Genomic DNA, 274,806 nt, shown 5'->3' with positions numbered 1-274,806 from the left:
CAGAGGCAGCCTTCAGCTAGGAAGCCTCCAGTTCCCTCCCTGACTGACTTCTCTCTGGCTGCCCCTTGCCTTCTGGCTCCCTCCCAGCCTTTAGAGCCCTTGGCTTGTCAGGCCAGCAGGTGTTGCCAATCCTCAGGCCGGCATCAGGCCTTTTCCATCAGCCCCAATCTTCTTCCCTTGATTGGAACTGACTGGGCAGGGGCTAATTAGGTGCTTTTGCACCAGCACCCTGCTATGGAAACAAATGACTTTAATGGTGCATTTTGTCACAACAACAGAACCTAGTGAAAATGTCCCTGCAATGGTGACTGTCACAGAGCATTTTCTAGAATTTATTCACACTGATGATACTAAAGGAGCTGGTATAACAAATGTGCTTCTCAAAAAGCTGGAAGATATGGGAATTGCGATAGCTGACATGAGAGATCAGGGCTACGATAATGGTGCCAACATGAGAGGAAAGAACAGAAGAGTGCAGACACGGATCTGAGAGTTAAATCCTTGAGCTTTTTTTTGTCCCATGCAGTTCTCATTCATTGAACTTGGTGGTCAGTGATGCAGCATCAGCTTCTAGTGAGGCTGCTGAATTTTTTAATATAATTCAAAGCATCTATGTATTTTTCTCTGTATCAGCTCATCGATGGCAAATTTTGAAGCAACATCTGGGAACATTTTTTCTGACACTGAAACCACTGAGTGCCACACAGTAGGAAAGTCGAGTGGAGATGATAAAGTCTATCAAACACCAAATTGGGAAGATAGATGATGCCATAGTTGCCATTATGGAGGATAATGCTATGACAGGAACTGTTCATGGGAGAACAGTGGCAGAGGAAAATGGAATCACCAGAAACATACGTAACTTCAAATTTCTGTGTGGCTTAGTGTTGTGGCATGACATACTGTTTGAAATAAATGTTGTAAGCAAAAGACTCCAAGGTGATGACCTTGATATATCTGGAGCAATGGAACAACTGAACAAAGCAAAGTCATACCTACAGTCTTATTGGTTAGATGAGGGATTTCAAAATGTTCTGAAGAGTGCACAGAAGTTGGCAGGGAACTTCACACTGAAGCTATTTTCCCACCCATTCATGAATACAAGAGTCACCGAAGAAGAAGACATTTTGATTATGAGGCATTGGATAATCCCATAAGAGACCCTAAACAACAATTTAAAGTTGAATTCTTTAACCAGGTGCTAGATTGTGCAATACAGTCGGTTGAAGAATGTTTCATGTAGCTCCGGAACACAGCAGTATATTTGGGATGTTGTATGATATTCCAAAACGCCTCACTATACCTGAAAAAGACCTACACCAGCAATGCAGGGCACTAGAGACAGTGTTAACACAAGATGACATGCGTGATATTGATGCGAGTGATTTAGATGATGAACTGAAAGCCCTTTCAAGATACATTTCAGCAGGATCAACTCCAAAGGCTGTTCTGGAATATATGTGCACAAATAAGATGACTACCCTCTTTCCAAATGCTTTTGTTGCTCTGCGCATACTTCTAACACTTCCTGTAACAGTTGCCAGTGGAGAATGCAGCTTCCCCAAGCTGAAGTTAATAAACACACATTTATGCTCCACAATGACACAGGAGAGGCTGGTCGGCCTTGCAACCATCTCAGTAGAGCATGAGCTGGCCCAGACTGTGGACCTCCAGGAAGCAGTTCAAATATTTGCAACCAAGAAGGCAAGGAAAACACCACTTTGATTCTTCAACAAGATAAAAATGCCAGTGTTTACTACGCAGACAAGAAAAGTTACATTTGCTGTTCAGACGTTTGAAAATTAAGTGTTACTTAAAATTTTTGAGCAAGGCATTTAAAAAAATTAGTTCTCCTTTATTGGGGCAGGTAGCAGAGCAGTATCATGAGAGGAGTAGAACAGGAAGAAAGTAGAATTGAGACCTTTCAAAGTTTTGGCCCAAGTGAGAGGACATAGGGGCGTCATTTGAGCTCCCCGCCTCAGGTGGCAAAATGTTGTGGGGGCCATAATTATTTCTAGTGACCCTTATTTTTAGGAGATAAATCTGTGATCTAAAGTGATGTATAAGTGGTATAAAATAGATGGTCCCCTTATACTAACTAGAACCATGTCAAGCTGAAACTTGTGTTGTATCGCTCCTTTTTTTAGCCTCTTAAACAAGTCATTTTTGCAGCCTGTGTGGATTTTTCTAAATTGAGCACTTTGCCGCCTTTTCCCTATACAAGGGAACAAAAAACTCATAAGACAAAGGATTTCTACGGTATCACAGTGATGCTGAGAGAGTTTTAAAGTCCTATATGTAGTGCCTTTTCTTCCTTTATTGCTCTTCATAACACCAAAAGAAAATACACTTCAGAAATACTGTACACACCAAAAACTGCATACACTAGAGACAGTCCTATAGTCTATAGCTCCTTAACCCATACCCTATGTGTGACATTGCACTCCATATGTTTTATGGAAATATGCTTATGAGTGTAAATATAATGTAACTGAAATATGCTTTATGAAGAAGGTCTCTTGCAAGGCATTGTTACAAAGCTTATAATCTACTGAGTGTATTCATTCTATTTGTATGAATGTATCATTCTTGTATCTGAAGCTAGAAATATGAAGTATTATTCTGAAGTCCTATTGTAACTATGCAAAGTGTGGGCCATTAATGGTGGCTTGGAATCTTGAAGGCTCCCATTAACTGGGATAATTGGTTGTGAATGGCTCTGTTTACTCGCAAACCTTCCTGGGTATGTGCAGGCCAGCCCTGAAAGAATGGAGAATAAGGTATTACAGTGACATGTAATCTTGTCACCTGGTTCTGGAATCCATCTTAAACCTGATGCTTTTCCATTTAGAAGGAGGGGTTGGGACCCAAAGAGACAAAAGATTCCTGCCTTGTGCCAAAGCTATAAAAGGGGTAGAACAGAATAAAGGGGGCTGCCGATCATGAGAAATCCCCTAGTTACCACCTGAGCTGGGACTAACAAAAACTGTACCAGGGGAAAGGACTGGGGCCAGACTGAGAAACAGTCTAGTCTGTGAAAGAAGCTTAATGGAACATCTGAGGGTTAGATTTACCTGTATTCAGTTTCTTAAACATGTATTAGCTGGCGGGAGCTATTAAGCTTCTTCATTACTTCTGCCTGTTTTATTTTCTCTAAGGCCTTATCTAAACTACAAAGGGTTTTCTGGTATAGCTATACTAACAAACTCTTCTAGTAAAGGCCAGTTTATACCAGAAAGAGTTCTTTTCCTGGTATAGCTCAGGCCAGTTCCCCAAACAAACTAAATTATATCAGCAAAAGAACTTTTTTGATGGTGTAAGTGCATATACAGTGGGGCTGGTGCTGGTATAGCTATGTTGGCCAGGAGTGAGATTTCCCCCTCCCAACCAAGCAAGCTCTTCTATCAAAACTTTTAAGTTTACACCAGGAAGAAGTGAAGAGATCTGAAGTGCTGGTGTGAAGGGTGCTAAAAGAGTGCAAAAAAACCCTTTGTGATGAATAATGGGCAGCACTAGGAAAAATCAGGGGTTAAGTATACAAATCTCCATAATATTAAGTGTTCACGCTGTCTAATTTTAATCTCATCTGATCTGTATTAAGAAGGTCCAATTGAAGTACGATGAACAGCCTGCTGTCACATGGCATACCACTCACCACCAGACAGGTACCTCCTCCTGGTACTCTGGGGATTAGCTCAAAGCTGACACCCCTACATCCAGTTTGCACACCAATCACCCCAGCCACCTACAGCTCCTCTTGAAGCCTCAGGAACCACAGTGTCCTCATTGTGGCTCAGCCCTCAAGCCATGTCTCTGTCCAGGAGAGTTTAACACCTCAATAGTCCTAGGCAGTTTTCTTGCTCACTGCTTCAGGGTCATTCACTAAGGCCACTGCTACACTGACGCTTTACAGCGCAGCAACTTTCTCGCTCAGGGGTGTGAAAAAAACACCCCCCTGAGCGCTGCAAGATACAGTGCTGTAAAGCGTCAGTGTAAACAGTGCTGCAGCGCTGGGAGCGTGACTCCCAGAGCTGCAATCTAAACCCCATGAGGATGTGGAGTACATGCAGCGCTGGGAGAGCTCTCTCCCAGCGCTGGCACTGTGACTACACTCACACTTCAAAGTGCTCCCGCGGCAGCGCTTTGAAGTTTTGAGTGTAGCCATACCCTCAGTGGCTAATAGAGTAAACCAGGCCTCCACCCTCTTCTCTGGGTTCCAGCCCAGGAACTCTCAGCTCAGCAATCTGGGCTCTCTCTCTCTCTCTCTCTCTTCCTACCATCAGTTACCCTTTTCTTCCTGGGCCTACCATTTCCCAAAGTCTCCTCCCTTGTCCCAGGGAGTCTCTGTAATTTTGACTCATTAATCTCTTTCTCTTATAAGTGCCTATGTTTTCCCAGCCACCCTGTTGCCTTTCAGCTCCTGGGCTTTATAGGCCCCATGTAGCGAGGCGGTGTGGCTCCCCTCCTCCCCAGGGAGGGTTGAGCCCCGTCAATCACCCCCCAGGGCGGAACCGCTGGGAGGAAGTCCCACCCCCCAAAGGGTCAGGCGGCGACCCGGAAGGATAAAAGCCGGGCCCCAGCCCTCAGTCAGGGCTCAGCCACCGGCAGGAGCAGAGGTGCCCGCTGACCCTCATCACCAGGAAGCCGCTGAGGCCTGAGGCTGGTACGACGAGGAGCTGCGAGAGCTGCCCAGCAGTCGCTACGACGAGGAGCTGTGAGAGCTGCCCAGCAGTCGCTACGACGAGGAGCTGCGAGAGCTACCCAGCAGTCGCTACGACGAGGAGCTGCCAGAACTACCCCGTCCCTACTACGGCCCCGAGGAGCCGCCAGACCAGATCTGGCCCACTGTCCCGGAGGTATTCCCGGACCTACCGCCCTGCCCTGACTGGGAGGAACCCATGGTGCTGGACACCCCAGCGGACCAGGTAGGAACCAGAGGGGAGGCTGGAAGTAGCCCGGGGGCAGCTGACTACAGTCAGGCTGCAGAAGGCCCTGTGCCTGTGTCCGTGTGTTTCAGTCAGGACGCCCCCAGACCGCCACTAGAGGCTTCAGCCACTACTAGGGCCCTGGGCTGGAACGCAGAGGAGTGGCTGGGCCTGCGTTCCCCCTGCCACCCGTAATCGGGTGGCAGACTCCCCCCGCCCCTATTGACTTTGCCACTGCTCTGCCCTGCCCCAAAGGGCCAGAGCCGATAAACTGCTACTGTGTTTGTCGGTGCCCCGCCCGACCCAAGGACTGGGCCCCTATTATTTAACTGTGTTGCTGTTCGGTCCTGCACACAGGGCCCGAACCACCGGAGCGGACTGCGGTCCCGAGGGCAGAGGCCCTCGGACGACAAGACGAGGTCGGTGAGGCTCCCCTCCTCCCCAGGGAGGGTTGAGCTCCGGCACCCCCTCGTCCACACCCCACCTATTCCTGTGCAGCTGAGCCTCCTTAATCAGATGTCTAATGGGCTAATTGGCTCATCTGGCTTGCATTAAACCCTGCAGGGTGAATGTGGGGTAGTCACCCCATCACACCTGCCAAAATGCAAAGGTTATGTATGCCAAACATTTAAGCAGGGGACCTATGGCTGAGACACATTCTAGATGAATGATGCATACTAATTGTCAACCTGGAGAGAACTTTTATTGAACCATCAGCCAAGATTTGCAAAGCTAACAGCCCTGGTGCTAACTGCCAAATTTCTCACAACAAACCCAAACTATGTCCTCATTATTTTATATTCAACATTTTAAAACCTATTTTTTAAAACAGAAGAATATATAATCTCAACACCTCAAGTTATATAGTGAATTTCCAAGCTAAGTAGTATTGGGCTAGGCCTGTACTTGGGCAGGAGTATTCCAGGGCAGTGGTTTTCAACCTGTGGTTTGTGGGCCCCTCGGGGTCTGCAGACTATGTCTAAGATTTCCAAAGGGGTCTGCACCTCCATTCAACATTTTTTAGGGATCCACAAATGAATAAAGGTTGAAAACCACTGCTCTAGGGAAAACATAGATACTATAATGAGTGGTGTTTGTAACAAACAGTCTCTGGGTACATCTACACTACGGGATTATTCCGATTTTACATAAACCAGTTTTGTAAAACAGATTGTATAAAGTTGAGTGCACACGGCCACACTAGACACATTAATTCGGCGGTGTGCGTCCATGGTCCGAGGCTAGCGTCGATTTCTGGAGCGTTGCACTGTGGGTAGCTATCCCGTAGCTATCCCATAGTTCCCGCAGTCTCCCCCGCCCCTTGGAATTCTGGGTTGAGATCCCAGTGCCTGATGGGGCAAAAATCATTGTCGCGGGTGGTTCTGGGTACAGCCTCGCCCCTCCCTCCCTCCCTAAAAGCAGCAGACAACTGTTTCGCGCCTTTTTTCCTGGGTGAACTGTGCAGATGCCATAGCACGGCAAGCATGGACCCTGCTCAGATCAATACCGCAATCGTGGACATTGTAAACGCCTCGCGCATTCTCGTGCAGTCTATGCTGAACCGGGACCTGCAAAGCCAGGCGAGGAAGAGGAGGCGGCTACGGCAGCGCGGTGACGAGAGTGATGAGGACATGGACACAGAATTCTCTCAAACTGCGGGCCCCTGCGCTTTGGAGATCCTGCAGGTAATGGGGCAGGTTCTAGCCATTGAACACCGATTTTGGGCCCGGGAAACAAGCATAGACTGGTGGGACCACATAGTTTTGCAGGTGTGGGACGATTCGCAGTGGCTGCGAAACTTTCGCATGCATAAGGGCACTTTCATGGAACTTGCTTTCCCATGCCCTGAAACGCCATAATACCAAGATGAGAGCAGCCCTCACAGTTGAGAAGTGAGTGGCAATAGCCCTCTGGAAGCTTGCAACGCCAGACAGCTACCGGTCAGTTGGGAATCAATTTGGAGTGGGAAAATCTACTGTGGGGGCTGCTGTGATGCAAGTAGCCAAAGCAATCATTAAGCTGCTGCTACGAAAGGTTGTGACTCTGGGAAACATGCAAGTCATAGTGGATGGCTTTGCTGCAATGGGATTCCCTAGCTGTGGGGGGGCGATAGATGGAACCCATATCCCTATCTTGGCACTGGAGCACCAGGGTACTCAGTACATAAACTGCAAGGGGTACTTTTCAATGGTGCTGCAAGCACTGGTGGATCACAAGGGAAGTTTCACCAACATCCATATGGGATGGCCAGGAAGGGTTCATGACGCTCGCGTCTTCAGGAACACTACTCTGTTTAAACAGCTGCAGCAAGGGAATTACTTCCCAGACCAGAAAATAACAGTTGGGGATGTTGAAATGCCTGTAGTTATCCTGGGGGACCCAGCCTGGCCCCTGATGCCATGGCTTATGAAGCCATACACAGGCAGCCTGGACAGTAGTCAGGAGCTGTTCAACTACAGGCTGAGCAAGTGCAGAATGGTGATAGAATGTGCATTTGGCCGTTTAAAGGCGCGCTGGTGCACATTACTGACTCGCTCAGACCTCAGCCAAACCAATGTCCCCTTTGTTATTGCTGCTTGCTGTTTGCTCCACAATCTCTGTGAGAGTAAGGGGGAGACTCTTATGGCGGGGTGGGAGGCTGAGGCAAATCACCTGGCCGCTGATTACATGCAGCCAGACACCAGGGCGATTAAAAGCGCACACCAGGAAGCGGTGCGTATCAGAGAAGCTTTGAAAATGAGTTTCATCACGGGCCAGGGTACGGTGTAACTGTTGTGTTTGTTTCCCCTTGATGAACCCCCCTCCCCTTGATTGACTCATTCCCTGTAAGCAACCCACCCTCCCCCTTCGATTACAGCTTGCTTAAGGAAATAAAGTCACTATCGTTTAAAAATCATGTATTCTTTATTAAAAAGTCATTATAAAAAGAGGGAGAGAACTGACCCAGTAGCCCGGGTGTGGTTTGGGAGGAGGATAGGAGGGAAGGAAAAGGTACTAAAAACATTTCAATGTAATGACAGCCTTTTGGTTGGGCTATCCACCGAGGTGGAGTGGGCGGATGCATGAAGCCTTCCCCCATGCGTTCTTACACATCTGGGTGAGAAAGACATGAAACGTGGTGAGGGTGGTTACACAGGGGCTGCAGCGGCACTCTGTGACCCCGCTGCACTTCCTGAAGCTCCACCAGACGTCGGAGGATATCAGTTTGATCAAGCAGCAGCCCCAGCGTTGCATCCCGCCACCGCTGATCTTCCTGCCTACACCTCTGATCTTCCTGCTGCCACCTCTCATCTCATCTCTCCTATCCTCACATTGGTCCCTCCTGTCCTCACGTTCACTGGCACCTTTCCTTTAATTTGATACTACGTCCTTCCACTCATTCAGATGAGCTCTTTCATTGTGGGTTACTTCCATGATTTCCAAGAACATTTTGTCTCGCGTCTTCTTTTTCCTCCGCCTTATCTGAGATAGCCTTCGGGATGGAGTAGAGAGACTTAAAAAATGTGCAGCTGCATGAGGGAGGGGAAAAAAGGGAGAGAAGTATTTAAAAAGATACATTTTACAGAACAATGCTTATACTCTTTCCCAGTGATCAATATGATTCACCTCACATAGCACATGTGATTTCACTACAAGGTCGCATTTTGCATCTTAACATTGAGTGCCTGCAACTCTGGTGTTACAGATCTCACAGACGCAGGCCCGGGCATCAGAATTCAGCTTGCATGTGGCCATGATAAGCCATTGTCTTTCGGCTTCTGCAGCCTTCATATACACAGTGCCCTCCTTTCCCAAATACCAAGCAAATCCCGTTCAGTGATGCTTCTTTCCTGTTAACATGCAGCAGCAGAAGCCACCCCCCCACCTCCAGTTCTGTGGGATGATCGCTCTACCCCTCCCCCCACCGCATGGCTGGTATCATGGAAGATCACTGCTAATCAACCCCTTTCCCCCCGACACCGCATGGCTGGTACCAGGGAAGATCCCTGATAGCCAAACGTGAAAAAGCTCAGCGCTATTCCCCTTCCTCAGCTTGGCTACATGCAAGGAAGGATTTCTTTTAAGCAACAGGCAAACAGCCCAGTAGGAATGGCCATCTCTGTCCCCTTACTTAAATTCCTGAATTTCAACCACGTTACCATGAACGATATCACTCTCCTGAGGATAGCACAGCGAGATAAAGAACGGATGTTTCTTGAATGCCAGCAATCACCGGGACCATAGGCAGCTATGCTTTGTCATGCTATGATACCCGATTACTTGCTACATGCATGGCGTGGTAAAGTGTCCTACCATGGTGGATGGAATAAGGCTGCCTTGCCCAGAAACCTTCTGCAAAGGCTTTTGGAGTACCTCCAGGAGTGCTTCATGAAGATGTCCCTGGAGGATTTCCGCTCCATCCCCAGCCATGTTAACAAACTTTTCCAATAACTGTACTGGCTGCGAATGCATCCCAAGTCCTCAGGGCAAACCAATCATTAAAAAACGCTTGCTTTTAAACCATGTTTTATATTTACAAAGGTGCACTCACCAGAGGTTGCTTCCATGGCTTCATTGTCTGGGCTAGTGGCTTGGGAGGGCTGGGAGCGTAATTCCGGCTGGGCGAGAAAAAGCTCCTGGCTATTGGGGCTAATGGAGTGCTATGTGCTCTCTGCAAGCTCGTCCTCCTCTTCCTCCTCCTCATCTTCCCCATCCACAGAATCCTCAGACATGGCAGAGATTACCACCTCCACCTCGGAATCCACGGACAGGGTGGGGTAGTGGTGGTGGACCCCCCTAGAATTGCATGCAGCTCAGCGTAGAAGCGGCATGTTTTCGTCCCTGCCTCGGACTTTCCGTTTGCTTCTTTGGTTTTCTGGTAGGCTTGTCGGAGCTCCTTAACTTTCACACGGCACTGCACTGAGTCCCTGGTGTGGCCTTTCCCCATCATAGCCTTGGAAATTTTTTCAAATTTTTTTTCATTTCGTCTTTTGGAACGTAGTTCTGTAAGCACAGAATCCTCTCCCCATATAGCGATCAGATCCAGTACCTCCCATGCGGTCCATGCTGGAGCTATTTTTTGATTCTCAGGAGACTGCATTGTTAACTGTGCTGATGAGCTCTCCGTGGTCACCTGTGCTGATCAGAGCTCCATGCTGGGCAAACAGGAAATGAAATTCAAAAGTTTGTGGGGCTTTTCCTATATACCTGGCCAGTGAATCTGAGTTGAGATTGCTGTCCAGAGCGGTCACAATGGTGCACTGTGGGATAGTGCCCGGAGGCCAATACCGTCGATTTACGGCCACACTAACCCTAATCCGATATGGTAATACCGAATTTTAGCGCTACTCCTCTCGTTGGTGAGGAGTACAGAAACTGATTTAAAGAGCCCTTTATATCAATATAAAGGGCCTCGTTGTGTGGACGGGTACAGCGTTAAATTGGTTTAACGCTGCTAAAATCGGTTTAAATGCGTAGTGTAGACCAGGCCTCTGAATCAACAACCAATATCCATTATAAAGCTCTGTTTTATCTTCACTATGTTTTTGGCTTGCCAGATTGGCATAGACTAACAATTTACTCTGAAGACAAAGGAGAATATTTCCACAAAGTACAAAGAAAAGTCAAACTGTATGAATCATTTAACAATTATCCTGATACGAAAATGATTTTTTTCTAACATTTCTTTATCTCCCCCTAGCTCCTAAATAGCTTGTTACTTCCTCATCAAGCTTAAATTTCCTTAAAAAAATTATGTTGGCAGGGGTTCTGGAACAATGTTTATAGTGGGGGTGCTGAGAGCCACTGAACTAAACTGTAACTTCTGAATATAATGGAAACCACTTCAAGCCCAGCAGTGCTGCAGCATCCCCTGCATTCCTAGTTCCAGCACTTATGTATGTTGGCTACATTTGAAGAAAATAGATTAGAGCTATGCAAAGTTATTAACAAGCTCTGTTGGGGATAGTTTGGGGGTCAGTCCTATCCACACTGATGTCAATGAGGGGTATGTGTGTATCCAGGTGTATATACACCTCTACTTCAATATAACGTGACCCAATATAACACGAATTTGGATATAATGTGGTAAAGCAGTGCTCCGGGGGGGGGGGGCAGGTGTCATAACATTTCTTCCCAGATCTGGACCTTAGCGTCCAAAATATGGGTGTTAGCATGAAAACCTCCATGCTTAGTTACCCGCTTGGACCTGGTAATTGCTGCCACCAGCCAGGAATTATATAGTGCCTAGCTCACTGTGATCTCCCCAAAACCTTCCCTGGGGAACCCCAAGACTCAGATTCCTTGAGTCTCACAACAAAGGGGAATAAACCATTTCCCTTCCCCCTCCTCCCCTCCAGGTGTTCCCTCCCTGGGTTCCTGGAGAGATATACAGAAGCAAGCTCCGTGAATCTAAACAGAGGGAGTCCACTCTCCCTGTTTCAAGTCCTTGAAACACAAGCACTGAGAGAGCTAACCTCTCTCCCCCCTCACCCAGAGGGTATGCAAAGTCAGGCTTAGTAAATCTAACACAAAGAGATTTTCCCCCTGACTTCTTCCTCCCACCAATTCCCTGGTGAGCTGCAGACTCAATTCCCTAGAGTCCCCACTAAAGAAAAACTCCAACAGGTTTTAAAAAGAAAGCTTTATATAAAAAGAATGAAAAAAAGGACAAAAAGGATCTCTGTATTAAGGTGACAATATACAGGGTCAATTGCTTAAAAGAAAAATGAATAAACAGCCTTATCCAAAAAGAATACAATTTAACACATTCCAGCAACTACACACATGTAAATACAAAAGAAAACAATATAAACCTATTGTCTTACTATCCTTGTACTTACAACTTGGAAACAGAAGATTAGAAAGGCAGGAGATAGAAAAATCACTCTCAGAGCCGAGAGGGTCAGACCCAAGACAAAAACAAAAAACTCACACCCAAAACTTCCCTCCACCCAGATTTGAAAAAGTCTTGTTTCCTGATTGGTCCTCTGGTCAGGTGTTGTTTGTTACCCCTTTCCAGGTGAAAGAGACATTAACCCTTAGCTATCTGTTTATGACAGCAGGGCTGCGAACTCCGGAGGATCAAAGCAAGTTTAATATAACGCGGTTTCACCTATAACGCGGTAAGATTTTTTGGCTCTCGAGGACAGCGTTATATCAAGGTAGAGGGGTATATGCACATTCATACACACACACATATTCACAGCCCCACTGATTTATTTGAAACAGTATCCATTACTCTGGATCATATCCTCATTTGCAGTTAAGGGGCATTCAAAGCAGGCGAGAAGGGGTATGTGTGCATAGGGTGACTAGATGAGAGGGAGAAAATATTGGGACATATGGGGGACGGAGCAGCGAGGAGGAAAAAAAAAAGCCGAATGCTGCCGGCGAAGCACCAAAATCAATCAATCAATAAATAAAAAAGGCGGCAGAACGAAATATTGGGAAAATTGCCTCCCTACCAAAGATCGGTTTGGATGCGGGACAAACACCTACATATCGGGACGGTCCCAATTTTATCGGAACATCTGGTCACCCTATGTGTGCACAGCTTTCTGAACATCAGGGAAGATCTGGACCCTGATGTGTGTGGGACATGTTGCTGTCTATTGGGTGGTTGAAGCTTAGAAAGAATATATAGATTATAACTGTAGTGAGCTCTTTGGCTCAGTTGATGGAGCTCTGTATATTTAAAGTTAGAGAACCAGGATTCTAGTCCCAAAGATAAGAGTTTGACCATTGTTTAGGCTATAATAGAATCATTATAAGGCTTCAACCCACTCAAACAACAACAAAACTTCTGTCTTCAGAATCTCTTTGAGAATGTGTTATGAAACCTTTAATTGAACCAAATCATTACGGTGGAACAGAAGGCCTAGATGACTTGCCAAAGATTACACAAGAAGCTTGTGACATAGCTGGGAACAGACCTCTGATGAAATAAACCCAGAGCTTATCCTCATTCAAATTAGTACAAAACTCTGTACTTAGTTTGGGTAGGCCAACTATAAAATGGGCTAAGCATGTGCCCCCATCATTGTTGAGTGTTTTGAGATCTAGAGATGAAAAAGCAGTATATATATAATAGTATTGCCCCAGACCACTCCCTGTAGATCTGTGAACAATGTAGCTACCTATGGCCTTATTTATAAAACCCAAGCACTTAAAAGCAACTAACTGAACAGCTAAGGATCCCACAAACCTCATACTACCTTCATAACAGGCACATTATTATTTCCAAGTACAAAGAAATATATATTTCATCAAAACAAAATCTCTTTAGCATTGACTCAGAATAAAAATTGTTGCAATGTATTGTGGGATACCTGCACATCTCTGAGGGAATTGTGACAATTTGGGATCAAATGCCCACAATTTCTTCTGTCCTATTCCATAATTAACCACTCTTGTACGCCATTTATGAGCTCACTGCCGCAGGCATGGATATGACAGAGTAAGACTCTGTTCTCTTCCCTGTCATAAGGGCAGCATATGAATCTCTTGTATTTGCAGACTCCGCACTCAGACAGACAACAGAGGGTGATGTGACAATGACTATAGAGGCTACACTGTTAATAGCTATTCATGGAGCAACTATATGAAGTGGAGCAGCAATTTTGAGCCAACCCAACTGGTGGGAGTGAATATGATGCAAACCTGGGACAATCAGCAGTGGCTCCAGATCTTTCAGATGCAGAATCCCACATCCATGGAGTTCTGTACTAAGGTCACCACTGTCCTGCAGCACAGAAACACCAGAATAAACACTGCCCTTATGGTGGAGAAATGAGTGGTGCTTACCATGTGGATGCTTGCAACCCCAGATTGCTATCGACTAGTGGGGAATCAATTTGGTTCTGGAAAATCAACAGTGGGAGCAGTTGTAAGGCAAGAAAGCATGTTCTGTTGCACAAACAGGTCAGACTACACAATGTGCAGGAAATAACAGATAGATTCACAGAGCTGGGCTTTTCTAACTGCTTCTCTAACATGTCCCCTTTCTGTGTCCCTCCCCATGCCACCAGCTAACCACCAAATGGTTATGCATGGCAGGCCTTGGTGGATCGCCATGAATGCTTTACTGCAGTGGTGGGTACACTGTGGCCCACTGCTTCCCGCAGCTCCCATTGGCCACTGGGAGCTGCAGGAGACCGTGCCTGTGGATGGTTAACGTCAGTAAAATGTCTCGCAGCCCGCAATCAGATTACCTGATGGGCCACATGCGGCCTGCGGACTGCAGGTTGCTCACTACTGCTTTACTGCCATCACCTTTGGCTGGTCTGCAAGAGTCCACAATGCCAGGATCTTCAGACATTCAGGACTTGTTGATAATCTGACTGGAGGGTCTTTCTTCCCCTGGGCCCCCCAAGGTTTCTGTGCTAATCCTGATCCTGGGTGACTCTGCCTACCCTTTGTTTCCCTGGCTCATGAAGCCATGTAACAATAAGCTGGACCAAGGCAAGGCAAGGTCTAACTAAGCACCTGTACACTTGCAAAAGGAATGGAATGTATCTTTTGAAAACTGAAGGGCAGGTGGAAATGCCTCATGGCAAGGCTAAACCTAAACAAGGAAACTATTCTTACAGTTATTGCTGCATGCTGTGTGTTGCATAATATTTGTGAGAGCAAGGTGAGAGAGTTGCCTGGCTGAATAAGTTGCTTGCCAGCCAAGGGCAGGCAGGCTGCTGATTTCGAACAGCCTGAAATTAGCACAGTTACCACCACTGACATTGCTAGTGCTTTTCAGGTCAGAGAAGCGTCAAACAGCAAGTGTTAGCCTGACACTGTTTGTTTTTGAATACTATTACATAACTGCAGATGTATTGTAGGCGATGCCTGAATACATTAATTTTTATAGATATACAAAAACCTTTGTGGATGAATGAAGTCTTTTCTAGCCCTTGAGGTAGCCTCATAATTCCACTGCTCACAGCAAACAAGCATAAACTTATGCACAGCTGGTCCTTTATTTACAACACAACAGCACTATCTAGGCAGAGTGCAACATGCAGCATAAGAGGACTAGAGGCTGCCCCAGGAAATATGCAGCCAGTCTTTTCCAGGAAGATTTTCTCACCGCCCCTCCACAGGTGATGGTGAAATAGTGCCCATGAAACTAATTCAGGCCCCTTCCCTTGTGTGCATGTATTATACAGACTTTAATGACATGCTCATATATTGTTTTCCCCCATAGGACCCGTCTCGTTCAGTGCACAGAAAAGATGGAGGTCAATTAATGATCAGCCATTCAATGACCATTTTCTCCTCATTGCTTAATGTGTGGCCCCAGGCCTTCTTTAGTCATGCTATTCAAACCCTGCTCTGAAGATAGAATTATTCATTACCTCACAGGCTTTTCCATAGTGCACATCCATATTGTACCTGAGCGCTTCATAAATATTAATCAATTTATTTTCACAGCACCCTGTAAATTAAAGCAGTGCTGTTATTCCCATTTTACAGATGGGTAAATGAGGCACAGATATATTAAGGTCAAGAGTATTTGCTACTTTTGACTGCCCAGTTGAAACACTTAAGACCTGATTTCTCAAAGCACTTTCATTATATAACACTTAATACATTCAAATCACAACTGCCATTGATTTCAGCTTCTACTGTGAGTGCTTAGAACTTATGCAAATCAGACCCCAGCACCTCAAGTCCCCATAAATAAGGAACGCACAATTAGTGACCACCTGTAAAAAAGTCTTTAAAAGGTTTAAGTGATTTGTGTACTATCACATAAGAACTCTGTTAAGGTTACCCAGGAAACCTTAATTTTGGTGTTTCCTAACTTCTGAATACTTGACCAAATTAATTTTCTTCTAATTTTTGTTTAATATATGTTATAGTTGAGTTCACAAAGTTTGTAAAGCACTTTGGGATCCTTCAGGATTAAAGGTATTATATCAATGTAAGGGCAATGTACGTTAATTATAATTACTGAGAAGATTCAGGTATTCTCTAACAAATATTATACTGCACTGCTTTGTAACTTTTGAATTATTTACTAATCCCTTCACTGATAGAGGGAAAATATTTTTTTCAGACAAAGTGCTTAATTTGTTTGATTCACTTAGCTATAAATGAATCTACAGAGTATTGTACTTGTTTTCAATTCTGAGAGTAGAACTATTGATAGAATAAGGTATTTGATTGTGTGAAAAACAAACATTAGTTTTGGTCCATAGACAAAATATTGACGATTATGCAGAAATTTAGTCTTAAATGTGGTGAACATCCATTACACATTATTTTACTAAGTGTATACACTGTATGTATCTCAAATGCTTTCACTCTGCAAAATGAAGAAAAAAATACTCATTTGCAAAATTGCCAGTTCAATTTTTAAAGATTATTGATTCTTCTATTCTATTTATTCTTCTTGTCTCCTCTTTGGATGAGGTTTTCCTCACTGGTGAATGAGGATTGCGAATTTACTACTTAGGCATTCCTCCCTCCCCCCACACCTCCAAGCTCGGTAATTCATTTCCCCTTATATTATTGCTTCACAACAGGTCCTTCCCTAGCACACTAAAAGCAAAAGTACTATCTCTTGGGGGAACAACATCACCACTGTATTATTATTATTTTTTGGTAAAGAAACATGGAAGTTATGAGCCAAATTAATCAATTATGTTGTAAAACAAAATTAATGTTTTAACTAGTCAGGATCCTTAATTTCACTCTCCTTGTCTAAATGATATCTAGAAATATTACAGTCATGGGTAACTTAGGTCATGTCTAAACTAGAAACTTTGGTTGACAAGTTACATCGGCATAAAGCTATAAAGTTAGTATATCACTTGGTCGTGTGCATACTTGGCTTCTTCTGCCTGTGCTTCATGTATTCCCAGAACTATTAGTGTTCATGCACAGTGTGGTACACCATGGGTAGATATCCCCAGTGTGCAACCCATCATTGTCCAGTGTGCTGACTTTTGGAAAGTTGTGGCAATGCATGGTGAGGCAGAAACAAGTGGCATAGGAATGACTGGGAGCAAGGGGTCAACTTCCCAGTGTGCCACTGTCTCGATCCCATAATGTCTATATCCCATAATTTTCACCACTTTTTAAAAAATCCTGTGAACCGGCATGGCCCTCCTCACTGTCCACCATCTCTGACAGAAACCTGCACAGCTCTGCACTATTGTCATAAGTTTTACAAGCAGAGAACACATGATAGTTTGGTGTTTGCAGAGCCATAAGAACCAGATGAGCAGGAGACAGGACAATTTCTTGGAGGACAGATTGCTGTGGGACATAGAATCAATTCAAGGTTGTTGGTGGTGTTAACAGAGCATCTGAAGATGGTGGAACACCACTTCTTGTAATGCAGGTTTGGGATGACGAGCAGTAGCTTCAGAACTTTTGGAAGCACAAGGCCATGTTCCTGGATCTGTGTGCTGAGCTCACCCCTGCCTCCAGTGCAGGGACACAAGAATGAGAGCTGCACTGACAGTGGAGAAGTGAATGGCAATCACACTGTAGAAACTTGCAACACTGGATTGCTACTGGCCAGTAAGTAATCATTCTGGAATTGGAAAATCCGCTTGGGGAAGTTGTCATGCAACTATGCAGGGCCATTAATTGTCTCCTGCTACACAGGACTGTGATTCTCAGCAATGTGCAAGATGGATTTGCAGCAATGGGGTTCCCAAACTGCAGTAGAGCAATAGGCAGCATGCATATTACTATTTTGGCACCAGTCTACCACAAAGTACATCAACAGAAAGGGCTGCTTTTCTATGGTTATGGTGGATAACCACGGATACTACTTTGCAGGGGCTGCTCTAGGCATTTTGCTGCCCCAAGCACGGCAGGCAGGCTGCCTTCGGCAGCTTGCCTGTGGGAGGTCCCCAGTCCCACGAATTCGGCGGCAGCCTGCGGGAGGTCCACCGAAGCTGTGGGACCGGCTGACCCTCCACAGGCATGCCGCTGAAGGCAACCTGCTTGCCGCCCTTGCAGCGACCGGCAGAGTGCCCCCCGCGGCTTGCCGCCTCAAGCATGTGCTTGGCGTGCTGGCACCTGGAGCTGCCCCTGCTACTTTGACATTAATTGGACTGGTCAGGGAAAGTGAATGATATTTGCATATTTAAGAACACAGGACTGTTCCGAAAGCTACAAGCAGGGACTTTCTTTCCCAACTGGTCTATTACCATTGATGATGTTGAAATATCAATAGCATTCCTGGGGGACCCAGCCAAGCCACGGCTCATGAAGCTGTACACTGGCCACCTTGACAGCACCAAGGAAAGATTCAGCTACCAGCTCAGCAGGTGCAGAATGACAGCTGAATGTGCTTTTGGTAGATTGAAGGGTTTCTGCCTTTGTTCACTCAAGATTGGAACTCTGTGAGAAAGATATCTGACTGGTTATATTTTCCTACTGTGACCTGCGTAATAGCTGTAAAGCAAAGTGGAAAAAGTTGCCACTGGGGTGGAGGGCAGAGTTGGTGAGGCTGTCTGCTGAGTTTGAACAGGAAGATACAAGGGCTATTAGAAGAGCTCAGTTCAGAGCTATACAGCTCAGGGAGGCATTGAAAGAGCACTTTAAGAGGGAGACACAGTAATGTATTGCGATATACTGTGCGCTACCTAGCCCTGCTGTTTTAGGGAGGAAATGTATAGTGCTTGGTGCACGTCTGTGACTATAACATTTTCAATGCACCTATTAATTTTACACTGCTTGCTGTACATTTTATGATTATTGCACTGTGTGTCATTGATCCTATGAGTTGTGTCACACTACATACAGTAACAAGTATGTGGTCGGTTTCAGAGCTGCTAGGCACTCTGCAGTATATCCTGTGAACTAATAAAGAATTGAATTTTATTCAGTAAAAGTAAAAAGTGAAAAGAAAAATTCATGCAATTTAAAAGCAAATACATTAAAAACTAAATTAATGGAACAGAACATTCATATTCATTTTACCTACACATAGAGTTGCTTTCACGTGTCTGTGTAGGAAAGGTGTGGTTGTCCTTAATGTTCCCTGAGGTGGAGTGGCAGGGATGTAACTCCTGATCCACGTGTGGAATGTTGAGGGTAGGGGATGTAGGGAGGTGTTATAATGGAGTTCTCCATGGACTGCAAAGGCTGGCAAACCCATGATTGCTGAACTCACAGGTTCCCAAGAGCCTGCAGCATCTGTGTTTGCTCCTGGAGAAACCCCAGGTTGGTCCCAGTGTATTAGAGACAAAGTGGGTGAGGTAATATCTTTTACTGGACCAACTTCTGTTAGTGAGAGAGAAACTTTTGAGCTACCCAGACCTTAAAAAGAGCTCTGTGTAGCTTGAAAGCTGGTCTCTTTCACCAACAGAAGTTGATCCAATAAGAGATATTACCTCACCCACTTTCTCTCTAAAAGTAGATATAGTTTTTCTAATTGATCAGGAGGGCGACTGACAGATTAACCAGACTTAATTTGCTCTGAGTTTCTTCACTCACAGGTGGCAATGAGTGTTGTTTAGCAAATGGAGTTTTCTGTTGATTCCCTCATTCCTTGTTCAGTTTGAAACAGATGGAATTTGATTTTCTAATAATAACTATGGGCTTAGAATAACAACTCTTACATTTCCATCTGAGGAGAGGGAAAGGAACAGATACAAATCCCACACAAACACTCCAGCCATCTGGACAAAGTGTGGAAATAATACTTCTATCTAGCTAGGCTTTTATGCTCATCACTGTGGTCTCACTCAAGGCAGATTTTGGCTCTATGGTTCTACAAAACATATATAGAGAAGATCAAATTTTGATCTTTATAAAGCACAAGTTTTCTATAATTACAGAAAATATTAATAAACTTGATGGCTTTCAAAACCTTACAGATACAGTCAAAAAAAGAGACATCTGTTGGTACAATGAGAAACCTTATATGTAAAAACATAGCTCAAGTAATTAGTTTTACAAACTGAGACAATTACTGATGCAGATCTGCAAAACTAGCTTCAAAATATTTTTGTTTAAGCAACGTAGAGGTAGAATTTACATCACATAGCCATAGAAAAGGAGGAAAAAATTGTGGTCCCCCTTCATTTTGGAGCTGACTGAATACGAGAATGCTGTAGCAAACCCTTATATGCCGAAGATTTTGTTACTTTGACAAAAAATAGTTTAGCTTTTTATAGCATTTTACCTTAATATCTGAGTGTTTTGCAAACATTAATTAAGGTTAACAATTGCTCTTTGAAGTAATTACTATCAGAACTATGATAAAGTAGAGCAGCAGTCACCTGCAGGAGAATCTTGAAAAAATGACACCATAAAAATCTCTTGGGGGAACAGACATGACATCCAAAAATACTTTTCTAATTGAGGTAGCAGGAAACTAGTGATTTTGGAGCTGCACCTTAATGTGAGCACCTGTGCCTTTAATTTGGGATCTTGACCTTAAACCAACTGTTTTGCCTACTAGGGACATGATTCTGCATATCAAGCAGTGGCTTACATTAAAGATGGTGAAAATTGTAACGAAGGGAGCTCCAAGAAGCACTGAGCTTCCCAGAGGCACAATGCCTTCCAGAGCTCCCTGCTGGACAGGAGAAGCAATGTCACAAGGTAGAGTTTCTCCCCAGCCTGCTAAGGACTCACTGCCCTACCCATAGTCTCTTTGGGTATATCTACACTGCAAACACACACACACACGTAACACCCAGGGCACCCAGTCTTTGAGACCAACTTTACATATGTAGGCTTACCAGGTTTATGCCTCAGTGTTAAAAAAAGCAATGAGACATTCCCACTCAGTTACTGATATTTTTAGTTTGGTAGCAAGGACCCTACAAGCCCAAGCATGTAGAATCAGGCTCTGAGACTTGTTTGTTTTGCTGGGATCAAAGCATCTTACTGGTCACTTGGAAGAAATTTCCAGGGTTATCAGAGAAATTAAAAGTCTGTTCACTATATTTGTTTATAGAACAGGTTTGGATATACACTAATAAGCATTTTTTCTTGTATTTTAAAAAATAAGTGTTTGTCTTTCTGTAATAATTTTAAATAGACTCCAATCTTATTTTTTGTTGATCTTACTAAGCCAATATTTTAACTGTTAGATTTAGTAATAAACCTCTCTCTCTCGGTTCCCCTAACCCTGCAACTATTTTGTAGTTATAAGGAATTATCATTTGGGAGGAGTATGAACCTATATGTCATCAGTCATTTCATTGTATCCTACTATTTGCCCCCCCACATACCCCCCCAAAAACACAAGGATGAGGGAGACAACTCTAAGTACTCTACAGGGACTAATGATGGGATGGCAACACTGAAAGCAAATTCAATTTACCCTCTGGAGATAATCCACTTGATAGTTATTTTTGGGCTAGTAGGAAATAGCCAGAACAAATGCAGTTTTCTAGGTGGTTATACTAACACACTAAGAAGTTAAATAAATTGTCCAAGGTCACATAGCAAAGCAGAGGATCAACAGGGAGTCTGTTTCCCTGCTGATGTAACAGCACTCAGGTATCCTGACTACTCTGACCACTAGGCAGCACTGCATACTGTGCCATAATTATAGTCTTCTGCACAGTGTAGTTCAAGATACACTCATACAACATAAAAGATGATTTTCCAATTAAAATACTTTCAAGGAATTCTTTAGAGAGTAGGGTGACCAGATGTCCTGATTTTATAGCGACAGTCCCAATTTTGGGGTCTTTTTCTTATAGAAGCTCCTATTACCCCCCACCCTCTGTCCTGATTTTTTGCACTGTCTGGCTACTCTAAGAATCTTCCAGGCTACAATACCCAAAAATACAAGTTTAGGAAAGAGAATAAGGAAAAGTTGAAAATCCTATTGAGTGACCTGGCAGACTTCTTAGTGAATTAGCATCTTTATAAACGGACTTTTTCTTAAGCACTCCAGGAGCCTTCATCTAGTGAATGGGAGTTCACAGGTAAAGCTATTTTAAACAATAAGCTTCTGGAAGAATAAAATGTGTAGAGTAAATATTGGAGAAAAGAATGTTTGTCTGCTTTACTAAAAATGTATCAAAATCAAGATCTTTTCCTTTTCAGCATGGTTTTTGTGTGTGTTGGACTTTTTATTTTTTTACAGCAATGGAAACTACACCTGAAATGTCTTGCTCTCACCTATAGAAGCCTAATACTTTTAACTGGCCTGGTGTGGTGACTGATGAAAACATGTGGGCCGTGACCTTTTCAATTTAAGTAGAATGTGCCCTGCAATGACATGACTCCTTCAATTCCTCTTTATTTCCCCTCTGCCCCCTATAGGGTGACCAGATGTTCCGATTTTATAGGGACAGTCCCGATTTTTGGAGCTTTTTCTTACATAGGCACCTATTACCCCACCCACACCCCCATCCTGATTTTTCACACTTGCTATCTGGTCACCGTCGCACCCTATCAAGAGGGAGTTGGAAGTAATTCCCTGTCTCTTGTTACTGTTAAACTAGCACTGCTAAGGATAACTTTTATCTGGCTCAAAAATATTTCTGAAGAGTAAGTTTTTGCCTTAAGAATGCACAACATTGCACCAAATAATGGCATGCATTTTCCAGAGGTGGGCCTCAACTACAAAGACTATATCAATATCTGAGATGTTGATATAATTCATTATAGACATAGCCCTGCTGCAAACTTTGGATCAAGATACAAGTTTATCCAGAATATGTTTGGATCTAGTGTTTTAGTTGCATCTAATCCCTAGCATTTCCCAAACAAATTTCTGGGGAAGATTCCCCAGCCCTCCTGTTTAAGGGTTTATCCCAACTCGCACCTTCTGATTACTCAATTCAAACACTTTATAGGCCAGATTCTCTGCTGTGCTGAGATTTGTTAAGAGCTGGTTACAGCTCCTTGATTCTCGGCCTTGTACATGCAAGTCCAGGGCCAGCTCCAGCTTTTTTGCCACCCCAAGTGGCAGAAAAAACAAAACAAAACAAACAAACAAACAAAAAAAGATAAAGCCCTGATTGGCGGCATTTTGGCGGCAGCTCAGCCATGCCACTTACTTCTTAGGCGGCAATTTGGCAGCGGATCCTTAGCTCCGAGAGGGACTGAGGGACCCACTGCCGAATCGCCGCTGAAGACCCAGACGTGCCGCCCCTTTCCATTGGCCGCCCCAAGCACCTGCTTCCTTCGCTGGTGCCTGGAGCCGGCCCTGTGCAAGTCATAGGCAAGGTCTATCTTACACCAGCTGGCAATGGTTCTCAGAGGACCTTTTGTCAGCTAAGAATTCATGAAATGAAGCAGCACCCCAGCCATACCCTCTCCTGCTTATTATACACTGAGAGATTTGTGCCAGCTGAGAGCTCCCATCTGCCAGAGTAATACCAGATGGCTAGATGTAACCACTGTCCCACTACTTTGGGCAACCTAGGTAGCCCAAAGGGGCCAGATTGGATTTGGGAATCTGGCCTCTTATTCCTGCAATAAATTAAGGGGAGGAATTCTGAGGCCTTTCTAATGCAGAACACTGATGATTTCACAATAATTTTATTCTGTTTCATGGAATGCAAATGTCAGTGTTCTCCACTGTTAATGCTAAAATTGAACTACCAAAAACCAAAGGAAAAGCACTTGTGTTTGTTACAGTTTACTCTCCCACACTGAAAGGTAATGAGGCTCCTTCCTAAACTAAAGGGTTGAGCTCTGGTGTAAGTTCAACATGGATAATATTGATGTCAATTCTTATTGTGTCTCTAGGAATCTCAGGCCAGCCCTGCAGACTGCTACATGGATGCATGGTCCAATGAAGTAAGAGTTTGCCGAGCCTCTGAACTATTTATGTATTTTCTCAAAAATGCATTATTTCTTGAACCCAGTCTGTCTGTTCCATATTTTGAGATTAAAGTATAGATTTATGGGACTATATAAAAGCTGTAATCAAATTGAATAAACTTTTCGGATTCTCCCTTCTATAAGTTGTGTATAAACAAACACATTCTTTCATTCCTAAAATAATACCATCAAGATTGATAGTTTCAGCAATTAACCTACTCTTTTTGTTTCTGTTTGGCCAGAGCAATTGTCTTGTAAATGCAGTAAGTAAATAAATAAATACCCCACTTTTAATAGTTACAACCTTAGGCCCAGCTACTCCAATCACATGTCACTTCAATGGGCCGCACTGTGGGCACAGGGACTACCTGCTTATAGCTCATTGCAGGAGTGGGGTTTTATAAAAAAAAGGCCTCAGTCCAGTGAACACTTATCCACTTGAATAGTCCTATTGCTATTGAAATGTTTAAGTGTTAAGTCATTGAGAATTATAATTGTACATTAGTCTATAATTTTTCACACTTCAGTTCATGAATGTTCCAGTAACAGTGCCTTATGGCCCTCATGTATTGTAACTACACAGAAGCTACATAAAAATTATGATGCAATTTATAGCAATAGTAACTTAGAAAAGAATACATCTATATTTAGCTACTCCTTTATCATATTACAAGTGGATGCTCTTAATCTGCAGTAATATTTACTGATCGACGAGATTTTTCAGAGGTGACTAGTGATTTTCGGGGTCCCAACCTGAGATACCTTGAAGGCCTGATTTTTAGAAAGTGCTGAGTTCCCACCCTTTGGAAATCAGGCCTCTTCAGGGTGTCTCATGTTCAGGTCCCAAAAACAGACACTGAAAATGACTTTCTGGCAAGGGGAAAGACGTCACAGATTTCTTCTTTCTCCTTGTACTTCAGCCCCAGTTTATATTTCAAGGGCTAAATTCTCCTTGACATTCTGTACATACTTGGGAAGCCTGATTGACCTCAATACATATTTAATATTTATTTAAATAAAGATACAATCTTATCCTATACAATCTTACCTTATTAAACTTCCAGAACCCAGCCTAATGTTTCAGAGAACAAGTGAGAACCCTCCTCCTCCCCACCCCTCAGAATAGTAGTATTAGTGTGGATTATTTGTATTGTAGTAATGCTTAAAGGCTCCAGTCCCATTGTGCTAGGAAATGTACAGACATCAAAATTCAGGGCAACTGCACCTGCATTCCTGTCCATGGTCAGCGAGGGCAACTACTCTCAGCTCCGGACTCTGTAGCTTTCACTTTTCTTGGACAAACACAAGCATCTCTTCCCACACCTGACCAAAGAATTTCCAGGCTGCACAGTTCCTTGTCTACACTGTGAATTCCCTAGCACAGTCAAACTGCCTCAGTAGGTGTGTTTTGCTTTTCTCCTCAGAAGCTATAAAGTGTGATTAGCTAGTTAAGTTACCATACAGCTCTTTCTAAGCAAGTACATCTATTCTTAAGGTGAAAGCATTACAGAGAAAACATATTTAAAACAACCTACATACATGCTAATAAGCTTATCAGAGATTCCTCCCCTCCACCCAAAAATCTAACAAGGGCTCTGGTTGGTTAATAGTCCTTCAAATACCACCAATGGTTTTTCTGGTGGTCATAAGTTGTTCATAGCTGTTAACTCAGAACAAACATGCCCATGAATCTGAGTCACTCCTTTATGCAGTTTGGGCTCTGATCTGATCCTTCTATAACTGGTGGTCAGCAGACAATGGTGTCTCTTGGGGCACACCCCGTTAGTGTATATATGCACTGCCTATTTACTGCCTAGATGCAGAATAAGGGGATATCCTCTTTCCCTTCTTCTTATAGCCCCAAAGTTCATTATCTATACTCAGAGACAGTATAATCCCCTGTTGCTTGTTTTTCCTGTGTGCTCTTCCCTGTTGATCTCATATCTCTGATGTATGTAAATGTGCATCCATTGTGTTGGCTTACAATGCTTAATTTACATGCTGACAGACAGGTGAATAAACATCTGTTGTCTGACAGGAAACCTGTTTCTCCTCCTCTGCTGTGGTGCAGAATCCAAGAACATATTTTCAGTATACACATACATAACTTCTTACCTAGTATTTGTACATGCATTTAACAATGACCACCGTGACCCTGGCTTTCATTTAATACCTCACATGTCATTCTTTGGTGAACCAGAATGTACATGCCAGAATCAGGATATTCTTGTAACCTCCTTGCTTGCCACATGTCACTGAGAGGTTCTGAGTCACACTCCTCATCCCTCTCCCTGTCCTCAACAACAAGCCATGCTCAAAACAGCACATGCACAGGACACTTAAAGCTATAAAGGTTTTATTTCCCTGAATTAGTAAATCTGATAACCATCAGCCAAACATGCCACCCTAGTTCCACCCTTTCGAAGCCACCTGATGGTCACTCTACTTCCCAGTTGACTGCACAGACACCCTCAAGCCTCCCTCCTGTTCAAGATGTCAGCATCACAGAGATTTAAAAAAAAAGTATGGCAAAAAATTACTGTATCAGCAGATACAGAAAAGGAAAAGGCAGTAGACAGTGTACCGAGGGTCACAATTGTAGCAGTGCGTAGAGTTTTTAGGGACAATTGAATTTTATGATGCAAATTGCCAAAAATCAGGCTACAGAGACATTTCAAAATGCATAGAAAAAAATGTCTTGCAATGATTCCCTCAGCATAGTTAATTGCCAATATAGCTAGTGCTTCCCATCCACCATGGTACCAGCTGTGGCAACACCATCATGGTAAAGAGCAGTCGTGCATATCTTTGGGGTTTGCTCTTTTTTTTTTTTGAACAAGACCCTGACAATAGCATGCTCCAATATAAGGCCAACCTGCAGGGATGCACATGAAGTTATTAACCTGCCTCCTGTCCTCCCAATTCACACATCCCTCTTAGGCCTTATATAGGACAAGGTACCAATGCTGGGTGGAAGAAAGATGGAAAATATGTCTTATCTTGAACCCCAGAGTGGGAAAAGAGATGGGAATGGCATTCCAGAATTGTGGGGAAAGAACATTTGATCATTGTTGGCACGGAGACAAGTATTGGGACAATAAATATTTGTGCTTTTTGGATTTTCTTTAGCAACTGCAACACCACAGCCCACATATACAAGAAATGAAAGAATATGAGAACGAAGATCTTCAGGAAACTAGTCACTGCATCCCAAGAGAAGGCCACGAAGGCAGAAGGGTGGAGGATGGTTTCCTGGAGAAATTCCATAGGCTCAAAACGGAGCACAGGTTCCTGGAATGGGACATAGATGCTGCACACAATGTGCTGGATCACATTTTGTTACAAAGGTCAAGCATGGCACCGCAAACTAGCCGTGTCTTGCAAACTACGGAGAACATACCATCTTAGCACCTCACTCTGGACCAACCAAATTTCACATCCTTTCAGACCAGTCAACCCCCCGGTCATGGAAAAAGAGAACAGTTTTGAATACCCTACCTACAGGACTAAAATGAGCACTCAACATGTTGAGTATGCCCAAGATAAAAGTTGTAAAAAAAAATTGGGGTGATGTCCTGGTCGGGGTCTGTTATAGACCACCAGTCAGGAAGAGGAGATGGATGAGGCATTTCTAGAACAAAACAGAAATATCCAAAATACAAGATCTGGTAGTAATAGGGGACTTAATTACCCAGACATCTGTTTGAAAATTAATATGGCAAACCACAAAATTTCCAATAAGCTCTTGGAATGTATTGGGAACATCTTTTTTTGTTCCAGAAAGTGGCAGAAGCCATTTCAGAGTCAATTCTGACCAATAGGGAGGAATTGATAGTGAATCTGAAAGTGCAAGGCAGTTTGGGTGAAAGTGATCATGAAATGATAGAGTCTGTGATTCTAAGAAAAAAATGAGGAGTCCTTGTGGCCCCTTAGAGACTAACAAATTTATTTGGGCGTAAGCTTTTGTGGGTTAGAACCCACTTCATCAGATGCATGAAGTAAAAGATACAGGAGCAGGTATAAATACCTGAAAGGATGTGGGTTGCTTTACCAAGTGTTAAGTCAGTCTAAAGAGATAAATCAATTAACAGCAGGATACCAAGGGTGGAGAAATAACTTCTGAAGTGGTAAGAGAGTGGCCCATTACAGACAGTTGAAAAGAAGGTGTGAGTAACAGTAGGAAGAAATAAATATTGGGGAAATTAAGTTTAGGTTTTGTAATGAATCAACCACTCCCAGTCTTTATTCAGACCTAATCTGATGGTATCCAGTTTGCAAATTAATTCCAGTTCTACAGCTTCACGTTGGAGTCTGGGTTTTGTTGTTGAAGAATTGCCACTTTGAGTTGGCACCGGGGTTTGTAGCATGGAAGTTTATGCCCAAATAAATTTGTTAGTCTCTAAGGTGCCACAAGGACTTCCTGTTTTTTTTGCTGATACAGACTAACACGGCTGCCACTGAAACCTGTGATTCTAAGGAAAGCAAGGAATGAGAGCAGCAGAATAAGGACAATGGACTTTTTAAAAAGGAGACTTTGACAAGTTCAGAACTGGTAGGCACAGGAAGGTCCCACGGGAAGAAAATCTAATGGAAAAAGGAGTTCAGGAAAGCTGGCAGTTTCTTAAGGAGACAATATTAAAGGCATAACTGCAAACTTTCCCAATGAAATGGAAAAGTCGGAAGAATAGTAAGAGGCCAATATGGCTTTATCAGGAGTTCTTTAAAGACCTGATAATTAAAAAGGAATCTACCAAAGTGGACACATGGACAAATTGCTAAGGAGGGTACAAAAGAACAACAAGAATATAGGGACAAAATCTGAAAGGCTAAGGCACAAAATGAGTTATACCTAGCAAAGGACATAAAAGGCAGTAAGATGAGATTCTTTAAATATGTTAGTTCAAGAGAAAGACAAAGCAAAGTGTAGCTCCCTTCTACTTAGCAGAGAAGGAGAAATAATAGCTGGTACGTTATGAAAACCAAGATGTTTAAAGCCTATTTTGTCTCACTCTTCACTAACAAGATTAAGGGTGACCAAAATACAATTAATATTATCAAGGAGAGGGGAAGGAATGCAAGCCAAACTAGGGAAAGATCAGTTTAAAAAATATTTAGGTAAGTTGCATGTATTCAAGTCAGCAGCACCATGAAATTAATCCTAGTGTACTTGAGGAACTAACTGAAGCAATCTCAGAACTGTTAGCAATTATCTTCAAGAACTTTGGAGGACAGGTGAAATTCCAGAAGAGAAGGGCAAACATATCTTTAAAAAGGGGAACAAAGAAGACCTTGAAATTACTGGGAAAGATATTGGAACATCTTATAAAAACAATCTATATGCACTTAGAGGATAATAAGGAATATCCATCATGGAGTTGTTAAGAATAAATCATTCTAACCCAACTTGATTTCCTTCTTTTACATGCTTACTATCCTGGTGGATACAGGAGAAGCAGTAGATATGATTTATCTTGAGTTCAGTAATGATTTTGACCCAGTCTCACATGACATTCTCATAAGCAAACAAGGGAAATGTGGTCTAGATTGAATTACTATAGGGTGGGTACACAATTGGTTAAAAGAGTAGTTTTCAGTGGCGGGTTTATCTAATGGGGACCCACAGAGGTCACCTATGGGTCCAGTACTATTCAATATTTTCATTAATGTCTTGGATTATAGGGTAGAAACCATGTTGGAATACATCTCTGTATTCACACCCTATACACTATTACAATAGTCTTTGTACAAGGCATATCATGTAAGGTATCATCTAAAAACTCAATTTGTTGGTCAGTATTGTTCTGATAAAATATGTGTGGCAGGATTTGTATGTGAAGTTATAAGATTCCCCTGTATAATGTTAACAAACGTTTCAAACCCCAAAACCCTGCCCAGGCAGAAGTCTACAAATAGGTCTGTCCTAAACAAAGGAATGTGTGCTTGCCTTAATTTGCATTTAAGCAGTAAACAGAGTCATCAAGCAGAAAGGGAAAACAAAGGAAATTCAAACAGGTGAAAAAAACAGTAAGGAATATCCTTCCACATAGACTGTCTCCTGGTTCTCAGCAAGAAATGTTTTTCAAGAAGGGACTGAAACTACAAAAAGGAGGGGCAAACACCCCAAAGGACCCCTCTCTCTCTTACTCAGGGGGAATTCTGCATCACTGCATGTGCACAGTGATGCAGAATGTCCCCCCACAAATTTCTTTGCTTCCCTGCAGACAAATTACTTCTGAAGGGGAAGCAAAGGGAAGCCACAAGAGCAGCCACGTGCCCCTCCACAGCAGCGCAGGCAGGCTGGTTCAAGCACCCGGAGCATCTGGTAGAGATATAAATCACCGCTGTGAAGGGCAGGGGCTGGGCAGTCAGGCATCTTAGAGAGAGACTCTTTCCTTCTCACTCGATATTGCAGCACACTCACCGTGGAGGAGCAGGGCTTCAGCGTATTTCTGAGCGGGCAGGCATGGGGAAGGCTCTGTCCTCTCAGGCAGAGCAGAATGTAGCAGCCTGCCTTCTTAATGAATTGTTCCCATTGTCTTTGTGAATTCCTCCTGGAGTATAAAACAAGTGTAAAAGTTTTAAGGATCCTTTACATTGCCAGAGTGGTGTAAAGGACAGAATGGCCTTGTATAAGTGCTTATGGTGCTTTAGTGATTAGAACTGGTCTACATTTTTGGACTGAAAACATTTCCTATCAAGATGTGCTCCATCAACTGTTTGCTACTGACCTTCTGGAGATGGTCAGTAGCCATTATAAATTGTAAGTGTCATTCCTCAGCCTTCACTTTCTCTTCAGTTGCTGCATATATTTGTTGACTAATAACTAGAAATAAAGGGTCAAACCTAGCTACATTACTATTAGGCACAAGGGGGTTGGGGATTTCCTCCAATGCTCCCCACTCCCATTCTTCATCCATTGTATTGTAGTTTAAATAAATTACCAAAATAATTGAAACCAGAGTGATTATATTGCATTATTTTGACAAATAAAATATGCAGACATTTGTAGAATTTTAAAATATTGTATGCAGAATTTTTAATATTTTGGTGCAGAATTCCCTCGGGAGTACTCTCTCCCTGCCCATTTCATTCTCTGCACCTGAGAAAACAAAGGAACTAGCTGTAGGATTCAGAGTGATGGTGGTCCTGACCTGAATAATTTGGTCAGTAATCTTGCTCCTAGTATGTGGTGAGACATTTTGCTTGAAATTAACACGGTTTGTTAAGTTAGGCACATGAAAGCATTTTCTCTTTATTTTTCTTGTAACCATTTCTAACTTTTATGTCTCATTACTTGTACTCAATTAAATCTTTGTAGTTAATTAACTTGTTTTATCTAATCCAGGATGTTTAAGTTGAAGTGTCTGGGTAACTGTATTGAAGATAACAGGCTAGTGCAGAGGTTCTCAAACTGTGGTCCGCAGATCACATGCAGGTGGTCCGCAGATAGTTCCCTGTAAGTGGAGCTGCGCATGCACATAAATAGGGGGTAGATGGGGTGAGATGGGGGAAATAGGAGGTGGGAGGCAGTAGGGTGAGAAGATGGAGTATGGGGAATTTAGGACCTGCAGGGGTGCAAGGACTGTGGCTGCCAGGGAAATATGGCCCTCCTTCCCAGCCTCAGTGGGGGAGAGATGCCCCCCCTTCTTAGTCCGGTGGCTGCCATGGTGGGGGAGAGACTCCCTCTCCTTCCCAGCCACAGCTACTGTGCAGGAGAGACACCCCACTCTCCTTCCCAGCCCAGTGGCTGCCACGGCCAGGAAGAGACCCTCCCCCGCCTTCCCAGCTCCAGCTACGGCACAGAATAGACACACAACTCTTCCCAGCCTGGTGGCTGCTGCGGCAGGGGAGAGACACACACCTCCTTCACAGGCCGGTGGAGAGATTTAGTCATCTATGGTAGGAGTAAGTTATTTAATTGGGCCTTTGGTGTTTTGTTTTATTTTCATATTTAATCCAGAAGTGAAATGTGTGTTTCCTTAAATTGGTACCCTATTACACTACATATATAGTTTTAATTGGTTTAATTTTTCAGCTGTGTATGCATGGCCTACACTGGATGCAATTCAACTAACCTACCTATTGTATTGATTGGGCATCACTGTAACGTGGAAAGTGTTGTTAGATGTCACGGGTATGGTGTTCTGCTCTGTTCAATGTTGATAACAGTCGGCTGCGTGCATGTGTTCCCTCTGTGTGCTGCCCTGTCTCTGTGCAGATAGCTGACACAGCAGACCCTGAGAGAACCCCCAATGACCACAGTCTCTGATAAGGTATGAAGGCATCCGGCCAGGTTTATTGCCAAACGAAATACAGTCTCTAGCTCCCCGGATCAGATGTCTATGGTTCTGCTAGTACATAGGTGCTCCCGGACAATGGACGCAGCTCAGTCAGTGGCGGGACTCTCCATTGCCCCCTAGGCTGGACAAAGACATCCACTCAGGGATGCATTCTCATACACAGGTACAAACAAGTCACACATCACTCCTGACGTATCAAGGTACAACCCCTCTGCATGCTGGGGTGCTGCCTCTCTCCTGGGACATGTTGGTTTGAACAAACAAGTCTATCTATCATATCATCCTTTTGAGCCTCTCTTTTAGGATGGGTCAGCCTGTTCCTCATTATCTCCGTGGAACCGGACTGTTCTGGTGCATCCTGGCACATATTTATCCTATTAGTACTTGATACCCATTGGGTATGTGTATATGTGCAATTATCAGCCCTCTTCTTGCCAACTTCTGTGAGCCGAGTCTGCCTGGCTCATAGCTTAACTTTGCATTATGTCAGCAAAATCTTGTCCATTACTTTAGTTCAGGCTTCAGGGCCTCATACCGGGCCTCTGATACAAGAGCTTACGTTTCAGGGCCTCATCTTACCACAGAAAGTACTGACTGTCAGTCCAGTAAGTAGGATAATAGTCAACCCCTAGACATGGATTTGTGGTTGAAAACTGGATTTTGGAAAAAGAAAACAACAACAAATAATCAAACTAGTGATGGTGAGATCAGTGAAAAGTTCAAAATCGAACATGGGAGTACAGCAAGCGAACATATCTCTGCAAAGGAAATTTTGAGTGCAGACTCGTGTTTACCAGGAACCAGTATGAGTACTGGTAATGAAAAGACCCTGAAATGACGAAAACTGATAAGACAATACCACTCAAGCTATATTAATGTAGGCTTCACATGAACTGGTGAACAAGATGAACCAAGGCCGCAATGTGTGTTATGCTATGCAGTGCTGGCCTAAAAAGCTTGAAGCCTGCAAATCTCTGGCGTCCTTTGGAGACAAATCATGCTGCTTTTAAAGATAAACCTCCTAAATTTTTTCAGCACAAACTGAATGAATTGAAACAAGGGAAAGTAACAATGTTTGCTCATGCAACAGTAAATTTAAAGGCCCCGGAAGTTTCATTTCATACAAGCCTTAGAATTGCCAAAGCAGGGAAGCCTCATACTATTGGGGAAGAAATTATTCTGCCTGCAGCTAAAGAACTTGTGTTTATAATTTGTGGAGAGAAGATGGCAAAGCAGTTAGATTGTGTGCCTCTTTCAAATGACACTGTATTATGTAGAATTCAAGATATGGCAACTTTTATCTAAAGCGCTTTACAATAGTTAGCTAACAGCACAAACAACATTTGGAAAGATCATTAAGTGGTCCGCCAAGACCTTCAGCAATTTTCAAGTGGTCCACAAAAAAAAATGTTTGAGAACCACTGGGCTAGTGTATATGTTTTGAATGTCTAGGAAAGGACTTGGCAGTACAAAAAAACAACAACATTTCTTGTGGAAAGTCTGGGGCCATGGCTACACTGGAAAGTTGCAGCGCTGGTGATGGGGTTACAGCGCTGCAACTCACTCTGTGTCCACACTTGCAAAGCACGGACAGCTCTGCAACTCCCTGGTTGCAGCGCTGGCTGTACACCTGGTCTGCCTCGGGTGTAGCAATTCCAGCGCTGGTAATGCAGCGCTGGTCATCAAGTGTCGACACTAACAGCGCTTTTATTGGCCTCCAGGGTATTAGGAGGTATCCCAGCATACCTTTTCAGCCACTCTGCTCATTGTTTCACACTCCACTGCCCTGGGCTCAGGTGACCTGCCCTTTAAATGCCCTGGGAATTTTAAAAATCCCCTTCCTGTTTGCTCAGCCAGGTGTGGAGTGCAATCAATCAATCAGTGACCATGCCTCCACGCCCCAAACGAGCATGGAACACTTCCGAGCTGCAGGACCTCATCAGTGTTTGGGGTGAGGAAGCTGTGCAGTCACAGCTGCGCTCCAGCCGTAGAAATTATGATACCTATGGGCAGATATCAAAGTCCTTGCTGCTAAGGGGCCATGAACGGGACGCGTTGCAGTGCAGGGTAAAAGTAAAGGAGCTGCGCAGTGCCTATTGCAAAGCCCGTGAGGGAAACCGCCGCTCAGGAACTGCCCCCACGACCTGCCGTTTTTACAAGGAGCTGGATGCCATACTTGGGTGTGATCCCGCTGCCAATCCGAGGAGCACGATGGAGAGTTCAGAGCAGGGAGAAGTGGGGGAGGGTGTAGAGGAAGCAGAGAGTGAGGCTACTGGGGTGGAGGGAGACACCCCGGAGTCCCAGGAGGCATGCAGCCAGGAGCTCTTCTCAAGCCAGGAGGAGGCTAGCCAATCACAGCAGCTGGAACTTGTTGGTGAAGAGAAGCAGAGGAGCGTGTTCCCGGTAAGCAGATTTTATTTTTAGGATGGCAATGTTTTGTGAGAGGAGGGTGGGGGTTATGGCTGCCCGCATGCATGCCTAAATGTGGAATAGCCCATTGATTTGGTCTATCATGTCTCTGTAATCGGCCTCGGTAATCTCTTCAAAAGTTGCAGCCAGAGCATGGGCAATGTGCTTGCGCAAGTTTATAGGGAGAGCCACTGTGGTCCTTGTCCCGGTCAGGCTAACTCTTCCGCGCCACTGTGCCACGAGGGGTGGGGGGACCATTGCTGCACACAGACAAACTGCATAGGGTCCAGGGCAGAATCCACATTGCTGTAGAAGACCCTCCCTCTCTTGCCAGGTAACACGCAGCAGTGATATATCTGGCAGTAGAAAATCCTGTTGAAAATGTAGTGATGATTGTTCAGTGCAGGTCCCCAACTATCTGCACTCTGCTTTCCCCACTGCTGCTCCCCAACTGTCTGCTCTCTGCTTTCCCCACTGCTGTTCCCCAACTGTCTGCCCTCTGCTTTCCCCACTGCTGCTCCCCAACTGTCTGCCCTCTGCTTTTCCCATTGCTGCTCCCCAACTGTCTGCCCTCTGCTTTCCCCAATGCACAGAAACCCCAGCCCTCTGGCAGTTCCCCTTCCCAGGTGAAGTCGCGGCAGAAACACTCACCCTATTGCTAGACATGCCTATGCCTTCCCTGCCGTGGCCTCTCTGTGCTATGTTAGGTATGTGGGAATGATGCTACAAAAAGTCTACAAACTCCTTCACTGTGATAATAAACAATGTAGCCTCTGTATGAAATGTTTCTATTTATGTTTTTTTAAGTGACCTTGAATAATCCAGCCCTATCACCGCCTGCGCAAAGGTTACAGAACTTGAGGAAAAATCCTAGAAAATCAAAAGAAGATTTGATCAAAGCAGTTATGAATCAGTACGCCAGAGACAGTAAGAGACTGCAGGACTGGAGAGAGAAAATGCATGAGTGGAGACAAACACAGAGCAGGAGAAAGGAATTGGCTACCAAGAAAAGCACAAAGCAGCTGATAAGCCTCCTGGCTCGCCAAACTGACTGTATGCAGTCTCTCGTAGCCATGCAGGCAGATCAGTACGGTGGTAACCCCCACCCCTCCCAAAGCTCTCTTCCTTGTTCCCCAGTATTTGCACAAAACACCTTTCTCCAGCAGCCTAGTTCTTACCACTACCAGCTGCCCCCAACACCTGTACGATCACCTACCAGCCCTGATAACTACAACCCTTACCCTATGCACTCAACCCCCATCACGATGCAGCATATTAAACCTGAAGTGCAGCAGGCATTGAACAGCAATCCAAGCAGGACATATTCAAACCTCTGAATGTACAGTCCACCACCCTGCCCTTTTATGTACTGTATTTTGAATAGATGATTTCATGGCTTTTAAAACATTTTTTATTATTGCAGAAAGTGAGAAATACTATACCCCAACCAGCCCTGATAACTGCAACCCTTACCCTATGCACTCAACCCCCATCACGATGCAGCATATTAATCCTGAAGTGCAGCAGGCATTGAACAGCAATCCAAGCAGGACATATTCATACCTCTGAATGTACAGTCCACCACCCTACCCCCCTGCCCTTTTATGTACTGTATTTTGAATAAATGATTTATTGGCTTATAAAACATTTTTTATTATTGAAGAAAGTGATAAATACTGTACCCCAAGGGAAAAACGGGCACAGCAAAGGCACCAAACATTACTGTTGGCTTTCAGCTCAAATTGCTCCCTTAAGGCATCCCTAATCCTTGAAGCCCTTTGCTGGGCCTCTCTAGTAGCCCTGCTCTCTGGCTGTGCAAATTCAGCCTCTAGGGGTCGAACCTCGGAGGTCCATTCCTCACTGAATCTTTCACCCTTCCCTTCACAAATATTATGGAGGGTACAGTACGCGGATATAACAGCGGAGATGCTGCTTTCCCCAAATCTAGCTTCCCGAAGAGACACCTCCAGTGTGCCTTTAAATGGCCAAAAGCACATTCCACAGTCATTCTGCACTGGCTCAGCCTGTAGTTGAACCGGTCCTTGCTCCTGTCAAGCTTCCCTGTATATGGTTTCATGAGCCATGGCATTAAGGGGTAAGCGGGGTCTCCAAGGATCACAACGGGCATTTCAACATCCCCTACTGTGATCTTGTGGTCTGGGAAAAAAGTCCCGGCCATCAGCTTCCTGAACAGGGCACTGTTCCGAAAGATGCGTGCATCATGCACCTTTCCAGGCCATCCTGAGTAAATGTCAGTGAAATGCCCACGGTGATCCACAAGCGCTTGGAGAACCACAGAGAAATACCCCTTGCGATTAATGTACTCGGATCCCAGGTGGGTTGGTGCCAGAATAGGAATTGCCCCTCCACAGTTAGGGAAACCCATTTGTGCAAAGCCATCCACAATGTCCTGCACGTTCCCCAGAGTCACAGTTCTTCTTAGCAGGGTGCGATTAATGGCCGTGCAAACTTGCATCAAAACTATTCCAACGGTCGACTTTCCCACTCCAAACTGGTTCGCCACCGATCGGTAGCTGTCTGGAGTTGCCAGCTTCCAGATTGCAATAGCCACCCGCTTCTCCACTGGCAGGGCAGCTCTCAATCTCGTATCCCTGCGCCGCAGGGTAGGGGCGAGCTCAGCACACAGTCCCATGAAAGTGGCTTTTCTCATCTGAAAGTTCTGCAGCCACTGCTCGTCATCCTAGGCTTCCAGGACGATGTGATCCCACCACTCAGTGCTCGTTTCCCGAGCCCAAAGGCGGCGTTCCACTGTGCTGAGCACGTCCATTACTGCCACAAACAATTTATTCTCTTGTGCGTCAGGCGAATCAATATCATAGTGTGACTCCTCACTGTCACTTTGGAGCTGAAGGAATAGCTCCACTGCCATGCGTGATGTGCTGGCAACATTCATCAGCAAGGTCCTCAGCAGCTCAGGCTCCATTTGTAACAGAAATCGCGCTGCAGACTCACAATGGCGCCAAACTGCTTGGAATGTGTAGCAAAGCACCACGTTGGAACAGGAAGCGGAAAGACCAGCATCCTTCCGTCCCCTTCCCACAAGCCACAGCGCCAAAATGGGACGAGGTGCTCTGTGGGATAGCTGCCCACAATGCAGCACTCCCAACAGCGCTGCAAATGCTGCAAATGTGGCCACACTGCAGCGCTGGCCCTACACAGCTGTACGAACACAGCTGTAACTCCCAGCGCTGCACAAATGTAAGTGTAGCCGTATCCTGGGACTATGAGTGGTTGGAGCCACCCTGCAGTATAAACAAGGCTGGTGACAGCCAGGATGTGACTGGCAGGCTGCAGTTACACAAACACATCTGGGAGTGACCTGCATGCTAGTGGCTGGTTGTGAGCAGTCTAAATTGGAGGCTATAACAGCAAAGCATTGCAAGGCACCCCACATTACAGGGCAAGGATGACACAATCCCCACCCCCTGTAACCTGGATTGTATCCTGATATGTCACTGAGTATGCTTATAAAATTTGCAAAAGACACCAAGATGGAAGAGGTTGCAAGCACTTTGGAATACAGGATTAGAATTCAAAACAACCTTGACAAATTGGAGAATTGGTCTGAATTCAACCAGATGAAATTCAATAGTGCAAAGTATTTCACTTACGAAGGCAAAATCAAATGCATAACTATAAAATGGGGAATAATTGGCTAGCTGGTAGTGCTATTGAAAAGGATCTGGGGATTATAGGTGGATCACAGATTGCATGAGTCAACAATGTGATATGTGAAAGTAGAATGAATTATATTGTGAAAATAGAAAGGATTAAAGAAATGCTGTCTGTTCCTTTAAGCAAAATTGTTGGAATGCAGGAATACAGACATTAACATAGAACAATTGCACCGTTTAAGGGCAATTGGTGAAGTATTAGCCTTAGATCGATAAGAGTTAGTAACGAAGTGGGATATGCATGCTGTGCCCCAGATGAATTTTACTGTTTTGCTTTCTTTGTCCCTTTGTCTAATTCCCGCTCTTTTATCTGTATAAATAAGACTGTTTGGGTCTTGCATGGCCACTCACATTATCTGGGTGTTATTGGCAGAGCGCTGTGCTAATAAAACAGAGTGGTCTGACAAACTGTGAGTCCTTATTCTAATTTTGACAGATACTGCTTTGAAAAGGCTAATATTCTGGTGCGTGTTAACAGGAACATTGTGTGTAAGACATGGGAGGTAATTGTCCCACTCTACTCGGCACTGGTGTATTCAATTCTGGATGCCATGCTTTAGAAAAGGTATGGACATATTGGAGACAGTCTAGAGGAGAGCAACAAAAATTATAAAAGGTTTATAAAATCGGACCTATGAGGAAAGATTTAAAAAATTGGGCATGTTTAGTCTTGAGAAAAAACTGTATGGTATATGGGTGACCATTTATATTGATACCAATATTACAAAATTGCAGTGAATCTTACAAGATATGCCACATAAGGTATCAATGGAAAAGTTATGATTTGCCAAATATAATAATCATGTCTATATGTATGTATCATCTTTGTCTTGTGAGTTATAAATATTTTTGATATATTGATATCTCAAACTTGTGTTGTGTTCCTGCGTGACACCCCCAGACAGGTTGGCATAAATACTATCTAGTCTGCTTAATGGCCTATCAAGGGCAATCACCTGTACAATGAACCCATTGAGGGAAACCGGGGCCACACCTATGAGTCAGCAGGACATGTAGGGATATGCTTATGGACAAAGAACTCCAAGTGCTTTTCCATGCCCCTGTGCTGTGAGCTTGCATTGCAGACAAAGAAGGTACAAGCCACATGGCAAAGGATATAAAAGGCATCTGTATCTTCTCCATTGTATCTTCAATCCTGCTTCTTACCTCTGGAATAACTTCTCTACAAACTGAAGCTTTGAACAAAGGGCTGACAGACCCATCCAAACTTTGGACTCAGAGGGACTCAGCAAGCCAGCAAACTCACCAATGCTGCTAAGAACCTAATATATGGACTCTGAAGTCATATGTATGTATCTGATTGCTTTGACCATTTAACAACTCTCTTCTCTTTCTTTTATAATAAAACCTTTAGTTTTAGATACTCAAGGATTGGCTGGCACTGTGGTATTTTGGAGGTAAAATTCAAACTAATATAGATCCAGTAATGTGGCTGGCCCTTTGGGGATCAGAAGAACATTTTGTATAGTGAGTAAAGTTTTAAATAACTCCTCCTCTTACTGGATCTATTTGCTGATTGGGAGCCAGAGAACTGGAATGCAATAAATGTTATACATTTATTTTTTAGCTTCTTGATAGCCAGCATGGGGGAACAGGAGCACAGTTTGTGGCTGGTTGGTGAATCTAACTATAATGTTAACCACCAGTTTTGGGAGAATCTGCTTGCCTTTCGCAGCCTGCCCTAACTTTGGCATTTTCAGATTAGGCACTGTGGGTCACAGGGGAGACTTGATAATAGTCTTCAAATATGTCAAGGGCTATTTTAAAGAGGACAGTATTCAATTGTTTTCCATGCCCTCTGAAGGTACAAGAAATAATGTGCTTAATCTGTAGCAAAGGAGATTTAGGTTAGATAGTAGGAAAAACTTTCTAACTATAAAGGCCGTTAAGTCCTGAATAGGCTTACGGGCATTCCATAACTTTCCATTACTGGAGGATTTAAGAACAAGTTGGAGAACCACCTGCCAGAGATGGTCTAGGTTTACTTGGTCCTGTCACAGTGTAGGTGGCTGGAATAACTTCTCAAGGTTCTGTCCAGCCCTACATTTCTATGATTCTATGCCACAATTTAACTCGTCTTAAGTTTGAACTATATTCCTTAACTCTTTTTCATTCACACAGTATTATTTGTTATATATGTTATTTAGTAACCATACAAAAATTGGTGCAAATCAACTGAAAAGTGTCATTGAGGAACATCTCCCTGTTTAGTACCAATTCCAGATAAATAGATAAATAAATTAAATAAATACACAAACACAGTTCAGTCATCTCTTTGGTTACATCCTGTTTCCCAGGCCAGTTGGGGCACTTTTAAGAGGTACCCTCTCCAGCTCTCTCAGAAAGTCTCTCTACCTCCTCCTTCCACCAACCAGTGAGGTTCCCTTCCTTGCCTTCACAGATGTTATGCAAAACAGAGCAAGCACTTATCACAGAAGGCATATATTACTTAGCAGTCTCCAGTCTTGTCACGAGGCACCTCCAACTTTTTTTCAGTATTCCAGTGTACACTCTACTGTCATTCTGCAGCTACTTGTAGTATAGTTGAATATGTCCTTTCTCTTGTCCAAATGCCCTTTAAAAGGCTTCATAAGCCAGGGAAGCAAAGGGTAGGCTAGGTCTCCCAGAATGACAGGAGGAATCATAACTCTATTAATGTCCATTGTGGTCTGGGGAGCAAAAATTCCCTTGACTCGTTCCAGAAAAAAGGCCTAAATTTCTAAAGATCACCTTACATTAATATTGGTGAACTTTCGTTGGCAATCAGCCAGGCCTTGCAGCACCATGGAGAAATATCCCTTCCTGTTGATAAAGTCTTTAGACTGATGTGGAGGCAAAGAATAGGCAAAGACAGCCATCAATAGTTCCTTCGTAGTTTGGAATCTCCCCAAAATCCCAAACCTACAATCAGTAACTTCCTGTGCATTGCCAAGTTTTATGACTCCGTACAGCAACACCCTCTGAATAGCATCACAAATCTCCATATCACCAGTGACACTGGTACTTTCAGTAAAATGTAGTTCATAGTTAATATATATTTTTATTTTTTCAAAAGTATAAAAACTAAAGAGTCTCTAGAAAAACGCAAATCCCTAGTTATGACAAAAGCCTTCCTGGACAGGTCCTCAATAGGCTCTTCCCCTTCAGGATGCTGAGGAGTCAGAAGTTGCATGGTTCTAGCAGACGCTAATCAGCCTTAGGCAGAGGTGAAAGTAAGCCAGTCTGGTCCCGTATGGTGTACCAGACCGACTTCCCCAGGCGGCGATTTAAAGGGCCCAGATGACAGCATTTGTTGAGATTGAAAAAGCTAAAGCTTTACCGCCATTAAAAGATGCCCTGTCACTTGTCAAAATACACAGCACGCATGTCCTTAAAATCAAACTCTAATAAGTTCTCAAATTAAAGCAGCATTTTTCTTATTTTGTCCAGCTGTAAATTTTGATTATTCTCAATGGAATTGTTTTTTCAGTTTGTGTGCATACAGTGAAATTGATGTTTACCAACATTTTATTGATACAAATATAATTCCCCCTCCCTCCCCTAATCTGTACTACTGTGTCAGACCTGGATTAACCCCTCTGGAATTATCCTGGCTCTGCATCTGGCACACCCTGAGTGTAATATTTGACGAAGAAAATGGAGAGCCCTAGGCAGCCCAGTAAATGGGCCAGGGTTGGACAGGTCAGTCAGAGAAAGAGCTCTGTAAACAAATGCTCCTTGCCTTGATTTAACCTGGATTGAGGTGGTGCAGTAGGGAATCACCTGTGGCTATGGGCGGGCAGGACTGATGCGGCTGCCATTAGCAGGGTGTGCATGGAGTACCTGGACATCTGTAGCTGACATTCCATTCCCACCCAGGGCGGCAAGTGGGGCAATTTGCGCCAGGCCCCACAGGAGCCCCCATGAGAATACAGTATTCTATAATATTGCAACTTTTTTTAACGGAAGGGGCCCCTGCAATTGCTTTACCCCAGGCCACTTGAATCATCTGGGTGGTCCTGTTCCCACAGTAACAAACCCTGGTGACTGAACTCAGTGGCCACCCATAGATGCAACCCTCTGAACAACCCTCCCTTGGTGCTTGCAAGGTCGGTCATAGCTTTGCCTGTCACAGGACATGAGAGAGAGACAAGGTGGGGGGAAGCAAAATATTTTATTGGACCAACTTCTTTCAGAGAGACACACAAGCATTGGCCCTCACAGAGTTCTTTTCCCATCCCTTATCCTCACCACTACTACTAAGGCATCCAAACACACCCTACTGCCACCACCCTCCTCTTCCCTCAGGGGCCAAGGCCAAGAGTAAAGGCCAGGAGCGTCTAAGGCGCTCTCTATATAGCGCGTGCTTGGGACACGTGACCAGAATTCGAACGACAGGCGCGAGAGCAACTCCACCCCCTCCCTTCCCCAACCGGCGCAGGCCGTTAGCGGGATGAGTCAGGAGCAGGCCTGGGTATTGGCTGTTGGAGGAACGCGACCGGCATTCCAACCGTCAGGCTCGGGTCACTCTCCGGAATCTCCGCCCTCTTCTTTACGGCGTTTGCGCCACTTGTCCGGCCTGTGCGCTGCCCGCCAGTCAGCCGGCAGTCGGGCTCCGGCTGAGTGAGTGCGCATGCGCCTGGGAACTGGGGTAGCTGCGGTTACCGACGGTTTCCCGTGTGAATGATTTAGAGGGGCACAAGAAAATGGCCGCGGCCGCGAGAAGCAGAGTGGGGGCAAGGCCCTGATTTGAACGCAGAGAGGACTTCCTGCGCCGGGGGGTGGCGTGAGAGCGCTCGTGGCCCAGGCGTCCTGCGAACCAGACTCCGCTTCCTCCCCGCAGCCAGCGCCTCGGCCCCGCCTGACTGGAGTGAAAGGGAAGCGCCGAGACAGGTACCGGCCCGGCGGCGGCACTGCGCGGCTCTCCCGTCTCCCCGGGGCGGTGCTGCCCGCTGGGGTGGGAGGCACCGGGAGCTCCTCGTCCCCCTTGCGCGACCCCCTCCCCCATATTCTCCGACCGTGTCTGAGGGAGAGGCTGAGGCTAGGGCAGGTCCTCCGCCCCGGAGGGTGGGGGTGGGCGGCAGGGATCGCGCTTGGTGTGCACGCGGAGACGGTGTTATCTAAGCAGCGTGTTTCACCCCTTCCCCCTCCAGCCAGGGCCTCAAACGGTCTGTCTCAGGGTGGCTGACTCCCACTGCGATTTGTATTAAGAGTCTCACAGTGCCCCTGGGAAGGGGTCTCCTACAGAGACGTGACCAGGGGAGAATCTACTGCTAGCTTTCTAGCCCTCCTGGTTGCCGAGAACATCTTTAAAAACTGCACCTTAGAAATGCTGAGAGACAGGAAGGCAAACAAAAAAAGTCCAATTGCTTTTTTTTTTTACATGTTTTTTTTAAGTCAAGCTGGCGGTTTTTTGAGGCCTAGTTCATGGTTTTTGACCATTTGGGGTTGGCAATGCTGCATCCTAGTAGCTTAGTTTGGATAAAATCTGAGACCGACCCATTTAGCTTTTCATTTTGGAAATATTTGGCTCAACTACTAAAAAAAAAAAAAAATCCCTCCACTTTAAATTTTGAGCTTACACATGGTCGGGGGCCCCTGGCATAGATAAGTGGGACATATTAAACAAAGGTTCAGTGCCCAAAAGAAGATTAGTTCTAATAACATTAACTTGTATGAATTTTACTTCCTGTGCACATTACATTAAATACATATAATGAAACAGACTCCTAATAAACTAAACTGCAGCACTAATACTGGACTATAATTTTTTTGCATTTAATTTTCTAGTTTGTCTGCTTATGCTATATTGTAGTATGTGAAATGTTAATTTTAACTTTGCTGAGATAACCTTAACCTTTGCATTTCCTAATGTAAAATTAAGGAGACAAATTTAGAGTTACATTAATAGGTTTGTGTACTTAATTTAATACACACCTATATTTTAAAAATAAAACCAGTTTTTTTTCCTCCTGTGCCTCTCATACTGCTCTGCCTTGCTCTCACTAGAGTTTATGCCAAGAGCTGCACGGTTTGCCACTGTATATATACACGTAGGTTTTAGGGTAGAGTGGTCTCATGTTGTTTTCTAACTTGAGAAACAGCCTGTTTAGGATTTTGATATTGTTAATTAGTATTATCTAGTGCCTAGTAGCCCTAGTTATGGACCAGAATCCCACTGGGCTACTTACTGTCTAAACATGGGGCAGGGGGGTAATGTCACTTACCTAAAGAGTTCACAATCTAAGGCCTGGTCAACGCTAGAAAATTAAGTTGGTTTAACTACATTGGTCGGGGTGTGGGGGGGAAAAAATATATTTAAGCCAACTTGAGTAGACAGCACTAGGTAATAGAAGAATTCTTCTGCTCTGCCAATCTAGTTACTGTATTTTTGGGAGGTGAATTACCTACGCTGACAAGATAACCTCTTCTGTTGGTAAAGGTAGTGTCCCCACTAAAGCGCTGCAGTGGCACAATTGCAACAATGCCCTAAGTATAAGACAGGAGACAACAGATGGATACAGATAAACTCTGCTTTAATAGGGCATCCTTTTTTTCCTGCTCCTTTACTGAAATAGGAGTTGTGTAAACAAGTGGGTGATTGGAGGAGCTTGAGGCCCAGACCAGTTGGCATTTTCCCTCTTTCTTATAGATTGGAGACTGAGGCCATGTCTACATCTAAAATTTTGCAGCGCTGGTTGTTACAGCTGTATTAGTACAGCTGTATAGGGCCAGCGCTGCAGAGTGGCCACACTTACAGCAACCAGCGCTGCAAGTGGTGTTAGATGTGGCCACACTGCAGCGCTGTTGGGCGGCTTCAAGGGGGGTTCCGGGACCGAGAGAGCAAACCGGGAAAGGAAACCAGCTTCGCCGCGGTTTGCTCTCTCGGTCCCGGAGCCAGCCAGCAAACCGCGGGGAAGGAGACCTGCTTGCTCGGGGTTCCGGGACCGAGAGAGCAAACCGGGAACGCCGCGGTTTGCTCTCTCGGTCCCGGAGCCAGCCAGCAAGCCGCGGGGAAGGAGACCTGCTTGCTCGGGGTTCCGGGACCGAGAGAGCAAACCGGGAACGCCGCGGTTTGCTCTCTCGGTCCCGGAGCCAGCCAGCAAACCGCGGGGAAGGAGACCTGCTTGCTCGGGGTTCCGGGACCGAGAGAGCAAACCGGGAACGCCGCGGTTTGCTCTCTCGGTCCCGGAGCCAGCCAGCAAGCCGCGGGGAAGGAGACCTGCTTGCTCGGGGTTCCGGGACCGAGAGAGCAAACCGGGAACGCCGCGGTTTGCTCTCTCGGTCCCGGAGCCAGCCAGCAAGCCGCGGGGAAGGAGACCTGCTTGCTCGGGGTTCCGGGACCGAGAGAGCAAACCGCGGCGTTCCCGGTTTGCTCTCTCGGTCCCGGAACCCCGAGCAAGCAGGTCTCCTTCCCCGCGGTTTGCTGGCTGGCTCCGGGACCGAGAGAGCAAACCGCGGCGAAGCTGGTTTCCTTTCCCGGTTTGCTCTCTCGGTCCCGGAACCCCGAGCAAGCAGGTCTCCTTCCCCGCGGCTTGCTGGCTGGCTCCGGGACCGAGAGAGCAAACCGGGAAAGGAAACCAGCTTGATTACCAGAGGCTTCCTCCTTCCACGGAGGTCAAGAAAAGCGCTGGTAACTGTCTACATTGGATTACCAGCGCTGGATCACCAGCGCTGGATCCTCTACACCCGAGACAAAACGGGAGTACAGCCAGCGCTGCAAACAGGGAGTTGCAGCGCTGGTGATGCCCTGCAGATGTGTACACCTTCAAAGTTGCAGCGCTGTAACTCCCTCACCAGCGCTGCAACTTTCTGATGTAGACAAGCCCTGAGGGGCTTTCATGACAAACTGTCCCCTTATTCACTTTAAACAGCCTACGGGTGGGCTCCAGTGTGTTCTCACTAGAGCGGTGTCTCCCCCAGGGGAGACATTTCAGTTTTGTGGGCACATGGTGAACTCATTGAAGTTTCCTAAAACCCAAAGAATTTGCCTTTGTGGGTGACATACAGGGTGTTTCAGACCTAAGTTTATCTCTCTTAATCTCTGATTCAGAGAGCAGCTGTTTTTTTGCTGCTGTGACAACCTGTCTCTTGCTTCTGAAGGGTCACTGGATCTGTGATATTTCCCCTCTTTCCCCCCCCCCCTTTGGGTTCTTCAGAATCATTAGTAAGTACCAAGGTCCCTGAGTGGTGTGGTGACTCACTATACAGCCCAGCTTTGGGGCTTAAAAGCCATAGGGCTCAGGCTCTGTGTTACTCTTATTATATTTGTGCTTATGATTAGGGGTGGGATATGGACTGCAGTCACCTATCATGTCTCAAGATGAATCTCCCCTACTCTTGTACCAAATAATTTCTGTAACTTGATTTACTCATCCCCGTTACTTAATTTAGGTTTTTGGGGTTTTTTTGCAAAACAGTTCATGGGGAAACAATTAACATGACACTTGACAGAACTTGATTATTTGTATCTCTAGATAATTCTTTCAGTAGTACCGTTTCATGGTTCACAGTAGACTGTAAACATGGTTTTGACTGACTAAACTATGTAGGTCATTACATAGGGCATGTCTACGCTACAAAATTATGTCGACCTAAGTTATGTCTGTATACAGCTGCTGCAGTAATTAAATGGCATTTGCTTGTCCACCCTACACTCCTTGTCCTCACCAGGAGCACTTGTACGGCTGTATTGTCAGTGTGCGGCAGCTTCTGAAAGCCAGTAATGGTTGATGTAAGCAACACAGGGTCCACGGTTACACTGCCTCGACTTACCTATGTCAACACTGAGGCTTTCATGGAGGTGGAGTTATTAAGTCATAATAGCAGCAATTATGTGGGCGGAAGTGGAATTTTAGAGTAGACACTTACATAGAGTGATGTAAGCTGCTTTGTGTTGACCTAACTCTGTAGTGTAAACCGGCCTATAGTGTAGTCTCTGGATGTGATATGGTAGGATAGGAATATGGTATAATTGTTTTAAGACTCATAGACTCTAGGACTGGAAGGGACCTCGAGAGGTCATCGAGTCCAGTCCCCTGCCCTCATGGCAGGACCAAATACTGTCTAGACCATCCCTGGTGAAGACATCAGGAAGCATCTCATTTTATTTTCTGCTTTAGGGATTAGTGAGAAATACTGAACCCATCATTTTTTATTATTTTTTTAAACCCACTATCTACTTAGTGTTTCTTTCAGGAAGCACTAAAATTTATACCTGCTGTTGAAGAGGTCAAGCCCCAGTATCATCTTATCAAAAGCAAGGTAGTTTTGATGTTGGTGAATTGCAGTAGTGCATTGATTTCATTATCACTTAGCCTCACTTATTTTTGCAGGGTGAAAAGTTGACTGAAACTCTACAAAATAACATCCTGTTCCTTTTCAATACGAAAAACTTAAGAACCTTTTCTTAAACTAATTGTCTTATAGAAATTAAACAATTTGATTTAATTGTAGAAAGTGATTAATTTACTATGAGGTTGAATCATTTTGAGGTATTGAAATTAAATTTGAGATTAGTAGAAAGCTTTTTATATAATAATAATTAGAGCTATACCTATCTCCTAGAACTGGAAGGGACCTTGAAAGGTCATTGAGTCCAGCCCCCTGCCTTCACTAGCAGGACCAAGTACTGATTTTTTCCCCAGATCCCTAAGTGGCCCCTTCAAGGATTGAACTCTCAACCCTGGGTTTAGTAGGTCGGTGCTCAAAGCACTGAGCTATGCCTCTTGTAACAGGTCTCAGTCAAGATGTTGAGTTAAAGGATACTCTAAGGCTTTGCTCCAAACAAACGCTGTGTTAAATGTATAAGTTCTTACCGGCAACATATCTCAAACGTTATGATCATTAAATCTGAGCCTTCCAATTCTACATATTTAAAATGAGTTTTAACTAACCGAGATCTTAGATCATTTTACTAATCTCAGAGTTTAACTCCTCTTACATCAGTTTCAGCCCTAACTAAATTAATTCCTTCTAGAAGCTGTTCTAAACACTGGTTTAAATCTCAGAATTAACTCTCCAAATAAAATGTAATAGATTCAAACTAAAGAAGAGAATCTGCAATCAGAGTTCACTGAACTGTATTGTAATGATGCTGGAACTTTTGTACTTTTTTTGAATCTTCTTGATAACTTAAGCACTGGATTGTTTTCAGAAAGAAATAACTAGTATTAATATATTAAGTCTCTTCTGAACTCGTGGTTCCATTGTTGAGGTCGTATGATATTGTAAGAGTGACTCCTATCTCTAATATTGGTGTGGGGGGTTAGAGGGGGAGACCGGGACAACAACCCTCCTTTCTGTACAAAAAATGCTTATATAAATTTCTAGAGCATTTATTTTTGTTTGTGGTTAAAACTACAAACATTTTTACTAACATATGATATGGGCAAAATAGTTAAATTTATAGCCTTGATTTAGACATACTTTTTCAGAACATTGTGCTAAACTGGAATGCAGAAGCTTTTAGTTGTTAGATGCCTGGCAAACGTTACAAGGTTCTTACATTGCGGAGATGACCAGTAAAGTGATCATTAGAGTGACAAATATGAACAGCTAATTTCCCCCTCCCAATACATTTCAGAAGTCACTCAAAGTGTCATGCTGCTCTATGCTACAGTTTGGCGTTTGAAACAAAGTGCAAGTTTCCCAACTTGCTAAATAATGTTTCCGTAATTTGGTTTCAGAAGGGCAACGTATTTAGTCTTGACTCGTCAGTAGATTTTACATTTAACCAGTAATTGTGCAGGTGTACTACAGTATATATTTTAATGCAACAAAACTGCTTTTTCGTGTGTAAGAACATGTGATTTGCAAAGCAGCATGGTCATAGCAATATTGATTAAACAGTGTCAAATAGTGACTATTATGCATCTTCTCTGATGTGACATGCTGTAAGTCGAGGCTCCAGTGTGCTTAAGTCTTCATTCAGATTTCCAGTTTTACATGACTTTGGTATAAAACTTCACATTTCCCATTGTTGTTTTTATTAATACAAATTGAAGATCCTTCTAACTAACTTTTGGTTCCTTTTACAATCAGTTTGACACTTTTAATACAAATTGCTGATTACTGAAATTCTTACACAGGTGTGAAAAAATGGCAAAGAGAATTGCAGAGAAGGAGTTGACTGACAGAAATTGGGATCAGGAGGATGAAACTGAGGAGGTAAAGGATTTTTTTGCATTTCCTAGCAAGATAATAAAATGCCTGTGACAAAGCCAACAGTGAGGTCTTTTCCATGAGGTATAGAACAAGTATGTATGACAGATGTACACTAATTCTGTAAAATTGGATAAAGCTTAAGAAATAAAAGATCAAGCTGGAAAAATTACTGAGTAATAAAAGGGTTAACTCACCACTGGTGTGCCCTTTTGCAGCCACGCATAGCAGCTCTTTCCTCATCCAATGCCCCTAGCCAACAGTTGCTGCAGCCCTGTCGTGGTCTCTTCTTGTGGCTCGGCCTCCAGCCATGTCATATTTTAGTCTCACTTCTTCTAGGGTATGAGTACAACAAATTACAGTCCAGTGTCCTTAAAAAAGGATCTTCAGCTCCCAACTATGGATCCTATGGTCCTCATGTCCTTCTCTCATATGCCTTTCTCAGGGGTTTCACACCAACTTCCACAGTAGTTGTTAAGGGAACCCTAGCCCTCCCACTACATTGGGTTCCAGTTCACAGACCCTGTAACTAGCAGGCAAAATCTGTTCCTTTTGATTCCTTGCTGCTGCTGTCCTGCTTATACTGAAGCCTGTCAGCTGGTCTCTCACTTAGTTCACCCTTCTGTCAGGGCCCCGTCTCTCAGGGCTCTCCCTGGGAATCCTCCAGTAAATCCTCAATCAGATATATAAACTTAAACCAAATTCACGCTCCATGGACTTGACCATTCATGTTTCTTTTATGTTCCCCTTGCTCTTTCTTCACTGAACACCTCAAAGAGTACACTCCCTGGAATTCCAGATCCTGCCCTTTTGTCAGGATTCCTCACCATTGGAGCCTGCTCCACTACCCAGTGTTCTGTCTCTCTCCTGGTCTGCTGTCGGATTTCTCTACATGAGAGGATCCCAACTCTCCCCCTTGACTTCTTCCTTGACTCCGCCCCCTCTGTCCTAAACAGTGACTGCAGCTGCCACCTCCTACTCCAGACTTCCTCTCTTAGATCTGGGATTTATCTTTGATTAGGGCTGGCCCATCCTCCAGCTGCAGCCAAGTCAGTTAATTGTTCTTGCAGAGCCACATTTAACCCTTTCAATGTTAGGATGGGATATAGATCCTATCATAGTCCTCCCCCCCAAGATGTATTGAGTAATCAAGTTAATTGTTTGCTATAACTGTTGAAAAGAGAAATGAACAGTTCAAATGGCTTATTAATTTACAGCTTAAAATGAATTCATGTTGGGGTAACAAACTCTCCTTTTTTCTAACTTCTTTAGGGCAGAATACAAAATAGTAGTTCACATGTCTGATTTAAGTCCTTTTCAGAGGCTACTTTTTAATAGTATCATACAGTTCCTGTATTACACTCGTTCAAATAGGACTGATACATGTAGGTTATGGGGTTCACTAGCTATTTCACTTTCCTTTTGGTCTTGGAGAAGACTGTAGTCAATCATGATAAAAGGAACAAGGCTTCCTGGAGCTGATAGATCAGACTAAAAAAAGACTGAATTTTGGTCTTCTGTATGTCATGTAAGCTGAAAAAAATACTTTTAAAAAATCCTGGGATCTTAATCTGATCAGCCCTCTAGCTGTGTCGCTAGAATTACAGAAAGGGAACTAGCCTCCTCAGAATCCCAAGTCCTTTTCCACAGAGTAGAAGATGTTAAATTTACAGAGAGAACCCAGACTTGTGAATTTGTTAGAATGCTTAAGGGTTTTGAGCTCTTAAGATGCATGTGGAGTAAGAGAGCCTTTACAATACTTATCCAAGTTTGGTAGGGACCGTTGCTTTTACTGATTGAGATACAGATAGAAGTCACTGAGTGGGTTGTTGTGCCATTACTGAGACTTCATAGATAAAGCCAAGTACAGAACTTCTGTTCGAATCACACTTCGCTTTTATATGGGTCAACCTCAGAATTACATGTTTTGTGTTATTTTGCTTGGAACACTTTGCTTGGTTATACTAGCTTATGCAGTACTCAAAATGTGAAAACTTAGGCTAGTGGAAAATGAGAGAAATCTAAAGTTACCAATACATTTCTAAAACAAATTATATTAAAGTCCTCCATTTATTCTGTGGTGGTGGTCAGGTTTTGCCTTATAAATGCAACAGCTTGCAGAAGATTGATGATGACTTATGACTGCATCATCTATATCTAACAGGCCAAGGCCAAAGTTAAGGTCACAAGAGTAATAGTGCAGGCAGCTGCTAATGATTTGGAATTTACTTCTTCAGCATCAATATTGTGTAACCTCTGTTCTCAGACAGCTGAATTTCTGAAGTCATTCATTTGCCATAATAAAAATGAAATCAAAGAGCAGCTATATGGTACATAATGAGTGATGACAAGTGTTATACAGCATGCCTGATTCTTTTCTTTCAGAGAAATGTATTTCTCTATTTTAGGGAACTGCATCTCTTTACTGCCAAATCACTCGGGCTCTTCAAATTTGTACGGTTGCTTGAATGTCAGCTGAAGGATTGATATCACATTTGGCAGCAGAAAGATGACTTGGACAGCAGAAAAATTGTTCATATTACTAGGCATTCATAAGATAAACGCTCATAAAATCAGTGTTCCTTTTCCACTATTAAAAACACACTTTCTTCCCTTTTCTTTACCCATTTTATTCTCCACTTTTCATTTGTGAAGTTTTGACCTCTGGGAGTTTGGCAATGTATCTTATTGTTGGTAGTAGTAGTTTTTGCTGAAGCTGGGAGTGAATGACAGGAAATAAGTCATTCAATGATTGCCTGTTTTTTCCTCTCTAAAATGCATGGCATTGGCCACTGTTAGAAGACACGATATTGGGCTAGATGGACCATTGGTCTGACATAGTATGGCCATTCTTATGTTTTTACAACTTCTGGTACGCAGAAAACTAATACCACTAGTAGGTTTCTTTCCAGGGTATTTTGACCCTGCATGTTCAGACCATCACCAGGCATTCCACAGTTTGTACTTTTCCTACAGGTGGGAACTTTCTCAGTGGCTAGTGAAGAAGTCCTGAAGAACAGAGCTATTAAGAAAGCAAAGCGCAGAAATGTTGGGGTTGAGGTAATTAACATTTAAGACAAATATAGTTATACTCTCAATCTTTAATACTGAAAAATGTGCCACCTGTGCTCTATTGATGATTATGTATTGTGCATTTTCCCCTATAATTTAACTTGTATCGCAGGCTTTTTTTAAGGGTACTATAGTGGACACTGTTCAAATACAGGAATCCATGTTTGCTGCAGAAGATATTTTCAGTAACTGTCCACATAGCAATGGTAAGGGTGGAGTGGGATATAGACAGTACAAATGCAATGGTCAAAGAAAGGTGAAAGTTCTTTAAAACATTTTGAATTTCCACTGCAGAAAACCAACTAGCATTTCTAAAGACAAAAGGAAACCAAGCATTTGAATAGCTTCAGTTTTCCAACAGTGGGAACATTTTGGAGATTTTAACAATAACTTAGTGTTAGAGGAGGGCTGATAGACTTGCCTATTTTTAAAGTTACCAGACATTTCCTGAAATACCCTATTTTCAATTGCTATAATTTTGTTAAACTTTTAACCATTTGGGTTGAAATTTGCCATCCTGAAATTTCAGTCAAAACATTCAGCCATTCATGAGGCTGAGGTTAGGGGAAAAAATACATTGAATTTTGCCGATATTAAAATATTCTGGAGAACTTTTCTGCAAACAGGCAGAAGGTATATGTGTGGGAAATACATTTTCTATGTTTTTATCTGAAATTATCATGTAGTTATAGGTTTCCATGTGTTCAGCAAAGCAAGTTATTAATGGTTCTTTAATGCAAGATACATTCTTGCTGTGGGAGTAGATCAAATTGTGTTTATCAACAATGCTAGTACAATGTTTAATTACTAACATCATGTCTTCCTGCCTGATTTCCACATACTATACAACATATGCTTCTTAAAATAGGGCATTTTCCTACTCATTCATTACTAGTCCTGCAGATTTTGTTCTCAAATGGGTCTTCCTACTCTGACCATTTCGTTAGTTGTAAGGTGAGGTGTGTATATATAGGCTTGGAAGGATTAGATTTTTATTGGTAAATGTCGATAAACGTCTGTTTCACCATATGCACACACCAATGCAAATGTATTTCTGTCAGTAATACTCAATTTACAGATAGGCAAAGTAAAGAAAATGTTGCTTGAAAACATAGTTTGATTTAAGGATATTTATTTTGTATATATATGTTGGCAATTTGTGTTTTAATAGTTATAGAGCTCTAAGTTTTTGAATCAGCGTCTGCTGTCACTAAATAATTGTCTAACCTTCCTGTTCCCCAATTTCTGACAACTGTGGAAAATTTAAATAGATTTTTAAAATGCTTAAAACTAAACAGGTATCTGTTGAAATAAAAAAAATATAGAATTCTGCTAAGCTTAGTTATGTATCTTTGTACTCATATTGTCAGTTGCCTGAGCCAAAGTACAGTAATTATAAACATTTGTTGAAAACAAAGCATGTATGAACTGGAAGGAAATTGATGTCTGATTTCTGTAAATAGAGTGGCTAGAAAATTATTTTTATTTGTCAAATGTAGTAAACTACAGAAACATAGTACTTGTTCTTGTTGTAGGGATTCGGTACTATTCTTTTTTTTTTGGGTGTGGGCAGGGGGACTGTTTTGCAGTAGTGTTTGATTAGTACTGAGTAGATGAAAGAATTTTTGTGGGTGAGGTGTATGTAACTGGTTTTATTTATTTTATTTTATTTCAGTCTGACAATGGAGGAGCTTTTAAAGGGTTTAAAGGTTTTGTTTTACCTTCTGGAAAAGGAGGTGGTGGCTTCACTGGATTTGGTAATGGTACAGAAATGAAGCCTTTAGGAGGGCTGTCCAATGGAAGCAGTGGTATTTCTAGTACTCCCTCTTTCACTAGTGTAAAGACTGTTTCTGAAGTACAGCCTGCATTTGGTAAGTTGACATACTTTTATTTGTATTAAATGAAATTGCCATGCAATTAAAAAGTGTCCAAAGTTATTAATTATTTGTTTAAGCTAAAGTGGTGGTCCAAACTTTAAGTGACAGTTTTTCGTTGTAACAGTAAAAGAACATTTCAAAAAACTCTGTTCTCTGTTGGGTTTCTTACAAAGACTTTAAACAAGTGAGAAGGGCAAGTCTATATACTCAGTTTGATCTCCAAATGTGAAATTTGGAAACTAATTCATATTTTGCAATAGATTAAGTAGAAGTTAAACACTTTCTGAAAAAAAATGATTGGGAATGGGAGACTGAAACATGGTATAGCATGCCAAGTTTATGAAATCCTGCTGATAAAGTATTTTAATTTTCATTTTGAATGTCTCATTTTTCTTAAATTCCACAACTTAGAGGAATAAAATTCAGTGAAAGCAACCCATCAGACGTGATTACTTTAGTTGCAACTCTCATTATTGAAAGATGGATCACATAGTGTTTAGATTTAAAGGGAAGAGATTTAAATGACTTTCAAGCAATACAATTTTTTTTATTTTGTTATGTATAAAACACATTGCTAATCTACTTAAAATCGAACTGAGCACATTGAGAAATTTTACTTTAAAATACTTGTGGATTGCTCACCACAGCAAACGGAATATTCCATTTTTTTTAATGTAGCCATTGTGTTCTTTATAGTGTTTTCAAAGTAATGTTAAAATATAGAATCAGGTGGCCAGAATCCTGAGTTGCTTTCTGAAACAACTTGTGACAACTACTGAAAACCTGTTGGTACAGTAATCTGAAATGGTTTTCTGTACTGCAGCTTCCTATAGGCAAACTTGAACTAATGATGATGGGTTACATTTGAAGCCTATCTTTTGTATATTGTATAAAAATACTTTTGGCTCTAGTTTTCTGGAGTCAAATTAACAACTTTTGGGTTTTCATAATGCTTGTGTCCTATTTCCTTCTGGTGGTGGGGTCATCCTTTAAATTTTTGCTTGAATGAAGAGCTAAAACACATTTTGCTATTTGCTCCATAGAAACCATAGGTGGAGCTGTGGACATTTTAGCTGCAGACTTCAGGATAATTGATTCCCAGAGTTGTATGACTTTATGCTCTCTAGTGAATTGATCAGTAAGAGAATGTTTTATAAATAAGATAATAAATTTAGAATGTATAAAGATTGTATATAAACAAAAGTACTAATCCTAGTCTAGGCTCTTCATTATGGTACTCATTCAGTTTATTTTGAGATTGTTTTCCAGCACACAGGTCTTGTGGCTTCAGCATTTTTCGTACACACTTTACCTTGTATCAGAGGGGTAGCCATGTTAGTCTGGATCTATAAAAGCAGCAAAGAATCCTGTGGCATCTTATAGACTAACAGACGTTTTGGAGCATGAGTTTTCGTGGGTGAATACCCACTTCGTCAGATGCATGTAGTGGAAATTTCCAGGGGCAGGTATATATATGCAGGCAAGCTAGAGATAATGAGGTAGTTCAATCAGGGAGGATGAGGCCCTGTTCTAGCAGTTGAGGTGTGAAAACCAAGGGAGGAGAAACTGGTTTTGTAATTGGCAAGCCATTCACAGTCTTTGTTTAATCCTGAGCTGATGGTGTCAAATTTGCAGATGAATTGAAGCTCAGCAGTTTCTCTTTGAAGTCTGGTCCTGAAGTTTTTTTTTTGCTGCAGGATGGCCACCTTAAGGTCTGCTATAGTGTGGCCAGGGAGGTTGAAGTGTTCTCCTACAGGTTTTTGTATATTGCCATTCCTAATATCTGATTTGTGTCCGTTTATCCTTTTCCGTAGCGACTGTCCAGTTTGGCCGATGTACATAGCAGGGGGCATTGCTGGCATATGATGGCGTATATTACATTGGTGGATGTGCAGGTGAATGAACCGGTGATGGTGTGGCTGATCTGGTTAGGTCCTGTGATGGTGTCGCTGGTGTAGATATGTGGGCAGAGTTGGCATCGATGTTTGTTGCATGGATTGGTTCCTGAGCTAGAGTTCCTATGGTGCAGTGTGCAGTTACTGGTGAGAATATGTTTCAGGTTGGCAGGTTGCCTGTGGGCGAGGACTGGCCTGCCACCCAAGGCCTTTGAAAGTGTGGGATCATTGTCCAGGATGGATTGTAGATCCCTGATGATGCATTGATTCACCTGCACGTCCACCAATGTAATATACACTTTACCTTGTAAATAAAATCTTGGCATTTACAATATGTCAGTATATTATACTGCAAAACTATCCTAGCAACTAGACTTTCATACATTGTGTTATGACACTTATAATTTTAAGAAACTTTAAATAGCTTGACAAACCTTGATCCAGACTTTGAAACAACTGCCAACCTTCAACACTCCTTGAGGGGCACTGTTGAATACATCATCTTAATAGCCAGCACTGGTCATGCTTACTATAGCGAAGATGGTAAAACCTTCTCTTTATAACCCTCATTTTCCCACCATTTTCCAGAATGATTGTTTAGGATTGAATTCTTTACATGTTCACTGCTGGAATATGGAACTGTTCATTTTGAAAGTTTGGGCCATCTTTGAGTAGTGTCGGTATGGCTGCTTCACTATAGGTGTATCCACATTCCTCAGATTGGAGATTTTAGATAGCAGTGCCCGGTTGTCCTGCATATGTGCCCTGCCTGTCTCATGTTCTGTCTCAAGGCTATCTAGCGCTGCATGGGTCAACCACCCTGAGTTCCTTCTCAACCACTTTTGGCCTGAAATGAAGCATTAGCAGAGTCCAAGTGAGAATTTGTTTCTGAGCTATATTTCCATTAGATACTATAACTCGTAGAGTTTACGTTATATTAATACTATCCTTTTTCCTTTAAATTTGGGGGGGGGGGGAAATGGGGTTTCAAAATTATCTCCCTGTCCATAACTGATGTTTGTCATCTCTTCCCATTTGGGAAGTGAAACCCGAAAAGGGGCATGGCTGGTTCCCATGGGTTTAAATGCGCTCTCTCCTGCACAGAAGCTATTCCGGTCAGTAACAGTCATTCACATGGCATTCGTTGCCTCAGAGAGTGTCAGGTACCACAGAAGTGTACTTTCTGCCTGAAATTAAAATCAAGAGTAGGAAAAAAAACGTGAACTGAATATCAGATTCCTCATGATGGAAAGTTCACCTGGACCGCTGCAGAACGATAGTTCCCAGCACACTCATTGGTTCCCTCAGGACATCACACTCAGGTGGCCTCAAAGAGGAAATCTCGTGATTCTCAAAAAACTTTAAAGAGAGCTACAAGTCCCAAGACTAAAGAATTGACCAGGAAAAAGAGATCCCTGGCAAAATTGTCCACCTCGTTATCAACCAAACTTTGACTGGATACCCATGAAGCTATAGGCTCCTCAGATACTGCCAGTAAGCCTAAAGACCCGAAAGGCATGAGGACGTCCGTACCATCAGAGGAGAAGAGTGATAGAGAGCACACCAGCTCCTCTTAAATGGCACTGCTGGAGTCAAGGAGAGCCTTGGTACCAAGCATCTCCACTACACAAAAGACTAGAGCAACTTCTTCTGCCCACTTATCAAACCACAGAAGATTACAGGTACGGTTGACTCCCTTGACAATGACTATCTCCTTTCTGCAGATTTTAACGTTACTGATTGCTACGATGGTATCACAAGAATTCCATTTCTCCAAAGATCTATTGGTTTCAGAAACACCTGAATCCCCCGTTAATTGGTGCTGGCATGACCTCAGTACCGACTACATCTTGATCCCCTGAATTCCCCATGGTACCAAGACAATTCGCCATCAGCCTCCTTGTCTGCTCCACCTCTATCTAATGAAGAAGAGAAGGATGACTGATACATGTTCAGTCTCAGTGCAAAGCTCCACAGGATAATGTCAAGGGACCAGTCACCTAGAAATGGTCACAGAGCCACAGTATCAGTACAAACAGGAGTACTTGTGGCACCTTAGTCTCTAAGGTGCCACAAGTACTCCTGTTCTTTTTGCGGATACAGACTAACATGGCTGCTACTCTGAAAAGTATCAGTATGGCAGACAAGGCCTATCCACTTGGTATGGACACCCAGGCCCTTCTCACCACCCCAGTGACTGTACTGGGTCCCATGGGCAACCTATAGATACCAGTTCTCTAGAATCTCAAGAGTTTGTCTCACATCAGAATAGAAGAAATCTCCCTCAGTTTCCCTTTCTAAACCCCCGGATCTTTTTTTGGAAGAGGAACATTTGAGCACCAGGAAGCAGACTGGAGAAGATTACTCCAGCAACAAACATCTCTTCATCTCCAGATGAAGCCATTATACGTCCGCCACCAACCATGGTAGATGATATCAGACAGTTTCAGGAACTCACCAAGAGCAGACTCACTTCAGATCCCCCCTCGAAGAAGGGAAGGAATCACAACGCAAGCTGCTTGGCATCCTGCATACATCCTCGTTAGCTGATATTGCCCTTTCTGTCAACAAGGCCCTACTAGACCCAGCCAGAACCATCTGGCAAACACCACCCACAATACAGCCCACATGTAAAAGGGCTGATTAAAAAAAAAAAAATGTCCCCTCTAAAGGTGTGGACTTTATTTTCCCATCCACACCCAAATTCTCTTGTGGTAGATCCTGTAAATGAACATGGCACACAGCACCACATAAATCGACACCAGATGACAAGGACTAGAAAAACGACTTATCTGGCAGGAAAATTCCACAGTAGATTTCTGAGATTCACCTTGGATCAAGACCATTTTCACTACAGGGTACTTCCATTTGGCCTATCATCTGCACCAAGGATGTTCTCAAAGATCCTGTCAGTGGTAGCAGCAGATCTTTGCACAGTAGGAATTGTGATATCCATTGCCAGTGCCTGCTCATGCCATGAGCCTTTGATGCCCTATCGGCCACACAAAATACTATAAATATATTCATGCAGCTGGGACTAAAAATTGGATGTTCAAAAATCAGTTGTGACTCAGTACAATATCTAGGATTCATAGGCTCCTATCTAGATGCCGTGAAGGACCAAAGCCTTCCTCTCACTATAAAGGTTCAATGCCTTACCTGTCTAAATCAACACAATCCAGGCCAGCCCTCAGACCTCAGCCAGAAATTGCCTACAACTACTGGGGTACATGGTGCCAGGCACCTTTGTAGTAAGTGACACAAGACTCCACATGCATTGCCTTCGTGCATGGCTCAAAGCGGTATATGCACCAGAGACAGACTGAACAAACTGCTGTTGATGCCCTCGACAGTCAAAAACTCTCGAATGGTGGCAGGTTCCACAGAATGTCTGCTTAGGGGTTTCCTTCACTCCACAACCTCCAGTATTGATACTGACAACAGATGCATCTTTACTACGCTGAAGCACTCGTCTAGACAACCTACGGTTCAAGGTAAATGGTCCCCCTTGGAATCAACACTGCATATCAACCTATCAGAGTGATTAGGAATGCCTGTTCACATTTGGTATCGTTGATCAGAGGCAAACATAAAGATTATAACAGACAACGTAGCATGTATGCTATACATAAATTTCTAGGGAGGAACAAGATCACCATCCCATTGTGCCGAGGCAGTGAAACTGTGGAATTGATGTGTTTGGCACAGCATCAGGATGCCAGCTGCCTACCTTCCAAGAATACACGAGAGCAGACACCCTCAGCAGGAAATTTTTGCAGATGCACAAATGAGAAATGGACCCTGTTCTTCACAACATATTTCTGCATTGAGGTGTCCCAGAAAGAGACTTATTTTCCAAGGTCAAAAACAAGAAATGTTCCCAGTTCTCCAGTTCTGCACATCATTCTCAGACACTTTTCTCTTTCACTGTAATATGGGTCTCCTTATGTTTTTCCTTCAGTTCCTCTCATATCAAAGGTCCTGCTCAAGATAAGAAAAGAGAGAGCAAAGGTTTATGTAAATAGTTCACATGGTTCCCATACCTTATTCAGTTAGTGATGCGCCTACCAGTTATTCCCTGAGACCTCCGTCAGAGCCTAGATATTTGGACTCTGCCCCAAGTGCTTTGGCGTTGGGGAGGAATGCACCTCCTATGCTGTCTGTGACCCTGAACCGCCCACCCTCCCCAGTGTGTATGAAGACACATGAGAGATCTGAACAGACTACCGAGAGAAGAAGGTTACTGGCACTAAAATCATCTAGGCATGGGGAAGAGAGCAGAGGGCAGCTGAAATCCCAGCATTCTTCACTAGTTGAACCAAAACCAATGCCATTAATTCTGGTATCAAGGCAGATACCGTGGAGTGTGGGGCCCCAACAGACGCCTTCTGCGCCTGCAGTACCACAGCATTCAGAGAACATCTCGGTACCCCCTACACAGAATACGTTTGTGACACTGAGAGGTCTTGTGAGCCTATCAGTACCGGTATACCCTGCAGGAGACCATGCTTCTGGTACCAGCAGACAGAAGGGTGCAAGTATATTATTGGTGCAGAATTCTCCATACCATGAGCCTCAGTCTTCACACCCGTCAGTACCATCAAAGGGTAAGCTTGCAGTGTTGGCCTCTTTACTGATGCATCACTGTTGGGAGCAACACAGACACACACACACACAAACAGTTAGCACAGGGTGATTCACCCTTCTCTGAATTGGAGGTGTGGGGAGTTGACTAACCTGTTCCTGAGTTCCTATTCCTGTTGCCACCTGTTCCTGAGTCCAGTAGGAGGCCCGGTGGTGAGTGAACAGAGGCAGTTCAGGAGGACCCTGCTGGACAGCTAGCAGAAGAGGAGCAGCAGCCTCAGCCTGTGCTAACTTTTTCATCCTCTCATGATGAGGCCACTTCCTCAGATGGCATCTCACCCGCTCCCAAAGGTTATAAAGCTCACCAAGATCTATTGAATAGGGTGACCTCAAGTTTGGGGATCCAGGTGAAGGAGAGTGGTTAAGGAGTCCTCCCACTATCTTACTGATATTTTAGCCACCACAGAGCTTCAGCTTTGCTGAAACCTGGACTAGATGCAGTGGACTCTGCTGCTATGACCATGGCTTCTGTAGTTTCCATGCCAGGAGCTCAGGTCTTCTGGAAGAGGGCCAATAAACAACACAAGACTTGTCCTTTGAAGAGTCTTCACTTTTTTCGGAATGAACAGACTCTAAACTCCATGATTTGAAGGACTCTAGGGTGCAGACCACCTCCTCCTGCTGCTTCTTCATCAATGCTCCATCTAGTCATCCGGGGGGTACTAAACTGGTATTTTGATAGGTCGGTCAAGGACAGCATGCCAGTTTCCAGGAAGCCATATTCAGTCTCCCCCCATATTCACAAACCATCTTGCCCACTTCCTCCATGCTTGGTCCTAGATTACTCGGATGTTGGGTCTTAAGCGCTGTGGAAATGGGACATAACCTCTAATTTCTTTATGTTCCTCCTTCACAGTCCCTCTTCAGAGATTACTTTCATGAGGAGCTCCTTCTCCAGGAGGTTCATTTTCTTTTTCGAGTAGGAGCCATAAAGTAGATTCTGCGGTTTTATTCCTGTTGTTTCCTCATTGTGAAAGCAAAGAGGTCTCAGACCAATAAATTTTACATGGTCCCTCTAGCTTCCATCATTCCCTCCTTGGAGAGTGGTGTGCTGCCCTCAATGTAAAAAACACCTACTTTCATGAGACAATTTATCAAGGTCACAGAAAAATGTCAGATTCCTAGTGAAACACTCTTAGTACCAGTTCACTGAGCTGTCTTTCAGCCTGTCAGCAACTCCTCAGGTTTTCATAAAGTGCATGATGGTGGTACCTATGTGCTAGAAGTAAAAGTCTATTCTTACATGGACAATTGGCTAGTCAGAAGTGAATCCGGTGCTCAGGTACTGTCCAGTGTAGCTCTCATCTGGTCAACTTTTCAAAGTTCTGAGTGTGCTGATCAACATAAAGAATTCTGTCCTTTCTCCAGTTCAGAGGATGGAGTTTATAGGAGCAGTTCTGGATTCTGCTCAAGCCAGGGCTTTCCTTCTGGACACAAGGTTCCAAACAATTTGATCTCTTGTTGCAGATCTCAAGGCTCATCCTATCACAACAGTGCAAATCTGTGTAAGGTTCCTGGGGCATATGGCCTTATGCATAAACATAATCTATCATGCCAGGTTGCATCTCAGGACTGTGGCATGTAACCTGTGATTTGAAGTTGCTTCTCTACCAGATAACTGGAGGATACCTAATATGACACCAATTTTTTAAAAAGACTCGAGAGCTAGGTTCCCTCTAAGCTGTCTGGCTGCAAAGCAGCCTAGCATCATGCAGGCGCTCAGGGCTGTGGCTGGGAGAGATGGCTCTCCCCCAGCCCCAGACCTCTGTGGTGGCCCAGCCCAGCCTGCAACTCCATTTGTGCTTTGGCTCAGCGGCCACAGCGCTAGTTCCTCTCCGAACCCTCCTCTGCTCCTATGGGCCCACCAGCCCCAGGACTTCTCTCTGTTTCACCCCCCCACTCCTCTCAGCCAGTTGGCTGAGGTCTCCTCTCTGCATCTGCTGGCTGCCTGTGGGGGTGGGGGAGGTAGAAAAGAGCCCAGATTTGCTGTTGCTCCTCTGGGCTGCTGGTGAGGGCTGGTCTGCTTTGTGCTCCCCTGGGGTCTAGAGCCCAAAATGGCGGACTGTCACTGGCCGGCCTGGACTGCGGACAGACCTGCCATGGACCATGGGAGAGAAGCGACCCTCCCCTGGCCCCTGCCTCCAGACCTGCAGAGGATGGAGAAGAGGCAGCCCAGCCCAGCCCTGGACCTGACGTGGCCGGGGGAGAGGCACCTATCCCATGACCCCAACCCTGGAGCTGCCATGGTGGGGAGAGGTGCCTCTCCCCAAATACTATGTGCCGCTGCGGAGAGAGAGAGAGTGCTGGGGAGGGGGAGTGTGTGTGTGTGTGTGTGTGTGTCTCTCTCTCTCTCTCTCTCTCTCTCTCTCTCCTTGCTGTAGCCCTGGAGCAGTCTGCACCCCAGCCCGCACCCTCAGCAGAGTCATCACCCCCTGTACCCCAGCCGTGAGCTGCCTTCCACGCTCCAAACCCGTCAGTCCCATCCCTGCCGCATGAATTTTATGTGCACCAATATGGAGGTTGCATCACATATCACCTCCATATTGGCACACATAACTAAATTCTTTCCGCACATGTGTAGGAAAAATTAGTGGGAACACTGCTCCGAGACGATCCTTGCAATTACCTGTGAGTAAGCCTAACTTCAGTACCAAGCAAATTGGCCCTAGATGTTTGAAAAGCTCTCGTGTTCTAGACAGGACTAAAAAGTTCCGTTAGTCAACCCAACTATTCATGGCTATTGCAGTCAGGATGAAAGGTCTCTGTCTTTTCACAAATAATTTTATCGTGGATAGCTTCCAGTATTCATGTATGTTCTGATCTGGCTGGCATTTCTCTACTGAGCAAAATAATGGCATATTCTACAAGTTTGCAAGAGGCCTCAGTGTCTTTTTTCGTGCAAGTCCTTATCCAGGACAGTGGTAGAGCAACAGTCTGGACTTCGATGCATACTTTCCCATCCCATTATGCCATCACTCAGGACTCTAGAGACTATGCTAAAGTTGGACAAGTTGTATTCCAGTCTGTGTATGCATAAGCTCCAATCCCCCCTCCTACTTTGCAGCTTGAGTCAGAGTGGAGTTCCCATGTGCAATCACTCAAAAAATGCTTACTAACCTTCTGTAACTGTTCTTCAACATGTGTTGCACATGTCCATTCCACAACCTGCCCTCCTACCCATCTGCATTGGAGTTGTCAGGCAAAAAGGAACAGAGCGGGCTGTGAAGCAGCTGGGTGACTGTGGTGTGCAACAGCAGAGGGCTTTTGACCTGCCCCAACAGGTGCCACTAAGGGGAAAATTTCCTATGACTGTGTGCAGGGTGTGTGCATACTAAGCGTGGAATGGACATATGTAACACATCTTGAAGAACAGTTACAGAAGGATAGTAACCTTTATTTTCCCTAATCCCTTGTGTTAGATACAGAAGAGTGAAATGCTTTTTGTTAAAATAACTTTCACCATTTCTAATCTGTGATTTAGGTTAATGCTTGAAATTTAGCATGGACTTAGTCTGCCCTGATTAATGCCTTTATTTAGAGTTATGATCAATTAAAAAAACACAAACTTCTGAATGTGTTCACTTGGCATGTTTTAAGGAAAAATTAATCCCAGTGCCCATTGTGAGATTACTATGGAGTCCCTCTAAATTCCTGCTCAAACAAGATATGATTTACTATATTCAGATTGCTCTAAACAGGTGGCATAGGACAATTTCTTAAATTTACCTTACTGAAGCACAAAGATTATCTAGTGGAATTTGTTTAATCACTGCAATGTTGTTTTTGCCACCTTCTAAAAGATTGTAAATTCTTGATTTTTTTTTTAACTTTACTAATAACTTTTTCTGTTGTAAAGGTGTAATTATTAGATAGGTGCTGCTCTGTTACAAGCTTTGCAGAAAAATGTTGTGGCAAATAGCAGTAAGATGGGAAAGTTCAGTTGAAAACAATTTCAATATTAAAGCTAAAAACAAGCAATTAGATTCTCTTGAAGAGAGAAAATATAAAAGCTAAAGTTGTTCAAAAGCAAAGTCCCACCTTTACTGAATGTATTCAGTATTTTATATCCCTGCCTTTCTGATTTAAGGGAGTGGTCTGGCTCTCATTGAAGTGAATAACAGATCTTTTTGACTTCAGTGAGAACAGGTTCAGATCCTGTGCGTATGTCCACACTACCCGCTGGATTGGCGTGTAGCGATCGATCTATTGGGGATTGATTTATCGCGTCCAGATGAGACATGATAAATCGATCCCCGAATGCACTCCCGTTGACTCCGGAACTCCACCAAGGCGAGAGGCGGAAGCAGTCGACAGGGGAGCTGCGGCCATCGATCCCGCGCTGTGAGGACGGGAGAAGTTGAAATAAGAGATGTCGACTTCAGCTGTGCTATTCCCGTAGCTGAAGTTGCATATCTTACATCGATCCCGCCCCCCCAGTGTAGACCAGGCCTGTGTATGAAGATGAATATAATTACTGTATGTATAACGTATTGTGAAATATGCAGTTGTGCAAGATAGCCAAGTAAATATTGCTGTGTATGTAACTTCTGCATTTCCTGATTTTAAATGTGCATCTTTAAACTTGTAATAGCTTGGGTCTTTTTGTTTTTATTAGCTAATCATGTTGGATGCAGCAGATAAGTGACTGAAAACTAACCTATACCTAGAATCTTCCCTTGTATTTACTTAGTACTTTTCTACAGTTTGCTTTTTGTTTTTTAATATTGTACTTTGTTTAGCTTTGTTAATTCTTCTATACTATTTTGTTTTTTGGAATTTTTGCCTCTTACCTTTAATCACTATCCATACAATTTTGAAACTCCAGACTGCAAACACTGGACCTGTTTTAAAGCATTGTATATTTACTTGTACTGCTCCACCTCTCCTTTTCCCTCAGGCCTTAAATATTGTGGTGATACAGATTAAATTGAGTTCACAGAGAGAAATAGTTGAGCAAGAACATAGATGATTTGATACATACATTTCTTCAAAGTTTGTATATTTTCCAGATTACTGTTCCTTTTACTTACTTACTTTTTTCAGTAGGATCCGTGACATCAAATGGTCCCACCACCACATTGGTTGAGAAAAAGGCTTCAGGCACAAAAGTTAATGGTGACAGTCAACAATCCTCATCTTCTGGTTACACTCCAAATAAAATGTGCAGCTCTAGTGTTTATCACAAACAGTTAGCAGCTCTAAACTGTTCTGTGCGTGACTGGATAGTAAAGCATGTAAACACAAATCCACTCTGTGATCTGACGCCCATATTTAGAGACTATGAGAAATATTTAGCAAGCATTGAACAACATCATGGAAGCAGTAGTGATAGTGGCTCTGAAAATGAAAGCAACAAAACAACTGGAACTCAGTCTGTTCCTACGTTTGGGACTTCGAAACTTCAGCAAGGATCAACGTTTTTGTTTAACAGCAACAAAACTGAGGATGAATCAGACAAGAAAACTGAATCTACATCGGAGAAGAACAGGGAATCACCATTAGGAGCTGCATCAAATGTCTCATTTAATTTTGGCAAGAATGTTGATAGTTCTATTTTGGGTTCACTTGGTTCTGGCACACTAACTAGTTTTTCATTCTCCCCTGGGAATTCGGGTGTATTTGGAAAAGATGCAAAGCAGGGAAAGTCTGTCTCCACGCTTTCCACCAGGGTATTGGAAGCTCAGACAGAAAGTGGAAGTAGTGAGGATAAAGGTAAATATTGATTTTTTGATAAATTGAACTTTTACTAATGATAGGCTTTGAATGTTGGGGCTTAACTTAATATTGCAAGGCTTCTTGGTAGTGAGCTATTAAGCTTAACAAGGGGTTGTATAGGTTTATTCCCCGTTTTGCTCTTGTATTTTCAATACTGAACAATTGTAGAACTTTGTCTCTAATCTTGAATTTCTCAGTCTTGCTGTCATGACAGTAAGAAACTATAAATTTTAGTTGGATTTGTACATTTTAATAGCATCTTTTCAGTGTTACATAAGCAATTTATTTGCCTATGTAAGTACTGAAATTTTATGATTGAAATTGATAGACTTGTGTTCATCCAAAATTTCAACCAAATTCATAATCCAGACCCTGTGTTGATTTATTCTAATACGTCAGACTAGTATATGCCTAAAAATTGCACATTTCTCCCTGCAGTGTGATAAGTATAATCACCAATGAAATTTAATTACATTGTAATCTCTAGCTCAAATTAAACCAAATGTAACTTTAACCTGGAACCTGCATATCTAATTAAAGGGACTGTAAACCACTCCACCCCACCTCGTTCTTAAAGGAAGGATCCCTTTTATCTGTTTTAAATACTGCTCCACAAAATTATAAGTAATGACTCACATAGTGTGGTCCATTGTGTCAATTTTATAATAGTGCTGAATTTTAAATAGCACTGTCAAATACTGATTAAATTATTATGCAAAAGTGTTATTTTATGTGTGAAGTTGGTAATTGGAGTACTCTTGGTTCCCTATACCCTACTTATTCTGGAATAAAATGACTGATGATTAGTACTGTGAAAATATGTATAAATGTTTCCGTTACAATCCCTGTCCACCGTGGTTGTCTTTTGAAGTTTAATATAGGAGCTGGAAATCTATTTGCTTGTACACATCATTTTAGTCTGTGCTTATATGAAAGTTACATAATCTAGGACTTCAGTTTTTTTTGTTTTGTTTAAAGTGAGGAGTGGGAGGTAGCTTCCCTTGCAAGTGTCGTGGGGAAAGGCCCTAAAACTTCAGTTTCTGTGGAATGTAAACTTTTGAACAAAACTAAGTTTCTGCTCTTTCTGAATGTGAACCACCTGTGCAGTGGTACATTAAAGCCTTCAAGTCTTCAGGCAGTTTCAGCCCCACTGCAACACTCGGTAGCTTTGTCAAGCAGCTGCAGAATGAAATGAATAAAATTCTGGTCAGTTTCACTGCTGCTGTTCCTAAGTATTTAGGGAGCAGTAAAACTACCAAAGATCTTGTCAGTTTCCTTCTGCTACTGCTTAGAAAAGTTGTGAGTAGCAGCAGAGGCAGGCACAGCATCCTAGTAGAATTCCTAGGAAGTGTTGAGGGGGTTGGAAAGAGCCTGAACTCTTACCCATTTTTAAGCTGTTGTCTCTTGATATCATTGGTGTAGCTTTTTTTTCAAGCCCTCCATATAACCTGGGGGGTTTTTGGGGGGGAAGGGGGGAAACTACTCATCAATCTCTCTTTACTTTATAACTAATCTCCCAACCAAAAACATCCTGTTTTTGTTTTTTGTTTTTTCAGATCAACCTTATAATTAACTAGCTGCTATTCAAACTTCCAAAAATGTAATTAGGATCATTCTGATCTTCATATTCATTTAGCTAGTGTAGCTATTAAAACACTAGACTTACTGACCACAGAAGGTTTCTTATAGTTGCCTTACCTCCAAGACACAAATCAATTTAAAATATTTTTTGGCAATCTTGGGACTGTATATGTGTACTCTAAATATGTATGTTTGTGTATTATCAATAATACAGTGTGAAGAAAACAATATTTTTTTTTTAAGTGGTATCTGCACAATGTTGTTCTGGGTTGTATTAAGCCATTCCTTTTCTTTCAGGAGGAGATGAAGAGGACGAAGAGCCACCAAAAACAGTTGTTAATGAGGTAAAAGAAGATGATGCCTTCTACTCGAAGAAGTGAGTGGTCATTTTTAATGTTTACAAGCCATAGTGGATAAAAATAACTTTAAAAAAAAAAAAAAGAAAAGATTTAAATTATTTTTTTAAAATTGAAGTCGCTGTTTTTATTTACATTTTGCAAGTTGTGTACCTTCTTCCTATTCTACAATCCTAAATTGCTGAAATTGATGTTTGTACTTTTTTGTTTCTCAATTGTTAAACTTCAGATTTTACATATTTTTTTTTTCTGTGAAGTTTCATCTGAGCTCATCTGTGTGGAATGTCTAGGTCCTCATTAACATCCTTACTGTGAGAGCAACACATGTTCAAACAGAATTGATAAGCAAAAGTTTGTGCTCTATTTGCAACCAACACCACATTCTGATATTGCAGTTCCACAGCTCAAGAAAGCTGAAACACTTTGACCAGCTATACTCCATCAGGTTTTGCAATTTGAAGTTGGAGACTTGTTTTCCTAAGTCACTTAGGTGTTTTGAAAATCCTTCCCAGAGGTGACTGGGCATAGGAGTGTAAAGTTAGACTTGTTTGTGAAAATTTGGGTCTGTATATGAAAGAATTCACAATATTTAAGGTATTTTAAGTCTAACTTTTCATTGTTAATACAGAACCAAATTTGCTTCGAATTCAGACTTCAAGCCTATTAAAAGAAGTGTTTTAATTAAAATACAGTTTTAGTGCCTGATGCTCCAAACACTTAAGTACATGCTTAACTGTAAGCATGTGTGTCGTCCCATTGACATAAAAGGAACTGTTCATGTGAGTGAAGAATGTACCATATTAAATCTTTGCAGGATCGGGGCTGTAAATTTTAAATATTTTGAAGCAAGGTTTACAAAGTACACTAGATCTTGTTTTAGGATAACAGGTTCTACGTTTTAATTTACTATATTGCAAACGCTGGGATTTTGACTTTAACAGTTAATATTTTCAGGTTCAGCTCTCCAATTTTTGAAATCTTTGCTTTGTGGTCCTATTAAAATCTATTCTTACACTTTAGCTTGCGACTGCATCGTGTGTGATGCTGACTGTTTTTCCCCAGTTTTGCAGTAAAATTAGCATTTCAAACAATGGTCAAGAGTTTTATGTATTAAAATCTTTATTGTTTAACTGCTTTTCCCAGGTCTGTTTTTATATACTATCTGGTCATTTGGCTTTCACTTCACATACCATAACTTGGTGTCCTTGTTTGAAACTACAGTATCTTGCATATTTTATTTTATTTTGTTGAGAAGATGATCGGCTATCACAGCTGTTTACCGAATGGGACTTAGATAGTTCTTTCTTGCCAAGTTTTCAGTGGCCTTGTCTACCCTATGGGGAAATTCTATCTAAACTGCGCTATTGGAGTTAACATGAATAGCGTAACTCAAATTGACATAGCTTAGATCTGCTTACCTCCGGGTCCACACTACGCAATGTTGATGAGAGACGTTCTCCCATCGACTCCTACTCGTCTATCCAGTGGAATAGAGGAGTTGACAGGAGAGTGATCTGCAGTCGATTTAGCGGGTCTTCACTAGACCTGCTAAATCAACCGTTGATGCATCAGTCCCCACTCATCAGTCCCCTGGTAAGTGTAGACAAGCCCAGTATCTTCATAAAACTTCTGAAACTATTCAAATTTTCCAGCCTTATTTTCCATAAAGTTTAACTTAAAATGCTTTCAGTCCTTTGTTATAAGACTCAAAATGTCACACCTTTTTTTGAGACTATTTCAAACGTAGCTGAGTCAACAATTTAAAGCCCAAATAACACATTTTCTTCCTGAAACAACATTAATATGGACAGTTTACCCATCCTATGGGATCTATCATCTGGGTAGTTGCAGTAAGAACCTAAATAATGTATTTTGCTGTAGTCTTGAAGACTGGACATGTGTAGGGTTTTTTTTAATATTCTTTAATTGTCAGGTTTAAATTATTGAAAAGACTTTAACTGTAGATCAAATCCTCCATTATGTATTATCTGAGAGATTTTAAAAATTTATTTATATATCAGTACATACTGTCTGACTTGTTTTATAGGTGCAAACTGTTCTACAAAAAAGATAATGAATTTAAAGAAAAGGGTGTAGGAACGCTGCATTTAAAACCTGCAGGAAATGAAAAAACTCAACTGCTGGTACGAGCAGACACCAATTTAGGTATGTAACTTTCTTCTGAGTCTGTCTTGCTGGTCCTGATAATGCTCTATAATGAAATCTACATTGGTGCTCTTTTCTAAAGGATCCAGTGCTTTCACTATAACTGATTGTATCTCTTATTTGAGTACTTATACATATTGAGCACACAAGTGTATGCATTTTTAAAAAATACATACACTTGTGTGCTCAATATGTATAAGTACTCAAATAAGAGAGATGATCAGTTCAGAGCAACTGGACCTGCTTTCCCCTTCATGGTCCACTAAACGCTCACCCTTGGCTTCCAGCTCCTCAGCCGTCACCTCTTAGGTAGAGACTTGCATGTGTCTTCTTCTTGACCGGTTTCTCAGTTCTCCCTGCCTACACTGTGATATTCCCAGCAAGCCAGATTGCTTAAACAAGCCAGTGTCTGCATTTTGCTTCCGCTTTGAAGGCTATGAATAGCAGTAATTGCCAGTCATTATAAGTAACAACACAGCCCTTGATAAACTAGCATATTTATTCATAAGGTGAAAGCATTACAGAGAAAACATTAAAAATAACAAATACATACGTGCTAATAAGTTTTTACCAGAGATTATGTCCCAACTGCAACAGGGTCTCCACTAGGAGTCAGTCCTTCAGATCCTACTTGGGATTTTTGTATGGCTGTAAGTCTGTAACAGCCTTAGCTCAGAACTAGCACACCAGTGAATGGATTAGTTTGTCCATTATAAGGCTTGGGTCTTTGATCTTGAGACCCTGGGAACAGCTAATCAGCAGATAATGGTCCTATCCTCAGGGCACAGCTCAAAAGGTTGGGTTTATGCATAACTGAAGGTGGGGAATTTGCATTCAGCTCCCCCCTAGAGATTCCCCAGGCAAACCACTTGATGCTGTCCCCAAAATCCATTCCTCTCTGGTATATTGTTCAATACATAAAAACATAACACTCCTTTGAAGTTCATATCGCTTTCTAGAGTTCACATCATATTTCTCTCCCAGAGAGGTTACTACAATCTTGGACCACCACAATATATAAATCATTCATTTAATACAATACACTCACAAAGATGTTTAAACTTAATTCAATAAGGTTTTCCAGGGATATGGCAGGAAATTGCCATATAATGTCTCAGTCATTCTGATATAAATGGTGACTACTAGGGCACTAGGAAGAGGTAGAAATCCGGACTTTTGCGTCTGGGATGGGGAATAGGCTTGTTATTGGGTGGTCTTCTTCTATATTAAAATCTGAATTAGATTGTACACTAGAAATTCCATGCATGTAGGGTGCTGCTGAGCTCTGGTGCATGAAAACCTCTAAGATGTAATTGGTATGGTACAATGGAAGACTGAATTCCTCCCCTCCCCCAATACTACTATAGTTTTGTGAATTATTTCCTAGGTTTATGAAAACATTTTTTGTTTATGCATATTGCTGAGTTTAAATTTGAAACTATTCTAATACAGCACTAACTTTGAATGCGATTTTTTTTTAAATCGCTTAGTAGTTTAATATGTTAACTTACACCTGAGTTATAAATAACAGTGATACTCTATTTCCATCATATGTTGTATGAATGAACAGTGGTAACCATAAAAAATTATATTCTACTACAACATGTCCAGTCCTATATTAACAGCTCCTGTATGTTTAGTGCATTTTTTTTCTACTGCTTAAGGACTCTGCTTGATGTCTTGGAATAGTAGTTGCTATGTTTTTAGTTTATATAGATGTAATGTGGACACTCAGATTTCGTTTTGTGTTGCGTTTCCTCATTTAGCTGAGGTTTAAATTGGTCATTGGGACACATCCTCCTTCTAAAAACAAATTCCCACATGTGCTCTTCACCCTAATACTGTTCCTCCAGCTTCTCTTATTTTTGCTGTTCTGTCACTTTTTTGGATGGAAGGTTTCACATTTCTTTCCTTCCTGTGAACTACAAATCACTGACATTTTACCTCTGGATAAGAGGTCGGATGTAGGCCCCTGGTGCCTTGTGGATGCTCTGTTGGTAAGCCAAATATTTTATAAAACAAAGATCAACACACCCCAGTCTCTACTGGCAGAAGAACAGAGGCCTAACCTTGGACCTAAACTTGTCTAATACTGTCAGTTAGCCAGTACTTCCACTTGAGGCCTTTCTGGCAGTGGCAGAGTGAATCTGTTGAAGTACCCATGAATTTCATCTCTTCTGGGTCACTAGTGAAGCATCATTTTAGAAATAGCACAGGAATAGATATTATTTGGGAAACAAAATTCCTTTGTCTCCTCCCCACAAGAATATCTCCAGCAGCTGTAGTAGATCACATCTGCAAACTTTGCCACCTGCATACAAATGGATAATCAGAATGAAATGGACCTTACCAATTTCCTGTGGCTTCCCCAAGGAATCCTAAAATAAAAGCATACCTACAACCCTTACTGGTGGGAGAATCCCTTGAATATAAATGGGGGAAGGGAGTATCCCTCATTCCATACTAAAGCTTAAATTCCTCCTCTGTAAGCTTACTAATATGTACATTTTCTTATAGTACCAATAATTTGTTTAACCTAATATGTTCTTTTCTTACAAATGCAGGTAACATACTATTGAATGTGTTGGTTCCGCCCAAGATGCCATGCACAAGAACAGGAAAAAACAATGTTCTTATAGTCTGTGTTCCCAATCCACCAATTGATGAGAAGAATTCCACTGTCCCTGTCACTATGTTAATAAGAGTGAAAACAAGTGAGGATGCAGATGAGTTGCACAAAATTTTACTGGAGAAAAAGGAGGCCTAAAAATATTGCAGTCAAATGCTCTGAGAAATTACTGCTAAACTGCTGCTACTCTTTTTTTTAACTGCTTAACTCTCTACTCTGACATTCTAAGAACTGTTACAAGAATTCTGAAAAGCTTTTGTGAGGAAAAGCAAAAATGGCTAATAAAAAGCTTTAACTGAACACAAGAGTCCATCTGTCCTCCCTCCTTTTTTTTGAATATCTAATGTTTGAACCATATTTGGATAAAATTTGTACATTTAAATTAAAGTGATTGCTGGATGGACTGAAATCAAAGTACAAAATGTTGTACCACATGTTTTTCACAGGCTTTAAGGTGAAGCGCAGCAAGCTCCTTTTTTTGAAAAAGGAGGAGGCTAAATTGTTTAACTCTTGAAACTGTTTCTAGACCGAATAGATTGATTTTGTATTTTAAAAAAAAAAGTGTCTGCTAGCTTCTGGTAAGGGATCTAATCTTTCGAACTGTCACCTGAATAATCATGTATCTGAGTAACAATGCTTCTGTAGATTCTTTTCAGCTTAAGAAATTTGATGTACTGTTGGGATTCAGAGACTGCATCTGTGGTTCCTCAAAGCAAATGATTTGCTTGCATTATTCCTGTTGACTGTTTTGTTGTGCTTACTGCTGCAGCAAGCTAATGGTGTGCAATAGTATCCACGGACAACTGGAAGACTATTAGCTCTCAACCCACAACCAGACTGGCCCTATAATTGGTATTCTTGTTGACAGAGCTAGAGGCCAAGGGAGGAGACTCCAATACTTTCTCTCCTAGAAGTATTCTTCCCTACTCTCTCCAGGTTATGGTTGAGACACATCAACAGCAGAAGCAGTTTGGTGGAGGAAACTGGGCAAGGCAGATACATGCCCTATCTGTTAATAAAATGTACTAAGCGTGTCTCATGAGCATCAAATTAAGTTTTAAAAAATATCTTTGTGCTGTAAATGTCTCCTGACATGGCCAAGAGTCTGTGTGTAAACTTGGGTACTATACTATTAAATATTTGTCTTTGTGATGTGATAAAGCAGCAGAATACTACTTGCTGGCCTCAGATATAGCAGTAGGGCTGGCTGCAGTGTTCTATCTTTTGGACTACTGAAACATCTTAAAGTGTGAGTAAAGTATTTAGTGTTAACCTGGAAGGAAGCTCTGATGCTGTATAGACATACCCATTTTAAATGTAAATTGGTGCCTTTTTTGCATTTGGTTTTGTATTTAGCCACTAAAGAGTGTGTGTGTGGTTAGTTTCCTCAATTTTTTCGAATGTCATGCTGGTACATAGCTCAGAAGTCAGAACTTAAATGTTTGCATGTTAATTCTGTGAATGAAAATCAATGTGTACAAGTTTTTACAGGCTCAGGTTGAAGGGCCAAGGGCTGAAATAATTTTGCATTTGTTTTTAGAAAACAGTATCTTAATAAATAAATTTCAGTGAAGAAATTGTTTTGTAGGCTGCCAGTCACTGCACATGGAGGGGAATAATCTTTTGTGATAAGCAGATCACACATTATGCTCCTCACACTTTAAGAGCAATTGTGTATTAGACAGTTAGAGGTATTGTGCTTGGTACTTGTTTACTTCCTCATGTGCAAAGATGTGTAGTAATGTGCTTTCCATCAATTGCAATATGGACCAATAAACAAGCTGCACAGAAATTCATTAGGAGAGGCAAATGTAACTAACTTTCCACGTGCCCCTTGCACAGCCATCTTGAGTGATATTTGCCTTTGAAATGAGTGAAATCTGGGACTTCTGTATGTGCATGTTTTGGCTTGCTCTTGAAGCCGGGTAGGCTAAGTAGAAGAGGCCAATGAATGGTCCTGCTGTAACTGTGATTACTGTTTTAAACAACTCTTGTGTTTAAATTGTGATTGTATGTTTGAGGGTGGGTGTTGAGGACAGGAAGCACAATGGGACAGATGCTACTTAATGAAAATCTACTATGCTGGAAACTTTGTACCCCACAATGCCCGAGCTGGCAAATGCACACATTTTCTATTGTAGTTTGGGAAACAATGAGTAAAGGAGGTGTTTATTCTTTAACTAAGCATGTATTGGTATCAGTAAATGGCATGGAGAATCACATGGGAGAGATGGGAATAGGTAAGTGTATACTCACTCACATCTTTACATTAGGTTACCCTATAAAGTCTCCCTTAAAAAGGAAAGTATATGTATGAAATGTCTTAGGTCTAATATTAAAAACAGTGTTTTTCATTTAAGATCGTAATTCTAAGTTTTTATTACAACAGATCTTTGCTGTTAACACTTTAAAACAAAATTAAACAGGGAAAAGTGATAGAGATTTGACCGGTGTAAAATTGATCTGTCTAATTAAAAGTTCTATGTATCTTGACTTCAGTTATTTGAATTGTGTGATGGGGAGAACTTAAATATTTACTTTTTTACTTGTATTCAATTGTACAGCACAAATTATTTTGCTCCCAGAGTTATAAAAACAAATGTTTTGGCACTATGGTTTGATTTTTGTAGTTCATAGGGCACTTTCGGAGCGAGAAACCTAAAAAGTAGATTCTGGGATTAGTCTACAGATGTCAAAATCTGGGGATTTTATTGTTTGTTTGCATGAAAATTTAACTAGAAATTAAGCTCTAAAAACTTATTAAAGCAAATATAAAAATAGTTTGTTAGAAAATTACCATTAGGGTGTCTGTCATATGCTACTTAATTATAAAAGATTGTCTTATTTAGAATTCTAATTCAATAAATAATTTTTGTATCTTGCCTTGTAGATAAAGCATGGCTGTCTTCTTTCCAGAAGTATGGGGAATAAACAGGAAGAACTAGAATTACGAGTGAATAATCACAACTGTGATATAGTTGGCATCACAAACTTGCTGGAATAATACACATTACTGGAATATTTAGTATAAAAAGGGTACAGCTTGCTCAGGAAGGACAAGTAGGGGGGAAAGGGAGGAGGTTGTTGCCTTATATATCAAAGATGTATACCCTTGAGGTTGAGATGGAAATAGAAAAGACTTGTTGAAAATGTCTGGGTAAGGATAAAAGAAGTTAAACCAACCACGAGTGATGTCGTGGTAGGGGTCTACTATAGACTTCCTAACAAGGAAGAAGGTGGATAAGGCTTTTTGATGATGGACTTCCCAAATGTCTGTTGGGAAAATAATATAGCTGGGCACAGATTATCCAATAAGTTCTTGGAATGCAGTGGAAACAGTCTTGTTTCAGAAGGTTGAGAAAGCAACTAGGAGAGACTTCTAGAGTTGATTTTTGATAAATAGGAACTGGTTGAGAACTTGGAAGTGGAAGGTAGCTTGGGTCAAAGTGATCATGGATAGAGTTTGAGATTCTAATGAACAGAAAGGAAAACAGCAAAATAAAGATAACGGATTTCAAGAAGGCAAACTTCAGGAAACACAGGGAATTTGTAGGTAAGATGCCATAGGAAATAAGTCCAAGAGGAAAAACAGTCCAAGAGAGTTCTCTCTGAAAAACTACCATTAAGGGCACAAGTGCATATTATTCCACTGCATAGAAAGTATGGTAAGAGACCATGCTTGCTAGCTTAACCAGGAGATCTTCAATGATCTGAAACTCAGTGTCCTACAAAAAGTGGAAACTGAGTCAAGTTATGAAGGATAACCATAAAATAACCCAAAAGCCATGTAGGGACAAAATTAGAAAAGCTAAGGCACAAAATGAGATTAAACTAGCTCAAGATATAAAGGGTAACAAGAAAACATTCTACAATACATTAGAAGCAAGAGGAAGACCAAGGACAGAGTAGACTAGTTTCTCAATGAGAGGGGAAAGGCAATAACAGAAAATGTGGTAAGAGAAGTGTTAAAGGCCTTTGTTTTCACCGAAAAGGTTAGTCTCAATTGAACATCTAACATAGCAAATGCTGGGTGGAAATGAGGTAGGATCTGAGGCTACAATGGAACGAAGAGGTCAGATGTGTTCAAGTCAGGAGAGCCTGATGAAATACATTCTAGAATACTCGAGCTGACTGAGAAGATCTCAGCCATTAGTGATGATCTTCAAAAACTCATGGACGATGGGAAGAGATTCCAGAAGACTGAAAGAGGGCAAATATAGTGCCAATCTATAAAAAGGGGGATAAGGACAACCTGGGGGATTACAGACCAGTCAGCTTCACTTCAGTACACAGAAAGATAAGGGAGCAAATCAGTTTGCAACCACCTAGAAGATAAGGTCATAAGTAACCGTTAGCATGAATTTGTCAAGAACAAATCATGTCAAACTACTAACAGCTTGCTTTGACAGGGTAACATGGTGGGGGAAGAGGGGGAAGTAGTAGATATGGTATATCTTGACTTTAATAAGGCTTCTGATACTGTCTTGCATGACCTCACACTAGGGAAGTATAGTATAAGGTGGATGCATAACTGGATGGAAAACTGTTCCAGAGAGTAGTTATCAGAGTTTCACCTTAAAGCTGGAAGGGCATAATGTGTGGGGCTCTGCAGGGGATCAGTCCTCGGTCACATTCTGTTCAATATGATACAAGATTTAGATAATGGTATGGAGAGTGTGCTTATAAAATTTGTGGACAATACCAAGATGGGAGTGGTTGCAAGTGTTTTGGAGGATAGGATTAAAATTCAAAATTATCTGGAGAAATGGTCTGAAGTAAAAAGGATACAATTTGATAAAAAATGCAAAGTATTCCACTTTGGAAGGAACAGTCAGTTGCACATGTACAAAATAAGAAATGACTAGGAAGGAGTATTGCGGGAAGGGATCTGAGGTTTACAGAAGAACACAAGCTGAGTCAGAGTAATGCTGTTGCCAAAAAAAAAAAAAAATTAACATTCTGCTATGTATCAGCACCAGTTTTGTAAGCGAGACAAGTAATTATTCCGCTTTACTCTGTGCTGATAAGGCCTCAACTGGCCTATTGTGGCCAGTTCTGGGTGCCACATTGCAAGAAAGATGTGGACAATAGAAAGTCCACTGCAGAGTAACAAAAATGATTAAAGGACTAGAAAACATGACCTACAAGGAAAGATGGGGGAAAAAAATGGGTTTGTGGAGAGAGAAGACTGAGTAAAGACATAAGTTTTCAAATGCATAAAAGGTGATTACAAGGAGAAGAGTGGAAACATTGTTCTTATTAACCTCTGAGGATGGGATAAGAAGCAACGGACATACATGGGAACAAGGGAGATTTAGGTTAAACATTAGGAAAATCTTCCTAACTGTTGGGTAGTTAAGCACTGGAACAAATTGCTTTGGGAGGTTCTGCCATCTTTGTCATTGAAGAACAGGTTAGCACACTTGTTAGGAATGGACTAGTTATTACGTACTCCTGCCTTGAGCAGAGAGAATGGGGCTAGATGACCTATTCAGGTCCCTTCTAGTCTTACACTTCTTTGATTCAATGTTGTGATATTAAGTACCAGCTATTTGTTGCACATTTGTGCAAGGGAGTTCTTCCCAATCAGAGTTACAAATGATCTGTTTCATTGTTACAGCTGTAGACTTCTTGTTTTTTCAAATCTTTACAGGTTTGAGGGTTGTTGCTCTTTTGGAGCTCTGGCTTTCTGGATATACTTCCCTTCCTCTCCCCCCTCCCCCCCAAAAAAGAACAAGATTAAAACCACTGTTTTCACAAAACCCTTTATGCTGTGAATCCTATAACTTCCTCTTGCAATCTTTTAGTCTGTATGTGTAACTACTTGCTTTCAGAGCGAAGAAGTGGGTCATTGATGCTTTCAGAGCGAAGAAGTGGGTCATTGAGTACATGCTTTTGCCCCATACTCCTCTCTTGTTGATGGTAATCTAGCAAGATTCTAGTTAAACAAATCTACAGTGATGCATCTTTAAAATGAATGTGTAATTAAGCATAACAGGTAATATATGTTAAGAATGCTACCTGATTTAGTTCATTTTGCAGCACCATGACTTCTCAAATGTCTCAAGACTTTTCTGATGCCTTAAGTTATTTGCATTTGTTAAATTTTGTGGCTGGTACATGTGCAAGCAAAATTAAACAACTTCAAATTTCATGAATTAGTAATCAATTAAAGGCTACTGAATTGAGTAATGTAACAATTCACTCTTCGATATTGTCAAAATAGACTGCAAAAAGCTCAAGTTTTTGCATAGGAACTGATCTTTTATTGAATAATAGATTTGTCATGTAACTTCTTACATGTTATTTCTAATACATTCTGAGAAAATGTACAAATTCAATGGAAAATGTGAATAAAATGGGAGATGTAACAACCCTTTTTTATGTTTGACTCTGTGCGCTTTTAGTTATGACTGCAATGCCAAATAGTTCCAGTGGGGAAGTGATAGCTGCTTGAAGGGCAGATTCTGCTCTGGTGCAAATAGGGATAACAACTAACTACAAGGGAATTTTACCTGTTTGCACCAAAGTTGAATTTGATCTTTAGAACAAAGCCAGGCCAAGAGAAAATGGGAAAGTTTTCACAAAAACCAGGAATTACAGCTGTGCTAATCCAGGTCTCAACAGGAGCTTTTACTAGCAAAGCCAGAAACTACAACTCCACCTCCAGCAGCCTTATACTGAATAGCTGCGGGGGTGGGAGAATTACAATACAGGCAAAGATATTTGCCAAGTGTGCCTCTTCTCTCCCTTCTTTTGGTTGTCCAGATTTAACATACTAGTAATAAGTAAAAATGGTAAAGTAAATACTTGTCATCACAAAGTAGATGGAACTGGTAATATGGTCTATAATTAAGGTTGCCTAATACAGTGTGTCTTCAGTTGATTATCTTGCCCAACTGTAATCATTTAGCTTGAAATTTAATAGCTCAAACCATGCAGGTGAAAACTAGATGAAAGGAAGTGATTTTTATTTTCCTGACAGCTATTTAACTTTAAGAGATGGGAAAAGACCTTTTCTGCTGAAGTTTCCTGCCTTGCAGCAAACCAAGGGAAGAGTGACCTGGGTGTCTAGTTTCAAAAGTAAAATGTTCTGAAAAACATTTGAGGGGGGGAAAGGGTGAACTTTCCTTAGCCTGGGAAGGACACATCCAAACTGTTTCCTTTTGTAGATCACCTTGAGCAGGGCATAGCTGTATTGGGAGGGGCTGTACTTGGTCAAATTTGAAGCTGATTGCTGTGGAGATAAGGCAGAGCAGCATGCTGGAACTGTGAACTTCTCCCAGTACGAGACAGATGGTCCACATTGGACTGAAATTCCAATGGAGAGTAATACAGGGCTGCCAGGAGGGTAATTAAATCGGGATGGTCTTTTGTTCACGTACAAACACTAACAGTCCACCAGCTTCCACCCAGAAGAAATGCTTTTTCAGGGAAGAAGTTGCATGGGAAAGATGGCACCAGCTGGGGGACTGATCCCCTGTTGAGGCTGATCCAGGAGCCAGCTGACAAGGACTGAGCTGTTGTAAAGGGCAGGAGCTGAATTATTTGGGGTCTTGAGTCATTTTTGCCAGATCAAATAAAAGGAAGCTACTGCAGGACCCTGATGAGGCAGGGGAAAGCCTGGCTACTTAAATTCAGATGGGCCACCTTGAACTCCAACAGGAATGGTGAGCTAGAGTGAGGGGCGTTGTGTTCAGGATGTCTTTTTTTTTTTTTTAAAATACTCTATACTTGGGCTATTAAATAAGGAGCAATGGAGTCTTAGAGTTCAGTGGAAAGTCAGATATATTTTAAGTAAGGGGAGCCTAGCAAGGTAAACTCCTCACCTTTGCCAATGTATATGCTCTGTCAATGGCAAGCTTTTTTGATCAGATTTTTCGAGAAGGGGATATTATGAGGGGGTGGAGAGGGAATTGCAATGAGATGCTTACTGCCACTTTAGGTTAATTGAGTGTACACATGCTGTGTGGGAAGAGCATGTGCAAATTTGTTGCATCACTTAGAAAATGAGCATCTGGTGGATGTTTGACAAGATATGAATCGATGTCAGGGACTATACGCTATTCTGCAACTCATGGATCTTATTCCAGGATTGATGTGATTTGTTTTTAGGAAGTTGGCTAATTTGGCCCCAAACCACTAATTTTGAGAGTTATAACTTGGTGTGATTATGCCCCTGCATATATTAGATTAGAAGATAGGCGCTCTCTTTTTCCACTGAGTCCCAAGGAGTTGAGAGTTTTGTTGTATGTCCAGAATTAGAAAGTTTTCAGAAATAAATTATGTATGTATGTATGTATATTGAAACATTGCATGTTTGTTTAATTCCTGCAAATTTTATCCACACTAGGGGTAACCTGCCTTAAATTTTTTCTCCACAATATTTATTCCTAAATATGTTTGCTACATAGGTTTTAATGGGGAAAGGAATAAAAAATGTTTCTTTTGACAATTGTAGTTTATTTTGAAGCCTGCTACCTGCACCAATTCCAACATCAACTGTATTTGCAGGAGCAGAAGCTTCATTAAAAATTATAGAACATGACAGTGTCATACAAAATTAGTTTGTGTTTAGTCCAGACAGTGTTTTAATACCTTTTTAGAAAGGGGCTGTTTCTCCCATTTATTGCAGCTGACTCCATTGCCGAAGGGGGAGGGAAGTGTGAAAAGGCACCTGTCTTCCCCTAGACAAAATGAGGAGATTGATGACCACTTACCACAGCAGATGCTTGAAGATGAGTAGAGGGATGGTATGCCCCTATAAAACTGATTCTCAAAACCAAAGCTTACCACAACCTGAAGTGCTTCCCTTCCAGCCTGTGGAAGGCCGCCTTGCTCTCTGATGAAAGCAGCCCATGGAAAGAATTGCTAGAATTAACATTAGAGAGAATTCTGCTGCTGTTATTAGCTAGATACCTGCCAGCAATGAAACCAGACTTGTTCAGCTAAATATATTTGGGCAAGAGGACACAATCTCTGTTCTAATATCTTGGCATACATTTTAGCATCCACATCATCCACAGTTAAAGATCTAGGGGGTGTATGATGCACAATAGGTAGGATCTTTTTCTTCTTTAGGAATAACTGCCATTTCTATTCCTTTCCAAGAATCTGCAATTTCATTCCTCTGCAATGTATCTTTATACAATTAAAATAGGGCCCAGCACTCGCTTTAGAGTTCTGTAATGCTCTCCAGAAAACCTCTTAGAACCTGGAGCTTTACTGGATTTTAAATTCTTAATTACATTCTCAACTTTCTCTACAGAAATTTTGCCTATCAAAAGCGACCATGGGCAATGAGGTAGTTTTGCATGGCTCATATCTATTTATAAATTGAGGAGTTGGAAGTTCTGAATTGTATAAAGTATGGAAAAAAGAGCTTTTTGGTGCCAGTTACTAAGTTTCTCCTTTTATTTCTAATTAGAGGGATGGCTGATTTAGCCTGATTTTGTTTGTTTGAAGTTTCTGGCTAAGAGCTGTAATATTGTTTAGCATATAAGTGTTTGTGCCTTACCTGTTTGTAACAGGTAGGGAAAATTATCTACAGGATCTAAAAGTATATTTGTCTATTTTCCAAAACAAAGTTCATTAACCAAACTGATTTTTAAGGTATGATTCTTAATTAGGGGGATCCTCACAAATCACCTTTCCAGCAGCCCAGAGGACACTTTGATTCCTTCCTTTTCCTTTTTATAGTCAGACAGTTTTTAAAGAAATAGTCCTACACTTTGACAAATCCCACTGTTGCTGGTTTTGAACATGCAGGAGCTGCTGATACTAAATGAGCAGTGAGAGAACCCAAATTCTATAGCAGTACTTCCCTGCGTGTGATTAAGTTGGGAGCAGATTCCCTCCCATACCTAAACTTCACAAAAACACCAAGGAGTCCAATGGCACCTTAAAGACTAACCAACAGATTTATTTGGGCATAAGCTTTCGTGGGTAAAAACCCATTTCTTCAGATGCAAATTTCACAGTAAGTCATTAGAACAGCCTGCTGTTAGCCATTTCTAGCTAAGGGGTGTTTGCTGCCTCATTGAGGCAGATGCTTTGTTGCCAGATGTATGGGACCAGAGATATGGTCTGAGCACTCCTGGAGGCAAGACTTGTCCTCAGCTTTGTGTTTTCCTTACCGAGGTTTTATCCATGCTTATTAACTAGGGCAGAGCTACTACTTGATTTTCAATTCATGTCAGAGTCACAGAGGAGAAGCAGGCCCAGAATCTTCCTAGTTTTCTCTTCCCTATGTCTCTCCAAACCTTCCCCCACAACTTTTTACCTGGTATGTTCTAGAAAGCACAAACAACAGTGGAACAAGTGACAAGTGTCAAAATGTGGGGGTTCTCCTGCCTTGGATTCTTAGTGCAAACAGTCCTCATCCACGCCAAAGGCCAGTTCAACACCATGTGCTTTATTTACAGTGTGCTTCATAAACAGTTGTTCCCCCACTGCCTAAGATTTTCACCCCAAAACTTTCCCTACTACCCGGATGCAGAGCAGGACTGAAGAGAGCTCTCACCTCTGAAATCTTGGGCCTCTCTGGTCACTCCCCCGCCTCTCTTCTTGCCTCCCCCCTTATGTCCTTCGGCCTCCCTTTTCAGCTGTTAGCAGATGATTAGATGACTCACCCAGTAGTAAAACTATTACCTCAGCAATGTACCCCAGGTGGGGACACTTCCGAAGTGCACTGAGTGGTGGTAGCCTTGGGCTATGCATACTTCACAACAGGCTTTGCTTTCAGAGTGTCAGCACACAACGTATCCACCACAGCTGCCAATCAGGGGTCTTTATTGGCCCAGAGTAACCGTTCCTACAAAATAGTCTATATTTCTCCTGAAACACTCTCTGAATCTGTGGAGTGAGTTACCACTTTTACATCACTGAATAGAAAGATAATTCAAGGGAATCTTAAACTATGAAGAGGAAGCAAGAAACTTATGAATCATACAATATCAAAACATACGGAGCATCTCTGCAAATGACAAGCTAGCCAATAACTTTGCTTGGCTCCAGAGCCTGCTTAGGGCAGTGTGTTTTTTTCAACCCTTCTCCCTCTCCCCCTGCCCCAGGGTAGACCCCATTGGAAATCTCAGATGTAGTCTGCACCCTCCTCCCCCACATGGGTTCGTGGACCACAGCTTGAAAACCATTGGCTTAAGTTGAACTAATTCTTTCCCAACACAGGGAATCTTTGTTGCACAAGATTTATTGCTACATTGTTTTAACAATGCTGTTTCTTTTGGTATAAGACAGAGGTCACTTCTGCCCACTGATGCTACTGGGTGACAGCATCAAACAAGTCATATGTCAGTTGCTCAATAGCTTTCATAAACAGCTAGTCGTGCCTGATAACTTGAAACTACAGATTTTGTAATACTCCCTCCCCCCAGATAAAGGTAATAAATCCAAAATAAGAAACATTCAAGTAAATGTATATTCCATGTAAGAATCTAGTTTCTAGGTGGTGAGCAGCCAAGTGGGAAAGCCCAGGGAACTCCAGGACATGGCATGCTTCATTTGAATTCGTTATGGACCCAATGGTCCAATGTGATGAGAGGAGGCAGGGAAGGTTTTTTTTGTTTTGTTTTTTTTTAATCCATTTGGATGCTGAGGCCTGCACAGAATACATCTACCCTTCTTATTAAATGGTATCCATCCCAGGGAATATCTAGTACCTGTGTTCTGTACTCTGCAGTGACTGACCAGTGACTTCAGAATAGTTTAAGGCTTTATAGGTCAAACCCTATACCTTAAACAGTTTTGGACTTCCTGACTTGGAAGGCTGCCTCTTTCTGCATGTTACACTGAAGTCAGCACAAGCACCTGAGCTGGAATCCCCTTGTTTCAAAAAATTGAGGCTATTTCAGTGCCAAAGGCATAAAAGCCCTTTAGCAACCCCGAGCTATTGATCATTGGGGGATGTTGCAAAAACTAGTTCTTTGCTAGGGCTTTTAGGGAGGATTGTGTTTCTCTTGGCTGTTTTGCATTGTTGGCTGGAAAACTTATTTCCATTGTGTGGTTTCTAGTCTTATGCTGATGGTCAGCTAGCCTTGGGATGGATTGTTTTTAAATAATTTGTTAGGGGCCTTATGAGTGGGAATAAGTGTGTAGGTTCTACACTCTTCTCCCTCTTCCCCTCAGTGATTCCACAGAAAGAATAAGTTCTTCCAGGAGAGGCAGAACACTAAGTTTCTGACCACTTGTGATCCTTTTCCATGTTTTGCAAAAAAAAAAAAAAAGCCACTGTTCTCACCGAACTTCACTTGGGATTCTTACCTAACGTGTCCCATTTCCCCTCTCTTTTTCTTTCATCCCTCACTTCCAATTTTCAGTTTGAATAATGGATCACCATTCTCCATTTCTTCTCAAGTTATTAGGTATTGCTGTGCATGTATGATACAGTACACACTGGCTGGAGGGGCTGCATTGTGGTGTGCCTTGTCTCTTCAAAATTTTGATTCTTCGACATGGGGAAGCTACCATGTTTTTTTAAAAAATGCATAGTGCTTAAAAAAAAGTGTTTAAAATCTAACTCAGTGCTTTAAAATGATGCTCAGAGATAAAATTAAAATGAGGGGTAAAGACCCAAGCTTGCATTCCTTATCCCAGCAAAGATGACACTGAACTCCATGCCAATTTTGCCTAAATAAGGACTTAAGAATCAGTGTCTCTAGCTTCTTGCTGTGGACTAATTCCAAAGGGACAACTCATCTTTTACATTGATTCAGATAAACCAAGGGATCATTTCATGTTAATAATACCTCACCATGTGCAGACTTTCAAAGTACCTGAACTTGTCAGGAAAAAGAAAATTCCAGCTAGTCATGTCTCAATATTCCATTCTATTTAAACCTTTCCAATAGATAGATACATAAATGAGTTATGTAGCCATTAACTCAGAGAATTACAAGGAAAACACAATTTTAAAAGACACTAGATTTTTTTTACTATTGTATTTAATTGAAAATACGAAAAACCTTTAAAAAAATGTGTTGCATTTCCCCCTAAATACTGAAGTGATCACACAAGGAGCCACTGTTAGTCACACAAGAGGAATCTTTTACTCAAGGTCAAATGAAAGTAAACAGTAAATGGGATACTCATCTTCAGATAATTGCCTATTTGGTGGACCTTCGCACATGTTTCACATCATCATCCCAACCAATTTCTAACTTGCTGCTTAAAATAAAGACTTGTAATGTTCTGGAAATATAAATTCATACTATCCTCAAACATATAGGACACAATACAAAGAAAATACAGTTAACAAAACATATGGTCATTGAAGAGGTCTTTGTTTATTGGGTGCAGGGTTCAACATTTTCTTCATGTTGCAATAAGTAACATTAGTCTTATTTTTGGTGCACAAAGGTGTTCTCACTGCTCTTTGTTCAAGGGGCTCAGCTGCAGTGCCAGCATGATTTTCAGTTGATCATCTGTCACTCAATGCTGATGATCAATGAGGCAAAAAAACCATGCAACAAGTGTTAGTTGGTTAAAATTAGTCTGAGAATATATTTATATATGTACACAGAGAACGCTGAACACTGTAACCTGCTTGCAGTCTTATATTATCCTGACCAAGCATCTGTACAGTTACATTCTGATGTAAAATACTGTTTTTTCATTTAAGGTTTGTGTACAGGCAACTTGTTCATTTAGCCGGTTTTCTACATGGGTTCTATTCTACTTACTTTCAACACACACTTTCTACACAGTCTGGTTCAGTCACATTTAATAATACAAAGTGGGGTAGCACCAGATAACTCTGGGCTGTGATCACAGAGAAACCAATTCCCAATGCTTTTGATGACAACTCTGTGGAGGCCATGAGGACCATTTGCTAATGCGTATAAGGTGGGTCCATAAGAAATAGCCAGCCCTGCCAAGTACAGTTAAACTCGCCATTTCTGATGGCTGTCCCTGTAGCACTAGTAGAATTCTCACAAGTACCTTTGTTCCATGCGTTTAAGAACTTTGAAGTCCCATTGACTGTTGCTGGGACTTAAGCACTTTGGAAAGTTTTACCCTACATCTATTTTTATCAGGAAGATTTGAGACTTGGAAAAAGTAGGTGACAAAACAAACTCAGCTGGAAAGCAATATCTTACAGTGACGGGCTGAAAGCAATGTCAAAGGGGATTTACAAGCACTTGCATATGTGGACATAAGGCTGTAGCTACATGGATCCAGTTGTGGTCTTAGAAGTTTCAGAACTGAATGCTGGTATAAGAAGATATTTTGGAAATTAAATATATGTTATCTCCCCTTGCAAGTCAAACTAAATGTATCCCTCTTTTTAGAAAAGCCCATCACATCCTTTCTGCAAATGGAGGGCTGTGGATAACAGCATGATTCAGGTCACATCACACTTCAACCTATGCAAAACTTGAGGTTCTCCTACTTTCGTTTCAAAGCCAGGTTTGCTATGGTGAGCAAGGTGACCTGACTTATGGTTCTGAACAGGGACTATGCAAACCCAGATTGGTTCATGTGGCTTTGCCTCGGTCAAGCTTTGCCTCATGGTTGAGTAAATCTAACGAGAAGGAAAGTGAACCTATTCTCAAAGTTAGGTGAACCAAGCCTGCTCAAGCTTATACATTTCTAGAATGGCCTCTATCAATGATGTTACATATGCAAGAGGTTGGACAGACTTGGAAGACATCCTGTGGTGGTTGTAGGGAATTGTAAAGACTTTGAATGGAATTTTACATACACTGTGGTCTTTAAGGCACATCACCGCCCTGCTAATACAATATAATTGATCACGGAGAATGTCTTGAAATGGTAACATTAAAGGTGTAATAAGCTCGTATTAAGTTTTTCAACCTAAACAGATTTCTTACACGCTTGTATTTGACATCTGTCTCTATATTTATCCCAAGGATGATGAATATGGCCAATTTCAGCTCTCCAAAGGTGGTGGTTGTGCAGCACAATGGAAAAAGCGATCAGATCAAACACAAATAACCAACGGATTAACAGATTGACCTGAGCAGCAAAGCTTTCCAGGCTCATGCTAACCACAGTGCTTTCTCATACTACAAGAACTTCCATTCTAGTTGTCAAGCTTCAGTATACATCATTAAAATTGCTGCTGCTGCAATAGTCAAAACAGTAACTGGGCAAACAAAACCTTGTTTACTCGTATTTGTCATCTATATGGTATACTTATGGAGCGCAACAACACTTCAGTACATTCCCTGGTAGTTTTTTTTATTCCAGTGGAGCCTCAGCTCCATTGATTTAATGCTTTGGAGCTACAGGATGGAAAAATTCCAAATAAAAAGATCAGGGGCTCCCACCTCACATTCTCTTATATGGTGTAGTGCAATAATATGCTAAAGGTCCAGTATGAAAGTGCAGAGTAAGGGCATTTTAAGAGACTCAAGGTCCAAATAATCTGCCAGCCTCACTCAAGCCAACCTCCTGCTAATGCCACTGGGACTCCTGCCTGCGAGGACTGTAGGTTTTGATTCTTCGGGTTTAATAAAAAAAACCCAAATCCTCCTACTCTGGAGCATTAGGTTTCATTACAAATATTTAAGCTTTTCACTTGACAGAAAACAACTGACTAGAGCTGTACGGAGAGTTCTACTTCAGATTTTTAGAAGGGCTATTTTACAGTCTGGTACATCTAGCAATTTCCTCAGAGCACTAATGACATTCAAAACACATGGATTTGTATTTCTTGTGGTTGTCCAAGCTCATGCAGTTACAGCCCATTTCGGCTAGTCAAAAAGGTGACTCTTCATTCAGAGTGCCTGTGGCAGATCAGTTAACACAGTATAAAATATACCAAACAACTGGCAGACTAGCTCTTTGAAAGCTAGACATTAGCAAAACTCCAGTCCAGACACAATACAGCAAGACAGTATGTCTTGCATAAGGCTATAGAATTTGTACTGCTTGATCCTAGAATTGTCCGTACATTCCTGATTAGTTTAGTATCATGCCGTGTTTGCCATTTATCCTGAAAATATACACAGCATGAACTGTTGGGCCTCCAGCCCATGAGAATTTAGGCTATTTAATCCTACGATATTGACGTCAGCCTGGGGGCAGGAGAGGGGAAAAATGGCTGGAGACAGAACAGTACTCAGACATCTAAGTCACATTTCCAAATGGGTAAATTTTCATATTCAGAATATTTACTAATCTCAGAGTATTTGGTTCAAATGTTCTAATTGCCTCTAGAAGTACAAATATTCTCTCTCCTCTCCCTCACCACTGCAATGAACAGTTAAAGGGAAACTGTATTGACTTGCTTAGCCCAGCAGTATGAAAAGTGCAGAATTAGGGCATGTTAAGAGGCTCAAGACAAAGACTGGAGGTTGTTCGGTTGCCAAAAAGTGATTTAATTGTCGACACAGGGACTAGAGGAACAATGTTTAAGATCGTCTCTAATCTGCAGTAATATTGGTTAGCACTAACAAAATAAACTCTGCTGGTTAATAAGTTACTTAGAGCTGAAACAGTTTGCCTAAAGTGAATGGGAAATTGGCCTACAGTCTCTTGTAGTGTGTTCACATTGCCAGTGTTAGAAATACCATCACTTTGCATTAAGTTGACTTCTTCCAGCCTTAGGCTCCAATAATGCATATTCTAATTTAGGTTTAAAGTGTAACTATAAACAGACCGACAAGTATATCTTACCAGATGGAGCCATCATCCTGGGCGTGCAATAAAGATACAGTCTACCTTTAAGCTGTAGTGGAACCGTTTCCATGGCTTCTGGGCAGAAATGAAGCTGTAAAGCTTTACTTGAAAGTCACCTGATGCTAGTGAGAGAACAACAACAAAGCAGTTTGGGAAAAGGTCAAAGGGAAAACCAAAGGTTTAGGCTTTAAGCACATGACATGTTGGTAACCGCAATGCCAGCATGGAGCATAGAGTGGTTATATTCTGAGGGCTTGTTTATACACGTAGACAAGCCCTGAAAAGTAACTAAGAATAGCATCTGCTCTCTCAACTGATCTCCTTCCTGTGTGTATTTTAGAGTCTGCCAGTTACTGCATTGGCTCTGCAGTGCTAAGAAAGGGAACTATTTTATATTCTGGCTCCCCATCAGAATTGTTTACTGAATGCTGGTTGCAGAGTATTTACCAATTGAACTTTCAGAGTCCCAGAGAAGTTTACAGGGCTGCTATTTAGAAAAACATGCATTACTGCTAAGCACAGCACACAACCGCAAGCCTCCCACGAGGTCACAAGGTCATTTCAGTTACTTTTCAGAGAAGAACTATACTTAAGCTTGTCTTTAAAGAAAACCCTTTGTGCCTCAGTACAGTGAATCATCACAGAAACTAACACACACAGAATCCAGGGAAATTGCTGAGTCAGTCAAAAGCCTCTGGGAGGAGAACTCGTTACGCTGCAGTCCTGCGAGTGCAGGATAATAATAATCTGAACGTGTTTGGTACTGGAGTCTAGTTATGCTCTCCCATTGTTCTGTACATTAAGACTTGGGTTTACTCCTACATCATAGCAGCAGTACTGGAACTGGACTACAGATTTTCTAGAGCAGCATTTTCTTCCCTTCTTATGTTGGCTCTTTCCCTTAGACCATTCTAGAGCAGGAAGTCTTCACTGTTCTTTGGTAAATGGGGAAACAGACATCACGGAATAAAACTGTTTTAGGAATTCAGGAACGACACACCAAAAGAAAAAGAGCATTGAAAGCATTATTTTAGCTCCATCCTGACCAACTGCACATACCACAATGGCAGCACACCTTGGTTGCATCTCTTTCCTTACCCCTTCTGACTAGCAAAATATTCTATTGTCTCTTGCACACACATGCACACAAAGCCATTATAACAAGGAGGGCATGGACAAGAGTCTATGAACAAAGTTCATTGGTACATCATTATGAAATTCTAAAGTTGTTTCTCTCAATGAAAATAAAGTTCAACACATTCTGTACATGTTGGTTTCTCAGTTATAAAGTAAACACAGTAACAAATTGTTCATAAAGCATTGATTTTGTTTTTAAACACAGCCCCTTCTGGTTTTGTTTTTGAAAGTCCTCTAGTCAGAACACTTTAAAGAGATGTATTACTATTGTGTGCAGACGGTGTATGACAGCAGAGGAAGGAAGAGAGAGGCACTTTAATTGGCTGGTATTCTTAACTTTCCGTTTTTTCTGTGTAGGTTTATATTCCTGACACTAGATGGTAGTGTTGTCACAGAAAACCATCATGGATAGGCACTTGGCAGCAAAATTCCAAGGCAGTGCCCAGTGCTCTGCTATGTCATCAGAATTGGTTTCTGCCGCACTTCCAGAATATCTAAACAGACAAGGGAAGACAAGTTACAATCATATTGAGAATATCTGGCAAAAAAGTTATAATTGTTAAACAGCAAGTCAGAGGAACCAGTGATCTACTCATGGATTGCATGTTAGTCAAATTGTTTTCACACTAATTCAGAAGAGGATTAAAAAGCAGAACTGTCACATTGTATACTGCCAAATTCCTATTAATTTCTTGTTCTGCATTATAACAGTGTAGTGATAAACAAGAGCTGTGTCTCATCAGAGAGAGATGACAACTGATCCAATGTATAGTTTCTATAGTGGTATGAGGTCCTTTGACAGGAAAGGTGCAGTTGCATGGGGATCCTTTCAGATAACATTGTTCGACAGTGGAATAGTCTTCCAAGAGAACTGCTGGGAGCCCCATCACTAAGAAATTACTGTAGCAAAACAAGCTTTTGCTGCCACTGAGAAATGCACCCGAATTCTGTTCTCACAGACCAATGGAGCATCTGGTTTTCTTGAAGCCTGAGAGATAGGGTGACCAAAAAGCAACTGTGAAAAAATGGGATGGAGTTGGGGGGTTAATAGACACCTATATAAGAAAAAGTCCCAAAAAACGGGACTGTCACTATAAAAATGTGACATCTAGTCACCCTACTCAGAGACAGAGACAAACATTGACTGCTGGCCTTGGTTACAGACAACACAAAACCTAAGGGATTTTGGAATATTTTTGCTGTGTTCTAATCCAACAAAATGTTAATTTGGAAGAGTACTTTTGAGAGTCAGGCCTCATTTTCAACATGGGCATTGAAAGGCAGACACTTAAATCTGTATTTAGAATAATAGAATATCAGGGTTGGAAGACACCTCAGGAGGTCATCTAGTTCAACCCCCTGCTCAAAGCAGGACCAATTCCCAGACAGACTTTTGCCCCGGATCCCTAAATGGCCCCCCTCGAGGACTGAACTCTCAACCCTGGTGTTAGCAGGCCAATGTCCAAACGACTGAGCTATCCCTCCCCCTAAATTGGCACTTGAGATATTTTAATAAGATTTAGAAATTGGGCTGCCAGTCTCTCCTTAATTAGGCAACAGAAAAAGAGTAATGATTAATATTTGATATAAAAGAGGGTTGATTTATATTTCATAATTAGGAGGCAGATCAAATAAGTTCACACAAAGTTGCAAAAATCAGGTATTACTACGGATTCGAGATTCTCACTAGCTTCCACTCACACTTGTAAACAATGAAACCAGGTACATCTTTCTATCCAGTTTTCCCCTCTGATCACTGTAGCTGTGATTATAGCCACTCGTTCTGGGAATTATCTGCAAAGACAGCTAAACATCCTCCCACAAAGAGCTATCCCACATGGCAGATTCATCAATGCTGAAATGCTGACCGCCCGCAGATATATAGATATAGAGATAGATTCTGTTCAGCTGTGGGTTGATGTAGACACAGATTCTTGTAAGCCTGCCTTTCAAATAAAAGCAGCAAAGAATCCTGTGGCACCTTATAGACTAACAGACGTTTTGAAGCATGAGCTTTCGTGGGTGAATACCCACTTCCTCAGATGCATGTAATGGAAATTTCCAGGGGCAGGTATATATATGCTAGCAAGCAAGCTAGAGATAACGAGGTCAGTTCAATCAGGGAGGATGAGGCCCTGTTCTAGCAGTTGAGGTGTGAAAACCAAGAGAGGAGAAACTGGTTCTGTAATTGGCAAGCCATTCACAGTCTTTGTCAAATTTGACACCATCAGCTCAGGATTGAACTGTTAGTCTATAAGGTGCCACAGGATTCTTTGCTGCTTTTACAGATCCAGACTAACACGGCTACCCCTCTGATACTTGCCTTTCAAATGTTTTCCTGTGCAGAGCCTCAGAAGGGTGTGTGAGCTATCAGCAAATATTTAAGGATGGAGGCATTTATGCCAACCAATAAACAAGTATTAAATGCCAGAAGAAACCATACACTTTCTACTTATTCCAAAATCTTATAGTAAGAGAGATGGGTCTTGGTGAAAGTTCCAGTTATGCAGCAGAAAGATATTCTCAACAACCTAGAGGTGATTTTATAATATAAATAGTTATTCATTAAGATAAATCTGTATCTATGGTTACCTATTTTCCTCAAATATTCTTCAGAGTCTACTTTTAATTGTGCAAGGCCAATTCTTACTATAAGACTAGAACTTAGATGTGTAGTTTTATTCTGAATTACACTGATGGCTGTATTCAACAAAAGGGCAAAATGCTATCCATATATATCTTTGCTATCTACAGCATTTGCCATTACCTCAGTTTCACAGTCTGTAAAAGAGAGCTAATACTGATGCATCTTTGTAAAGTGCTTTGAGATCCCTGGATAAAAACTAGCATATAGTTGCAAGCTATTATTATAATAAGATAGTGCAACTGGAGGCATGATAGGCACGTCAGTTCTCTCTTTCAGCGTTAGTTGGATATGTAATAAAAGCTCCTCTATTACAAGTCTACCCCCTCTTCAAGCCACCTCACAGGAAGACCCTGACAAATAGATAATGTTTATAATGTTCCTTGAATTGCAATAAATTTGGAGTTTTACTGGAACTGCAAGAAGTGATTTCATTAGGTAAAAGTTCTGCACACAGACAAACCAATCTAGTACCTATCAGCTCACATGTCCCAGGTGATCTCAACTGGTGGACTGGAGCATGAAGAGAGAGAGATGAATTCTAAGATACAGGAGGTTCAAGTAACAAATACCTTCCCAGACCAAACCCAGCTCCTTTGATTGTACCCAAAAAAATACCTTTGAGCCCATGTAGACTATGGAGCACAGTTGTATTACAGCGTGAAATGTTATGTAAATGGGCAACTAAATATTGCCCTGCCTGAACTTGCCAAGAGGTCTTAAAGGGTACCTTCATGGACAGGGTATTACAATGCTCCAATCTGGAACTGAGAGGGGCATGGTTAGGTTTGCCTCAAGAGAAGTGCCACAGTCTCCAGACCGACATAAACAAGAATTCTTGATCACTGCTGCTTTCTCCACATCCATAAGCAGCCCAGGATCCTACAGGAACTCTAGACTGACAGCCTTATCATGGAAAGGTTTGTATGCTTCCTCGATTGGTTGCGCTAGTGCAGATCCTTCCAGTTGTTTCCCTCAGCCCATCAACAATTTCTGTCTTTAGTAGACAAATTGGAGTTAGCTGGATATAAATCTGCGCACTGGTGTACATATATCACCTTGTATATCAACTTCCATGGTCCTTGAAACCCTTGAAAATAGTGCAATGGGAGGAGAGTGTTTAGGAGTTCTACATAGATTGTCAAGAGCAAAATATATGAAGGGTGTCCAACCCCACTACTGAAAGCCTATGTTGTGGCTGTGACATAGGTCAACTAACTGGGCAGTATTCAATTGACGTGAATATGGGGAAAAACCAAAGAAAATATCAATTTGATAGGGTTATGCTTCCTATAAAACTAAGACACTAGCTAACTCACAGGTGTGCGTCACCTGGGGACTAGACCATTTCTGGTATTTATGGGAAGATCTGAAAGGTTTCACCTGTTAAAATTCGATGCAGTGGCAAAGTGACATAGGTTAAATGTGCATAGAGTAGAAAGTTTTCATCTGTTCTGTTTAACTTCAGCCATGAGCCAACCAGAGACCGTCCTGTTCCAGATAAGGACCGTGACCTTAGATTCGAAGCATTTTGCAGATCTGTCAAGGTAGAAGACAATAACCTTAAAGTAATTGTGCTTTATATCCACCATGTCCCTGGCACGTTCAGATATCAGTTTCATCTTGAAAAGAACCCATCACGAATAGGATGGTAGTGGCGGGGTTGTAAATAATCATCTAGCGCTGAATTCCATGCAGGGCATTGATACACTTTCATCAGGCAGAGGTCATTAGTAGCAGTTGAATGCAGGGTCTTGCACGGCATATACCATTACCACCTGAACTAACAGAGTGACCCATTAGCTGGGGGATTCTCCTCTAGTGGTTCACCAACAGTGTGGAGCTTGGGCTTTTTTAGAATGTTGGATACAGAGATGTTCTTGATCACAAAATATCCCTGTACAGAAATTCCCTATATGGAAAAATAGTATTAGAAAATTAATGTATTTTTAGCCCTCAACTAAGATCAACACCTGGAAGCCAGGGTAGGCAGATTCATATGTTGAACCAATTCAGTTCACCGTTCCATCAAGTATTCCATGGACCACAGCCCGGGATCCCCTGCCATATGGCTTTCTTTATATTGTCAATCTACAGTTCCAAAAATAGGCTCTCGAAGGAACAACAGGGACTTAATAAGGAACAACAGTGATTAAAAGTAGAGACTGGGCTGAACAAAAACTTGGAATTTGAAATCCCAACTCTAGGAGACAGTTGCTCAAAACCCAAAGGTAGATCATAACCAAAAGGCCTTAACAGTAGAAAAATGTCTAGGAGTGGCCATTCCAGCAACACCTAGAACAAAGGACGTGAAAAGACAGTCTCATCTTTCCTCTTCACTGTCAGAGATCTAGAGGTGTTCAGCCCATAAATCTATTTTTCCCTCCCACTCAGATACCATTCCAAGAGATGCAGTAGAAAACCCAAATATACATAGATCTAGCATTATAGGGTCAAACGAGTATTATCAACAATTCGGTTAGTACGTGACCAATTCAATTCAATTCGACTTTGGACAAAGTTTTGAAAAGCATGTCAGTGACTTAGGTGCCTAACTCATGTTAAAAAATGACTTGGGCGCTACTGAAAACTTTACCCCACATCTAATTGATTAAATTCTGATTGAATAAAATCTCCAGAAAAAAAAAAGTAGAGATAGCAGAAGTGTCTCTCAGATGAGCAGAAGGAAATATGCCCCATCTGCAAGCTAAGGCAGAGGAAAAAGTAGGGGTTCTTAGAGGATTGCTCATCAATCTTTCAGAATCCTAAGATCAGAGCCTCACCACTGCTCTGGTCCCTTTATGCCTGGTAAAAAGGCCACAGCACCATAACTGGGCCCTAAAAGCTCTGTCTGGAGTAGGATTCCCCATGCACAAGCATGGTGGAAGAAAGCCAAAAGGCTGTCCTCCAAGGATCCCCTTGCAAATCCTGGCATAGTGGCAAATCCTGGCAGTGGCAGCATGCAGTACGGAACACATTCCAGGCTATGTGGAGGCCAACAGGACAATGCAGAGATGCTGCCACAACTTAGACAAGCTCCCAATGATCTTTAAGTAATATCGAGGGCTTCTTCATTCTCCCAGAGCAGCCCAAGACTGGGGAGGGCTCCAAGGTGGCTTAGTCCTCCTTCCCCCTGGTTTGTAAGTTCTGTGCTGTGCCTTCGAAGTTCAACAACTTTCTAAGCAAATAACATTAGGATTCTTGGGTTTCTGAAGTCCATGAACCAAATTAATGTACATTACTTATCTATTTTTAAATTCTAGATCTATGGGTAAATTTAACCACTTATTACAACATGTTAAAATATGTCTGGATTCCCAGCAAAATTCCAGTAATGCTATCTGGTTCTAACGCTCTAACCTGAACTACTCTTGTAATATTTGTGTCCCTTTTAGATCAGGAGAGATTGTGTTCAGTGATTTTGAGATTAAAATGAAAGATTTGTTATAATGGTAAACAAATCTGTATTTTCCTAGGGAGTAAGAGAAAGAGAGAGACCCCAAGTAGTGAGAATTTTTGTCACTAGGATTTACTGTTTTAGAGTCTGATTCTGCAAAACATTACTGAGTAAAGTATTTTACTACCATGGATATAAACTGGCCATCAGCAAGTGTAGGCTTGAAATTAGATGAAGGTTTCTTGCCATCACAGGAGCAAAGTTCTGGAGCAGCATTCCAAGGGGTGTAATGGGGCAAAAACCCTAACTTGTTTCAAGGCTGAGTTTCATAAATGTATAGAGGGGATGATACAATGAAGTGGCCTACAATAATGCACGGCCCATTCATGACTGCTATTAGCAAATATTTCCAATGGCCAGAGATGGGAACTAGATGGGGAATTACTCTGAATTCCTAGGAAGAATTCTTTCCCAGGCGTCTCACCCACATACTCAGGGTCAAACTGATCACCATATTTAGGGTCAGGAAGGAATTTTTCCTCAGCTCAGAATGGCAGAGACCCTAGGGGTTTTTCACCTTGCTCTGCAGCATGGTGCATGCATTTGGGGCTGGTTTGAACTAGAGTAAATAGTGGATTTTCTGTACCTGGAAGTCTTTAAATCAAGATTTGAGGACCTCAGTAACTCAGCCAATGGTTATAGGCCTACTGCAGGAGTAGGTGGGTGAAGGTCTGTGGCCTGCAATGTGCAGGAGATCAGAGTAGATGATCATGAGTCTAGTCCCACTGATATCACAGTAAGCATTATAATCAACTGCAAGTTCAGCAGGATTAGTCCCATAGGCCCCTATCCCACAGTGTGTTGCATGCAGCAGGAACACAACAAAGTCAGTGGGACTCTGTGTAGTCACAGCAGTTTTCCCCCACACACTACACAGTACAGGATTCAGGCCTCAACTCTTGTGCTAAACTTTGTCTAGTCATGTATGCTAAGTATATCTTCTCTGGTTATGATGAAGTGGTGAATTTTTTGAATAGTAAAGTTAAGGGAAAGGGAGTGGTGTCCGTGGATGAACATTTCAAGAATTTAGATGAAGATCAGTGCCTTGATTTTATTTCACAGAATTTGAATGGAATGTTGTTACTTAAGTTTGCTTTTTTATTTGACACTCTGATCTAGAAATGAATGTATTTACCAACACATTAATTGGGGATTAATTTTGCATGGTTTCTGGTTGGATAATCTGGTCAAAATTAATTGAAATTTGACTGATATAAAATAACAGTGACTGATCATTTCTATTAACATTTTGTGAATTAGAAAATACTACCTTTGTATTTACATATTAGCATATCAATAGGGGCCTAATTTTGTTGGTTTTCCTACTGAATACATTTTTGAATATGAAAAACAGTTCTGACTTTCTCCTCACTGAGTTTTTATATAATAAAATTATGATCTGGAAAATAAGGTGATTGTATTCACTTATCTTCTGAATGGGGCTCAATATTAATCTTGTTGGTTTTTTCTATTAAATAACCAAGTCTAATTTAATTAGACATGGAGAGAGAAAATATGCTAAGATCTGTGTAAAGTGTTAAATCATCACATGCATAAATGCAATTCATTAGTAGTATCAGACTTTTTGTCTGTGCACTTAGGACCTGATCCAAATCCCATGTAAGTCAATAGGAGCCTTTCCATTGGCTTCAATCAGCTTTGGGTCAGGCCTTCATTACACAAGGTATTTAGAGGACTTGCCAATGAGTTTATTTTACATTATTGTCTTGGAAAGTGCATCTGAAATGAAGCGTTTTCTTCCCACAATTTTTCCCCAGATAAAGGAGGGTGTTATTTGAAGCAGGTAGGAATAATCAGGCTCAGATTTTCAAAAGTTTTCTAAAGGGGTTAGGTGCCCAATGAAAACCAGTGCTTGCGTATTTCACTTTCAGTGGAGTTGGGTGCATATCTTGCTTAGGGCCCCTTGAAAATCTCAGCTTTGATCTCTTTCCCGAGCTCTGTCCCTAAGCCAGACCACTTGGGTTCTCTGATGTAATCTCCCTCACCTCCGTCATCATTGTCTCGAAAGAATTCCTCGCTATCATTTGCTGAGTGGGATTTTTTCATCTCAGCGATCCGATTTCGGGGCACTTTCCTCTTGAGGGAGGGAGAGAAAAAGGATGGTCGATTGTTGCGCTCTGGGGTCGGTGGCGTGCTGAAGGATGTGACCTGAAAGGGAAATAGGAACAGAAGAATTTTTGGAGGCAGAGTTTTATTTGATGACTTCCGCTTCTATGTAATGAGTTCGCAGATTCTAAGGCCAAGAGAGACCACTGTGATCTATTTAGTCTGACCTCCCTGTATAACACCGGCCTGGAGACTTCCCTGAATTAATTCCTGTTTGAACTCTCTTTTTATTTGGTTTTCTCAGGAAGGCTAGCAAAAATCACGACCACAGCTGGCACTCTCACTGGTTGTTTCAGAACAGTGCTCAAGAAGCAAATGAACCATGGTGATTGGACAACCCTTCATGCGCAGAAGTGTTTGTCAAGGTGGAGGTAGTGCAGAGTGTCTGGCACTGCGGCTATTTGTGCTGTGAGTAAAGAGAGGGCTTCATTCTTCAGGGCTGTCTATTGAGCACCTCATTCATAGGAAACAAAACGAGAGAAAAAAGATTTATAAACTGATTTGGGTAACAATAAAAATATATCAAACTTAACATTAAAAAGTTGGGCAAAATGGAGAAGAAAACAAGAATGAACAACTATTAAAGTTGTGGATTGGCATATGAATGGCACATGCACCTTGCCTTGGAAATGAGGTGGACTTTTCTTGCCTTATAGAATCTTTTAGGACGGACATTCTGTCTTAGAGGCAGGGGCAGGAAGCAACTCCTTAGACCAGGATGCTGATGTGAAAATGAAGTCAGTACATCATTATGGCAGATGAGAAAATGTGCGGAAAGGACTAGTAATGATTAGTTAGGCTAAGTGATGACAACTGCATGGAGACAGCTGCCTAGAATGGAGAAAAGCCAGAGGATGGAAAAGTAAAGAAATCCTGCACTTGAAAAGACAGTTTCTCTTGGGCCAAACCAGGACTAGGACTGACCAGTTCAGGAACGCTTTCACTGCCTTGGTTGAGTGCTGCTGCTAGTGTTACTTTAATGGTTTCTTTTCAAGTGAAAAAATGGATAGCTACTTTGCTGCCTCAGAAATCCCCATCTCATCTTTTCTTCTCTACACAGTTAGTTTAACAATTTTGCTGCGGCTTGTAGAATGCAGTCTTACATTGCTCGTATCTGTCCCTACATATAAAGAGCTATGTGACACATGATTGAGGATGACAACGAAGTCTGCCAGGTTGGTGGTACACTGCAGAATCCCTCCACATCATTTCTCTATTCATATGAAAAATTAAAAAAGCTTTTTTACACCCATCTGATCCTCCTGTTTTTGTATTTAGTCTCTATTTTCTGGCTGCCTTAGAAAAAGCATTTTCTTTATTCTGTACACACTAGATATAACACATACATGGAAAAACAATAGTAAACTATGCATAATTAAGACCATTACCAGCAGGGTAATGTTAAGACACAAGCAACCATCAAGCAACAACACTGGAAGTCTTGAGACACAAAGAGACCAGGAACTACCTCTAAGCCTGGCTCGTCAAAGTTGCAATGCAGGGAAACGAACTATACTCGAGGATATGAGACACCAGGCTTGGTTAAGGAGCCTGATCTTTCACGCTGCAGACCAGCAAAGCATGGAGAGCACCGTGATGGCAGTTCTTCTTGCCCCTTTGGGAAGCCACGGACACAGGAAGGTCTTTTCACACTGAAGTGGCCAAGCAAAGGGGTAGCATGGATGAGCTCTGAAAAAGTCCTGTTCAGCTCTCCTTGACCAAACGAGATTGCTTGTTTCATGCAGGAGGTCAGATGAGCAGAAGTGTCCTTCTCACCTTAATCTATGAAACAGGGACTTTGAGGAAGGAGGGAGAAGCCCACTGCTGAGACTATAGAATACAGTGGCTTGCAGTCATTGTTTCCTGGGGCTCTTCTGATAGTGTATTCCATCCATAAGCCATCGCCGTGTATAGGAGAATACGTCAGTAACTGCCTAGGCTAGGACCTGGCTCTTAAAAATAGTTCTAACACAGTATGGCATCACCCCTACCAGCCAGGCAAAACAGCTTAGCTGAAACTGTGATTACAACTGAATTATGGGCAGACTGTGATCTCTCTTCTTACATGGAATAGTATCTTACTCCAGGTGAAGGCCCACTGAAGTCACCTGAACTAGCCTCAAGCTTAAATGTTAAGCACGTACTTAAGTGTTTTGCTGGGTTGGGGCCCTCATCTTTGCCTTAATAGTAGACAGGTCCCAGACTAAAAATCACATTTGTGGCAAAATTCCCTGAAAATGCCTCCTCATTGTTCTGTGTCCTATTAGATTTAGTAGTAATGCACACAATACTTTAAATTACTACAGCACCTTTTGGTAGAGAACCCCCATCTCTTATGGAAATTGCAGTGTGATCTTTTGATTTCTGCACAAAGGAGACAGGGCCTCAGTTTTGACTTGCACCAGCCTGACTATTGCTTCATTAAAATATCCCTCCAAAACTGTGGAGTAGTCTGATAACTTTCTATATCCACTATCTGGTCAAGAGCAATGGGCACAGAAAGCAACCAACCTACTGGCTGTACACAACATGCAGAAGCAAACTTCAGAGTCTACATGTGACTAATCACAGCCTTGGCCCACATGTTGGTTTCTGAAGCAAGGTGCATTAACGTTTATTTAGCTATCCAGTATTTCCATATACTACTTACTCTCTCATGCATAGGGGATCCTGGGTTCGAATCTTCCTCCGTTCCATAAGGAGAAGTGTCTCCAGTTGAAACTCGACTCACTGCCATCTCTGCATGTCCTTTACCTTGGGGCCCCTTCATCCGTACAAACTCCATGTTGCTGTACTTATAAAAGCCGAAGGACATCTTTTGAGCCATCTTAGCTGCAACGCTCACCTTTAATGCACAGAAAACGAAAGAAGCACGTAACATGAATTGCTAAACATTAGAGCATATATTTGCTCTACACTATAATTCTATAGAACATTTGTACAGGTGCCTGTCAGTAGGCATCTAAGCATCACACAATAACACCAATGCAAAACATTAAGGCCTACATTTTTGGAACTGTGCATTTTATGCACACACAGTTGTGCAAATCAGGGTTTGGACGCACTTTCAAAATGCGGGTCTAAAATCAAAACAAACAGTAGTAGATAATGAACAACACTTAGCTCTTATATAGCCTTTTTCATCTATAGTTCTCAAAGCAGTTTACAAAGGAGGATGGCATCCCCAGTTTACAGATGGGAAAACTGAGGCAACCAAGCTCAGGCAATTCCCTCACAGTGGATCACTGGCAAAGACAGGAATAGAACCCAGGTCTTCTGACTCCCAGTCCAGTGTCTTATCCACTAGGCAATGCTGCCTAGCAAGAATAAAGAGCTGACTAGTCCAAATAACCAACCAATCTCAACAAAATAGTCTGTCTCAAAGGTTAACGTGATACTTCTAAAACAAACACACCAGACGTTATGGATCAATTCCCAGTTAACAGAGAAAACAGGTTTGAAAAAGGGATAGGTCACAAAATGGTCAAGGATCAGCCTGTTGAAATAAATGGAAATTTAATCTTCAAGTTTTATGTGTTTCAAAATTCCCAGCAGTTAAAGATAACAGGTCAAATTTATTCCTGGTGAAAAATGAGTCACATTAGAGTTATACCAGGTATTAATATGGCCAAGTGAAACCAAGCAGCTTTCAGAAATACAGTCACACTTTCTTCCTTTCCCTCAAGTAGTAGCAAAAAATGACAATGGATCGAAGTTCAGATTTAGAGTTCCCCCCAGTCTGCAACTTCGAGTACTTAACAGAACTAACTAGTCTATTTCAGCTAACATAACAACGTGCAATTGCAGGGAAATCAAACACATACATCATTAGCAGTATGCAGGGACATTTCTTAGCTATTATGTATTCGATCAGGGGCGGGCAAACTCTTTGGCCTGAGGGCTGCATCGGGTTTCTGAAATTATATGGAGGGCCAGTTAGGGGAGGCTGCACCTCCCCAAACAGCCAAGTGTGCCCGGCCCCTACCCCCCATCCGACCCCCCTGCTTCTCGCCTCCTGATGGCATCCCCCAGGACTTCTGCCCCTTCCAACCTCCCTGCTGGCCCCCCCTCCGGGGACTCCTGCCCCATCCACCTCTCTGCTCTCTGTCCCCACCCCATTCAACCCCCTGCTCCTTTCTGACTGCTTCCCTAGGACCCTGCCCCATCCAACCAAACCTTCTCTGTGACCGCCCGCAGACCCCCTGCCCCAACTGCCTCCTGCCCCTAACTGCCCTCCACCGCCCCATCCAACCCCCTTCTCCTTCCTGACTGCCCCATCCCCTAAACTCCTACCCCATCCAACCACCCCTGCTCCCTGACCACTCTCGGTCACCCCGCCCCTAACTGCCCCCTGCTGCCCCATCCAACCCAGAGAGTGGGATATTTCCCAGAGAATGCCTTACTGCTAAATTATGAACTAGCACTCAGCTGAGCCCTCAATAGTTAACATGTTGTTAATGCAGCTTCACACTCTACAAGGCAGCACGAATGGAGGCAGGAGACACAGTATGGCAGAGAGACAGAGACACACACTCTTTGTGTGAGATATAGACGTACATTGCCCCTTTAAGTATGTTGATCCCACTCTAAGTACACTGCCTTTCTAAGCAGATCAGCAAGTTGAGACAGCAGCCACTGCCAGCAAGCTCCCTTCGTTCTGAGCCCTGTCACGTCCCTGCTCGCTCTGTGGAGATGGGGGGCAGGAGCGGGGGGTAAGAGGGACACCCTGACATTAGCCCCCCTGCCACAGCAGCAGGAGGCTCCCAGAAGCAGCTCCAAGGCAGAGGGCAGGAGCAGCACAGGGCAGTGGGGGAGGCACAGCTGAACTGCCAGACAATTGACAGCCTGCTGGGATGCTGCCAAGCTGATAGAGGGGCTGCCGGTCCTCCCCAGTTTTAGGCCCCCAACAGCTAGCTGCAATGGGCTGCTCTTTCTGCAAGCAGTGGACAAAGCAGGCAGCTGCCAAACAATATTATAAGGGAGCACTGTGCAACTTTAAATGAGCATGTTCCCTAATTGATCAGAAACGTAATAATGTTAACCGGGCTGATTTTAAGTGAGGAGTTATTGTATCTATGTAACAAGACACAACAGTGAAAGGTTAAAACCAACAGGTGTAAAAACGCTAAGAGGGTCTTCCTGGCTCTTAGAAGATAACTGTAGTTACCTTTGAAAAGAAGAGGATCGTACAAAAATGTGGTATGGCAAAACATTCATTTCATTACAGAACTGGAAAGTATCTTAGGATTCACACCAGGTTCACTTAGATTTCTTGGGTTCCTACCAATTTTAAATCCCAGTCAAATATCAGGAGGTACAAATCCTGCCTGACTCTTCTGATGACTTCAGTTCATCATGACTGTGTGAACTAAAACTAGTGGATTTTCGTACAGCTGTTTCTGGTAACTTTCAAAGCCATGAAGACTAGCAGACACTCAGCATAAGTAGCTTCAGAAGACAAAAAGCTGATGGCAGCATCAATAGTACTGAAAACATCATGGACATTTCACCACCACCACAGCTGCAAAAGAGAGGAAGTGTCTTACCCTGTTGTCATAGACCTTCTTGAGTGCTTCATAACGGATGGATCCCTGGAAGATCACTCCTTGGAAGGTGTTGCTTTTGTCACTGGCCACCAGCTCCACACAGACCATCTCGCCTTCCCCCACGGTCATGTCACTGAACACCTGCCATTGCATCCAAGGAAACCAAACACTTAAAGGAAAAGCTGTAGTGATTAGATCCTTTAGACATAGCTCCAGTGTGTTCAGGATCCAGGGTTTTACTTCAGCCCACTGTACAGACAGGAGCCACTTGGAAAATTCAGATCTAGATCTGTTTCCAATACCCAGAAAGTTTGGGGTGTTAAGTTACGACCCAGGAACTTCTTAATGCCAACTGGCAATGGGGTATGGAGGAGTTACAGAAATCTCATGAGTATGCTCTAGTTTACCACAGAATGTCATGTGAAGTTTCAAATGAAAGCCAGGTGTCACACTGGTCATTAATACTGTTGTGAAAGGTATGTACAGATATTATATAAGGAGTTATGTCTATATACTGAAAATAGGTTTGTAAAGTCTGTATCAAGGGATCACCCACCAGCAAAGATGTAAAACCAGTTTTCCTCCAGATAGGAGGTAAGAAACGTGCATCACTCTGTTGTAACATAAATTAAGTACAGTTAAACACAATGGTTGCCCATTTACATATGAAGTCAAACATTAAAGGAAAGGAACACACAGGAAAAAACAAGGCCCAGATGATTATCCTGTCTATGCGCAAAGAAAATGATCTCTGGGGTATTTCTAGAAGGCAAAGAAGATACCCTTTCATCCTGCACCTAGGAAGTAAACAGATAGCATGTCTGCATTCATGAAAACAAGGTCTAAGCCAACCTTGGCTGAAAACTCTGAAGAGGATGAGAAACTGCCTTAGAGAGGTGGATAACCTGTTAGCTAAGTTTAGTCACTAGAAAGCATGTTATGATTTTGTTTTATATTTATCCATTTGTTTCCAGTATTCTTACTCACTATGTCCTGAATCTCTAGTCTTTGATAATAAACATATTCTTGTTTTCATTGCAAATATATCTCCGCGCTGTGGTGCCAAGCAAAATGCTGGTCTGGAGCTGAATTCTACAAGCTGCTGTGTACTGTTCCTTTGGGAATAGCAGGGCTGGTAATTCTGTGTGTTCAGTGAATGAGGGGCTGCACACTCCAGGGAACACCTGGAGAAGGCTCAGGTGTTGATGTGTGCCTTTCATTCAACTACACAGAGGGAGCAAAGCCTGCAGAGGCCTGGAACGTAGTAGCGCTCATGCTGCCAGAGACTGGTGGATTCAGGGAACTGGTTCACAGCAGGCACAGACAAAGCTGCCTCAACACTAATGGTAGGTGGTGGTAAGGTGCCTCACCAATCCTGGGTACCCCTGGGAGTGTCACATAGGATTAATGTTTCTGGAAAAAAATCATGGCTTTGCCCAGCTGGCTGGATCACGGTCAGGGGGCTCCACGAAGACTAATTAAGTAAACTGTTGCCTTGTGGTCTGGGGCAGTGATATAGTGGTGGGAATATATCAGGTTGGACACACAATAGAAAAGGGAAATTACAGCACAAAAATGAGGAAAATTTTTCACTCTAACAACAGACCCACCTCTTCAAAGTTATCAATCATGAAGAATATATTAGGGTAGCTGATCTTTGATTCCTCTCCTTTGCTGTCCATTGGGTGTTTGCTTGGAGATGCAAATACTTGCTGGAAGAAATTTTGAAGATGTTATCGAACTTATCTCTTGAATGTATGTACAATTATGAATACTTAAAAGTAAACCTATAGTAAAACATTGCAGAACTGGCCAAAGGTATATTTTAGGGGAATTTCACCTTACTTTAAGCCCGTGGTTCTCAAACTTCTTTGTGTCTGTAGTAGTTTATGCCTCCCTACCCCAACCTTATGTCTGTGCTGCTGCCGACAGCAGCGCTGCCTTCAGAGCGGGGTGGCCAGCCAGCAGCCACTGCTTTCTGGCCATCCTCCTCTGAAGGCAATGCAAAAGTAAGGATGGTAATACTGCGAAACCTCTACAATAGGCTTAAGACCCTCTTTTTCCCCCCCGATAGCTTCTCATGCCACCTCTCCTCCGTTGAATACATTCCATACCCTCACAGGGGGACACACTCCCCAGTTTGAGAACCTCTGCTCTAAGCTAGGAGTGCCAAACTCATTTTGCTGAGAGGGCTGAGCTGCATTTCTAATTATAGTCTATAGGCAGGGTATACGTTTAGGACTAAATACTACTTTTAATCTAAAGTGCAATTGGTATCAATGGGAGGTTTGCACAGAGATCAAAGGTAGAATATGGACGAAGTATAAACTAGGGCTGTCAAAAGATTAAAAAAAAATTGCAATTAATCAAGCTGCTAAACAATAATAGAATATTATTTATATAAATATTTTCAGATGTTTTCCACATTTTCAAAGTGTATTGAATTCAGTTACAGCACAGAATACAAAGTGTACAGTGCTCACTTTATATTTATTTTCATTATAAATATTTGCACTGTAAAAGTAAAAGAAATAGTATTTTTCAACTCACTTAATACAAGTACTATAGTGCAATCTCTGTATCATGAAAGTTGAATTTACAAATGTAGAATTATGTACAAAAAATAATTGCAGTAAAAACAAAACAAATGTAAAACTTGAGAGCCTACAAGTCCACTCAGTCCTACTTCTTGTTCAGCCAGTCACTTAGACAAGTTTGTTTACATTTGCAGGAGATAATGCTGCCCACTTCTTGTTTATATCACCTGAAAGTGAGAACAGGTGTTTGCATGGCACTGTTGTAGCTGGCGTTGCAAGATATTTACGTGCCAGGTGTATTAAAAATTCATGTGTCCCTTCATGTTTCAACTACCATTCCAGAGGACATGCGTCTATTGTGGCAAATTGCTGGCACTATTATGATGGGTCTCGCGCTCTCTCTTCTTTCGGGGGGAGGGGGGTCAGGGAGCCATTTCTTGCCCCTGAATTGGTATATTAATTGCCCCACTAGTGTCCTTGAGAAGGGGTGTGGAAAGGGAGGGACCTGGGCCTGCCCTCTACTCGAGGTCCCAGCCCAGGGGCCCTGAGGACAGTGGTGAACCACTTGAACTGGCGGTTCCTTCCCCTGGGCTACTTCCCTCTCCTGCCCTTCAGCTTGTGGGAGGGCTTCCTGTCCTCCCTCTGTACAAGCCAGGTGCCCTTACCTACGGTTTTGGACTTCTTAGCCCACCACAGCACTTCTCCAAACTGTCCTCTGCTTCCCTTCAAAATGTTCTCTGCTCCAACACCAATTCTTTCTGCTCCAACTCCCACACTGTCTGATTGAAGCAGAGGTTTTTATCATGTGACTGACTGCAGGTGTTCTAATTGGCTTCAGGTGCTCTAATTGGCTTCAGGTGCTCTAGTTAATCTATAGCAAACTTTCTTCCCCTTACAGGGAATAAGGCTCCCTTCTAACCCTCTCCTGCTGCCCTCTGGCCATGCTGTATCACACCATGCTGATGATGGGTTCTGCTCGATAACAATCCAAAGCAGTGCAGTGTTCATTTTCATCATCTGAGTCAGATGCCAACAGCAGAAGGTTGCTTTTCTTTTTTGGTAGATCGGATTCTGTAGTTTCCTCATTAGAGTGTTGCTCTTTTAAGATTTTTGAAAGCATGCTCCATACCCTATCCCAATCAGATTTTGGAATGCACTTCAGATTCTTAAACCTTGGGTCGAGTGGTGTAGCTATCTTTTGAAATCTCACATTGGTACCTTCTTTGCATTTTGTCAAATCTGCCGTGAAAGCACTGTTAAAATGAACAACATGTGGGTTCATCATGTGAGACTGCTGTAACATGAAACATATGGCAAAATGCGGGTAAAGCACAGAGCAGGAGACATATAATTATCCCCCAAGGAGTTCAGTCACAAATTTAATAACGCATTTTTTTTTAATAAGCGTCAACAGCATGGAAGCATGTCCTCTGGAATGGTGGCCAAAGCATGAAGGGGCATACAATCTGGCATGTAAATACCTTACAATGCCAGCTAAAAAGTGCCATGCGAATCTCTGTTCTCACTTTCAGGTGATACTGTAAATAAGAAGTGGGCAGCATTATCTCCCATAAATGTAAACAAACCTTTTCTCTTAGTGATTGGCTGAACAAGAAGTAGGACTGAGTGGACTTGTATGCTCTGAAGTTTTACATTGTTTTGCTTTTGAGTGCAGTTAAGTGACCAAAAAAATCTACATTTGTAAGTTGTGCTTTCACAATAAAGAGATTGCACTATGGTACTTGTTTGAGGTGAACTGAAAAATATTATTTCTTTTATTTATCATTTTACAAAGCAAATATTTGTAATAAAAATAATATAAAGTGATTACTGTACACTTTGTATTCTGTGTTGTAATTTAAATCAATATATTTGAAAATGTAGAAAAACATCCAAAATTAATATATTTCAATTGGTGTTCCATTGTTTAATAGTGTGATTAAAACAGTGATTAATCACGATTAATTTTTTTTTAGTTAATTATGTGAGTTAACTCCGATTAATTGACAGCCCAGGTATAAATGTTTAGTTATTTATTTTGTAAGTTATTGATTTCAACATCACTTGCTGAGAAAATATGCCCCTCTTTAGGGCTATTACTTTTTCTGCTCCATGTTACACTTTCATCCTCATCCTCCTTTTTCTTCCTCTCAGTGCTTCTCCTCCTTTCTTCCTCTCTGCAGCAACTCCCAATTCTCACCTCCTTTCCCATTTCATCGTCTAAAATGTCCACTAATGAAATGGTTAACGCTGACATTTAAAGTGTCCTCTTTATGCTTTAGAGGTAATGTCCTACTGAAAATAACAGACACAAAGGTGGGGGAAGAGTTCACACTAAAAAACATTGTTTCCAGTGCCCTGTTTGCAGGTTGAAGATGCCAACATGGCTTTGGTTTACACTCTGTTCACATTTGGAATGTTATCTTCACAACCATGAGGTTCTGCAGAACACCCACCCACAACATGGGCCACAAATATACCATGTGATCTGGATCTGACACCTCTGCTTCAAACCATTAAGCATGGACTATGGCTGGATGTAAGACATTGGACATGGATTATAGGCTTGATCTGGCATAGCAATTCTGAATACAAATTTGTATATACGTATTAAAAAAGTTGCTTCATGTTGACAACTGACATGAAAAATAAACTGAGTTATAGAATTTCTAATGGAAAGGCTAAGATTTCCCCAATATGGCAGATATACAGTAAAGAAGCAGCAAATCTTCCATTTCATAATCTGTAATCCTGTTCAACTATTATTACCCATGGTAGCTAGATTAAAAGATGGTGCTGATATGTCTACACACACTACAATCCCACCTTCATTTACCTGGTGAACGTACCCATAAGAAGGTATGCAACGTATATACCTTGATTTTTTTTCATAGCATACCGATAGACTGATATGATATACTACGATCTGATATTAAATGTTGTCTCCAGGACAGAAGTTGAGTTAGCAAGACTTTTGAAACTGTTTTCTTTGAGGAATTTTCATTCCTCCCCCCATCAGTAAGTGAGCCACGGTCATCTTCCCTCTGTGTGTGTGTGTCTGTGTGAGAGTAAGAGAGAGCCTCATATAGAACTTTTCGATAAGAAACAGTTTTTCTTTCTTTCTTCCCGCATCCCAAAGCTATATCTTTGCCTTGTACAAAATAAGCAAAGTCTACAGCTATGTAAATAGCAAAGATCACAGAGGTCACTTTTATAGCTGACTGTTCCAGGTTGCCTTCAAAAGGAAAATCCTTGGCAATAAATCTTGTACAGATTTCAACAAGAGACTGTTGGGTATTTTGTTGGTTTTTGTTTAAGTAGGAGGATGACTTTATTTAGATTTAAATAAGATTTCAGACATGGACCATCAGTCCTGGTCCTTGTGAATTGTTTCCCTAATTCACTAGTTCTCAAACAATTCCCTATTCCCACTTCTGAAAGCAGTGATCCTCCCAGCCATGATCTCATGCCTTCCCTGCCAAAAGTATCATGGCTGGTTACATGAGAAAGCAAAGGCATTAAAGGAGACAAGCTGGAAATAAATTGACACAGAACTAGAAGGGACCTTGAGAGGTCATCTAGTCCAGTCCCCAGCACTCAAGGCAGGACTAAGTATTATCTAGACCACCCCTGACAGGTGTTTGTCCAACCTGCTCTTAAAAATCCCCAATGATGGAGATTCCACAGCCTCCCTAAGCAATTTATTCCAGTGCTGAACTGCTCTGACAGGAAGTTTTTCCTCATGTCCAACCTAAAACATCCTTGCTGCAATTTAAGCCCATTGCTTCTTATCCTTATTTTATATCTGTGCTGTTGATTTTTGGCCTCTAGGGAGATGTGACCTTTTAGTAGGATCGGCCTCTTCTTGCCTGCAGCCCCCAGTGCTACAATCTCTCCCAGCTGCCTTTTGGTTCTGTCCTCTTCTGGGTTTGATATCCTGATACTTTTGGGGCGATCTTCAGATCTGATCACAGTTGGATTTACAAGAAAGAGAGACATCCAAGAAACAAAGATGCTGAGAGACACTGGGGTGGGTTTTTTGTTTTTTTAGGGGGGCGGATTTTAAGCCAACTTCAAAAAAACATTCTGAGAAATTAAATGAGGTCTGCTCTGGGATGTAACTATCAGAAAATGTCACTTCATGAACACGGATGGAGGCGTCCCCTTTGTGAAGCAGCTCCACAACTTGAGACTCGCTGCCTTGGTTTTTATACAGCGGGTAGGGGTGGGGAAGTTTGGGTGCAAAATATTTGTCCTTGAAGCCTCAACAATAGTGGGATCCGCTCACCTGAGATTTCTTTTTGTGAATGTGAATATCCCCTCCATCTGAGCGAGTGCACACAGCACACGTGACCACGTAGTCCAGCTGAAACAGATGACAGGGGTTTCAATTGGTGGTGGTGGGGAAAACAGATGTCCAGAGCTAAGTATCAGTGCACAAAACAGAAAACTCTTTACATTCATGATTTTCATCTTTCTGTCTGGCTTCAAAGAAAAACGTTTTTGTGTTCCAATTTCCTTTCTGAACACACTGAAACCACTGCTGTTTTATTCATAGCCAAGACACGCTTATTCTGACAATTACTTCAATATCTAACAGCTCTGCAAAGACCCTTACTACAGGATACAATCGACTCTGGATGTGGGTATGGGAATCCCTCTAGCACTCTATTCAGATGTAAGGGTAGGGGTTAGCTGGAGGAGTAGGTGTGCCACATGTAGTCTTTAGTTTAAGGGTGAAATGGATGAAAATCACCTCCCCAGGTATGGAAAAAATAGAAATGTTAATGAAAAAGGGCAACATCCAGGAAATATCCACAGCCATAAAGTTCCCTGCCACGTAATCTGAGAAAACTTGCAACAAACCTTTCCCAGCTGTGTTGATAATCTCAGAATTCTGACTTACAGTGAAATGGTTCTATTGTATTCTACATCAAAAATTAATGGAGAAAATTGCTTTCTGAGGAGAACGTTGGAATTAGTCTTTTGGTAGAGAAAGAAGGAAAATGAACACAAGTCAGTACATGTGCCATAAATGAAAGGTCTCCCATTTTGCGATCATAATCAACAAAATATGGTATGGATCTGGAATGATTGTAATAAAAATAATCAGCCTCCCAAAATCTCCAATATAATCCATGTACTGACTAAACACTCCATGTGTTAAACCAAAAAAACCAAACAACCTATACTACTTTCAGACGTCTCCAATGAGAAATGACTTACTAAACTTTTGCTGCCAGTAGCTGGCAAGTGGCAACTCCATGGCAAGAGCTCAATGGCTACTGGCAAGAGCTCAAAACAGTTTCTTAGTTGCATCAACATTTCAAATCTTAATGAAGATGTTGCTTTTTTTTAAAAAAAACCAAACCAGTCTTCTTTTATCACTTGGTAAAGCTCACCTATTTTCCCATTTGGTTACAAACCTCAGCACAGATTCACTGAACATCAGTGGATTTATGTTTTTTAGGTCGGAATCATGTAGCCATCGAAATCTAAACAAAACATGATGACTTCATCTGTTCAGTAAGTTCACTCAGAGCCAGAGACACAAAGTGAAGCATATGGGTTGTTTTTCTCTTTCCTCTAATTGCTTAAATGCCTCAAACTACATTGTAGACCAGAGCTGGTTTTGAAACCCCTATAACCATAAGTAGTTTGTGAACCTAAAGTGAGCACCAGAAGAGAAAGAGGTTCTTGTAACCTTCTGCAGGATGAGGTTCAGATAGACGCTCTCCTCCCAATCCATGTCTGGGTCACCCAGGCCAGGAAGCTTCTTAGAATCCCTACGGTAAACTTCAACTTCGACCTGCTGATAGAAAACAAGACATCCTGATGATATGCGAACACCCATTGGCGTGCACACACCTGCACAGTACTTTTAACCTCCGCTTTGAAATTTGCTGCCTTATTTGTCTGCCAGAACCTGGATTTGTTGACCCTCAGGTCACCAGGCAATGCCAGCTCTTCTTGCAGGTTTTTTCTGGGGTAAGGGATGAATGTAGAATAGGGAATGTGGGAGAGATAGTAGTAGCCGGCAATAGCAAGGGACTGGACTAGATGATCCAGGAGATAAACCAAAGTGTTATTTTCTAATGCTTTTATAGTTCTTAGAATTTGGAAGGGATTTTAGTTTTGGACATTGATATATCATTTATTTATTGTACAAGTAAAGTTTGTGTGTGTGCCTAGAGCTTTGGCTAGTCATATTTTAACCAAACACATAAATAAGATACTCACATAAAAGGGATAGGGAATGGCACCACGTAAGTGAAATATGTCAGCAGATTAACACATAATGGTGGTTGTTTGGAATGATGGGGGCAGAAGAAGGAATCTTAAATGAAACGCATCTGATGAGGTAGATAAACCTTCATTCCAATGGATTTGAAAGTGCTTTGTAAGGAATCACTTCACTCACAAGTGAAACACCTTTAGGGTGCACTGTAGCAACTCTGTAGCAATTCTGCATACAATGGACAGGAAGCAAAGAGGAATATTGTAGGCATTTGAAATCACCAGGGGAACTTAGGCAGAATAGAATTATACAAACTAGAATTTGGCCAGCACACATCTCTTTATTCATGCAAAAGGTTCTAGGGGATCTTTACTGACCACATTACTTGCAATTAGGTTTTTCATCTCACCCAGAGAGAGAATCTCCAGCACAGCATCACCTATCACCATCTGGAGCACAGTTTCTGTACCGACTCTGAAAAAAGGCTATCTACTACATCACTAACATTACTTCCTATACAGTTCCTGCGTTTTCCTTAGAGGTTTCCCTCCAAGTACTGACTCTGCTTACCATTAGGATCTGTCAAGAACACAAGGTAGTCTGAACTCAAACATAAAACAAAACCCACACGAATGAAACTACAGATGACGACAATGAAAACAATGGCCTAGATATGAAGATTAAGTAGTGCATGTGTATTATTTATAAAATGATAACTGTGTTTGGCACAGTACCAATATGTTGAATTTGTAGTGTAGTTGGATCTATCAGATGGCATATATTAAAAAACCATCTGATGGGGAACATGACCAATAGACCTGAATACACACCCCACATCCACAGGTAGGCACCCAAATAAACTGCCCAATTTGTGCTGAGCCCACAACACTAGATGCAACAGGCTGTTGATGTACATTGTCCACTTATAACTTTAAGACTGAAAATTCCTAGATTTAGGATTTTACTACCAATTTTTGTTAAATTACATTTTTGAGCGGAGTGTGGGGGGGGGGAGAGAAATAAGGAGACTATTATATTCTCCAATGAGAGAAGTCTTTTTAGCTGACTTCACAACATTAACATGCTTCAAAAAACTTAGGTCCTGATCCAGCAATGCAATTAAGGATGTGCTTATGTGATGAAGTGGGACTGTTCTTAATGTTTCCTCTGAATACTGTGTGGGTGCCTCAGTTTCTGGCTGAGGCTCTGTATCCTGGCAACTAATGGCCTGGGTCCTTTCCCTCTGCAAGGGGATGCTAAAGGTGTGGAAAAACAAAAAGATCAGGTGACCTCCTGCCCCAGGAAAGGAACTCAGCAGAGAAGGGGTGGGGCTGGAGGGGCTTTCAGTTTGGAGCTGGCTGGGGATAGGAAGTGAGTGCAGATGGGGTTGTGTGGCTCGCTGGGCCCCAGAATGGACCCAGTTGAGGGGTCCCATTCTCTGTACTTTAAGCACTAAGTGCTTGTTTACACTTGAAACTTCAAAGCGCTGCCGCGGCAGCGCTTTGAAGTGTGAGTGTGGTCGCAGCGCCAGCGCTGGAGAGAGCTCTCTCAGCCCTGCATGTACTCCACATCCTCATGGGGTTTAGCTTGCAGCGCTGGGAGCCGCGCTCCCAGCGCTGGGGCACTGTTTACACTGGCACTTTACAGTGCTGTATCTTGCAGCTCTCAGGGGGGTGTTTTTTTCACACCCCTGAGCGAGAAAGTTGCAGCACTGTAAAGCGCCAGTGTAGCCAAGGCCTAAGTGCAGACCCATTGAAGTTAATATGCTTAGCTGAACTGTGGTCTTAAAGCATTACTTTTCCACTAAGTAGCTTCCTGTGTAGCACAGTATCACTGCATGAATCAGCAACCAGTCAAAAAGTAAAGAGCTGTTTCACAGTCTGTAGGCAAACACACTAGGGTGACCAGATGTCCCGATTTTATAGGAATAGTCCCAACATTTGGGGCTTTGTCTTATATAGGCGCCTATTACTCCCATCCCCTATCCCGATTTTTCATATCAGTTGTCTGGTCACCCTAAAACACACAGAGATCCATAAACATCCTAATGGAAGCAACTGTTCTCCAGGACACGTCATGTCTTCATCTCACTAGCAGTTTTGCACAAGTAAGATTCAATCTATGTGGTATTTACAGCTTTTGTATCAGATTCAGGAATAATCAATGCTCATTATCTTTTACACTCCATGATGCATATAGTTATAAATCAGGACCATGAAGTAACATTACATTTTACTAGTCTTTAATGTATCACAAAGTCATATATTTCATTTACAAGAACAAAAGAAAGACCTCTTAAAAATTATGGAGATATTTAAGAATGACAAAAACGTGCTCCAAAATGCTGACAGGATACATCAAGCACGGCCAAATATGCTTAATGGATATCATTAGATTGGTCTGCACTCCAAACCGGAGCAGAACATTACATTCCCTTTGCTTTTGTCCCTAATTCCTTTGTTTTCTTACATTTTTCTATATATTTCTTGCAAGTAACCTGAAAAAACACTGCTTGAATGTGTTCTCAAAACCAATTGAGCCCAAATATTTGGAGCATCACAACTAGGCAGGGCATTTGTCCTGTTTTGATCCAGAAAATCCTACTTTTCTAAGGTTTGTCCCCCATCTGGTATTGAGACAAAACCAGACAAGGTTTTGTCTGGTATTGGATGGGGAAGACGGGTGTCTGGGTATTACACTGTGAAGAGCACCCCACCCTGCTGGCATGGCCTTGCACACACCATGCGTGTGAGATCACACCAGCAAGGGAGGGTTTATGCTGTTCCTGGAAGTACTTGAATGTCCAATATGCTGGGGATGCATGAGTCGCCACACTGCTTTAACGACTAAGATACCAATGCTATTGATCAGCTATACAAATAAATTCAAGAGGCAACAATCAAGCAAAATCATTACGAGCACTTGGAATGTGTTAAAAAAATAAATGAAGAGAAACCTGAAATGTCTTCTAAGGGTTCATAGGCTCGTAATGTTTTTTCTGGAAACAGGAACTGATTTCTATAAGTCTGTAATGTAATTCTTTATAATCAGATATGGATTAGAATAGAATAGATTAGGTCAACAGAGATTTAGGTATGATTTCTCATCTAGATTTTAATTCTAGATGAAACAAAGGATATTGGGTTGTTCATATCATTCACTCAGCCAGCACATTATCTTTCCTAGCCAGACTCTCCCCATCTCATCTATAAAATCTAGAGAAGGCTTCATGAAGAATTTGTACATTAGTTGATATTACATATGTAATAGTAAATAGCAGGTATTCTGGATTCAATGTCTAATTGTATTCTATTGTTGCATCTTAATTAGTATAAATAAAAATCATCCTGATTTAAAAGATGATTTTTAAAAAAAATCTAAATAATGGCTGACTTTTAAATCAGAATTTTTGTTTACATGTTTCTAGTTCTTTACTTTCTTCCTATTTTATACTCAAATTGCTAACGAGGATGTTTTCCACCTGTTTTTTCAATTAATTTCCTAATTGTTAGAATAATTTCAGATTTTACATACCGATTTTTGCTACTAAAAATTTCACACTTAAATGCTCATTTATGCTGAAAAAGACAAGCTCAGAGCCTCTCTGACATCCTTACTGATGGAACAACACAAACTGAAACAAAAGTTGAAGAGTAAATCACTCACACCCTATTTGCAACCAACACCACCTTCTGATATATTGAGCTTCCACAGGTTAAAGAAGGAGAAACACTTTGACCAGGTGATACTCCAGCAGGATCTGCAGTTCTCAGTCAATGGGTCTTAAGCTACTAAATAACTTTTCAAATGCTGCTAATCCCAAACTTTGGTGCCTAAATATGGATTTAGTAGCCTACATTAGGGTCTACTTTTTTCACAATATCTTTAATGTACTGACCACCTACATACATTTTCATTGCCAACACCAAAGCAATTTTATTTTAAAATGACAAACTATGAAAAAGGTTTTAGTTGAAAATAACAATTGCCATGCAGGATGCATGCCCTTCATTCACTATTAAGAAAGAATAGTGGTCTGCAAGACAAAGGCACACCAAAAGTCACTCAGGATTTCCAATAAACTTGTAGGAGAGGGGGTTTCATTGAGTATTGTTTTGGGGGTTGTGTGTGTGCGCACACGAGAAGAGATATACAGCCTGAACAAGCTGGCTAAAAGGGACTTGTGAAGTAAGCAATGACATCATCTCCTGTTATTTTTGGTTCATCCTGTGTTCAGGGAAACAGGACTTCACACATTCTTTATAAATAAGTTTGCATCAAAGGTACTAGACTTCTCCATCATTTTCTCCTCCCAGTGGAGACAACCCACAGGGCCCCAAACTTTGACCAGCTTCTAAGGCCAAAAAGGGTAAAAATGCAAATGCTTATGCACATGCTTAACTTTAGCCACCAGTAATCCTACTGGAGACAATAGGACTATCCATGTTAGTAAAGCTATTTATGCGCTTAAGTGTTTGAAGGATTAGGGCTTCCATTTTATTTCTTTTTTTTCTTTGCTTATAGCAGTTCTGTAAAATTCAAATACCAGTATCACTACCAATAATGGCATTAAAAGGAAACGGGAGCATTTATAATTTGGCTGATTATATGTTTCAAAATAAAGTTGCAATAGCACACATTTTCAAAATTATTTTACAAAGCATCAAGCTGATTTATATCACTCATTTTTTAAAAAGTGATTTAGTTGCCTTGATTTAGATCATTCCACCATGATTTGAACAGTTTATCACATGTCTTTCAGCAGGTATCAGGACTAAATGAGTCTATAAGTTGGGTAGGGCCAGCCTGGGCCCAAGTTAGAAGCCTTCGGAGGATGTTTTGTGTGAGGAAATGTTTGAGAGGATTTATTCATGGAGATTCCCCTCTATCATCCTCTGGGTGGTGAGGTGAAAAGGGGCTGTGAGACACAGAAGAGCTGTCTCCAAAACTATTGGGACCACAGGATGTGCGTGGAGACCCTGCAATGGCTCCAGTGCCCTCCTCACCACACAGCAGCATTGCTGCATTGGGACTGCTCCGGTAGGAACTCCCCCTGTCATAGCACATCATAAATAGCATGCAATCATATGATTAAAAGATGGTATCATAACTAATATGCACCAGGGTGCTGAATTAAGATTACACAGGCATTTCCTAACTTTTGAGTGTCTGATGTTGGAACCGCAATAACACTCTTAATATAGGTTTTGTATAAGTGTATAATTTCCTAGGTTTATAAAAGAACAAACAAATTGCATCATGTGGCATCATATTGACACCCACATATCATCAGCAGGGTTGGAAACTTTAGATCCAACCCACAGACCTCTGTCACTTAAGCTAATAGAGAAACTGATGGCAGTAGTAGATTATCATGCAGAACAGCACTAGAGGGGGATGAGAGAGACACTTTGTCAGGGGGTTTCACAGATGTTGGCTGACAGCAGAGGAATGGTGAGACTCAAACCTTGTGTTCCATTCCAGGCTCTGGAAAGGTGCCTGGTTTAATGGGCACCAACTCTTTTGTCCATTTCCCCCAAACTTGACTCCTTCTGCCCCTTCTTCTCCAGCCTGTCCTTGTCTCAAATCTTGGTTCCTTGTCCTAGTCCCATTCTCCTCACCTAGCCAATCCCAGTTTCTACTCCTCAGGCTTCTCATCCCAATCCCAGTCCAGTCCCCCCATTAGGACTTTCCAGCCCAGGCCCAAATTTCCCCCCACCAGTTCTAGTCTCCTTGCCCCATCATTCCCAATTTACCCCCATCCCCAGGTCCTTCTCCCATTTGTCTCCTCCACTCAGGCTCCAGTTGCCACCCACCTCACCCACGTTCTCCATCCCCCCTGGCTCCCAGTCTCTCCCCCAAGCACCTTTCTCCATTCTCTTTGCCCAGCCAGTCCCAGATCTCCCCTGACCCCCAGCTCCTTGTCACCACCCCTACTCTTCCTTTCCCGCACCCCACTGTTTCCTCCCTGCCCAGATATGTCGTCTCCCCACACCCACTGGCTCCAAGTCTTCCCCTCCATCCTTCTCTCTTTCTAGATCCCTATCTCCTTCCCCAACCCAGTCTTATCAATCCTCCCAATTTCCACTTTCCTTCTATTACCTCTACCCCACAGCACCCTGTCCCTATCTATTCCCTCAACCTTCACAAGTCTAGCTCTTGCCTTTTCTGCATTCAAATCATCCAGATTCTGCCTCCACACTACCTGGGCATCAGCAGGGAGGGCACTGAGAGCACAGAAGAGACAGTACTGGTGTCCAGCCCCAAAGCACAGAACCCCAGAACTGTAGTTGCAGGGAAAGTTCAGTCCCCTGCTGGAGAATCCTTAATGCAGACAGAGCCTTTGGGGAATTTAGCTGCAAAAACCTAAGAAAGTCTTAACTGAGAATGTATGAACTGCGATTCTTCAAAAGGTTTATGGCTTGTTTAATTTGATTAGACTTACACAAGGATGGCAAAAGGCACATCTCACACACAAAAGCCATTACACTGCCAAAGTTGAAGTCTGTTCCAAAATATGGGCTGGTCAGGGCTTTTCAAAAAAAGGTCACCAGGTTTTAATATGGGCAAAACAATGTATTTTTCTCTAGTCTCACTCTCAGAATAGATTCAGCCCTAGACAGACACTCCACATGGCAAATTTCAGCCCAAAATGTTGAAGTTTGGTAAAGTGAAAATTAACTTAAAACAGTATCTTACAATGGGAAATGTCCAGCAACCTTAACAATAATAGGTGGCACTACCAGCCCTCCCTACAATATATATCCAGACTGAAATTACAAAGGGTGTTTATCAGAACACCACTCTATAGAAACAGCAAAAAACCAACAACTTATATGTGATATGGGTTTTTATTTAGAAAGTACCTGATATTTTAATTTTCACTGGAGTTAGTGCAGCAGAATTATGAGACATAAAATCCAGACAAAAGTAAAAACCCACTCCCCCTTGTCACATATACTCAATCATTTACAATCTGCACCTGATGCCTCTGGAATGCAGACTGGAGCCCACATACAAGAAGGCACAGTTCTCAGTAGCTATGGCAACTAGACTCTTGGCTCTAAAGCCCTAACAAAGCCTCCAGCGATGATGCAATTGTGAACTGGCTTGTGCGATAGGCAAAGTTCAGTCATTAACAACAACAAAACCAAAATCAAATTAGTTTAATTTCTATTAATTACCTTTTTTTTTCTTTTTGTAATAATAAAGCTGACATAGAACAATAAAACTGCAGTCAACTAAAAATTGTCTGTAGGGTAGCTTGTTTTCCCAGGATTTTTCATGCTCTGATAAACCAAAATGGCAAAAGCTAACCCTGTGGTGTATCGCCAGCATAGTGCAGTGGCTCCTTCAAGAATCCCAACAGGGGAATGAATGAACGAGAGCTGTGGTTCTCAGCTGGAACTGCTCTGGGAATCCCTCCTTGCCCCTCATTTGACGTTAAGAAAAGGACAGAGTGTCCATTACCCTCCTGCAAGAACCCGTGCATGAGAGTCCCAAGAGAAAGGACATAGTTATCTCTGCTCCTGCAAAACTCTTAAATGTGTGCTTAACTTTAATATTTACTTCAGTGGGATTACATATAACATGTGTTTGAAGTTAAGCACGTGTCAACGTTTGTGGGATCAGGACTTTAGATCACGATGGAGTATCCTTTCATGGCACAAGCTACAGAGAGTCTTTGATGATGCTTTAAAGAAGATATTCATCTCATATACACCCTTCCCAGCCTAGTCAGGGGAATGGTACCCAGAGATGACCACCAGAAAAGAGACTTGTTGCATTAAAAAAAAAAAAAAAAAAGACAAGAATAACCCACTCTCCTTTGACCCATTTGTTCCTCACTAGGAGATCAATCTTATTCAGTGCCATCCACAGAGGTTAAGAGTGTTCAACATCTTGCAAGAGCAGGCCCTACACAAATCTTTCTTACCTCTAGGGACGTGACCAGTTCTGATTTACTGTGACAGTGATGTATACTTTTAAACAAACAGCTAAAACTAGGGTAAAGCATTCTCACAATTGCTGCCCTCCTTCTCCTTCCACATATCCTCTACAACCCACCTCCACAAAAAAAATCCCCCACAACGACTCCAGCATTGTGAGGAGAAAAGGCTTCCCCAGTACAAAAGGTCCAGTAGATTCGCAGACCACAGTCCAATATCCCAAGTCACTACCTAGTGTGTTGTGATTTACCCTTCTGTGACCATGGAAACTACCAACTGGAACTACAGATGTACCTCTAAAAACAGACAGTGCATGGAGATGTCCTTGTTCCTTCTCTTGTACACATGTATAAAATATTCAGTGGGGCCTACTTATGGAGTAAGGTGATACTGAGTATATTTATACACATCAGTCTGGGCCTATATATGATGCTTAATGGGCCAGTTATTGTGTTACAGAACTGAGAAATGTTCAGGAAATATGCTTGTAACAATAGGAAAGAGTCAAGCCCAACTTTCCAGTGGCAAGAGATATCTCACAAGCATGTGAGACCACCACATAACCAAGTTGCTCAGGGGTTAGACCAGCATCTTGTGGAACTGATGTTGCCTTTTCTAGGTAATGCATTCTTTTATGGCCCTTTTAAAACCCCTTTTCCAAAAGTACCCTATGGAGTGTGGGTTTCAGCGGGATTAGGGTAGCATGTTTTTTTTTTTTTTTTTTAAATTGTAGCAGATCTTTTTGCCCATCTTAACCCACACAGATTTATGTAGAAATAAACAACATGACCTATAATTATCTGTATGGCAGCAGTATACAAGCAGGAATGTCAGGGCATCCAAAAACAACAGAAGTTTGGAGGGTGGAAAAAATAATGTTGAATCAGACCTTTATCAGATATAAAGCAGAATTCATGGATTCAGAGATTCCAAATCCAGAAGGGACCACTCTGATCATCTAATCTGACCTCCTGTCTAACAGGCCACAGAATTTCTCCCAAAATAATTCCTAGAGCAGATCTTTTAGAAAAATATGCAATTTTTATTTTAAAATCATCAGTATGGAGAACCCATCACAACCCTAGATAAATTGTTCTGGTGGTTAATTATGCTCACTGTTAAAAATGTACACCTTATTTCCAGTCCGACTTTGTCTAGTCAAATTCCAACCATTGGATCATGGTATATAGATTGAAAAGCCCGTTATTAAATATTTGTTCCCCATTTAGGTACTTAAGGACTAATCAAGAAAAGATTTTTAATGAAACCGTAAACTCAGGGATCATACTCTATGATGGCAAAATTGCTAATATAGTCCCTATTTTTAAGAAAGGCGGGAAAAAGTGATCCAGGAAACTACCGGCCTGTTAGTTTGACCTCAATTGTATGCAATGTCTTGGAACACATTTTGAAAGAAAAAGTAGTTAAGGATAGAGGTTATTGGGATAAAATACAACATGGTTCTACAAAAGGTAGATCATGCCAGATCAACCTGATCTCCTTCTTTGAGAAAATAATTGATTTTTTAGACAAAGTAAATGCCATAGATCTAATCTACCTAGATTTCAGTAAGGCATTTGATACAGTTCTACATGGGAAATTATTAGTGAAATTGGAGATGATGGGGATTAATATGAGAATTGGAAGGTGGATTAGGAACTGATTAAAGGAGAGACTACAGTGGATCATAATGAAAGGTGAATTGTTAGGCTGGAGGTAGGATACTAGTGGAGTTCTTCAGGGATTTGTCTTGGGACCAATCTTATTTAACATTTTCATTAATAACCTTGGCACAAAAAGTAGTAGTGTGCTAATAAAATTTGCAGATGACACAAAGTTGGAAGGTATTGCCAATACAGAGGAGGACTGGAATATCACACAAGCTCATCTGGATGACCTTGAAATCTGGAATAAGAGAAATCGGATTAATTTAATAATGCAAAGTACAAGATCATGCATTTAGGGACTAACAACAAGAATTTTTGTTATAAGATGGGGACATATCAATTGGAAGCAACAGAGGAGGAAAAAGACCTGAGTGTATTGGTTGATAACAGGATGACTATGAGCTGCCAATGTAATGCAGCCATAAAAAACCCTAATGCAATCCTCGGATGCATCAGGTAAGGTATTTTCATCTGGAATACTATGTCACATTTTTTTAAAAGAGGAATTCAAACTGGAACTGGTGCAGAGAAGGGCTACTAAGATGATCAAATCTAGGAAGTGACAAATCTAAAACCACTGCTACATCTTTTACTTTTACCATTTGTGTTAACTAGGGAATAAATCTTGTCTATGATTTCCATTAATGTGAATGACGAAAACTCATTGACTGCAATGGGGCCAGGACGTCAGCCCAAGAATTTCTAACTATGTGCAAGTAGATTGTGATATCCACAGGGCTACGACACTGGATGCAGAACTGATTGGTTATTCTACGTTTACCTAGATAAAATGATATATAGAGAAAAAAGACGTTTCTCTTGCTAATTTCTTAATAAGGATAATTGTACATAACCTTAACAAAAATACAAAGAAAGATTCACTGTATAGAGCCTTTTCTTTGGGGCCAGCTGGAGTAATTTGCCAGATTTATAATGCTATCTGAAGTCATATCATTGAAAGTCACTGACCTTGTAGGATTCAGTAGTCTTCATACTGAAAGAAATATGTAAAAAGGTGACAGTAATGATTACAAATAAGGTAGGGAATAATGAGTAAGAGAGAATGAAAACATCTGATTGTATAAAACATTTATGCTTTGGTGCTGGGGGAAGGTTGAATTGTAAAAAAAATCATTGTCTATTTTGTTGTCACTTACTCAGATGTACAATGATGAAATTAGCATGGTGGGAAAAAAGAAAAGTGTTCTGTCAGAAGAACATTTTGACAGTGCAGCTGTATAATGAGCAGGACTATTACGCTTTATTTCTGTGGTTTGATGGTTTATTATCTGAGGAGGTTAACAGGCAGCATCCATTCCACCATCTATAAGAAAGTACAATGTGGCTCCCAGTCACTTAAGCTTACTTCATATTTAGGAGAAACACTTAGCCACCTGCAGAAGCTGAGAGAAGTGTTCACATTTTCTAGTTTATTTAGGAGATTAAAACCCCCAAAATTTACTAGTTTTTTTATGTCACAAGTTAGTACCAATAAATAGGAGGTAACCCTAAAAGTAATCTTTATTTGTATACACTGTACTGCATAAGAACTTCCCCTCCTAACCTGGCTAATAGCTTTCTAGAGGATAACCGGGCTGTGACTGATTATAGAAAGGGTTCTCCATGTAAAGTTGTTGAACACTGGAGTCCAGATTGCAGAGCTGAACTGCTTTAAAAGCCAGAAATTAGAAAAAGGAAGGGAAAAAAAGAAGACACTTGGTCATTTTCTGCAAAAGAAGGTCTGTTACTCTACAGCATATTTGCTAGTGCTTTGTCCACTCCACCTTTAAATGACCTAAGTGATGAGATTTTCACTATTTCCCTTGGGAAACTACTCCATAGTCAAAGGTCTCAGGATTTAGAAACATTGTCTGATATTCAGCCTAAATCTTCCATTGTTTCATTTTATCTCATTGCTTTTAGTTACACTGCCTTGTAGCCAGGGCCGGTGCAAGGATGTTTTGCATCCTAGGCGAAACTTCCACCTTGCGCCCTCCCCGCCCCCACCCTGAGTCACCCCGTCCCGTGGCAGCTCCCTCACTCCGCCCTGAGGTGCCCCTGCCCTGCAGCAGCTCCCTACTCCCCACTCTCCGCCCTGAGGCACCCCCCACCCCAGCTCACCCCTGCTCCACGCACAAACACGAGCACCCCGAGCATGTCGTCACTCCTTCACTTCTCCTGCCTCCCAGGCTTGCGGTGCCAATCAGCTTAGCTGCCGCAAGCCTGGGAGGCAGGAGAAGTAAAGCAGCCACTGCGTGCTCGGGGAGGAGGCAGGGCAGGGGTGAGCTGGGGCGGAGAGTTCCCCTGCATGCCGTCCCCCCCACTTACTTGCTGCAGGTTGCCCTCCCCGCGTTCCCCTGCCCCAGCTCCCTCCGCCTAAATGCTGGCGGCGACTGGGGTGGCCGAAGATCCGGCCGCCACGGTCTCTGCCAAAGGAAATGGTGCCCCCCAAATCCTAGCGCCCTAGGCGAATGCCTAGGTCACCTAAATGGTTGCACTGACCCTGCTTGTAGTGCTTTCTCCCCTCGGTGTCTACACTCCTCAATACTGGTAGACATACTGTAAACCCTTAGTTATAGTCCTAAATTAACACTGTTTCTTTAATACAACCATATATATCAGTCTCAATCATTTCAGTTTCTCTGCTGAATCTGCTCAGTTGCAGTCAAAATTCAAAAGAACAGAAGAAAATCAACCTTCACTCAATCTCTTTTCCGCTTCACTTATTGCCTTTTGATATTTAGTTTCTTGCCCAATTATTCCCACTACCCATGGGGACAGCAGCACTGCTATAATTTCTTATAACGCAATCCTTTTCCTGTCATTTATTGATCCAGTAGCAGGTGATAGTTCAATGGTGCAAGACTAAAATGTAGAATTCGAGCAGTCTACCTTTTAAGCAGTCTCTCTTGTCTGGGGAGCCGAGACCTTGAAACTGCAGGTTAATTACTTTGGTTGCCATCCCAACCCCCTTCCAGAAAGGTTTGAGCAATCACTACAAATCTCACATTGACTTAGATCTGTAAGGATCCCAGTTTCCCGAGCTCTGGAACCTCTAAAAAATAAAATCAGACAGGTCTCACTTTGTATTTATCTAGGACACTACGGTTTTCTTCTCCAGACCTGAGGTAGAGCTCTGAAGCCCAAAAGCTTGTCCCTTCCACCAACAGAAGTTGGTCCATAAAAATTAAATTTAAAAAAAAAACTCATCCACCTTGTCCCGCTCTCTAAAATCAGAGTTTGAACTAATACCATTTCTGAACTGAAATGTAAACTTTAGAGACAAACCTAATTTATCTCCAGTGAGACAAAAGAAGAGGGGAGGCCAATCTATCTCACCAATACACTGATGGGAAATATTCTACACATCCCTTCTCAAAGCCAGTGAATTTTCACTTAGGCCTGGTCTCTACTACGTGGTTAGGTTGAATTTTAGCCGGGTTAGGTCGAATTTATAAGCAATACGTCTACACAACCCCATTCCACCAACCTAAAGGGCTCTTAAAATTGACTGCTGTACTCCTCCCCAGCCAGGGGAGTAGCACTAAAATCGACCTTGCTGGGTTGAATTTGGGGTAGTGCAGACGCAATTCGGTGTTATTGGCCTCCGGGAGCTATCCCAGAGTGCTCCATTGTGACTACTCTGGACAGCACTTTCAACTCCAATGCAGTACCCAGGTACACAGGAAAAGCCCCGGGAACTTTTGAATTTCATTTCCTGTTTGATCAGCGTGGTGAGATCAGCAGCACAGGTGACTATGCCGTCCCCCCAGAAGCGCAAATGAGCTCCAGCATGGACCAAATGGGAGACACTGGATATGATTGCTGTATGGGGAGAAGAATCTGCGCAGGCCGAATTCCGATCAAAAAGAAGAAATGCAAATATATATGCTAAAATCACACAGGGCATGGTGGAGAGAGGCTACAGCAGGGACACACAGCAGAGCTATGAGAAAGTTAAGGAGCTCAGGCAAACCTACCAATAGACAAAGGAGGCAAACAATTGCTCTGGGTCAAAGCCCCATACATGCTGCTTGTATCATCAGCTACATGCCATTCTGGGGGGGGGACAGAACCTATCACTATCCCACCACTGTCCTTGGCACCTGCAAGCAGAGGGAGTCTCATGCAACCAGGGGGAGGATTTTGGGGATGAGGAAGAGGAGGAGAAGAATGTGCAGCAGGCAAGCAGAGAATCCATTCTCCTTGACAGCCAGGACCTTTTCATCACTCTGGAGCCAATGCCCTCCCAAGGGGGATTCCCTGACCCCGAAGACAGAGAAGGCACCTCTGGTGAGTGCACATTTGTAACTACACTACAGGGTTTAAAGGCAATTGTGTTTAATGTTTGATTTGCCCTAAAGACTTGGGATGCATTTGCGGTCAGTAAAGCTACTGGAAAAGTCTGTTAAGTGTCTGGGGATGAAGCGGGAATGCTCCAGGGACATCTCCATGAAGCTCTCCTGGAGGTACTCTGAAAGCCTTTGTAGAAGGTTTCTGCCTTATTTCGTCCTCCACGGTACGACACTTTGCCACACCAAGCCAGTAAGAAGTAGTCTGGAATCATTGCAGCACAAAGAATGGCAGTGAATGGTCCTCTGTTTTGGTTGCATTCAAGCAACATTTGGTCTATATTTTTCTGTGCCAGCTTCAGGAGAGTGATATCGTTCATGGTCACCTGGTTGAAATAGGGGAATTTTTGTAAGGGAACAGTAAAAAGACCCCATTCATGCTGGCTGTTTGCGCTTGGCTAAAAAGAATCATCCCTGAGAATTGCCACGCAGTGGGCAGGGGAAGGGTGAAGGGATTATCCCAGACAATAGCCACATGGTGGGGTAGGGATAGGGGTGTGTTGCACATCCACCCGAAAACCGCTGCCCCTCCTTTTAAATGACAGACCTAACCAGAATTGCTTGCTGTGGGAAAGGAGGTTGCTGCAGTTTCAAACCATTCTCACATATTATGAAGGTAGAAGAAGCCAACCTCGTGTACACTTTGGCTTACCATGGCTGTCTGGAAATCGAATTCTGTTGCCCATCCGTGTATGATGTGTCACCATACTGGCAGGCACTCAATATAAAAGGCAAAATGCGACCTTGTACCTAAAACACGTGTGCTGTCTGCTGTGAATTGCTTGATTCACTGTGAAAGTCTCCCCCTTTTGTTCTCAGAAATGTATCTTCTTAAATTCTACTCTCCCTTTTCATCCCCCCGCAGGTGCAAACATTTCTACGCTCCCCCTAACATCTCCGTCCCAGAGGTTATCGCAAATTAGAAGGCAAAAAAAACACTCATGACAACATGTTTTCTGAGCTCATGCAGTCTTCCCGCACTGATAGGGCACAGCTGAATGCATGGAGGCATACAGTGATAGAGGCCAGGAAAGCATTCAGTGACCACAGTGAGAAGAGGCAGGAGGCGATGCTGAGGCTAATGGGGGAGCAAATGGACATGCTCAGGCATCTGGTGGAGTTGCAGGAAAGGCAACAAGAGCACAGGCCGCCACTGCATCCACTGTATAATTGCCTACACTCCTCCTCAAGTTCCATATCCTCCTTACCCAGATGCTCAAGAACGTGGTGGGGGGGGGCTGAAGGGGGCTCTGGGCATCCAGCCACTCCACTCCAGAGGATGGCCCAAGCAACAGAAGGCTGTTTTGATTTGTAGTGTGGCTACAATAAGCAATGTGGCCTTGTTCTTCTCTCCTCCCCCACCCCACCCAGGCTACTTTGTCAGTTATCTCACTTTTTAAAAATTAATAAAGACGGAATGCATGGTTTCAAAACAATAGTGATTTATATCCTTTGCTAGCTATAATCAAAGAGGGGAGGGTGGTTGGCTTATTTTGGCTTGAATTAAAAATCAACAGAGACGACAGGTTCGCATCAAGGAGAAATACACACAATTGTCACACCATAGCCTGGCCAGTCATGAAACTTGTTTTCAAAGCCTCTCTGATGTGCAACATGCTTAGCTGTGCTCTTCTAATTGCCCTGGTGTCTGGCTGCTCAAAATCAGCCACTAGGCGATTTGCCTCAACCTCCCACCCCACCATAAACATCTCCCCCTTACTCTCAGAAATATTATGGCGCACACAGCAAGCAGCAATAACAATGGAATAGTGGCTGCACTGAGGTCTAACCTAGTCAGCAAACAGCGCCAGCGAGCTTTTAAACATCCAAATGCACATTCTACCACCATCCTGCATTTATTCAGCCTATAGCTGAACTGCTCCTTACTACTGTCCAGGCTGCCTGTGTATGGCTTCATGAGCCATAGGAGCAAGGGGTAAGCTGGTTCTCCCAGGATAATTATTGGCATTTAAACATCCCCAACAGTAATTTTTTGGTCTGGGAAGTCAGTCCCTTTTTGCAGCTGTTCAAACAGCTCCTAAAGATGCGAGCAACATGTACCTTTCCCGGCCATCCCATGCTGATGTCAGTGAAACGTCCCTTGTGATCCACCAGTGCCTGCAGCACCATTGAGAAGTACCCCTTGTGGTTTATGTACTGGTTGGCAAGGTAATCCGGTGACAAGATAGAGATATGCATTCCGTCTATTGCCCCACTACAGTTAGGGAACCCCATTCAGCAAAGCCATCCACTGTGACCTGCACATTTCCCAGAGTCATTACCCTTGCTAGCAGAAGATTAGTGATTGCCTTGGCTACTTGGATCACAGCAGCCCCCACAGTAGATTTGTCCACTCCAAATTGATTCCCGACTGACCGGTAGCAGTCAGGCATTGCAAGCTTCCGCAGGGCTATCGCTACTCACTTCTCAACTGTCAGGGCAGCTCTCATCTTGGTATTCCTGCACTTCTGGGTGGGGGATATCAACTCAAAGTTACAGGAAAGTGGCCTTATGCACGTGAAAGTTTTGCAGCCACTGGGAATCATCCCACACCCGCAACACTATGCGGTCCCACCAGTCTGTGCTTGTTTGCCAGGCCCAGAATCGGCGCTCCACTGTATCAACCTGCCCCAGTGCTACCATGATGTCCCAATTGCCCCATCCCATGCTTTCAGGAACATGTGTGTCCATGTCCTCCTCACAATCGTCCTCATGCTGGCGGCCCCTAGCCAGGTTCTGTACATAGTGCAGGATAATGAGTGAGGTATTTACTATGCTCACAACAGCAGTGGTGAGCTGAGCAGGCTTCATGCTTGCCATGCTATGGTGTCTGTATGGGTAATCCAGTAAAAAAAGTGCAACATGATTGCCTGTCATGGCTTTGAGGGAGGGAGGGGTGACTGATGACATGTACCCAAAAGCACCCGCGACAATGTTTTTGTCCCATCAGGCATTGGGAGCTGAATCCAGAATTCCAATGGGCAGCGGAGACTGCAGGGACTCTGGGATAGTTACCCACAGTGCACTGTTCCATGAGTTTTTGCTAGCCATGGTATTGAGGACGCACTCCGCTGACTTAATGTGCTTAGTGGGGACATACACAATCGACTGTATAAAATTGCTTTCTAAAGACTGAATTCTATAAAATCGACCAAATTTCATAGTGTAGACATACCCTAAGATGCTGTCTACTTCCCAGAGTCATCAGTTCAAAACTACTTTCTCTCTGACACTCACCAGCAAACATGCAGAATTGTAAGACTATATGGCATCTCCCACCTTGATTTCCTTTCTTTCCAAAGTCAATTGCTTTCAAACATATTTTTAATATGAAGCTAAAACACAAAACAAATGAATTCAGGAAATTATTTCTGGTTTTGGTGGATCCAAGTTACAGACAACTAAGATTTAAAATACACACACTTATTTTCAGGATCTGAAGGTCTGTAATTATAGGGATCAGACTGTCATGTTTGGAGCAATAATAAGAGTCTAGAGATGAGAAAACTGAATAAAGCGCTAGTAGGATAGCTAGAAGTTAAATATTTACTTCTACTTAGTTTAATTGAAATTATATATAGAAGCAAAAAAGAAAGAATTTCAGTTCTGTCTCATTCAAAAGAAACTGCACTTCCACAAACTCAGAAGGAGATTCCCAGTTACAAGCACTGCATTACAGAAATAACCTCTCAATGGCTGGTCTAACCAGAGGGCATGATGCTGCTCTTAACTGCCTGTAGAACATCATTATCTTATAAATTTTCTTTTTACAGGTATAATCTACCATTCCAGTGCCACAGAAACAAGGCAGGAGTCTTCTCAAATAGACAGAGAGCCAACCAAATTTGTAGGCCACTAAAGAAAAGATGCACAATTTTTTGAATGCACACAGACACACACACACAAATTAGCTACATGAAATAATAGTATCCAGTTTACTCTTCTGATGGCAGTAAAGGCCTCAGCGGACACTGAGTTAGCTACAAGAAAATGAAGACCTAATAGTAATTTACCCTAATGACAAGGGCACACAGCAGTCCAAAGAAGATATACAGTACTACCATAGAATATGTAATGGACCATAAAGACACCTTTGACAAAAATGACACCTGGGAAAAAAAAAAGGTAGTGATCAACGCATAAGATTAAATCCCACTTTGTCCTTGAACTTCTATTCAAAGACTGACAAAGCAAACGCCTGCACTTTGTGTGGAGCAGGAATGAACCCTTCTCTCAAAATATTAATAAGCAAGTCTATGGGTGAAATCCTGGCCCCACTGACTTCAGTGGGAGTTTTGCCATTACCATCAATGGGGCCATGATTTCACTCTATGGATTGGCAAAGAGTTTATTTTCTCAGAAAGACTCTTACATTATGTAGAGCCTAACAAACTAAGCTCCTGAGGTGGAGGAGGTATATTAGAAAAAACATACACCAAAAGATCCAGCTAGAGATTTATTTTCTTAATCTATACTTCATTAGCCAGAAGTCGGACACACCACTGAAACACTAGGGACTGAAGGTGCATCTACTCTGCAGTGAAAAACCCGTGGCTCACTTGGAATGGGGCTAGAGAAAAGTCCTGGTCCAAAATCACTAGACACTCTTGAAAATCTCAGGGTATGTCTCCACAGCAATTGAACATCCATGGCTGGCCTGGCTCAGCTGACTTCGGCTTGCAGGGATTGTACTGTGGAGCTAAAAACTGCTGTGCAGATGTTTGGGCTCGGGCTGGAGCCTAGGGCCTGGAATCTCTCCCGTAACAGGTCTCAGAGCCCAGGCTCTAGCCTGCATCCAAATGTCTACACAGCAATTTTGTAGCCCTGTGGATCAAGCCCAGAGTGCCCACGTCCCCTGACCTGTGCCAGCCCTGAGTGTTCAATTGCTGTGCAGATACACCCTGAGGTTTCCAAGAGAGACTAGTGATTTTGGACCCAGGACTATTCCCTAACCCTATTCCCAAATGAATGGAGTCCCTCCATACACTCTTCTTTCTACTCCTCCACATACTCTGGGAAGTTATTTGGAGAGGAAATTGTTCTATAGAACAGCTCAGCTGGCATAATTTACAAAAGCAAAGCCTAGGAAGACATGCAGGATTTCAAAAAGGCCCTGTTTAAGACAGCTGCATTAATCAAAATAGTATTAGGCTCAGGAAAGCCCCTTTCTTATTGCAATCTGTTGCTCACATAGAGGGATATTTCCATATCTTGCCTCCCAGCCTGATGGGTAAGGGGGGAGAGGGAGAGAAAGAGAACTTCACTGGTTTGTGCCTCTTTTTCCTCTCACACACTTTGTCTTGTCTGTCTAGACACTACTGCAATGCAAATAATAGATAAGTGAGAAGCTAGAGAGGAACGTGCCCAAAAATCTGAGAGCTCTGAATGTCCAGTAATGCCTGACCAACATGTGAGGGGGGAAGAAACACCTTAGAAATTAGAAGATACTGATGGCACAGAAATGGTCTTTCTGACGCATAGCTTTGGCACTGAGAAAGCTGTTGTGCTTGTTGCAAAATAAGAAATGTGTTTTAACTGCTTTGGGAAATGGAACCATTATTTCCTGCATAGGATTGAAGAGATTGTGATCAGCATGAGAAAGAAGAATTAATGCATTTAAGATGCTGACTGTTTTTAGCTCCTGTCTTATGCCAGTATTCTGAAAACAGTAACATCTTTCATTCATTGATTCAGTCCCTCAATGGTCAGGGTTTCAGCCTCTATACATTTGCTAAATTGTTGTTCCTATTCTTGTACATATCTGCTAAGTTAAGCATAAGCCAAGTGTGGTCAAAGGCTATGTGGTGACCAATGTATTCACATAGGTGTGTCATTGACAAAAACATTCATCCTAGATTTTCTCTGTTAGAACTGTTCGATAAACAATTCCTAGTGAGTGTAAAGATCAGCATATTTTATCCTCAGAGCAGCAGGGCACACAGAGACTATAGCAATGGATTGTCCATTATGAGTGCAATTACTTAGCCTTACTGGACTCATTCATACAGGGGTGAATATCTGAAATGGCAAATGGAATGCCTAAAATTGACATAATGTAGGAAATTATGCTATAGAAGTAACTGATGCATTAGAGCAGTGAGACTCGGGCTGAGGCTCAGGAGCTGCAAGTGGTTCTTTAATGTGTTTCCTGCAGCCCTTTGTGGTACATGATATTAAAACACTGAGATTTTATTAACAACCAATCTAAGTTGGTAAAAACATCCCGATTGGTTAATAACATATTAACCAATTGTAGAATACTTGGTCAGTCATATTTCTCTCTCTCTCATATTAAATATATATATATTTATTTATCTTGGTGTAATGTTGATTGCTAGTTCAGCTGCTGAACCACTGATGTCTGAGTATCACTGCATTAGAGAGAGATGGAGGAAGTGAGATTGGAATAAGTTAATAAACTCCTGTATCTCAAATTATAATTGCCCAATTGGGAAATATTTATGATGGGTGACTGAATAAAAAGTGTGGAATACAAAACTGGGCTGGTAAATGGACTAGATTTAAGATTTTCTGCCCTGAGCATTTTGCTATCATTGACATTAGAGCCTTAATTATGATATTCAAAAGCTCTGATTTGGTTGCATAAATTATATACAAGACAGACAAGTTTCTGGCCTCAAAAAAGAGACATTTTCATACCTGCAATTGTTAAGTAGTTGACACCCCCTCGTGTAACTCACCGACTGAGTACACTGATCTTTCTTCAGTGCATTTTGGTGCTTGAGAAGTGGACTGATGAGATTGTCCAAGAGCTCCTATCAGCCACTTCTTTTATTAAAGCCCCGCCTAAGCGGCTCTCCCGTGTCCTTCAGTCCTCCAGTGACTCACAAGTGCCGCACTTTCGGTAATGAATAAATCATGACAGTTTTCTCCCCCATCAGATGGAGAATTGGGTTTGTATTTACCTCTTTCATAACAAAATTCATCTCTGCCACAGAAGCTAGGTTTAAAATATAAGCAAGCAAATTTGTGGCCCTGTTTTCTTTTAACATCTAATATAGATAAGAATAATATGTATTTAGTAGATTCCAGTAAGGTGTAATTTCAATTACTTAGCTCAATCCTGCTACACTTTTATTTAGTTTATATTAGGAATCCACTTAGCTGTTGCTCTTGTTTTCTTAAATTCACTTTATTTAAATTATTCAAAAATCCTACAAAGATTTTAAACATATATGGCCACAGAAACTAATTATATACCCATTACCAACACACATTGCACACATACACCTAATACTAAACTTAAACAGCACTAAAAATGATCAAATTTAGTGACAGTGCTTTAACCCCGATGGCCATAGCCAAATTCACTCCAACAGAGAAGGTATTTTATTGATTACCACACAATAAAGCTATTTCAGTTACTTTCCTAACTGTGCAGGAATCAGGGCTGGCTCCAGGGGTTTTACTGCCCCAAGCAGCCAAAAGAAGAAAAGCCGCAATTGCGATCTGCGGCAATTCAGCAGGAGGTCCTTTGCTTCGAGCGGGAGTGAGGGACCCTCTGCCGAATTGCCACCAAATACCTGAAAGTGCCGCCCTGCTCCAGAATTGCTGCCCCAAGCACCTGCTTGATAAACTGGTGCCTGGAGCTGGCCCTGGCAGGAATACTGATTCTCAAATGAGTTTTAGATATTCTAATGCTCTCTTCTGTGATGCATTCTGATGTCACAGATAACAGACAGACTGTCTCAAAGCTATCAAGTAGCAGAATTTTTTATCTTCACAAATTTATAGGATCGATAAAATGTCCGGAAAATAAAGCATCAAGGTAAATGCAGGAAGAGTTTTTGCAGGTAACTTACGTACACTGGAAAGCAAAATCACCACGTTTTCTAAGGCTTTGAAATTCCTTTAAGAAAGTCATAGCAAAACTCTGGCAATGCAAACAATCTCTCTCTTTTTCATTTTCAGGTTTTACAGTGAGAGTGATTTTGTCTAACTTAATATTCTCCTCTTAAAGGAATGCCAGCAGCTCCTACTCACAGTTGACTACAACACAACTTGAAGACTCAGCAAAATATTAAGCATTTAGGCAGCACAGCTGTCTGTGAATGGATTCACACACACAGCGACTGTAATCCCTTCCCACATTCTAACTATGCAGAACGGTTGGTGAGTTATTGGGCAGGTGGAAATGCAGAATCTTGCTACTTGTTTCTGTGACTGTGATTTTCAGCCAGCTCTTTGGAACTGTCAGAAGTTACAACTTACACTAGATTCTTCTCCCTACAGCCCCATAGATTACTAAAAAAACAAACCACCATTGGTTAGTAAGATGAAATATTTAAAAATTGAGTTTAAATTAACAACAACATGAAACAAAGAAATTGCCATCTCTGTTAGATGACATCTCGGCTCATACTGTCGGACCATATAGTTTGGCAGATGGTGGGTGAAATTTTCACAATGAACAAGGAATTTAGAGACACAACTATTGTGAATTTCATTGGAAATTCATGTGCCTAAACCCCTTTGGCTTTAAAAATCTCAACCAACCTGTCTCCCACAACAGCCAATACTTGGTACTTGAAAGGGAGATAGTACAAAGATAGCACTCAAATTTTGGAGGCCCATTAGTTTATAATTCATGGGCTACGTTTCCCTCTATTTCTGAAGACGGAGCACCAAAAATGGTAACTTTTATGCCTTCAGGAAGATTAGCTGTTTGGGCAACTAAATTACATCTAATTGGCAGTGACTCCAACACCATTTATTTATTTAAATTTATGCCAACCAAGAGAGCACCCACCCCCAGCTCTGGGCACCCTTGACAAGCTCAATACATACAATAAAAGTATTAGTCCAGGGGTCGGCAACCTTTCAGAAGCGGTGTGCCAAGTCTTCAGTTAGTCACTCTAAGTTAAGGTTTCGCGTGCCAGTAATACATTTTAACATTTTTAGAAGGTCTCTTTCTATAAGACTATAATATATAACTAAACTATTGTTATATGTAAAGTAAATAAATGTTTAAATGTTTAAGCAGCTTTATTTAAAATTAAATTAAAATGCAGAGCCCCCTCCAGACCGGTGGTCAGGACCGGGGCAGTGTGAATGCCACTGAAAATCAGCTTGCGTGCCGACTTTGGCACCCGTGCCATAGGTTGCCTACCCCTGTATTAGTCCTTCTCAGTCCTACCAGAGATGTAGTGTACATTCCACATGGCAAAATAGAATTCAAAGGCAAATGGGTTTACACAATCTGGCACTGATGACAAACTGCCACTTCAGGTTTTACTTTGGTCTCTTCCTTGGTGAGTTGTCAAGAAAGCCATGCTACGATTTCCCTTAATACCCTGAGATCACAATTTCCCTACTGTCTTATATAGAAAAATCAGAGCTGTCTGTAAATGTATCAAAATGTAATTCTTTAAAAATGTCTATTGCAGGGAGCAGTGGTAGAGAGATTGTACCGTTAACGTAAGCCATTATACTTCTTAAACCAAGGGCCTGGTTCCATTTATACTGAGGCCTCTTTACATCACTCCTGCAGTAAAAAAGAAGTTTTAATGTAAATGTGGATCACGTCTTAAATTTTCACTATATTATACTGGCTGGTGTAGGACGGAGTGCGCAGTGAGGGTTTTGTTTTTCTTCTTTCTGATCTTGACATAATGGAGTATGAAAAACAGAGTCAGAGGGTTCCCCCTTAAACCGTTAACACTCTGTTAAATATGAAAAAAGGTTTGTTCTAAGTTACCCTGATTTCTCTGGTCATGATAGATGGGTCCTGTGATTTTAGTTACAGAGATTCTGAAGATTAAAGGCTTAGAAATTTGATACAATGCACTCTTGCCATAAATAAAAAAGAAAAGCTGTTACTTAAGAGTCTAATTCTCTTTCCTGGCATAGAATCATACAATTGTAGGACTGGAAGGGATCTCAGGAGGTCATCTAGTCTAGTCCCCTGCACTCAAGGCAGGACTAAGTATTATCTAGACCATCTCTGACAGGTGTTTGTCCAACCTGCTCTTAAAAATCTCCAATGACAGAGATTCCACAAACTCCCTAGGCAATCAACATCCTAGATTGAACACCATGAGTAAGTCCCCAGGATTAGAGAAATAAATTCTGTCCTGACATAGGCCCTAACACACACGGTAAAAAAGAGTGGAATGGGCCTGTTTTCAAGAGTCAGCAGCTAAGGAGCGTATGCAATTTGGAGGTGGGTAGGTTTAAAAGGTAGTTTAAAATGTGATTGACTTTGAAATCCTAATCTTTTGTCTAGTTCTCCCTCACCTTTACATATCCAAATAAATAAGAGGCACTTTTGCAGTCCCAGTGATGGCAATCAGGGACTGCAGACAGTTGTCTTTCACAAGATAGTTGACAAAACTGCGAAGTCAAACTAAAACCAGACCAACCATAAATCACGATTTAAAAGTAACAGATCAATGTTTCACTTCACAAACTACAGAAATGATCCCTGAAAGTATAAGACAGATTCAATAACCCCATATAAGAAGCAGTTGAAACTGTCAAGCAACACAAACTCATTTCAAACAGGAGTGTACAGGACACTTTGAAAAGAACTCATAAAATATGTGAGCCCACAAGACCTTCTAAAGTACTGCAATATCCCCAAGAGGAAACTGCCTAATTCTCAAAGCTTGATCCAGGCACAGTATTGAAGCATACAATGTGCCCTTTGCTCAGTGTGCCAGGCTGCCGCACACATAAGTTCTTATTTCCCACATCAACCATTGTGGTAGGCAGTTTACTAAGGCTGAATTTGAGACAAAAGCTTCTACTTATGAAAAAGCCTCACAGATCTGAAATATTTATGACTGCATTTATGCTTGGGGGCTTCATTTACCTGATATAAACAAGTGGTTATTTGATCACCTAATCCCTATAGGAAAGACGAATAATTTCAAAGCTTTAGGAATCAGAAATTAGCTAAGTGTACATATGTGAATGAAACTGTTCAAGTGGACAAGCATTAAAAGTGATTCTTCTTTCCCAGTGGGAAGAATAAGAGGTCAAAAGACCCCATTTTTAGCAGGCTAAATGAAGCCACAATCTTGTGTTATGCAGGATAGTAATACAGCTGTGGAATTTCAAGGGTTCAGGCAAGGGTCATTTATTAAAGCATAGCTTTCCTCCAGGAGCTCCAAAGCTCCAAAATACCCTGTTCTAAGTCTTCAGTGAAGACTAGTAGACATCACTTGAATCAGTAACTGTTGTTCACTTGAGATGCTGAACTTAGGGCCTCTTTTGTCTAGTAGCTCCATTGATTGACGACACTTTACCCCTCTTCCTCCCATCTTCAAAAATTAGAAAAGAAAGTCCCAAGATGCCCTCTGGCCAAATTCTCTCTCTCAAGAAATCGGTTTTGATGACTGAGGTTCTGTCTACTAGTTGCTTCTACATCACCTCATCACCCCTTTATATGAGTTCCTAAGGTTGTGCGTAAGTTACTGCCGAGTGTCTAATGGGTGCAATATTGGATTGTCCTGGTATGTATGGATGCATCAAACCAGCACTACTTTGGTGGCTGGCTTTCTCTCTCTCTCCCCTTCTGCAGTAGTTAAGCTTTCATTAAAAAATATATATATTGTTATAATGTTTCTGCTCCTTATAGTTGCAAAAAAAAATGAACCTTCTGGATGTGGACCAACACAGTGCTGTTTTCCTGAGTCTGCAGATTGACAGACACAATAGCTCCACCAGAAATGTGAACTGCATTCACTCATCTCATTGGGTGTTAACACTGAAGCCTACTGATACCATTATTGAAATCCATGTTGTTAACTACGATATTGCACTGCAGGCCAATTTCACATTAACTTTTGTTGTGGGCAGAGCTTGATTTTTTCCAAGCCTTAATTTACAATATCCCTGCAGTACTTCAGACAAGTAAGGCACAGCAAAGTCCCAAATTCTGTGCTAAATGGGTGAAAAATATTTACCAGGCTACAATATACAGTAGAACATCAGAGTTACAAACACTCTGGGAATGAACATTGATCGTAACTCTGAAACCTTTGCAATTTTGAACAAAATGTTATGGTTGTTCTTTCAAAAGTTTACAACTGAACATTAAGTTAATACAGCCTTTGAAACTGTACTATACAGGAAAAAATGCTGCTTTCCCTTTATTTTTTTTTTAGTAGTTTACATTTAATGCAGTACTGTACAGTATTTGCTTTTTGCTTCTTCCTTTGTCTCTGCTGCTGCCTGATTGCATACTTCCAGTTCCAAATGAGCTGTGTGGTTGACAGGTCTGTTCGTAACTCTGGTGTTCATAACTCTGAGTTCTGTTCACTCACCTTCTTTCCCTCCGTGCTATCACCACTAACATAGGATAGCTTTCGGCGGACATAGAAGAGCATATCATCCTGCCGGGGGGCCAATTTCTCCATGAAATAAGTAGAAAACATCCAAGTCCAGAACACGATGCGATCATCTTTGAAACAACCTAACAGGAATAAAACAGGAGAATTAAGAGTTGTAGAAGACATCCTGTCACATTTGATTTTACTTAATACAATAGACAGCATGACTTCGTGTGTTGTGGGACCAAGCATGATCCTACTGAAGGATTAGTTCTATGGCTCAAGGTAACATGTTTAACTCTTGTGTGACATCCATGCTAGACAATAAGTTTATGGCCAGGCGCTTAGCTGGTGTAAGTTGGCACAGCTCTGATGACAATACAGATAGACAACACTCCACACCAGCTGAGGATCTGGCCCTTAAAGTTTCTCTCTATTTTTACCAGCTGCTCTGGTGGTGTCATTGGAAAAGACAGGGCCAACGCACCAATTTAGAAGACATTAGAGAAGCACAGAAGGGAGTTAATTTCAAATGCGGCTAACACCACCATTTGCCAGAGTTTATTACTTAAATCTGCCAGCTTGCACTAGCCTTACCATATGTTGGCAGGGGAGTGTGGTAAGCACTGTAGAAAGTGAATTATTTAATTGTCTTTCCTTAGCCAATTCGTATTAATGAGCCCATATCTTGAAGGCAAGATATAAAACTGACCAACCCTTCCCCCAAAATACCCAAAAGACCAAAGAGCTTAGAAGGTTTTCATGTCAAACCAAGTCTAATTAAGTTACACAGGGAATCAACTTTTCCTCGAGTGGGGATAAGGAGGGTGGGAGATGAAGGGCAGCAAAGTCCTCTTGAATGCAGAAACAAGAACTGCTAACGACACCAGACTTTGAAGTATCTTGTTCCTGCTAGTTCTGATGCCACAGAAGTGCGGAGAAGAAGTCAGCTGGAGGAAAGCAGCAGCACGAGACTCAGTCTCTCAGATCTCACTGGCAGAAGGGGTCACAGAAGAGGTTGACTTACAATTTTGTGAAACTATTTACATAGTTAAATACAATAAAAGGGCAAAGATACTGCAAGGAGCCCCTTTGCAGCCCCACGGGAGCCAGCTGCTATTGGAGTCCTTGCCTAGCCAGATCTTGGAGCACAGAGAGGGAAACAGATGCTGCATCCTCTCATATGGTGGCTGGTAGTGAGGCACCTGTGCTTCTCCAGCACTCCTTGGAGCTACCAGAGGGCCTAGTGGGTGAGTGAATTGTGGTTCTCTACCACTTCCATTGGCCCTCAAAAGGTGGCACCCTGTTAATGTGCCATAGTCCAGCTTCTTAACTGCTTTGCGGTCCTCTGGACTGAAAGACGCTCTATCAAGTGTTGTTACTGGTTCATAGCAAAGAAACAAAAATACCTGAAGTGGATACTACAGTGGATACTTTTAATGAATAGTAACAACCACCTCTTTGTAGGTTTGTATCCCACAGCTATCTTTCAATGTAGCACATTTGCCTAACAGCAGTATACTGCAGATATGGAATACACAACCATTTCTGTAGAGATGCACAAAACAATTTTATGGGGAGGGATGGCTCAGTGGTTTGAGCATTGGCCTGCTAAGCCCAGGATTGTGAGTTCAATCCTTGAGGGGGCCATTTAGGGAACTGGGGTAAAAATCTGTCTGGGGATTGGTCCTGCTTTGAGCAGCGGGTTGGACTAGATGACCTCCTGAGGTCCCTTCCAACCCTGATATTCTATGATAATCTTATTCAGTGAGACATGACACTTACTTATGGGGATATCTGAATTAAGCTTTGAGAGAGTTTTTAGTCAATTGCAAAGAAAGGTGCCATCTCCCATAACAACAAAAATTACTTTTCTTGGACTCTGGTCACCATCTTCAGGGCCTCATAATGGACCAGTCAGTCTTTTAATCCACAAATGTTTTTCAGCACATTTTCCTACCTCATTATATGTGCATTTAATATTCAGAGATGAGACCTTTCTTCTCATTCTTAATTAATGTAGTAGGCAAGGAGATTAGACTTTAAAATCTTTAACCAGAGAAATAGCTGATCGGTGAGACCTTAGATTTCATTTCCAACTAAGTCCAAGAGCAACAGTTCAAACAAAATGAAATTTCACTGCAAGACCATGCAGAGAATACATTAAACATCATCAATAATGAAGCCACAGCATTTGTAGGAAGTATCTACTGTGTATTAAATGTGATAACTATCATTAATAAAAAGGCTGAGACAGACACACAAAGAAGCCAGGATAGTGAAAAAGTTTTCAGTAATTTGGCACATTCTCAGCCTTGCTGCAATTGCTTTACTCATTGAGTGATTGTATTGAAGTCACCGTAACTACTCAAGGGTGCACAGCAACAACAGTTGGCCTTGTGTAAAGTTTGTGAGACATTTAATAACAAGCAGTAATACATTAAACTTCATATTTAGCAGAGAACAGAAAACAGTACAGGCACACATCATGACCCACTAAATGTCCCACAGGAATCTGGGCTTGTTAAGTCTCCTGGTTTTTGAGCACTTGATTTCAGAATCTTAACACTGAATTAAATATTAAGGGGCTTTGTATTTAATTTCTCTGATGTTTTACAGAAATAAGTGAGGATGAGCAAAAATGGAGGCGTCATGCATAGGCAGCTTAAAAAAAGTTCTAATGTTCATCACTTGGAAAAAAACTTCCTTCAAACTTCGTTTTCCTTCCTCAATTAAGTCTATATAACAAGGCAATTTATACAACTATAAAATGTCAGTCTGAACTTGTCACTTAGAAAACCCAAAGCCAACTGATTTAAACTGAACTTTACAAATTCATTCGAGTAATTTATACGCAACTAAAAATTGGGGGCCAGGAGGGTTTTGAATGGAAATTGAGACTTGGTATACACGGATATCATGGTGATGGGCTTAGTAAAAGAACCTAAAATGGAATAGAACGGGTTTTTAATTAACTGGCTGTATGTACATGCCTCCCTTTGACCTTTACTGGATGGATGAAGAGATGTTCAACTCATATTCACGTGTATCAGAGGCCCAAAGCTGCTGTGAGCTGAGGAGAGTTTTCCTTCAACTCAAGCTATAGGAATCTCTGCTTTTGGCGTAGGCAGATCCAAATGCTTTCTTAGAGTGCCTTTTATACAGGTCAATAAATACATGCAAGCAGATGTAGGTATCTAGGTAAGTGGTCTAAATAACTAAATACACAGTGTGTTCTGGTATGGTGTAACTCTACACAATGTTGTACTTAAGTCGTCCTATTATTCTATCCAGTTCAGGAACCATGTTTTTGGATCACAATTCAATCTCTGTTGCAGCTGTGAAATTCTGAGTCGACAACATTCAGTACTATGTGTCATGCATGTGTTACAGTAATATATAGCTATTAATATATTGTACTAGAATGATGTCGAAGTAGTTATTGCAATGCACTAGTATAAATGGGAGAGGTGCAGAGAACAGACCAGGTTGGGGATTTGCACCAGGGATTCCTCAGGGTAGAATATTTACAGAGACAGGACAAGAGAGGAAGGGAGATGAACTTGACTTATCAAATTGATCATCCCTAACAAGAGAGGAAAATGTCAGCTTCCTTTCATGCAGTAATGCTGCTGCAATGAAACTGGTTATCCACAGAGCCACAATGGAACTTCTCAGGAAAAACTGGTGACCCAGAAACAAGGACGTGAGGCGGTGACTTTACAACTCCACCTGAGATTTAAGGCAGAATCTCTGTCCCAGCTGAGCTGTGCTCAAAGTGGGAATGAGAGGGAGTGGGATGAAGGAATGGGAGCAGAAGTGTCTTTTTAAAGCTGTCATGGCTCCAGTGTAATTAAGAGCAGCTTCAGGGCTGTTCTAACTTCTCTTTGGCTGCAATGACCCCTAGAAGGATTGTGGCAGAAAACAACAGCTAGAATGCAACAGAATTACAATGTCACCTCCCATGTCAGGGGCAAGAGGAAGACTGGTGCAGAGAATTGGACTTTAAAATCTACTACAAATGCAGTGGAATTAATTGTCGAGGAGAACTCATTGCTCTTAATCATTGACTTCTCTCCTTTTAAATTTTAACTTCATGCCAGAAAGTAACAGACCCTTTCAAGTTCATCTGCAGCTCATTAGCTCTCCAATTTATTCAGCAAAAACAAAAGCAGCCTATATGGCAACTATTATTTTAGAAATCCACAGCTGATTGTTAAAACCTTGGCAAAGTTGGGGGCCCTACATTTAGCTGCACAAAATTGCTTTTTAAATATTGTTTTGGGTAGTTCATGCTTTTGAAAGGTGTCAAGCACGGGAGACAGAAATCCTCTTTTAAATACAGGGAATAGAGATAGTGCAGGCCTTGACTGGTCATCATCCTACCAAACTACCACAACCTGCCCTGTAGGGGCCACCTCCAGAGAGTCAAGAGAGTGGTCCTCTCTCCAAGCCATAGACTAATCATGCAAGGTGCTGAACAACTGGAGTAAAAGGCACTCTGCTCCTAGGAGGATCAGGCACTTAATCTTTGGCACCTCTGCTAACAAGTTCACCTTGATATTGATATTGCTTTTGTGATGTAGACAAATCCGGTGAGAAGGACTGAGACCTAACTCATTTCACACAACCATGAGATAACAGCTTTCTATCATTCGTGTCTTTGGCTGGACTTTCATCAGACTTACAGAATAAAAAGGCTGTATAAATACCATTGCCAAGCTGGAATATAGTTAATGAAAGACTTGCTAATTCTAAAAGCACTGAAGACTTTGAAAAAGGTATTAAGGAGCTATTGCTTCTCCAACTAAAATCTATGGCAAAAGTCTCACTTTAACAGGAGCAGAATTGGGTCCTTTATTACAATGGAATTAGATCAGGGATTCAAGAGAACCAATTCCACGCACAGTACAGAACACAGCATAAGAGAGCTTAGTGAGAACACTCTGCCCACTAATAGATTTTGCTTCCAAATGAACAAAATGGAATTAGGAATTCAGATTATAAATCTCAATATATCAAAAGTCAATTATATGATTATGAGACCTTTGTGACGAAGACATCCTAATTACAACAATTCATTGCAATGATTCATTTGCATGGATTTTACTCTCATAGTCAAGATTTATGTCAGCTGGTATGCAGTCAATGTATCCTTTTACCTATATTAGATTTTATATCAAGTATTCATTTAAGGGAACTGGCTCCAAATCCATATAACAGGTTAGGAATTGTTTATAATTAATGCTTTCAAAAAGCAAAAATCATGGGCTAAAAAGAAATGTCAGAATGTATTTTTTTTTTTTTTTTTTGCTTCAAAGGAAAAACTTTAAAAAAAGGTCACTTCATATTTGGTGGATAACTACTCTTTTGGCAGTTATTACTTATACTGTAGTGAAAAAAAATAATCTCACTCTGATCTGGTGGTTTGAGCAAGGGAGGGGGAGTCAGGTCTCCTGGGCTTCATCCCCAGTTCTGCCATGAGTTACTATAAACCATGGGACATCAGACAAGTCATTTAACCAATCTGTTCCTCAGTTTCATCATCTGTAAAATGGGTTTAGTAGTATCATCTTACTGAGGTGCTTGAAGGTTAATTAAATTGTTTGTGAAGCTCTTCAAGATTTTATGATTAAAAGCAGTCAAGACATGAAGGTGATTTTTATTACACTTCACTTTGGTTTTGAGTTAGCAAAATACTCTGCATGTGATAAACTGCTCCTTTAGCCATATATTCTCAAAATAGTCAGATTTAACATAAAAAGCCTGCCGTAGACACTCTTGGTATTAAAAAGGTATAACTGGCACAAAACCAGAATGGCACATTTGTCCCGACCGCATATCAGACATCAGCTAGTCAGCATATTAGAAATCAAAAGCACTCAAGCTTTCCTCCAAAAAGCTCACCCCAATCACTTCCGTGATCCCAAAAAGACAGACTTTGCAACAAGCCCAGAAGATCAAGAGAATCAGGATATTTCAGACCATGTGGGAAATCACCAAAATGAAAGGCTCTCATAGAGGACATCTTGCCAACAGCTTCTTCTCTGATATTTCAAGGGGCGTGGACATGAACACCTCTACCAATCCTAATCACGATAATACAGCCTGGGAAGAGAAGTGCCCACTCAGGCAGGAAGGTCCAAGCCACTTAAAAAAAAGTTATACTTTCACCAGAAATATCTCAACCTTCTTCTGGTAGAAATTCTGGCAGAAAAGAAAGAAGGAAAGACCAGTGATTAGCCTGGAATATGCAAGACCCATGTTCAATTCCTTCCTCTGCCAAAGATTTCTTGTGTTACCTTGGGCATATCACTTAGTCTTTAGTGCCTCCATTGCCCATCTGTAAAATGGGAATGCCACCATTGCCTTACCTCACATGTGTGTTGCAAGGATAAACACATTAAAGATCACGAGGCATTTAAATGGTACAGTAATAAGTGCCATATAAGTATCTAACACAGATAGACCAATTTTCTTTGAAAATGAACAAAATCCATGGGCTCACCAAGTGTAAAAATATATACCTTTTACATTTTAAAAGTATAATGTAAGATTATGTAGATTTGGAATTTGAAAAGAGTTCCGCTCTGCAAATTATATATATGTGTGGCCCCGGTGATAATGAGCACCATCAACACTTACTAACTAGAGTAGACGTTGATGGAATTCAGCACTGTGACATCAAAGGAGAGAGAGACTGAAATAACAAGCAAATATTGCACTAAAGAGAGTGAGCACTAATTTTTTCCCTTGTTGCTCTGGATTTTTCTTCTAGCTAATCATACCAAAGAAATACTGAACTTATTACAGGGGCCACCAATACTGATCAGATACTGAATAAATGATCAGAACATGAGACGGGTTTTCCTGTGCTGCAGATCCTGACCCCAGTATTCGACTTTTCAGGGATATTCCACTGACATAAACGGAAGATCCATACAGGAAGGGAAAACAGAACATTATTAAAAAGATATGAGTGGATAACTTTGCTTAAATTAGACCTAGTGTTTTTCAACCAGTTGGTCACATTGGTCAATTAGAGGGGTCATGAGGCACCGAACATTTTATTACAATTTAAAGCAAAGAATATCTGGCTCCCCCATTCTCCTCACACCTCTACCCTTCAAGGTCAAGTATTCTCTGTCAAAATAAGCCTATATAACTGATCATTGATACTTTTTTATTTTAAACTCTTACTTTTGCAGCAAATGGAAAGGGGTCCCAAAACCTTTTGATTTCAAATAAGGGTTGCCAACATGAAAGGCTTAAAACACACTGAGTTAGGGTAAGCAATTAACTCTGCAGCAGTTGCACTATGTACACCAGATTACCAATAGATGTAACTGATTTTCCTGTATTTGTCACCTTTCTAAACATGACTCCATTTTTACAGCTGTCTGAATTCAATATATTCTCTCTAGAATCAATTTGCAGTTTTCAGTACACACCTTAAAAGTAATCGCTCTGTTATTGCTAGATAACTGACCCTTTTGATTTGAAATAGCATGTGAGCCCATGGCCCGTTATTGCTGTGACCATTTAGATCAACTATAAGTGCTGTCCTTTGCGTGGAAAGGGAAAGGGGAAGGATATGTGCATCATTTCGTTCCAGAATAGATAACCTCTGCTGCTAAGCACTGTGAATACTGCTGTGATCTAACATTTCCAAACAAGACTATGGCTTCTAAGGTCTCATCTACACAATGGGGTAAACAGGGCCAGCTCCAGCATTTTTGCCACCTCAAGTGGCCCAAAAAAAAAAAAAAAAAAAAATTGCCACGCTCGGTGGCAGCTCTACCGTCACTGCTTCATTCTTCAGGCAGGTCCTTTCCTCCAAGAGGGACTGCGGGATCCACTGCTGAATTTCCACCGAAGAGCTGGATGTGCCGCCCCTTTCCGTTGGCTGCCCCAAGCACCTGCTTGCTGCGCTGGTGCCTGGAGCTGGCCCTGGGGGTAATGCACTATGAGGGATGTGGGGAGTGATTACTAGAGCACACTAATGTACTGTGCATTAATAGGTCCACGTAGACACCAAAGATTCCCTAGTGGGCTTTAACAGGGTACTATTTATACGTTAAAGCGCACTAGGGAACCTTTGGTGCGCACCAGCAGGGTCTACATTAACCCATTAATGCCAGTACATTAGTGCACTTTAAAAGTCAGACTACAGTAGAGTGCATTACCCCATCATGTAGAAAAGCCCTAAGAAAACTTCTTCAGGTGATCACTTCAGAGTAATATTATTAAAATTTAAAAGTGACATCAAAATCAGTGGGGGAAAAAAGCTTCAGTTGTGCAGAACTAAATGGTATAGGAAAGGAAACCAAATCCTGGAAACAAGCACCCTTCCGTATGCCCACTGCTAATTTCCCTCCTATGTAACAACTCCAAGTGAAGTTTGTTCACCTTTATAACAATCACACCCATCTTTTGTATTTGTAAGTCTCCTATCACCAATCATATCCCTACTCACTGATTTCCCAAAATAATGGTATTGATATTGCTTAAAAGAAAAAAACATGAAAACCCAGGATTCAACTGAGACCACTCACGTCAAGACCACTGAACAGCCACCACATGGAGCCAACTTTTAGTTATTGTCACCAACCTGCACTAGATTTGTATCAGACATCTAGATAGTGAAGCACCATTTTTAAAGTGTGTAAAAACCAGTGACTCCGCACACAGTTTATCTTCATTTCTGCATGCCAACGCTACCTAACTCTCCCGCTCCACCAATACAAGATGGCTTATCTATGCTGCAGTATTATTAAGATCATAAACAAGTTTCCTATTCTAAAGAAAAAGACAACATAATTCATGTAAATGAAATTGGACAAAAAAAACATTTGTAAAGCATTGCAAAACTGTGTGATGTTCAGAGCAAGTGAAGATTTCCCACAGACTAGAGAAAGCAATAGAAGGGATTTTTGTGACACATTAGTTCATGCTCAGAGTGCCCAACCTTTAATGAACAGTAAAAAGTACCTTTATTGAAACAGTGATTCACTGGAATCAATGAGATAGAATGAAATTTACATCCCATCCATCTGCCATTTAATTACAGAACTCCTTCTGGATCAATATTAATGTTGAAAATCTCTCTCCCTGTGGGGATTTGGCAGGAAGGTGGTCCAAAGGTACCGAACGTGGAAAGTGAGGAGGAGGTGTCCTTTTTTCATGGATACGCAGAACCCTGTTAGTGTTCCTTCGACTAACAGGAGAGCATCAAGATTACAATTTCAAAGCAAAGAAAAACAAAAAATCTGAAAAGGGTGAGACACTATAAGCTATGATTGATAGAAATTAATTTTTCGTTAAAAATGAATAAGTTATGGGTTGTGCTTTGCTTGTTGGTTTTTTTTAAATTGATTTAGCTTTTTACCATGATGTTGAAGGAATTCTATCAACAACATGTCTGTTTTTAGAAAGCATCTAAGAAATGGCCAATGGATGAAACTTCGGGGCCTGATCCTACATCCATTACAGTCAATAGCTAACCTCCAGAGATGGGACTGGACCCTGGGTAATGCTGCTGATTATCAGTGTGAGCATGAGGGAGCTCAGCATATCTTGCAGGGTCATTCCCTTGGCGTATCTTTGTACCTATAAAATCAGTAGGGCCATACCAAATTCATGGTCCATTTTGGTCAATTTCATGATCATAGGATTTAAAAAATCTTAAAATTTCAGAGTTTCGGACATTTAAATCTGAAATTTCACAGTGTTGTAACCATAGAGGTCATGACCCAAAAGGGAGCTGCGAGGAGGTCACAAGGCTTAGGAAAAATGGTGCCCTGGGTGAATTTTTAGCACCTTTTCCGGATGCACAGGGGTTGCGTGGATAGGGGGCAGCTCCCTATATAGCATCCCTTCCCCCCCCCCCTCCATATCTGGGGAATGATGTGGGCAGGAAGTAGCGAGGTGCATGGAGCTTCCTGCAGCCAGGAATGGTTCCCAGAGGTAAGTCTGACTCGACCCCAGGAGCGGCCCATGCAGGAGAAGCAGCAGTCATGTGTCTCCCCAGCCCACCAGGATTAGCAGTTGGCATCCGGTGCATTGTAGAAGCCCCCAGCTCTGACCTTCCTTGGCTCCAGACCAAGTGCTCAGGGGTTAAAACAGCCTTGAGCTGGCTCTGTGTGTGTGTGGGGGGGAGTGTAACCATGGCAATACTGCGACCCCCCACAACAGCCAGATTTGAAAGGGGAGACTGGATTTCATGGTCTGTGACATGTTTTTCACAGCCGTGAATTTGGTAGGGCCCTAAATATCAGACAGCTGAAAAAAGGCCTCAGTAACACTAAATATTCTGTGAAAATGAAAAGTAAATTGCACAGTAATTAAAGAAATTTTGGCAAGAAAGTTAACAGATTTAAGTCAAGCCTCATGCATGATACTCCATTAACACCACTGGTTCAAATGTTGTTACTTTGAAACCAAGTTGCACAGTAGGGCCATAATTTTAAAAAATTGTATACCCAAGGTTAGACTCCTGGCCTGAATATTGCAGAGGGCCTGTGCATCTGCAAATCCAGTGAAATCAAAACTAATGAAATCCACTTGAGTTAAATGTGTTCTGCCCCTCTTAAAAAAAACCAGACACTTTGGTTTATGCACCTAAATCTTATTTTGGTACCTAATATTAGGACAGAAAAGTTGGCAGACTCAGGAGCCTTATTCAGATTTCAATTGATATTGTTTTTTAAATAATTAGATTCCAAGGCCAGAAATGACCACTTGATCATCTAGTATGACCTCCCTTCTAACACAGGCCATAGAACTTCCCCAGAATAATTCCTAGAGCAGATCTTTTAGAAAAACATCCAATCTTGATTTAAAAATTGTCAGTCATGGAGACTCTACCATGACCCTTGCTAAATTGTGACAATGGTTAAATTACACTCACTGTTAAAAATTTATACCTTATTTGCAGTCTTTGCCACTGTAAGGTCTCTAATGTAGACATAGCCTAAATCATGAATAATTCTTGATTTCAGTGGTGTTACGTATGGCCAAGATAATGAAGCAGTTGATAAGGCGACTCATGAATGTGCAAGCCTCAGGAGAGATACAGTAATATAGCATGCTAAATATAAGAACATAGGAATTGACAGATTAGATCAGACCCAAGGTCCAGCTAATTCAATATCCTGTCTCCAAGAGTTGCCAGAACCAAAGGCCTCAAAGGAAGGTATAAGAACCCCAGAGTAGGTAGATGAGGGGTAATATGACCAATGAGAATCTCATTTTAATATTTAATTGATGGAGATTGTCTTAACATTCGGAGGCACGTGGTATTTTTTAATACTTTCCCAAGCTCTTCCTTAACATTATCTCTTATAACTGCAGTTAGTCTGGTTATCCATATAATTATCCAGTCCCTCTCTGAATCTTGCTAAGATCTCAGCCTCAGTGAAACAGTATCTTATTTCCTTTTTCTTTCTTTTTCTTTATTTTCAAAGATTGTATTTTTATAATCAATAAAAAGGTAGAGCTACTGCTGCTAAAAGGGTGAAAGAGAGGGAAATGTTGCACATTTAGAATTTCCTACATCCCCAGCTTTGAAAAACATTATTAAACAACAGGAACATTAATATATTCCTAAAGAACATTTTACTGAGGTAAATCTGAAAACCACCATACTGTCACGGGAGTGGATTAGCTATACTAAATACTGTGCAGCATCTGGATACTTATACCAGCTGGCAAGTTTACAATTTCCAATGGGACTGATGCAGACCAAAAAACAAAAAACACCAGCCAACCAACTTTAGAAAACAGCAAAAATACTCTCAAACCATGTATGCTGGGGTCAGCTCTCCGCATGCTGACAAGACCTGTCTAGGCACATAACGACAGCATCTTGTAGCCTTCTCAACACACTCAGTAAAGCACTATATTTACAGACAAGGAGTAAAATTTTCAAAATACCTAAGTCTCACTGCAAGTCAATGGCATTAGGCTCCCGAATGCCTTAAGTGTCTTTTGAAAATGGGATTCCAATCTTTTTGAAAACATTATCCAAGATACTTCTCTCACCCCTCCCTCCCCACGCCATAGACTTTATTTCAGAACCCCTGATTAACAGAGATCAAACACCCCTTTTCTCCTTAGGGAATAGGGCTGACCTCATAATGTCAAAATAACTAACTACCTGAAGGACAAAACCTAATATCCATTGATGTTAATACTAGAACTAAAAACTGTCTTTTTTTTCAGGACTCAGTGCACACAAGTTTTTTAACCTTTTAGTTTTGCTGCGATTCCCTGTGCAATACAATCACATTGGGGCTCATAGTTGTGTCATGGTTAATATTACAACTTCCATTGACTCTAGTCAATGTTTCGTAGTGAGGGCCTCATTCTGGTCGGTTTAAGGTCAGATCAATGCCCTTTGGCATTTATGAAGTATACCCATCAATTTAAACAAAGGTAACAGTAGCCCAATAGGAGCGAGAGGAGGCTAGGGACAGGGAGAGACTGTTTTTGTTTTCAAGACTCGGGAAAATCCTACTACAAATCACTCTCTCATATTGTCACTAAAAAGCCCCTGGCCCGCTGATGATACACACATTAGTTTAATGCAGGTATTTTTCATTCTAAACAAGAAGTATTTTCGTAAACAAACAGAGTTCATTCTTAATTTCTCTGTTGAACATAATTATTTAAATTGAAAAATTGATGAAAAAATAAGAAGTGGATTTTTTTTCATTTTTAATTCCAAGACAAAGAATCCAGAAGGAGAACGAATGACTGAATTGTGAGATGGAAAGGTTACTAGAAACATTAACTGAATTCACTGAGCCAAGACACAAACCTTATACTAAGTGTGATCAGATTTTGCAATCTGCTCTCATAACTGCTACTCAAAATTCAAACCCTAGTCTAGCACCTACATGCATATAAAGTATGGCACTCAGTAAGCAGACAAGGTTGTAATAGACAATTAGTTATAATGGTTGAAAAACAATCAAGCAAACAGATTAAATTTGATACACTTTTCCTCTGGCTGCAACAGACACACACACACGACTTTCATGCACTGTGATTGATCCTGTGTGGAGCCTGGGAGCGATGGCTTGGTACATTAAACGTATACTCTGCAAGGTCAAATCTTTAATATTTTATATTATGTTGCAAGGGAAGTGTATGAACGGGCTGTTCAGTCAAAAAATAAAAAGGAATGGTAAATGGCAAGCAGTGAGAAATGAGGGATACAAAACCACAGACAGGGTAGTGTTCAGTTATTCAAATACTTGTGAGAACAATAAAAGCCTGTTTAAAAAAATATCTACAGCAAAAGGTAGCAATTAGAATTTTACTCTCAGCTGCAAAGGAAAGACTGAGCCAAACTGCTTTCAGAATGCTCACCGCTCACATCTTATCTTGTTAGAACCATCCAAGCAGAAAGAAAGAAACAAGCATACTTGAGAACTAACCCCACTGCACATAAGGTGGTAGGTCTTGTGGAGAAGGCACTGGACTAATGTGCAGGAAATCTGGTTTCAGTTCCTGGCTCTGTCACAGGCTTCTTCAGTGATCTCAAGCAAGGCACTTTATCTGGCTGCGACTCAGTTCCCAATCTGTAAAAATGAGGGTAACAATATTTCCTTTCACCCTCTCTTTGGCTGTCTTGTCTATTTAGATTGTAAAATTATCAGAACAGGGATATCCTCTTCTCTTACTAGGTGTTTGTGCAATACAATCACATTGGGGCTCTGATCTCAGCTGTGTCACTGTTATATAGACAAACATTAAAGAATAAAATTAAAACATAAATAAGTACAAGGAAAGATTTGCTTACTGAACAAAACCAACCACCCAAGGCAGTACACACTAAGAAGATACTCTACAGTCTCATTCTGCCCTTTCGAGCCCGGAAGGGGCCTTGCATTGATGTCAGTGATAAAGCAGCATGCCAGATCAAGGGCTTTGTAACTGCACATGTGCACACACACGCACACACTGCCATCAGTTGGTGTGAGATGCTGAGAAGTGCAGGTCCCCATTCATGGCAAAGCAGTCATCTGAGAAATGTTGGGTACTTGGGAAATATATGTGAACATTTAAAAGCTCTTATCCTCAGACTACAAAGGACTGGAGATCCTTCATAGATTTCCTCTAGCTGCAATGCTGGGCCAACAACAAAACTTCACCTATATGCACAGAATGGGTGAATATGTCAGTACTCAGATGACATTCACCATTGGGAGTCTACTGTTTGGATTTTATCTGGGAACATGTGAATTCAGAAAAATGTAGAGAAAATCTGAGGGCTAAAATGTAAATTGCAATGGCAGCATCAATACCACAAGGCAGACGGAGAAGAAAGTATATTTTTAAAAAGTTATTACAAGTGTAGTTGCAAAATGGCTCAGTCACAGATCACATGACTAATGATCAAGTTCAGGTGATGTCCTAATTGGTGGTGTAAGTAACATAGTAATAAGTGCGTATAATTTACCCTCAATGGAGAGCAGTATGGTAGGACTGTTATAAGGTAAGTGACAAAAAGAAAGGGGAAGCTGCTTCATTGTACACCTTCTTACGCTCTCCTTTTGTTGGCTTTCTTGTAAATTGTACCCATTTACCTTCAACATACACCAATGTGCAATTTACTCCACCATTTATAGGTCACCTCTGGATCTGAACCCAAGAGTGTCATGGCATGCTCTTGTGAGATTTAAATGTATCCCAAACCTCTATGCTGTTTTGTCACCAGCACTTGGAGCTGACAGTATCAGGAAAACAATTTAGAAATATGTAGCCAAATAGGACCAAGATTCAGGATATTTGGGAAATCAAGTATGAAAAAAGAGCAAAAAAAGATCTGAATACTACAGAAAGTAGGCAAAATGCACAAGCCCCCTCCCGTGGTCCTTTGAACTAGGATAGAACTGTCATGGATTTCAATGGAATAGAGGATAGTATAAAAGAAAGTTCACCCTCCCCTATTACAGACACTCATCCCTTATTGTTTTTGGTGAGGCAGTTAATTGAATTAACACATCATTTGATTACAGAATATATTTGAGTGGACAGTGCTAAATAAGTCTAATGGGATGTGTGCATGCATAGTGATTGGAGAAGGAGGAGGAGAAGAGGTGGATGGTAAGGGTGCATCTTATAAATTGGCTGCCTGTTAGCTACAGAGCAGAGGAGGCTAAAAGGTACAACAGTGACCTGCACCTATTCCAAATCTTGTGCTTCATAGGTTGAAAGCCAGCATTTCAAATCTACTCTTGCATCCACAATCTTGTTTGGCAGAGGTTAGCTGACATCTCAGTACCTTTGGCATATTTATTTCTTCCCATAGTCAAGCTGAGCGTCCTTTGCATTACATCAGCTGTAAAACTGTCTTGAAGAGTAAGTCTCACATGTCACTTCCCCATCACTCTTGTTGTTCTATCTAAGTAATGAAAGCACTTGTCAGAAACCTTATGGCAAGTTGACATACATGAAGGAAAATACCTCTATGACAAATAGCCCTGGCTAGACAGGCCTTCCTTCTTGATGGGGCAAAAAGCTTAGTAAGTTTCCAGGAAATAAAAAAAGGATTAAACATTTTAAATATTCATATGGAGAAGGATAATGTCTGTAGAACTCTACCCAGCACAGAAACGAGTCTAAATCCTAATGTTTCAGGATTACGATAATAAGCTGCAATCAGGGAGAAATTTCCCCAAACAGTACTGGAAAATTAGTTGCATTTTTTTGGCTGGTAGTGGTAATGAGGGAGATGGAGGAGAAATTAGCCTTTCCTCTAGAAAGATCAGTTATTGGCTACTGGTGGAGAGAACATACTGGGTTAGTTGGACCCTGAGTTTTTTTGCTGTTGTAATTATGTTCAGACCCATAACACAATAGCACAAGAGGCTGGGGTCAAAGGGCACAAAGCAATAGTTATTTTTAACAAGACCAAACTTATGCAAAATCTTACAGCTGGCACTTCTCTTTTTGTATTTATTCCAAGAATATGTTCTTGGCTGGACTGAGACTGCAACACACACACACTTTCACATCAGCCCAGCAAGTGAGGGTTCTGAGACAGAGACCTCACAAAAGTCTTGGCCTTCACATAAACCCAGAAAACTAGAGGAGCAAAGCTATTAACCTCACAAGACTTCACATCAGCCCAGCAAGCTAGAGATTGCACAATCAGAGGCCTGTAGCTTAACATCAGCCCAGAAAATGAAAGGGGTTGAGCTAATAACTTCGCAAATGTGCATGACTTCTTATCATCCCAGCAAAGCTATATGCAGCGCATGAGACTGCAAGGAAACCTGTACCTTATCATCCCTGCAGGACAGAGTTCCTGGATCAGTGACTTCACTGCAGTTTACCCCTTGACATCACAGCAGCAAGCTAAAGATGAACCAGGAGCCTCCCAAAAGTCTGTGCCTTGATATCAGCCCAGAGTTGCTAAGCAGCTGTTATACAAGAGGGGAACATGGGAGAGTGCTGCTCCCTCTCCAATGCTGAAAGCTTCCTCTCCTGAGTTTGAGGGAAACCAGCTCTCCCTCCTGCTGCTTCTCATTGGCCAGTGAGATTAAAACCCTGATAGTGGGTGGAGAGGGAGCAATAGGCAGAACTGCTGATGAAGCATTCATGGAATACTCAGCATTCCTACTAGCAGGAGGAACAGCGCTGGTGCCTGAACAGAGCATAAGAATTGCCCAACCAGGAACTATGCTATCTGCCTCCTTTCTTCTCTCCCACTGCTGGTTTCCTCCTTCCCTTGTAGTTGAGGCAGATCCTGTTCCTACAGCTCTTCCCCACCCCCAGAGGAAACACGACTCTTCTATATGCCTTCCTCTAGCCAGAATCCAGGGGAAACAGAATGACCATATCATTTCCCTTTTCCTTCCTAGAAGCCCATAGAGGAGAATACGAGTAGAGGAGGTTGGTGAGAGCACAAGGGATATGTTCCCCTACAATGCTTTTCTGGGTGTAAGTTTGCTCGAGGACACAGACTCCTTCCCGATACATCACTTGTTCCTATTCTCTTCCCTGTTCTGCCATGCCACACAAGTGATGCAGCATCACATGACATCACACAACCCCCTCCTATTCTGATTTAAGTTAGTCCCACTGGGGATGCCCATCCTTTGCATCATTACTCTCTGCAGTAACTGTCAAATACATGCAGAATGCCAAGATATGTTATGTGCTCAGTTGTGACTCGGGCCTATATAGTTATTGTAGCAGTGAATGCAAAAAGACAGAAGGATGAAGAAAATTCTATACAAAGCAATGATGACATTATCATCATCAGCAATCAGTCAATTAACCAAGTTAATGGAGTTCAATGTACTCTCTTTACAGTACAATTTTTGATGCTCTATTTGTCTTTGAGGCACCCAGAAGTCAGAACAACAATGCACTGAACAGTTAAAAATGGTTATATCTTTACACATGTTAAAGAGGGAGTCTTTTAACCTCCCCAAAATAAGAGTCTATCAGGACCAAGGACAGGTCCTAATATCAATAATTACTAGCTGATTTTACATTTTATTTACTCTATTTAAAAGTCACTGCTAAGCAACTAATAAAGATCTTTGCCTGGGTTTATTGGGTACTGCATCAATTGAATATTGGATAACTTTTAATAGCAAGTATTCTCTGAATATTAGATGTGCTATAGACTTTGCTTTAGATTAGCTCTATTTCATATCAACATTCAGCATGGCTATTTAGAATGAACCATACCAAATGTGCTATGCTGGGATAACCTCCTAAAGATTCTGCGTATGTGACAGGGAACTCAAGAGATTGCTTTCTGCACTACTTCTACTGAAAAAGTCCTTATCTATCCCTATAGAATCATCCTTCTGCTTTTTGATTGCAACATCATTAGGTCATCTCTCTCTTGGATACACAGAAGAGTTATGTGAATGTGTCACCCAGACATCATGGCAACAAGAGACCCAACACTTTTTATGTTATTAAAAATAAAGTTTTAATTGCTTACCAATTCACACAAATTACCTTTTTTTTTTTTTACTGAATAACTGAAAATGGTACAAGCAAAGTGCACTATTCTTGGAAACTGCATTTACCTATAAATAAACACATTTTGAAAGGGAAGTAAAAATGTAAGGAACAGCAACTGATCTTCATTGAACAGCTATATGACATTACACCCAAATTAAACCTTTTAACCTGTTCTTTTTAACAGTTCTTCAATAGACACTTTCACAAAAGAGAGACTGTCTGTTATGATGCAATATATCAGGAACCACATGTATATGGTCAGAATTTCTTCTACACGGATAAGATAGACACAATCCTACACAAAGAGAATAACACATACAATCAAGAAAGAGACTGATCTTCACTCTAAGAGAAGTGAATCTACACTACAGCATTAGGAAGACGTACGTTCAAACCACTGCTTCGGGTCTTTTGTTGCTTTTGATTCCAATGGAAGGTCTGTTTACGAGACTGGCTCCAGGGCCAGCACTAAGAGAAAAAACTTGAAAAGTGATGAAACTAGTGTTAAATTGAAACAATTAATTTTTTGTTTTGTTGACGATATTAATGTAGATAGCTTGAATACAAGATTATGCACCCATATTTCACAACACACTCAGACCTTTCTGCAGTGCAGACATTACTCTTCATTGGTTTCCTTCTAGAGCAACTGAACATAATATCCCCTAAACTGCACTGCAAAGCTTTGACTCTGAAGAGGGATTCTGCAAAAGGGTATCTGGAAAAATGGAACCACAAACTTTTCTACTGTATTCCTCTGAACAGCTTCAAATCAAGTTTGCTTTATTCACAAGTTTTGGTTTGCTTTTTAACGCAAACAAAGCAAACTACGTCTGATCTCTGAAAATCAAGCCGGACTTTTCTTGTTTTGCATCATCACAAGCCACTGTGACCAAATCAAGGTGAGCTATAGTTGTAGTTAATATAGGTGGACGCTTATAAGTATATTTCTGTACTGGTCAAGGTTACTGAGGAAGATGCACAAGCAGGGAAGAACCCAGACTGACTTGAAATTCACAGTTGAGTTTTTGTCTTCATTAGGAAAAAGAATCTCTTCTCAGATGTAAGCTGAATTAATTTACCTTTCACTGAGACACAAACATGGACATTTATAATGCTATTCTACGGTTATTTTCCCAGTAAGAACCATGCCTTCAAATGAATTTGTTACACCAAACACTCTGCCATATCATCAACACCTATTGCTATCGCACCAGGATTTCAGAGCAGCGAGGAGGGTGAGGAACTGACAGCAGAGGCCATATGTTAATGTAACAGATACAAATGACCTATATTTTTAGTATTTATAATCTTTACAAACAATTTAAAATATTTTTGCAACCTGAGAAACAAACATGTTTTGTTTTAATTTTAGTTGTTTCCTCATCTGTACATGGAGAATTTTAATAACTCACTACTATAACACAGAGAGAGAGAGAGACAGACACATGGTTATTATAGATGCATATCATACACACACCCCTCACGTAACCATATACACACACACAAAGAGCTCATCATTAGCATGCAGCAGACCAACACAGCTGCATCTCACATTTACCCTGCTCCATTTCCAACAGCTGCACGGCCAGGCTTGAAGCAGACATAGTCCAGCAAATCTAGGGTCATACTGATCTTTGGTTCTCCCTACGACATTTTCATTTTGTTTGCCAGGACAAAACTATCACCAGCTGTTGTTATGAGTTAATCATGAAGTAAATATTTTCCTACTCTTGTGATAGTGTATGTTTTTTGTTAATGTAGAACCATAACTGATAATTAGAATTTGCCCAAAGTGTTCTAATTCGTTACACTGGGGTTTTCAATTCAATTTAGCAAATGTTAATTGTATTTTGCTTTGCAATTATCTTTTGTAGAAAGGTGTGTTAAAGAGTTATCTGATCCTTACAAGACCATCCAGTAATTTTGTTTTAACGTAGAATGTGCATGACAGAAAATTTAGTGCTCAAGGCAGGCAATGGATGGACAGAACTGCTAGCCGCAGTGCAAGCTTCTTGCTCTTCATATTTATCTCAATTCTTACCTGGAAGGACCTCCTCTACAGATGACTGGGTAGTTTAGCCCTCATGCCCATTCAGTCCTTCTCTACAGACACTGCCCACAGACACCAGTTCATGGCAGCTGTAGCCCTGGGCTTGGGACATGGAAATTTTCCACAGAACACTGGATAGAAGCCAACAAATTCAACAGTTATCATCATCAGCCATCACAGGGTAACGAGCTTTCATTTGCTACTGTTCAGAACGGAATTTGAACCAATTACTCAGGGCTGGGCTACACTAGAAAATTAGATTGACAAAATCATGCCACTGAGGCTTGTGAAAATTCCACAGCCCAGAATGTCGTCCTGGCAACAAAGTGCCATACATAACAGGTACATGTGATACATCTAAGGCTAGCCTGCTTGCTTGCCTATATATCTTTTCTTATAAATTTTGTATAGTTTTGATTATTTGTTTTATTTTAATAGGTTTATAGAGCATATTTTGGCTGTAACACAAGGGACCTGCCAGCCACATCCTGCATGGTGAACCAAGACAAAATTAGCATACATACGTTGGGGACCTTTCACCTCGATAGATGGTGATGAGCTAAAGCAGGGGTCAGCAACCTTTCAGAAGTGGTGTGCCAAGTCTTCATTTATTCACTCTAATTTAAAGTTTCGTGTGCCGGTAATACATTTTAATGTTTTTTAGAGGGTCTCTCTCTACAAGTCTATATATTATATAACAAACTAGTGTTGTATTGTAAAATAAACAAGGTTTTCAAAATGTTTAAGAAGCTTCATTTAAAATTAAATTAAAATGTTGATCTTATGCCGCCGGCCCGCTCAGCCCACTGCTGGTCTGGGGTCCTGGCCCTGCCCACATACAGTGGGTACCTACCTTCTCCCTGGTTCTGGCCCATTCTTTTCTCTTTCTGCACTGAGCTGAGGGTGGGAATGGACCGAGCACAGAGCTGGGGGTGAAGGGTCTGGCCAGGAGCTAGAATGAGGGAGGGGGCTCAGGGTTGGGGCAGGAGGTTTGGGTGTGGGGGGCATTTACCTGGGCGGCTCCCATTTGGTGTGAGGGGTGCAGGTGGGAATGTGAGTGGGGGTGCAGAAGCTCCCGTTTGGTGCTCAGGTTGGGGGTGGGGATGTGCAGGGTGCAAGAGTCAGGGCAGAGTGCTAGGCACATGTGAGGGGGATGCAGGTGTCAGGATAGGGGGGCTGTGTATGTATGGGGGTGCCAGAGTCAGGGCTGAGGTCATGTGGGGGGATGGAGTCAACAGAGGGCTGGGGGGTACAGGGCTCAGGGCGGGGGCCTGGGGGTGTGTGCAGGGCTCAAGGCAGAGGACTAGGGGTGTGGGGTGGGAGCAGAGGGCTGGGTGACTGCCCCCCTAGAACTCCCACCCCCCACTCCTTGTCCCAACTACCCCCTCTTGGGACCCCACCCCCTATCTAAGCCTCCCTGCCCCTTGTCCCCTGACTGCCCCCTTAGGACCCTACCCCCTACCTGTCCCCTGACTGCCCCAACCCTTATCCACACCCCTGCACCCAGACAGAACCCCCTGGACTCCCATGCCTATCTAACTGCTCCCTGCCCCCTGACAGGACCCCCAGAACTCTGGACCCATACAACGGCCCCCTGCTTGCCCATCTCCTCCCCACCCCCCTACCTCATGATAGCCCCCCCCGAACTCCCAACCCCCCCAGCTCCTTGTCCCTTGACCATCCCCTCCAGAGACCCCTCCTCCCTAACTACCTCCCCAGCACCCTCCTCGCTCCCTGTCCCCTGACTCCTATCCACCCCCCATCCCCTAACAGACCCCAGGGACTCCCATGCCCCATCCAACCCCCCCTGCTCCCTGACTGCCCCCTCCAGAGACCCCTGCCCCTAACCACCCTCCCATCCAACCCACCCTGCTCCCTGTCCTCTGACTGCCCCCCACCCCTTATCCAACCCCCCCCCCCGGACCCGGACCCCTTACCATGAGGTTCCCCGCTGATCCGGAGCCCTGCTGCCACGCCCACAGCGCTCTGAGGGGCGGGGCAGGGCTGTGCAAGGCGGCAGGGCTCCGCATGAGCGGGGAGCATCTTTTCCTCCCCACGGAGCCAAATGCTGCCCTGCAGGAGTGCACAGCCCTGACCCCCAGAGCGCTGTATGCAGCAATAGGGCTCCAGGGGAAGGCGGGGGAGGGGCCGACAGCTTGCTGCGCTCGACCAGGCACTCCAGCCCAGGAGCGCGGACCCTGCAGCTTGCCGCATCCGCAGGATTTTTAATGGCACACTGGGGTCCCGGCAGGCCCCAGCATGCCATTAAAAATTGGGACACATGCCATAGGTTGCCGACCCCTGAGCTAAAGCATAACGTCCATGTAGGGCTGCGACCTTTAACATAGAGGATACATTAAAGCAGGCTGGCATAGAGGCTTTCCTAAGTTCATACCCCTTTAAACTTCACAGATACACCACAACTTGGAAAGAACCAAAATAACCAGTTAGGACAGAAATAACAAATGTGATACTGAACCACAAAAGGACCATGGTAAAGAATAGATGTATATGATAATAATTTGAGATCACTGATATACTAACCTATAGAAAAAGGACACTCCATTAGTAAAGTAAGGAAAGACAAATAAGAAAAAGGGGGAAAGCCCCTACTGAATATGCATCAAACATGGTGGCATCAGCATAACATATTATCAAAGTGACATCCCAGGCTAGGGGCGGTAGGAGGAGGAGATGTAGTCCTTGGGAGGTGCCAGAATAATGGCCACTGGTGATGATGGAGAAGGCGCTGAGGAAGATGATGGCTAACATTTTAGGTTGTTCTACAGGAGATGGTGAGAGTATATGGATGTGCAGATGTACATTTTGTAGTATTTCTATCTTACTAAGTTGGGGTGTTTGTGACTGTGCTAAATGTATTAATAAAAATAAAAGTTCCTATAGTGTGCAACTGTGCACATCAGGGCTCCCAACTATATAATAAATTTCAGTTATACTGGCCCTGATCTTGGGGCAAGAACCCGGCAACTCTCAAAGTGATAAATGGGGATTCTTTAGTAATCAATATAATTAATACATAATTTAAGATCATGCAACAAAGCCAACCTCAGTCCCCATGTAGACAGCACTGGTTCAACAGTGCCCCTTGGGGAGATGCATTTACAATAGCAATGGGAGAATGCTGTGCCTCTGGAGTGTTTTGGTGTCGACTTAGCCTTAAAACCCTATTACTAATCCCGTGAAGCATCCAGTCCCCTCATTATCTAGTGAATTTCAATATGTATTCTCTTCATCCCGAACTCCAGAAACAGATCATGGATGCACACTATAAAACCATCCGATATGTAAAAGGTTCTGTTAACAAGTGGTCTGGCCTCCATTCTCTTCAAGACTGGTGTACGTGACTTCTACCAATATTTAGCATTACAGGCAGACTAGTAGACCAGCCTATTGTTACGGTTACCTAATACTTCTCATTAAAAGACCCTTTTCACTTGCTTATAGCTTGCCAGATTTTAACCGTTTGGATTGAAATTTCATATGCTGGGCATCTGCCTCAGGTTGAATTGTTTTGGAAAATTTCAGCCAAAAATGGTGCAGCCATTTCTGAGAACAAGACTAGGGAAAGATAATCAGTTTTGCTCATGTCAAACAATTCTTGAGACCTTTTCTTTCAACAGCTTTAGTGCCCCCATGCTTCAGAACAGGGATTTGAAATTTGGAGCGGGAAGGCCTTTATGTCAGGGACGTGCCTCTTGCCATCTTCTGAAAATCCACCCAAATTTGGCCACATTACAAGCCTTTGAAAAAAGAACAACAGTTGCAGGTACTCAGTGAAGACCTGTTAGAGCTTAACAGCTAAAATCACCTCCGTGGGCACGCTTGAGTTTCCATAGCTCTTAGCATTGACTAGACTGCGCATGCTCCATCCATGCAGAGTGGCCAAGCAAGCTCTGACCCAGAACTATAGAGGTTACCCATAATGGCTGCTCCCGGCTGCACAACGAGAACAGGAAGTCTGTGTTCTCAGTGACCCCCACCCCCACCGGCAGCCAGGCAGCCTGGGTGGGGGAGGAAAGGTGCCTGATTCTAATGCAGAGGTGCAAAAGCCACGGCACGGGGGAATAAAAGGAGCAAATTGGGAAAAGGAGTCTGATGAGAATGGGACTGAAAAAATCTCCAGTCCTATGTGTCTGAATTTGGGCACCAAAATCAGTGGATACTTTTGATCTTAACCTCTCTGTGCCTCAGCTCCCCAGCTGAGAAATGTGGATAATATCAACCAGCTCATTTAACAGGGGTTTTGGTGGAGCAAACAGATATGATAGTGATAAGCACCACAGAAAAGCCCATGAGGAAATTGTAATAATTCTGTCTTCAGGACAAGGTTTGAATAGCGTGTGTGCAGTAATGAAGACCACAAGCCACATATTGAGCAAGGAGGAGAAAACAAAATAATTGAATAGCTGCTCACTAAGATAGCAACACCCATCCTCTGCACTGAAGGAGGCGAGGTCATCTGGAAAAAAACAGTCTGATCACGTAATTAAATACTGTATCATAATGCAGATGCACAAGGGAGCCGAACTAAGATTGCACAGACAACCTTAATTTTGGCATTTCCTAACTTTTGAGTGCTTGACTTTGCAACCTTAATAATGGTCTTTTAACAAAGAGTTTTTATGTGTGATTTCTATAGAGCTTTCGATGTCCAAAGAATTATATAAATATTTACTAATTAATCCTCACAAGAGAGGAGACAGGTTGGCACTGATTTCCCCATGTATAAAATGGGGAAAACGAAGTCAGAAAGTCAAAGTGACTTGCCCAAGATCATACAAATGAATCGGTGGCAGAGCCTAGATTAGACCGGGAGACCTCCTGACTCCACATCCTTTCCTGATTGCATTATATCACACTCCCTCACACCTCACCCCATGCTCACTGCTCCAGACCTGGCTAACAACATTAACATCAGCAATGTGGAAATGCTAAGCAGCGTATTCTTTTAGAGCAACAGCAGTTGAATTCTCCCTTTTCCAAGTGCAAAAACTAAGGATAAAAATTATGAGATCATCAAAATGTTTTACTGAAAGCCTTTACAGTTAGAGAATCACATTCTGGAGTAGAATACCACACCCATTGGTCCAAATAAATCCAGTGAAGCCAATGGTTTACACCAGGTCTGAATTTAGCGCATGGTGTTTTCTAGCGTTCTGATAGCATAAAGTGATCATAATTTTAACCATTATGTAAGAAATGCTACTGATGGACAAAAACAGCCAGAGAGTTGAATAGGGAAAGGAAACATTTTCAGGAAAATTCCTCATTTAGCCTCCCTGCCCCAAGAAACAACAATTAGTCTTTTCCAGGCTGCGCAAGCGGATTTCTCAACAACTAATAAAAGTCTTATGAATGTGATTAATACATCTAGAGCCAAAAAGTGTCATACATAATTTATCTAAACGGACAAATTCTCGCTGTGGTCTGAGCAGGAGCGAGTATGCAATATTGTAATTGGATAGAGGCAGAATCAATAACAATTTTTACTGGAGGCCTAATGCCTAACTGAATTCTCAGCATATCCTTGGAGAGGACCACTACCATGCTCCATGAACCATGCAAGCAATTATTCTGTACATTCACATCAGCTCCAGGGCAGACCAGGCTAAATAAACTGCAGCAGCAAGCAGCATCAATATGATTACCAGAGCTGGGTGATGCAAAGAGCTAAAATTCATGCCCCTTAAAATAAATAAATCACAAATTTGCTCTACACTGCTTTGCGCTTCCATTTTTTGCGTGCAATCTGGCAATTGAACAAAACAAACAGCAAAATCTCAGAGGCACTGAGACTAAACAGCAGAATTTTAGTTTGAGAGGAAACCGTGAAATTTCAGAGGATTTTGCTGCAAACTAGAAACCATCCAAAGTTTTCTTAAAAACTTTGGGAATTTAGTACCTGGCACTTAGAATGAACACAGGGAACAGAAAGATGCTATCTGCGACATTAGGTGGATATGACAGTTTGTGATGAAACATGTAACTCATCTAGTTTTAGGTGTTCAGAGATTTTGGTGCAAACATTTCACATGACTAGTCTGGCATTTGCTGTGCTAAGCTCTCATGTGTTCTGTACTTGCCCTGAGAAAGTATCAGACTCAGGTGAAGACTGTCTGCAATCAGATGGCTAGACGTTTTAATTACAATCTGCTGGTGCTTTCTGTTCATGAGGTAATTGCCTTATGTTGTTATGATGTTAACAGCAAGAAACCTTAGTTTCTTGCACTGAAACCTGTTCCCACTTCCTAATAGGTTATTGATTCTCTCTCTGCCATGGTTATCTACTGCACTCATCCATATGTCCCTAACAAACATGGGCACCTCAACATCTAAACCTCTCCCATCTTTGCCAAATCCCAACACCCAAACGAGACACTGGGGCCTTGACGTTCTTTAGGTTAACAAAGTGAGGAACAGGCAGCTTGTAGGGGGAGAATGCAAGAGAGTTAGGGTTGCCAACCCTCTAGGATTGGCTGGGAGTCTCCAGGAATTAAAGCTGAATCTTTAATTAAAGATTATGTCACGTGATGAAATCTCCAGGAATACATCCAACCAAAATTCACAACCCTAAAGAGAGTGACCAGGGAATCAGAAAGCACCTGCATACCTCTGTGAGAGTGTGATTGGGAAAGAGAGAACAAGAGAAAGAAGAAAACCTCTCTCCTATCTAATACACCCCTAGCTACTGAAGCCAACCACTGGGCCCCTCACCTTCCCTTCTACCCTCATTCTCCTCATATAGGCAGATGTCCCAGTTTTGTACTCAAATCTGGTCACCCTGCAATTAGCTGTATGACAAAACAAATGTGAAAATAATTAACCTCTGAAACCACATGTTGAATCTGCACCCTCAGCCAGAACGTTTGGGGGGTATTGGGGGGCTGTGGCATTCTGCACAGACTCTTTTTAAATTAACTTTTTAACAATTCACTCCTCACCCTTTGAAATCAGGCAAAAGAGATGACAGAATGAAAAGCCCGATTCGCCTCTCTTTGGGCTTTTCTACACGTGAAAGTATTCCAGCATATAATTGGGTGTGGCTTTAAAGCAGAATAACTATTCTGGAATAACTCCATGTGTAGACATGTTCTTACACTGCAATAACTCCACTGACTTCAGCAGAGCTACTCCAGATTAACCCCAGCATGGTAGTACAACTGGGCCCAATGGGTCCCAAGTTATCACAGATACCATGATTGCAATGGGAGTTCTGGTGTGCTTCTTGCTTGCATATATATATACCTGCCCCTGGAAATTTCCACTACATGCATTCGACGAAGTGGGTATTCACCCACGAAAGCTCATGCTCCAATACGTCTGTTAGTCTATAAGGTGCCACAGGACTCTGCTGGTTTTACAGATCCAGACTAACATAGCTACCCCTCTGATATTTGACACAATGTCAGAGTGATGCATAGCGAATACTGCATCCGAGTGTACAGTACCAAAAAGATATCAGAGGTGGAGTGGGAAAGAGGCAACTTTAGAATATTAAATTCATTTCTGGGCCAAATGCTGCCAATATACTGACACCAACATAACACAAATCTCTGTGCTTAACCAAGTTTCCACTTATGCTTTTTGGTTCATCTGGAAACCCCAGCGAGAGAGCTCAGTTGCTAACAAAGTCAGCAGTTTGTCACTTATTACAGAGTGCTGCCTAACTTTGTCTTTCATAATACGCAACTGTTTCAGAGCTCTGAGGCTTCGTGGCTGGAGGCACTGAAATACTTAGCACTTCAGTAATGCTTTAAGAACATTAACTCATTAATGCTCACTATGTGCCTGGGAGGTAAGTCCATTATACAGATGGGAAAAGCTCTGGATTGCACAGGAAGAGGACGATAGGGAACTACTCAGATGTATTATATTACTACTGTGGTAGGGGTGACTCCCATCCCAGAAGAAGAAAAAAATAAAAGGCAGGGAAACTGACACCTCTGAAGGGGTGGGGGGAAAGGTCTGTTGAAATTGATGAAGGTGGATCAGACTAAGGAATACAGCATATAGTAATGAATACATGGAGACGAACAGGGAAGAAAAGTCAATATTTTCCAGTGCAGGCAAGTCTGAATGCAGCACCTTCTTTGAAAAACAAAACATGAGCCTGGATCAGCCCTGGGGTTTGAGGAAGAAACCTCTCCCCAAGTATGAACAGAGTTCTTGCCCTATCATTCTGTCAGGAGAGTGGAAACAAACTTCCCCTTCCCACCCTCCAGAATAAAGTGCCAGATCTAGCCCTGAATTTAAAGATGACTGCAGGGCTATCGACAGGAAGATCCTGTGCCTGTAAAGCAGCTCCAGACCAAAACAGATCCCTCAGTCCCTGCCAGTGAAAGCCCAGTAGAGCCATGCTATCTGGGACACTCCCTGGCTGCACCATCTCCTGGGAGAGGATCTGTGGAAGAGACAATGCAGTCAGTCCTGGATACGAGGCTGAAGGAAGGACCAATGCAAGCCCCACACCAAACCCACCGTAGTAGTAGGATTTTATGTTTGTATTTTGTATAATTTAGAATGAAGGATAAACAACAACAACAACAACATAGCATGTATTAAACGTACTGGTGTATGATTTGACCATATTCTGCCAACCACCCTTTTTGAACAGCAGAAGGGAATGGCCTAATGGACCGTTGGTAGAGATGCAGCAGCCAGAATCTGTGTCTGAAGCTGATTTCAAGGCAGTCACAGACGTTTAGGGTCACCACTTTGTTGTAGGTTTAGCATTTTAAAATAAGTAAAAGAACGCAATGATTGTTTTTCTCTTCCATTGCCATTTGATGTTCCTGTTCAAATGTTCTGTGTGAATCAATTCTGTTGTGTGTGTGAATGAGGAATGTGTGTGTTAGAAGATAAATGTGAAGGCCATCACTGGACCGGATGTTCTAGGGAGGAACTGAGGACAGATGCAAGGGCGTCAGGAGATAGGAACACACCACTATTGAAATGTCAGAAGAGGGCAGATTGATGACTTAAAGATGAGAGACACACCTATCAGTGGGGTCAAGATAGGTGTGATCAAAACCAGCAAGGGGTAACTCCCTGAGATGTGATGAATGAACACGATAAAGGATGAGAAGGACAATTTAAGAAACAAGCACTTGTCAAACAACAATTGATTACAGCCTGATGGTGCAAAACTCACTGGTACCAATGAAGGAAAAATCACTATATAAAACAGGGTGCCTTGCCATGACACTTTGGATTCGTCCTGCCAAGACTTTCCCGGAGCATTGTGTCGTGACCAAGAGAACCTGGCTCCTCTCTACCTGTGATCAACCTAGCTGGCCACTAGATTGATTTGGACTGGTAACTATAACATTGAACGGTGGGGGGAGAGAGAGAGATAGAGATTGAATGCATATGCTAATTGTTGTATTATCAATAAATGCGACGTATTGCCTTTTCCCCTGAAAAAGATCCTATGTGTTTCTTATAGGCATAACACCATCCCATATCCACTTCCAAAACCAGCCCACTTATTCTCTGCTTTCCCCCCAGTGCATGGATCTCAGACTTGCAGGTTGGGCAAATAATGCCTCATAGTCAGCTATTCCTCCCCCTACTTCCAGTGAGGGAGCAGGAACCTCCAGACAGAGAGGGCAATATGTATGTGGAGGGTTTGAGTGTGAGGTGCTCCAGGCCATGGTTTCTTTGCTGATTTTATTATGCATTTATCTGTCTTAGGGTTTAAACTGCCACCCACCATAGCGGTGTCTGAGCACCTTCCATGTAAAATCAATAGCAACAGCAAAGTCCCTAGTGGACTTCATGGAGTTTCTGGCATGTTTCTTTTTTTGGAGTCAGATCTCTGCAAGGGGTAGCATTGTGTTGGTGTTCTGGTTTGTAGAAGCTTGGGAATAGAAGTCAGTGGTCACTGTTGGGACTGGGGGTGGGGGTGAGGGGCACTCATGCATCCCCAGAATACCAGACATTCCAGTATTTCCAGGAACAGTATGGGCCCACTAGGCATGTAAGGTCCTGCCAGAGGGCGGGGTGTGCTCTTCAAAATGGTGTCCGCTGGCTGATACTGAACAAAACCACAGCCGTCTCTTTTCTTTTTTGGAGCTATTAGACAGGGGACAAACCTTAGAAAAAACAGGATGGTCCAGCTAAAAACTGGACAAATGGCTTCCCTAGTTGTGACCCTCATTCTTATGGTAGAAAGGCTTTTCCCAAACAGGAAGGTTTTGCAAATGTTTCCTAAAGACAGACTCTGGGTTTGCCTGAACTCTGGATGTCTGTAGCCACAAAACTGTAAACATTGTAGTATCCAAAGTAACTAAGCTTTTAAGTTAAATATGCATAACAACATGACTAATTCAAAAAAAATCTTGAATTTTAGAGTAATTTTTTGATCTGACATGAACTTCTATAGCAACCTAAGGCTGAGAGTAGGCAAGAACCACGCCCAAAAATAAGTGTTGACCTTCTGGGGGGCTTAATCTGGTATTTGCGGGTAAATCTTGACCTCAATTTCAGCAGAGGTTTCACTGTTGAAAATCAGTTTACTAAAACAAAAGGAAGTCGTCTTTGTATCATTTGTCAAGTTCTTCATTTGCTCATTGTTGAGCAATCCCCCAAAATGTGTTGTCTGCATAAAAACACTGAAATGAAACATAATAGAACAATCAGAGAGTCTGCCTTCAGCTGGTCAAATTACAGTCCTTGCCCTTTACATTTTTTTATATAAGGCATTTGTTTCAAGGGTGAGGTGCTAGTAACTGACCATGTACTCTCATTGTTACTTTGCGCCCCCCACTGCCTTTTTGTGTATCCAGCTGTTGCATCCCATCTTCGATTATCAACTCTTTGAGGCAGGGACCATTGTATATTCCATACAAATGCATAGCATAATGCATTGGAGGGCTCTAGGTGATATCACAGTACAAATAATACAATATCAAAATAATCATCTAAAAACATTTATCCTTTTTTATCTCTGACTTTTATATTCCCAAAGTACATGAAAGTTGTTGAGTCAATTGTATTAAGTTCTTTACGGAGATATATAAACCCTTGGTCTGAACACACCTAAACTCTGGGATCTGGACCCAGTCTGAACTTCACAATTTACAGAGAACTAAAGTTACAAATAGATGATTTAAAAAAAAATAAAGAACTCTTCTCTAGACTTATTTCCTCATAAGTAGATTCAGTTCCTACCTGTGGCTGCTTTGTATAAAATACATAAGTGCAACTTAATGCATGAAAACAACAGCAATGAAACCAAATCAGATGTCTGTCTGTTCCTCATTACTTGTTTATTAATATATTTTACTTCAGAACCTTGTATGAATTAACTTTATCAGGACTAGAGCAGTTTCATCAAGTATGATTTTTAAACTGAGCTATCCCCTGAAAAAAGACACATACCTGTAGTTATTTAATCCATACTGATAACTGCAGTATGATTGTTTCACCCCTCACCCCAATACCATGACTCTACAACCTAGAGGCACAGTCATTACTCCACAATAACTTCATGTAAACCAAAGTGCAGGAAAAGCAGATGTGATAGTTTCACATCAAAACTGCAGAACATAAATTTAAAGGTCACATTTGTCTTGACAAGCATGGACACATAACATAAGAACATAGGAACAGCCGTACCGGGTCAGACCAAAGGTCCACCTAGCCCAGTATCTGTCTACTGACAGTGGCCAATGCCAAGTGCACCAGAGGGAGTGAAGTTAACAGGCAATGATCAAGTGATCTCTCTCCTGCCATCCATCTTTATCCTCTGACAAACAGGGGCTAGGGACACCATTCCTTACCCATCCTGGCTAATAGCCATTTGTGGACTTACCCTTCATGAATTTATCCAGTTCCCTTTAAACCCTGTTACAGTCCTAGCCTTCACAACCTCCTCAGGTAAGGAGTTCCACAAGTCGACTGTGCACTGTGTGAAGAAGAACTTCCTTTTATTTGTTTTAAACCTGCTACCTATTAATTGCATTTGGTGACCCCTAGTTCTTGTATTATGGGAATAAGTAAAGAACTTTTCCTTATCCACTTTCTCCACATCACTCATGATTTTATAGACCTCTATCATATTCCCCCCCTTAGTTTCCTCTTTTCCAAGCTGAAGAGGCCTAGCCTCTTTAATCTTTCCTCATATGGGACCCGTTCCAAACTCCTAATCATTTTAGTTGCCCTTCTCTGAATCTTTTCTAGTGCTAGAATATCTTTTTTGAGGTGAGGAGACCACATCTGTACACAGTATTCAAGATGTGGGCGTACCATGGATTTATATAAGGGCAATAAGATATTCTCTGTCTTATTTTCTATCCCCTTTTTAATGATTCCTAACATCTTGTTTGCTTTTTTGACCACCTCTGCACACTGCATGGACATCTTCAGAGAACTATCCATGATGACGCCAAGATCTTTTTCCTGACCCGTTGTAGCTAAATTAGCCCCCATCATATTGTATGTATAGTTGGGGTTATTTTTTCCAATGTGCTTTACTTTACATTTATCCACATTAAATTTCATTTACCATTTTGTTGCCCAATCACTTTTGTGAGATCTTTTTGAAGTTCTTCACAATCTGGTTTGGTCTTAACTATCTTGAGTAGTTTAGAATCATCTGCAAACTTTGCCACCTCACTGTTTACCCCTTTCTCCAGATCATTTATGAATAAATTGAATAGGATTGGTCCTAGGACTGACCCTTGGGGAACCCACTAGTTACCCCTCTCCATTCTGAGAATTTACCATTAATTCCTACCCTTTGTTCCCTGTCTTTTAGCCAGTTCTCAGTCCATGAAAGGACCTTCCCTTTTATCCCATGACACAATTAAATCCAGCCTTTCTTCTCAGCCACACAAATCCCCTCTATTCTTTTGTCAAGACAAACACCTTGGTCTTTTGTGTCCTTATGCTTAGTTCCTTCTAGATGTCAGCTCAAACATTCATAAAGAGGGTTTCAGACTACGGACTGCCAAAACCCGTTTCTGTATAAATCTGTCTTGACCTTTCTTTCTAACACTTTTGTTCAGAAACTGGAAGCAGCTAAGGTTTGCTTTAAATTGCAAAATAGTAAGTGGATTTATCTTTGAACAGAAAATACACAACAGATATTCATTGGGAGGAGAGGGGAAGGGAAGTAGCGAGAGAGGAGAACCAAACATACTGACATCATAGGGGATATTCCTTGCAGGTAGCAGGGAAAGAAATCTGTGACCCTTCTCAATGGAAGAATAAGAGTGCAGAGATGTTGAACATGAACATTTAACTAACCTGGAAAGTTGAGGTTTCTGTATTGTTTTTCCTTGAGACAACAAGAGAGAAGCAATAATTTATAACCAGAATGGGATTGTGTTCAATCTGTGAACAAAATTCACTTTTATCTCTCTATAGAGATCACAATTTAGGAAGGTACTTAAGCATGTAAGTAATTCAATTTGAAGTCAAATACTACTCACATGCTTAAAAATCAGTCGTGCTTAAGTATCTTGCTGAACTGAGGTTTAAATCTAAGAACATCTGAACAATCAATTTGTTTGTGCAGCTGCAACGTTATCACTGATATATTAACTTAGGATATCAAAATCCTAATTATACTGATATTTTCCCTATAGAACATTGCCAAATTAGCACAAAGACTATTAACCTACAGGATTTTTTTTTTTTAAAGTCAAAAGATAACACTGGGAAGGCAAGAGACGTGAACCAGGATTTGCAGAGGGCCATTTTTTTGCTTTCATTAATTTACTTCAAAACCTCTCCACTAAAAAATCCTTACCCCATACACCTCTATCAGACTTCAATACATTAACACAAGAATAAAGAACATTTTGAAGAAGTCTGATTTATCTGGGCTTGACTATTTTCCAGCTGACAAAACAGGAACAAGCAGTTTTAAAAACAAGGAAAAAACAAAATCAACAATGAACTGCCGTGGGTGTGAATAACTGATCTAGTTGCAATATGGACAGTGCTAACTTATGGCTAGCAAGATAACATTTTCTTCTCTTCCCTACTTTTTCAAAAGACGGGAAGAAAAGAAAATGTTAAGTATCACTTTAACAATTACTTTTTCAGAGATAACGAACATATTCTCACTTTTATAATGCACAAAATCTTCCTCTCTATTGTGCTATCTGTTGTATCCAAGTAATACACCTCTCTCATCCACTCCCCTAGTTCTTCAACTTCTTATTTCCAAACACTCTTCCTGCTGCCCTGTCCACTTTAGCCCCAATTTAGTAATCCATCTCTGTTCAGCAAAGCACTTCAGCAGGTGTGGAAGTCCCTTTGAATTTTAGAAGTTAAGCACCTGCTGAAGTGCTTTGCTAAACCGGGGCTTTTGTTCCCTATCCTATACTGTTTGTTTTAAAGATCGTTCAACGAGGATGCATGAAGTACCAGAAGGCTGCCCCATGACCTTATATTTGCAACCACTGTCCTCCATTCCCTCTACCTCCTCTCTCTGGTTTGTCTGCCCTCGTCTTCTCACATCTCTTCCTAAGCCCCAGTGCTGCAACTGGATCCACAGGGTGGGTTTCTACATGCAGATCTCCACTGACACAGTGATAAAGGGCCTGTCTCCAGTTGCAAAACTGTAAGCTCTTCGAGGCAGGGACCATTTCTATTCTATTCTTGTAGATGGCACTTAGTATGCTTTTAGTCGCTCTGCATATTAGTTAATAACAGAATTAGCCTTGGTCCTTCCAATCTGACTCCTACGGATATAATGCATCTCTCTACCTCCACCAGCCATACTTTCCCTTTTAGTCCCATTCCCTATACTGAACTTCTACAGTCTTTTCTTCCCTGTGCCATCCTAAACACTGACAGCTGCTCTGTATTCCCAGGAGTCTTTGGGGCTCCTCCAGATATACCTTTTCCATTAGACTAGTGCACAGTGCCTGGCCTTTTCTCACTTGTTTCCTCCCATTCACAGCCCAGGTTTAAAGCACATGGTCTCACCATTATTTAATTGAATTATGGTAGCAGTCACAAACAGCACTCTCCACACATGTACCATGCACATGCAGCTCCTGCTCTGGAACATTAATTACTCTAGCACCCAAGAGCCACAATTACTTTTACAGCTGCCAAAAACGTGGAGGCTATTTGCAATGCAAATAGCAAGGAGTGGGCCCTGTCCCAGAAATCATGTAATCTAGTTTTAGACATGACAACAAGTGAGGAAAAACAAGGCATGCAAACCCGGGCCCATTGAAATCAATGGAAGTTGAGATGGCAAAGTTTGCAGATGATACTAAACTGCTCAAGATAGTTAAGACCAAAGCAGATTGTGAAGAACTTTAAAAAGATCTCACAAAACTAAGTGATTGGGCAACAAAATGGTAAATGAAATTTAATGTGGATAAATGTAAAGTAATGCACATTGGAAAAAATAACACCAACTGTACATACAATATGATGGGGGCTAATTTAGCTACAACGAGTCAGGAAAAAGATCTTGGAGTCATCGTGGATAGTTCTCTGAAGATGTCCATGCAGTGTGCAGAGGCAGTCAAAAAAGCAAACAGGATTTTAGGAATCATTAAAAAGGGGACAGAGAATAAGACAGATTATATTATTGCCCTTATATAAATCCATGGTACGCCCACATCTCAAATACTGCGTACAGATGTGGTCTCCTCATCTCAAAAAAGATATACTGGCACTAGAAAAGATTCAGAGAAGGGCAACTAAAATGATCAGGGGTTTGGAACGGGTCCCATATGAGGAAAGATTAAAGAGGCTAGGACTCTTCAGCTTGGAAAAGAGGCGACTAAGGGGAGGATATGACAGAGGTCTATAAAATCAGGAGTGATGTGGGGGGATATGCTTGCTCTATATAAATATATCAGGGGGGTTAATGTTAGGGAGGGAGAGGAATTATTTAAGTTTAGTACTAATGTAGGCATGAGGACGAATGGGTATAAACTGGATATTAGGAAGTTTAGACTTGAAATTAGACGAAGGTTTCTAACCATTAGGGGAGTGAAGTTCTGGAACAGCCTTCCGAGGGAAGTAGTGGGGGCAAAAGACTTTCCTGGCTTTAAGACAAAGCTTGATAAGTATATGGAGGGGATGTTATGATAGGATTGTTAATTTGGGCAATTGATCTTGGATTACCACCAGATAGGTCTGCTCAATGGTCTGCGGGGAGATGTTGGATGGAATGGGAACTGAGTTACTGCAGAGAATTCCTTCTTGGGTGCTGGCTGGTGACTCTTGCCCACATGCTCAGGGTTTAGCTGATCGCCATATTTGGGGTCGGGAAGGGGCGGATTGGCAGGGGCCCTGGAGGTTTTTCGCCTTCCCCTGCAGCGTGGGGCACGGGTCTCTTGCTGGTGGTTTCTCTGCAGCTTGAGGTCTTCAAACCAATTTTGAGGATTTCAATAACTCTGTCCTGGGTTAGGGGTTGTTATAAAATTGGATGGGTGGGGTTCTGTGGCCTGCCTTGTGCAGGAGGTCAGACTAGATGATCAGATTGGTTCCTTCTGACCTATGAGTCTATGAGAAAGTGGATAAGGAAAAGTTCTTTACTTATTCCCATAATACAAGAACTAGGGGTCACCAAATGCAATTAATAGGTAGCAGGTTTAAAACAAATAAAAGGAAGTTCTTCTTCACGCAGTGCACAGTAAACTTGTGGAATTCCTTACCTGAGGAGGTTGTGAAGGCTGGGACTGTAACAGGGTTTAAAGGGAACTGGATAAATTCATGGAGGGTAAGTCCACAAATGGCTATGAGCCAGGATGGGTAAGGAATGGTGTCCCTAGCCCCTGTTTGTCAGAGGATAGAGATGGATGGCAGGAGAATGATCACTTGATCATTGCCTGTTAGGTTCACTCTCTCTGGGGCAGCAGGCACTGGCCACTGTCGGCAGACAAGATACTGGGCTAGACAGACCTTTGGTCTGACCTGGTACGGCTGTTCTTAAGCCATCTACTTCAGTGGGACCAAGATTTCGCCCAAGGAGCAGAGAAGTAACATGCCATTGTTACCTATTTGTGGTATGTGTTTCCACTTGTGCTTTTAGGGAGAGATTTTCTACAGCACCTAATGGATTTACATGGACAATTCCTACTGATTTGTAAGCCCCTTTGAAAATCTCTCCCTTCGTTGCTTGCAGTTGCTTTCTATGATCCCTCTGAAGCATAAAACTAAGGTCACTCCCTAGTAATACTGCACTGGTCCTTGGCCATATCAAGAAGCCTAAAGTGGTATCATGGTCTGTCAACAGTATAAGCAGCCTGGCAGGGCTGGGAATTTGGGGGGGGAGAGAGGAGACCCTTCTCTTTCATATCCATAACCTAACAAGTAGCCCACACTCAAGTGGGAGCAGTGCAAAAAATTTTAATCTTCAGCAGTCGGTCAAATCAGACACACCTGAAGGAGCTCCTCAGGTTGCATTGTGCGGTCCAGTGAGAAAGCAGAAAGCACTAGGCTCCTTATGCACTCACTCATCGTTCCAGTGCACTGTCTCCCCTTCCCCATCTCTTTCTCCTCCCCACAAAATAATTACAACACAACATCTTCAGGAGTCTGCTGATGTCAGTAGAAAGAGACCCCAACCTAGCGGTAGAAGCACCACACTGAGGCATCGGCAGAGTGCGGGGGTCCACAGCCATGGAAGGAAGAGTGTTTCAAGAGGAGAACTAATGTCAAAGATCTATAAGAACGATTAATGTTATTATTTGTGTAGCCAGTGTTTCAAGTGAGTAGCGGAGAAAAAACTCAAAAGGTCACAGACCTGGCTTTTTATTTTATTTATTTATTTATTTTAAACCGAGCCAGGTGGCTGAGGGCCACATTTTAATTACTGTTTTGCCAAAGCTGCTGCTCCCAGATTCTGACAGACCTGACACACACACACAATTTTTTCATACCACTTTAAGTACTGTGTATTGTGGTACAGCCTATAGAGTCACAGATTCCAAGGCCAGAAGGGACCATTGTGATCATCTAGTCTAACCTCCTGTATAACACAGGCCATAGAACTTCCTCAAAATAATTCCTTGAGCAGATCTTTCAGAAAAAACATCCAATCTGGAGTTAAAAATGGTCAGTGATGCAGAATCCACCAAGACCTTTGGTAAATTTTTCTAATGGCAAATTACTCTCACAGTCAAAAATTTACATCCTGCTTTCAGCCTAAGTTTATCTGGCTTCAATTTCCAGCCACTGGATCATGTTATGCCTTTCTCTGCTAGACTGAACAGCCAATTAAATATTTGTTTCCCCAAGTAGGTACTTATAGACTGTAATCAAGTCACCCTTTAACCGTCTCTTTGTTTAGTTTAACAGATTGAGCTCTTTGAGTCTATCACTATAGGACAGGTACTCTAATCCTTTACTCTTCCTTGGGAGTCTTCTCTGAACCCTCTTCAGTTTATCAACATCCTTCTTGAATTGTGGACACCAGAACTGTACACACTATTCCAGCAGTGGTCACACCAGTGACAAATACTGAGGCAAAATAAACTCTCTATTCCTACACAAAAGAGTCCCCTTTTCATGCATCATATGAGGATCACATTAGCCCTTTTAGCTAGTGCCAAATCTTTTTCAGAATCACTGCTTCCCAGAACAGAGTTACCCATCATTTAAGTATGGCCTATATTCATTGTTCCTAGATGTACACATTTACATTTAGCTGTATTTAAAATGCATATTGTTTGCCTGCACCCAGTTTACCAAGCAATCCAGATTGCTCTGTATCAGTGACCCGTCCTCTTCGTTATTTACCATTCCCTAATTTTTGTGACATCTGCAAACTTCAGTGATAATTCAATGTTTTCTTTCAGGTAATTGATGAAAAGGTTGAAGACCATATGGCCAAGAAGCGATCCCTGCTGGACCCGACTAGAAACACACCTGCTCAATGATTCCTTGTTTACAGTTAAATTTTGAGACCTAGCCAGCTAGGTCAGCTAGTCAGCTTTTAATCCATTTAATGCGTACCATGTTCTTTCTAGTATTTTTGATTAAAATATTGTGTGGTATCAAGTCATACATCTTAAGTCTAAGTATATTACATCAGCACTATTGCCTTTATCAGCTGAAGCTGTAAACACCCCAGGGTGGAGGCCCCATTGCACTGAGGACTGTACACTTTTCAGAGATGAGCTCTGCCCCAAAGAGCTTCAGATGAAGCTCCCAATACTGGAGAAAGGGAAGGGACAGGAAAAAGTCAAGCCATTCTTTAAAGATTTCATTTAAAATAATTAGAGAGGAAGCTCTGCCCAGTGGTAAGGGCACTAGCCTAAGACTTGAGAGACTTGGTTTCAATTCCCTGCTCTGCCACAGATTTCCTGTGTGACCTTATACAAGTCACATTTCTCTCTGCACCTCAGTTCTTCATTTGTAAAATAGGGCACGGTCCTACCTCACAGTGTGTTGTGAACAGAAATATGTTAAATACAGCAAGGCGCTCCGATACTACAGTAATGGGGGCCAGATAAGTGCTTTAGACAGAAAGAGAAGTATGAACACTCCAGTAAGGAAAATCTACAGAAATAAAGATCTATTAAATACATGACCATGTTTTGTTACATATTGTACATGGATATCTGCAATACTTGCTGGTAAATATCTAACTGACTTGACTCAGCCTGTCAATTCAGTCTGACCCTGTACTTTCAGAGCTGAAAGTGTGAGTGTTGGCACGTGAGCTAAAGGACAAAGTCTCCAAGCTGGAGCAGCAGATAAAGTCACTTATATCAACCAGCCACTAAAGGGAGGACAAAGACCTACGCTAGGAGGGACAGTAGGGAGAAGAAAAAATAAAGATGATTTAATAATGCTTACATAACAACAAAATATGTAAAGAGCACACAAATATTCAATTTGGATTTATTACAAATGCTCCTGTTAATACTGAATCTTTGTCGGGTGCTTGTGCCCTTTGAAGCACATGGTCCCTGTAAAATACCATTGGCCTCTCTTACATTCCGCATCACCCCTTGTTTACAGTTCGGCCAAAGCAGAGCCTCAAACTGAGGCCAGAGATGCCCTGCTAAACTTTTGTAAGAGGGAGGTTGATATCTAATTCACCTTGCTCACCCCTACCACCTCTTCATTAAACAATGCCAGGAAGAAAGGTATCAGGTGCCAGATTTCCCCTCCCCAAGGCACAGAAAGCAGGGATTGCTCTAGCAGCTGTGTCAGGTGTGAAGAGAACCGTGACAGTCTGAACACCAGGGTTTATATCCAGGACTCTTGATAAGGTCCTAGCTTATCCTTAGTAAGTACCTGCACGACCTCTTTACTGCTTAGCATGCAAACCTGATTTATATCTGGCTGCAGTGCATGAGTCACGCAGGGGAACTGACAAACTCCTGCACCTCACTCCAGCTCTTGTTCCTCAAACATCAATAACATCCTTAAATATCATGAGGCAGTAGGGGTGAGAACAAAGGTGATGATTCTGTGCCTGCAAGACTTAAGAATTTAGCTCTCTTGATGATCACACTTTGACTGAAATTTTCTGGGATTCTTTGCACAATCTTTTCTTTGCTAACAGTCCTGCTCAGCATGAATTATGGCATCATACCAAATGAGGAGGGAGGACTTGGCCAAAGAAACGTTTTCTAATCCATAGACAGTAGGTTGCATTCACTGTCACAGCACGGGCTTCTTTCTTAGGATATGTCTACCTTATGGAGACTATATTGGCCCTTTTCTGTCAACAAAGCTGATTCTACACTGGGGTATACTCACTCAGCCTGAACAATTAATGGACAACCCTGGTAGTCAAGGTATACCACAGTTACACACGCTCTTGCTCGTCTCAAAATGAGAAGGCTTACTCTGTGCTGAGGCAGCGTTCTATCATCTTGTTTACTTTTCCAATAAGATCAAAGCTGCATTTCAGCATGATGGACTGGTTTTCCCTTAAACGACATGCCTCCCAAGGAGACAGCATGCACATGCCTTTCGATATGGTTAGTCATATGGCTTGTATTAACATAGTTTACAAGATAACCATGCCACTTACGAAATCTTAATGAAGAGCCAGATCCTCAGTTGGTGTAAATCGATACAGCTCCAGCTTCGCTGACTTCGGACATGCTAGGAATGGTAATTGGGAACACATGTAATGTCAAGAACCTTTATGGTAATGCTGCTTCTCATCTATTACCTGTAAACAGATGTAAAGCTTGTCACAGCAGAGAGCCATAATAAACCTGGTTGATGTGTGGAAGAGGAAACTGAGGCACACCGCCTCATTACTTCAGTGGCTGGATGCCAAGATACCTACATACTGGAAAACATTAATATCTACACTTAGTTACACCAGTTTGGAAAGCTGTAATGCAAAGGTACACGGAGATGCTTTCTAGCAATCCAGAGAAGAAGTACTTGTTAACTTATGAGTTCACTAGACTAGTCCACAGAGTGATAAAAGATGCACAAAACTTTGAAGGAGCATATATGGTTAACGCTACAATATTAAGCAACACTTGGGAATAATGTTGTTAAACCTCAAAAAGGACCCTAACACACACTGCCTTCAAGTTAGTGACTAACACTCTTGCAGTAAACTAAAGGGAGAGGGGTAACACCTCAAAGTATCACCCTGTAACTCCCGATATTCATCATTGGTATATGGTTGTAGTATTTCATACAAAGAATGCTTTGCAAGGTATCATATGAAAAGTCATGATCTGCTGAAATTCATTTTTCTGTCAAAATATGTATACCATTATTGTGTATGAAGTTATGAGATTTTGCTATATCATTGTTATTGAAATATGTTGTGAGTTTGGGAGACGCCCACTGTTAGCTCTCCAGGGAGTAAAAGAGCAGTGATCCAAGCAGACATTAAATGACCATTGATCAGCAGGGGAATTGTAAACAAGAGATATAAAATTCTGTAAGAGACCGTTGGCAAGCACCACACAATGGGGATTGCTCAACTCTGGGACTCGGCAAGGCCCATCAGGACACGTTTGGGCCAGTATCTTTTCAAGGACATGGATTGAGAGTATAAAATAAGGCACAGCAGTATCATGACACCACCTGTCTCCTCCCCCATCGACACCGAAGGCAACAAGAACACTGGGAGGACAAAGACTTTGAATTGAGGAGATTGGTCCCAGGCTCAGACAGAAATTCAGCCTCTGTATTAAAAACTGTAGCCGCCTACTTGCAACATCCAGTGAGGTGAGAAAAGCTGTTTGATTCATATCTTGCTTAGTCTAAAAATTTAGGATTTAGAATGCATGTTTATTTTTTTATTTTCTTAATGTAACCACATCTGACCTTTATGCTTACCTATCACTTAAAATCTTTTTTTTTTTAAACTACAGAAATTGATTTTAATGTTGTATCCTTACCAGGGAGTTTGTTGAAAACGCTTGGGGAATCTGCTCAGATTACAAAGGCTGGTGCATGTCCACTTTCCTTTGATGAAGTGGTAAACTAATTAATGATCTTATGCTGTTCAAGAGAAGGTCTTGATGCCATGGTTCCAGATTGTACTGTGGGTGCTCCATTACCAGGACAGAATACATTATGGGTTTAGAGCAGTGTTTCTCAACGACCAGTCTGTGGATCAGTGCCGGTCCCTGAGATCTCCCTGACACAGTTTAGGAAGGCAGAAAGCTGGTCCTTGAGATCAAAAAGATTGAGAAACACTGGTCTAAAATGGTCCCAACCTCCTAACGCCTCTCTGTTTTCACATACAGAGTATATTGCAGAAGCAACATAGCTGTTGTTCCTCCTTCCGGCCATTGTCTCTACTGAGTTGTGGATGAGATAATCTACCCCACAAGGAATGCTTGAGCATTACTATGACATTGCACCCCATAATGCTTTATAGAAATAAGCTTATGAATGTAAATATGACATACATGGAATATGTTTTATGCTACTTATGCCATGTAACATATCTTTGCAAAAATTATGATCAACTGAATATATTCATCCTATTTGTATAAGTGTCATTTTTTTTACTTGAAGTTATGAATATTGACTGTGGACTTGTTTGATTTTAAGTTGCCTCAGTGAAGCATTTGGTCAGCTTCTTGAGAAAAGACTATTCTCAGTAAGTGCCCAATCAAGAAACACTTAAGCTGACAGACTTTGATAGATGCCAATCCACATCTGAGCTTTCCTAGGAACGTTCCTGTAGAGAACTAAGTCATGCATGAACATGTGACTTGCCTAGGTGACTCCAAAACTCCATCTTGTAGAGGAGATTCTACACAGGGGGAGGAAGGGGTTTCCATCCACAAGAGAGAAACTATATAAAGACCTGGGAGACCCCTCCATTTTGTCTTCAGCTAGCACAAAAGATAGTCTTTTCACCCAAAAGGATACCTGAAATAAACTGGAACAAAGGACAGTAACCACAGGGATGTGAGCGATTGCTGGACCCAGACTAGAAGGAGGCTAGTCTTTAAAAGAAGCTTACTAGAACATTGCTGAGGGTAAGATTTAATCTATAATCACTTCCTTACTGTATTAGGCTTAGACTTGCATGTTTTATTTTATTTTGCTTGGTAATTCACTTTTTTCTGTCTGTTATTACTTGGAACCACTTAAATCCTACTTTTTGTATTTAATAAAGCCACTTTTTACTTATTAATTAACCCAGAGTATGCATTAATACCGGGGGTGGGGGGCAAACAGCTATACATATCTCTCTTTCAGTGTTATAGAGGGTGAACAATTTATAAGTTTACCCTGTATAAGTTTTATACAGGATAAAAAGAGATTTATTTGGGGTTTGGACCCCCTTGGGAGTTGGGCATCTGAGTGTTGGAGACAGGAATACTTCTTAAGCTGTTTTCAGTTAAGCTTGCAGCTTTTGGGGGACATGATTCAGACCTGGGTCTGGGTTTGTAGCAGGCTAGCATGTCTGGCACAACCAGGCAGACCACTGAAGTCCGAAGCTGCCTGGGAAAACAGGCTCAAAGGTAGTCCCAGCACATCAGTTGGCAGTCCCCAAGGGGGTTTCTATGAGCCAACCCATCAGAATCACTCAGTCTCAAGTCGTTAGATTTTGCTACCTGACAGCTGCTGCAACCCATCTGCTGCTCCTAATGCTCTACAATGAAATGGTCTTTCAGGGAGGCCCTGTGCAGATAGGAGGGAAGTAGCATGTATCATGAACACACAGCCTTACTGGCGCAGGGCTGGCAAAGTAGCCACCCAGCCTCAGGGCAGGTTATCATCCTCATCTTTCCCCAAAGAGACATCGAAGTTAGTTTTCAGAGGGTGGCAGTTTTTAAGGGGGAAAGAGGTCTCTACAAACACAAATGACCAACTCGGCTCATGTTTGTGAACCTCTCAGTAACGGATTGGATGTTCAGAACCTCAATGAACTTCAAATCTATGCTAAGGTCAAGCGGTTTCAAATTTTGCTGTGAATAGCTCAGCCAGCCAGTGTGTATGATTACATGATTTTGCTTGTGTTTGAAAGATTTATCTTCAGGCCTATTCCCTCTCCCCTTCCTGGGGCTCTGAAATAAAGAATGTCTTCACCTCCGTCCAGCCATCCTTATAGATTTATTTGAACGTACTTTTCACACAATGTTGCATGTGCTCCTTGAGTGAGAGCTCAGCAGCTTAGAAACTAAGCTTTCATGAGGATGACACCTAATCTCTTTAAGAATCAGTTTCTCCCTACTAAAAGATTTAATCACCTCTTTTCTCTGCCCCAACAACATGTCTTAATCCAGGTTTCTAGCAATCTTCACTATATATTTCAAACCAGGATAACTCAAGGCCACTTCACACATTTTAAATTTGAGGGCTCATATGAGTCATTCTAATCCCTTATTAATTCCTATTTACTAAATATTTCACCCTTTCATTCTCTAACTCAAATTCAAAACTGCCAAAATGGCAATGAATATGAAGAGGGAGAAGATTTAAAAAAAAAAAAACAGTGAGAACAGGAATAAAAGGAAGAAGGAGAAGATACCAAGGACTTGGATTTACATTTGTTTCCCTTCTCAGTGAAGTCACAAAAGAGAAAATATAAAATTCACAACGTACCTAATTGATTTAAACATACATTTTTAAGATGAGCTAGTGCCTGTTAGACTTGCATTGTAGTAAAGTGGTCACGATGGGGTTAATTACGTTACCTAGAGTTTTATGTGATGGAGCTATGCTTCACCCATTTCTTATTTCCTGGTTTGTAAGCAGGAGTCCCCCCTTACAAACACGCACACTACGTTGTGATGCTTCTGAATAAAAGCAACTAGTTCCCAGCCTGCAGAGAATTATGTTGGATTGAACGGTCTCTTTACAAAATTGGCAATGAGGAAGAAATATGAACCCATACACATAACACGTTACACAAAACATACACATGCACCGGAGGGCAACAGATTCCTGTGGTGAACACAAAAGCCTGTGAGTTAGGAAATTCCTAGCTCTATCATATGTTTTCTGCATGACTTAAAAGTCAATTTCCCTTTGTGCCTCAATTTTATCAGTTGTGTGGCTTGGGCCTGGTCCACCCACAGTTATTATTCCAGTTTAATTTTGGGTAGAGGTGTGATTTTTATCAATATAGGTACATCAGGAAAAGCCCTGGTGTGGACATAATTATACAGGTATAAAGGTGACCAGGGCCGATGGGGGGGGGGGGGGGTAAAGCTGGTACAAATTACTGGGGCTCGGCAGTCCGGAAGGGGGCCTGGGGCCCGGCTTTCCTGGCCCTGTTTAGCAGGTCCGCCCATGCTGGGGGGCCAGAAAAAAATTTTTCACTGGGGCCTGAACCCGCTCTCGGCGGCCCTGAAGGTGACTTATCCCAGTATAGTTTATTCCCCTCTCCACACAAGAATAGGTATAATTATAGTATAAAGCACTTTTATATCAACATAATTGTGTATAATAGGGAGGGTTGTACCCCTTTTACTATAACAGTATAGTTAAAAAGAGTACAACTTGTGTGTGTAGGCAAGGTCTTCATTTATTAATATTTGTAAAGCTCTTTATGATCCTTCAATTAAATGTGCTATAAATTGGGAAAAATTTAAAGCAGCCCTCCCAAATTCAACCTTAAAACCTCCCATCAGTTGTTTTTCCTGATAAAGTCCCACCCTTCTGTTCCCTCTGAGTTTCACTCACTTCCACCAGTGCATTGGGTCTGTAACTTACACCTCTAATTTGGTCTGTGAAGTATACAGTGACAAGATTCTAAGGAGGAATAGGTTTTTTGAAACAGATTCCATTCAGACCAAGAAATATAGTTTGATACATGTAAGACTACCTTAAGCACTGCTCTTTCTGTCTACAAATCAAGATGTTTCTCTTTTTGGTGCCTACAGATATTCAGCCCCTGTCCAGAATGTAGTGTAGTACTCCTATGACCACTTACATACACTCAATGGTTTTGCAGTGTATTGAAACTGTGTGTAGTACAAGGAGGCACAGTAGGAGAATTCATGGGCTCTTGAACGTGAGCCACTGCTGATGCTCAAGGACAAAAGGAAATACTTTGTTCATTCAGCATATGCAGAAGGATATCATTGTTGCTGGGATGCATGCTAAGACCTTGGCATAACTATTTTAAACAGAAGATTTCTTGCTTTCCTCTTAAGTGTTAATGCTCAGTTTGGGACTATAGCTTAAGGCTTGTCTATGCGCACATGCTCTGCTGCTTTAACTATACTAGCATGGTTAAGTAGTCAAATCCTCTAGTGCAGACAATGTTATACTGGTATACTTAAACTGGGATAGCTTTACAGAAAGGAGAACAAACTATACTAGCATAAGGTACCTTTATACCAGTGTAATTGCATCCACACTAGCAATGGTGCTAGTGTTAAAAAACCAAAACACACTGGTATAACTTTTATGTGGAAACCAGGCCTTAGACATATTTATGTCTTCTTTTCTTATATTTTTTCTTTTGATGTTCAAAAGATGCATGAAACAATCAGGCCTGGATTAACTTTTTATGGTCCCAGCCTCAAACATATTTATGGGCCCTCCTGGGGAATGAAGGGATCAGGGGCAAGATCACTGCAAGCAGGGTAGATTTGATTTAAATCACTAGTCAAGAAGACTAGATTTAATCATGGTTTTCTACATAAAAGTGCAGTCTTTTTGGTTGTTATAACCTTAATGCATATTCTTCACAACTCAGAGATGTAGGTTTCATTTTTAGAAGGCATACACTATACATTTTTAAACAGTGATTTATTTTGAAAACTTTTCAGATGAGTTTTACAGCTATATCAGAAAATAAATGATTGTTTGATTATTTCATTTACCAAAGAAAATTGAAGCAGATATTTATGAAGTCATTGGGAGGTGAACTATCTCCAATTCAACAGGTTAGTCATTAATATTCAGAGGATTTTCTTGCCAGGCTTGCCAGAAATTTTAATTGTTTTATTTAACTAAATGTTAAGTATTCTGGATTTTTTTTTCCCTTCAACAGCAAACATAATATTTTACAAAAAAGCATATGTCCCTCGCTTCTCACATTTATCTCCAGACTTCTTCTCCTTGTCCAGATCTATTCCGACTCCAACAATCTTCTATTCATTGAAATTTTTGAAATTTTTCACTTTTAAAGAGAGGTAAGGGATTGACTCTGTGTACGCAAATTTGCAGAGGGACAATAGAGTTGAGGTCTGTTATTTCTCACCTCTATATATTATTTATTTAAAAACATTTTTGCTGTTAACAAGCATGTTACCTCTGGAGACACAAATCCACAGTTTGAGAACTGCAAAACTAAGCATCTTTGATAGTATGTTCTAGACTGAGCACTGAGTCCCATTGGGTACATAGAAAGATGAACCTAAATAATCAATACAGAAGCCCCTGGAGCTCCATAAGATTGGGTCCCTAATCCATGAACTATTGAAATTCATTTACAAAACTTTTCTTAAACATTACATGAATATATTGTCTCATACTATAGAATTAGAATTTCTAATCCCTATTCCATGATGAGATATAATGTATCTTTAGATCGGATTTTTTGAAAGAAAAAACTATTTAAATTAAAAAAATCTGATTTTTTTAAGTCATTGATTTTTATCCACCCTAACAGTGGGCATTGGGTGGGGGGGGCAGGGAGAAGGATGGGTCCCCAGCTGGAGCGAGGCAGAGTCCAAGGGCAAGATGAGCACAGTGAGGCATGGGGGGAGGATTAGTCCCTGCTGACTGGAGCAAGGCAGGAGCCAGGGGCAAAAACATAACGGGGCAGGACCTAGGGTTGGTCCCTGGAGCAAGGGAGGGACCGGAGGTAAACTGCAAGGGCAGCAGGGCTGGGGAGGGGGTACCTACCTCCTCCCTGGTTCTAACCCATTCTCTTCATCTCTCTCTGCACTGAGCACAGGGCTGGGGGTGCAGCGTCTGGCCAGGAGCTAGAATGAGGAAGGCGGCTCAGGGCTGGGGCAGGAGGTTGGGGTGTGGAGCACTTACCTGGGGCAGCTCCTGTTTGGTGCGAGAGGTGCCGGCAGAAATGTGGGTGGGGTGGTGCAGGAGCTCCCATTTGGTGCTCAGGGTGGGGGTGGAAATATGGGGTGGTGTAGGAGTCAGGACTGGGAGCTGGGGTGTGTGAGGTGATGCAGAGTCAGGGTATGGGGGGGCTGGATATGTGTGGGGAGTGCAGGAGTCAGGACTAGGGGGAGGTTTGGGAAGTGCAGGAGTCAGGACAGAAGGCTGGGGGTGTGGGCTGTTGTAGTGGGGGTGTTCCCAGCACCCTACCCTGAGTGGCTCACAGCAGGGGGCTGGAGGGGGTATGCCCTGATTCCACCCCATTGCCCAAGGCCCCAAACCGCCTCTTCTCCGCCTCCTCCCCCAGCAAGCACACTGCAGCTCCACTCCTCCCCCCTCGCGGAGGCAAACAGCTGTTTGGCGCAGGGGAAGCGCTGGGAGGGGGAGGGGTGGGAACGCAGCATGCTGGGGGAAAGAGTTGGGGGAGGGGTAGCTTTCCTGCTGGCAGAGCCTGCCCTGCAACAGGAGCCAGCAAGCCCAAGTTTCTGCTGGCTGCCCCACAGAAGAGAGCAGTGGGCGGGGGGCAGAGAAGAGCAGGCCGGGCCGGGGCTGGAAACAATATTCTTAAAAGCAACGATTCTCCAATTAACTAGGTGGGATGGTTGTACTTCAGGAGCCTAATATTAATAAAACAATAAACCAGGAGCATGTGGTAATGAGACAACATTTCATTTCAGGCCATCGCTGCCTGAAACACAATCCTAGTTTTCCAGCTGACCAGCAAAGCCCAAATCCTGCCCAGCCTCTAATTTTCAAGGAAGCCCCACACCCTTCATTTTTGTTTTTATACAGATAAAATCCTCTCCTTGCTAATAAACAATTCTAAGTGTAAGTGACTCACCAAAACTCAATGACAACTTTAATTAACTTATGTTTGCATGATAGGTAACTTAACAAAACTAAAGTGTACAGGGAAATGAGAAGTCAAGACATCATAATTGATTGCAGCTGGTTTAGTGGTGCAGCCGCAGCATTAAACATCACAGTCTGTGTGTGTGTCAGGGTGAGGCAGAGGGTTTCTGTTCACTAGGCACCATTATCATACAGTAACTCCTCATTTAACGTTGTCCCACTTAACATTGTTTCAGTGTTATGTCCCTGCTCAATTAGGGAACATGTTCATTTAAAGTTGTGCAATGCTCCCTTATAACGCCATTTGGCTGCCTGCTTGTAAGATTCTGTGGAAGAGCAACGAATTTATAAGGGAGCATTGCACAAATTCTGCTTCTCTGCCTCCTCCCCTCCCTCCCAGTGCTTCACTTAGGACTTTCTGGGAGGGAGGTGCAGAGTGGGGAAACACTGTCTCTGCTCCTCCCCCTCCCTCCCAGAAAATGCTAAATGCTGCCAAACAGCTGTTTAGCAGCACTTAGCATTTTCTGGGAAGGAGGGAGGGGGAGGACTGGAGACGCGGAACTTCTCTGCTCCTCCCCCTCCCTCCCAGCACTTTGTGCTTAGGACTTTCTGGAAGGGAGGGGCAGGAGCGGGGAAGCCCTGTGTCTCTGCTTCTCTTCCTCCTCCCCTCCCAGAAAGTCCTAAACGCTGCCAAACAGACTTTGGGGGTGGGGGGGAGGGATGTGGGGTGCTCTGGAGAGGAAGTGGAGTGGGGGCGGGAAGAGGTGGGCCTCGAGTGGAGTGGGGACAGGAAGAGGCGGGCCTGGAGCATTCCCGGCAAAATCTGAGCCTGTTCTCTGGGGAAGCTGCCGCTGCTGCTGCAAAAGTGCTTCCTAGTGTCCTTGCCTGCAGCGGGCTGTGCCTGTGTGGGGTAACCAGGGGTACTTCCCAACCACAGTACAGTACTGTACAGTATACAGTATAATGCCTTGTCTGCCCCCAAAAATTTCCTTGGAACCTAACCCTCTGCATTTACATTAAATCTTATGGAGCAATTGGATTCGTTTAACATTGTTTCACTTAAAGTTGCATTTTTCAGGAACATAACTACAATGTTAAGTGAGGAGTTACTGTATTTGAACATGATCCTAAAGAGTCGAGTTAGCTGACACGATGTTGATTGTGATGCACTGATCAGTATACAGTAGGACAATGTCATGCTCAGCATTATCTCCCAGTCTACACTGACCCATCAGTCCTGGACAGCATTGACTTTATACAATCCAGTGCAAACACAATAATATTTTCTTGTTGAGACCAGGCAGAAATGAGCAAGCCTGAGAATGGGATCCCCAGGTAATAAGCACTAAGGGGCAGATCTTTAGTGGATGTCAATCTGCACAGCTCCACAGAAGTCACTGAAGGCATCTGGACCTAAATATCTGCGAACGGTTGGTCTTTACCAGTTGTTTTAGACAAACTAGTAGATTTAGATCATTTGTAAATTCAATTCTAGATCCACCCCTTTAATACCCTGACACCTGATGCTAGATATTTTGCTTCTTGATCGCTGGCCATTTCTTCATATTGATTTTAAATGTTTATTATTGTTCATTTAAGACAGATGCCTATTGCAAGGCACTTCATAAATATTTTAAATAGATCAAAAAAGTAGTGTTTCCCTATTCATGTCACACAATAAGCCACATCCACAAGTATTGATTTATTTTAAAAATAGGTTTTACTGTTAATTTGATAGCCAATTATTTTCCTTGTAACATTGGCAACTGGTCAGCTAAGCAGCTCAGACATTGTTGCAACAAGATATTTGCCTTTAACAGGAGAAGAGATTTCTCACAACTATTCTTGCCCTACTTTTTCTGCAAGGCTACTGGTCCAAGGCCGTTAAGGAACAACAATCAGGGGTTCTCTTACACCTTCCTCTTGCCAGTCATTAACTATTTCTGGTGACCATCCTCCTCTCACCAAGTGTCCATATCAGTTATTCTTTCAGTCTTCATTTGCCTTGCCAGGACACCAGGGAAAAAATTACTGGCCTCTCAAACTATTTCCACTGAACTAAAAGGCCCAATATCCCATTACATGCAGTAACCAAAAAGAAGAGCTGTCAGTTCTATAGGCAGCCATACCAAGTTCCATTACTTTGCACTGAATTACAATACCGCAATTAAAAATAGGAGCTATTTATCAGATTCGATACAGGCATGGATTGGATTGAGCCATTACTTAGCAGAATGCTCTTTCAGTACTTTTCTGGTGGCTCGATCAGTTTTTAGAGGAAATTAAGTAAAGTGAAAACTGCCCAATTGCCTTGGGGAAGAGAAGAAATTAATCTATTACTTAGGGATTTATCTTCACTACCAGGGAGATCGAGCAGGTGTCAATTTAGCGGGTCCAGTGAAGACCTGCTAAATCGACAGCAGAGAACTCTCCGGTCAACCCCGGTACTTCACCTCTCCAAGAAGAGCATGGTAAGTTGACCGGAGAGTGTCACACCACACAGTGAAGACACCAGGGTAAGTCGACCTAAGCTATGTTGATTCCAGGTACTTTAGGTCACATAGCTGGAATAGGCTAACTTAGGTCAACTTACCGCGGTAGTGAAGACAAGCCCTTAGACTAAACTCCTTGGGGCAGGGGCCAGCTGTTTTCCAGAAATGTTGGGATTGGACACATGGATCTGATGCAATACTGGGACTATAGGTGAGGAAATACATAAACATACACCTACACCTTAAAGTGTAACTCTGTTCTTGGAAGCAACTCTGTATGACATATTAAGGTTCTGAGTTCATGACCTCTCAACGATTCCCAGCTCCTTTGGCTTGGTTTAAAAGCAAATGTGTTTCTTTCTAAATGCCAGTCCTGCAGACGCAATCAAGGATCTCAAAAGCCTTCCAGATTGTGCATCAGCAGCCATAAATAAAGATTCTGCAGACCAGATTCCACCTTCAGTTATGTCTGTGGAACCCTACTGTCTTTAAATTTTGGCACAGGTGCAATTTTGGGCAGAATGTGGGGGTGGGGGGCAACTGGAACTTACAGTAGTTAGTAATTCTGATAATAAGGAAATCTAATTCTTTCCTCAGTAGCTGGTTAGCTCCACAAGGCTAAAAAGCAGTAAAACTTTAAGTAAAGCAGACAGGCCTCCAAATACAGAGTTAGATTTGTTCAAAAAAAACTACACCAATTTTATGAGGTTATTTCTCTGATCATAGCAGCACTTTAAATACCCTAGTACCCCAAATAAATGGGTTAAGGGTGTATGAACACATTTCTAAAACGACAAAATTCTCCCCCCGATCTCATTTTCATTTACAAGGTCCATTATTATCAATGCTTTCTCAATTCAAATCTCCAGCATTCACTGCACTAGAAACGCTGCATCCACTGCAGTATACAGGCTGCTAAAATTAAGGGCGATCTCCTCCACAAGTGTAAGTCAGTGCAACTCTACTGAAGTCAATAGAGCTACACTGAATGACAACAGCTGAGAATCTGGCCCCAAGTCTATTTTCAAGAAAAAGACAAAGCTTAGGAAACTTTCATGTTTTCACTCTTATCGTATACCTCTGGTTCCCATGCAAGTTAAATCATTCAATGACGGTGAAAAGAAGGTGAAGTTGCATCAGTTGCAAAACTACTTTTTCTCCCCTATGATCCTCTTAGCAAGCATTTTATGAAAGAGTTTCTTCTCTGTTTAAATAGGCCCTGTATCCTTTGACAAGCTGCCTTTGAAGTTACTGGATGACTATTAAAACTAGTCTGGCAACCTTAGTAAGATCTAGAATGATTCTGCAAGCTCCACAAGGAAATGTATCAACACATTATTCACCCACAAATGCATAACTGCAAACTGCTTATTATCCCTTCTCTCTTTCCTGAAGCAGTTAAACATGACGAAGAGGAACAGGGATGCCTTTATGTCAGGCTGCCTTTCAGTAGCCAGCCCTTTTATTCCTAACTGAAGGTTTGCTTAGTTGCTTCATTTTTTAATACTGCAGACTAAGCAACAACCTAAGGGACTGTATCAGACCATGGCTGGTTCTATATTGTTTAATGATTTAAACATCTAAGAGCCAATAAAAAGTGGAGGGGCCCTTCCCCTTTATCATTATTTGTGTTACTATAGCATTTAGGAGTCCCAGTCAGAGACCAGGACCCCATTGTGCTAGCGGCTGCACAAACATCTTACTTCTTGCTGAGGGGTAGCCCTACACTGAATTTTTACTCCCATTTTAATAAACATGATTGTAAATTGTAGTGTAGACAGGACACTAGAAGAAACATTTGTGTAGTGTCCACGCAAAAATTTACAGTTATGTTCGTTATGTGACTACAAATTCAAGAACAGACACACTCAAAGGGACCTAGTTCTCATACAATAAGGTTTGCTGGTCTTGGGAAGTTTTAACCAATTCCAGAAAGAGACAACAGCCCAACCTACACAGAAGAGACAATCTAGCATAAAGAGATCTTCACATATGAAAACTGTATTTTCAATGTTTAAAATGTGTTTTAAACACTACAAACTTGACACCTTTTACATGCAGGGTGTTGAACTCACATATTTACAGTTCTATTTTACAAAATCTAGACCTATCTGCAAGGAGCTCTGTCCAGATGGACTGACTTTGATGGGGCTCTACATGGGCACAGGAAACGCCACACTGGAACTGCTAATGGTCCATCTAGTCCAGTATCCTGTCTGAGACAGTGGCCAGCACCAGATGCTTCAGAGGAAGGTGTAAGAACTGTACAGTAGGCAGATGTGGCATAGTCTGCCCCACAAAGAAGCCTCCTCTTAACCCATAATAATTAGAGATTAGTTTCAACCCTGAATCGGGGGGTTTGGAATCTCTTCCAAAATGTGGTCTGACCACATGGAAACACTTACAGTACTCTGGATTTATATGTGCCTATATAAATCCATGTGGTTCAGACTGATAGGTTTTCAATATATAAGATCGGTAACAAAACCAAATCAAGAACAAATTATAAATCCTGTAACTATATAGGGAGTGATACAAGTGAGGTAATATTTTTTACTGGACCAACTTCTGTTGGTGGAAGACACAAGCTTTCAAGCACCACACAACTCTTCACGTCTGGGGAAGGAAAAAGGAATTGGACACTCAGACTTGATGACGAGGTCTTTGTTGCTCGAAAACTTGTCCCTTCCACCAACAGAAGTTGGCCCAGTAAAAGATATTACCTCATCCACATTTTGTGTCTCATATCCTGGGACCAACTCAACTACAACGCCAATGCAATTAACTGTACATAATCATTTCTAGTAGCAAGGCAAGTTTTAGCCCCCAACTCCAAATGGTATTTAACAACCATTCTAGCCCAACCAAGACTGCACTGCGTAAGATACTGATTGGTGGCAGCCGCTTCTGTGAAGCAGCAACATTTAGGGCCCAATCCAGTCCTGCAGAAAGAATCCCACAGGCTTCAACAGCATTTGTATCAGGCCCTTAGTGCCCAATCCTGTAGCCCTTAAATGGGAGTAGAGATGGTAGGTGAGGAGTTGCAAAATTATTTTGCTCAGGGCTGTTTTGCAGCCCCAAATTACCACTTTTTATGACACTTTAGTGAAATTGACAGTTTCACATCAAACTACATAAGAGTTCTAATTCTTAGGTTATGAGCAAAATAAAATAAATTCAAGGGGTTTTATTTGAACCAGTTGTTGAATGGAAATAGTCTAATGCTCAAAAAAAAAAAAGTCCTATTTTAAGGACACAGTGAACACTACTTTAAGGACACAAAGTTGACAACCAAACCAAAACACCCCAAACAAAAACCAGTGCTTTGATTTTTCGGGATTCAGTGCTCATTGCTAATATCAGATACAGCCTGATGTTGCATGAGTAACGACTAAGGGATCCAGCCTTTGGAGAATGACAGGAGAGATGAAGCTAAGGAATAGAAGTGACAATGGGGAATGAAGTAGTTCAACACTTTCAAAGCATAAAACATACTGCTCAACCTGCCAAAGCTCAAACATGGAACATGATGTACCACAGAAGATCCAAAATAAGGAACATGCAAAAATTATTCCTGCCAGGAAGTAAAAATGCTGTAGGATTCATTCCTCTAGTGAGAGTTTACTTTCTGTAACCTCAATTTCATGATTCTTCATTTCTGCTGTAAATAAATTTCAAACAAAAAAGTGAGAGGGACATTTCATTTGTGTGGAATGAGGGAACTGTGGGATTAAGGTAAATGGAGTTCGTGGAAATGAAGTACAGTCGAGAGATATGGAATGAAAACTGCCTTTTATGGAAAATGCAGCGTCTCTATTTCTCCACCTCTCCCAAGCGGCTGCCATGTCAAATAAAATGCTATTGCTTGCCCACGCGTTTGCAAAATACTTTATCATTCCCTTCCAGCATCTACACCATTCTCAAATGAGCACTTTGTGTAAATTTAACTTGATTATCAAGAGGCTTAGCTGCCAAACAGAATTACTAGAATCTAATAATTAAAACAAGGATGGTGACTACTAATCTAATGACATATACACAGATTTCCTAATGCATGTAATTATAGCACTTCTGTAATGGGTTTTGGGTCTCTTTTTTCCACCTCTTAATAAGCCAGCAGCAAAAAACAAGAGTGACAGATACAGCATCACTGTCTGGAAAAAATATTAAGGAATAATTCCTCAATGGGGTTGTTTTAACATGATACTGAATCAATTTTAAGATTGAAAGGGTCTCCAAGGAAAACCTGTTTGGTCTGGTTGGTTTGTTGATATGTCAGTTATTGGTTGTATACTAACAACATAAAGCTGTGCGGAACATTGAGGAAACTCTGATCCCTACCTCCATGATTGCTAATATAAGTACTGTAGCTCAAACAATAGAAGTTTAATATTATTTAGTCCTCAATTTTCTTCATGTTTGCTGTTGTTTGAAAGTACTTATCTACACAGCCAAGGCACCTAGTTATACCTATCAATATCACCATCTCAATTTACCATACAAGGACCTTTCTAGAAAGCATCTTAACTGACCCTTTCTGGGGTTACCCTTATAAAGGTGCATACATCTCCTCTCTCCTCTATCACCACATTAATTAGTAGCCACTGGTACAGTTTGCCTTTCAGATGAAAAATGAAACAGAAATCCTATTCCTGATCATGAAAGAAGATCATATGAATACTTTAACAGAAGTTAGAGGACTTGGTCTTGGAATCATGTGTAAAACTTAGGAAATTACCATGCACCCACCTACATTTTCTCTGCAGTTTCCACTAGGTAAGATATTCTTCTCTTCTCATAATAAAACTGACACAGTGATGTGTGTCTGTAGTCTGATGGCGTGGCCTCCCTTATCACTGGTGGCCGGAGCCAGGCTGGGCTCACACCTCTCACTGGAAGCTAAGGGGCAGGACAGGAAGAATAAAAGATGGAGCATCTTGTACTCGGTTGAGTCTGAACCAGGGAGGGGAGCAGACATCTCCAGGCTGCTGCAGATCCCCAGAGCTGAACCTGCGCTGCTCCATGCCCTGCCCCTGGAGGAGACTGATCCAGCAGAAGAGCTACCATGACTGCCATTCACCCTGTTCTCTGAAGAGACAGGGGATGACCCCACACCACACGTACATTACAGTGGGAGAGCAGGAAATAGCCCAGGGACAGCCAAATATAGTTCGGTTGTGTTTCAACCTCAACATTGGATCCCCGCTGATATTGGATCCCCATTGTCAGGGCCCTGGGCTGGGATCCGATGGAGCAGGGTGGACTCAGGTTCCCCTAGCCCCTGCTACCAAACCCACCCATAGGGTGGCAGACTCTCCACCTTAGGCCAAGAGGCCTGCATCTGTCTGCAAGAGCTGGGACATCAGACTGTTTGGTGCCCCACCCCGCCTCAGGGCCTGAGCCTTGAGACTGGTTTGTCTGCCCCGCCCTGCCTGAGGGCCTAGGCTCTTTAAGACTATTAGACTGTGCTATCCTGCTTAAGTGCCGTGGCTTTAATCCCTGATAGGGAGCAGCACCCCAGAGACATAGTGAGGCAAAATGGCCTCTCACTGAGCCAAAGGGGGAGGGACCCCCACTAAAGTGTCATTTAACAGTTGTTGAGTTTCATCCTTTCAGTGGGGGTAGAAGTGATTCCTGTACATAGCTTGTCAATCAGTCACTAAAATACTTTGTGATCCTTCCAGATAAACTGCACTACTGTACAGAAAGATTACATACAAACTACAGTTTAGATTACAAAGTCAAGCCTTAAAAAGTTAGGAGACATTGTGCAACCTTAACTCAGACTCCCTATTATATTATGATGCAGTCTTTAAAGTAAAGATCACATACCATTTTTCCACAGGACCCCTGACTCATTTTTCAAGTCCTTACTCCAAAGCATAGAGGTACTAGAATTTCTCAACTGAAAGGTTATGAGTTTTTTAATTATTATTTTAACTTGCGCAAAACTTATTCCCCTCCCCCTCTCAATCTTATTCTTAGAAACAGCTGAATGATTTTTGCTAAATCTTAGAAGTACAAAGGCAGGCGCCAGGAACTGCTGTGCTCTAATCCCTACTCCATCACTGACCCTCTCCATGGCCTTGTGCCTGTCACTTAACTTCTCCGTTTCCATTCACCCCATCTGTAAAGCTCAGATAATAGTTTTTATTCTTGCAGTGCTGTTGTGAGGATTAGTTAATACTTGCAGAGTTGAAGATGGAAAGTTGTGTATATATAACACACACAGTAAAGTAAAATTACATTTTTCTAGGCTATGCTTGGCTAAAATCCTTCTCATTTTCTGTAACAGTATGATGTTAAAGACAACTACATGAGCACGATAGTAGAGACTGATTCATGGTGAATGTATTATAGAGCTATTCAAGTTTAACACAAGTTCTTACTGAACCATTATCATCTAGAACAGTCATCTTTGGGCATGCTGGATAAATTAAGACATTACACAAAACCATAATTTTCTCCCCTCCCCTTAATTTGAGTAGCCACACTGACTTTAATCTGCTTTGGTTTATAAACTCATTTGTTCCAACATTTTATTATTCCTACCTCGTAGGACTGCTGTCAAGGCTTAATGGAATTAGAGATAAGCCTGTACCACAATTTCCTCCTCAGAGTACACTGATCTCAGGCTACATCACCAATAACTCTGCAGTGTCTTGACTGCAGAAATGTCAGAGCTTCAAGACAGCTTAAAAATGTACTTAAGAGCACTGAGGAGCTGAGAAATAGCGAGTTTAGACTAATCCAATTTAAAACACAGAAAGACAATTGAGAGTTTAGATAGGAGGAGATACACCTGCAGTTATATATTCATGGAGAAGAGGAGGTGTGCGGTGTAGCAGATACCCAGAAAGGGTTAATTTGCAGTTAGTATCAGTGTCACATCCTCAGGTTTAGATCAGGCAATGAACATGTGTTCCAAGGATATAAAAGCTTGTAATATAACATATTACATGGGAGACTTGGTCTTCATGGTGTTTCTGTGGAACCATGGAAAATTCTGGTCTGCCCTCTCCTCAATTTCAGGTATATCTTTCCAACTACCGAAACCATCATTCTCCCCTCCCATTGCAGAAGTCAAACTTGGTTGGAAGTGATCCTCTTCTTCCTCTAGACGTGTTTCAGACCACCCTGCTCCTCTTCCCAGTTGTTTCAGCCTGCCCAAGTGCACCCCTCACTGACAGGGGTGAACTGAAGCAGATGTCGCTGAAGAAGATCTACATAAAAGAAACAGTCAGAGCCAAAGCATCCTCACCTGCACCTAAGGTCTGGCAGCAAGATCACTGGAGGGAGGTGTGTCACAGGAAAGGTACTTGACAGGGTGGAAGCGGAAGGACAACCTTTGAGATACAGCCATAATCTAAAACACTAAATTGATTTGACTTTAGGAAATTCTGCTTATACTCTGGATCTTTCCCCTTGAATGATTCCCCAAGCCCTCTTTCTCTTAAGCAAGAAAACATTTCAGAACACAAAAGAAATAAGGAGTGCAGACAACTAGTATATTAGACAGCAAGAGAGAAAAGGAAACCCTAACATGGGAAAAATTAAAATTGACATGTATTGGGATTTTATGGTTTTAACTTTAAAAGATTAAAACATTTAACAACTGAAAGTGAAACAATCCCATCTGCTTGTCTAACATACAAGACAAACACTTGGCAGTCAATGCTAAGTATTTTTCAGTAGCTTCCTTAGCTCTTACAGCCTTGTATATATTTCAAATAAGATGGCATAAAGCTCTTTATTTTTGTCTAAAACTTGGAAGTTTTACTGAATTTCTCATAAAGGCATATATCCAGGAGAAGGACCCATGAATACATATGGAGAGATGTTCCTAAAAGTACACCAGGAAGAGAGCAATACACACTGTAGAAAAGTTATCTTACACTGAATAATTTACTACTTGACAGGCAAACAGTGACCCCTTGCAGTTGTAAGACTTCCTCAAAGGCAACTGAGCTACTCCCATGAAGAGCTGCCATTCAGTGTGAGAAAGTTAAGAGTTGGGCCATTAGTCATTTGTAAGTGTCCTCTCTCTGCATCTTGTTTTTTCCCTTTTCTTTACTCAAGCTCAGCTATGTTTTCCAATCCAAATCTATCCTAGATGTTGTGTGTCTCACTAATGCCTCTCATCTAAACCCTGGATTACTTTTTGAAATTTCCTTATTCGCCTCTTTCAGACTTTTCTTTACTCCTAGCATAATTAGTTAGTTTGTAATCCTGGGGCATCTAGTTATTTAACTTGGGGCACGTTCTAGCCCTCTTTCCTGTTGCTTTATCACACACATTTTCATGTTTTCTTTCTCATGAGAACACAAAGGGTGAAATTCACCCTCATGCAGAGAGTCAATATAAGTTTTATACCCATCTGACAAGTTCTCAAAATAGGACTCATGCAAGACGTGAAAAAAAGTCTACATTGGCCCTAACTATAGGAGGTATATTGCACCTAAAGTGAAGAAAGAGTATCTACCCTTCTTAACCCATTTTTGGATTACTGGGTAGTTAATGAAAATAATTTAGTCATTTTAAGACAAAAGTCTACTTTATATTGTAAAATATGTAACACTACAAACTAACTTCTGCTGCATAAATATTGAAGGTTGGCTTTCAAGATGCAATGGAAAAAAACCCAAATCCCTTCCCCCCAAAAAGGCTCCTTCATGAGCTATTTCAAAGGAATGTTGAAACTGGAAGGGCTACAAAAAAGGATTTGAGACCTAAGGTTTGCCATGTCTTAGAACCATGTTTTCTACACAAACGAGTAAAACAAAACCTATCAACAAAAGGAATGCAGTGCCCTGTTCATTTATTAACTTAGTTGTCTTGCATAAGATACAACGCTACTGGATACCTGTAGGAGGAGAGAGAAAGTTTCTATATTAAGCCCACATTCAAGCCAAGACCAATGTCTGTACTTATGTAAATTCAGAACTAGTGTGTGTGTGTTGTAACTCACTTTCTCTCACCTGAGTCCCAAGAGCCAAGTTTTGATCTGGATGAAGACTTTCCCCAAACATCAATATTTTGGTGTCTGAGATTTGGTTTAGTTCATTTGAGAGCAAGCACCCATCTGTTATGCTCATACAAACCACACGGGATCTTTATAAAGGAAGGTAAATACACAGCATTTATTGAGAATACAACAGTTAGCATATGCTTTTTAGTCACATACACACACAGTCCTGGCTGTGATGTTTATAGTTACCAGTTTGTTGTAGTTCGAGTAAATCTAACGGCCAGTTAGATTGAGCACGAGTTGTGGAGCTTGGCTCTTGTTGGTCGCGATCCGATGCTCCTGGAGTGTGGCAAGACGGACCCAAAGTCCCATGGCCAAGCACCCTGTTCTTCTAGGTTTTTTTCTTTGTTTAAGTATATGGATTTTGCTCTGTCAGTTTGTGACCAGTTACTTCTCATACACCTCCGAGAGGGTCATCCTGTCCTTTGTTCTGATTTCATCAATTGTCCTTAGGGGTGCCAGCCTCCACCTCAGGGTCGTCAATCTGCTCTTCACTATGGATGCACATTGATGATTCTTTGATGTCCTTTAAGTCTCTTTACTACTACTTCCTTGACTCTGGCTATAACAATGGCCTTCACACCTTATCTTTTCCTGATGCATACATCCTCATTCACACAAACAGATTGAGAATAAAAACAGTAGTATTTTATATTGAGCAAAAAAGGCATTGTAAATTAAACCTTGCTAAGTTTTACAATCAATAACCAAGACAATTTACATTGAGACCCAGGTCTTCAATGTTCCTCTAATCTACTTAACATAGACACAGTAGAGATTCCTGTCTCTTACTTACTAAACCTTAAAACAAAGAAATGTATATTTAACTAGAGTGCCTTAATTGTAATACATATAGGAAACCATAGTAGACATTATAACACATCCTAAAACAAAAAGGTGACCATAATCACTCATAAGGATTGTTCTGGTCTGTCATTCCTTTCTACTATTCAGAAGGGTAGCTGACACGATGAAATCAAATCATACATTAATTCTCATAGTACATTATAAAATCCAGCTCCTACGCAGATACAAAGTTTGATTCAGGATCTAAATTTTATCAAGTCAAGGATAGGGTTGCCAACTTTCTACTCAACACAAAACTGAACACCCCTGTCCTGCCCCTCCTGAGGCCCTGCCCCTACAGAGATGCTAAACGTTACGACACCAGTGTGAGCAGGTATGCATACGCTTTATGCACCTTCATGTAACTTTAAAGTTTCCTGAGACAATATTTCTTAACTGGCATTTTATTTTGATTCTTCATCAAGGGCTGGATCCAAATCCAATCAGAGTTTTTTCACTACTTCAGTGGATTTTGGATCAGACATCGGGAGTAACACCCTGACCCCACTGAAGTCAGTGAAAAATTCCCACTACCTTCAAATAGGGTCAGGATTTCACCCCACATTATTTTTCAATATTGTGCCAGAAAACGTAGCTAATAATACTGTCTGTATTAGGTCATAATTCAGGAAAACATTTAAGCACGTGTTAGTCATCTAGGACTTCAACGGGAGTTAAGCATATGTTTATGTGCCCTTCCTAAATGTGATGCCTTCCCAAATTGGGGTCTTAATGATCGCATTGCATACAATTGCAGATCTCGCTTAGAAAGACTGTGACGGATGGGGAAGGAAATATCCACCAATTTATATACAAGTTTCAAATTGCTAGTCCATCTTTTTGTCAGATATAGGTTTAAGTTTCAAAAAGACTTCTCTCACTGCCTGGGCTTAAGTCCAGTACGCAGAGTTTGGGGAAATAGAATTCTTGCACCTACAGATTGCTAGAGATCGTCATTTTGATCCAGCATAAACACATTTTATATTAATTATGGCCTAGATTTTCAAATGTTACTTAACTTTGGGTCCCTCAATTTTTGGGTGTCCCATGACACACATTTAAGAAGGTCTGTTGGAAGAATGCTCAGCTCTTTGTAAAAATCAGGTCCCTTTTCAAGTGTCTCAGGTTGGGTCACTTTTTGAAAATCCTGACTTACAATAAAATGGTGCTTGATGTAATATCTGACAAATTGAGTCTTGAATCTGTCCCCAAAGATTTAGCCCACACAAGTCTAGATGTTTGTATGACACAAGAAATGCCGTTGCAGACTTCCTCTCGATTGCAAAATTACTGTGCCTTTTATAACAGGTTCCCTGTTTCAACAAGCCTTATACACTCAAGGAAGATATTTCCTCAAGCAGTTCCTAACCTTTCTGGGAACCCATCACAGAAGAAAGAATCTATAAGATTGGCCAGTGGACACAGCACTGCAGCTTGCAGAGTTATGGTTATTTACAGCATCCAACAATCCCCTTGACAGCACGGGTGCAACCCTTTTGTGCTGCTGTCGGTCTAGGCAAACAGAGAAGGGATGGTATCTCTGAAGCCTAAACAATGCACAGGGCTGCATATTAAACAAACAAATGAAAAAGAAATCCCCAGTAACTGGTTGGTGGAAGTGATCCTATGGTTTAAAAAAGGTAATCTAACAGACATCTGTGCCACATCAACACCACTCAGAAAGACAACACTGCCTGCCCTCGAGTGCTGATCCCTTTCCCATTCTAAGTCTGCAAATTCTGGGGAGAATTTCTTGGGTCTAAAACCACTACTATGCTCTGTTGGCATTTTAAGAGCCCCTATTATGAAACAGTCGTTACTGTTTGTTAGCTGCTTAGATACACATTCTCCATTTTCAGTTAGAATGAGCCTCATTACTCTTAAAATGCAATCTGACTTGCATTTGAAAAGGACTTGGACAAATTTAGCAAAGACTCTGCACGCCTCCAGAGGTGGCTGAGTGAACACAGGCACTGTGATCCAGGGGCTGGGGCACTGGACTGGGATACAGAAGACCTGAGTTCTCCTCCCTGCCCTGCCAGTGAGCTTTTGTGTGAGCTTGGGCAAATCACAGCACCCCTCGGTGTCTTTGTTTCCCTTCCCACCGTTTGTCTACCTTATCCATTTACAGCATAAGCTCTTTGAACAAGAGGCAGGGCCAGCTCCCGGCACCAGCGAAGGAAGCAGGTGCCTGGGGCAGCCAACAGAAAGGGGCGGCACTCTGTCCGTTGTTGGGGCGTCACGTCCAGGGCGGCAGCTCGATCGGCCCGCTTCAGTCTTTGGCAGCAATTCAGCGGTGGGTCCTTCACTGCCTGTCTTCATCCTCAGTGGCAGCTCAATTGGGTTTTTCTTTTTTTCTTGCCACTTGGGGCAGCAAAAAAGCTGGAGCCAGCCCTGACCAGAGGTCATCTTGTTCGTGCGTGTACAGTGCCTTGAACAATGAGGGCTAGGTCTTGGCTGAGGCCTCTAGGCACTTTTGTAGTACAAAACTGATACACAGCAATAGTTTGTCTGAAATGCAGTATTCACATACATACAAAACCACATTTTCAAGAGTGGCCACTGATTTGGGGTGAGATACCTCAGCTCAGTTCCTACTGGTTTCAGCTGGAATTGTAAGTGTTCTGAAAAATTAGGCAACTGACAATTACAGCTGAAATCAACCTCAGAAAAATCAGGCCCAGGTGCCCCAACTTGGATACCCAAAAACTGACACCCCAAATCACTGGTCACTTTTGAAAATTTTGACCCTGGCATCTAATCCTGCTGTCACTCAGGTCAATGGTGAGAAAACCTCCCTTTAATATAAATGGAAACTAGATTGTTGAAGAATTTTGAGCACAAAGTAAATAACTTGCTTAATTACAGCCTGTTTTCTTCCACCTGCTGCTGTTGTATGACTTTTCAAAAAGACTAAGTATTTGGGAAGCTTGAAAGGGTAAGTAACAAGTCATTGTGCTATATGAAGACAAAAGTCATTTCAAAACAGGGTACATGTAGAAGTACCCGTCATTCAAAATCTTTGAATAATTTTAATTGAGTTTTGCAGAAACACTCTCCTTTCCTTTCAAAGTAAGTTTGATAATTCCAGGCTAAACAAATGTTACATGTGTGGCCTGATCAATAGTTCAGATCTTAATTCTTACTAGCACAATTTAGCATGCAGTAGCCGGAGAGGGTTCAGTCTGCAGATCAGCTATTCTCATGGTTGTCATCAGAATGAGACCTGTGAAGCACAAAAGAACCAGCCTACTCTTATTACATGTTCTTTTAATAGCAAATTGATTATTCAGCAAAATAAGGCAACATACACTGCAAGATAACAAAAGACAGAAAGATAATACAGAATGTCCAACAACAGCGTTACTGACATAGCCTGTGTGGGGGAACCCTGAAACAGGTGAGATGATCAACAGGAAATCATCAGTATCGTGTGTCCTAGTCTATCCCCCAGCACATGGACAGGCAGAGTAACCCATTATAAAACTGGTTAACAACCACTGTCTATTATGTATATTCATGATGCATTCAACCCCTTTTCCTTATCTGAACTTCCACACCCCACTCATGTTGGGGTTCCTAGTTTCTGTTGGCTAAATAATTATGTGCATCATACTCATTAGCATATTGGTTAATCACTTGCTATAGCATTATTGTAGTTGGATATCTGCAAGTTTCACTGACCCATTTCTTAGCAATCTCCCAAAATAATAATTGGGATTCTGTAGTTTCTTATTTCACCATTTAGCAAATCTGTCACCTGCAACATTTTATCTTGTGACTTTAAGGTCACTCATCAGTTAGTTATTTGGGTCAACCAAAATTCAGGCCTTAGGCCTTGATTATTTTGGCCAACCTATCTGTCTTACAGGCTTGAGGGCCTGCAGCCCCTTGCATTTCAGCATGAATGAATGCTTATATTTTACCTACGTAACCTGAATATACCTTACCACCAGCTACACCAGGTAAAGTTATAAGGGGCTAACAATATGGGATTTAGAAAATGGAACCTAGGTGCAACTTTGACTACGAAGAAGCCACTGCCTTTCTGCAACGATTGTGGGCTCAAACTGGATCATGTAGGTTGAAGAAGGATGCTCTTATTCAGACAAATTTTCAGCAAAAGCACAGGGGAAATACCCTGGGGTGGTTGTTGTTTTTTTTTGGTAGCATGACAAACTACAAAAAGTGCCTCTTTAAATCCTCTCTGTAATTACCTTCATGTTACTACCTTTTGATTTTATCTTTAGAATTTAAAGTAAGAATGCAGAACTGAATGCTCCCATTTAGTTCAGTGACTAACGAAGCACTGAAATATAGATCTTTTATTTCCAAAGCCTTTGTGACTAGTCACTGAATATTACATGACCAGTACTGTGACCCCCAGGCATAGCACTCAATCTGGGGCACATCACACGATCACGGAGAGTACAGTAGCAGCAAGCTGATATATCCTGAAGGATGGCACTTAGTAATTGCCCTTACTCACTCCTTGCCACTCCTATTTTATTTTTGCTGAAAGATGGGAAGATGGAAGTAGGACTTTTAGGGGCACCTTGTGTTAAGAAGCGAATTCAGATATTGATTGGTGTGCTGAAGTATTTTACGTTCCTCTAGTTGCCATTGGTTTGTTGCTTGTGGCCATTCCTCCCCTTCTGCCCATCTTATCTATCTCAGGTACTTGCATGACCTCTATTACCAGAATATCTGAGCACCTCACAATCCTTACTGTATTTATCCTCACAGCATCCCTGTGAGGTAGGGCAGGGGTCAGGGAACAGCTAAGGATCTTGCCCACACAGGAAATCTGTAATAGAACAAGGACTTCAATGCAGGTCTCCCAAGTTCTAGGGTAGTGCTCTAACCACTAGACCATCTTTCTTCTCTGTAGTTAGAACTGTCTTCACAGGACTCTCACCAACATATTCCTCTCTACTCCCTCTGCGCTGCTACCAGCGCATAGCAACCAAGCACTGGACAAAATAATTGACATAATGACAAACCAACAGAGGGAAAACACACCAATGCCACTATGGGCCCCAGATTTATAGACTATACCTCCCTCAGACAGAACCTCTCCTGCACTTTGGCATGAAAACTCTTTCAAGTTTTGCCAATAATCAGGTTATTGAATTGAAATGGTGTCCCGGTCCAACTTCACAGTAAAGGTAGTTGCCTCACATACAGGGGTGCACGGAGTGTCCCAATAGACATACAGGTCTGCTCAGCATCAGCATTGTGCCTAATTTCCCCAGCATCATCTGGAACAAACCAGACCAGAAAGACTTTTGTTCCATCCCCTGTTAAATATCATGCCCAAGATTAGCCTAAGTCAATACCGAAGATCTGGACAACCCCAAACAGATCCATATTCTCAGAGTGGGTCCATCTGTATGGATAATCTAGAAGTGCTGCTTTTAAAAAGAAATGAACAATAAATAAAACAAATTAGATGGGTCAACAAGAATCATAAAAATCAACTTCACCCTAGTTGGGGTTGTTTTTTTTTTTGAGGGGGGTGAGGAGGGAGGTTATTATTCCTGATTTGGTGCTCCAGCTACCACCTCCTACACTGGCCTAGTGCCTGTGACACTCATCGAGTTTGTTAGGCTAGTTATGATACAATCTCCTACTAACAGTTCAACGGACAAGGAACACCAAATATGGACTATTCCATCACAATTTCAGGGCATGTTACAGTATTCTGACAAGTTTTCTTTAAATTAAAGCAAAGTATATGGGGAATTACTCTTTCATTAGCACTAACAGGAGTTACACCTTTTGTCAAAGGGACAAATATATGCTCTTTATGTTCTTATTCAGGATTTCTAAAATTCAACAAATTCAGAACCCTGACTGTCAATATCTGAAATCAACCCAGCATGTGTCTTCCAATAACAAGCAAAAAGCTAAATAGCAACAATTCAGATCCTCAGACATTTCAGAGGCATCCGAGGCATGGAGATCTAAAATAATTTGCTCACATCATTAATACAGAAGTGCAGCCTACGTGGAAACTACAAATTCCAGTATGCACCCCAGCCACTGAGACCAAGAAAGGGCACTGTATAATGGGACATGTGCTCTCTGTATTAAAAGATGGAAATGCCTGTAGTCAGTTCCATTGTATGAAAATAAGATGTGGCCGTTTGGTACGCCAATGTGGTGCTTTGGTGGCACAATGTTTGGTCAATCTTGTTCTAAGAGAAAGGGTCACTCCGTTCAGGCTTTCATTAATTAGAAAGAATTTTCTCACAAAAACAACCCCTGAAACAGTTCTATGGCCAATGTAAAGCTGGACTCAGATTATACTGTATATGAATCTCCTCATTTACACAGAGCGTGACCTATAAGTTGCATTGTGATGAGTTTGCTGTTTCATAAGACTCACCTTGGTCAGAAGAGATTCACTAAGGCAATAGCTAACCATGAATGACTCTTCTGAGACAATAAACCTATAATCTCTAAACAGATTACTTAATTACACTGCATACTCTTCCTTATGGAACAGAGAACTGAGAATTTGATGGAAAATGAAAACAATTCCCCAAAGCCCTTTAAGATACACTTGACTGGATCTGTTCTGTGATGAGTTACATCACAGAAAACCCCTTGGGTGCTGCCAACTCATGTGCTTAGACTACCTCTGAGCCATTTCCCCTGCCAACTTGGGACTTCAGTGCCCTGCCTGGTTTGAGCCAGACACGTTTGCCTGCTACAAACCCAGACCCAGGTCTGAACAATGTCCCACAAAAGCTGCAGGCTAAACTGAAAACAGCTTAAGAAGTGTTCCTGTCTCCAACTCTCAAATGCCCAGCTCCCAATGGGGGCAAACCCCAAATAAAATCAGTTTTACCCTGTATAAAGCTTATACAGGGTAAACTCATAACTCGTTCACCCTCTATAACACTGATAAAGAGATATGCACAGCTGTTTGCTTCCCCAGTATTAATGCATACTCTGAGTTAATAAGTAAAAAGTGATTTTATTAAATACAAAAAGGATTTAAGTGATTCCAAGTAATAACAGACAGAACAAAGTGAATTACCAAGCAAAATGAAATAAAACAAAGTCTACGCCTAATACAGTAAGAAAACTGAATACAGATAAACCCTCACCCTCAGATATTTCAATAAGCTTCTATCACAGACTGGACGCCTTCCTAGTCTGGGCACAATTCTTTCCCCGGTACAGCCCTTGTTCCAGCTCAGGTGGTAGCTAAGGGATTTCTCATGATTGTAGCCCCTTTTGTTCTGTTCCACTCCCTTGTATAGCTTTGCACAAGGCAGGAATCCTTTGTACCTCTCTGGGTTTCCACCCCTTCTTCTAAATGGAAAAGCACCAGGTTAAAGATGGATTCCTGTTCAGGTGACATGATCACATGTCACTGTAAGACTCCAAGCCTTCATTCCTCCCAGCCTGACTTACAGGAAGGCCTGCAAGCAAACAAAGCCATCCATAGTCAATTGTCCTGGTTGAGGAGAGCCATCAAGATTTCAAATCACCATTAATGGCCCACACTCTGCATAATTACAATAGGCCCTCAGAGTTATATTTCATATTTCTAGTTTCGGACACACAGAATGATACATACATACAAATAGAATGACCACATTCAGTAGATTATAAGCTTTGTAAAGACACAAGAGACATTTTGCATGAAGCATATTCCAGTTACATTATATTCACATTCATTAGCATATTTTCATAAGGTCATATGTTCACTGAAAAGAATGATGTTACTTCCACATACAATTATCCTCCATATCCATTTGAACAGGGAAAAGAATATCAACTCACCACTGACCATAAGAATTCTGAGGGCACTTCAGAACAAAGAACACTTAACAGGATGGTTGAGAGCGGGAGACTATCCTGGAAAGCAGTGAATCTGGAAAAAGATTTGGAGGTCATGGTGGATAATCAGCTGAACATGCGTTCCCAGTGTGATGCTGTGACTAAAAGGGCCAATGTGATCCTTGGATGCATAAACAAGGGAATCTCAAGTACAAGAAAAGAGTTTATTTTATCTGTATTTGGCACTGCTGCAATTGCTGATGGAATTCTGTGTCCACTTCTGGCATCCACAATTCATAAGGGATGTAGATAAACTGGAGAGGGTTCAGAGAAGAGCCACAAGAATGAATCAAGGATTAGAAAATATGCCTTAGAGTGATAGCCTCAAAGAATTCGCTCTATTTATCTTAAAGAGAAGGTTATGAGGTGGCTTGATTACAGTCTATAAGTATCTACCTGGGGAACAATTATTTAATAATAGGCCTGTCAGTCTACCAGAGAAAGGTGTAACACACACAATCAAGTGGCTGGAAGTTGAACCTAGACAAATTCAGGCTGGAAATGAAGTATATATTTTAACAGAGAGCACAATTAACTATTGAAACAATTTAGCAATGGTTGTGGTGGATTATATGTCACTGACAATATTTAAATCAAAATTAGATATTTTCTAAAGGATCTGTTTGAAGAATTGTTTTGGGGAAGTTCTATGGCCTGTGTTAGAAGGGAGGTCAGACTAGATGATGACAATAGTCCCTTCTCATCTTGGAATCTATGACTCTAGAAGAGCTGTCACCACGTCTGTTCTTTGAGGTAGATGAAAAAGAGGTTGCAGTAGGTATGGGTTTGTCAAACTTTGAAAATCAGTTGAAGTTAAGAAGCCAGGCTCACAGAAAATCTATGGCAGGGGGTAGGCAACCTATGGCACGGGTGCCGAACGCGGCATGCAAGCCAATTTTCAGTGGCACTCACACTGCCCGGGTCCTGGCCACCGGTCCGGGGCGGCTCTGCATTTTAATTTAATTTTAAATGAAGCTTCTTAAACATTTTAAAAACATTATTTACTTTACATACAATAGTCTAGTTCTATATTATAGACTTATAGAAAGAGACCATCTAAAAACATTAAAATATATTACTGACACGCAAAACCTTGAATTAGAGTGAATAACTGAAGACTCAGCACACCACTTCTGAAAGGTTGCTGACCCCTGATCTATGGTGATAAATATTATGCAGAGTCTTACTTAAAAGTGATGCATTTGAACCCAACTCAGGTCAGTAATAAGTGAGAATAAAGACACTTATCTGAAAGCTATTTGATTATCATGACTTAAGTCAGTGGTCTGAGTACAGCTCCTAGAGCATATGTTTACATCACAAACTACCACCATGGATTGCACTTGTTTCTGGTAGTGTCAGCAGAGAGGGACCATTTTGAGTGGACATGGAAAATGAACCACCCTCTCACTATTGGAGACAGTCCTTCCAAATCAAGGCTGATGCATGTAAGCAACGTAGGATTCTACTCTGGCCCATGTTATCCATGTTCTTTGGACAAAATGAAAATCTGTCTCCAGAACTGTCAATCTGCCATTGTTCATGAGCAGGTTCCATGTTAATCCCATCTAGATTTCCAGGACAAGGCTCAGATGATGCCAAAATACTAAAGTACAAGAAAGTCTGGACTGATCTATACCTAGTCCAAGGATTATTGGAGAATCAGCTAAAGGCACAAGAGGACATAAGCCATCATTTTCAATGAACAGTTCCAGAGGGAAGACTGCCTGAGGTTGAGGCTACCACACAGCACCAAAATCAGTGCCAGTCCCAATCCAGTATATAGTGCTCATATCACTAAGTTAAAGGGTGAAAGACTACAAAGTACAACCTGATTAACCTACCTACTGAGGGCACTGGACAAAGATGTAGTCACACCCTCTCCAACTCAGCTCTGAATTTTGGACCACTCTATTATATTAGAAAGTTTTTTGCAATGTTTTGTACGAATGCTGAGAAACAAAACTACCCATCACACTGTGTTTTGTGACAGACACAATTAGCTTTAGCTAGGAAGATAGTAGTGCAAACAGTATTTCTGGGGTATGTATCAAGTGCAGTACAGCTACAAGCACCAACAGCTATGCTCTCATTCTATTCCTGCACTGGATGCTTAAAATTAGGCTCCTACATTTATAGCGAGGAGATATTAAAGGAGACACTTTCTGTTTATTACTAAAGTGGAAGTTAAGCAACAGTAATATATTTCTGTCTTTTTGCAAAGTGACACATTCACCTTAAAGATATATTTTTTAAAAACCTCCCTGAGTATGTTTCCCCCGATTTATGTAAACTCCTCAAGCAATTCAGATTCCATTACCTTCACTTCATCTTCAATTGGTTTTGGAAAGGGAGGGAGAGAGTATTATACTTTTCAGACATTCAACTCCTGTATAATATTACAACAGCAGGCCAGGAGACAATCACCTAAACCTACAAAACCAGAATTTTAAAACCATGTTCTTAAAAAGGAATACACAAGGCTCCCTTAAAATGTCCTTACTTCTGTTATTCAGACCTCTGATTTTAAGAATTGAAAAAAAAAACAAAAACAAAACTTATTTTTCACCATGGATGCATTTGTATTTCACTCACCTTTGGCAATTAAAGTAGGTTAATTTCATTTTTGTTTTAGTCTGCCCAGTATCAACTTGACACCTCTACAGAGCAAAGTCTACCATATATGGGATAGCACTCTGACTGTGTGTTATAACATTGTCTTTCCTGGGTAGACCGGACCAAACTGCTCTGTGGAATCATGTTATAGTTCAGCAAGACCAAGGGTTGCACTCAGCCTGGCTGCCTCCAGGAGCTGCAAATTGCACCTTCCTGCAGGAATGAAGCTTGCTACACTTCACTAGAAGTTGTGAATAACTGATTTTTCAGTTCACTAGCAATTCTGAAAATATGTTTTTCTTTCTATTTGTTTCGGGTCAGCCTGAAACCAAAGTTTTTCTGAATTTTTGGCAAATTGAAAAGTTAGAAAAATATGTTTCAGGTTGAATGTTTCATTCTGATTTGGGGCGTTAAGTTTTTTAAAATAAAAGCAAAGGAAATGAAGGGCTAGATTCACAAAACTGAGGTGGTGATGGCAGCAGTGCTCCCTTATACACAATGGCCTAGTGGTTAGGGACTCACCTGCAATGTGGGAGAACCAGGAGATCTGTGTTCAAGGACCTGCTCCAGAAGTGGGATTCAAACCTGGGTCTCCCCCACATATCAGGTGAGTGTCCTAACCACTGGGCTATTTCCAGAGGGGAGACGGGGGGGGAGCAGCCATGCCTCACCACCATTTCCATCATTTACTGAATGGTGCCTCCGCCTCTTTGTGAATCTAGCCTGAAAAAAAACAAAGTGTTTCATTTTGGAAATGTCAGAATGGTTAACTGATATTTCTGGAAAAAAAAAAAAAAAAAAAAACCTGAAAAAATTCACCAAATCCACGCAACTTCTCATAATGTTTCATTCAACCCTCATTTGTGTTTTTCAGTGACAAAAGTTTGGGCAGAAAAATTTTCCCCAGGTCTACATTTTTCTCCCTCTGGGCACCCACTGCAGTAAAGCAGGGTCATTTCCCAATGGGGCACCAAAGGATTTTAAACGGATTCATTTTCTTTTTCCCTTTGATATCACAATGACCTTACTTAAGAGTTTTCTGAGCTGCTGACCTGACTTTCTCTGTCACTTATACCAGGGTGCCCAACCTATCGCCCACCTGAGCATTTCGTAAGATCAGCAGCCTGCTTCAACACAATATACTAATGGCCGATTCATTAGCATTTTGTTGTCATGTTTACATTATTTTAGTTTACATAAATGTGTACATAGAAACAACCTATCTAAATACATACGAAACAAACTGAACTATAAATCAATACAGGTGACTTTAAATTTGTAGAATCTGTTTGGCCCACCCAAGGTTGTGCTTCGGTTTACACAGGAGGGCCACATAAAGTCTGGCCACCACTGACTTTTGCAATCATAACTGGAACACCAGTCATTAATAACTTTGCTTTATTACAACCCAATTTCTTCAATATAGCCTACGTGCAAGACTTCAATTAATTTGCCTATGTGAAAAGTTTCACCTCTCTGTATTTATTCCATTGCAGCTGAAGCTAGACAAGTGAGGGGAATTAACCACAGTAAAAATTTACCACGGGTTGTGATAGATTCTCCATTACAGACACTTAAATTCAGATTGGATGTTTTGCTAAAAGAGATGTTCTAGTTCAAACAGGAATTACTTCAGTGAAGTTCTGTGGCCCGAGCTATACAGTCGGTCAGACTACACGATCACAGTGGTCCCTTCTGGCCTTACAACGGTTTAGTCCTTAAGGACAAAGGAAAGGTTGATACAGATGCTGAATTTCTTAAAAGGACACCATTTTTAATTGATGTTAATTGCTTTATGAGTTAACAGACTGCCTTGTAAATTCTGAGAAAATTCATTCTGCACTATGTCCTCCAACTTCAGCCAAGACAAATTTAGGGAAGGGGATGTTATGATGAGATGGGCCACATGCCCTGTAAGCAATTTGTGACTGCTAGTAACAAATATCTCCAATGGGACAATAAATAAGGAGGGCTCTGAGCAAATTCTTCCCCAGATGTCTGGATGGTGGGTTTTGCCCACATGCTCAGGGTTCAACTGATTGTCTTATTTGGAGTCAAGAAGGAATTTCCCCACAGGTCAGACTGTCAGAGATCCTGGGATGGCGGAGGGGTGGGAGGTGCAAAGAGGCGGTTGCCTTCCTCTGCAGCATGGGGCACAGGTCACTTGCAAGTCTGAACCAAAATAAATGATGGATTCTCAAATCTTGATTTAAAAGAATACAAGTTACAGAGAACATCAGTAACTTAGCCAGAGGTTATGAGTTTATAAAAGGAATGGGTGGGTCAGGTGCCTTGGTCTGCAATGTGAAGGAAGTCTGACTACATGATCAAGATGGTCCCTTCTGGCCTTAAAGTGTATGAGTCTATATTGGATTAAAAATACAATATAAAGAGATTGAATCTCTGCTTTAGCAAAATGGAATTCATCCTTAACTACAAAGAAGTGGCCAGCACCTCCATGCTACATCTATGAGATTTACACTAACATCTAGGTGCCAAATACCGCTGGAAGACTCCCATAGAGGTGTGTGCAAAAGACGCACTGGGCAAGATTAAAAAAAAATGGGTGCCTTAAAAAGTTAAACTCCTGGATTCGTATTTCAGCTCCTAAAAAGACCCTAACTTTTAAAATGACTGAGCACCCAACGGCTTCCATTGAAGTCGAGTATGAACAACTGGATGCTCAGCATTTTTGAAAACAGTGTCACTGATTTATTTAGTGCCTCACTATTAACGTAGGAGCTTAATTTTAAACATCCATTTTTTAAGTCTTCTTGGCCCCTGTTCTTTACCATCCCTTTGGTTCAGCTGCTTTTACCGGGGATTTGTATATATTCATTCACCTCCTCTGGGCCAAAGGATTGGCCAAATGTTTGAGGACAGTAAAATGGCAGGTTCCAATACATGCTCATCACCTGTAAAATTTAATTTAGTTTACATTTTTTTTTTGACAGCCTTGTCATTGAGTTGTAGTCGTGCAGGACAGCATCCTAAAAACACTCCAGAAATTTCTATTATTTTTGGGCAATTTTTTTTTAAAAGAAAAAGAAAAAAAAATGAAAAGAAACCACAAAACCCAACATCTCAAGAGATATGTAAAACAACAAAAAAAAAGGACATGATCTTATTATTGGTCTGAGACCATGTCTGTCAAGTTCCAACTGCGGCTAATTTTTATGGCTGAGTTATAAACTCCCTGAAAATATTGGTGTGCACTGGAAAGCATGACAGGCCCATAACTACAACAGCATGAATGGGGCTCTTACAATAAACCAATGAAATGGAATTTTAAATGAACTGCCATAAAAAGGTTATTTACCTCCTAGGAGCTCAGCCCTGGAGTTGTACCCTGGATTACTGTGCTCCATAACGCAGCAGCCAGCGTAACAAATAGATATAATCACTTTCCCGAGAGCCCAGGAGGTTTTTTATAGCACTCTTACAAGAAGGGTTATAAGATGCAGTAAAGGGTGGGTCATGCTATGTTATGCTGGACGGGAACCTGCATAAAAGGCTTGATCCTGCACTGGCAATGGTGGGAGCAGAATTAGGCTCTCGCTTTGCACAGGACCAGATTTCCAGTTAGACACATTAGGCATGTTCTTTGGGGTGCCAGTGTTCTAGGGGTGTCTGAGGAGACAAAACAGTTTTGGGTTAGAACTCTGGACTGGGAGGGTTAAAAATGCATACAAGCTCTCTTGCAGATGGCCGGGCTCCTAGCATGGGTTGGTGGCCACCCAGTGTGTGGGGCTGGGGCAGGGTGAGCATCTGAGTCAGCCCACCTGGGGGCACTGTGAGCCATGGCCGGGTGGGGTGGCTGCTGAAGGTGCTGGGAGTGTCCAAGAGCCTTTCCAATCTTGGCCGCCCTGCTGCCTCTGCCCCGTGCCGGGGAGGAAGAGGTAGGGACTTGGCCAGCGCCCTATTCACTTTCATGGGCAGAGCCAGAGCATGGCTCCTGTGCCAGGCTGCAGGAGGGATAGAAGTCACCTGGGCACCATTCACCCTAGGGAGAGGTACAGTCAGGGCCAGCTCCAGCATTTTTGCAGCCCCAAGCAGCAAGAAAAAGAAAGAAAGCAAGAAAGCCACGATCGGCGGCACTCCAGCTTCACTCTTTGGTGGCAATTCGGCAGCAGGTCCTTTCCTCCGAGAGGGATTGAGGGCCCTGCAGCCAAATTGCCACAGAAGACCTGGACATGCCGCCCTTCTCCATTGGATGCCCCAAGCACCTGCTTGCTGCGCTGGTGCCTAGAGCAGTCCCCCTTTGCACCTTGCCTGGGGCGAGTGGCCCCAGCTCAAGCTAAGAGCGCTGTATGTGGCAGAGGGTCTCATGCCTTCCTGGGGAGGCCTTGTTTATATTTCTTTTTGTTTCATGTTTTATAGACAACATGGAGGTCAGCTATAGGCATGGGGGTGGGGCGGGCACTGAAGATGCTGTGCCTGGGGTACATAAGGTGTAAATCTGTCCTAGGCTCTGCAAAGCGTCTAAGAGTTCTAAGTTCAGAGTTCTCACTTTTCCCAGCACTGTATAACTCCATCCATTCCCAATACAGGATTGCCAATTTCAAGAGATCAAAAATCATCAGATGGACTCCCCGAAAATCAGGAGATTGACCCAAAAAATCAAGACGACATTTAAGGGGGGGGGGGAGAAAGATTATATGGCATATTTTAGGTCAGTCTCCTGATTTCTGAACTACCCCTGCTCATACCCAGGATGTGTGCATGTGACAATCAGTGTTGCTCACTGTCCAACATGTACTGGATAAGGTGATTTTGGCCCCTGCTACAGGAGCTCTCACCCCCACATCTACCCATCTCCTGCCCAACAATTAATCCTGTCTCCCAGCTCCCTCACCAGTTCTGTCCCCACACAACCCTTCCTCAATTCAGTCCCTCCAGCTCCCATCATCACCACCCTTCAGTTCAGTTCCCTACTCCATGAACCCCCTGCCTGCCTTAGTTCACCCTCACAGCACTCACCCCCTCTGCTCGGAACCCACCATCAATAGAGCTCCCCACCCTATCAGCCCCCACCTCCTCACTTCAGCACCCTGGCCATAGTTCAGCCTTTCCAACCTCAACTCTGCCTCTCTCAGGGTTCATCAGTGGGGTCCCCTCTCCTACTCCCCAGGCTGGCAGGGAAGCAGCCACCCAGAGCTGATGGGAGCCCCTCCTCGCAGGCTCTGGCTACTGCCAGTCCCCGGCAGCGGGGACAGAGGAGGCTGACAGCGATTTCTAAGTAAAACTAAGCCTCACTCATGATCTCACGATAGAACTCTCCAATGTTAGAATCCTGACATTTGAGAGTTCTACCATGAGATCATGAGTGAGGCTTAAATTTTACTTAGAAATCACATTATTGTGATAAATTCACAAGAGTTGGCATGTCTGCCAATATTTCTGCCCTCATCTCCTTCTCTACCTCCCCTTGTTTCTTTCAATTTCATCAAGTTTTCTTCCAACTGTTCCCTTTGTCTTTAACCTACTCTACACTCACTCCCTTCTTTCCCAACACTCATATATCTTAACAGCCTATCATTTAATGCATGCAAGCGTCCAAATTCCAGAATGAGACCAAAGATCTACTTATTCAAGCCCTGATTCAGCACGGTGTTTAAGCACCTGCCTGACTTTTGAGCAAGAGAATCATCCCACTAACTTCATACATTGCTGACAGGCAATTTTAAGGACTTTCAGATGCTTCTCTGAAGCCTCCAAGAACATCACCTGCACCACCAAGCCAAGCACATACCCTCTCGCTTTGCCACTGTAACCCCCTATCCTGTTTTCCCCTCGTGAGTCAGAAGTGTATGGGAGAGCTTCTGCTCCTCCCTCAGTTAGCAGGAGACACAGAAAAGGGAAGGGCTCTCTAGTCCCTGACAATAGCAGGAGCAGGCCCACTGCTTGATCCAGCAGCTTCTCTTCTAGGCCCTGCTACATTTAAGATTTAGTACTCTGGGAGAAGTTATTTTAGATTATTGCTTGCTGTTGCTTTTTTATGGCTCTCTGGATTATCCAAGCATACATATCAACAGAGGCAAAGGGGCAGTTAATAGTATTTTTGGCTCCTTGGGCCTTTCCCACCTTTGATCATCTATATATTACACAGGTCTATTATTGGTCAGCAACAGAGCATTTCACCATTACATTATTCAAATGTCTATTTCTTGTTTCCTAGGAAAAGAAATTTTAATTATAATGCTACCTTATACTAAAACAACACCTTCTACCTCGGGATCTCAAATGCAGCACTTTCTTTAGCATATTGTAAGATAAGTATTGTTAGAGGGACAGCAAGGCACAGAGAAGTTAATCATGTTACCCAACTTCACACAAGATGCCATAGGTGAAACAGGAATCGAACCCTCCCAGTCCAGAGCTCTAACCCAAAACATTTGTGTGTCCTCAGACGCTTGTTTGCAGGCAAATGAATTTTTCAAGGAGAATAAGCAGAGCAAGAGGGAGAGAAAGACAGGAGACAGATAACATGAACCATGGAACTTTTCAACTTTGTGCTCCTGTTGACTAGATCCAAAAAGAAAGAATACAAGATTTATGCCCCTCCACTCACTCTGAACTTTTAATCAAAGAAGCTGAGGCAGAACCTGCTACCATTCATGCCTTAATATCAAAGTAAAACACAGGGCAAGTGTCTTATAGTCTTTTAAATGATTTTTTGCCACAGAAACACTGTAGTGAATTCCATTTCATAGCGAGCCTTGTGGTAGTAGAATACACTCGGTGACTGGATAACGCCTTAACAGCCATTTGAGACCTACTGTAATTAGAGTGACATCATCATCTCTACTACACAGTGTGATTATTTTTGCCACACTTTCAAGAGCAACACACTCACACAACAAAGGGATGGATTCCCCTCAATATGGGGGAAGACACTTGTTTTAGGGATGTCTAATGAAAATTGATACCAACTGCAAGATTTTAGGAAGAAGTAACTTGCACTATAAAAACTTGGCAATAAAATCCAACTCAAAATTGAAAAAGGTTTAGTTTCAATGAATGACACCATTTAACACAGCCAGAGAAAGAAAGAGTCCAATTCTGTGAGTTATTATATGGTCTCATTGTAGTCAATGGGAGTTAAGAGCACTCAGCAATTTTCAGGATCAAGCCTTCAGGAATTAGTCCCTGAAATCAATTAATCAGATTCTCAGACAGGGTAAACTGGGTTACCTCCAAATGACTTCAGTGGAACTACACAGATTTATAGCAGTTGAAGATCTAGCCCATTATGACTACACAGACAAGTAAAATGAGCAGAATTTGGCTTTTATTATGGAAGATCATTAAAACTAGTTTCTTGAGCTTTTAAATTATGGGATTACACTTAAAATAGTCTAAGTTCTTCACTTATGAGATTTCTACTGGGATTTTGGAAGGGTTCATAAGCAATAAAGGAAAATAGAAATAAAAAGAACAGGAACTAGTTTATAGTTAGTGACAAATGCCATACATCAAGCAACTAGTTGCGGTGCTTGAAATTAAGAGTGTCCTGTGCAAGCAAGCTTTGCAATATAAGAAAACTCAGTATACAATATGGTACACTGAGTATCCATTCTCTCTTCTTCCTGCTGCATCCTGATGAGATTCTCTAAGCTTTGAGCAGCAATATATATGGAAGATTGGGCTAGCTCATGCATTGCCCTGGCGATGAAGGTCCAATGTCATGGCTATTTCATCACAAACATGCAACGTTGTAGGTCTATACTTGTAGGCCATTAGAGTCTTCCCACTGTTTGTCTGACTATAATTTTGCAGGCTGGAGTAAAGTGCAGAAATGCAATATCCTAGAAAAAGATATACATCGATAGAGAGGTTCTGGTTATAACTTTGTCATCTCTCTCAACAAATCTAGACATAACAGGAGTATCTCTATTGGTATGGTCACATTTTCAACATGGTGATTGAGCTGCACAATTCCCATTAACATTATACTAACTAGTCCTCACATGCTAACTTGCACGATTGTACCCTTACTCATGTGACGAGCTAGGCAGGAAATGGTTTTCGAATTGGGATGAAAAGTTACAATCTCCAAAATTTTCACAAAGGTAGTTTGAAAACATTTTTGGTTTGGATCAGTTGAAATGTTTCATTTTGATTTCAACTATTATTTATTTATACTATAATTACCTTAAATTTTGAAATGAAAAGCCATTTCAAGCCAGATAACTGGAATTTGTTGTTTGGAAAACATTGAGTTTCACTAGTTCTAAAACTCTTTCCTTCCCCCTCCCTCGCAAAACTTTTTTCAAGTAAAAAAAAAGTGTCAAAACTGACCCTTTCCCAAGATAGGTTTACAGTTCAAAGAACTGGCATTTTCTGATTATAAAACATTTAGCTAAAAAATTCCCAGCAAGTGCTATTCATCTGATCAGCCCAAGCTCACACAATGGAACTTCTCTCAAGACAGTGCTAAAGAATCATGGTGTTGAGATTCATACTATTGCAAATGTTTCAATCTCCCTCCCACCAACTAAAAAGCAGCATTTTGGCTACAACTTTAAAAAAAAAAGTCAACATTTTTATTACTATAAGTCCCCATTTTCAACAAATTTAACTATCAGGCCCAAAGTTAATTAGTAGTATCTCTTTAACTGTATACTACTAATAAATACATAGGCCAAATAAAAACTGCAAAACACCAAATGCTGATCAGTAACTGTCCATTATTTCTATTACAGTAGCACCTGGAGGCTACAGTCAGGGATTGGGGCCCCATTATGTTAGATGCTGTAGAAACATGTAGTAATGATTATTTTCCTATTTATTTGTGGCTGTACATACAATAGGGGATGATCCCTGCCCCACAGAGATCACAGTATAAGGGCAGATGCACACACAGGTAATACAGAGGTCAGGGAAGAGGAACGCAAAAGGGATTTTCAATGCAAGTCAAGGAGATTCACTATAAGTAGCACAACAGTAGTAAGTATTTAAGAAGGACTTAAAAATGGAGAGGGTTAGGGCCTTGTATGTGTGCTGAGGAAGGTCAACACCACATTTAGGCCACCTGGAAATAAAAGAAGGCTTGAATGTTTCAGAGACTTACAATCTAAAGCACTGATCCTGCAGTGAGCTACATACTGGCACATGGGTCCAACCACATGGAGCTCATAAGCGGATCAGGGCCAAGGTACAAATACCGTATCAAGCTAGGTTTAAAATAAGGTTGAAATAGACTCATAGACTCATAGGTCAGAAGGGACCAATTGATCATCTAGTCTGACCTCCTGCACAAGGCAGGCCACAGAACCCCACCCATCCAATTTTATAACAACCCCTAACCCAGGACCGAGTTATTGAAATCCTCAAAATTGGTTTGAAGACCTCAAGCTGCAGAGAAACCACCATAGTTTTGCATATCAGGAACATCTGTTGAATAGCAGCTGTTCTTTCTTTCAGTCTTATTACTCAATACTGTACGGTTATAGCTGCTATCCATTAACGTAACCAGATTCAAATGATTTCATAATATGAAAGACTTGGGTTAAGGAAGAATTTCACTGCATTTAGGTTTGTAGGTTACTCAGATTTCAACCCTGGATTCTTATTTCACAATCACAACACATTTCCCCAGTAACTGGATTAAGCAATATTTATTTCCTCTCAAGTAATATTAGCTCTTTTTAATATTTACTTCATAGTCAATACTAAGTAGCTAAAAATAGGGAAGAAAATCTTTTGATTAAAAAAAGTCATTGTGTTCTTACTAGACCCTGGCAAGCAGTATGAAACCACTTACTCAGAAAAGGGAGGTGTCTGATTCATAAGGGGAAAAAAGCTATATAAAAAGGATCAATCATTTGACAGCCATGTGATCTCAAGAACCAGGGGGGGGAAAAAGTACATATCTGGTTTATATTCCAAAATCTAGGAAAAATAATATTTATTTTATTTAAAAAAAATAGTTTATCCACATTGTGCCTTTGAACCAGTTTCCTCCAAGGGCATTTCAGACAATAGAGTGAACTGATCTCTTTAGTTCTTAGCCTAGTTAGACTAAAATTAGGCCCATTTCTGGAACAAAACAATATCCCTAGGGCACACAACAGGTTCCCAGTAGCAATTATGGCTGGCAGTATATTACAAACCAACAGACTTTGATTTAGTCTACAGGCTTTTTATGAAAAAAGGGCTCCTGCTCCCACTGCAGTCTGGAAAGCAATGGCACACAGCTAGCTTTGTTCATCTTAAAGCTTCCATTCTTCCAAGGAGATAAGAAGATAAATGCTATTTCTCGGACTCTTACAGATTGCAAAGGATTGTTTCTACAGGATGTGATTATCTCATCACTTAACCAATACATATACAAAAGCAGATACGCATTTCTTATAATAGGGACTTTCGGTTTCCATTGACCACCACCCAGTGACAGAAAAAAGGGGGACTGGAGGTAGGGGAGTTCACAGACGGATCAGGTTTGTGTGGTATACTAAGCCTAGGGAAATCACACACTACACAACATATAGTAATTCCAACCTGTTACCTTATTGCATCACAAGGAATTACTCAATACTGGGGCCATAGTAATAAGCCACCAGAAACACTCCCTTCCCCCTCCCCCTCAGCCTCTTTGTACCTGTAGGAAATGCTCCACCGACCAACAGACTCACTACTAACCGGGACCTACAAAGATCAGAAGCAAGCGCTGCCCTTTCTAACCTGCCCCAGCCGTTAGCAGGAGTCCTGGCTAGTATGGTTAGGGGAGGGCTTCGCATGCCGCACGAGCACTGGGATCAGATGGGGGAGACTGAGCCCGGGGCGAGGTGCCGAACAGCCCCTGCATTTCCCGCGTGTGCGCTCGCTCCGGGGCGCGCTGGCTGCAGGAGGCGCCCGGCAAAGGGCTAACTTTCTTCCCTCCCCCGCGGCTCGCTCTGCGGACTGGCGCTTCCCACCCACTCCCTTCCCCCGGTTCCCGGCTCGCTCTGCAGGGGCAAGATACGAGCAGGCAGCAGCAGCAGCAGCCGCACCCCCGGGACTCACCCAGCCCGCTGATCTCCTGGCGGATGTTAATGCGGTTCCTTTCCTCCACTATCGCCCGCAGCATCTGCTGGAGCGATCGGTCCAGGTCTCCGTTCGCCTCCTCTTCTCTCTGCCCAGCCCGGCCGAAACTCTTGAGAGATGCCATGCTAGGGCCACCGCAAATGATTTCATCTCAGTCTGCCTCCGAGCTCAGACTGCAGGACTGCCCCCTCCCCACCCCACCGCACAGAAAACACGAGCTCCTAGGCAGATAATGGGTGCGGCAAGAGACTTGCGGGGTGAAGGGGACCGGATACTTTTTGGTTTAGGAGATGAGAATGTTTTAAGAAAATAATAATAATAATCCCGATCCTGCCGTTGGCTGTGCTGCTGGTGGGGGAGGGTTATGCCCTTTGTAATGCCAAAGCTTCTTGGAATGTTTCCGAGTCCTTATCATCTACCCGCTGGAAATATCGGGTTTAACCCCGCTTCTTGCTGCGGATCGATTGCAATTTGCTCCAATTTACCTAGGAGGCACTTCCGCCTCCCATAGCCGAGGAGCTGGGGCTGCTTGCCTATGACACTTCCTGAAACAAGGAGCCAGCAGAGGCGATTTAAAGAGGCATCAGGCAATTCTCCACCAATGACCGCAAAGAGCGGATGTGTGACAAGGAGAAAGGGGGCGGGGAGGGCTGCAGGGCGGGGTTTGTTTGCAGTCATCATGACAAGCTGAGATGCCTCCCCCTCACTCTTTGTATCTCTGCTTTTGCAATTAACCATATGCATGAATATAGCTATAGAAGTAAAGGTGCTGGCCATCGGTAGTAGATACGCCCCTTTGACTGCCTCTTGGCCACTAATCCATTTCCATCAGGACTTGTTCTAACATTTCCAAAGCCAGGGTAGCTTCAAACAGTTATTTTAAAGCAAACTACCATGTCTAGTACCCCCATTGTACTAGACATGGTACAAACATGAAACAAACAAACAAAAATCCCTGCCTCAAAGAATTTACAATCTAAGTATAAGAAAGAGGACAGGAGCCTACAGGCGCACCCATGGGGGAGTGCAAGGAGACAATAACACAACAATACAGACACTGAGTAAACATGCAATAAGTGTCTGTGTCCTATCTCCTCTACAATTTACAGTCTTTGTCGGTTAACATGTTAATTAGCACATGTTAAAACACAACTAAACGTCCAGGTGTAGATGTACATGTGGTTTATACCTAACTGAGTTGTGGATAGTTCAGTACCCACTTCAGGTGCATCTGTTATTGACACCCATTTTCAGTCAGTACTCTTGCTAGTCCAGACAGGGATTACTGGCCAATTGGCAGCATTCACTGCTCTGTAAATTAATTTCCAGGCATTAGTGTGAACTAGTGAGTTTCTACTGTGCATAATCACTAGGGACTAGGAGTTACCTTTCTGAACTGTGAATGTTGTAAGTTAGGCCTCAATTCTGCAAAGATTTATGCACATGTTTAACTTTCAACCTGTTAGTCGTCCCAGTGTAAATCTTTGCAGAACTAGGCTGTGTATTTCATACACTTGTAAGCTGTTCAGGCCAGGGGCTGTATTTTAATCTATCTTTGTACAGTGCCTAGAACACTGGGGTTCCATCGCAGTTGGGACCCCTAGGAACTACTGTAATACAATGTATGTGGCCATCCAACATCTTGACAGATTAAAGGCGACGCAACCAGGACCAGCTCCAGGGGTTTTGCCACCCCAAGCAGCCAAAAAAAAAAAAGCCCCGATCGCGATCTGCAGCAATTCACCGGGAGGTCCTTCGCTCCAAGCGGGAGTGAGGGACCTTCCGCCGAATTGCTGCTGAATATCTGAAAGTGCCACCCAGCTCCGGAGTTGCCGCCCCAAGCACCTGTTTGATAAGCTGGTGCCTGCAGCCAGCCCTGGATGCAACAAAGTCAGTCTGTCAATGGTGCTTAGCATAGCAACGATATGATAAAAAAAGCTCAATGCACAAGAAGCAAACCTTCCCACAGTGGCTACAGGTCCATGCACCAGATGGAAGTTGAAGCACACTCTGCTTTCTGGCTCATTGCAGGCCTCAGCTCTCTGCAGTGACTGTACTAGCTTTGACCCAGCTTCTCCAAACGGAACGATTGTGAGCAGGATTTTCCCAGTATTTCTTGGGGCCTTGCTTGTTCTTGTTCTTGTCGCTGTATGGGAGCTTTGGCCTTCCTCTGCATTGCAGGCAGTTCTAAGTTGGCCACAGAGCAAAGCCTTTGTCAGACAATCTTGAGGCATGTGCTCTGAGTGTCCAAGCCACCAAAGCCTGCAAACATCCAGCAGTGTGCATAGACTGTAGGCCATCTGTCATAAACAGATAGCTAAGGGTTAATGTCTCTTTCACCTGAAGCACCTGACCAGAGGACCAATCAGGAAACCGGATTTTTTCAACTTTGGGTGGAGGGAATTTTGTGTCTGAGGTCTTTGTCTGTCTGCCTGCTTTCTCTGAGCTTTGGAGAAGTAGTTTCTGCTTTCTAATCTTCTGTTTCTAAGTGTAAGGACAAAGAGATCAGATAGGAAGTTATATGGTTTCTTTTCTTTGGTATTTGCATGAATATAAGTGCTGGAGTGCTTTGATTTGTATTCTTTTTGAATAAGGCTGTTTATTCATATTTCTTTTAAGCAATTAACCCTGTATTTGTCACCTTAATACAGAGAGACCATTTGTATGTATTTTTCTTTCTTTTTCATATAAAGCTTTCTTTGTAAAACCTGTTAAAGTTTCTTTACTGGGAAATTTCAGGGAAATTGAGTCTGTACTCACCAGGGAATTGGTGGGAGGAAGAAATCGGGGGAGATCTATGTGTGTTGGATTTGCTAGCCTGATTTTGCATTCCCTCTGGGTGAAGAGGAAAATGCTTTTGTTTCCAGGACTGGGAACGGAGAGGGGGAGTCACTCTGTTTGGATTCACAGAGCTTGTGTCTGTGTATCTCTCCAGGAGCACCTGGAGGGGGGAAGGGAAAAAGGATTATTTCCCTTTGTTGTGAGACTCAAGGGATTTGGGTCTTGGGGTCCCCAGGGAAGGTTTTTCAGGGGGACCAGAGTGCCCCAAAACACTCTAATTTTTTGGGTGGTGGCAGCAAGTACCAGGTCCAAGCTGGTAACTAAGCTTGGAGGTTTTCATGCTAACCCCCATATTTTGGACGCTAAGGTCCAAATCTGGGACTAAGACTGTAGGCCATCTCTCTCAATGATCTTGTTATTGGTGACCCATTGTCAAGTATAATTCCCAATTCTGGACCTTAGCGTCCAAAATATGGGTACTAGCATGAATTGCCCTAAGCTTAATTACCAGCTTAGATCTGATAGGCTGCCACCAATCAGGAATTTTTAGGGCCTGATACCCTCTGGTCTCCCCAAAACCTTCCCTGGGGAACCCAAGACCCAGATTCCCTGAGTCTCACAACAAAGGGGAATAAACCATTCCCTTCCCCCTCTCTTCTGCCTCCCAGCTCCTTTCTGCCCTGGGAACACTAGGAGATCGCCTGATTCAACTTCTTGAATCACCACACGGAGAGGACTGTTCCCTTCCCTCTCATCCAGAGGCAATACAAGCTGCGTGAATATAACACAAAGAGAAAATTTATCCTTCCCTTCTCCCCACCAATTCCCTTGAACCTTAACTAAGAGAAAAAAATCACACAGGTCTTAAAAGCAAAACTTTTAATAAAAAAGAAAGAAAAAAATAAAAGGTTAATCTCTGCACTTTAGATGGTAAAAAGTTACAGGGTCTTTCAACTATAAACAATAGAAAGAAACTTTCTCCAGCAGAAACACAATTTAAACTACTTCCAGCAAGTACACATATGTAAATGAAAAAAAACAAATTAAAAGACTATGACCGCCTTTTCTTACTCACTATTCTGAATAGATAAGAGACTGTAGCCGGGAGATTGGCAGAAACCTGGTTGCACCTCTAGTCCCGTCCAGGACCCAGAGAGAACAAACCCAAACCCAAACCCAAACCCCACAAACAAAGGCTTCCCTCCCATGAGATTTGAAAGTATCTTGTCTTCTGATTGGTCCTCTGGTCAGGTGTTTGGGGTCCCTGTTTGTTAACCCTTTACAGGTAAGAGAGACATTAACCCTTAACTATCTGTTTATGACACCCACTGGTACCAAGAAACTCCAAGGATTTTTCTAAGACAGTGGAGGTGAAAGCTGTTCTATCTCTGCTCCTATTTGGAGTACGTGACTCAGCTTTCACAGCCCTAAAGGAGGGTACTAAGGACACAAGCCTGATAAACAATCACCTGTGTGTTCAAGGTTAGCAACTTGTTATTCCAAACACAATTAATACAAATAAATAAATAATATACCGTCGAGGTCTCCTGAGACCCAGGTAGCAACAGGAGGAGAGCACAAGGCCCTCTGCTTCAGGTATGTGGGTTAGGGAGTGAAATCCTCTCAATAGGGCAAGGTCAAGCTGCTGGAAGCCATTAAACTGGCAGCAGATGGAGCTGGGATGGATCAGGGGACAGCAGCCCAGCTCAGCCAGTCCCCTTTCTTCTGGGGACACCAGTGGGAAGGGACAGGACCCACTCAGGAATCCAAGGAATAATTTCTCCTGGGGGCAAAGCTGGCCCACTTGAAGCTAGAAACTATCTGTCAGCAGCTGCAACTGGTGCACCGGGCAGGAGAGCACCTCAGCTAAGGCACTCCAGAACCCAGACCTTGATCCTCATGTGGCAGTAGCCCAGCTGGGGCTTTCACTGCTGCTGGACCAGATCACTGGAACCTAGACATTATCCTCTGTGTTCAGACAGCAGAAGGACCAGGAGGGCCCAGTGCCTCTCCACCTGCCCCCAGCCCCATGAAGGACAGAAATCCTCCCCTTATGAGTTGGCTGTGGGGTCAGATGCCTGATCAGCAGTTAGCCAGGTGTACAATGTGAACAGCCTTCACAGTCCTGGAGGCCCCTGACCTACAGGTACAGAATGTTTTCACGATGACATCCAGAGTTAACTGTGTGGAATGGGATCACTGCCCCAGTGCAATAGGCACCATGCAAACAATCAACAAAGACCGTCCCTGGCTCCCAGAGCTCACAATATAGCTAGCTGACTAACACTCTTGAAGGTGAAATAGCCTTTTGTGAATAATTTTCTAAACAAAATTGTTGTGTCTGATATAAAAGAATTTACTTGTGAAAACATTTGATCATTATCCCTCAGCTCAGCTCCACATTTTCTCACTCAGTGAGGTTCTCCCAAGTGCCGAAGGTCATCACAAGGCCTATGCACCTCTCATGTCCCACTTCAGACCTACTTTAACTTAAATGAGTCTTAAGGAGGTCTTAAGGCCTCATGAGATAGCATAATTTGGACTTAAGGGGTGCACAGACTTTGGGCTGGCCCTCTGAACAGAGATGAATTTAATCCCCACTGTGAGAGGCAGAATAAGGCAGAGGGAACTTCTGGTGAAGGATTATATTCTTTACCATAAAAGACATTTATTTACAAGCTCAGTTTTATGAGCCACTATTTGTGATGCAAATAAATTAACCATAATAAACTTGCTGGACACTATTACTATATTCTACACTAGCAGAACAATTACACGCATATATTGTATTTCCTTTTGCTCAGGTATTTGTGGGATTATCCGTCTCTACTGATCAGTTGTATGTTAAATAGGGTATGATTTTGAAATCAACACTTTTTTTCCCTCCAGTTGAAATAACAGGTTTTCAGAGGGCAGAAGTAATTATGGGTCTACAACAAGAGACACCCTACATAAACTGGTACAATGGCACCCTTCTTATGTCATTATTTCTAATAATGATTTCTAGTTCTGCAAGAACAAAGGGTTGTATTTGCATACTGGCCTTCTTTGTCCATGCTCTAGATTCTTTTTAGCCAATGTTTTGCGAATGGAAGGAGTGGAAGACTGCTCTGTACTTTTAGCCTCCAGATCATTTATTTCTGGCCTTAGTAAGATGTGAAAAAAAAGGGTATAGAGCAGTGGTTCTCAAAGCAGGTCCGCTGCTTGTTCAAGGAAAGCCCCTGGCAGGCCAGGCCAGTTTGATTACCTGCCGCGTCTGCAGGTTCAGCCGATCGCAGCTCCCATGGGCTGTGGTTCGCCGCTCCAGGCCAATGGGGGCTGCAGGAAGGGCGACCAGCACATGCCTGTTCCCACTCCGCTTCCCGCAGCTCTCATTGGCCTGGAGCGGCGAACCGCGGCCAGTGGGAGCTGCAGTCGGCTGAACCTGTGGATGCAGCAGGTAAACAAACCAGCCAGGCCTGCTAGGGGCTTTCCCTGAACAAGCGGTGGACCAGCTTTGAGAACCACTGGTCTAGAATCTCTATAAAGGGAGAAATAAGTAATGAGAGAACTTAGTCTGTGTCTGTAGAATAGTCTGTTCTACTTAAAGCATCAAGCATTTTCCCCTTTGAGTTAGTATTGAAGCAATACTCTAGCATCATGTTAGGGGCCATTTGCTACTGGACTTGCCATTGTTAGGATCAGTTATAAATCTGAGATACTAAATAATGGTTGTGTAACCCTCCTGCCCATCAGAGTTGGCAGCAACAAGGGCCGGGTTCAGTATCTAGGAGTTCCGTTCAATAACACAATGCAAAACTGGCTTGAGCCCCCACCCAGTGACTTGGGACAATTACATACCACCCCCCTGGATGCCTCAATGAGGCAATACTTCCCCTCTCGCAAGCACGGAGTCTGAGTGTAGCAAAATCCTTTTAATAAAGGAGGGAAACATTGCAGCATTATGTTGGGGAAACACCACAAACAGGATTCATAACACAAATCATGAGCAAAAGACCCACCCCCAAGTAAGTTTGGCAGTGTCCTTTTCCCCTCAGGGTCTTAAGTCCAGCAACCCAACAGTCACCCCGTCCACAGTTTCTGACCTTGGCCAGTGCAGCCCCCAGAGATCAGAAGTTCCTCTGCAGAGTTTACCTCTCAGCCTGGGTGGAAGTGGGCAGAGATAAGGGGAGGGGGCATCTCACATGCTCCACTGCTCGAGTTGATGACTGATTGCCACACCTCTCCATGGGGTTCTGCTGCAGTCTTCACCGCCAGCTGCGTCTCTCCACCAGCCACCCTGCTATCCGCTCTGCTCTCCATGCCTCTCTGCTCCTCTCCACTAGCTGTCCTGCTATCCACATTGTTCACCACGCCTCTCCGCCAGCTGCTCACCAATGTGTCTTCAGGCCCTTCCCCGACTTAACACAGCTCTCAGCAATCTCCGCTCTTTAGTGACTTCAGCTCTCAGTGATTTTAGCTGGTAGTAGGGGAGCCTTACTGCTAGTGCATCACTAGCCCAAAGTAGGTCTAATGCCTAGATCCAGTTATAAGTGATTTCAGCTCTGTAGCACGTAACAAGACTCCTAATGGAGTCAAAATTAGCTCTGTTATTACACACTAGCAAGAGAAAGGGGGGAAAAAGTGGTGTTTCAAGCCCACACTACCAGGCACAAATACTTATCCCCAACCTCTCTCAATTCACTGGGGTTTGGAACCCATGTCCCTTGCCTAGTTAGTGCTACTTAGTTGAGGGTGAGTCCCTCCATCATAAAATGCCAAGTACAGTTCTACTGTCCTTGATTCACATAACCAGGATAACAACCCTTCATTACTCTGGCCGCAAGATCCCACAGCAGCCAAAGTGACCATTTGGGCAAGCAGTCTATCTTGCTAGGCAGGGTGGGTGTGCCCATGCAAATGAGATCAGCCCCTGAAGTCCTTTTCCACAGCTAACCACCAGATGTCAGGAGAGAGCTCCTTCTGACTCTGCTTACATCTGTCATTAAAGATCCTATGACATTTTTTAAATAAAAGGGCCATCTATCTGGTGTCCTGATCAAATTCTGTTTTTAGTAAGTCCGTGACCCTGTGGTTGCAATTTGATTTGTCAGCCTTCTTCACTTCCTCTTCACTAATGTTTAGTGTTTGTGTCATCATTACACAAACCAGTGACATAACAAAATATCTGAAAAGTTTTTGGAATGTGTTAGGGACAGCTCTCGTTTCTGAAAGTGAAGGACGTAACCAGAGGACAGCCATTTGAGATGTCATTCAGACTAACAGGGAGAAATTATTTGTGAATCTGAAGGTGGAAGGCAACGTGGGTGAAAGTGATCATGAAATGATAGGCCTCATGATTCTCAGGAAAGGAAGGAATGAGAGTAACAGAATAAGGAAAAGGGACTTTAAAAAAAGAAGACAAACTCAGACAACTGGTATGTCAGATGGGAAGAAAATCTAAGGGGAAAAGGAGTTCAGCAGAGCTGGCAGTTTCTCAAAGAGACACTATTAAAGGCACAATAGCAAACTATCCTGATGAGAAGGAAAGATTGAATGAACAATAAGAAGCTAATATGGCTGTATCAGGAGCTCTTTAGTGACCTGAAAATACAAAGGAATCCTACAAAAAGTAGAAACATGGACAAATTGCTAAGGATGAGTACTAAAGAGTAGCACAAGCATGTAGGGACAAAATGAGAAAGGCTGAGCCACAAAATGAGTTACATCTAGCAAGAGACACAGTTCACACAAAGGCAATAAGAAGAGGTTCTATAAATACATTAGGATCAAGAGAAAGACAAAAAAAAAGCATAGGTCCACAATTTAGCAGGGAAGGAAAGCTAATAACAGACAACACCAAGAAGGCTGAGGTTTTTAATACTTAGACAACTTGAACAAAAAGTTAATTGTGACTGGCTAGATAACACAAATAATATTAACCACAAGGCGAAAGGAACACAAGCTCGAATAGGGATGAACAAGTTAAAAATATTTAGATAAATTAGATGTATTCAAGTTGACAGAGGCTGATGAAATTCATGTTAAGGTAGTTAAGAAACCAGCTGAAGCACTCTGAGAACCTTTAGAGATTATCACTGAGAACTCCTGGAGGAGATGCAAGGTTCTAGAAGACTGGACAATGACAAATATAGTACCTATATTTAAAAAGAAGAGCAATGAAGGCCTAGGGAATTGTACACCAATTAGCCTAACTTTTATACCTGGAAAGATACTGGAACAAATTATTAAACAATCTGTTTTTAAGCACCTGGAGGATAATAGGGTTATAAGGAACAGCCAATATGGATTTGTTGAGGACAAATCATGCCAAACCAACCTAATTTCCTTCTTTGACAGGGCTACTGGCCTAGTGATTTTAGTAAGGTTTTTGACAGTCTCACATGACATTCTCAAAACAAACTAGAGAAATGTAGTCAAGATGAAAGTGGGTGCAAAACTGATTGATAGACCATACTGACAAAAAAGTAGTTACCAATGGTTCACTGTCACTCTGGGAGAATGTATATAGTAGAGTCCCACAGGGGTCAGGCCAGGGTCCAATACTGTTCAATATTTTCATTAATGACTTTTCATAATGGAATGGAGAGTATGCTAATAAAATTTGTGGATGACACAAAGCTAAGGGGTTTGGGGGCGCGGGCTGCAAGTACTTGATTGGACAAGGTTAGAATTCAAAAGGACCTTAGTGAATTGGAGAATTGGTCGGAAAACAACCAGATGAAATTCAATAAAGACCAGTGAAAACTATTTCACTTAAGAAGGAAAAATCAAATTCACAGCTACAGAATATGGAATAACTGGCTAGGCTGTAGTTCTGCCGAAAAGGAGCTGAGGGAGGGTTATAGTGGATCACAAACTGAAAGAATCAACATTATGATACAGTTGTGGAAAAGGCTAATAACTTTGAGGTGTTGTGACCGTTCTCAGGGCACCCAGGACTGAGATTCACCTTGTTGCCACCGGTCTCCAGCAAGGGGGCGTCTTTCTTGTGGTAGCTAGCTGTCAGCTCCTGACACCACCAGCTCTTTCGGCCACTTAAGCACCATCCTCTGGGCTGCACCAGCCTTAACTTTGTCTTAGCCCTCGTCCAGACTAACCCGCGGCATCGGCGGGTTAAAATCGATAGCTCGGGGATCGATATATCACGTCTAGTCTGGACGCGATGTATCGATCCCCGAGCGCGCTTACATCGATTCCGGAACTCCATCAATCCGAACGGAGTTCCGGAATCGACACGGAGAGCCGCGGACATCGATGCCGCGCTGTCCAGACTGGTGAGTACCTCGATTTTAGAAATTCGACTTCAGCTACGTTATTCCCGTAGCTGAAGTTGCGTATCTAAAATCGATTTTAATACCTAGTCTGGACGTGGCCTTAGAGGTTAACAATAGGTGCACGCCAATCCCTGAATCCCTTTGAATCATTCTCATGATATCCAGCCCCTGACACTGGCTACTCACAGAAATTCCAGATTCTCCGCCCCACAAATGTGCCATGAACCCCAATTTACTAGTTTTACCTTAAACCAGTGCTCCTATAAACCATGCAGCACTTGTGAGCACTTTAATAAAACAAAAGTAGGTTTATTTAAGAAAGAATAAAGATTTAACTAGAAATGAGAGAAAGTGATGGAAACAACTGGTAACAACACACAAAATGATAAAAAAAAGTGAACCTAGGTCTACACTTATCAATAGTTACCTTTCCTATAATGTAGGCTTTCCCTGTGAAGTCCAATCCATTGCAGAGCTGTCTGGTTTCACAAAAACCAGGATCCAGATGTTCATAAATGCTCCTTAAGTGGTTTCCTCAGTGAACAGATGCAGAGTGCTTTTTCCTATCTCTGTTATAATGGGACACTCTTTTGTCTTTATTCATAGCCAGAGAGTCTTTATTATAGCCTGCTATAATACTCCTTTTCACCTCCAAGTGGTTTTGTTTGTTTGCAATTATCCTTGATGGAAAACCATTGGCTGTTCTGGGATGTGGCAAGGGTAGATAGTGGAATCTTGCATTACCTTGCTGGCTGACTAGGAAGAGGTGTCAAGTCCCTCTTGCTTGAATGGCTCATCACTGAGACATCTTACCCTCCTGGTGACTGATTTCTACTCCAAGTCCCTAAAGCAAACTTTCAGTACAAAGACATTATTCTTTAAATATTACCCATACATACATCTTACAATGATTATAAGCCTTGATAACTTACAAGCTTTCTGTAGATATCTTAGATGTTACTCTTTATGGATAAATATCTGTAAGACCTGTATTTGGTGTGGGCTAACAAAGCAGCCCAATACTGTATTTATAATAACTAAAGTCCTGATCTTGTAAAAGCTTATGCATCTGCTAAACTTTGAGCATGTTGGTAGTCTCATTGAAGGCACTGGAACTACTCACATGCATGTACATAAATCTTTGTAGGATCAAAGGCTTCCTTTGTAGTTTTGTGGAGCTCTGGCATGGTCCTTCTTAGCATGTTAAAGTACTGTCAGTATTGGGCACTTCTGTTTTGCTAGTCATGTAAGTGTCCCAAATTTCTTTATCAACATCAATGAATTAAGTCTCACAGTACCCGTGGGAGGTAGCTGACTATTATTATACCCATTTTACAGCTGGAAAGAATGAGGCAGAGGTCAAGCAATGTGGTCAAGATCAGAGGAAGTTTGCAGCTGAGTCAGTAACAGAATTCTCAGTCTTACTCCTGAGCCAAAATGTCTATTTCCTCTACTAGAGAGCCAAGGTGGGTGACGTGATATCTTTTATTGGATAATCTTCTGCTGGTGAAAGAGACAAGCTTCTGAGCTACACAGAATGCTTCTTCTGGTCTAGGAAAGTTACTGAGAGTGTCACAGCTAAATACAAGATCAAACAGATAGTTTAGGATAAGCAGTTAGCACATATTCTAAGAACATAAGAATGGTCCTACTGGGTCAGACCAAAGGTCCATCTAGCCCAGTATCCTGTCTTCCGACAGTAGCCAGTGCCAGGTGCCCCAGAGAGAATGAACAGAACAGGTAATCATCAAGTGATTGATGTCACTCATTCCCAGCTTCTTGGCCTTCACAACATTCTCTGGCAAGGAGTTCCACAGGTTGACTGTGCGTTGTGTGAAGAAATACTACCTTTTGTTTGTTTTAAACCTGCTGCCTATTAATTTTATTTGGTGACCCCTTGTTCTTGTGTTATGAGAAGTAGTAAACAACACTTCCTCATCCACTTTCTCTACATCAGTCATGATTTAATAGAACTCAGTCATATCTCCTCTTAGCCGTCTCTTTTCCAAGCTGAAAAGTCCCAGTCTTATTAATCTCTCCTCACACGGAAGCCGTTCCATACCCCTAATAATTTTTGTTGCCCTTTTCTGAACTTTTTCCAATTCAATAGATCTTTTTTGAGATGGGGCGACCACATCTGCACACAATATTCAAGATGTGGGCATACCATGGATTTATATAGAGGCAACATATTTTCTGTCCTATTATCTATCCCTTTCTTAATTACTCCCAGCATTCTGTTAGCTTTTTTGACTGCTGCTGCACATTGAGAGGATGTTTTCAGAGAACTATCCACAATGACTCCAAGATCTCTTTCTTGAGTGGTAACAGCTAATTTAGACCCCATCATTTTACACGTGTAGTTGGGATTACACTTTCCAATGTGCATTACTTTGTGTTTATCAACATTAAATTTCATCTGCCATTTTGTTGCCCAGTCACCCAGTTTTGAGAGATCCTTTTGTAGCTCTTCACAGTCTGCCTGGGTTTTAACTATGTTTAGTAATTTTGTATCATCTGCAAATTTTGCCACCTCACTGTTTATCCCTTTTTCCAGATCATTTATGAATATGTTGAATAGGACTGGTCCCAGAACAGACCCTGGGGGAACAATATTTACCTCTCTTCGTTCTGAAAACTGACCATTTATACCTACCCTTTGTTTCCTATCTTTTAACCAGTTACCAATCCATGAGAGCACCTTCCCTCTTATCCTGTGTCGCTTTGCATAAGAGTCTTTGGTGAGGGACCTTATCAAAGGCTTTCTGAAAATCTAAGTACACTATATCCACTGGATCCCCTTGGTCTACATGCTTGTTGACCTCCTCAAAGAATTCTAGTAGATTGGTGAGGCATGATTTCCCTTTACTAAAACCATGTTGACTCTTCCTCAACAAATTATGTTTATCTATATGTCTGACAATATTGTTCTTTATTATAGTTTCAACCAGTTTGCCCGGTACTGAAGTCAGGCTTACAGGCCTGTAATTGCTGGGATCACCTCTAGAGCCCTTTTTAAAAATTGGCGTCACATTAGCTATCCTCCAGTCATCTGATACAGAAGTTGATTTAAATGATAGGTTACAGACTACTGTTAGTAGTTCTGCAATTTCACATTTGAGTTCCTTCAGAGTTCTTGGGTGAATACCATCTGGTCCTGATGACTTACTGCTGTTTAATTTCTCAATTTGTTCCAAAACCTCCCCTAATGATGCCTCAATCTGGGACAGTTCCTCAGATCTGTCACCTAAAAAGAATGGCACAGGTTTGTGAATCTCCCTCACATCCTCAGCTGTGCAAAGACTGAAGACCGATGCAAAGAATTCATTTAGTTTCTCTGCAATGGCCTTATTGTCCTTGAGTGCTCCTTTGGCACCTCAATTGTCCAGTGGCCCCACTGGTTGTTTAGAAGGCTTCCTGCTTCTGATGTATTTAAAAAAAAATTGCTATTACTTTTTGAGTCTTTGGCTAACTGCTCCTCAAATTGTTTTTTGGCCTTCCTAATTGTATTTTTACACGTCATTTGCCAGTGTTTATGCTCCTTTCTATTTTCCTCACTAGGATTTAACTTCCACTTTTTAAATGATGCCTTTTTGCCTCTCACTGCTTCTTCTACTTTGCTGTTTAGCCACGATGGCTCTTTTTCGGTTCTCTTATTATGTTTTTTAATTTGGGGTATACATTTAAGTTGAGCCTTTATTATGGTGTCTTTAAAGAGTTTCTACGCAGATTGCAGAGATTTCACTTTTGGCACTGTACCCTTTAATTTCTGTTTAACTAACCTCCTCATTTTTGTGTAGTTCCCCTTTCTGAAATTAAATACCATTGTGGTGTTTTTCCTGCCATAGGGATATTATATTTAATTATATTATGGTCATTATCGCCAAGTGGTCCAGCTATATTCACCTCTTGGACCAGATCCTGTGCTCCACTTAGGACTAAATCAAGAATTGCCTCTCTTCTGGTGGGTTCCAGGACCAGCTGCTCCAAAAAGCAGTCATTTAAGGTATCAAGAAACTTTATCTCTGCATCCTGTCCTGAGGTGACATGTACCCAGTCAATATGGGGATAAATGAAATCCCCCATTATTATTATTAAGTTTTTTCTTTTAATAGCCTCTCTAATCTCTCTGAGCATTTCACAGTCACTATCACCATCCTGGTCAGGTGGTCGGTAATATATCCCTACTGCTATATTCTTATTATTAGAGCATAGAATTTCTATCTATAGAGATTCTATGGTACAGTGTGATTCATTTATGATTTTTACTTCATTTGATTCTACCCTTTCTTTCACATATAATGCCACTCCCCCACCAGCACAACCTGTTCTGTCCTTCTGATCTATTTTGTATCCTGGTATTACTGTATCCCACTGATTATCCTCATTCCACCAAGTTTTTGTAATCCCTATTATATCAATATCCTCATTTAAGACGAGGCACTCTAATTCATCCATTTTATTATTTAGACTTCTAGCACTGGTATATAAGCACTTTAAAAACTTGTCTCCTTTTAGCTCTCTGCCATTACTTGATGTAATGGAATGGGACTCTTTTTTTATTTGACTGTTTCTGATCAGACCCTGCCTGTATTTTATCATTTTCCATCCTCTCATCCTCACTAGGACATAGAGATTCTCTATTAATAGATCCTCCCTTAAGCGATGTCCAAACCATGTGCTCTTCCGCACCTGTCAGCTTTCCTCCACCCCTTAACATTAAAGCAGTTTTTAAACTAAGTGCCAGCAATCTGGTTTCATTTTGGTTTAGGTGGAGCCCATCCTTTCTGTATAGGCTCCTCCTTTCCCAAAAGTTTCTCCACTTCCTAATAAATTTAACCCCCTCCTCCCTATACCATCGTCTCATCCATGCATTAAGACTCTGCAGTTCTGCCTGTGTAACTGGCCCTGTGCGTGGAACTGGGAACATCTCAGAGAATGCTAACATGGTGGTCTTGGACTTCAGTCTCTTACCTAGCAGCCTAAATTTATCCTCCAGTATCTCTCTCCTATCCTTCCTTATGTCATTGGTACCTACATGTACCATGACCACCGGCTCCTCCCCAGCACTACACATAAGCCTATCTAGATGTCTCAAGAGATCCGCAATGTTCGCACCAGGCAGGCAAGTCACCATGCAGTTCTCCCAGTCATCACAAACCCAGGTATGTTTCTAATGATCGAATCATCCATTACTAATACCTGTCTCTTTCTAATAGCTGGAGTTCCCTCCCCCAGATAGGTATCCTCAGTGCAAGATGATACCACAACATCATCTGGAAGGAGGGTCCCAACGATGAGATTGTTTTCCGCTGCTCCAGTTAGATGCTCTCCTTCCCTGGGACTTTCATCCTCCTCAACAGCACAGAGACTATCAGATCGGGGGTGGAACCATTCTACTGTGGCCTGGAAAGTTTAATCTATGCACCTCTCCGTCTTCCTCAGCTACTGCAGTTCAGCCACTCTGGTCTCCAGAGCCCATACATGGTCTCTGACGGCCAGGAAGTCCTTGCACTGAATGCACGCACTTGCCCATACTGCACTGGGTGCAATAAACTGGGTAGCCCCCACTCTGTTGACCCATTAACATCCCTGTAGCCAGAGGACAAAAAGGGGGTTAGTGGGAGATTGCTGTAATAAGCCATTAATCCACTGTCTTTATTAAGGGCATGTCTTCACCAGCAGTGCTTTAACATGGCTATATAGTTGTGGCACCAGCACTGGGAGAGAGCTCTCCCAGTGCTATAAAAAAAACCACTTCCATGAGGGGAGTAGTTTTTTCACATCCCTGAGCGAGAAAGTTGCAGCACTGTAAAGTGCCAGTGTATACCAGGCCTAAGACCATGATTTTTAGTGTCTAGCATAGTTATGAATTTAAGCTCCCAGGTTTGTCTTTTGAAAGTGTTGTACAGGTTTCCTTTGAGGATGTGGTCAAATATAGCGTGATCGCTTTGTGAAAAATGTTCACCAAGGCGATATGGTCTTTGTCTTTTATCATTTTCCTGTATGAGTTGTTATAACCTTAGTCCCAGATTTGGACCTTAGCGTCCAAAATATGGGGGTTAGCATGAAAACCTCCAAGCTTAGTTACCAGCTTGGACCTGGTACCTGCTGCCACCACCCAAAAAATTAGAGTGTTTTGGGGCACTCTGGTCCCCCTGAAAAACCTTCCCTGGGGACCCCAAGACCCAAATCCCTTGAGTCTCACAACAAAGGGAAATAATCCTGTTTCCCTTCCCCCCTCCAGGTGCTCCTGGAGAGATACACAGACACAAGCTCTGTGAAACTACACAGAGTGATTCCCCCTCTCCGTTCCCCAGTCCTGGGAACAAAAAGGACTTTCCTATTCCCCAGAGGGAATGCAAAATCAGGCTAGCCAATTCAACACACACAGACCTCCCCTGATTTCTTCCTCCCACCAATTCCCTGGTGAGTACAGACTCAATTTCCCTGAAGTAAAGAAAAACTCCAACAGGTCTTAAAAGAAAGCTTTATATAAAAAAGAAAGAAAAAATACAAATGTTCTCTCTGTATTAAGATGATACAACACAGGGTCAATTGCTTAAAAGAATATTGAATAAACAGCCTTATTCAAAAAGAATACAAATCAAAGCACTCCAGCACTTATATTCATGCAAATGCCAAAGAAAAGAAACCATAGAACTTACTATCTGATCTCTTTGTCCTTACACTTAGAAACAGAAGACTAGAAAACAGAACTACTTCTCCAAAGCTCAGAGACAGCAGGCAGACAGACAAAAGACTCAGAGACACAATTCCCTCCACCCAAAGTTGAAAAAATCCAGTTTCCTGATTGGTTCTCTGGTCAGGTGTTTCAGGTGAAAGAGACATTAACCCTTAGCTATCTGTTTATGACATGAGTTCATTCAAGAGCATAGTGATTATCTGGTTTCATCCACAGTGTTATTGGGGAATTCAGTGCACTGGATGAGGTACACCACATGTTGTGATAAGCATGTGTAGGACCCAGGAGTCTTGAAAGAGGTGGTGATCATTGTAGCAGTGGAGATACGTCTGAAGGTTTTTCATCTGTTGTTCTGGCAGAGTCTGGTGCTGCTTTGAGTTGGCATGTCCTGGTCTGTGGGGAGCTTGCTTCTGATGATGATTTTGGAGAGGTGGGGGGGGGTTGTTTGAAGAGGGGTTCAGGAAAGCTTTCTTTCAGGATGGGTTCCCCACTTAGTATGAGTTGTAGTTGTTTGATGACACCACATATGGATTCCAGTGTTGGTTGGTAGGAGACAACTAGGGATGTGTGGTTGGAGGGGGTTTTATTTCTGTATTGAAGCAGGATCTCTTGTGGGTACTTGGGTGGCCCATTCCATGATGCAATCTACTTCTCTGGTGGAGTGTCCTTGTTTGGTAAAGGTGGTTTTGAGTGAGTTAAGGTGTATATCCTGGACTATCTCCTTGGAGCATATTCTGTGGTATCTTACATAACAGATTTCTTGGTGTGTTTGGGGTGATTACTGGATCTATGAAGGGAGGTGTGGTGATCTGTGAGTTTCTTGTGTCTAGTTGTCTGTACAGTTCCATTGCTGATGTTCATTGTGGTGTCCAGGAAGTTGCTGCTAGTGTGGGAGTGGCCCAGAGAGAATTTAATGGATGCATGGTAATTGTTGAAGTTGTGGTGGAAATCTTTGAGGGAATTAAAGCCATCTGGTCAGAGGATGAAAAATAGCATCAATGTATCTCAGGCATCTCATTAGTTTTGTGGTGCATCCTACCAAGTTAGCTGCACTCCTCAGAGACAGCATAGTTGAATGGCCCATGAGCAAATTCTTAGGTGCGGATGGCACAGCATTAATTTCAACCTAGAGCTTTCCCCCTTTATGCATCTTGCTGATAAGAACTTAGATAAAATCTATTCATGAGTGTTCCCCATCACCATGATATTTGGGTGGCTTGGATACCACTGACCTACTGTATTCTGGAACACCCTAACCCTAAGTAAGAATGTGATCCTGTACTCCTTCCTCACCCAAATTTCCCACTGAAGTCAATGGAAGATTTGCCCAGGTAAGGACTGTGGAATCAGACTCTGTATTCTTTTTAAAGTTTTGCTTTCAGGATCACTAGTTACATAAAATGTACGTTCTAGTGTTTTCACCTTCTATAAGTGTTTGCTATAAAATGCTATTTTAAATCATAAAAAAGTTGGTGCTGTGTGATATTCACAGCTAGCTTATGCATTTATCACCTCTTTCTGTCTCCTCCCATTCTGAGATACAATCTATGGGGAAGTGCCTAAAAGTTCAGTGACATCATCTCTGCTCTCCTTTTCTCCTGCTCCCCAACGCACTCCCTAGGCTTCTCTCAAGGCCCTCTGCTCATTGCTGTCTTCCTTGCAGTCTCAGCTTTTGACCTTCTACCCTCTGTTTGGGTTGGTGAGGCCCTCTTTTGACCATCATGATCTCCCTCTTCCACCAAATCCACATCTGCTGGAAATCCATCTTGCCTTGTTCTCCCCAACAGTAATCTGTTCTCACTCACCCTTCCCTAGTTCTTATATTGTTCTGGTTGGTAGGCAGGCTTGCTTTCTCCCTTTTCCTGAGGTGTCAGCAGAACAGCTATTTAACTTTGTTTTTTGGGTTACAAGTCTGGTTCCTCTGAGGTAAGGGCTTTATAAACTATCTCTAGGTCCCACATCAGACTAGTAATCTACAGCAAGGCTTCTAACACTCTTGCTCAGCTGTCTCTTCCTATTTAAACAGCCCACCTCAGGCCAGGGCAAAGGGGATCCTTGATCTCACCCAGACTGTTCCTTAAAGGGTTAGTACACCTTGCCATCCCATCCACAGACCAAGAGTCCTTAAAATACAAGGTCCCGTCTACTGTGTGTGGACATTTACAATAGACAAGGTTAACCCTCATCTTCAGTGTTATACAGGGTACTGTGCACTGGCTGGTTAGCTACAGGCGGCTGCATTTTAGTGAGTGCTGTACACAAAGGGCTTTGGGATCACTCAAGACAAAGGGCATCACAGACCCTTAGAAGAGAGTAGTACAGTATAATAACAGTTATATATCTTTATATTCTACAGACATATTGCATGGAAGGGATTTACTTGTAGAAGCAGCAACGGAGCGTGTAAGGGGATTCACTCACTGCCACAGCACCTGCTCCTAGCCAGGGTTGGAGTAGCAGCTTCTTTCTCATATGGTGCCCCTGCCAATAGCTACTCTGTTGGAGCAGTGGTCTCTTTTCCTGTAATTCCCGGTGCTCCCTCTCCATGACTCAGCTAGGTCACTATATGGTCCCCCCTTCCAGGGTATCAAAGTCTCACTAGACCCCTTGTCCAGATGGCACAGGACTGGGAGGTGCTACTGCCCAGTAACTGGTAGGGGAACCAAAGCCCTTCCTCTACACTGAATTCCAGTAAACAGTCCCGCTCCTTGCTGCTGTATTTCCCCTGGTCTTCTTCCTACCAAGCCTTCTTTTCTTCACAAATCCCCTCTGGCCAACACTTCTTTCAGGGCTAGGATCCCAAAACTCTCCCCACTGCCATTTCCCACTCCTAGCAAGTGCCTGTAGACTCTCCCCCTAATTCTACACAGGTCCTCTCTTTATATTCCTTACTTGGCTTTTCCCTCAGATGGGCTTCATCAGCAATTAGTATATATGGGTATGTCTACACTATGGGATTATTCCGATTTTACAGAAACTGTTTTTTAAAAACAGATTGTATAAAGTTGAGTGCACGCGGCCACACTAAGCACATTAATTCGGCAGTGTGCATCCATGTACCAAGGCTAGCGTCGATTTCCAGAGCGTTGCACTGTAGGTAGCTATCCCGTAGCTATCCCATAGTTCCTGCAGTCTCCCCCGCCCATTGGAATTCTGGGTTGAGATCCCAAAGCATAATGGGGCAAAAACAGTGTCGCGGGTGATTCTGGGTAAATGTCGTCACTCAATCCTTCCTCCGTGAAAGCAACGGCAGATAATCATTTCACACCCTTTTTCCCTGGAATGCCCTGGCAGACGTCATAGTATGGCAACCATGGAGCCTGTTTTGCCTTTTGTCACTGTCACCGTATGTGTACTGGATGCTGCTGACAGACACGGTACTGCAGTGCTACACAGCAGCATTCATTTGCCTTTGCAAGGTAGCAGAGACAGTTACCATCCCTATTGCACTGTCTGCCATTGTAAATTGGCGATGAGATGATGGTTATCAGTCATTTTGCACCGTTTGCAATTGGAAATTGGCAATGACGGTTATCAATCCTTTTGTACCGTCTGCTGCTGTCATGGGTGCTCCCGGCTGGCCTAGCTGAGGTCAGCTGGGGTCTCATGGACAAAAATGGGAATGACTCCCCAGGCCATTCCCTTCTTTATGTTTTGTCTAAAAATAGAGTCAGTCCTGCCTAGAATATGGGGCAAGTGTACTAGAGAACCAGAGAGCACAGCTGCTCCAGGTAAGAGCCCCAGAGATCCTGCAGAAATGATGAGCTGCATGCCATTCTAGGGCGTGCCCCTGCAATAACCCCACCCATTGCTTCCCTCCTCTCCCAACCCTCCTGGGCTACTGTGGCAGTGTCCCCCCATTTGTGTGATGAAGTAATAAAGAATGCAGGAATAGTTAGTTAGTTTTTAGTTAGATAAAATGAGGAGGAGGCAGCCTCCAGCTGCAATGATAGTCCAGGCAGGATATTAAAGGATGAAGGGGAGAGGAGCACAGCCTCCCGCTGTTATGATAGTCCAGGCAGTACAGAATCTTCTTTAGACATGAAAGGGAGGGGGGGATGATGGAGCTCAGCCTCCAGCTGCTGTGATGAGGACAGTTACCAAGCCTTTTGTACCGTCTGCCGGGAATGACCGGGAGTCATTTCCATTTTTACCCAGGCGCCCCCGGCCGACCTCACCGAGGCCAGCCAGGAGCACTCACGGGCTGATGATGACGACGGTTACCAGTCATTTTGCACCATCTGCCACCGGGAACGGCATGCTGGTGTTCAGCACTGCAGCACCCTGTCTACCAGCAGCATGCAGTAGACATAGGGTGACACCGAAAAAAGGCGAGAAATGATTTTTTTCCCTTTTCTTTCGGGGGAGGAGAAGGGTGTAAATTGACGACATACACCCTGAAACACCCAGGAAAATGTTTTTGACCCTTCAGGCATTGGGAGCTCAGCCAAGAATGCAAATGCTTTTTGGAGACTGCAGCGACTGTGGGATACCTGGAGTCCTCAGTACCCCCTCCCTTTCTCCATGAACATCCATTTGATTCTTTGGCTTTCCGTTACGCTTGTCACGCAGCACTGTGCTGAGTCCCTGCTGTGGCCTCTGTCTATCATAGCCTGGAGATTTTTTCAAATGCTTTGTCATTTCGCCTTCTGTAACGGAGCTCTGATAGAACAGATTTGTCTCTCCATACAGCGATCAGATCCAGTATCTCCCGTACGGTCCATGCTGGAGCTCTTTTTGGATTTGGGACTGCATGGCCACCTGTGCTGATCAGAGCTCCGCGCTGGGCAAACAGGAAATGAAATTCAAAAGTTTGCGGGGCTTTTCCTGTCTACCTGGCCAGTGCATCCGAGTTCAGATTGCTTTCCAGAGCGGTCACAATGGTGCCCTGTGGGATACCCGCCCGGAGGCCAATACCGTTGAATTGCGGCCACACTAACCCTAATCCGACATGGCAATACCGATTTCAGCGCTACTCCCCAGTCAGGGAGGAGTACAGAAATCAGTTTAAAGAGCCCTTTATATTGATATAAAGGGCTTTGTTGTGTGGACTGGTGCAGCGTTAATTCGGTTTAACGCTACTAAATTAGGTTTAAACGCGTAGTGTAGACCAGGCCTATAAATCCCGGGGCTCCCTTCAGGTGTAACTGTGAAGGTTAATTGGTTTCTTCTGGGCCCCCTTAACCTCCTAGGAGCTATGGGGTGAACATCTCCTCACAGATCTAGAGAAAGAGAATTCTAGCTCTCAAATTGGGAGCAAGGTCCAATGCACCTAGGCTGCCATGGAGATGAAGGGGGGTGAAAACATAGACATAACCTGATGCTTCCCTCCTATGTGGGTTTGTGATCACATGGATGTGTGCTGTGCTTGGATCCATTGGCCACACCTCCACCTTCACCTTCCACAGTGAGAGCTGTACAGGTAGTTGTAGCAATCTCCTTTACAGAACATATGGGAGTTCAGAGTCTACACACATGTATGGCATCACTAATGCTTTACCTTTCTCCTTTGCTTCTCAAGTGCAGCACACACAGCTTTTGCGATTCTTTGAGCCTTCATATGCCCACAAAGATGATTTGGGATTGGGACCCTGGCAGTTCTGAGAGGTGAAGTCTGGGCCTTTATATATGGAGGAGACTGTGCTCTAATCTAACCACGTGTGGTATGTAGTCCCCTTATCTTTAGGACTGTGTTGAAACTAAAATAGGAGGGGCTGGAGAATGCTAGGCTAGAAAGTGTTATCCTGTTCTGTCAATTGCTTGTGGGGAATTTGTCATCCTTTTATGTAGTTTTTCCTATGGCTGCAGTGTTTGTTTTCACAAGATTCACACCTAAAGCAAATAAACATGAACTAACATATTATTAATGATCAGCCCAAATAAACCCCCCTAGATCTGAACACTCCTGAATTTGGGGGTAACTTAGATATGGATCTAAACTTGGTAGCTTAGCTCTCTCCACATATTACTGGTACTGAGTAAGGAACTTGGTGTTCTGCCTTGCCTTTGCCACACACAGGTTCTTGGAAAAGGGGGAGGTCTAAATCCTCAGTGGATTTAGATGAGTGAAGTTGCTCAGGCATGTGTTGGTCTTTTTCCCCATGAAAAAAACTGTGCTTCCTTCAGTGTTGTCCTTTCTCATCCCAATATTTTACATGAGCGGGGGAAAAAAAAGTGCTCCTCAGATCTGTTAGAGTCAAGTGGATTGTGTTTTCATTGATCCTGGACAGAAGGACTAATGGATTTTTTTTCTGATACAATGAATGTATCCTATGTTTTTGGCACATTTGATATGGATAAGCCAAGCAGTATCAATTTAAATTCAATAGGTGGAATAATTCAGAAAGCATTACTAATAAGGATAGATGATGTAGTCCATTAATGTGGCAGCTTTTTTGACTCTAGACATAAATTCAACTTCTAAGTTTAAAAGTGAGAACAACTCTGGGGATCTTCTCCTGCTTCTTTGCAGATGCCTGTCCATGTTACAAAACCATCCTGCAACTGGCATGATTATTGACTTCTCTTCCAGAGAATCCCTGGACTAGAATAGGAGGGTTACATGTCAGGAATGAAGGGCATTGCTACAGCTGATATAATAGGGAAGCTTTCACATCGCATGCCCAATCTTTTGTCTAGTCCTAGCTATTCAGAGAAGTCCCTGAAGTTTTATCAGTGTCAAATTCACAATGCAAAATATATTTATTGCTAGCTTATTGTGGACATTTAAGGGAGAAAAAGTTTCCTGTTTGGAAGAGCTAATGTTTCTAAATACTAGCATTAGGTCTCTGCACAATGTTGATTTCAGATTCTGTGTCCACTTGCCAAGCCTCTTTCAAGTGAATACAAAGACTTGGCAGATAATTAGCCAGTGCTGTATTGTAAGTTCCTAGTGGGTTGGTGGATATTAGCTTGGAAAAATGCTTTCTCTCACCAGTGTAATTGATAACTGCTAGAGTTTCTTTTAATGAACTGGTTTGATGGCATGTCTTATTATTACAGTGATCTGTTTACGCCATTGCACATAAGATTGTGTCAAGACTTCCATCATAAAGCCTTAATCACCTGCTGTTTAAAACTCAGCTACACAAATTTGCTTTAGGTGGAAAAACAATTACAGCTTGGAATTTGGAAGCAGGATGAAGGAATTTTGTTGCTTTGTTTGCTGAGCATTATAGAAAAAATTAGCAAAGACAATTTGGTCTTGTTAAAATTAAACTAAAGCAAAAATACATTCTTAAAACTTTTAATGCCCCCCCCCGAGCAGCATCCAGTCCTTGAACCCTCAGTTCCTAAGGGACACGGCTGCATGGACACCAGCTTTGCCTCAGCTCAGAGGCTGTCTTTTCTCTTTGGGGTCCAATTATCCCATAGGGAAGGGACTTATGCATGCTCATCAATGTCTACTCTGTAACTGGGGCTACGTCTTCACTACCCACTGTATCGGCAGGTAGCAATCGATTGCTCGGGGATCGATATGTCACGTCTCATCTAGACACGATATATCGATCCCCGAACACGCTTATATTGATTCCAGAACTCCACCAACCCGAATGGAGTTGTGGAGTCGACATGGGGAGCCGCGGACATCGATCCCGAGCCGTGAGGACGGTGAGTAATTCGATCTTAGATACTTTGACTTCAGCTACGTTATTCACGTAGCTGAAGTTGCGTATCTGAGATCGATTTTCCCCCATAGTGTAGACCAGCCCTGGCCTTCCTCTTCATCAGCCACAGATCTCAAATCCCCCAGAGGACTTCCCTTCTGACCAGGGAAAGAGGGATGGTGATATGAAAATGACTGACACCTCTCCCACAGAGGACAGTGGAGATCCACAGCTGAAAATCATTCAGGGAGTAAAACGTTAACAGAGAGCTGAGTAATCTTTTGTGGGTGCACACAAAGCACATTATTCTGTATCCTCTTTGTAGTTTTGCTAGTTTTAGGCCCCAGTTCAGCAATGTAGTTAAGCACATGCCTGACTTTAAGCATACGAGCATTTCCACTGAAATCAGTGGGACTACTGTGACGCTGTACCCCATAATGCTTTATGGGAATACAACATAACTGGAATATGTTTTGTGCTTCCTGTCCCATGTAACATATCTCTGTAAAGGTTATGGTCTACTATATCTATTCATCCTATTTGTACACATATATCATTTTGTATTTGAGGTTAAGAATATTGGCTGTATACTGGCTTGATTTCTGCGTAAGCTTTGTGAGGCATTTGGTCAGCTTCTTTAGGAAGGAATTCACAAGGTTAAGTACCTGATCAGGAAGCACTTGGGGAACAATGCATCTCGGAATGCTCCAATCCACATAAGAAGTCTTTCTGGAGACATACAAGATACCATGTGGACAATGGCTTCTGCCTGTAAAGACTGTGAGTCATGCATGGACATGTGACTTGCCCAAGTGACTCCAGAACTCCATCTTGGAGCTGGACTTTGCATAGGAGTGAGGAGAGGGTCTCCACCCACAAGAGAAAGTCTATTTAACGCCCTGGGAAACCCCTCCATTTGGTCTTCAGCTGGCTAAAGAGAGAGCCTCTCCACACACACACACACACACGCACACACACACCTCTTGAAAGAAACTGGAACAAAGGAGTGTGAGTGATTGCTTGACCCAGGCTAAAAGGAGATTAGTCTGTAAAAGGGAGCACTCTGGAACTAGTGAGGATCTTATCTGTATTCAGTTTAATTAGATATAGATTTGTGCATTTTATTTTATTTTGCTTGGTGACTTACTTTTGTTCTGTCTGTTACTACTTGGAACCACTTAAATTCTACTTTCTGTATTTAATAAAATCACTTATTAATTAACTCAGAGTATGAATTAATATTTGGGAAAGCAAAGAGCCATGCATAGACTCATAGACTCATAGACTCCAGGACTGGAAGGGACCTCGAGAGGTCATCGAGTCCAGTCCCCTGCCCTCATGGCAGGACCAAATACTGTCTAGACCATCCCTAATAGACATTTATCTAACCTACTCTTAAATATCTCCAGAGATGGAGATTCCACAACTTCCCTAGGCAATCTATTCCAGTGTTTAACTACCCTGACAGTTAGGAACTTTTTCCTAATGTCCAACCTAAATCTCCCTTTCTGCAGTTTAAGCCCATTGCTTCTTGTTCTATCATTGGAGGCTAAGGTGAACAAGTTTTCTCCCTCCTCCTGATGACACCCTTTTAGATACCTGAAAACTGCTATCATGTCCCCTCTCAGTCTTCTCTTTTCCAAACTAAACAAACCCAATTCCTTCAGCCTTCCTTCACAGGTCATGTTCTCAAGACCTTTAATCATTCTTGTTGCTCTTCTCTGGACCCTCTCCAATTTCTCCACATCTTTCTTGAAATGCGGTGCCCAGAACTGGACACAATACTCCAGCTGAGGCCTGACCAGCACAGAGTAAAGAGGAAGAATGACTTCTCGTGTCTTGTTTACAACACACCTGTTAATGCATCCCAGAATCACCTTTGCTTTTTTTGCAACAGTATCACACTGTTGACTCATATTAAGCTTGTGGTCTACTATGACCCCTAGATCTCTTTCTGCCATACTCCTTGCTAGACAGTCTCTTCCCATTCTGTATGTGTGAAACTGATTTTTCCTTCCTAAGTGGAGCACTTTGCATTTATCTTTATTGAACTTCATCCTGTTTACCTCAGACCATTTCTCCAATTTGTCCAGATCATTTTGAATTTTGACCCTGTCCTCCAAAGCAGTTGCAATCCCTCCCAGTTTGGTATTGTCCGCAAACTTAATAAGCGTACTTTCTATGCCAACATCTAAATCGTTGATGAAGATATTGAACAGAACCAGTCCCAAAACAGACCCCTGCGGAACCCCACTTGTTATACCTTTCCAGCAGGATTGGGAGCCATTAACAACTACTCTCTGAGTACGGTTATCCAGCCAGTTATGCATCCACCTTATAGTAGCCCCATCTAAATTGTACTTTCCTAGTTTATCTATAAGAATATCATGCGAGACTGTATCAAATGCCTTACTAAAGTCTAGGTATATCACATCCACCGCTTCTCCCTTATCAACAAGGCTCGTTATCCTATCAAAGAACGCTATCAGATTAGTTTGACACGATTTGTTCTTTACAAATCCATGCTGGCTATTCCCTATCACCTTACCACCTTCCAAGTGTTTGCAGATGATTTCTTTAATTACCTGCTCCATTATCTTCCCTGGCACAGAAGTTAAAGTAACTGGTCTGTAGTTTCCTGGGTTGTTTTTATTTCCCTTTTTATAGATGGGCACTATATTTGCCCCCTTCCAGTCTTCTGGAATCTCCCCCGTCTCCCATGATTTCCCAAAGATAATAGCTAGAGGCTCAGATACCTCCTCTATTAACTCCTTGAGTATTCTAGGATGCATTTCATCAGGCCCTGGTGACTTGCAGGCATCTAACTTTTCGAAGTGATTTTTTACTTGCTCTTTTTTAATTTTATCTTCTAAACCTACCCTCTTCCTGTAAGCATTCACTATATTAGACATTCCTTCAGACTTCTCAGTGAAGACCGAAACAAAGAAGTCATTAAGCATCTCTGCCATTTCCAAGTCTCCCGTTACTGTTTCCCCCTCCTCACTGAGCAGTGGGCCTACCCTGTCCTTGGTCTTCCTCTTGCTTCTAATGTATTGATAAAAAGTCTTCTTGTTTCCCTTTATTCCCATAGCTAGTTTGAGTTCATTTTGTGCCTTTGCCTTTCTAATCTTGCCTCTGCATTCCTGTGTTATTTGCCTATATTCATCCTTTGTAATCTGACCTAGTTTCCATTTTTTATAGGATGCCTCTGTATACACTTTATACAGAGTAAAATGGATTTATTTGGGTTTAGACCCCATTGGGAGTTGGGCATCTGAGTGTTAGAGACAAGCACACTTCTGTCAGCTGCTTTCAGGTAAACCTGCAGCTTTGGGGCAAGTAATTCAGACCCTGGGTCTTTGTTGGAGTAGACGGGAGTGTCTGGCTCAGCAAGATAGGGTGCCGGGGCCCTGAGCTGGCAGGGTAGGCAGGCATAGAAGTAGTCTTGGCACATCGAGTGGCAGCTCCCAAGGGGGTTTCTGTGATCCAACCCATCACAACTACTTCCATGCTTCTAGTTAGGCATGTGCTAAAGTATCCTGTAAAAGGACCATACTGCATGATAGCAGATGAAATCCAGCTGAGAAGCCCATCACATAGAGGAAAATGAAGACATGAACAACCAAATTACCACACCCCTGAGTCACAATGGCAGCATATCCTTATAGAAATATATTAGGTTTTGGCCTTCATGAACTGTAATATTACATATTGATCTTTTTTATATTTATTGATTGAAGTAAAAACAAGAGAAAAGTTTCTCAGAATTAAAATGAATGAATTAAGAGAAAATTAAAGTATTTGATTTAGTGCAAAACTCATTGGGACAAGTGGAAGAGCAAGTAAAATTGCCCACTGCTTCAGCCTTCCTTAATGTTTGCAATTCTTTTCAGTACAATATAGATGTAGGACCAAATCACCTTATTCACAAGAATTGTCTTATTGACTTTCATAAGACTATTTCCACGAATGAGTAAGGCAAGTGGAATTTGTCCCTTATTTTGCACAGCATCTTTCATGCAAGAGTGTATCCCAAAAATCTACAGAGCTAAATATATCTGTAGAAGTGACAAAGTGTAAATGAAAATTAATAGCAGATGGAGGGCCAGCAGATATGTTTTTAGCTTTGATTTGTGAAGAGATGGAGAGCTGTTCCAGAGATCGCCACTTTGTGGGTTTGTCTATTGGGATAAAATTGGCTGTCATAATGTTAACCTACATGGTGATGTTGCAATATGATGAGATTTTGATGAAATATGGTCAGATTGTTTTAGAACATATCGCTTGAATGTTGTATAGAAAAATATATGCCAAAAGAGCAACATGTCACAGTGTGATATTGCTGATCAGAAATGAGATTTTTTGTGTGTGTGGAAAATTTTGACTTTTTTCAGTGAAAAATTAAAAATAAAAAACCAGAATATTTCAGCCAAAACCCAAAATATTTCAGTTCGGAAATGCTGCCACAGTACCTTATGGGACTTGTAGTTTGGACAGCAGCAGAGCTAATAGGGATCTTTAAATATATATATGGTGCCTTTTCAAGCATATTAGGGAGTTGACAAACAGTTGTAAGACACAGATTTTCACAGGGGGCTGGAGAGCAAGCATGCCCAGCGCTCACCCAGTTTCCCACTCTGGGTGTTGTGTCACGGCACCATAGTCATGTGCTGCTAAGATCCCTGTAATGCCACTCACTCAAAGGGGCAATAATAACTGATTATTTATTAAGACCACAACCTGAATGGCACTGCAACCCTGTGCACCAAGTTGCAATGCTTGGAGCGGGAAGATGGTCCACTCACAAGCTGTCGCTGCAGGGGGAGTGAATGGCAGGCATGCTTTCCAGCCCACCACCAATAACCCATTGCCCTCACCCCTGGTTGCAAAACCTGGCTCTCCTACGGAGTTTGAGTGCTTCATGCTCCCATTCTCCTCTGTAGGCCAGGCTGCCTGGTTGGATTACATTTCCCATGATACATCTCTTGTTGAGGAGATGTGGCAAATCATGGGAGTTCCCTGGCCACAGTGCATTATGGGAGATGAAGTCCAGTTATGGACACCAGTCCATAGAAGATAATGGGGAGATGAGGTGCCATATCAAAAAAAAAATTTGTTTTCAACCAAAACCTGAATTTTTTTTCTTGCCAGGCATTTTGTTTTGATGAAAAAAATCAAAATTTTCCATAGAAAGCAGACACTTTTCAGAAAAAATTCATTTACTATCACCAAACTTTCCATCGAAAAATGGTTTTGATAAAAATTTTTCTGCCACTCTTACAATGTGATCTGATAACATTTCACCAGCCCCAAAAGTGCTATGGGAATTCATGAACACTCTGCAAATACTGCTTGTGGCAGAAAACTGAGGTAATCCTGAAAATAATGGGATGGGTGACAACCTCACCTCTCAAGTCAATGACTGCAGGCTTGTGTACACAGCAAGTTACTAAGCAGCAAGCCAGGATGTGACTCTATAGTGAACCTACCAGCTTGCCACACAGTCACATCCCATGTAGATGCTGCCACAGCACAGGGAAAGTCCAGGAGTGCAGTTTATGCTTTCCACTAGCAGTCAGCCAAACTGCAGTATGGGGTATTCCCTGTCTTGTAGCAGTATCCACATGGGATTTAACTGTATGGCAACTTAGTGTGCTATAGATTCACACCCTGACTTGCCGTACAGTAACTGCCCATGTAGATAAGCCCTAAAAGGTGTCTAGAGCTAAGGAAGTGGAGTGGTGGGGAGGAGTATAAAGAAGAGAGACAAGGCCCCACAGAATGGCCTGGGTACACCTGAATAGAATATGGTCACTCTAATGCTTATATGAAAAATCTGTGAGGGTCCAGAATGTTTCCCTGAGGGAGTGAGGTTTGCTCTCACAAAACCCCTGAAATAGCAAGATGTTTGGCCTCCGAACTGAACTTATTCACCAAGATCTGCTCAGATCTAGGAAGTCCGCTAGAGGCCATGGACATCCATGTGGAGGCCCTGTGCCTCCACACTAGCTCAGGGACCCCATCGACTCCACACTGATAGCTGCACCACAACTCTCCCATAAATTGTAGTTCCATAGTGCAAAGGGGAACTGCCTGAAACCACCCTAATTGCACTGTATTTCCTTTGGCACAGCCTCCCCACTCTACTGGAATCATGAGCATAAAATACCCAACTCACCACTAACCTACAGCCTGTTTGAGGGCACATCCCCAGACTGTGAGAGCTCTCCACATGACTTGAGTGTGATGAGGCAGCTGACATTCACCCACTGCACATGAGGAGAAGGAGATTTGCTCTCTGATTTCAGAGGAAAGATCCCCTTGCTCTCCTGACCACCCCTCCCAACCCCCCGTACCACCTCCTTAGTCACTCACAAGGCATAGGGTATCTAATTACTATTTGTCATGTATCATTTATCATTAACTTGCGGTGGGGAATGAAAAATTAGTACTTCTGAAAGTATTGCCAACTGTAGCAAATGAGTAGCAGTGTTGTCTACTGGACAGAGCATTGGACTAGCATTCAGCAGACCTGAGGAATATTCCTGGTTCTGCCACTAACTTGCTCTTTGATCCTAGGCATGTCTCCTCACCTCTTTGTGCTTTTATTTCCCATCCCATTCTTTGTTTGTCTTGTCTATTTAGACTTTAGGCTCCTTGCCGCAAAGATTGTCTCTCACTAGGCCTAGCACAACGGGCCCCTGAACTTAGCTGCACTACATTAACCACCATAAGGCAAATAAACAACAACAAAGTACTCTATTTAACTACTGAAGAGAGGCACCAGCCGTGCAAGCTTCCCTGTGCTCTCCTGCTGACATGGCTATATCTAGTCCCTAGAGAAGTTCTTTCCAGGTCAACTGAACTACCATTGCCAATGAACAGCAATAAAATAAGTCTTACTCCCTCTACTGCCAACAAAGATCTGATCTGGAGACTTGCTGTCTAAGCCATATCCAAAATAGTCATAGGTCATATTAGGCGTTTATGGTAAGTGTTTTGAATGACAGGTGATATTAGTGTAATTAGTCAAACAACTGTATCCGGCTGTCTCATATAATTTCTAGAGGCAAGAAAACATCAGATTAATAATATTTTCCACTGACTTTGGAACACCAGTTGACATCAGTTGAGAGGGAAAGTGCAATTCTGAGGCATAGTAGCAGTTTCTAAGACCCAGCACTTGAAAGCATTTTCTGCTCATTATCTTCCACTCCCATAATAAGGAAGTGTTTAGAAATAGAAAATTTGACCATAATGTACCTGTCATAAATAGGTATCCAAGTTCACTTCATGATGCAGGATTATTCAGATTTCCCATCTTTGCCAGCAACCCAAGGCATTACTATTTGACAGCAGATGGTGTATGGATACTTTTAGAATGTCTTTGTTCAATGAGCCTTACCCCAGTACCCTGGGAGACTGGAATCAAACTGATATGATACATTTCATTCCTAACACACTTCATCCTTAACCCACAGTGTTTATAACATTTTACAGTGCAAGCCTGTCATAGGACTATTTTTCCTGGGAGATGTACAGAATGGAAGAAGCAATTCAGTGTTTCAGATGGAGATTGATGAGAAAATCCCTTAATTATTATGTATTGTATTCTACAAAAAATGGTCCAGAAGACTCAGTTGGGTAAATGGGCACAGCTCCACTGAAATCAATGGGCTTAAAAGACCACATGACACCAGTGGAGGCTCTAGCCCTAGATCTTACGGTAGTGGTACTGTAGTGTTTTGGGTGACGAATTTGAAAACACTGTGGTGCTTTAAATAAGGTTTCCCAGACAGCTGTGCAGCACAGGTAAAATTGTGACCTGCCCCCCTGCCATAAACTGTGAAGAGTCACAGGGAGGGGACAGACTAGTGGCCAAGAACAGAGATGCTGAGTGAGCGGACAGTGAATGGGTCTGAAGGCAGAGTTTGAATAGAGTGAGTCCATAGAGAGTTTAGAAAGGCATGAGGGCAATAATTCAGAGAAGCCAACCAAAGTAACAGTGGATGGCTATTTCTTTACCCTTATACAGGAGTGGGCAAGGCATCACTTCATCTTCTTCTTTAGTATATCGCTATTAAATATCCAACATAGATTTGCTATATGCTTCGTAAACGCCAAGGCACACATGTTTAAAGTATGTGTGTGTAGTGTCCTAGCCTCCCCCACCTCATTCTGTGCACTATGAAATATCTAACCTCTTCTCTCTAACAAGCTGCAGGGATTAGAACAAATCTGGCTCTTACCAAAGTGAAGTGAGAGAGACCAATTTCCAAAAACCTCTTTAGCCTCCCTTCAGTATTTGTTGGCATAATAAACAAATCTGATAATGAGGCAGTGGTTAAGACGTCAGCATCCTGCCAGAAATTACTGGAATCCATCCACAAATGGTATGCACATAGTTACATAAATTACTTTGGAATTGTAATTAATTATGTTATTACAAAATCCTTGTTTTTACCATAGTCTTGATCATTGTTAGGCATCAAAGGGGAGACTCAGTTACTAGTCAGTACTCTGCATCTTTGGCGAATACCACCATGGAGGATCTGATTAAACAAAACATTCAGTGGCAACTTACATGATATATATGAAGTGCATCTACAAACTGAATAGGGCAAGGTTGGAAAGGAAGTACACTGAGATCAGGAAAAAGTTGAAGATGCTGCCAGCTGTGTGCCAGACTTACTTTATACTCCATCCCCTGGCTTGAGTTTCTAGAAGAACACCTCCTTCTTCTGCATACTGATGTGTTTGAAGTAATTTCCCAAAAAGTACAGGATTTGCAAGACCAGTTCCACACATCCAGTGTCCATTCTGCTCTCAAAGAACTGTTGTGTAAAATAGAAAGCTGCAGCATCACAGAATGGATCAACCAATTCAAGGAGGCTGAACTAGCAACAAAGCTAACTTTCAGGATGGTATGGAGACAAACACAAATATTGAGCCTTTGCTTCTTTTTGTTTGATCTGTCTGGGCTCCACTTGGAATTTGCACCTCACAGCAGTGGAAGACTTTGTGAAATGCTTTTTTGCTCTAGTTTTAACCAACTATTCTGTGATGATTGCCTGGTACCTAGCTGAAATAAGAGGTGTAGAAAAGTTTGACCCTGATATATGGGAGGAATTTTGAAAAGAAATTGGGTTGTTGGAATGTTGCCAATTCCTTTCTGTGCGCTTGGTTCAGATGAAACCTTAGAACACAAAAACAGAGCAGTGAAAGTCATTGTGAGGTTGGTGGGCATCCAAATGCTCTTTCCCATTTTTTTCCTGACAGCCCCAGAAATCCAATGAATTTCAAACAAAACATTAATTAATGAGACTTGCCCTGCAGAACCAAGCACCATTTAGACTCATTAGGCGCTGTTAAATTCTAAGAAGGGGCATTTTTAAAGCTAGAGGATAAGCTTACTCGCACTGGCAATCCATTCACATATGATGGCCTGGAGCTCATTAATATCCCGGTGAAAGCAGTTTTCAATGATGAGATAGCTAGAGATGTCAACTGAATGGACACTGGGTCAGGACTTGCATGAAACCTTCAAAACCCAAGAATTATCTAGGGCTGCATCAATTTGTGGGCTCCAATCAAGAACAGATTACAGCTGTGCTAGAATGCAAAGAAGAAAGTCAGACTGACAGTGGCAGGGTCTATTACAGAGCAAAATCACAGAGGTCATTGTCTGCTCATCTCCTAGTTGTGGCCAGATCTCAGGGTGATGTTGATTTATGTGACACTTTGGGATAGTATAAGTTCTCTGTGGTACCACGATCAATATTCAAATGTGACAGAACAATGCATGCATGGCAGATGAAAAGCAAACTAATGCATCTCCTGCTGGTCTTACTAAGCCAGCACTTATTGATAATGTGACCAGTACCTTATGCCAGCAAACGTGTTTCAGTGTAGCAACGACAGATGGTATGGCTGAGGTAGATGCTCTCACCAGTCCAGAAACTGTTACAAGCTGCCGAGATCTATGTTTAATTGAGACTACAGAGAAAATAATGGACCTACGATGAAGTCCACTTTGAGTTTGACATGTATGCAGAGGAATCAATTCAAAATATTACCAGAAAGAAGAGACTTCATGATATTGCATCTGTCCAATAGAAAAGCATTGACTCCACAGACCTCTCCAATGTCACAATGATGAAGCTACTGTCTCATACTCGCATGAAGGAGTTAACTGCTTACCTTGCAGGAAAAATGCTCCAGCACATGAAGAATTGCTCAGGGAATTTTGTTGCATGGTGTAATGAAACTACTGCCTCACACGGTTGAGTAGAGTTTCTTTGTAGTTCCCATGATGAGGCTGACACTAATCTTGCATGCAAACCTGTGGTAAAGTATAATTTAAAAAAATCAATGTATTTTTTAAACATTTTCTTGAATATGTATCTACATAATTGTTCTAGATTTGTTGTGCTTGATAACATTGAGTTCACAGGAAAAAGGGGTTTCAAATGATTTCAAGCTTTACCCATTCCCAACCATGCTGCATTATCAAAATTTCCACCTATCAGAAGACTTGGAGCTGGGAGCCTGGGGCAGCAAGACTTCACTGCCATGCCACAGAAGGTGAGACCACTGAAATGTATTAATCAAATGACACCTCCCTGACCTTTCTATCGTTAACCTGCCCACAGAATGGGATTTTACTAAGCTATGCTCCCAGACTATATTGTGGGTTACAGGGATGGCTGAGCTCTGTTAGGGAACTGGCTTGAGCTGTAAGAAACTGTGGCCCAGGCAAAGGCTGCAAAGCCACCCAGACCCTGGCCTGATCACTTTTTTGACTGGGCCAAACCAGAGTGGTGCTGCGACTCCACGTGCCAGATTGCAATGCCACTCACTTAAATGTGTCCCAGCCATCCCTCTGTTATGATGGAGGAGTAACTGGGCCAAATTTGAGTAAGGAGTGCTGCAACATGGTGTTCAGGGAGAGTGGTGCTGTGACCCTGTGTACCAGGTTGCAATGCCACTTAAATTTGGAGGGGGTAAATGCAGATCATGATGGGCCAAGGGTGGTAGTCGGGCTACTTGGCACAGTGGGGGGTTACCTGAAAGGGAATGAGGAAATTAATAATTCTGTCTTTAGAACAGAGTTTGAACACTATGTAATAAATAAACCTAGAGCCACACATTGAACACGAGGATAAAACGAAACAATAACTGCTCATTCAGTAAGTGCTATCCTGCCTGTGAGCAAGGAATGGGGCACATGTATTATGGAAAAAAATAGTATATGATCATGTAAGTAAAGACTGTCACATGGTGCATACAGACACATAAAGGAAGGTGCCAAAATTAAGGTTGCCTAGGCAACCTTATTTCTGGAACTGGTCAGGAAATGGTTTTCCCATCCTGCGAGAATTTGAGATTTTGAAAAAATTTCCCCCAGATCAGGACAAAATGTCAATCATCAAAATTTTTCATGAACCAAATACCTCCCAAAAATTTGGATCACATCAATCAAAACATTTTACAATATTTCAATAATTTTGAAAGGTTTTGTTTTGATTTTCACCTTTTAAGATTTTTTTGAACTTATAAGTTGACTTACATTTTGAACCAAAATGTCATTTCACACCAAAACATGAACTTTTGTTTTGATATTTTCAAAATTTTTGAAATGGAAAACTTGTCAAAACTGACCCATTCTCACAAACAGTTTTTTGGCTTTGACAAACTGGCATTTTCTGACAATGCCCCCCCACTCCCCACACAAACTTTCATTGAAAAAAATCCGAATCAGCTCTTATTTTTTGCATTTCGTAACTTGTGAGTGCTTGGCTTTTCAGCCTTAGAATTCCTTTAGCATAGTTTTATATGCCATATATAAAATGAAGCCATTGCGATGTAAATATATGTAAAAATGTTCACAATTTACATTTCTACTTTTTGATTAGACAAACTGGCACAATTAAGAAACAAGGTAATATTTTAATGTATATTGAAAATTTTAGAATTGTCCACCTCATTATAAAGCTAGCCTGGACAGAAGACCCTATGGGCCAGGTTTTCAGTTGGTGCAAACTGGCATAGCACCACTGATGTCAATGGAGCCATGCCAATTTACAGCAGCTGAGGATCTGTCCCTGTGTTATTATGTGTTATAAATCATTAATATAATCCTTTTAAATAGATTAACTGCTCTTTATAGCATCCAAAGTGCCTGTTTCTGGTTGTCAATGAACTCTTAATGAAATTTCACAGCTGATTTTCCAAGGGGCTTGTATAAAGTGGGAATTGAAAAGACAGTTATAGGACAATACAGTATTTCAGAAACTAAGCTCACAGTCCTTTGATGTTCTTCTCCAGGTTATTTCTAATAGGACTGGCTATATAGTAACTCTATAATGTGATATTGTGTGCTGCCATAAAACTCTACCAAATATATTCATAAATCAAACACACACACACACACACGCCCAGAGAGAGGTTTTGAAAGCTAAGTGACATTATTTCTCTCAGCCTGTTTCTGCCTCTTATTTCCCAGCACAAATCACAATAGCCTCAGCTTTTGATGTGCTTTCTAATTAATATAACAGTTAGTGTAATTCCACTCCACTCCCTCACGCACACTACACTCAGTGGAGTAGTCCACTTGGATGCCCCTCTCCATTGCCCCAGAGCTGGCTGCACTTCAGTGGTGCTAGATATCTAGGGGTAGACACTTTTACTGGCACAAGTGGTCCTATTGACTACTCTTGTGGATTGCAGAACTAGGTCCATAGTTTGTAAAGTGTTTTTGAGATTCTTCAAAAGAGATGGTACTCTAAACATGTAAAATAGTACTTCAGGTGGACCCACTGACTTCTGTTTTCCAGTCAATATCAAAATCTGGCATACTAAATACTGATTACTTCTGACAGTAGAGTATGTCCTGATATTGTGGTGTCTACACATGACTACATTTGCTGTATGTACACATTTCTTCAGATCTCAGGCCCCTGTTTGGCAAAGCACTTAAGCATGTGCTGAAAGTTAAAAACATGCTTAAATGTTTTGCTAAATGAGGGCATCAAAGCATAATGAAATTTCTCATTATTAGAGACTGAGATCACTTATGATCAATATAAATAACTCCTTATACATGGTGGCCAACTACTTAGTTTCAAAATCTTCCATCCCTAGATAAAGACAAGTCAGTTCCAGAATGAGAGCAGTGCAAATAATTGTTTGGTTGGGGCATTTTGGTTCACCATCACTTCTGAAAAATTGGGGAAATTTTTTTTTTCAGATCAACCTGAAGCAAAATCTTTTTTTAACCAAAAAGCTTTTCTTTAAAAAAAATCATGTCAGACAAAATGTTTAGTGTGACCTGAAATGAAACATTTTGTTTAGACTGAGCTTTTTAAAGACTTTATTTTTTATAAATAAAATTGAAGGAAATTTCTAAACAAAAAGTTATTTAGAATAAAAAACCGAAATGTTTCATTTTGAAAACATCAAAATAAAACACTTCAGGTTTCTTGGAACTTGTTTTTTGGGAGGGGAGTTTGACCAAAACAATTTGGTGGATTCAACACAAATGTTTCTGTCAATTGAACTCTGCATTTTTTTTCCTGGGGGAAAAAAAAGGTTCAGTGTAAAAATTGCATCCAGCTCTAACAAGAACCAGATAACTAAATGATAGGTCAGTGCTTCTCCCACTTCTTTTATCATAAATAGTACTCATCCCTGCCTATGCCACATTTTTACCTCACTTTCTTTGATTACTGTTTTAGAGGAATGTTTACAGTTCTATGTACGAATCCTGTTTTTACTTTGTATTTGTTGATGGGAGGCAGCAAGTCTGGCGAACTGGGCACTGGAGTGAGAGGAGATCTGGGATCTATGCCTGATTCTGAGTAATTGTATGATGCTGGTCAAGTCACTTCACTTCTTCTTTGTCCTTCTTTGTTTACCCATCTGCTAAATGGAGATAAGGATGCTTGCCCACCTTGGTAAAGTATTTTAGAGTCTAGGGGCCTGATTCTCCTCTTACACTAGGGTATATCAGGAGTTCTCCATGAAGGGTAATGGAGTTACAACTCTATAAAACCAGCAAGAGAAGAATTAAACCTACACAGTCTCATTTAGAACATACTTCACTTGTATATGAGACAAAATATTAAGGTGACCTGTGACAGATCTGACACTATTATTATTTTGCACTGCGATAACTTCAAGGAGCTCTAATCATGGAGCATTGTGCTAGGATGGGGTAGGCAACCTGCGGCATGTGAGCTGATTTTCAGTGGCACTCTCACTGCCTGGGTCCTGACCACCGGTCCGGGGGGCTCTGCATTTTAATTTAATTTTAAATGAAGTTTCTTAAACATTTTAAAAACCTTATTTACTTTGCATACAACACTAGTTTAATTATATATTATAAACTTATAGAAAGAGACCTTCTAAAAACATTAAAATGTATTACTGGCTCGCGAAACCTTAAATTAGAGTGAATAAATGGAGACTCGGCACACCACTTCTGAAAGGTTGCCGACTCCTGTGCCAGGTGCTGTACAAATATAGAACAGATCTGTGTGTGCATGTGCATAGTCTTTTTCAGGATCAGTATTTAATCTTTCCATCACATTACACACAAGTTAAAGAAATATCTATGCATTTGACAGACTCTACCCATTTGAAAATAAATAGTAGAGGGGGGTACTGTTCTCGGCAGGCCTCAGTGGTTCATTCTGATGACTAATAATAGCTCCATGACAACTGAAAAGGCTTTTCCTCTTTTGAGATGAGATTAAAAGTGCTATAATGATTTCTCAGTTATACACAGAGGGGAAAAAAAGAGGTCCTGGTTGTCACTCTGATGGTTCGGATTATGTCAGCAGAAAAAAGAATACACCCACCACCAAACCCTCAATTCCCTGCAAGAAAAAAGAAGTCTAGGGTTCAGATACTAAGATAAAGCCTGATTAATATATGCTCCCTTTCAGCTGGGTAGATATTCCCAGAGAGTGGTCTTTTCATGCCAAAGGAGAAGCAAACCCAGACTACTGCTGTGTTGCTTTCAAATAATCTCAGATTCTATAAAAGGAAGATGATCTCATCTCCCTTTTTAAAGATATATCACCTTTCCTCTCCCTCATCTCCCTCCTCCCCGGTCCTCCAAATCAACCAGGATTTAAATCTGTAAAGGATGAACTCTGGTGTGACTGTGAAGAAGTGATCAGTCACACAGCCCCAGTGACAAAGTTAATAGACTTAACCCCTTATTTACTATAGGGCTGTGTATGCCAGTGGCAATGTCATGAAGAACATCCATTTAAAGGTGCAGACTGTCAGAAGTCATTGCAGCTGGGCTCTGTTTGCCACAGAGCAGAGGAGCCTGCCCAGGTAGGCTACTTTCCCTTCTGTGCTATTCCCTGTGGAATGTGCAGCTGGCACAGTGCAATAAAGGGTGCCATAGTCTCCTTATTCCTGTGTGCTGGCGTATTAGCCAGGACATAGTCTGTCTTCATGTATGTACAGCAACCCTGAATTGCAGCCTGCTCTGGGGTGGGAAGATGGCAGCCAGGGAGCACACAGCACACCAAAAAGAATGGAGAGTGGGCAAATTTTGGGCAAGGCCATTAAAGCAAATATCGCCAATGCTATGAGATCTTCAGTAACTTCCCAGAGCAGACAGGCCCATGGCCCAAGATTTTTCAAAACAAGAACCTAAAGATAGGCTCCTAAATCCACATTTAAAGCATCTAAATAAGTGACCAGATTTTTTAAAGGGCCAAGCACCCAGCAGTTCCTATTGAAATCAATGGCGGAACTGCTGGGTGCTCAGCATGTTTGAAAATCAGCCCCTTATTTATGTGCCTAACTTTGTCCTTAGGACCTTAACTTTAGGAACCTATTTTTGAAAATCTTGGCCTTAGTTTTTAAAGTCTTTGTTGATAAATATTTCAAAATAAGAAAGCTAGGCCGGTTTATTTTTCATGTTACTAAAAAGGGGGAAAGAGAAACTGGTATCTAGCTTGGATGCACATCGGCTGCCTTCTACTGTGTTTTGTTAAAGATGGATAACTGGAACAGTGGAAATGAGTTTTATTTTTAGAGTAATAAAACATAATTCTCTACAGTAATGGCCTTAAACCCTCTATTCACATTCTTTCAAGCTGTAGAGTTTTGTACCTTCACTGGAGTATTTTAAAAATTATTATTAATTGAATTGCAACATGTTCTGGTAACACTGAGGTCCTATAGTGTAAGTGACAATTCCTGCACCAAAGAGCTCACAATTTGAACAACAAGGTATAGCAGCTGGGTGAACCAGACCAGTGGATGTGGCTCAGGGGCAGGGGAGGATGGAGTAAGGATGATTTAGTATAGGCAGGCTGTATGCACAATTCAGGTCAGTAACAGTTGTCATCTCTTATCAGCTGCGTAGTCATATGCACTAAGAGTAAGTGTGTTGTACTACAAAAGCAACAGCCAATGCAGTGGTGCAAGAAACTCCACTTTAATGCCCCCAAATAGGTGCACTCAATAAATGTAAAGTGTGCTAAAGGGAGGAGTTGCCATGAATAACAATAGCTGCATTGACAGGAGCGAAAGCTTCTAATATCCAGAATTTTTTATTCCAGAAGAGACATGAAACTTTCGTGCTGAAACTAACTAGCACTGTTTGGTTGTTTGAATTCACCTCAGCACATTCAGCACTACAAGATCACTTTCAGAATGCATTGCTGCTGCCTCCAAGCCCAGGCTCAGATCTCATTACCCTGTAAGGCACTTCTCACTAGGAGTATCGTTGCTAATCTGTTAAGGTGGCAGAAGAGACAGGATCACATAGTAGTAGGGGGGGATGATTTCAAAGGAAATTATTCAAAACAGAGAGTCATTGCTGAGCTAATTATAGAATGCCCATAAATTTTATTTGCAAGGGAAATGGGGAGGGGGCGGTGCGCTGGTCTTATGCTGTTTTAGATGGCCCTTTTTTCTTTAGATTTCTCATTGCCAATTCCTCAGTTCATTCACAAACACACCACAGAAGCATGCCAAGGATACTATTAATGACTGAATTCAACATACTGTAGAAATACACAGAGCACTAGGAATACTTTGCATTTCTATAGCATCTTTCATCTAGGGATTTCAAAGAGCTTTATCAACATTAATGATGTCTCAAAACACCTTTGTGAGGAAGATGAAAGATATATAGCTGTCACTTCACCCACTGCTGAAATGCAGCCACCTCTAGAGGTGAAGCACAACAGCTATTTAACAACTCACAGTAACACTGCACGGTTGTTTAGGTCAAGACATAAGAAAAAGTGCTGTTTACAACAGGAGATGCGGGGGTGGGAGGGAGGATTAATATAGGTTTTATGTAATTACTTACACTGGAATTTAGCCAAGACACCAGGAATAACACTTTTGAAAAGACTCTTGTTTCTTTGTATCCAAGATGTGCCCATCATAAACCCAACTATGGCCCCTCTTTTTTTTTAATCAAAACCTGTGACTTGAACACCCCCCAATTTTGGGGTGTTAGAAATCTGGATCCAGATTCAGATTTTGCAGTTTGAGCCCATCTTTGCTTAGTTCTTGTGCTAGATAGAGAGGCAGTGCTGGACCAGCTCTATTTGCATTCTAAGTATGAGTAGTATTTACTTACCATGATCATTGTGGGGGAAATTTAAAATATAGAGTGTGTGTGTGGTTGTTTGGTTTTTTCACTTTTTTCCTCACAGGCTCTTTTTCCCCTTTATCACCAGGAAGAATGACATTACCACTGCAGTCCAGAAACTTATCTCATGAGTTGGAATTCCTAGCTGGGACTGCTGGCAGTAGAGAGCATAAGTATCAATGAATTAAAGCTAGAGAAACAAATATTGGGTTATTGAAATCACATTTTCATGCTGGCATTTTTCTCTAATTGCAGATTCTTTGGGTTACAGTATGTTGCATTGCTCTGACAATGATTTTCTGCTTCATAATTGTGAGTCTGACTCTAAGGTTTAAGGCAAGACCTTTCAGCTTCTGATGGAATACACAACAAAGAAAGGAAAACAAGGAATGAGCTACAGCTGAGTTTTGAAATGAAAGGGTGTCCCCTTGATGCATGGCTCTAACTTCCATTAATTTTAATAGACTTGGATATGTCTATCAAGAGCCTGATTTTCAGTAGTCTTAAGCACCCGCGGCTCCTGCTAACTTCGGAGTTGCGCTGACCAGCCTTGCTGAGAATCAGGTCCCAAGGGCCAGATTTTAAAAGATATTTAGGCACCTAGTGGATTTTCAAAAGCATCTAGGTGCCTGATTCCCATTCATTTCAATGGGTGATAGATGCATTTGTAAATCCCATGAGGCCCCTAAATACCTTTTAAAAATCTGGCCCCAAGAATCTACTATTGATATGCAGGGATCTGGCTGAAATAGACATGATAAAAAGATTTGTTATGCTTGGTTTTGAGTTCATAAAAGAGAATCAATTTGACTATTTTTAAAAAATGCAATTTAGGACAATAATAGATGTAGTGTGGCTGCATGTTTTAATATCAGCAGAAAAGCTTTTATGTTCCCCTTTCAAATTTTGACCTGGCCTGGTTGCTAGTGATTAGTTCCATGAGTCTCATGGTATTGGTTCCCTGTTCCCTAATTGGCTGAGCCCACCTCATATAGCCAGAAGAGTTAGTAGATGCCATTCTGAGTATATTTCTCTAAGGGAGATGCTATGGATCAACTATTCACTGCAAGAAAAAAATCTAGTTGTTGCTTTTTTTGTGTCATCACAACAGCAGTGGAAAACTTCACTGATTACATATTGATATTGATTAGCTTGAAAATTATTATTTCCTTTTCACATTACATTTAGAGCTTGATCCTGCTCTCCCTGAGGTCAAAGGCAATATACCCATTGACTTCAACGAGTGAAACGGCAGCCTTTTAGTCAGGGTGCTGTATGTTTGTGCATCTTCCTAGATATAACTACATTAGGGCCTAAATAGGCTTGTACCTATACCATTTACTTGCTGCACCTTTAATTCTCATTTTCACAATCAGTTTCCTTCACTATCCGTGTGAGAGATACCTATTGCAAAGGGTTCCCAACCACCTGTAAAATAGTGGTTTTTGCTTCTCTTAGATCCACTGGTGTGCATTGCACAGATCTGGATCAATAAACAGGTCTGAAAAACACCAGAGCTCAATTTGGGTTATTGTACTGCATTATCATCTGAGGTCCCAATCCTGAAGGATGGAGGCCTAAAAGTGGAATGTAGACAGGAACTATGAAACAATAGACAGCACGTGGTGTAGAGCTGTATTCATGGATTTGTGGGGTTAGAGTAGAGATGGCTGTTACTGCTGTTCAAATGTAGAATATTAGTTGATGATTTGTGTTTAGTGTCTATAATACACCCAGAGGCCATAGTGACAGGTATATAATAAAGGATTAAACAGAGATATAAATTATTCACTACAGAAAACAATGAGGATTCCTCAGCTACTGGGATGTGGGGGTATTTTGCCTTCCAACTCCTCTTCTTTCACACCTTAACAACCCTGTCTGGGAACTCAGTATGTGAGTTCAGGAAGACATTATTCTTCAGGACTATGAATCTGTTATTTTCTATTAATGAATGTGAATGACATGCCAGTGGTGTTTGGAATCTTCTCAAGTAATGTATTACCCATTGTGTATATAGGCGTCTGTTGCATTACCAATAATTAACAGCTCTCACTGAGCATAAGAAGCTATGAATGCTAATTTTGTTCTATTCTTGCCTACTCAAACACTTTGTAAATATTTTTATAGTTTCAGTTCTGGTGAGCAGTGCCAAACTAGCATCACTGTAGACTCGGAGTGAGATTCTGGGCACAGGAATAGGGTAGCTATCATGGATTTTAAGCCACCTTTGCATTGTCCTAATCCTGGTCTGGTCTGGGAGCTGGAGATGCCCCTGGTGTAATTTAGATAGCCCCGGGGGCTTGTCTAAATTACAAAAGCATTCCTGGGCTGCCCTATTGCCTGCAGCACAGCTGCCCAGAATCTCTGCCATGCTGCGTGCTGTTCCTCTATCTTGAGATGCCACTCCCATCACAGGTGCTGACTTTCTAATTTCCCTGGAGGTGCTCGATCCCTGCTCCACCCCAGGCCTTGGCCCTACCTTGCCTCTTCCTGCCACTGCTGTGCCTCCACCCCACCTCTTCCCACCTCGGCCTCAGCCCCTCCCCGCCTTTTCCCACCCTGTTCTGCTCCCTCTCCTAAGTGCACCTCACCCTCACTCCATTCATCCCTCCCTCCCAGCTCCTCCTGCACACCACTGAACAGCTGATCCACGGTGGGTGGGAGGCGCTTGGGGGGGGGAGGGAGGAGAGGAGATGATCGACAGAGCTGCTGGTGGGTAGGAGGCACTGAGAGGGGGGAGGAGGAGCTGATTGTCAGGGCTGCTGGTGGGTGCTGAGCACCCACTATTATCTTTTCTGTGGTTGCTCCAGGGCTGGAGCATCCACAGAGTCTGCATCTATGCCTCCCATCCCCAGCCAAGGCTTGTAAAGGAGTTCTTGGAAGGCAACCTTATGACTATCTTCCACAATACCTGTGCTGGGAAAATCTAGCCTTAGACAGATATGGGGCTTTTCGGACCTCTTTACATCACTCCATCCTGTACGAAGGGGGTCAGAGTGAGGGTGAGGAACCTTTGAAGTTCTCTGTTGCACAGAAGAGCTCTGAAGTAGAGCTACTGTCCCAACCCAGTCTCAAGGGAGCCTTTCTAAGGATGAGAAGGGATTGCCACCTTCAAGGCCCATTCACGCCTCAAGTTCTCAGCCAAGACTGCCAAGAATGGAACCATTTAGTCCTAACTGTAATTATGGGGGAGGGGAGCGTGAATGAATGATTCAAATCTCTGTCAATTCTTAGAACCACAAATTTAGGAAAACTCAACATTTGTCAGTTAAGGAACCCACCCTGCCTAATTCTTTCCATCCCACCGACCTGTTCTCCTGTCAGAAACTCTCAAGGGGATCATATTTCGCTGGTCAAATCCACATCTTGCCTGAATCAGGCTGTTTGTTCCACTCACCTACAATGGTCCAAAGTACCTTGCAGCCTAAGGAAAGGACACTGAGCTGGGAGCCAGGATTTCAAATTTCATCTCTACTGAGAGTTGTGTATATTTTGGTGCACTTACCACCCCTTATTACTAAGACCTCATATTTGTAAAGGGAAGTGAGAGGGGAGTAACAAGTCACCTTATAAGGCAGTCATGTATTACTCCCCTGCCACTTCCCTTTGCAAATAAATTAACAGCAAAGCTGTAGAGGTACAGGTGGAGTTGGGAATAGAACCCAGGTGTCCAATATGTCAGTCCCAAAAGTCAGCTCCTCGGCCACACTGCCTTTCACACTGAATATGATAAATATACAGTAAAATCTGCCTTAGCTACCACCTCTGAAGAGAGACCAGGTGTCACGAGCGACTACTTGCAGAGGCCATGGAACATTTTCCCCTATAATTTGACCATGATGAAACTGTGAAGAGCAACTACCTGTCATTTGTGACCCTTTCTTACTCCCTTCAGAGCTGCGTGCCCCACCAACAGCCACTGCTCTCTGCTCTGCCTTCAGAGAAGGGTGGCTGCCGGCTGGGCATGCAGCTCTGAAGGCAGTGCTGCCACCAGCAGCAGCGCACAAGTAAGGATGGCATGGTATGGTATTCTCACCCCTACTTCTGCACTGTTAGCGGTGCTGGCGCTGCCTTCCGAGATAGGCACCTGGCCAGTAGCTGCCACCCTCTGCTCTGCCTTGAGAGCCGGGCTGCAGCTCTCTAGCGACCCAGCTCTGAAGGCAGCAAACCTTTGAAAAGAGACCACCTCTTACAAGTGACCACTTTTCTGAACTCCCATGAGTGGTTGCTCTTGGCAGGTTTTACAATTTTTGCGTTGTTTACCTTGTGTCTAACCACTACTCCATTTTCCCTTCCCAGAACCAGAATTCCTGATCTCCAACATTCTACTGTTATCTAGCAAATAATTGTATAACATATTGGGAAAGTGTGTGTTAAGTACCACTCTAGTGACTGGTCCTCATAGAGGCTAGCAATTACTCCTACAAATCAAGTGGAAAAGTTCTATTCTGATAACGCAAAGATGCAGAGTTGGCTCCATTTGGTGGGACACAAGAGTTGCAAATGATAGAAATCACATTGCAGGTTTCCTTTTTAGAAAACTGGTTCATCTAATACACACAGTGAGTAAACAATGAACAAAACTCAACTTCCTATCTACTATGAATACTAAAGCTGGTCAGAATATGATTTTTTTCGGGGGGAGGTTGTTTTGTTTTGTTGCAAAATATTTTGACTTTTCATCAAAAACCTGAAAACTGAACCTGAATAGTTTTCAGCCAAAAGCACCAAACTTTTCACCAAAAATTTAATTTACACAAAAAACAAATTTTCCATCAAAAAACAGTTTCACACACAAATTTTTGACCAATCCTAATGAATACCTTTCAGTGCTGCCAACTTGAACAATTTTATTATGTGTCTCATGATGTTTGATTTTAAACCTAGCTCCTGGAGTTATGTGAATATGACAGAATCACATCTAGGTCTTGTGCTTGCAGAGAAAAGCTTGAAACCTGAACCTTCACGACTCAAAAAAGAGGAGGCAAATTAAAAGAATCCAAACTTGACTATTTCTCCTAATCTTATGATTTTGGGGGTCTTGGCTCATGATTTTTGAACACTTGGCATTGGCAATACTGACCTTTCTCAATAAAACTATAGGCGACCAAGCCTTTCCAAAAGACAAGACAAGATGGAAGAAACCCTGGCCTGTTACGTTGTGTGAGGATGGAGAAAAGGCTGTGGAGCCTTTTGGGCAGAGGGTAGAAAGCGTGGTTTGAGGGGGCTCCAGAGATTTGGATAATTCAGACAAACATCCAAATGTTCAGATGCTTAACTAAGCTAAACCCAAATCCCAGACCTTTGGCGATTTGCCATTGTGATGGTGATTTTCACAGTTGAATTTAATTCAGTCTTTATATAATAGATTTCTTTCTCTCTGGAGCCAAGTTAACAGAGGCACCATCAATTAAAACCTTTAAGCTATAGAGGGCTTCAGCTTCTAGCCCAGGACACTGGACCAGAGGAGCTGCTTGTCTGATCCAGTATGGCAGTTCCTGTGTTCCCATGACTGAAGTTAAGAGTGGGGGCTAACGCCTATCAAATTTCATCCACCAGGCCACAGCATAACAGACAGACAGACCTAATTTTTAAAAGTTCTGTGTCTATCCTTCTGCAATGAGGGCATGGGTAGGAGACTCTCCTGGAGCTGCTACCTCCCACCCACTGGCATGTCTGCTGCTTGCTCCCATTTGAGTCTGGCACATTGTTCAGGGAGAAGAAATCAAGAACAGGGAATCTAGGGGGAAAGCATAAAGGAAACTTGTCCCTTTGGGAGTGTCTCTTCCCCCTCACCATGATGTTGCTGTAGTAATTGGGGAGGAGAAAAGTTGGGCCTAGTTCCAACACTGAGTGGTAAAGACAGCAGCTACAATCGCTTATCATGCAACCCCGGAACTTGAAGAGGAAAGCCCGATTTCACTGCCAACCTGTAGGAATGCAGAGCAATTAGCTGTGTTTATTTCGTCTGGAGACATAGCGGCACTGGAAAACTGCTAGAAAGAGCAGTGTCTGGAAGCTGGTGAGACTGGAGTGCTACATGATTTTTCATGCAAGGCACTGAATTTAGCTTTATGTACGGAGTAAACATTAAGCATTTTTAAGTGGACTCTTTAGCTGCCTGAGATGAGAGGGAATGTCCCCCCCAGGAGAACATCCCATTGTTGCCTCTCAGCATCCTGAGTCAGGCTCTCATCAAAAGATAACCAGGCACTAAGGGTAGGGTCTGGAATGGGAGGGTGACAAGGGTTTCTGTATTGTTAAGGAACCTGGTGGTGAAGAAGCAGTGGGAACATAGATCTGGAGGAGGTTGAACAGTAATGATAGAATTAGAGATGTTCTGGGGAGGCAGAGAAGCCTGCTCACAAATGAATGTAGCTCCACCCATGCATCTCCATGCAGGTGTGATGTGTCATACTGGACTAGAGGAGCAGCACAGCTGATGAATATGCCTCTGAGCAGAGATTTTCCCAGCCAGTTTAGAGATTAAAAGCATGACCATCCAAAGGATTAGCTCAGGGAGCCAAGTACTGAGAATGCTTAATTCATTCCATTTAATGCAGGGGTTCTTAAACCCGGGGGTCAGGACCCCTCAGGAGATCGCAAGGACGTGACCTAGGGGTCAGGACCCCTCAAGAGATGAGGGGATGGTGGTCACAAGCTGTCAGCCTCCAGCCCAAACCCCGCTTTGCCTCCAGCATTTATAATGATGTTAAATATATAAAAATGTGTTTTTAATTTATAAGAGGGGTTGCACTCAGAGGCTTGCTATGTGAAAGGGGTTGCCAGTACAAAAGTTTGAGAACCACTGATTTAATGCTATAGAACAAGGGAAATTCAATACACCTTAAACTCATGTCCCAGATACCTAATCAGCCTGCTAACCAGTCCTGGCATGAAATGAGGGAAGATCAATTCTTTACTGTAAATAGATGATGTTAGACAGTTTAAAATATATTTTAGAAGCAGCTGACACTGCCTCCTAAAGGAAGCTTTGAGCAACAGCTCAGTCATCCTGCCATGTCAGAAATATATGGTCTCAGGAACGAGATGTGACAGGCCTGAGATGTTCCATTACTGAGATCCCAATTAGACAAGACAAGGATGAAATTGGTTAATACTTAAATTGATTTGGTAAGTCAACTCTATATTTAAAAGCCAGAAGAGTAATCGTTTCAAGCATATTCTCCTCAAGCACACGATGACAACGACCTGTGTATCAGCGTAACTAAGTCAGTTCTCAAGGTTCGCCCAATGAGGCCTATCAACAATTGATGAACATGCATTTTCATTTTTATTCAGTCTCTTCTCTTTTGAGTAGGTTAGTGATGTATTAGGGAACCTAGACTGGAGTACGTACAAAATCCCATTAACACTTTAGGTACATGAGTCCCTCACCCATCAATACAAGTAATCACAACTCTTTATTTTCTGAGGGATAATGTTTAGTAGTCACAGTAGGGTATGGAGAGTCCAAACATCTAAGTTCTATACCTAGCTCTCCTACTAGCTCATTGCATGACCGTCAACAAATCTCTTAGCCCCACTGTGCCTCAGTTTCCCCATTTGTAAAATGGAGATAATACTTCTCTGACAGTGTTGCACTATTATTTACTATTTGTTAAACAGTGGTAATAGCCTCAATTATACACAGAGCATGAAGTAGAAAAATTCCCATCCCATACATTAGTTTGTAAGGCACTATGAGGTCTTCAGATAGAAAGCACAGACAGTAGGAATTGCCATAGCAGCTAACATGAATGGTCTCCTTAGCCTGGCATCCTGTCTCAACAGTGGCCAGTACCAGATGGATCTAAGGAAGGCTCAAGAAATCCCTCTGAAAATAATTATAGATTAACCTGCCCATAGGGGGAGATTTCTTCTTATACCCATGCAATTGGTGGTGGGCATGTACCTTGATGCATGAGGCTTTGGGTACGTCCACACTACCCGCCGATCCAGCGGGTAGTGATCAATCTATCGGGGATCAATTCATCGTGTCTTGTCTTGATGCGATAAATCGATCCCTGCTGCGCTCCCCATTGACTCCGGAACTCCACCAGGGCAAGAGGCAGAAGCAGAGTTGACGGGGGAGCCGCGGCCATCGACCCCACGCCATGAGCACAGGAGGTAAGTCAAAATAAGATACATTGACTTCAGCTACGCTATTCTCATAGCTGAAGTTGCGTATCTTACATTGACACCCCGTCCCCTCAGTGTAGACCAGCCTTTTGTATCCCATACCTTTTTATCCTGCCTAATGCAACTGTCGATGGTCTTATTTTTAGCTTGCATCTTCCAGAGGGAAAAAAAAAAAGAGACATTTGCAACCAGACAAAAGATTGCTTCTTCATACGTAAATAACAGAAAATCCACCTCCTTAAGTCTTACTTTCCTATGGCTCCTTATTACAAATGACTAGTAAACTAAGTGAATGTGCATCTCATTCCCAGTAATATAATAGAATATGAGGGTTGGAAGGGACCTCAGGAAGTCATCTAGTCCAACTCAAAACAGGACCAATCCCCAGATGGATTTTTGCCTCAGATCCCTGAATAGCCCCCTCAAGGATTGAACTCATAACCCTAGGTTTAACAAGCCAATGCACACACCATTAAGCTATTCCAATATCTTTGATAGCATCCTCTACATAGCATCTGCATGTGCTCATTGAGCTAATTGGTATTTTAAAGAAACACAGAATCTTTTGAATATGCTGGCCCCATCATCACCACTGAGAAAGATTTTATGCCATGTTTTATATGATTCCTTTGAGCCAATATTCCGAGTGTTGTACTGTATTCAGGTGCCATGGAGCTACCTACATGTTCCATGTCTCAGAAACCATCCGCCAGCCTTCCAAAAGCAGGCACATCTTCCACTCAGCTTTCCTTCTGGGCAGCTCATGTGTCTTGGAAGTACATAGATAAAATGTTATGTATTAAAAATGGAGTATCTATAACAAAACGAGAAGATGTATTCTGTAAGTACAAACAATACATCTGTTACAGTACTGCCTAGTGTCCCCCAAGATCAGGCCTTATAATTCTAGTTCACATCAAGTCAGCAACGGTCCCTGCCTTGAAGAGCTTAAAGTCTGATAAGACAAGACCTTATTTCCCCCATTTTACAAGTGGGGAACTGAGGCACACACATTAAATGACTTTTCCAAGGTTACAGAGGAAGTCAGTGGTAGACCTGAGAATCAAGCCCAGATCTCCTGAGACCTAATTCAATGCCTTAATCACAAGTCCACACTTCTTTTCATGTTCTGTAACTTTCACCTGCCCGTCTACAAATCCTTGAATTTAATTCTGGTCCAAAATATCTGTGCTGTTAGAACATCCTATGTCTGAGAGAAATCAAGCTTATAGCCTTTAGTTAGACTAGTGTTTCTCAACTTTTTCTTAACACAGGATAAGGGAGTAGGAGGGCAAGATTTTCTTTGCTTTACATTGTAATAACATTTTCAACACCTGGCAACCCCCCTCATTGCCCTTCATGACCCTCTAGTGATCAGAACCCACCAGTTGAGAAGCAGTGGTTTAGACCATGGGTTGGAGATCTCCTGTGGCATTATTAATTACATTACTATTGTTATGGCTGGCGTCACTAGGTGGCACTCTTAGACATAGTCTTTCAAGTTCTTCACTTGCAACTAAATGTTTACTGTTGGGAAGATGTGCGGTGGTGTTAGTTTTGGGTAGGGTGACCCCAAAATCGAGACTGTCCCTATAAAATTGGGACATCTGGTCACCCTAGTTTTGGGGCTATGCAA

At 42.0% G+C, this 274,806-nt stretch overlaps 2 protein-coding genes, 1 long non-coding RNA gene and 1 pseudogene across 12 annotated transcripts; 1 reads left to right on the top strand and 3 right to left on the bottom strand.

The window, feature by feature from the left end:
• The window catches only part of LOC115644562, a 13,812-nt pseudogene extending 10,716 nt beyond the window's left edge, over window positions 1–3,096 (bottom strand).
• A 39,220-nt stretch (window positions 3,097–42,316) lies between these two features.
• LOC115638168 (nuclear pore complex protein Nup50-like) lies at window positions 42,317–77,399 on the top strand. Of its 4 annotated transcripts, XM_030539746.1 has the most exons (9): window positions 42,317–42,957; window positions 47,400–47,459; window positions 49,155–49,233; window positions 52,204–52,287; window positions 53,975–54,170; window positions 65,759–66,427; window positions 68,309–68,387; window positions 70,415–70,533; window positions 73,098–77,399. In XM_030539746.1, exons 3-9 carry the CDS (start codon window positions 49,165–49,167, stop codon window positions 73,298–73,300), a joined length of 1,419 nt encoding a protein of 472 aa, XP_030395606.1. In that variant the 5' UTR covers window positions 42,317–42,957; window positions 47,400–47,459; window positions 49,155–49,164; the 3' UTR covers window positions 73,301–77,399. The 4 variants fall into 4 exon arrangements, with proteins under 4 accessions (XP_030395606.1, XP_030395613.1, XP_030395598.1 ...); XM_030539753.1 differs by lacking the exon at window positions 47,400–47,459 and having other exon boundaries at window positions 42,318–42,957; window positions 65,762–66,427; XM_030539738.1 differs by lacking the exon at window positions 47,400–47,459 and having other exon boundaries at window positions 42,320–42,957.
• An 8,808-nt stretch (window positions 77,400–86,207) lies between these two features.
• LOC115638087 (uncharacterized protein KIAA0930 homolog) lies at window positions 86,208–223,592 on the bottom strand. Of its 7 annotated transcripts, none has more exons than XR_003997397.1 (11): window positions 222,999–223,592; window positions 139,769–139,917; window positions 112,977–113,084; window positions 111,561–111,638; window positions 106,346–106,447; window positions 104,736–104,876; window positions 101,840–102,034; window positions 99,069–99,231; window positions 94,989–95,144; window positions 89,822–91,455; window positions 86,208–86,614 (listed from the first exon to the last, which is right to left on the bottom strand). XR_003997397.1 is itself a non-coding variant. In XM_030539700.1 (11 exons), the coding sequence occupies exons 3-11, from the start codon at window positions 139,877–139,879 to the stop codon at window positions 91,415–91,417; spliced, it is 1,095 nt and encodes a 364-aa protein (XP_030395560.1). In that variant the 5' UTR covers window positions 139,880–139,917; window positions 180,820–180,893; window positions 222,999–223,032; the 3' UTR covers window positions 86,208–91,414. The 7 variants fall into 7 exon arrangements, 6 of the variants coding, with proteins under 6 accessions (XP_030395560.1, XP_030395536.1, XP_030395545.1 ...); XM_030539700.1 differs by adding an exon at window positions 180,820–180,893 and having other exon boundaries at window positions 86,208–91,455; window positions 222,999–223,032; XM_030539676.1 differs by having other exon boundaries at window positions 86,208–91,455.
• LOC115638135 lies at window positions 203,877–222,865 on the bottom strand. The gene is made up of 2 exons (XR_003997398.1): window positions 222,595–222,865; window positions 203,877–204,744 (listed from the first exon to the last, which is right to left on the bottom strand). It is a non-coding gene; the product is annotated as an uncharacterized LOC115638135 (long non-coding RNA).
• Window positions 223,593–274,806: the final 51,214 nt, after the last annotated feature.

Source organism: Gopherus evgoodei, chromosome 1 (genome assembly GCF_007399415.2).
Source record: "Gopherus evgoodei ecotype Sinaloan lineage chromosome 1, rGopEvg1_v1.p, whole genome shotgun sequence".
In the NCBI taxonomy this organism is placed as follows: Eukaryota; Metazoa; Chordata; order Testudines; family Testudinidae; genus Gopherus; species Gopherus evgoodei.
This window is presented reverse-complemented; position numbering and strand designations above follow the sequence as displayed.

Excerpts from the sequence above, each read along its gene's own strand:
- LOC115638168 (XM_030539746.1), top strand. The coding sequence starts at position 49,165 with ATGGCAAAGAGAATTGCAGAGAAGGAGTTGACTGACAGAAATTGGGAT. Across the intron at positions 49,234-52,203 it reads AGGAGGATGAAACTGAGGAG|GTGGGAACTTTCTCAGTGGC; the intron begins GTAAAGGATTTT and ends CTTTTCCTACAG. Across the intron at positions 54,171-65,758 it reads TGAAGTACAGCCTGCATTTG|TAGGATCCGTGACATCAAAT; the intron begins GTAAGTTGACAT and ends TACTTTTTTCAG.
- LOC115638087 (XM_030539676.1), bottom strand. The coding sequence starts at position 223,143 with ATGGCATCTCTCAAGAGTTTCGGCCGGGCTGGGCAGAGAGAAGAGGAG. Across the intron at positions 113,085-139,768 it reads ATAGCACGGAGGGAAAGAAG|CAGGTCGAAGTTGAAGTTTA; the intron begins GTGAGTGAACAG and ends GTTTTCTATCAG. Across the intron at positions 102,035-104,735 it reads AGAAGGTCTATGACAACAGG|GTGAGCGTTGCAGCTAAGAT; the intron begins GTAAGACACTTC and ends TGTGCATTAAAG.